Here is a 288358-nt window from a genome sequence, read left to right as displayed (position 1 = left end):
TCCCATTTGGATTATACTGGGCAGTTTTGGTATAACAGAGGAGAGGTCCAATTTAACGCTTTTTGCGTGAGCAGGCTAATCACCAGCCCCACCTTTTCTTGGTCTGTGGGTACGTTCAGGGACATAGCAGGAAAAGCACTGGTTTAGAGAACCCTGATATTTCCAGCGGTCCCTGTTGAATCGCTCTGGTAGCAGTGCTCTCCTGCTCAGGAGGGAGTGAGCTCTCAGGGCAGCTGCCTTTCCTTGCGACTCTGCAGGTTGCTCTTGGAGGGCTTGTACTTCTGACATGAGTTGTGTGGCATGGGTCTATGACTGAGCCAGCTGCTCATGCAGGGCCAGCCCTTCAGCCGTGGCCTGTGCTAACTGGGCCTGCAGCGTGAGGGTCTCCATTTGCAATCATGTAGCTCATTCCTGAGGGTTTGGGACCCTGTGGAAAATGAGAGATGGACCTGCCCCATCCCTCTTCTGTTGAGGGATTGGCAGAAGGGAGAATTTTGGAGGGGGTCTGAGTAATCTGTCAGGCCCGGGTCATGGGTGGCCTGGGGTATGGCGTGAGCTGCTCAGTATCGAGGCTGAAGGTCAGAGATCAATCCAGAGCCAGGCCAGGTCAAAACTGCAAAGTTAGATTTCATTCCCAAATTAAGAGCATGAGGCGAGGGTCAGGCTGGGCCAGGGTCTTTAACTGGGGTCAGCAATGGTCTTAAATCGGAGCCAGTAAACCAGGATCAGGGTTGAGAGGCAGGAGTCTGGGATCAAGGTGAGTTGCAGCAAGAAGCAGTGAGGTAAGGTCTAAGGCAGAAGCACACCAGAGGTCTGCATTACTTGGTTAACTCCCATAAATGGCTTCCTGGCTTATATAGGGAGTGCCAGGGAGTCATGGAGGGCTGTTGCTCGTGGTCCTTAGGACAGGATTTCCTGCAGGGCTCAGCCTCTCATTTCCATTTGGTGGCAACCCTGCTTGGACCCAAAGCAGTGCTTGTCTTGCATCCTGCACTCCCTGATTCTAGACCCGTGGGTTCTTACATAAATGATATTTTTTGGTTCAGCCACCAAACCGAAAAATCAGTTAGAGCTCTGCAAATAGCTCCCACTGTTTTTTTGGGCTTTGGAGCTACACAGATGTTAACTGTAGTGGAAATTTTATAGAAAATAAAGACTAGTGTAGTCACAGCCTACGTGGATATGCAATAGGCAATTCAATAGAGTAAACTGCTAGTATATATTTTTAAAAATTTCACAGCTTAGTTAAAGACAGCTCTTCTATATTTCTGAAAGCAAAAAGCTGAATATACCCAGACATTGTTGTTCCCTTGCATCCATCAAAATAGCTCTGTTTTAAAATGATGTCCCACTTTCAACAGAAGGCAAGCATGTCCTCTAACATGTATCCTTTTAATTTATTTGTACCACAATTTGCTAAAGCTCATTAGCGTATAGTACTGTGATTTAGTTCATGAAAAAAGACATGCTTGAATAAATAATCTCTTTTAATTATAATTAGTACTTACCGGGTCCCAGGTAAATTAGATGATTTGGCTTCTTCATTATTTTAGAACTTCTTAGTGAAGTAACTAAATGTCCAGGAACATAAAAAAAAATGTACAAATGGATGTTCAGTTGACTGTATGTAGTAAGATTTTCTGGCATGAAAAGCAAATTATTTATGAGTTAATTTAATCAGAGAAGAAAAATATTGAGTAGGTGACTGAGCAAAAATGATGACCGTGTATTATATTTTTGCCATGCAGCTGAACAAACACATTCAATGACAGACCGTGGCAAGAGCTGCAAAGATGTTCTCGAGAATGGCATGAATAAATATTAGGTGCTGCATACAATTCACTTCATCCCAGGTCTTGAGCAAAACCAGGTGAGCTTTGGCTGGAAAATGTGGAAGAAACAATGTAAGCATGTTGGGGTAATGTAAACATCTACAGTCCTCTCCCCAGCTGCTTTGCTGTAACATTTTCATTTGCATCAGCAACAACTCCGTCATTTTTTATCTGCTTTGCTTTCATTGCACTTCAAGGAATCAATTAAAACCACAGCTGCTTTGGAGTTCATGGCAGGCACTTCAACAATATAGCATAAATAAAGGACTTTGATACCGGCTGAACAGAATTCCCCAATCAGATTTCATCCCTGCAACTGCAACCAGTTTACAAGCACATAAAGAAAAGTAAGTTGCTTGCGAGGTCCATTCAGAAACAGTGAGGATGCTTCCTCATGATTTAAAATTGAGTTTATCCCAAAAGGCCTCCTTCGTCTTCTCCAGTGGGAGGAAAGGGATGTGCCTGTTAGAAGAGTTGTGGTAAACGCTGGTTTTAGGGTAATACTCTGACATTGTCTCCATTAAAAGAATATGTGAGAAAACATGGAGGAAAAGCTCATTTTGCTGCTCATTGTTACTCCAGGGCTGGAGCATGGTGATACTGTTTGACTAGGGCCTACAGAACTGCAGCTAGTCTGCTAAATGGAACCATCTGTCTGCTAAATGGAAAAGATAGACAAGAACACTTCACACCAGTACTGTGCCCAAAACACTGTCTCCTCATTGAGTATGAAATTCAGTTCAAGGTCAGAGTTCTCATCTTCAAGCACCATGGGAGTTTGGCACCTAAACACCTTCGAGGATCTTGGCCTAACTGTTGAAAGAACACTTTCTCCTTCCACCCTGCCCCAGGAACCAACAGGGATGATGCAGCTGCTGGTGGTTTTAAGACAAAGCTGGAGAAAAGGTGTTTTCTGTGAAGGGTCCAAGCTCTTCTGCAACAGATAATGATGAACGTACATCTTTCCTACTTTAGAACAACATTCAAGACACATCTGTTTGCACAAGATATACCTGTGTTGGGGACAAATAAGGGCTGTAGCTGAGAAGAACCTAGTATAGCTAGGGGGAGAAAGATAGCTTTATGCCACTTTTGTGACTCTCCATCCTGTGCACATCCTAGTTATCCTAGCATAACTCAGCAGCTTCAGGGCTGCTCCAGTTGTCCTTGATTATCCATTGCCCAAAAAGGATGTTTCAGAAGCTGGTGATTGGTGGGTGTAGGAGTGCCTTGGCTATACCCCCTTTTCCCATCTAAACCCCTGTGCTGGAGTTTAAAAGAGGGTACATAGAGCTGCTTTCTCTGTAGTGAGGGAATATGTGCTTTTTGCCACTAGAGTGGCACAGAGCAAGTGGGATAAGGCTGAGGATCTTGCTGAGTGAGTGTAGCCTTCTTCTCCAGCTTCACTGCCTGTTTCCCCATTAGAAATGAAATCCCATTGAGGGAGGAATAGCATATGTAGTTCTTACAGGATGTCACTGCAGCTTTTCTGTTTAGTTCCTAGATATCAAGGTGACTAGCAGATTAAAAAACAGAGAGACACTGTACTTGGGGCAAATCAGTGCTTTTGGATGTGTGCATTTTGGGGTTTCCTTCTGAGTTTGTAAGGGTGAATTCTTTCTTATTACAAGCCAAATCTGTAATGTATATGGTTTCTGTTCCTTAGCCATTGTCTGTGATAATCAATATTAAACAAGCTGGATGGCATTTCTCAGGCTCAAGATGCTCTTGTTTCCTGCCTCGTTTCCCCTCATCACTCCGTAGCATACTGCATCAGAAAGCCGAGCAACATTAGGACGGAGCTTACACTGAATGTGAGTTGGACAAAGACCTTTTGGGATGGGGTAGCCTTCCATCAAGGGCAGTAGCACCTAGTGGTCAGTGTACCCCCTCCATTTAGCATGAACCTTTGAGTGTTTGAAAGGCCCAATAGGAAGATACAGAGAGACCTAAGAGAGGCAGAGATCATGAAGAAGCAGCCATGGGAATGAATACTGCTTGGAAAAGGAATCCTGTTACTGTACCTTCAAGAGCCTTGTAGTGGGGGTGGAGCAAGGTTCTCTCACTCAACCAGTTAGGAAGTTGTTGGGAGAAGGGGACTAGCACAAAGGCTGCCTACTTCCTCACACTAGGGCAGCCACTAACAGGAGAAGGCTGGCCTGCTGAATGCAAGAAATTGGAAGGCTAATTGGGAAGGGTATCCAGCTGAAGGGAGCTTGCAGCTGATTAACCTAAGGCTTCAGACACAAACTTCAGCTCAAGAAAGAGGGAACTTGTACTTGAAGAATAAGACTGACTGACCTAAAGCAAGAGATCTGAAAAAACTGCTAGCACAACAATCCAGTTGCTGCAGGGAAGAGCTGAGACTGGCTTTTAGGAAGTGCCTCTGTAGCTGGCCCCAGGAGAAGCCATGAGGAACCATAAAGTTCAGGTGGGTGCACCAGAGTCTGCAGATCTTGTGAAAAAGCTGATGATGAATCTGAGTCTATAAATGAAGTAAAGATAGGAGCAGCCCAGGGAAAATGGTGGAGGGATTGAAAGAGTAGTCCTTAGCTGCCTAAACAAGCTCCATGGACAGGAACCCAAAGGAGAGGGTTGGGCTGGGTTCCCCTATTGTCTTCCCCCAGACCAGCAGGAGAAACACAGGTGTCAAGCACAAAAGAAGCCAAGGACAGCAAGTGCCAGAAAGAGGCAGGGAGATGGGTTTGAGGGCCATTAGATTTTGTTTCCTATTTTCTGGACTCTTTGGTTAACCCCTGGAAGGGGAATGGACTAAGCAGTGACCTGGTCAGAGGGCTAGGCCATGTCCAGTAGCAGACCATTGTGTCACCAGAATAACTGAAGGAGGCGTTAAGCTGAGAGAACCCCAGCAACACTGCATCTGAACTCGAGGAGGCACTCAGAGGTGACAGGTGCAATTACAACCTGGTTCTATCATTCCTACTCTCACTGGGTTGTACCTTTTGTCAGCACCACAATAAAAGAAGATGTTCAGAACAGCTCAGCTCCCAATTAGGCACCAAAATAAGTGGACACATTTCCAAGAGTGCCCTCAGCACATTGAGATCTGAGCCTCATTTTTTAAAAAAAAAAAAACTGGTCGTAAGTCTCACAGTGGAAGCTGTCAGGTGCTACATTCTTTTGAAAGCCTGGCCCTTGTTTGGGTGTTTAAATGGGAACTGAGCTCTCCTTAGACTCCAGCTGCAGTTATGAGGCTGAACATGTGAAAATCCAGCTCTGAACTCTTTGAACATCTGGCCCGTAATATTTGATAACATAACTGATTTTTGTTTGTTAGATTAATGCTAGTTACCCCTCAAACTTGTCATTATTGGTCAGCTGCTTGCTTGTTGTCATCACTGTTGAAATGGGCCCTTAGGATAGACTTAAATGCTGGTAGGGTATCGTGTTTTGGACCAGTTCAGGAAGGATGATCCCAGCATAAAATAAATGTGATCAATATTTGTCATAGTTTCATGTCAGACATGTGGGGAAAGGGAGCTGGATCTTGCCTTGAATGATGCTTTCTCCAAGATGGTGAGTTATTTTACCCCCACCATCCTTCTACACTTATACAGCAGTAACTTGGTTAATCAGCTCTATAAATGTCTTGCTTTTCTATTAAAATGTTGAATATAAATATTTTAAAAGTGTGACACCATTATTCTCCCTTTATCCTTATGTGCATGTTTCTTAGAGTTCTCTGTACATATTTTCTCCACTTGACCTAGATCAATATCACCTAGAAGGAGTCTGAGCTAATCTGTGATGGCACATCAAATAGAACCCGGCAGTAGTGTGAGCAATCTGCTGTATGCTTGGACTATAGAAATTATACATGCAGGCGGATGGTTCTCCTGAACTTACAGAAGCACTGATGTTCCTTGTCTAAACTCTCCCCTCACTGAAACCACACCATTCATTGAGGGTCACGTCACAGCTCAGCTAGGCTGAATATTATGCTGGAGGAAGGTAGGATTGCCAGGTGTCCAGTTTTCGACCAGAATGCCCAGTCGAAAAGGGACCCTGGTGGCTCCAGTCAGCACAGCTGATTGGACTGTTAAAAGTTCAGTTGGTTGCAGCAGCCAGCTCTGTGTGGCTCCTGGAAGTGGTTGGCATGTCTCTCTGGCTCCTACGTGCAAGGGCGGCTAGCAAGACTCCGCGCAATGCCCCCACCCCAAGGGTTGACTCTGCTGCTCCCATTGGCCGGGAACCACAACCGATGGGAGCTGCAGGGATGGTGTATGTGGACAGGATCAGCACACAGAGCCCCCTGGCTGCTCCTGCACATAGGAGCCAGAGGGATGTGCCAGCTGCTTCCGGGAGCCACCTGAGGTAAGTGTTGTCTGGAGTCTGCACCCCAAACCCCCTCCCATGCTCCAACCCCCTGTCCCAACCTTGAGCCCCTTCTTGCACCCAAACTCCCTCCCAGAGCCTGCGCCCCCTTCTGCACCCCAAACCCCTCATCCCTGGCCCCACTATGGAGCCCATACCCCCTCCCACGCCCCAATCCCCTGCCCAGCCTAGAGCCCCCTCTCACACACTGAACCCCTTGGTCCCACACTGCAGCCCAGAGCTCCCTCCTGCACCCCAGCCCTTTGCGCCAGCCCAGTGAAAGTGAGCGAGAGTGGGAGAGAGCAAGGGATGGAGGGAGGAGGGATGGAGTGAGTGGGGGGTGGGGCTTTGGGGAAGGGGTGGGGCCACAGGGCAGGGGTGGGGCAAGAGTGTTCAGTTTTCTGCAATCAGAAAGTTGGCAACCCTGGGGGGTCCTTGTTTTGCATCTTTTCACTCCATGCCCTTTTTTATGTGTTAAGGATGATTTGGAATGGCAAATAGCTATTTCTTTCTAACATGGCTAGGGGGCTGGGTACGGCCAACAATTACAGTATCACAAAGAAAGAGGGTGGAAGGTCAGTATCTCTCCTGGAAACCATAAATCCTCCCACCTTGTTATAAACACATACAGTCTCTCTCTCTCTATCTTGCTCCTGCCCCTCCCCAACCTCTCTTACACAAAATTTAACAGGTTATTCACCCTCATTTTTTTAACTTTATCATTTTAATTGAAGACATGCATAATGTGCAGTATTTATTGTACAGAAGTTGTGGTTCACGTTGTAAAGAGTGTTGTGTTCATATTTTGATTGCATTCATGCTTCCCCTGGCTTGTATTTTAAAAAGTTCAGATACAAAATTTTACTATTCTTAAGAAAAAAAGGAAGGGGAGGGGAAAGAACAAAATGCCAGTGGTTTCTCATGTTACTAGGAATGGGCTCTTGTTTCTGGGCTAACAGTGTAACTATTTCTGAACTCTTTATTGATGGCACCCAGAGATAATTAATTTTCATGCAGCTTTCCATACATATTCCTCAGTGACTGTTTTGTCTGGTATCATTGTTACCCAGAGGGTTGTGTGAGGTTTAGATACCATAGAAAGTGAAGTATACAAAAGTGTGGGTGTTTCCCCAGAACCTTGTTAGGAACTGGCATTAGAGAACAAGCTTGTAATAACTCCTAGGTGATATTGAACTAGGTCAAATATTTATATTCAGTGTTTTAATATAGCAAGACATTGATAGAGCTGAGCTACAGGGGATCAGCCATCTCCTGCTATCACTGAACATGGACTTTTTGGGTAACTTTCATCTGTGCTGCAGTTTTCATTGCAGGATCTCAAGATGTTTTGGTCAGGCATTTTTTATCTATGCTTCAGATCCTAGCGTGGCACCATATTCAGGGGAGTACTCTGTCCTTGATGTGCATTCAAAATGTACATTTATATTAATGCAAGTTATGTGAATAAATCATGGGGAGGATAGATCACTCAGGGTGAAATTCCCATCCCTTGATGCTCCCACATAGAACCTGAATAAGTGGACCTTGTGCAGGGGAAGGGGCAGGGTTAATGTGGTGCCCCCAATAAAGTTATGGGGCAGCTCCACAGCCTTTCTTCAATACAGCTGCTAAACCTACACTTCCCCTACAGCAATCTGCTGGCTCTTAGAGCCATTCTTTAGCCTATAGTGTCTACTTGGTTTTGTTTCTTATATATGATCACTGACAGCAATTAAACAAAGTTAGTAGGAAAGACACATGTTGTCTCTCCTAGGGATTTACTAGAGCTGGCTGAAGGAAAAATGCTTAATTTATTCTTCAAATGGTGGGGAAAATCTTCACAAACAATTAGGGATTATTATGAAACCAGCTTTAGCTATTACATATGATGTACATGATATGAATTCTTAGTATGGAATAACCATGTTTTGGAGAGTTAGACATAGATTGTGGAAATAAGTTCTTGGTTTAGTTTCAATAGAGTTTAAAATTACATCTAATATATAATGTATCTTGTTTCCTTGTATTATTACTCTACATACTAAAATGTAAGCCTAACTTTAAAAAAAAAAGCCCACATTAGAGACAAATTCTTAGCTCTCCAAACTTTTTTTTTACTTCAGTAGAGGTAAAGAAATAAATTAAAAAACTGAGGTAAATGGGACCCTTTGTACAATACAAGGACAAATTTTGGCCCTTCCTATGCTTCTGCCTTTAACCTGCAGATTTTATGATGAACTTTTTGGAGCAAATTATTGCACTGAATCAAATTTGGAGTTGTTAAACCAATGATACCCTGCAATTAATCTTGGCATTTACAATTTACAAAACTCCAAACACATTTCTTTTGTACACACTACTGAGGAATGTTACATAAAATTAAGCACCAAGTAATGATTTAATTTGTGGTTAATTAATAATACACAGATGATCACACTGCTGAAAAGTCTATCTCTTGGGACAGTAAGAGAGATACAGGCAAATGAGAATTTGAAACTGGCAGGCTATGAGCTATACATTTAAGAGGGAAAAGTCAGATGTACACCATCAGTATTTCTGCGTACTTTACCACACAAGCCTCATGGAAGGATTTTATCAGGAGAAGCCATCCTGCATGACCTTTTGTGTTTCTTAGATTACTTGCAAGTTTTTTTTGACTCCTTGCCCAGAGCAGGGATTTTACAAAAACTGAAAGGGGCCCTAGCTTAAGTTCCCACAATGGTCTAGACTCCCACACCATAATATGAACTACTGCATTTCACAAGCTACTGTAAAATTTCTTGGCAATTGGTGATAAACAGATATGCCTTATGAGGAAACCTTTCTTCCTTTTTCTTTTTTCTCTGTTCCTTTTTTTTTTAAACGAAAAATAAAATTCCAGACTTAATCCAGAATGAAATCAAACACTGTCACCATGTAGAAATAAAAAGGGTTAGTAATATAATTTGGATATGATGCATAAGAGCTAGATTGTGCCTTTAGGCTCGGCCAAGATGGAATGAATGGGTGGCACACAACTGTTCCACCTCAAAACAGCAACAGGAAGGAATTCTGAGTCATAAGCGCTGCATTCTCCCTGTTCCTTACCGCCCACTTCCTCACAGGGGAGAATATTTGGAAAATTGGACTGCTTTCTACACCAGATGCAGGTTGTCTGATACTACTACACATCACTCTAGTATCAAACTCTAAGGATACTACACTGCAGGTGAGAGTCCCAGTTCAAGGAGACACGCTCACTCTAGGTCTCATGGAGATGCACACTAAAAACAGTAGTGCAGCTCTGGTAGCATGGGCAGTAGCTGGTAGCAGGAGAATCTAGCTGTCCTGAGTACAAACCCATCTAAACCATGTGGGTACATTTGCAGTATTGGCTCAGGCTACCCACCCATGGCTACACTATTATGTTAATCCACTAGCTCGATGAATTTAATTCACTGACTCAATGAAAGCTAGTGTGGGTATGTCTTTTAGTTGGGAATCACACCCCAGCTCCAAGTGTAGACATATCCTATGATAGACCCAGACCCAGGATCCAAATAGGCTGAGCAAGAGGGTGAGGGGAAGCATACTCCCCCTTATTCCTTTGCTTGACTGAGTAAGGTTTTGTCTACATTAGAGACCTTACAGTGGCACAGCTGCACCTCTGTAAGGTCTCCCATGTAGCCACCCTATGCTCTCCCATGGGCATAATTAAATCACCCCAACGAGCATCTCCTGCTGACCTAGTGCTGTCCATGCTATTTGTCTCTTTTTTTCCCCTGTTCATTTTGTGTGTCTTCTATTTCTCTACACTACATTCCCCCCCTCCTCTCCGCAATTTCTTTCTTGCTCCCTTCAATTTGGGTTTCTCCTCTCTCCCCTAGTAGCTGCACTCCCGGTTCCCCTGAATACTATGATGTTTGGCAGGGGAGCTAAGCTGAGTACCAGAGTGTAGAGGCAGCCGTTATCATATGAGATGCTCTGGAGGTGGGTACATTAGGGACTGCCAGAGGAACAGGCCGAGGTGAAGTGGGGGTTGAAGGGATTAGATTTCAAATAAATATCTGGATGATTCAACCAAGAAAAATATTACCCTTTGAAAAAATAAAAAGTGCAAAGTGCTGAAAGGCTAACGAAGTTGCTAACTTTACTTGTATGTAACTTTTTGGATATGGTATTTTTTTTTTTAAAGTGAGGTACCTTTTCAAGCAATCTAGCCCCATTTTCTGCTAAAGTACATGCAGCACTAAGAGCAGTAAACCCTGAAGTCCTTATTCTATATTTCTTTTTCAATTCTATGATGCCCCAAATATTCAGATTATGAGGGATTTTGTGGGTTAATACTTTTATATCCCTGTAAATTAGTGTTGTTTTTAGCAATATTAGCTATTGCCCATTTGTTTAAGATCATAATGTTTTTCTTCTAATTTGGTTTTGCCAACTAGTACATTTTTTTTGAGGTGTGAAAAAAGCCATTTGGCTCATGAAGGCTCATTCGCTTTATTAATAAACACGTACCATCCACAATCTCATTGTACTTGGTGCATTAAGACAGTCTCTTATTTTATGGTAATACAGAACTGATTTTTCAGTATGTAAAAGGCTTTGTACTGTCACTGTTTTACTTTGAATTTCTAGTTAGTGGGGTTGAGTAGATGTAAGAAAGCAGAAGCTGGCTCTTAACACTCAAAAGTGTAATTAGAAGAATTGACTTGACAAAGTATAAGGATTGGCTAAAGCCTGCAAGGTTGCTCATCTTAGAATGTGCCACTGCTGAGTCACCCTTAGGGTTGGACCAACAGTGTATGGTGCCTTTATAGGAGATGTAGGTCACAGTGCCTGGTCTGAGTAGCTGAGCTAACACAGCGGAGGTGTGCAGAGCAGGAATTATCCTCACTTATTCCATGGAATGGCTGCAAAGTCACTCTAGAATGGCTGAATGCAGCTTGTTTACTCAGGTTTCAGAGTAACAGCCGTGTTAATCTGTATTCGCAAAAGGAAAAGGAGTACTTGTGGCACCTTAGAGACTAACCAATTTATTTGAGCATGAGCTTTCGTGAGCTACAGCTCACTTCTGTAGCTCACGAAAGCTCATGCTCAAATAAATTGGTTAGTCTCTAAGGTGCCACAAGTACTCCTTTTTTTGTTTACTCAGTCTCTCCTCACCCCCATGTTGGGGGTGGGACTGAGGAGCCACACAATAGGAGATCATTTGTCCCTGTTCTCTCCTTTCCATATGAGCATACTGTGTAGGAAGTGTCACAAACAGGATGTACAACCTGTTGATGGTTCTACCAAATCGTCCTCCCCCTTGCCCACACATCTTTCACAGTGAAACCTTGCCATTCTGATGCACGTGGGCCTTAGTGCAGAATTCTATAATTTCATTCTATCTTGCCCAGATTTATCTTGTACTGTTCTAAGTACTTATTCAGCAGTTCTACCGAATGTTTTTAAATCATGTTAACAACATTATCTATTATGTATTACACCATATTTTTCAGTCTTATGGTCCCATTTCAGTTCTATTCCTTGTGTGTTGGTATTAATTATTTTTGTCAGTACTATCTGTGTTTGTCAATAATACATTAGATTTTCCATATGTCAGTTCTTCAGCCAGTCAAAGCACCCTGTCCTACTAGTTCTTAATCTTTTTTTCACTCATCAGCCACTTTTTTTTTTTTTTTTTTGCCGACAGCCAAAATTCAAAACTAGAGATGTGCTGAGAGGTGGTGTTTAGATCCAAATTTGGGGTTCAAGGTTGAATCAGGGATAAGGTTGGTTTTGGAACTGATAGTGTAAGTAGAATTTTGATAGCATGAAGAGCTTGTGCTGGTATTCTGCATAGGGTGAATTATTAAATGCACTGTCACTGCTTGCTTTTTTTCTATAACCCTCTCAAAACTTGAGTCTGTTCTGCCCTAAATATAATCTGACAGTATGTATCTTATTACTATACTTAGCAAACTGTAAATAACTAATCCAAAAAATCCATCTTGCTAGTATGTTTCTATGAAACCTCTGACTTCAACCTGGAAGACTTATTTATGGTAGGGTTTCCACTATCAGAACTTTCTAATGGCTGTGTGATTTTTAATAACGTGAAATTTAGACATCTGCTTTTTTTTAAAGTATTAAAAACAAAAAATAGCACTTGTGCTTTTAATTTCCTTATGTCATCCTGTGTGATAAGCTACAACAAGATAATATGTTGCAAGTAATAAGTCAGTGTTTCCAAAGCAATAGATGCATTGTGCATCCAAATATACAAGGCTATTTCTAATTATCTGCATACCATTTAAAGTCCAGGATAATTCAGTGTCCACATCTGTACTTCACCTCTACTTATTTCCATTACCTTGCATATTATAGATGTCAAATTGATGGGCCTGCAGTTCCCTAGAGTGGCCATTATAAATATCAGTACTACAGTGAAATGCTTCCAGTCTTCTGGAACCTCATTTGAACTAAGCAAGTTCTCTATAATGATCATTAATGATGTATTGCTTGCATATAAATGTTGGATATTAATCTTTTGTATATTTACACTATTCTGTCAGAGGTTTGTTCATCCCTCTAATACACAGCTAATCAATGAATGAAACAGTGTTGTGCTTATGAGAACTCTGCATGTATACTTAGTGAAGTACTATTTTTATTTGTAGCTCGTTTGGTGGTGAGCCTTTTCACAATTCTAACTCTCTTCTGTCGAATGAACTGCAATGTCCTTTAAAACCAAACGTTGAAAATGCACTGAATAAATTAAGATGTACTCATAACATAAAAATATTTGCCGATTTTTATATACATTTGCTGATCATGTGAATTCCCCTTTGCACGTGTTTTTCACGAACATTTGAGTGATTGAATCACAAAAACCCAAATGTTCATGGAGTGTTAATTGCAAAGTTATAGAATCTGATGATGATTCATGTTTCAAATTAAAATGCAAAAGTGCTTCTCTAGTCATCCATTGAAGGAACAGAAAAAAACTTAATGTGACTTTTCTGACCAATTATGACTAAACAGTGCAGCTTAACTAACAAGCCCTGAATTCTTGCAGTGACTATTCATGATTTACAGAATTTTAAAAAAGTATATGTGGAGGGGAGAGAGAATGAATAACAAATACATTTGAAGAAATGAACTGCTTATCGACATTCCAAGAGTGGAGAAAAAAGAGGCTAAATTAGTTGAGACAATCCTAAAATTAGGGGCAGGAGTTTTGTCCTGCTCCTGGTGGGATAGGTGAGAGGTGATTTTTGTCCTGTGTGGATTTTTTTAAGTGTGTATTTGTACTGGAATGAGGCAAGTATAAAGCTTTGTCTGAGGTTATGATGAGTGTCCATTTCAGTCTTTTCAGGTGTTGCCAGCTCTTATGATTTTATCACCAGTCTCATGATATTTAGGGGTTTTCTTCAAGCTCCAAATCCTGAAAGCTTGTGAATCAATGAGTATGTAAAATTTTATTTTGAAATAAAGTCAATTTCTAGCCCTAATGGTCATGGAGAAAAGTTTGGAAAAGCAGCCCAAGTGTCCCTTGACGGCTCAAATCAGATAAACATTTTTGAAGTATTGTATTTTAAGTCAATCTTGTGTGTGTGGCATGACTTTTTTTTGTGTGTGGTCTAACTCATGATGGTAGAATGCTTGGATTTGGCAGTAGTGATGCCAATTTAGTTTTCTCCATATTCCAAAACTGATGATGCTACTTTGCCTTGGACTGAAGGGAAGTAGGCTCCTCCTACCATGAAAAAGGTGGCCTGTTAGAAACTTGTAACTGATATCAAAGAAGCAAGGAATAGTGTGTGTACTGCAAGTGAAATTTTTCAATCACACCTAAGGCACAGATCTTCAGAATGTACAGTATTTAGGCTTTTAACTTCCATTGAAAACAATGGAAAATAAGTGCCGGAATGCCTTTGAGGGTCTGTGTGTCAGTGATTTTAGAAGCACAGTTTCCATTGAAAGGGCCTTTTGTGTTCGTGTACATTGGTGTAGCTCCACTGACGTCAGTGAAGTTACTCATATTTATACCAGATGATGATCTGGCTCTCTTTCAGTGCATAGATGAGTGCCTTTCTGCAGCACAGTCAGCAGCCAAGCTGTTTGCTGCTGCTTGTTATAGAGGAGACATGCAGTGTGACTTCTCACTGAGACCTTATTCTTGTGCTTTCATGATTTGTTGTGCTGTTAATCTAAAATAAAGGTCATTCTGACTCAGCAGATATAGAATATGGAAACATAACTGACACATTTCAGTTGGAGAGGCTCTTAGTTGGTTCCATCAGCAGTTTTTAATGATCTCAAAATCAAAAATGAAGACTACAAAAAGTGGAAACATGGATGAATTGCTACGGAGGACTACGAAAGAATAGCACAAGCATGTAGGGCCAAAATCATAAAGGCTAAGGCTCAAAAATGCCTGCATACCTAGCAAGCGACATAAAGAAAATAAGAGGTTCTTTAAATACATTAAGAGGAAGAGAAAGACAAAGAAAAGTGTAGGTCCTCTAATTAGCAGGGAAGGAGAACTAATAACTGATGAGATCAAGATAGCAGATGTTTAATGCCTATTTGCTTCAGTCTTCATTAAAAAGGTTAATGGTGACCAGACACTCAACACAATTAATATTAACAAGGGGAAGGAACGCAAGCCAAAATAAGGAAAGAACAGACTAAAGAATATTTAGATAAGTTAGATGTATTTATGCTGGCAGAGCCTGATGAGATTCATCATACTGTACTTGAGGAAGTAGGTGAAGCAACCTCAGAATAGTCAGCAATTGTCTTCAAGAAGTCATGGAGGACAGGTGAGGTCCCAGATGAATGGAGAAAGGTACTATATTTACTCATCTTTAAAAGGAGGAACAAACAGGTCCCAGAGAATTATAGACCTGTCAGCCTAACTTTTATATATAGAAAGATACTGGAACAAATTATTAAACTATCAATTTGTAAGCACTTTGAGGATGATAATATAAGGAATAGTCAGAATGGATTTGTCAGGAACAAGTCATGCCAAACCAACCTAATTTCCTTCTTTGACGGGGGATTACTGGCATAGTGGGTAGGGGAAAGCAGTAGACATAATGCATCTTGTATTTTTTAATAAGGCTTTTGACACAGTTGCATATGACATTCTCATAAGCAAACTATGGAAATGCGGTCTAGATGAAATTACTATAAGAAGGGTGAACAACAGGTTGACAGACCATACTCAAAGAGTAATTATCAATGGTTCGCTGTCAAACTGGGAGGGTATATCTAGTGGAGTCCCACAGAGGACAATGTGAGATCCAGTAAGAGTCAATATTTTCATTAAATGACTTAGATAATGGAGTGGAGAGTGTGTTTATAAAATTTGTAGATGACACCAAGCTGGGAGAACAGGATTAGAATTCGAAAGGACCTTGACAAATTGGAGAATTGGTATGAATTCAACCGGATGAAATCTTATAAAGATAAGTGCAAAGAACTTCAGTTAGGAAGGAAAAATCAAATGAACAACTACAAAGTGGGGCATAGCTGGCTAGGTGGTAGCACTGCTGAAAAATATATGGGGATTATAGTGGATCATAAATTGAATGAGACAACATGATGCAGTTCAAAAAAGGCAATATCATTCTGAGGTGTATTAACAGGAGTGTTGTCTGTAAGATGTGGAAAGTAATTATCCTCCTCCACTCTGCACTGGTGAGGCCTCAGGTGGATTACTGTGTCCAGTTCTGGGAACCACACTTTAGGAAAGATGGGGATAAATTGGAGGGAGTCTAGAAGAGAGCAGCAAAAATGATAAAAGGTTCAGAAAACCTCACCTCTGAGGAAAGGTTAAAAAAATCCTGGGCATGTTTAGGTTTGAGAAAAGACTGAGGAGGCACCTGATACCAGGCTTCAAATATGGTAAGTGCTGTTATAAAGAGGACTGCGATCAATTGTTCTCCATGTTCACTAAAGGAAAGACAAGAAGTAATGGGCTTACTATGGTTTTACTTTGGGGTGTCTATGGCACGAATAGCTAAGATTCTGCACCATTCAGATCTGATGAGTGAAGTATATGAAAGCAGACATAGGACATGCAGAGTATTTGAAAAACGTGGCTGAAAGGTGCTGTCTGGCAGGACTAAATGGACACTGAATAATGCCTAGCTACACTGGCATATTTAATGACTTGTCACTTGTATTTTATAACCCTTTTGTGGTCTTGAAAATTTGCTTAGTTTGTACCTTGTAATAAAAGCTTGTGGCAGGATTTTTTTTTATTACAAGCGTAGCCCACACCCCCACTTCTCCCACACCAAAAAGTGGTAAATTAACATTCTGAAGCTCAAATGATTTTTATGTCAAAAGGCATGATTTTGTTGTATATTGCTGAAAAACATAAATTGGAGCCCCTGGAGTATTTTGTGTCAGAACAAATCATCTTTGAGAGAGTCATTTCTTTTAAGGAAGTCATTTTGCCAATCACTAATTTATTTCAGTCAGAGTTTCATAATATTTTTTCATATGACTTTGTGTGATCATTTTAAAAACCTTAGCATGAAACCTTCTAATGTGTGGAGGAAGAGTTGACACAGAGTTCTTGAGACTGTTTAGGGAGGGGCTGAAGAACCTAAGAACTCTCTCTAGACCTTGAACGCAGGGCTGTCTTGCCTGAACTCTGCAAGAGATACTACATTTGAGAGCTATTAGCTGCAGTTTTGCTTTTGTCATCAATATCCCCCTTCCAAGGTGTACATGCCTGTCAATAAAATTAGAGTGGAAATTCAGTATCCTATGTGTACATCTATGTGCTTTTCTTCCAACATGGAAGTAACTCACTGCAAGATTCCCAGCTGCCCAGAAGCTGGGACAGTGAATTTTAGAGCTTGTCTAAATTTAAGTATAGTCATATGGAGTAATTTATCCATATGCCTATACTTAAGTCTCTCTAGAAACAATACTCGGTCCAGAATAAGAGTGACCATATAGGAAGTTATGCCAGTATGATTATACTGCTGTGTGCATGCTAGTAAGCTTCCACATATAGATAAGCCCTGAGTCACACTCTTAACTTTATTAAATTGCAGTTTCTGAGTATGAATAACAGTATATGGAATCTCAGAAATTACAGGTGGAAATGATCAGTTAAGTTATCTCATCAATCCACTGGGGGCCAGTGCATGATTGTATCCACCATACATTGTTAGTGCTTTGTCCCTTCCAACTTTAAATGTTACAAGGGATGGGCTTTCGCCATTTCCACTGAGATACTATTCCACAGCTCATACTTCTTAGTGTGAAAAAGATACCCCTTATACTGTGCCTGCATTTTCCTTTAATTTGATGGCATTTTTAACTGTCTGGGGAATTAACAAAAATAGAGTGAATATTGTGAACGAGGAACTAAAACAAACTTTCTCCTATTTTTAAAAATATATCCCCTTAATGATCAGGTTAATGAATTTTATTCATCAGCTGTTTTTGCTGTCAAAGCAGAGCAAGTAGTTTTCAGAAAACAAGTTGAACTTCCCCTGTAAACAAAAGAGGGAAAATACCCCGGATTCATTGTCATGGATTTCTATTAATTTCACGTCTGCTTTAAATAAAGGAGTTTTTGTCATAGTTTACAAATAAAGACCTTGAAATGAAATGTAGAAGGGGGAGTTAACATTAAAAACATACCGGCTTCCTCCCAAACAGGGAGTGCTGACAAGTATAATCATATTACTGAAGTCACATCAGCAATGCGATATATTAAATAAAAACATTGTCTGCAGCAAGACTAGTTTGTATTTTGTTCATGAAAACACTGTTACATCAATCTGCCCAGAAAATGGGATACATCAGAAAACAATGTTAAAAAGGCTTTTAAAACACATCATTGAGATTACAACACCTTTAAAAATAAACAGCACTGAATACCAACGCAGGTAAAATGTCATTGTGAAACCAAGATCTGAAATTCAACAGCATGCTTTATCGCTTTCCAGTGTGTGATAAAATCTGTTCACCAGATGTACTATCTGTCTCCTGTGTAGCATACTTGAGCATCCTGTAGGCCCGAGGCCCATTTATTTCATGTAATTGCCTTCCCTGTGCACACCTCAGGGCACCCTAATTCTCCATTTTATTTCAGGCACTGTTCAGGGTACCATCTGGTAGAGTTAAGCTCATCTCATTTACTGCGCTACTGCAGTGGCTATATTCAGCCCTATAGCATTTTTTCAGTGGAGAGAGATCTTACTGCCAGCTATTTATTGTTGCCTGAAACAAGGTAATCTTTAACTATGCACGTTCAGAGTTCACAGGTGTATCAGTATTCCCTGAAAAACAGGTCACCAGTTTCCACTTCACGTTCTGAAATAAATAGTGAATTGCTAATATCCAGGTACAGTGCCATGTCGGCAGAGCATTTTCTTCTGTTAACTTGTGGGAGCAGTAGTTCTAAATTCTACTCCTGGTATTTCAGCTACTGATGTCTCTTTAGTATCTCATTTTTATTATTTCTATTAAAATGAGCACAAAATATTGTATCACCTTGAAAAAAGGTACCTTACTGAAATAGCTTAATATTCAAAGAAAGCAATACATTTCTCAACTGTACCTCATTACAAGGTTCATTACTATTTTAGGCCCAAATTTACTCCATCCCTCATAGACATGGTGTTATCTTATTGTTTATCATTGTAAATCATTGATTTGATACAAAAGGGTTGAACTTGAAAGTGAGATCGTGGAAAACTTCATCCATTTCCAGCATCTTCCTTCTCCTCTGATTTTTTTTTTTTTTTTTTTTATGATCTCTCTTTCTCCTTTTGGGTTTTGGTCATGTATTTTAGTGGCCTCACTCTTCCCCCCCCCCCCCCCCCCGGCAATATAACTTCCCTTTTTGTGCCTGCAATTTTGAGCCCACAGTTATTGCCATTTAGATGTCTGTCTACCCAATTGTGCTTACAGATTCGGTGTTCAGTGTAATTGCTCCCAATTTTCATGTGCTAATTGAAAGTCCTGCATCCCTAACTCTGACTCCAAAAGATGGGGGTGAATCATCTTCATACCTTTATGGATTTGAAACTTACATCCAGTAGAATTCAAAGAGCCAAATTCTGTCTTGATGTAAATCCCATTGACTTCAGCACAGCTGCAAGGCGCATAAGGCAGTACAGAATTTGCCCCACGACAGCAGCTTTCTCTTGTAGGAGAGAGATGCCCCTTCTCCAAAAGTCGCTATGAAACGGTGTATGCATCATATAAAACATCCCCAGTTTCAACTTTGGACAAATCCTATTGAAGCCTTGAGTAAAGACCACAGAACTTGGCTCAGCGTTTCTTAGGTGTGTAACCAGCTTCTCTAGAACAAAAATTAGCTACTACCCTTCAGGGTCCAATCCCACATTCCTTGTGTACACTAAAATTTCCACTGAGATGAGTGGGATTGTTGACTATGCAAATATGCAGGACCAGGCCTGTGGCCTTGAGAGAAATAGATCCTATTTTTCCTGTCACAGCAGCATGCATGTTAAAAAATGAGCTACTCTTCTCCCGCTAGCCTCTTTTTAACAAAACATCTAAATCATACTTTCATTGCATCCTCTTCACCTGAACTTTCTCTCCAGGCAAGGTCAGGGCAAGATTATGGCAATCTGATGTAGGCACACTGTAACATGGCCCTTTGTGGCTCTGCCTCCACTTCAAGTGGCAGTGACAGTAACATAAGGCCAACGCTGCGCTCTCACCCAGGAGTAGCAGCAGGAGGGTCCTCCTTCGAGGCAGAGATGGCGGCTTGGGAACCTCAAGTACTTAGCCCAGCAACTGGGATATATCTGCTTGGGTAGGTCGGCTAGGCCCACTGCACTTCTTGATACATATGGAGTGGCTTTGGCAGGATGCCCAGAACAGTGGGTCTTGGAGCTAATACCCCATTAAGATAATAGAATCATAGAATATCAGGGTTGGAAGGGACCTCAGGAGGTCATCTAGTCCAACCCCCTGCTCAAAGCAGGACCAATCCCCAACTAAATCATCCCAGCCAGGGCTTTGTCAAGCCTGACCTTAAAAACTGCTAAGGAAGGAGATTCCACCACCTCCCTAGGTAACACATTCCAGTGTTTCACCACCCTCCCAGTGAAAATTTTTTTCCTAATATCCAACCTAAACCTCCCCCACTGCAACTTGAGACCATTACTCCTCGTTCTGTCATCTGCTACCACTGAGAACAGTCTAGATCCATCCTCTTTGGAACCCCCTTTCAGGTAGTTGAAAGCAGCTATCAAATCCCCCCTCATTCTTCTCTTCCGCAGACTAAACAATCCCAGTTCCCTCAGCCTCTCCTCATAAGTCATGTGTTTCAGTCCCTTAATCATTTTTGTTGCCCTCCGCTGGATGTTTTCCAATTTTTCCACATCCTTCTTGTAGTGTGGGGCCCAAAACTGGACACAGTACTCCAGATGAGGCCTCACCAATGTTGAATAGAGGGGAATGATCACGTCCCTCAATCTGCTGGCAATGCCCCTACTTATACATCCCAAAATGCCATTGGTCTTCTTGGCAGCAAGGGCACACTGTTGACTCATGTCCAGCTTCTCGTCCACTGTAACCCCCAGGTCCTTTTCTGCAGAACTGCTGCCTAGCCATTCGGTCCCTAGTCTGTAGCGGTGCATGGGATTCTTCAGTCCTAAGTGCAGGACTCTGCACTTGTCCTTGTTAAACCTCATCAGATTTCTTTTGGCCCAATCCTCTAACATGTCTAGGGCCCTCTGTATCCTATCCCTACCCTCCAGCGTATCTACCTCTCCTCCCACTTTAGTGTCATCTGCAAACTTTCTGAGGGTGCAATCCACACCATCCTCCAGATCATTAATGAAGATATTGAACAAAACCGACCCTTGGGGCACTCCACTTGATACTGGCTGCCAGCTAGACATGGAGCCATTGATCACTACCCGTTGAGCCCGACAAGCTAGCCAGCTTTCTAAGCACCTTATAGTCCATTCATCCAGTCCATACTTCTTTAACTTGCTGGCAAGAATACTGTGGGAGACCGTGTCAAAAGCTTTGCTAAAGTCAAGGAACAACACGTCCACTGCTTTCCCCTCATCCACAGAGCCAGTTATCTCATCATAGAAGGCAATTAGATTAGTCAGGCATGACTTGCCCTTGGTGAATCCAGGCTGACTGTTCCCGATCACTTTCCTCTCCTCTAAGTGCTTCAGAATTGATTCCTTGAGGACCTGCTCCATGATTTTTCCAGGGACTGAGGTGAGGCTGAGTGGCCTGTAGTTTCCAGGATGCTCCTTCTTCCCTTTTTTAAAGATGGCCACTACATTAGCCTTTTTCCAGTCGTCCGGGACCTCCCCCGATCACCATGAGTTTTCAAAGATAACAGCCACTGGCTCTGCAATCACATCCGCCAACTCCTTTAGCACTCTCGGATGCAATGCTTCCGGCCCCATGGACTTGTGCTCATCCAGCTTTTCTAAATAGTCCTGAACCACTTCTTTCTCCACAGAGGGCTGGTCACCTCCTCCCCATGCTGTGCTGCCCAGTGCAGTAGTCTGGGAGCTGACCTTGTTCATGAAGACAGAGGCAAAAAAAGCATTGAGTACATTAGCTTTTTCCACATCCTCTGTCACTAGGTTGCCTCCCTCATTCAGTAAGGGGCCCACACTTTCCTTGACTTTCTTCTTGTTGCTAATATACCTGAAGAAACCCTTCTTGTTACTCTTAACATCTCTTGCTAGCTACAACTCCAGGTGTGATTTGGCCTTTCTGATTTCACTCCTGCATGCCCGAGCAATATTTTTATACTTTTCCCTGGTCATTTGTCCAATCTTCTACTTCTTGTAAGCTTCTTTTTTGAGATTAAGATCAGCAAGGATTTCACTGTTAAGCCAAGCTGGTCGCCTGCCATATTTACTATTCTTTCTACACATTCTTTCTACACATTCTGTCCCTGTAACCTCAATAAGGATTCTTTAAAATACAGCCAACTCTCCTGGACTCCTTTCCTCCTCATGTTATTCTCCCGGGGGTCCTGCCCATCAGTTCCCTGAGGTTGTCAAAGTCTGCTTTTCTGAAGTCCAGGGTCTGTATTCTGCTGTTCTCCTTTCTTCCCTGTGTCAGGATCCTGAACTCTACCATCTCATGGTCACTGCCTCCCAGGTTCCCATCCACTTTTGCTTCCCCTACTAATTCTTCCTGGTTTGTGAGCAGCAGGTCAAGAAGAGCTCTGCCCCTAGTTGGTTCCTCCAGCACTTGCACCAGGAAATTGTCCCCTACACTTTCCAAAAACTTGCTGGATTGTCTGTGCACTGCTGTATTGCTCTCCCAGCAGATATCAGGGTGATTGAAGTCTCCCATAAGAACCACGGCCTGCGATCTAGTAACTTCCGTTAGTTGCCAGAAGAAAGCCTTGTCCACCTCATCCCCCTAGTCCGGTGGTCTATAGCAGACATCACCCTTGTTGCTCACGCTTCTAAACTTAATCCAGAGACACTTGGGTTTTTCTGCAGTTTCATACCAGAGCTCTGAGCAGTCATACTGCTCTATTAGATACAATGCAACTCGCCCACCTTTTCTGCCCTGCCTGTCCTTCCTGAACAGTTTATATCCATCCATGACAGTACTCCAGTCATGTGAGTTATCCCACTAAGTCTCTGTTATTACAATCACATCATAATTCTTTGACTGTGCCAGGACTTCCAGTTCTCCCTGTTTGTTTCCCAGGCTTCTTGCATTTGTGTATGGGCACTTGAGATAATTTGCTGTTTGTCCTGCTTTCTTAGTATGAGGCAGGAGCCCTCCCCTTTCGCGGTCTCCTGCCTGTGCTTCCTCCTGGTATCCCATGTCCTGACTTACCTCAGGGCTTTGGTCTCCTTCCCCTGGTGAACCTAGTTTAAAGCCCTCCTCACTAAGTTAGCCAGCCTGCTTGCGAAGATGCTCTTCCCTCTCTTCATTAGATGGAGCTCGTCTCTGCTTAGCACTCCTCCTTTGTGGAACACCATCCCATGGTCTAAGAATCCAAAGCCTTCTCTCCAACACCACCTGCGTAGTCATTCATTGACTTCCACGATTTGACGGTCTCTACCCAGGCCTTTTCCTTCCACGGGGAGGACATTATCTGATGATTATAAGATAAGTTCAAACCTTTCATATTGTTCCAGGCTGATACTCCTGCTTTGATCACACTCAGTTTGTGTTTTCAAACTTTTCTTTGCAACCATGAGGACTAGAAACTTACTTTAAAAAAAAATCTGATGTAATCACATGACTCCAGGAGCTGTGGCCTGAGGTACTGTTGAGCAGTGTCTGTGTCTTAACTTAGCCCTGGTCAAGGTGATGGGTGAGGGGCTACTTTTCTGGTCTGTGGAAGTACTGCTTCTCAAACAGGGAAGGGATTGTAAGTGATAGCTCACCTGCCACTTTGGTGCTCAAATTGGTTATCTCTCTGCATTATCTGCAGCATTTGACAAGAAGAAGATTCCAGAATCATTCAGAGCACAATCTGTTATGGCTGAGGTAACCAGCACAAATCAATCCTAGACCAAATCATTTCTAAAAATGCATCTTTTCCCGTTCTCCTCCCTTGTTACATTAATGATTGGTAATAGTCAGAGGATGGCATTTCACAGCTGCGTCTGAGAATACTGTCTTCTAGGTAAACTATAATATCGTAATTCCACTTTTTAAAAAGAGAGTTTGTTGTGTGAATTCTGTATGTTTTGTACTCATGGGCAATGACAAATGTAGGTAGATGCACCTGGATGTAGCTGTCTGCTTTGATATAAAATAGGGTTGAAGGAAAAGGATAATGCCCACTGTTATCCATTGTTGTAAGGAGAGTTTATTTTTACTATTTTTAAACTCAGCTGAAATCAGAAGTGCTGGATTATTATCAAACTGACAAATTCTTAATAGCCATAAAAATGCCTTTGGCTGATGTCTTGTAAATCCTTGGAAGTGTCCAATGACCAAATAGATTCATATTTATTTTCCTGGCAATTTACCCCTTTGAGATTGCTTGAGAGTTAGTCTATAAAAATGTTAATGTTGATTTCAATCTGAAGAGTAATTCTCCTCCCCCCATGTATTCTGTCAAACATTGCTTCCTAATAATTACACTTGCTTCCTTGTGCTAAGAGCAAAGTGGATGAACAAAGCAACCACAGGCCTTTGAGGACTGGGAGCTTGGAAATTTTTTAGCATATAATTCAATGCTGAGGCTTTTTGGATACCAAATATACTAAGAAAATATTCCTTAAATAGAGGAAAAAAGATCCACCATGGCCTCAATCTGCAGTTGATAGTGCATGGTGCCCTGCTGTATTCATGCTTTCATGTCTGGGACTGGAGCCTTAACCAGTGGTGAGCTGGAGCCGATTCACACCAGTTCGCGCGAACCAGTGGTTAAATTTTGAAGCCGGTTTAGAACCGGTTGTTAAAGGGGTGGGCAAACTCCGGCCCGCAGGCCACATGCGGCCCGTGGGACTGTCCTGTCCGTCCTGCCTGAGCTTTAAGCTGGGGAGGCCCCCCTGTGAATTTTTACTCACCCAGCAGCATTCCGAGCCTTCGGCGGCACTTCGGCGGCGGGTCCTTCAGTGCCGCCGAAGGCTCGGAGCGACTGAAGGAACAGGTTCTTCAGCTTCTGGCAGCTCATCACTGGCCTTAACTATAATTAAGGCTGTCTGTTTTCCTCCCCATGAGACAGACTAAGGCCTCAGCTATTTCATTGATCAAAAAGGCAAGTGATAATTTAATTTAAAGGGGGAAAAAAAAGAAAAGTCATGGCACACAATTCTTAAATTTATTTTCCATTAGTCAAGTGCTAATTAATTGCCATTAATTTGTAGAAAAACACACTCCAAAAATCCAGCTATGTTAACAAATTCTCTGGAAGAGTCTTGCATAGTCTTGTGTGGACACCAGGGTAAAAAACACCTTTTTAAAAGGTCCACAAAAATCATGGCTGTGACAGCCATACAGTCTTAGTTATGACCATATGAGTTACAACTACCTAGGCAATAGTTGTACTGCGTGCAGTTGCAGTGATATAAAAGTGATACTGAAACAGTCTTCCCTGTTTCTGCCATTGTATAGTGAGGAAAATATTAGGGTTTCCATTGTACAGCCTTTCAGAGGAATTTCCATTGCAGCATCTGAATCTAACCCATGTTTTCTCTAAGTCTGAAGGGTGGCTTCTTAGCCTGATTTCTCTCTTAACCCTGGGAGACAATGAGTGAAGTAATATTTTCAGACCAACTTCTGTTGTTGAAAGAAACAAGCTTTCAAGCTACACACCACTCTTCTTCAAGTCACCCTGAGCTCATTCTTGATCAGGTCCCATTGAATTTGACAAGAGCTTTGCGTGCATATGGCCGGCAGCATTCCCCACCTCCCGCCCCCCGCCCGGTGTTTGTATGGTAAGCCCTGCTGGCATTTCCTGTTTATTTCAGGCTCTGGTCTGGATCTTGGAACACAAGGCCTCAGCCTGGAAATACTGTTCTTATTAAATGTAATATGTGTTCAAATTCCTGACAAACTATTTGGCTATTATATTTTATAGAATATTCCTGTAATAAAACAATTGGTTCATTGTCCCCTTGAACTGAAACTTACAGAATTTCAGTCCATAAAATGGGGTAGGCCCTTTTCCCAGTTATACACAAAATCCATAATAATCAATCCCACATCTGAGATAGTGAAGATTAAAATCAACCATTGTGTAGTAGATGAACAGTAACTATTTTTCATAAGGATTTTTACTGCACATTTGGGATTATGATTTCGTATTATGCACATACATTTTATGAATCCATAACACAGAAATGTGTTCTATTGTTAATACACATTTGCTGCCTATCATATAAAGACTCTAAAAGAGCTATTTTGGTGTCTGCTGTCAATGTGTATTCTGAATAATAAACAAAACTTGGCTAGACATATTCTGTATTCTGGAGAAATAATAATAAAAAAATCATACTCCTGTTAATATTCACTGACAGCATATACTCTAATGTCCCAAAAGGAGTCGTTCCAGTGCACATGAATGTTAAGAATACAGAAAAGTTGCCTAAATCATAAAGGATTGTGGGCGGAGCTGCTGTTGGGTCAGCTGTATCAGTGTTTCACTCAGAATGAAGGGGGAAAACTCAAAGTGAAATAGATGCACCCAAATCTCCGTTCTACATGCCAGTCACCTCTTAATTTCATAATGGGATAGCCCTTCTACGTGAAGAATTTGTCAGGGTAATTTCCTCCAGTGCCAACGCCAGTAAAGTAATACGTCTGGAAAGGGTCATTGCTGTACATACTCAACTAGGGGCTCCAGAAAGCAGTGGCAGATTGAACAACCTAGTACCCACCACAAAGTCCTGAGGAGTACTTTCAAAAGTGTCCTAAATGAATGAGTTGTATGCCGTGTAGTTGTAGCCATGTCAGTCCCAGGATAGTAGAGAAATGAAGTGGGTGAGGTAATATCTTTCATTGGACCAACTTCTGACGGTGAGAGAGACAAGTTTTCAAGCCACACAGAGCTCTTCTTCAGGTCTGGGTGGCTTGAAAGCTTGTCTCTCTCACCAACAGAAGTTGGTCTAATAAAAGATATTATCTCACTCACCTTTGACTCTCTAAATGAATATGCTCACGCGTAACTAAAAAAGATACTTACAATACCCTACCTAGAATCTAAACTGTAGCCAACACTGAATGATATTTAGTTTGAAAAAGCCATAAAACCCATAGGATCTCTTTTTTCTTCTTCTTTAATATTAAGTAAAAACAAAGTAAACCACTATATATCCTACCTCCAGGCTGATGTATGTCCACAAAAATTATGAATGCAGCAGTTAAAAATGACTTGCAATTAAAGGGCATGCTCCTTCTTCCATTGATTTTTTTTTCATGGACTTCAGGCCTATATGCTGAATGCCTCTTTTTATGTAGTCCATGAAGCTGCACCAGCTGGTTTCACTCTGCTGTGATGCCCCGGAATGCATCTTTCTCTGGTATCACTGCTCTCAAGGTAGCACAGCTGGAGCCTGCCACATAACTATGCCATATAATTTTTTAAAAAAATACTACTCATTCTAACTCAGTGTGCTGGCCTTGTACCCGAAAAGTGTGTGTTTGGTATGTATGATATCGCAGAACAATACCTTCTGGGGTTTCGCTATGGAGTTGGCCAGTGCAACTTTGGGGGAAACAGAGAGAAATGGACAAATAGGTCAGTCTTATGGTTTGCACAATCAAGTATTTAGCTAGGTTAGTAAGGGTATTTTTCTGGAGTAAATGAAATGGCCTTGTTTAATTTCAGCTCAGTTTTATAGCTGAAACTCTTATCCTAAATTACTTTATATCATATCTGGTGTAGACATTAAAAGGAATCATGCCCACATAAGCTTCAGTACCAGAAGTCTTAATTTTGGATTACTTGTACTAATGGGTTGAAGACAGACTTTGAATATTATTTTGACTATTATTCTGTAAGACTTGGAGCTGTATTATGGTACTTCTAGCTTAACAACCTCTCTGCTAGTAAAGCTAGAAAAAATTAACAGAAGAGAATAAATCAATACAAAATGCCTGAAAGGCAAGGTCTCTAGAAAAACTAGTTTTGCTCAAACACACTTTTCTATTTTGAAAATTCATGCAAGTGTCCATTAAAGAAGAATCCATTTCTCTTGGAATGTTACAAGCATGGCATCCAAGACTAAAGAGATGTAAACACTCAAAATTATAGGGTTTTTAATGAAAATTGCATAACTATAAAGCCTTTTCCCCCCCTACTGCAGAATAAATTTGTATAGGTAATTTCAGAAAACATTTGGAGAATTGGAAGTGTTTTTCTATCCATATGGTTCTTTATGAAGAGGTAATTTTTATCTGTGCTCCACTTAATTGAATATTTATAAGACTGCTTGGCCTCAAAGGTACCTGTTAAAAAAAATACAATTGCCCTAGAATGCCTATAGTAAGATTTATTCAGTTACCCTTTAAGTACTTTGCAAGTTATTTTCATTTTCTTCCTATACAGTAATTTCGCTCCCAGTAAAATCCTATATTTTTCTAATATGCTTTATTTTAATTGGTCAATTCACTCTTAGTTGTACAAATAAGCAGTTTTAAGTTTGAGACTGTAAATCAGTCATCCATTTAAAAACTCTATTTCCTCATACTGCAAGTTTGATTCATTTAGAAGAGAAAAAACATTGGCATGGAACAGAATTATGCAATGTCATGGACACATTAACATTTGGATCAAAATTTTACATTGTGTCAGCCAGTAAACAGTATAAATGGTTCAGATTTGCAATAAATAATTGTCTATTAATACTCTGGCATGGTGTAGCAAATTAAAGTCTCACTCCAGTAAGCACAGATGTAGGTAAGAGCTAGGGCCTAAAGCAAAGCAACTGCCATACAGCATCGAATAGTAAGAGAGCATCATGAAGCATTGTTCTCATTGCTAGAAAAAAGCAATGTCTACAAATTTAAACAGCAATATAGAAGCATAGGAGGAGGTACATGGTGGGTGAAGAATCCAAACATTTCAGATTAGGACCATTATGTTTTAGGTGCCCCGGCAGTGGGAAACATATGTTATAAGAGTCAGAAGGGCATTCTTATTCGTAAAATGGTATGCTGTTTCTAGATCTGAACCAATAATTTATTCCATGAAGTTAGCCTCCTTTCTGTTTACAAATTGTCTGAAACTATCTTGTGATTTGTTTTCAAATGTATTCACTAATTAAATCTTTTTGCCAAATTACTTCTGTGATTTTCTTCATCTGTAGATTGTTTGTTTGCAAGCAGATAATCCTGAGTATTTGATATCTGAAATTCACAATTTTAGATGCACGGGTTAGTTTTTTTCTTGGACACACTGGGGCATGTGGTATTTTTGCTACCTGATTCTGTGATTTGCATTCATTGACTCAGGGATCTGGTGAGACTACTTGTGTATAGGAGTCTAACATTCAATTTCTTAGCATGTACTGTTTCCTTGACAATTCCTGCAGGTAAACTATGCTTGCTAGTTCAGGGTGGAATATGAACACAAATTGAGGTGTAAACAGGGACAAAGCAAATTCATCAGAAAATCCAAATGAATAGAAATGTTTCTGTTATTCACCTAGCTCTAGCTGATGCACTGTAGGACAGTTGAACCTTAGAATCCAGAGTGTGTTCTCTGTGTACTATGCTTGTTGTTAGAATCGACTCAAAACTGCTGTATTTGCCTTTTCTAACTGAATCAGTCTGTACTACCATAACACAATCTAGTCTTTCTCTACTCTAATGAGAAGGCCTTAGCAAATAAGGTGCTGTCTGTTACATTAACCATAGAGCAGAATATCCCTTTTCTTTTCCATATACTGTTTAAATATGAAGATCCAGTATGCTGGATGACACAGTTTTAACACAGTGTCTGCTTGGATGGCCAGAGAATCTCTTATCTATCTAGGCATTTCTACTGTGTTCATCTCCTTAGTATCTGGGTGTTTGGATCAGTGGGCTTTTGTGAAAAATGTATTGTTCCCCCCAAATATATAGGGATTGCACTTTGTAGGTAGGATAAGCATTTAGGGTCAAATTGACCATGGCCCTTATGCGCGTGCACGATGGGGAAGAAGGGGAAAGGAACTTCCCCCACCCCTTTGTACTTTAAAGGCCGCAGCTCTCAGGGGAACTCAGAGCAGGGAGGCCTGGGATTGAATCAAGATGGCTAGTGAACCACCTCCAATGTCACCCCTTGAGGTCACATTCCAAGTCAGGATTGAGGCACACTGTATTGGTATGAGGGAAGTCTAAACTGTTGCTGTCCATGCTATAGTTGTCCTATGGACAAATAAAAGATAGTCAGCCCTAGAGACTTAATGTGTCACTTTTCATGAACCTTACTTCTACCATTTCTATGAGTACGTACTTAATATATGAAAGAGTCCCTTAATGACAGCTCTCAAAGTTTTGCATCTTAGAACACAAGAATTAACTGGATGATACGTGACAAAACTTCACCAATTCTCCAGAAGATTGCAAAGTATTATTTAGATGAAACCTTTCATAAGGAAAATAATTTTTTTCTGTGTCTAATACATCTCATTGCAGCCCCAACATTACAAAGGCACACAGGCAGCATGCAAAAAATATGATCAGCATATAGGAATTTTCACAGTTAATTATAAAAATTCAAATAAAAAGCAACAATGAGAAGTTGTAGGTGAATGTATTAGACTAATTAAAAATATAAAGAAAGTGGGCCCTGACTGAGCTTTTGACATACCACTAAAAACATAAAATTGAGTCAAGTACAACAGTAGATTCAATATAACAGAGTGGAATAAAATAGCGAGGTCTGAATTTACAATGTTTAAGTATCTCTTGCTCTTCTTAACTCAGTTTCCAGGGTTTGATGAATAGAGCGCAATGCTCAAAATTTCAAGTCCCATGTAATTTACTGTATTAAGTGAAAGATCATCTGCAATTTCCTCTTGTTTTTTAAATCATTATCTATTTGACTAGCAGCATCACCACTTGATTACATCTTCATTGGTCATTTTTAACCATGAATGAGTCATTTTCAATTATCTGAAATTATTTCAATCTACAGATACATATTTTCTGTTTTGAAAAGAGCATTGATTTGAATTGGGGCAGATTTGGTGCTGGTGTGTCATCTTTGGTTTTCAAGTAACCGGTAGCTGCAGGATCATGGTCTGGTAAGCATTTTTTTTCATAGTGGTCATGGTATATGGGTTGTTCCAATGGCTCACTTTGTGAATATCTTTACTGTTGGCCTTTGGTGACACTGGTGAACATACTGGGCATGAATTCTCTTACTTTGACTTCAGTGGAGTTCCTCCTGATTATACCGGTGTAAGAGAGAATCAAGCCTGTTGTTTCTGTAGTTATCTTTTTGGGATAAAATTCTGCCCTCATTCAGGCATGCAAAACTCCAATTCACATCTTCAGAAGTCTGGATTAGAGGGCTGATTTGAACATACCTTTCCTGACTAGACACCTTTGCATCCTTTCCTGCCTAGACACCTTCACATCCATAGCTCAGTTTAGAGTGTGAGGAATTGTCTCCTTGTTATGACTGGAGAACAGCCTGGTGTGCCATTGTGTTTTCAGCAATGTTCACTTCCCCCAAATGATTTGACAATAAGGAGGAGACCATAAGTCCTATAATTAAACAAGAAAGGTGAATTTTCTGCTGATTGTTGACCAGACCGGGAAACTTTCAAGAGGGGTTTTTTCAGTGTTTAGTCTGGGAAGCTCACCTCAGCTCAGCTTCAGCACTTGATTTTCAAGGAAGTCATCTTGCTTTTTATCCATTTCCTATATTTTGGTTGACTTAGAACCCACATACATCAGGCTTCATACCAAATTGAGGAACAGTCTTGAACAAAGTCTCAACCAATTTGGTTTCTAACACAATTTGGCCAGCCAGTGACAGGGCCAAACCATGTTTTAACCTCCCTCTCTCCTCCTCTCCCCACAACATGTTATAGCCTAGGTACAGAGTCAGACACTGCATGCTTATGTGTCAGTGCTCAAAAGGGGTAAGGAGACAGAAACTGTTTCCCTCTTAGATACCTGCACAGGGGACAGTCAGAATCTTGATGCTGAGCATAAGGGATATGGGAGGGGGAGGGAATGTAAGTGCCATCAGGAGTGCTAGACATCCCAAAGAGGACATAGCAAGGGAAAGGACATAGTTAGTGTCTAGAGTCCATCACTGCTAGGAGTGTGCACAATACCCTTTTAAAAGGTGTAGCAGTTGCTGCCTCAATCTGTCACCTCCAGCACTCTGAAAGCATTCTTCCTGCCTTTCTCCATAGTAGGAATCATACCTCTGGCATTTGCCACTGGTGCTGTGCACCTCAGCACATTTCCTTACTCCTCAGCATAGCTGTTCTTTAACAGCCACATTCCAGTGTTTGGATTAGAACAGTTTTACTATGTCCATATGGAGCAGGTGAATCGTGCTAGAAAATGTTTTAACTGGAGAAGTGTTTAACTGAACTGAGAAACCATATTTAAATTCAGTTATTGGTCTGGTGTGGATGGAGCCTCAGAAACCAGGTAAATGAGTAGCACAGGTTCACCCATGATCCGCCTAATGCCCAGCTCTTTTCTGCTGCCACTAGCTCACATGGGTATCTTTTCCGTAGCATCTAAGTTTGATCAGTCACAGAATTACTAAAATACTATAAAACAATAGAACAGGACAGAAAATTGCTTTCTTACATGACGGCAACAACATGCTCCTTCTTATACCCTCTGGAATGACAATGAGACATTTATCTTTGTGCAAAAAATACCAGTTCACTGTATGAATTGCCGAGTTATATATGGCTAAAACATTCCACTCAAAAAGTTATTCTTTGCTAAAATGAAAACTTCCCTTTTTTAAAGATCACAGGGAAAATCTTAAGCTTCTGAACACAATAATACCAATAGGTTAATATTTATAGACTGCCTTAAAACTTTTCTCCCAGTCATTCTTCTTCCTGATAATATTTGCTTGAAACTTGTGCCAAACTCTCGAACGACCTTATTTTTCTTAAATATTTTTAAATCTACTCACAAGGGGAAATGCTCATAAAATTCAGCTTCAGCCACAATCTGGACTACGGCCTGCCAAGCTCCACAGAAATAAATCATCAAGTCATTTTGGCATCCTGTGGGCCAGAAAGACCATCTTCTGAGGTAGATTTAAAGCGACATTGTTCTGTAAGCTATGTCTTCTGTGAAAGAAATTGAGCAGTAGGTTGAAAGGCTGTATTTTTGACTCTTACTTACTTGAATTTCTGCATATGATCATCCTAAATAAATCATGGGTGGGTGCGGGGGGGAGAGGAGACTGTTAATTACAAAATCATGGATCCCAGGACTGGTCATGAGATTCCCAGGCCAGCAGGAACTTGAGGGGCACTGTAGTGACCCCTCTAGCTAGCTGAGGAATGGCAATGCTAGACCCAAAGGAGTCCTGTTCATCTGACTCCTAAGAAAGGAAGGTTTCCTTGTGGGAGGGGTCTAAAATAAACCAGAGTGACCTGTTTTCTGCATCCAAAAAGGCAAGTCACAAGAGACCATAGTCTGGCCCAAGGTCTCTTGACAAACCAGTGAAAGAGTCTTTACTGATTTCAGTGAATGGCACTGGGGTTGTGGCATAATGACAGACATAGGAAACTTGGCTTATTGTACTTGGACTGTGTGAAACTACTGAACGGTAACAAAAACAACTCAGAGGAAACTTGGTAGTGTCAGGTTTTGTTAGAACCCAAAACTTGGGGCAGATTCACAAAATATTCAAGACTCTAGTCTTGCCTGAGAAGGTTTTTGGGTGGAAAGCAAGCAAAATATGATGGCCTTGAAACCAGGCAAAAGTCAGAAGTTTTGTCTGAGTTTTGCTTTTTGTGGTTTCACTACAACTCCAAGGAAAATACTGAGGCATGCAAACTTGCATGAACTGAAAAAGGAAAATATTTGAACTTCCTGGGAAGTGAAGCAGCAGAATCTGGCAACGCTCCAACTGCACCATCAGTGGATCAATAACTGTTTTATGCCACCTCTGGTGGGGATGTAGCTGCTGCAGCCAGAATCTGGGAGCCATTTTCAATTGTCACCTGTGAGATGTAATCACACTAAAACAATTGTGGCTGTGCCTTCTAAAATCCTAATGGAAAAATTTCCCTTGAAGTTAAAAACAATATATGTTATGTGAAGACATGGTTACCTATTTCATTATCATTACTGATGAGCAGAGTTGGGCCTATGCTTTAAAACTTGGACCTGGATCTAGATCTGAAATCAAATTTCAAATACTCCAGAGTTTGTGCTGGTTCAGAGGCAGGGCTTTGGCTGGTCCGTTATATACACAGCAATCATTTAAAAAAACGTGGATTTCCCTCCCCCCCCAACTTCTCTCAAAGCTGAAGTTTCAGCTCATCTTTATTTATACAAAGAATCCTGTTAAATATTTTAGAGATCAACTGAATCAAAATAATTTTTCACCAGGATTGGATGACTCTGCAGATTATGTGTCAGGTTACAAGCAGTGTGGTCTAACTCTACTGAGACAGGACAGTAGGTATAGTTATCAGATAATTCCTCCTTGATTCTCTTTTAATTAAATCTCTGTTTTTGTAGTAGTGGCAAGATAAGACTGATTTCAGCACTGCTTGGTTGTTGGAGCATTTATGCACTTATTTCCCTCATACACCTTTGAGCTGCAAAGAGGTACTGAGAAATACATACCAGGCAGTTAGAGGTTAAGGATCATTTGCATAAATTAGCAAGTTTTGCAAATGAATTCATCTAGTGAAAAGTAAGACACGGGACACTGCATTTTAATAATTGACATTCCACATGAAATGCAATGTTCTTGAGGAGGAAATTGAGCTCCAGGTTGCTATTAGACCCAGCGGAGCTGCAAGAGCTGGAAAGAAATGCCATCTCACATTATGAGAGTTACTGCTCCTGCATAACAACTATCTTCCATGCTGATGGACTTTTTAATAAAATTACTAGTAGGCATAGAGAGGGAATCAGGAGAAATTCAGGCATCAACAATACTGGACAGGAATCTAAAATGCAAGAGGTCTTTATGATGTGGTCTAAACATCCAGCCAGGAATTCATTATGCTCTGCTTCTAAAACAACCTCTCATTTTCCATTTTATTTGGCAGCAAAAATCCCTTTACTTTGTAATTTTACTAACCACTTATAAGATTACTTCAAAGTATGCACGGCTGAGTGGAAATTATAAATTATCTATTTTTGTGCCTTGTCACAGCTTTGGTTAAATTACAAAATAAAGATAAGTGATCCACTTACCTGCCTCCTGCTGTCCTGATCAGTTTAAGAACACATTATGTTACAAATATTGGTCTTGGTACATAAGTAATGACTTTCATAAGGTGCTAGTCAGTCATTCAATGTCAGAGTACCTACATCATGTGCCATAAGTACAAATTATGCTCAGGAAGAGTTGGAAACAAATCTGCCCTTAATGTTTCCTGGCTTAATTTAAAATGATCTTAAAGTGAATTAAATCATTTTACTCAATGATATACTTTCCTAGGTTCAGGAAGAGTAACTATGTCATATCAATTAAATCTCAATGAACTGCAGCAGCCGATAAAATTTTCCCCATTGACTTGTAATATTCCTAGATATTGATGGGAGAGTTATTGTCATTAATCTGAATATAAACCTGAAATCATGTAGGGTGAGTGCTCTGGTAAACTTCCTGCACTGGAAAAATAAACTGATTAACTATACTAGCTGTACACTATCTTTACCATTGTGTTGTCCTTTCTCACTGTGTAAATTGTATACCGATACACTCTTACTTTTTGTATGTGTAATTGTAGTTACCCCATTTCTGCCACTGTATTTTCTCCATATTTTGCAAGTAATCTGCTAGCCAGTTAAGAATGACGGGATGAGATAATGTTACTAAGATTCTCTCCCTCCAGAGCTTGGAACACTTTGAAACTAGATTGTACAAAGTACTAGGAAATATACGGCAGTGAATAATGCTTTACTGGTAGCAGGTTGGACAAGTTCACCTAAAAGGTCTTTTGTGTCTCTAATTTCTATGATCCTATGACATGAAAGAATTCTTGATGGTTTATTTGTATTCTTGAATATGCTGTATTTCCTTCAGCAACAAACCCTCAACCTTATTAATGATATTTATTATAAAAACAATTAAGACTTTTAAACTTTGAAATACAGACATTGAGATTCCTAACTGAAATGAGTTTTGTGGTCTCAGCACACTGTTGAGTTGCTATGGGTCACTTTATCCTCAAAAATGCCACAGACATTATTTAGGCAGATGACAGTCCATGCTGAAGAGTGAATTCATTCAGACTGACTTCAGTGGGGTCAGGACTTCAACCATAGAGTGAATTCTGTAGCTCTCAACCTAAGAAGTATTTTCTAAGTCTTTGGATATATCATATTATGGAGAAGTTCCTTCAGGACTGTTTAGCAAGCCTCTGGATAAATAGAACTTCAATTTTTAACTCTTCATGAACACAAACAACCATCCCCCACAAATATTAATAGGAATGTTCATACAATTGTTTTCCAAGAAAATAAAAAACAAAGGGGATCTCAGATTTTTCACTGTAGGATAATTTAATATGTTTTCCCAACAAAAAGAAAAGGAGTACTTGTGGCACCTTAGAGACTAACCAATTTATTTGAGCATGAGCTTTCGTGAGCTACAGCTCACTTCATCGGATGCATACCGTGGAAACTGCAGAAGCAAGTTTTTTCATGCAGTTGATAGATTTCCACTCCATACAGCTAAATGCAGTGCCTTGCATAATGACAGGTTTCAGAGTAACAGCCGTGTTAGTCTGTATTCGCAAAAAGAAAAGGAGTACTTGTGGCACCTTAGAGACCAACCAATTTATTTGAGCATGAGCTTTCGTGAGCTACAGCTCACTTCATCGGATGCATACCGATGAAGTTTCCATGGTATGCATCCGATGAAGTGAGCTGTCGCTCACGAAAGCTCATGCTCAAATAAATTGGTTAGTCTCTAAGGTGCCACAAGTACTCCTTTTCTTTTTGCGAATACAGACTAACACGGCTGTTACTCTGAAACCTTTCCCAACAAAGTAACCCTGTATCTTAGATCAGTTTAGCCCTACAACATGTCATGTGCAAAAGAAACAGTCAGCTGGCCTAATAGATGCCCACAGCTCCATGGAATGAAACTTTATTCTTAAGAGTGTGGTAGCAGTATAAAGAGCCTTTTCACCAGTGTATTGCTGATGGATCTGAGCTACTTTTCATGTATGGATGCTACAGACTCCTTATATTTCTACATTTTAATAACAGTGAACAGCATAAATTATCTCTAATTCTTGATTCTGCAAGGAAGCAGCCATCTGGTCTAATACCACTGTGACAGTGATATAGGACTGAACACTCTGTGCTTGGTCTGCTGCACAGAAAAGGACAATAGGACATATTTTAAAATGTCAGGATACATCAGAACCATATTCAGGAAAGTTTGCATTTATGAAAATTGATTGTATTGGAGATATATCATGATGCAGATCTAATCATGGCTGCTGGTGTGGTGAATTAAATTAAGAGCTGATTTGAATTTTTCTAATTAAAGATGTTGTTCCTTCTCCCATCATGCTTTCTCTTTCTGTAAAGGAAGCTTATTTAAACAATTTTCAGAAAAGCTTAGTGGGACAAAATTAAAGCATTAACAGAGAGTCCTGAGTTCAATGGTCAGGTACATGAAGTGAGTTTGATTGCCTCATTTCTGTATTCAGTGGGCCCTCGTTTGTATCCCAAAACTATCAGTGGTATTTGCATAATACTTATTATTTGAACTGGACAGGCTTAGTAACAAGCAGATCACAGGTACAGCAAGTTAGCATTGAGGTACATAGGCAGAGTGGTTTGGAGAGCCTGCATGGTGCATGGTCTTGGATTTGCAAAAGTCTCTCATACACAAGACAGAGAAATGTAGCCTTTTTTGGAAGTAAATAGTCTTTAGAGGTAAGCAAATGAGTAAAACCAAAGGTATGGCTTGCCATTGACAAATTAATTTCAGCTTTACTTAGTAGTTTGTTAAATATTTTTGAATAAAGAAGCAAATTTCTGAAAACTTGTTAAGCTGTCATTAAAATTAATGGTATAGTGTATAGCTTTAATTTCACTGGTGGCCTACCAAGTTTTCAGACACTTACATTTGATTTAAAAATAAACTTTAAATACTACTTTATACAGCAGTTAAACTGTGGAGGGCAAAGAGTTAAATACTGTAGCAGGATTTTTAAAGGGCTACATAATTTTATGACCAGTAATAACATTTGTAGCTTTACTTGCTAGAATGGGGCAATCAAACTGCATAATTCAGGGTGATGATTACCATAGAGATATGAAGTAACCCTCCCACCCTTTCCACCATGGCGAACCCTGCATAATTGGCCAGCTGTTTTTCTTTCGGAGCATCAAACATAGTCCATTAGCAAGACAGAACTCCAGTCTTGATGGATAATTGGTCCAATCTGGTATGGTAAACTGTATGTTCCTTAGATGAGATATGGTTGGGTTTTTCAGCCTTCCAACTTGCTGTTCTGCCAGTACGTATGCCAGGACTCTGAATGAAAGGAAGTGGTACTTCTGGGACTAGATATCATCGTTCCTGACAATCAGAGTTGTCAAATGCTGTGACTTCACTTCAGGAAGCATAATTTCTAGAAGCATTATTTCCTGGACTTCATTCAGAATGATGCCACATGCCAGTCTTTCTGGGTAAGTTGTGTAGTATCTGATCCATCTTTGGTGCTCCTCTAGATTCTGACATCACAGCCAATTCATCTTCCCAGTACCATAACACCCCCCATTCCTGGAATGATGCTTTCATTGATTAATTCCACCTGAGAGAGAGAGAGACAAAAACCAAATCAGTGAGGTTAGAACAAGATATGCACAAACAAAGGTAGCTTCCAGCTAAAGTGATCTGAGCATAGTTCCTAATGGGTTGGCCAGAGGGAAAGTCCCTGCTAGAGCTTCTGCCTAAGGACAGCCAGAGCTCTTTGAATCACAGTTGTGGTCATGTATACAATGCAAACAGGGTGAGTACAGTCACCAGATGTGAGGTTATGATAATTAAGGGCTTGATCCTCCATTTTTTGTGCACACCAAAATCCTGAGCAAAGAACCTGGAACCTAACTGTATCTAGCAGAGTCTCACATCTTACATAAACATAGTGTGTGTTTGTGTGCAAGGAATGCAAGGATCCAGTCCAGTGACTGTGCTTTATGTTCAGCCACTAGTTGGCCGCCACAAAAAAATCAAAACACTCATTCAACCCAGAGGTATCCGGAGGTTTTCCAGTGTTGAAGAGCACCTAATTTTTTTTGACAATAGTTTGGCTTATCTCTACTTAAAATTTATATCAGAGCTTGAGGGAAGATATAAAGAGTGATGGGTGATAAATATAATAAAGCTTCTTCAGGTATTCGAGATGCCCCGTTAGCTCACTGATAGATCACTTGACGAGCTAGTGGAAAAGCCAGGGGGTTTTAAAATTATTTCTCCCTATTTCCTTCTGTTGCATATCTGATTCTTTCCTGTTCCACCATTTAACTTTGTGTTGTAGCTTGGTAAATAAAAGTGTAGTTAGGAAGCCTCTGAATGTAATTTTGTAACCCTTCTATTCCATAGAAGTGGCTACAAAGTATAGCAAGAAAATCAGTTTGACTTAACTATTTTGTCCGCCACTTTTGGGGGACCAAAGGAGAATCTATTTAAATCTATTTAGCTTAATAGGAAAAATGAACTTGAGTCTCCTTCCTTTCCCTGACAAAGAGAGTAGTAGAAATAGCAGTTTCCTAAAATTTCCACGTAATTACTGCAAATTCTATACTTTAGAAAATTGCTATCCTGGAAGCTGTAACTAGATGGAAATTAACAAACATACCTGGCCATATTCATATGTATCCCTTTTGCAACTCCATTAATGTTACACTTCTGTAGGTGAATGAGGTTATACAAGGGATAAATTCAACCCACTGTACTGAATTAAGGGTAAGAACTCTCGCTATGGGATGTATTATTAAAACAGGACATTAACAGCAATTTTGTTTTGTAGTTGAGGTGATTCACTCAGTGAAGTTTTGACCTTCTCTTCTCCTTTCTTTATATTTTAAACAAGTCTGTTTCCTCCTGCTAGTGCTTCTTCAACCTAAGATATTTAAGTCATGGGTTGAGGGGAGGGAAGAAGTAGACACTGATTAATGACCCTGCAATCAGGGGTGTTGGAATAATTTGTATAGTGGGGGTGCTGAGAGCCATTGAACCAAACTGTAAACCCGGCATATGATTGAAACCACTTGAAGCCATGGGGTGCAGCAGCACCCCTAGTTCCAGCACCTATGCCTACAATAACTCCTTGGGCTGGGATCTTGTCACGACTCTGAAGTAAGGCAGGGTCATGCCTGGCCAGTGCTTGTATGGGAGTCCTCTGAGAAAAACCCAAGATCGTACAGTAAGTAGCTCTCTTCTCTGTGCGTCGGTTCTCAGCCAGTGCCCAAGATCAGTGCTATGGGGAAAGCAGTGTGCTGTTGAAAGTATTGATTTTTGGGGGATGAGATGTAAACCCAATGTCTTGACTATTTGAATAGAAGAATATCAACTCAGATCATGGTCCAGAACCTTAATATATATGTTAGCAGGGCTCAGGAAAGTATAAAGAAGTAAAACCTTAGGACAAATTCATTGCTGAGATTGTAATCCAGCAAGAAGCTTGCCTTGTCGTGTAATCCAGAAAGAGGCTTGCCTTGTCAATGTGAAAGATTTATCTGAGCATGTCCACTATGGGCAACTGAGGAAGGCTGGAATGGTAAAAAAACTGACCTGGGTTAGAGGGGAAGTGAAGGGATCTATAAAAAATTGTATATAAGAAAGGAGAAGTTCATAGTAATGAATATGAATCAGAAGATAGGAATTGTAGAAAATTTAATAAGGGAACAAAATGACACAAGGAGAAATCTATGTCCAGCTGAGTTAAGGACAATAAGGAGTTTTAAAGTATATTAGGAACAAAAAGAATCCTAACAATGGTTTTGGTCCATTAGTAGATAGAAATGTTAGACTTATCAGTAATACAGAAAAGGCAGAAGTGTTCAATTAATATTTGTTCTATATTTGGGGGGGGGGAACAGCAGATGTGATCATATATGATAACTCTTTCCATTTCTTTAGTGTCTGGAGAATGTTAAATAGCAGCTACTAAAGTTAAAAAAAAGTTTTTAAAATCAGCAGGTCCTGATAACTTGCATCCATAAATTTTAAAAGAGCGAGGTGCTTGCTGAACTCTCAAATGTTGATTTTTTTCAAAAGTCTTGGAACACTGGGGAAGTACCAGAAGAGTGGAAGACAGCTAACATAGTGATGGTATTTAAAAAGGGTCTACACAATGACCTGGGTAATTATAGACTTGTCAGCGTAACATTGATCCTGGGCAAGATAATGGAGCAGCTGATACAGGACTTGATTAATATAGAATTAAAGGAGGGTAATATAATTAATGCCAGTCAACATGGATTTATGGAAAATAGATCTTGTCCAACTTGGTATCTTTTTATGATGAGATTACAAATTCAATTGATGATAATTTATACATAATAATCTGTAATATTCTTTTGCCTTCTATAAGGTTCTTGATTTGGTACTGCATGGCATTTTGATTTTAAAAAACTAGAAAGATGTAAAATTAACATGGTACACAGTAAATAGATTAAAAACTGGCTAACTGATAGGACTCAAAATCCGAGTAATTGTAAAGGGGAAAATCCTTATCAAACAGATGTTTCTACTGGGATTCCACAGGGATCAGTCCGTGCCCCTACACTATTTAATACTTTTATTAATGATATGGCAGGAAGAATCATCACTGAAAGTTTGCAGATGACCCAAAAATTAGGGGAGTGGTAAATAATGAAGAGGACAGGTCACTGATCCAGAGCAATCTGAATCACTTGGTAAACTAGGTACAAGCAAACTATGCATTTTAATAAGTCTAAATGTAAATGTGTACATCTAGGAACAAAGAATGTAGGCCATACTTACAGGATGCAGGACTCTTTCCTGGGAAGCACTGGTTCCAAAAAAGATTTGGGGGTCGTAGTAGATAATGAACTGAACATGAGCTCCCAGTACAACGCTGTGGCCAAGGGAGTTAATACAATCCTTGGATACATAAACAGGGGAATCTTGAGTGGGAGTGAGAGGTTATTTTACTTCTGTTTCTGGCACTGGTGTGACTGCTGCTGGCACACTGTCCAGCTCTGGTGTCCGCAATTCAAGAAGGATGTTGATAAATTGGGGAGGGTTCAGAGAAGAGCAAGAGAATGATTAAATGTCTAGAAACATGCCTTATAGTGATAGACTCAAGGAGCTCTATCTATTTAACTGAAAGGTTAAGAGGTGACTTGATTAGTCTACATGTATCTTCCTGGCAAACATATTTAATAATGGGCTCTTTGATCAAGCAGAGAAAAATATAACATGATCCAATGCCTGGAAGCTGAAGCTAGACAAATTCAGACTGGAAATAAGGTGTAAATTTTTAACAGAGTAACTAAACATTGGAATAATTTACCAAGGATCATGGTAGGTTCTCAATCACTGACAACTTTTAAATTAAGATTGACTTTTTTCCTAAAAGAGATGTTCTGGGAATTATTTTGGGGAAGTTCTGTGGATTGTGGTATACAGGAGATTAGACTAGATTATCACAATTGTCCCTTCTGACCCTGAAATCTCTGAATCTGGATATGAATGGGTGCTAGTGAGGAGAAGATTACCAAAGCCTTGAACCTTTACTGTGTATGAACAGTGCTGAACAGCTCGTTTTCTATATCGTGATTAGGTTCTCTGGAAGCTGAGCAAAAGAAATCCAAAGAGAGTTTCAGAATACAAACATCAGAAAATCCACTATCTGTACATTCTAAAATTAATTTTCAGTATTATATAACTACAGTAGAACCTCAGTTATGAACACCTCAGGAATGGAGGTTGTTCGTAACTCTGAAATGTTCGTAACTGAAAAAAATTATTTTCAAAAGTTTACAACTGAACATTAACATAATAGAGCTTTGAAATTTTAGTATGCAGAAAAAGTCTGCTTTCCCTTTATTTTTTAGTAGTTTACATTTAACACACAACTGTACTGTATTTGCTTTTTTGGTCTCTGCTGCTGCCTTATTGTGTACTTCCGGTTCCAAATGTGGCGTGTGGTTAATTGATCAGTTTGTAACTCTGAAGTTCTACAGTATAGCCTGGTCCATGTTTCTTGATTAAACAGCAGGCATCAGTTGACTCAGATAGTTTTGTATAACCCACATATCATGAAAAGCAGTTTGAACTTCCTTTAACTAGCAGGAGAACTTCACCACTTATGCAGCTTGATTATTCACTCCAATTCTATGCATTCTCTGATTTTAAAAAAATACATAGGGTTTTGAGAGGAGGAAAAGTAAATAAAAGGACAGTTCCAGTATATTTTCTGATAAAATCTGCCACACTGGAGATACTTCCTCCTCTGTACCATAATGAACTATGTGAAACACAATGAAATTTACTGAATGTAAAAGGAAAGTAAGACATTGCATGTTTCATAATGTGGGAAATATAGACAGCAGAACAAAACAGAAGCTGGATGGTTTTATGCTACATTTTATCCTATTATTTTAAAAGGCTGAAAATATTTTTTCTGGATTAGTGATATAAATAATACTTTTTTGTGTGTTCACTCAGTAGACTGTTAGCAAACGTTTTCCTTTCAATCAATCACTCAAGAAGTCAAAATCTTTAACCACATAAAAGTCTATTGAGAACAAGTTTTATTTACAATGGTGACCTGGCCAAGAAGGCACAGTAACTGAAATATGTGTCATTACTTATAGACAGACAAGCACTGTTGTATATTACTAGAAAGCTCCCAAACATCTCAGAATGCATAAATCAATTATATAAAATACCACAAACATCAAATAAAACAATAAAATAGAAAAGGTCATAACGCCACCAGACAGGTCATGAATAACTGCTACAAGCATCAGCCAGTGATTGATCCAGACTGAATAAAAGACCAAGAGATATACAAGTTGTTCCTATTGGAGCCTTTTGTGCTGTGTTCAAAAAAGTGTCACAACCTTTGATATTGTCTCTAACTTTCATTACTTTGGTCTATATTTCATTATAAGACATTAATTTTAAAGCTTTATATTTATCAAAACTGGGTTTTACATGCTTTGTATAAATGCTCATTCTTAACAGGTATATGTTGCTTTACAATTTTCAGTTTTCAGGCTATATTTATGAAGATTAATAATATTTGGCCCACAGTAATACTGTCTGAGCTATTGTAGAACCATTTATCCAAGAGAATTTGGTCAAGGAACATTGTTGGTGATGACACTTTTTTAGATAACCACATTTTTCCATAATTCAAAGTAACTGATTTCAAGAACACTGACAGTTTGAAATAATATTGAGCCAAATCTTGAGAGGCTGAAATCAGTGGGAGTGGTGAGTGCTCATGACTTCTAAGAATTTGGCTGATTGTTTGTATTTATATGTATTTGTCTTACGTACAGACAGAAATATAACAACAATCAAGTCAGTCTTTAAAGCTGATATAATCAGCATGTCTGAGCTATCTTCAAAGATAAAAAATCATGGATAATGCAATTTTAAATACAAGATCAGGGCTTTGTTAGTATTTATTTGTATGTCCTGTTCCCAGGTGCCTGTGCCCATGCCAAATGCCCACAAGCTCTGAGGGCCCTACTGCCCACTGCCTTGCACCTTATGAACTTATTTACATCTGTGTAAACCAGTGGCTCTCAACCAGGGATACACATACTCCTGGGAGTACACAGAGGTCTTCCAGGGGGTACATCAACTCATCTAGGTATTTGCCTAGTTTTACAACAGGCTAAATGAGAAGCACTAGTTAGCAGTACAAACTAAAATTTCATATGGACAGTGACTTGTTTATACTGCTCTATATGCTATACACTGAAATGTAAGCACAATATTTATATGTCAATTGATTTTTTTCATAATTATATGGTAAAAATGAGAAAGTAAGCCAGTTTTCAGTAATAGTGTGCTGGGACACTTTTGTATTTTTATGTCTGATTTTGTAAGCTGGTTATTTTTAAGTGAGGTGAAACTTGGGGGCACGCAAGACAAATCAGACTCCTGAAAGAAGTACAGTAGTCTGGAAAGATTGAAAACCACTGTAAACCATAGGCATAGTTTGACTTCTATATTTGCGTTGGGGGCAGCCATAGTCAGGCCAGTGGGGTCACACGTGGGGGGAAAACTCCACACCTGCCCATGGCTTGCAGTTTGGGGGGGCAACGCCCCCACATGCCACCCCCAACTATGCCCATGGTGTAAATTCTGCCATTCTGATTAGGTAACATCTTACTCTTGCTTTGCTCAGGCATAAATGACTACCTCAGATCAAGACAGTGGAGAATCAGGTGCTGAGACTAAATTGTTTGTTATCTTGGAGTTTTTCAAAATTAGGAAGCCACATATGAAATTCAGAATGCAGCATGTATAAAAAGATTTATTTAGCACTTTCATTGCACAGCATGTAAGCATGCACCAGATGCCAGTCAACCATAATGTCAGTCAATCAGATAGCATGTTGCAGCACCAGGTTGTAGGGTCTCATCAATAAGATCTGGCATATAATTCAAAGTTCAGACCTTTCCAATGAAGATTTCAGCCATTTACATTCTAATACTGTGCAATTCCTGTTCTCCTAGCCTGGACAAAGTGATTTACTAAGCTGGCAATGCAGTGCCCTGCTTGAAATAGGATTCATTATTTAAAGAAAAAGAAAACCACCATCTTTGTGACTGCACCAAAAGCTTGTTGAATGGAAGGGTAAATGTGGCTGAAAACATTAGCTCAGATAAATTCCACCTCATTCAGCTCCAAATATGGCCATAATATTTATATTGAAATTCAGAGAAACTGGATCATACAGATGCTGTATTCACATCTCCAGGCTTCAGAGGGTTTTGGGTAAAAAAACTTAGAATGCTAAGCCATTTTGGACACAATAGTTTTTGCTTCATTGATGACATATGCATTTAGAAACAAATACTTCCCATTTAAACAACAAACAAAAAGCCCCCTTCAGTTTTCAAATACAGACCCTCCTCGCATACAGAGCCCGAGCAATCTGTTTTGCAACATGACATCCAATATGATTAAGAAATGTAATACATACTAAGAAAGTCTTAGATAATTTACATTATATATTAAAGTATTTTGCATGAGAATATAGTATGATGCAGACAGCAGAAGAATTATGTCTTTCATTAAAAGGTTTGAAACTCAGTGTGTTAGGATGTAACTACAGCAGTTTTTCTGTCTCAGTGAAGGCTTTTTATTTTAAACACTGCCTTGAAAACCAAGGGATGCATATTGCAATAGCACTACTTTAGCGATATGTTTTAACTTAATATCACCTCTTTGTAACGACACACTGTCAGTTTGCCTGATGTCCTGGGGTTATGGGTGAACAACTGTGTTGTCACTGTTCTTCATCTTGGTGCATCTGATGTGAGCTGTAAAATAAGGGGGCATTTTTTCATCATTTAAAGTAACAACAACAAAAAATCCTAGTTCAAAGGCTATTTGAAGCTGTGCATGAAGAATGATCTACATTCAGGTCAGGATTAAAAGACAACCAGTTACATGGAAGAAATATATATATGCCACAGATCTCTTATTTGTAAATCAAGATGTGTATTTGTTGCCTAATTTCAAAAGCAACAAGAACAACTTGCAGTGGTACATTTGGATAGCCTTTGAAGAAATGCAGATTTAATTTCTATGAAACTTAAGATGGAGGGAGGGGAAATATAGCATGATTCACCTGAGAAGGTGGCTCACGTGTTGGGAGAGATCCGGGCTCTTATTCTACTTACTTTGTACTGCTTGAGTGGTACAAAGCAGATGAAAAGTTGGTTTACCTGCATAGGATAATTCCCATGTAGTATACCACATGTATAACCCGATCATACCCCTACCCCATCTTTGTTGCCCTGCGCAGGATGGGAGTAGAGGAGATAAAAGGGATATGGCCAAGATGTTGCTGCACTTCAGTGCTTCCTTATTGTCAGAAGTGCCGCCCACACACCTCAATGGCTGGGGGAAGTTGATTGGGCTGGTAGTGAAGAGGAACAGCTCCAGCAGTGAGGGAGGGAGATACTCGTTGAGGGACACTGGGTAGCTCCTCCCTCCCTTCTTAGAGTCATTGGCCAGTCGGAGGAGGGAGGAAGCGGCTTGTGAGGTTCTGGCCAAGGGTATTACTGGTGGTCCTGCATGTGCTCACTCAGGGAACCACTCTGAAGGGGCCAGGTGGAATGCTCTGTCCCCTCTCAGGATGATGGAGTGTGGGTCGGGGCACACCTAAACTTTGTGTGCTGAGTGGTGGTGCCCGGTGAGGCATTCTGTGCCCATCTGGCATCACCCCACCCCACCCCACCTCAAAAAAACCAACAAAACCTGTCCACTTTACAGGAATCACCAGGGAAATGAAGTAAGATTTAGAAATGTGGGAAAGATTTCTGGAGGAGTTTAATAGGTTTCAATATGGTGTTCAGACTGGTTGCTCAAGGCCAAGCTGCAGGTATAATCCAACACCTTGAGGAGTGAGTTTTTTGGGGTTTACTTTCAAGGTAAGGGATGTGCTCAGAGGTGGCCAGAAAGTTGGGTGGCTCAGGGCACTTTGTGGATGTCACCTTGCTAGAGGTTTTTTCCCCTGTAGTGGTGGCAGTCATCATATCTGGAGCGACAACTGATCCGTGCTCCATATGGTGAGTAGACCGTTGGCTAAGAATGCTTGAAGCATGGGGCAGGTGAGGGCCTTCGTTTTACACTGCCGGTGGTTAAACATCCTTTCTTTTTATAAAGAGTTTTATGTTCATGAACTGCCTGTCCCAGGAGTGGATAATAGTGCTGCTGGGGCTCTATCTCAATTTCAGGATAGCAGATTATCACCCCGCCTGTCAGCAGGGATGCATGGGCAATGCCTTTGGAACCTGGATAGCTATAGGACTAGTGAGGACTCAGTTGCCCTGTGGACTCAGTGGGCCTATCAGAGTTCACAGAATTTAGGGCACAGGAAGAGTTTGATCACAAATGGCCCATACTTATACACCTGGTGGTGGGATACACTGTGTCTTTGGCTCCCTCCACTATATTCCAGAACTGGCTACTGGTACGCCATGTGGGTACTTCATAGTACAGACGCTCTTAAAAGGTGGTCCAGGAGAGAACAACAGGTTATCCATAACAGTGGAGACCCTGACCTGGCTATTAAAGGCTCTAGCATGTGTATGCAGCTGTGGTAGGGAGGCCATTTTATTTAGAGTGGCATTTGTTGCTGCCTCCTTCTGCACTTTCAGAGCTAGTGAGCTGGGCTGTTTGGAGCCACAGACAGATCCCAGTGGTCATTGAGCTCTGAAACACCGGCACTGGAGCTACTTAAATGTCTGGTATAGGAGAGTATGGGTGAACGGTGAGTAGTGCCCCTTCCCTGTGTCTAAGTTATAGTTGTGGCCTGCTGCTTAAAATCCATCCCTGTGTCTGGTCATTTCACTGCTGGGTCTGGAGCAATGGGCCCTGACAGAGGCTTAGAAAAGCTGGCTATGAGGATCTGGCCTTTTGTGTGTATTTTAATGCTGTTCTAGAAATCAAATCCAGTACAGAGGCATAGATTCAGTTTGCAGTAGCATTTTTCTAAAGCAGTATATTGTCATTCAGGTGACTTCGTCTCTTCCCCATTTCAGCCAACTCACTGCTGTACCTCCTACATGCTCTGTTGTTTTTGTCTTCTCCTGTCATCTTCCTACTTTATTTCAACATCTCTCCTCAAGTTACAACATGCATTTGTAATGCCTACAAGCTTATCACATTTTTATGATAAATGTTTGGAATGTTGTTAACAAAACACATGAGAACAATTTTTCTACTGCAAAACTTCTCCCTTACATATTTTCAGGAAACGAACATGGAATTCATTCTTTGTCTTTCTCAAACAACTAGAGACTGTGTAAATCACATTTCACAGAGCCATAATTTCAGCACTTAGCCTTTGAAAAACTGTATTTCAGACCTGCTCAGTAGACACTTGGAGTGGCTAAAATCTCTGGAGATTTCATCCTCAGTGGCATGCTCAAGCCTCTCTCAGCTCCTAGTGCTGCCCAGACTGCACATGCGCTATCTCCGCAGAGCAACTGAGCACGTTTCCTTCAGCCTAGGGGCAAAGCCAGTCTTTCCCTGTAATGGCCACTTCTGGGCACTAGAATTGAGAGCAGGGACTGTCTCTCTTGTACTCTCAATGACCCACTCTGTAGGCACCCAGGTAGTGTGTAGAAGGAAGCCCTCTGATTTGAATGTAGAGGGATAAAATCCAGAGGGGTGAGGGAGGGAAATTACTAGAGTGGGACAAAGAGTCTGATAAGACTGGAACTGGGTATAGATACTGGCACTGGCTAGGCAGGGAGACTAGGAGCTGGGAGGGGAGGCTGGGACTAGTTGGCCAAGGAAACAGGCTGGGAACTGATAAAGGAAATGAGCGGGGGACCTGGGAGCCAGTTGGCTGGTGGGGAGACAATGTGACTGGGCAAGGAGCTGGGGTAGGGAAAGAGACTGGAGCAGGCTGCACAAAGACTGGGACTAGGGACCAGAGGTAGGGAATGGGAAGAGGGGAGGGGAAACGGATCTGAGAAGGACTTGGAGTTCAGTGGGAGAACTTGTACTGGCTGGGCAATGACACAGGGCTGAGGAGCCAGGGAGGGGGAGACTGGGCAAAGGAAATGGGGGCTGGAGACTGAGATTGGATGAGGAGTCTGGGGAGGGAGACTAAGATTGGGAGCAAGTGGGGTGAGGAAGGGAATAGATATATCTGACAAGGAGCTGGGAGGAGTAACTGGGAATGGCTGGGCAAAAAGACTTGGACTGGGTGTGGAGAGGAGGAGAGACTGGTACTTGGACAGTGAACCTGGAGGGGAGACTGGGACTGGCTGGAAAAGGAGACTGGGTGAGACTCCTGAGGAGTGATTACAGGCACTGGGTAAGTCAAGGAGAGTGGGACTGAGACAAAGATGCAGGGTGGGGAAAAGACAGGACTGTGATAGGGACAAGTTGAAGGGATGGGGCAGAAGGGGATCCAACTTGGTGTAAAATGGGCAGTTGAATCTGTGCCCACTACAGCACACTCCACTTCAGAGCCTGTAAAGGAACCCAAGATTCCTGAGTTTCACCCTTCCTGTACTTTCAGTAATTATCTGTGAAAACCTCTGGCAAAGTGTGTGTTTCATTCCCCCCTAGTGCTGGTCCACACAGAGGATGACAGCCTACTATTGCTATTGGTTACTCTGTGTGCTCAAGAGGCAAAGATCTGTATGGTGGATCTAAAGGTTCTGATCATGTGGTTGTCAGTATGATGCCATATGATGGAATTTCTGGTTGTTTTTTTTTTTCTGTTTGTGTTCCTAAAAACATAGGAAATGATACATACACAAACTACATTGAAAGTACATTATTAAAGTTGCAAAGTCAAGCACTCAAAAGTTAGGAAATGCCAGAATTAAAGTTGTTTGTGCAACCTTAATTCAGTCCCCTTGTGCATATGCATTATTATGCTGTCTTTAATTACATGATCACATGCTATTTTCCCCACAGGTCCCCTGCCTCATTCAGTGCACAGGATGAACAGTGATCGATTAATGAATATCTATTCAATATATTATTATAATTACATGGACAACCTTAATTCTGGCATGTTCTAACTTTTTTGACTATGTGGCTTTGCAACCTTAATGTAGCTTTTGGTATAATTATTATATATATTGGTTGTGACCTTGAGAATCCAACTTGATTTCTTCTAATTAAGGCCCATAAGCTATTTCTTTTGATACAAAATATTAGGGAAATACTAGTATTTCACTTAATCTATGTATGTAACCAGGAGCATTCTGTGCTTCTACAGATGTTTGTATCCATAACTAATCATGGACAATTATTAATAAGAATTTAGGGAATGTTGCTTCTTTTGTGGTGTGAAGTTATATAAATCATTCAGCAGAAAGGAGAAGATGCCCTGGAGATATACAGTATATTGAATTTTTCAGAGGAAAATTATGTGTCAGTGTTTGCCATTTGATTCAATGATTGCCATGGCAAATGAAAGCATTTTAGAAAAAATATAATTTACATAGATTATCACTCTTTTCTCCACACCAGGGAGTCTTACATTTATGACAAGGAAATTTCTCTGTGCTTTGATTATCCTTATTTAGGTTTCAGGCCTTAGATGTCCATATAACATTTTGCTTTAGATGTCTTCTGCTTGGTTGAATTATGAAGATTTAAGGTATTGAGGTTTACAACCTGGAGTGGAGGCAGACTTAGGGAGTAGTTCAGAATGGTTAGCCCTCTGTGCTGTTGCTCTGAAATGTGAGATTCCTCTCACTAGTCAGGACTTGTGGCCTTTTCCCCCTTCTGAGGCCTATAAACTTGTCTCTATTGGGGTGGGGGTGGGGGTTTGATGGAGAGAAGGGATGTTCACTTCTGCACATAGCTTCCTATACTAGTTACTCATTACTGGGGATTTTCCCATCCAAAGTGATGATTTTGGCCTCTTTATCTGGTATAATACTTTATCTCTCAAACTCTTGTATAAATGGTGAATGAAGGACTGTCAGTCCCACTACTGGACCAAATATATACCCAGTGGCATCTCCCTGCCTTGTTTTTTTTTTAAAGTATGAAGTGCCACTTAAATTTCACAATGAAATTAAGGGCTTCTGTGTATCTTCATTGATATTGTTTTGCACATATCCATTGCCTCATATCCTAAACAAACGACTTCACATTATCTGACAAATCACATACAATGTTCTTTTTTGGCCCAGTTAATAGAAATGACATATAATGTATTACTGATCCATAACAAGGGGAGATGAATACATACTGCTACCGCAAAATAAGATCAAATTTCTAAGTTTCACTAATGAAATCAGAAAATCAAAATTATGGTTGTAAGTTTGTTTAACTGGCTCTGCTGTCATAGGTTTTATCACACATATAAATCTTGTTATGGTGTTGCTGAGCATCTGAAACTTCTACTGAGCACAGTAAGAATTGCAGGTATCTAGCATGCTGCAAAACATTATATGTTTCAGCATGAAGTTTGAGGCAGAACACTGCACTGCCCGACTTCCTGCTGGCTGACTCAGAGACAGGAACTAGCTGCTGAGACTGGGACAAGGAACAGAGCCAGGCTAGATCATAGAAGCACCAGTAATATGTTTACTTTAGAAGTTATTTGTTGCTATTAGCTAATAAATAAATTATTCTAAAAGCTGGCCTCAGTCATCACTGAAATACTACACCCAACATTAAGCCAATTAGAGCAAAATAGCCCACTGTTCTAAGGTTCCTGAAATACATAAGTAACTATGGAAGGGTGGCTTTAAGTCTACATTTCCTTGTGTGCAATCACTTTGTTAGATCTTTAGCCTTATTTTATTTTTTACTCTTATATATTCCTGTTCAGCTTATACAGAGGTGTCACTGTCACCTGGGTGGCAAGAAGGTGCCTTGCTAATAGCTTGGCTTTGTACCTCCTCTTAATTGTTAAACTTCTACACATTAAGAACTGTGGAATAGGTTTTTAGTTTGCCTTGTGTCTATAATTTACATATTTATTTGAGCAGACATGCAGACTGGACAGTACAGTATCAAAAAGACACTAGAAGTATTAAGTTCCCCAGATTTCACTTATCTTATGTCATAAAAATAGAAAAACTGTTTTGTTTTTTTTTTAAAAAACTGATGGATATGATATACTATTGTATATGTCTTAGGCAGTTAGAGAGATCACTAAAGGATGCCCTGTTCTTTTCATTTAGAATACATTTCAAAATTATTTGCAGTTCATTCCAATGGCACAATAGGAAAGATAAAGGCCCCTATTTCTTATAGTTGGTAATGTTTCTTAGATCCCGAGTTCTGCTCTAAGGCCTTGCAGGATCTGGCACTTAACGTAATCTGCTAGCTTGAAAAATGAAACAGAAAAGACTGATGTAATGGTTCTATCACACATCTCAGTATATTGTACATTAATATTTATGTCCAGGGAGAGTACACTGCACTGGCTTACAGTCCCATTGACTTCCTGTCACAGGGTGGCTGGCCCCAGTAAATGAAGTATGTACAGCTCCCTTGTAATAGTGCATGTCCATTCATGTGGCCAGTTAAGAGGGTGGTGCAGCACCTAGAGCCTATAAAAGGTCAAGGAGAGACCCATGAGGAAGAGAGTCCCAGTTAGAGTAGAGTAGGTCAGGTCTTTGGGGAAAGCTGCAAAGAGTACTCGGCAGGCCCTTCCTGGGAAGAGGGAGGAATTGAAGGCAGTAGAGATGCAAGAGGAGTTTGCTGGCTGGTATCCCTGACCAGGCCAGAGGGCCGAAGACAGGATGAGCAGTAGCAGTTCCCTTTGCTTGCTGGCTCTAAGCTGGAGAGCTGGAGCTAAGGGACAGGAGAGGGTTGAAGGCAGGGGAGCCACAGAGGAGTTTACCTGCTGACATCACCATGGGCTAGAGAGCTGGACCCAGAGGAACTGAGAGAGAGAGAGAACTGGGGAAGTGAGGGACGCTCCCCAGGCAGTGATGCTTCCAGCAGAGGTTGTGGGGGTTCCTGCTGGGAAGAGTGGGGTTGCACTGCAGTTGGAAGGCTTTGGGTGGCTGTAGGGTTGCCAACCCTCCAGGTTTAGTCTGGAGTCTCCAGGAATTAAAGATTAATCTTTAATTCAAGATAATGTCATGTGATGAAACTTCCAGGAATTCATCCAGCCAAAGTTGGCAACCCTAGGTGGCTGCCTGGTACAAGGACACGAGAACTAGGGTATGGTGAGAGATGCCAGGGCTGTATGGTGTATGTATCTGGACTATGCTGAGGGAAATCTGGACTATGGTTGTAGGACTTGTGTTTTGATTTATATGCATGTGACTTTTATCCTAAATAAACCCTGTGAGGGCTGTCCTTCTACTTGGGGAGTGTCTGTGGACTTAATTCAGGCAACTCTGGGTAGATAGAAAACTGCAGAGGGCATGTCTGTCATGCTGTAGCTTGCTGCAGGAGGGTGCTCTGGATGCGGTGGCCCTATAAGACTTCCAAATATACTGTAATAATTTGGCCTGGTATTTAGCAGTTGATTATTTCCACCAGTGGCTCTCAACCTTTCCAGACTACTATACCCCTTTCAGGAGTCTGATTTGTCTTGTGTACCCCAAATTTTACCTCACTTAAACTACCTGCTTACAAAATCAGACATAAAAAACAAAAGTGTCCCAGCACACTATTACTGAAAACTGGCTTACTTTCTCATTTTTACCATATAATTATTAAATAAATCAATTAGAATATAAATATTGTACTTACATTTCAGTGGATAGTATATAGAGCAGTATAAACAAGTCATTGTATGAAATTTTAATTTGTACTGACTTTGCTAGTGCTTTTTATGTAGCTCATTGTAAAACCAGACAAATATCTAGATGAGTTGATGTACCCCCTGGAAGACCTCTGTGTACCCACAGGCGTATGTGTGCCTCTGGTTGAGAACCACTGATTTACACTATCGATATGACTATCTACAAATATAAACAATATAAAAGTGGAGGATTTTGTCTCATAAAGGGTAATTAAAATTGGCTACATATATTTTTATTTCATGTCTTTTCATATCTTCTAAAACTTCATCTCACAATTAATGCAGTGGCTTCCAACATAAGTGTTCCCTTTAGCCCAGCATGTGCTGAGGCCCCAGTCCTGCAAGCACTTACATATATGCTTGACTTCAATGGGACATAAAGGTAAGCATGTGCATATAGAGATAGAGATAGCAGAAGGGCCTTGCTATGTCAATGGTGGATGATTATTTCTATTTGCTGGGGAAGAAGCCTGAATTTGAAATGGGAAAATAAACAACTTTTTTTCCCACTCAGAGTCCAAATGAAACTTTTAAAACTGGGTTTTCTTTCTCCGTAATGAACACCCTCACTTTGAGGCAAACTGTACTTCTGAAGTATGTTCTACCTGCAATTCCCTGTGTGGAACTCCCACTGGTGGCCAGGGAAGATTAGCACAGTGAATTGATTGAGGACAGTCATGGCCTCATCCAAAGCTCATTTGTGTCAATGGAATAATTCCCACTGATGTCAGCCGACACTGGATTGGGACCTACAAGGCTCAAAGAGATCATTCTAGAGAGTTGCTGCATAATTGTGGACCAAAAGCGTTTGAAGGCAAAATTCTTCTCTGTGATCTGCACCGATATCTGCTTACCCATGCTGCAGATCAAACAATTCTGTGTATTCTACACAGAAGTCTCAGCGCCATCAATGATATGTGAAATGAGTGCATGACATCTGAATGGAAATACCCCCTGCAGACATGTTACTCTCAGTGCCTATTCATATTTTTTTTTTGGTAAAAATACTCAAAGCCATATATGTTTGATTCAGACAGCAGTCAGGTTAAAGCCTTATTTACTGTAGTACTTGAAGGGTTATTTGTTTTATTTTGAAGGTGTACTTAATCCATTGTAGTTGGTTAAGGAAACATATCTTAGTGAATCCAGAATTTTTCTTTACAGAACACTTTTTTTTGTTTTGGAAAACATATAATTTAAATGTACTTTCTCTTTTAAAGTTTTCCTTGCCTTGGCTCATGCATGTACAATATTACAAATATATCCGCTCAGAAAAAGTTAACTATGGAAATGATCCAGTACTAGAATAATAGAAATGTAGGGATTGGAAGGGACCTCACGGTCATCTAGTCCATTCCACCCTCCATGCAGAGGCAGGATTAAGTATACTTTAAATATTCGTTGAAGCCAATGAACTCTTTGTATTGATGTCAATGGTCATCCGACTCGGCACTAAAATCATAAAAGGGTGTGTGTGTCTGATTAACTCCTTTATTTCTTCAGAAACAGAGTGCATTAATTGTCTACAGGATTGTTTTAATCTTTATTTATGCTGTTTGGTCTACTTTGTTGATATTTCTAGTACCATCCAGTCTTAAATTGTAAGTGACACAAATTAATTACATAAGCCCTTAACATGGGTGTAGTTTGGCAGGGAACAGGGGGCGTTGCCCCCCCAAACTGCAAGCCTTGAGCAGGTGTGAAATTTGCCCCCCCCCATGCAGCCCCATTGATCTGACTGGCGCTGACTCCCCAAATATAGAAATCAAGTTACGTCTATGCTTACTAAAGCAAAGGTCCCACTGAGTTTAGTAGGAGTTTTGTCTTAGTACTGCCAGACCAGGCTCATAGAAGTTTCAGAAAAATAGGGCAACCTACAGTTACCGTAACTACAAGGTAGCTCCATGTTAAGTATACCAAAACTTGCTTAAGCACTGCTTCATTATCTATTGATAACTGTGCACTTAACTCAGATCACTGGTGTATAACATAGAACAACTAAGGAACTTTGAAAAACATATATTCCAGTTGTGAAATTTTGACCCCATTGATTTGATGGCAAAACTCTGAGGTATTTAGTTTCTGTGTGGTAAAATCTGTAGTCCTTTTGGAATCAAAACTTCCCTTCCCTTTAATAGAATCTATACACATGAAAAGGTCTGCAAGATCAGGCTCTTGTTCCTGAAAAGATTAGATTCATAGATACTAAGGTCAGAAGGGACCATTATGATCATCTAGTCCGACATCCTGCACAATGCAGGCCACAGAATCTCACCCACCCACTCCTGCGATAAACCTCTCACCTATGTCTGAGCTATTGAAGTCCTCAAATCGTGGTTTAAAGACTTCAAGGAGCAGAGAATCTTCCAGCAAGTGACCGCTGCCCCATGCTACAGAGGAAGGCGAAAAACCTCCAGGGCCTCTTCCAATCTGCCCTGGAGGAAAATTCCTTCCCGACCCCAAATATGGTGATCAGCTAAATCCTGAGCATATGGGCAAATGTACTGGCCAGATACCCAGGAAAGAATTTTCTGTAGTAACTCAGAACCCACTCCATCTAACATCCAATCACAGGCCATTGGGCCTATTTACCATGAATACTTAAAGATCAATTAATTACCAAAATCATGTTATCCCATCATACCATCTCCTCCATAAACTTATCGAGTTTAATCTTAAAGCCAGATAAGTCTTTTGCCCCCACTGCTTCCCTTGGAAGGGCTATTCCAAAACTTCACTCCTCTGATGGTTAGAAACCTTCGTCTAATTTCAAGTCTAAACTTCCCAATGACCAGTTTATATCCATTTGTTCTTGTGTCCACATTGGTAAGGAGCTTAAATAATTCCTGTCCTTCTCCGGTATTTATCCCTCTGATATATTTATAGAGAGTAATCATATCTCCCCTCAACCTTCTTTTAGTTAGGCTAAACAAGCCAAGCTCCTTGAGTCTCCTTTCATAAGACAGATTTTCCATTCCTCGGATCATCCTAGTAGCCCTTCTCTGTACCTGTTCCAGTTTGAATTCATCCTTCTTAAACATGGGAGACCAGAACTGCACACAGTATTCCAGGTGAGGTCTCACCAGTGCCTTGTATAACGTTATCTATGGGTCCAGTATTCCAAATTCCAGTGTGTCTATATTCTAGTTTGTCAGCATATAAGATCATTTTATACAAAAGATGTTGAATGACCTTTCCAAATCTGAAGTGAAATGTTACATTTATCTAAATTGATTTTTCCACTCTAGCCTTTACTTCATGTGTTTGAGTACACAGATATAAATCCTCTGATAAATTAATGAATTGGAGATATTTTTAATTTTTTTGTAAAGTCTAAGACAGTGCAAGGTTTGCCTATGTTTTTATTGTAATGTAATTAATTCATTTAAAATATAATTACTTTTGAAATTTAACTTTCTTCACATACATAAAGGGGAAAACCCCAGTCTATTTTATGTGATTGTTGTCTTTCCAGTGATGATAGAGAATTGAATATAGCTATGACCACACGTAAACATGATGTTACCCAAACAGTGTGCTGGTCTTAGAATCAATCCTTACTAGTGAAATTATAGAAGCTTGGATGGCAAACAGTATCCAAAGAAGATAATTGCAACTTTATCAGGCTGTGCTCAAGTAAGTGCTGTCACTGCCTGAATCTGGTGATAAATTGCATTGTTCATGTAGGTTACAGAACCCCTATCAGTATCAAAGAAAAGACATTATGTTTTGACAAAAAGAAAAGGAGTACTTGTGGCACCTTAGAGACTAACCAATTTATTGACAGTGGTGCCTCCTTTGCCAACTTCTGGAAGTGTTGTACTGCACTACTTTGAATGGCTTATTTAATAAATGTTTGTAAATTTTAAAGCAGAACTGTATTACTATCAATGTAAAAATATTTGGAACATTTTAGAACACTTAATTTTAAAGAGCAACTTCAACTAGGTAACAGTTCTTAACGACAACCATGCTAATATTATCGATATTTGTTTGTGGAAAGGCTTTGCTAACTACACCAATCATACAAGAGCATCACATTAAGTATTATGTGATCAGTTACTGTGAGTTTGGCAGGAGCAGTGAAGGGAAGAGTCTAGAGGTGAAATCCAGGCCTTGAAGTCAATGGGAGTTTTCCACGTCTGTTTGTTTATTAAGGCCCCATACCTTCCTTCCTTGGGTTCATTAGCATTGTTGTGCTTGTGCAAGGAGTTCTAGATTAAGCCCACAATCCTAGTATTTAATTTGATAGTATATTATTGATCTTGCCACACAGGACTAGTACTCAGGACACAGCTATGTGTGGTTAAAATATTAGGTGATGCTACAACTATAGGCCTGCCTTGACATAATTTCTTGCCTCATTTCTTAGTGGGCATAATTGGGATGGTGAATGGAAGGTTAAGTTGTAAATACAGGCTTGACAAACAGTACGCTGGAGTCAGGATGGCTGTGCTAGCTAAAATAAGTAGCAACACCTGGATGCTAGGGACTATGAATAAGATAAATCCGGAATGTAAAGATCAGGTTCCATGTGAACAACATGCTGTACAGGGATTCTTTCCTGCAAAGTAACCAAGCCAATTCTAAAAGGTGTGGTGTAATGTGTAGCAAATGCAGTGTCATATGTAAATAAAGGAAGAGATTGTTGTGTAACTTTGGATGTGGTATGCCCTAAACCTACCCCCTACACTGAGTCTGATCAACTCAGCATAGCTTTGCTGTATGCCAAATAAAGGAACCTGAGTGACGAAATCTAGAGTCGAACTAAATGTTTTGTATCCCAGAAAACTGTATGAAGTGCTCTACCAGAACAGGATGAGATGTTCTGGATAAGCCGGGTGGAAAAGGTTTCGGAGGGAGTCCCAACAACAACTTTATTAATTTTAAACAACAAATTGGAATTAAAAGGGAAGTCATATCAACCACCCACTATTTAGCACATAACTATCCAGTGCAAATTTTCTATACCTGGCCTCACTCCTGCTAAAAGAGGGCCCCATAAGCCATATATAGAAGGAAAGCTGTCAAACTACCTCTGTCCTTAATAAAGGGATATACTCCTGCAACTGCATTCCCTGGCTATACCTTTCTCATGTGAGAGTTACAGTTATAGAAGAAAGGTTTCAGAGTAACAGCCGTGTTAGTCTGTATTTGCAAAAAGAAAAGGAGTACTTGTGGCACCTTAGAGACTAACCAATTTATTTGAGCATAAGCTTTCGTGAGCTACAGCTCACTTCATCGGATGCATACTGTGGAAAGTGTAGAAGATCTTTTTATATACACACAAAGCATGAAAAAATACCTCCTCTCACCCCACTCTCCTGCTGGTAATAGCTTATCTAAAGTGATCACTCTCCTTATAATGTGTATGATAATCAAGTTGGGCCATTTCCAGCACAAATCCAGGTTTTCTCACCCCCACGCCCCCTCCCCCCCACAAACCCACTCTCCTGCTGGTAATAACTTATCTAAAGTGACCACTCTCCTTACAATGTGTATGATAATCAAGGTGGGCCATTTCCAGCACAAATCCAGGGTTTAACAAGAACGTCTGGGGGGGGAAGAGGGGGCAGGAAAAAAGAAGGAGAAATAGGTTATAGATGAGGGGAGCCTCAATCCCCATTCAGCTTTGAGACTCTCAGTTGCCTTGCATAACATACCACACCCAAAGCTTCCTTTGGGTCATCAGTTTGCTAACCAGGCATTGAAAAGGCCACAATGCACAGTGGATACCTGCAAAAGTTGAGACATAAACATGGATAACACGAGAAACCATGATCTTTCGGTTACTGAGATGAAGCTGCAAAAGCCCACTCTGCAATTTTGGCATCATGGAAAAAATTCCTTCCTAACCCCAAAATGCTATTGAACTCAACACTTGGGAAAAATCCAGCACTAAACATACAGCTACTAACTAAATCACAGGGTGAAGGGAAAAGTGGATGTCAGATATGGCAGTCAGTCTAGGAGAACAAAGAAATCCCTGAAACGAATGAAGTCCACTTCTATGGCTGCTGGACCCCACAACAGCCATAGAAGTGGACTTCATTCGTTTCAGGGAATCAGAGGCTGCTGAGCATTCACACAGCTCCTCCCCCACCACAAGGTGTACAATAATGTAAAGCAAAGTGGGAGAACCTCCAGATCTTCTCCATCCTTGACCAAAACCCTCCTTATGTCTGGCTGACCAGCTCACATTCCCATTCCTTGGAGCAAGGTGAGTGGTATTTGTTGCCCTCTGCAGTTCAAAATAACATTTTTGCCATGATCTCAGTTTTGTATTCTCATGTTAAGATATAAAGTGTATATTTCCATGGTTTTCATTTCTACTTCATTTCTTGGAAGAGTGGAATTTATCTCCTCTTTACACTACTCATCACCATGGTATCTGAGCACCTTATTAATCACTAGGATGCCTTGTATTTACTCTACTATTTTGGCTTGTGCTCTTCCTACTCACAGGCTGTGAGCCTGCTACTCTTGAAGTAAGTTTCAGTGGGAGCAGGATCATGCTCTTTATTGCTTCCTTTATTCTTTTATTACTTTCTCAGTGCAGCAAGTCTCCATGATAGTTTCCACATTCATAGCTGTTTTGCCCTCCCCCACATACACACACAGTTTGTATGTAGTAGTATAAAGCATATACTTACCAACATGATAGGAAAGTAACACCAGCTTTATAGATGGAAAACGTTTAAGGTGAGCATGTGGCTAATTTTGAGCATTGTCGTTAGAACAACTGACTTTCCCATCCAGCGCTCAATATTGACAAATACAGAACAGGCATCTAATACTTCTGTTCCTTGTTAAAACAGAAAATCAGATCTTGATTTCCTTGCACTTATGCCCATTCAACAACAGATATTTTGGAGAGGTAGGTTTTGAGTTTCGATGTAGCCTTTTCTCTCTGTGTTTCTTAGCTGTTTCTTAAGTAATTCTACTCTGATTTTTAAAGGAGTCAGGGACCACATCAACTATCTTAGCTGGCTTCAATAAAGAGTATTCGGAATTCAAAATAAACTGTCCCACAGGGTATGCCTGCTAACAAATTTCCACTAATTGACATCAAACTGGTTAATTTCCACATAATAAGTGTTGACTGATTCAAGGGCTTGATTCAACTGACTAAGACTTTCCTTGCAATGCTCACATATAGGCAACCTGTTTGGAACACAGAGGGCAATATTTAAGGTCTTGCCAAATTCAAAGATGCTGGGACTTGGAACAGTGTTTTTAATCTTTAGCTCTTTTGGCTACTAATTATGTGGCAGAGGCATAAATTGGGTTTTGCAAATCATTATTTCCATTAGAAAGGTGTTGGAAGCAATTCCACTGAGGATTTCCCTCCTATTTATGCAGCTGTTACTCCCACGGGAGGAGGCCATTGCAGTCCTGGCTGAAGCATGGGCTTCTGTTCTGTTTCCACAGCACTTGGAAGAAAAACAAAATAGGACTAATGAAAAACACACACGGGAAATGCTTTATTATTTCATCATCCTCACCTACTGAGATCTGGCACCACTCTGTGTTTAGGAAGAACTTCTCCCGCCCTCTCTCTCTCTCTCTGAGTATGGTTATAGAAGGCTGACACTCTGTCATTTCCTGTCAGATCATTTCAGAGGAATTTGCTCTTATTTCCTCCCAGCCTCATCCTGGCCTCAGCATTGGCCACATGCCCCAACACCCATGCTGTGTTTACTTAACCACATGGAGCACTGGGCAGGCTATGCTAGAAATTCTGGGGCACCACACACCCATATTAGTGAAACATTGCAAAACTTACCCTTCTATTCTGGAAGAATTTACATTTCTGTAAGGAAAACACCCAGGGTTCAAAACAAACTTATCCAGAGTTTAGTCAGATTCTGTGTTGGTGAATTTTAACTTCTCCACAAAATTCTGACAAAAAGGTCATTCAACCAAAATCAGACTTGGTTGGATTTTAGGCATGTCAACAAACCTCCCCAGGAAATGCATCTTTTTCTTGATAGCTGTAGCTAGTCAAACATGGATAATATGCTTAATTTATCTATACATCTGTGAGTTCAAACTGCATTTCAGACCAATTAATCAGGACCATTTTAAAATCCAAATAAAATTAGATATTTAAATAGATAGAAATTAAATTGTGTAGAAATATTTAACACACCCAACAAATGTGTGAAAGTAAATCAACTGGCAACAGGACATTTATACTTGACATGTGAAGTTTTTCAGTGCTTAAAGTGGTCACAGTTGGATGCCTTTTAAAAAAAATAGACTTAAGTTACTAATAATCTTCATACTAAGATTTATGGTAAGGAAGGAAAAAAAGGTAAATTATCTGACTGAGGAGTCATATCTTCCTTCCCTGGCAGCACAAGGTTTGTTTTAATGCTGTTAGGAAAAGTCCAATTAAAATAATTTCTGTCAGAAAGCTAGGAGATATGTAGCTCCAGCCCCAGTTCAATGGTCTTGAGCTGGAATGACAAATCTTTCCTTAATTGGTACTTAATATGGTTGTGTGGGATTGGTAGTTTTCCGGGATAAAAGAAGATGGGAAATAGAAAACAGTGGAAATTAGATTAATAAATACTTCTCTCTGAAGTAGTTAAATCAACAACCATGATTTTGGGCATCGTTTATGAAATAATAGGTAACTAAGCGTATTTTATGAGATCTTTTAAATGGCACTTAAACACAAACACCTATCTTCAATGGAGAAAGAGAAACTAATGCCTGCCATTCCATTTACAACTCATTTTGTTCGTCCAGCCTGTTGTGAGGGTCTCAATCATTGCACACCTATGAAATTCTGTACTTCTATTGCTTGGAGCACTGTGGACTTCCTAGTGGATCTGTGGTCCCAGCTGAGACTGGAAAAAAACTACAGTTGTTCTTTTGATATCCTTTTTAGATTCATTTATTTTGCTTTATCACTGTTACTAAAATTTATTTAAACATAATAGATACAAACAAGAAAATAGCATACAACATTTCCATTGGCACACTATAGATTTTTCAAATATAATGAGCTATCAAAGAATTTTTAGGATTCATCAGTCGTCCTGGTACATATTTAAAAATGGAAGTTATTAGAAAAAGCCTCGATTGCCAAGATAAAAATATACCCTAAATTCTAATAGTATCAGAGGTATGTTTCTGTGTGATTGAATGTTTGCTATCAATTTAATATTACAGCATCATTATACATGTACAGGCCCAGATTCTGTCATCTTTAGTATTTATCAATAAAACTTCCCGTTTTAAATTAATTGGTCTGCTACAGGAGTAAAGTGCAACTCAACCTGAGGAAGGGTTGCAGAGTCTGAGCCATAGAAAGATGAATAGAATGATCAGGTCATTTAGTTTTCCTTTTGCTGTATAGTACATTTCCTAGTACTTTGTCCAGTTCAGATGTCCCAAGTGATGGGGCCTCCATCACTTACTAGGGAGAGTTTATTACACAGTTTAATAGATCTCATTGTCAGGATGGTTTTCCTGATATTCAGCCTAAGTCTTCATTCTTATTTCTTGGTATACTGTCTTTTTTACCTCCTTGCTGCTTACATTCTTTAAATATTGGAACAATAGATTATCTCATACCACTGTTAGTCATACTCATTTAGGCAAGCTATACACTTGTAGCACTCTTGACCTTTCTTCATATTTCAGTCCTTCTGGGTTCTCCTAGTAATTAAGGCCAATCAAAAAATATTGAGTATTTTCAGTGAACATTTTTTAAAAAGTAACATTTTTGTTTTGTTTTTGAATGGAAAAATTCAATTCCATAATGAACTGAACGGAAGCATAACATGTTATGTTGAGTAAATAATATATGACAAATATCATATTTGACGTATTTAGCCTCTTTTTCTGCTCATGGACAATCCCTGAGATGACAGTGATTGTCTTGAATGTATTCAACAACTCTTTACCTCAATGAGCTGATCATGAACAATTTTGCTGAGAATACTCACTACTTGATAGTCAAAATCTGAGCTAAGTTGCTTACTTGTGATTTGGCAGATAAGTCATATCAGTCTTGCCATCTTGGCATTTATACCAAAATCATCATGGTCCTAGAGGAGCATCTTAAAATAAAACAAAGCAAGTGTTTATTGCCAGACAGTTCTCTCAATCCTCAGCTCCTGAAATATAGAGTCTAATCCCTGACTGGATGAATTGGCAAGGAGAAGGGGAGAGGAATTGATTACTGGAGCAGGGAGGAGCCTGAAGGGATTTGCGCCTCCTCACAACTTCATCCTGTACTGAACTTGGTATTGGCCATGAGAAAATGCAAAGAAAAAGAAAAGTGGTTGAGTCAGGAATGCCACTGCCTAATTACTCCTCCTTAGGGCATGTTTACACTTAAAATGCTGAATTGGCACAACTGCACCGATGCAGCTATGCTGCTTTAGCACTTTAACAAAGATGCTCTACGCCTACAGGAGAGATCTCTCATATCGGCATAGTTAATCCTCTTACCAGAGAGGCAGTAGCCAGGTCAATGAGAGAAGCTTTCCCAGCAACATAGCGCGGTCTACACGGTGGGTTAGGTTGGGATAACTACGTCACCCAAGCGTGTGGATTTTTTATACCCTAGTGACCTAGTTATACCAATATAGGTCTGTAATGTAGACCAGACCTCAGATAGGTATTTGAAACACTATATCGCCAAAGCTAAATATCAGAATTTGATTTTATTATTTGCTCAGTGTTGATAGTGTGCTAAGTACCAGGAAAGAGACAATTCCTGTTCTGAAAAGCTTCCAAACAACTATGACCTAACTTTTTTTTGGATTTTGGTCCACTGTGCCTAATAGCAGCCAAATTCTGATGCAATCCTAGCACCTAATGACATACTATTCATATTTTTCTTTGAGGAAAGTGATTGGTGGCAGTGTTTGTTAAGCACAGATCCATTTTACCAGGACACGTGCACATACATTGTGATTCCTCATGTCGTTTAGGAAATGGTTGTGCACTCTCTCTAGTTGAGGCCTGATGGTCCTATCCTTTAAACTGATGTATATCAGGAGGAACTTCCCAGAAATCAATGTCATTACAACAGTGTAAGATAGAATCATGCCTTGTATGTTTTTAAAGGAAGTTCAATAATGCATATTTGGTAAATTGACATTACTTTACAATAATTCAACTGTAATGCACACAAAACTAAGATCCATTACTTTCAAATAGGAGAATGCTATGTATACAGTAAACTTACTTTGCTTCAACAGACTTGTACAAGGACTTGTTTTCATTAAATCTGGCTTGAATTCAACTTAAAATATTGTTTTCTTTCTTTTTTTGTCTTCCTGTCCATAACTATTCCTCTGCAGTGTGAAAATACCACAGCCTATGTTTGATGTCTTCACCACAGTGGAATGCTTTTAAATTTAATGAAGAGTTGCAATAAATCAGTACATTTCATTCTGCTTTCTATCATCAACACATATATACTTTCTTTAGTATTAATCCCCTCAGAGATTCTTAGAAATCAGAGGGACAGGCTAGAAGTAATTGTTGTTAACTTGTAAAAGGGTGGTGCTGGCATCATACCTGATAGTTATCTTGTCTTCATCTGAAATAACATTTTGATATTGCCCAATTATTAATTCTTTGATATTAGCAGTAAAACAGCATGGGATGGACTATGACATTTAGCCCAGCCCTGCTTTGGGGTGGTGAAGCCCATGGGACTGCTCACTGTACATAAAATTAAGCATGTTCATAAATCTTTGCAGGATTGGTACCTTAGATTGTAAACTATTTGGGGCAGGGACTATATCAAACTTTGTGCTTTTGTTCAAAACTAGCATAATGCATCCTGACTGATGGCTGTGGGTACTACTTTAATATTATACTAATTGTAATCATAAATCTCATGAGAACAGACTTTGTCAAGATTTCTGCTATATCTTAGTTCCAGACAAGTGGAAATACTTCGAGGATAGATTTTTCTCTAGGTATTTTAGTATTTACCCATCTGTTTTCAGTGCACGTTCAGAACAGGAAATACAGATGGGAGTGAACCAATCGCCTGTTTCAACGCCTTGAACCTGAGAAATTTTGGATCCATATTTGAACTTCCCATCAGGATCCTTGCTCTATAATGGGCAAGACAAAAACCCAGGTCCTGTTGATGCTCCCAAAATTTGGGAAAGCTCAGACCCATCTCTACCCGGAAGTGATAAAATACACTAAGAATTTATAAATAACACGTACACGCTCTCATCTCATTGGTATAATTTGAACCTCATTAAAGCCTTTGGTCAATTTAAGTTTGGATAAAGATCCAAGTGAGCTCTTGTACTATCAGAACCAGTTTTCCCACCCCTCTTCCCAGTGACATAATTATATCTTAATTTAAATAACTCTAATTAAACAACACTCTTCTATGAGAGGCATTGGCTTTAGAGGGTTTATTCCTATGTCTAAATGACAATAGTAACCTATTAAGTAAAAGTGAAAACAGAGACGAATTATCTCATAGACTTCTTGATTTCTCTGGGTTTTTTTTATATGCTTTGGTGAAATGGAGACTGAGTATGTGATTTTTACAAATAAGAGTCTATATTGTAGACATTTGTTATGTGCAGAGCCAGTGCGAGGCATAAGCAGACTAAACAATTGCTTAGGGCCCTGAGCAGCTCCAGGGCCCCCCCTATTAATTATAAGTATGTGGTGTGTGTGTGGAGGGGGGGCAAAATATTCCTGCTTAGGGCCGCCAATGGGCTAACACTGGCACTGGTTATGTGATGTGATGTCTGGCTTCTTGGTGGTCTGAAATTGTATTAGAACTCTGTTTATTAACCGAGGTTCCACTAGGGTCCAAGGTATCAGTCCCTAAAGTCATCACATTATTGTCTAGAAAAGCTAATTTAGGTCATATTTAAAGGTGTTTTATTTTCACTTATCTCTTCCTCTGAGTTCTGGACTCATGATAACTAAGGTACCTGACTTATAGGTAGGGCAAGACAAGAAATAGTCCCAGTAAACATTTTTAAACTATTACTAATAAAACATTCCTAAAATAGTTATCTGCTGTATATTCATTATATCCAAAATGCTCAATGGCATAAACAGAATTAAAATGTTATTGGCACTTTGTTTGGGATGATCTGCATCAGGACTTGAACTGGGGGAAAGGCAGGGATATGGTGGTACTCTCATAGATTCTGCCCACAAGTCAAACTCTACCTACTTGAGTTAGCAAAATGACCATGCAGCACAGGTGCTGAAACTAGGGATGCTGGGGGTGGTGCTGCACCCCCTGGCTTGACATGGTTTCCATTATATGCAGGGTTTACAGTTTTGGTTCAATGGCTGTCAGCACCCCCACTATAAACACTGTTCCAGCACCTCTGCCATGCAGGTATTAATCAGACAATGTCCACTGGGCTTCTCAGCTTGGCATCCCCTCACCTGGGTCAGATGCACCCTTGGACAGACCAGATTAAGACATAGCATAGGCTTAGATCCTTATCTCCTAGATTTGTGTGATGATCTCAGAATCTAAGTTCATTTAAAAAATATTTTTAGCCCTCATGGTTCTAAAGAAAAGTCTCAAAATGTGACCTTAGTGTAATCAATATATCGATGTCTGTCTGCCTGAGTCTGCTGACAGCCTCCAGCAGAAGGCAGGGAAGAAGCACTTGGCTTCATATCCATAACCAGAGCATTTCTCAGGGGAGGGAAGTGCTGGCTTGTTGCATTGCTTGGATGTCCACTTAGCTCTGTAGCAGTGGCTCTCTCAGTGGGATTTGGATGTAGTCCTGATTTCTGTGGAATTGGCTTCTCTTTGGTGAGGCTTAAATACACTGTAGGGCTCTGCTCCACCCATATAACCTTTAGACTCCACAGGTCCTACTGAGGGGAGGAAATCTTCCCCCAAATTGTATCCACTTGTGCCACCAAAATAAGACTTGACTCCCAAGAGATAGAGTGATGATTACAGATCTGCAACTTTCTTATATGCTTTGCAAGCCGTGAAATAGTTTAGCAAATAGTTTAAATAATCATCATTGAGCATCTGAGTTAATACTCCATTGTGATGAAATGAGTACTCACTCCCCTCAGAGCTATTGTTTCAGACTCTCTGCAAATGAAGGTATGTGTCACTACATTGGTTTATACTTGTGAAGAAAACCTTGAAAATATTAAATATGGGCTACAGACTTCATTTTTTTAAAATGAAAACTGAGGTTCTGGAGAACAATACAGCAGCCTCGGAAAAGTGCCAGGTTACCAACTCAACGTGACTTTCTTAGGCCGATTTGAGCCCTTATCTCTATCTTTCTCTTGTGGCTTTTGCAGTTATGTGGAATGCAGCCATCCCAAACTCATGCTAATAAAACCTATACAACTCAAAAATGAAACCTTTTTAAAGCCAGTATTTATTTATTTAGGAGCTGTTGGATGCTAAACAAATCTTTTAAAAAACTATCAGATTTCTGTTATGTTATCTGTTATGATAGTTATGTTACTATCTGTTATGATAGTTATGTTACTTAGCAGCAGATAATACATTATCTGAAAGATGACTGTGATGAATGCCATCTATGTACAACATATTGTAATTTAAAGTGCAGAGTACTTGAATATAAAGAAGTACTAGTAAGAAACGTAATTAGAGTTTTGGAACACCCATCGACTAATCAACCCTTTGCACATGTGCAGTGAAATACCTAGGCTATAAGGTTTCCAATTGTCTTTGCTATTAATGTATGACAGCTATACTTTACGTTTTGCCTTGGGCTAAACTCATTTTCTGTTGACTACATCTAAGGCATATAGCCAACTCTTAAGTTCACTTTGGGGTTATGAGGTTTACATTTTATAGGTACTAACGTATAGATACAACAGTTAGCTGGATGTTTTATAATTGGAGTCTCACTCTCCTTTTGTGGGCACTGAACCAGATCGGCTGTATTAGTTTATTGCCCAGAACTCTTCACATTGAATTACTTAAGTTGCTTGTTCATAAAAGAAAAAAAGAAAAAGAAAAAGAGTCTGCTAGCTTTGTGTAAATTCACCGTCAATTTATATTGAAATACAGGGTTTTGCCACTGGTTTGCTTTTTGTTTTTGTGTGAAGATAACTGTGTAACTAATGGTTGGCTCTACTGAACAATTGCATTATTGTTGCACTTAAATTGATCCTAGAGGCCCATTTTAGTGTGATAAAAAATTATAAATGCATAAATTAAACTCTTTCAAAGTACAGGCATTTTACAACAGCTAATAACTTCAGAATTGATCTCTTTTGCCTATTTTTAAAAAAAATGTGTGTGTATATAGCGCACATGGGGATCATTCAATGGTTTAATTACTCTTTATTTCTGGTGTTTACTGAAATTGTACATCTCAGATGCACTGGACCAAATTCTGCTCTAAATTACCTGTGTAACACCAGTAATCCCTGTGAAGGACTGCAGTGAGCAGAATTTGGACTACTGTGTTTTTTTTTAATGTATTTTAAAATAGAGCCCTATTGAAAAGTAAAAATTTGTTAAGTAATCCTGCAGGGTATCCAGTCCAATTTCAAAGGGCTTTTTTTGAAGGATGCAGATAAGTAACAATATCTTGCAAATTTATTATGTATGGATGCTCTTTTAACCAAGCACAGAACAAGACAGAGCTAGGAAAGAAACTGTCAATTTGTCAAAACCAGCCTTGTTTGAAATATATGCAATACAAACTTCAAGAATTCTTTGTATTATGGAGGAGAATAAGTGATGAACTGGAAAGGTTAGTTCTTATTGCAGACATCACTTAAACCTGTCTTCTTTTTATAGAACCATAGGTGTAGCTAGCACTTTTACAGGCATATAAAAAGACAAGGTACTTACCCTTGTAAGTTTACAATCTATACACTTATGCTTAAGCACTTTGATGGATCGGGGCCTTAATCAGACCAAACTCACAGTAAAAATGAAACAGAAAATTGTGGGCTAGGGAGAGAGCAGTAAAGGGAAAGTGAACACTGCTCTCGGGGAAGCACCCCTTAATCACATCAGATGGCACTGTACAAAACCCATAGAAGACAGGGTTTCTACCCCAAGAAGCTTACATGCACAGTTTGACAGACAGTGACACTTGCGACACATTAGATACCAGATAACCAGAATATGGATCAAAGCAGTCCAGACATCTGTTTTCCAACAAGCTTTTGCAGATTAACAGTGCCATGCTTCCTAGAAGAAATGTGATTTTAGGTTACTGGGATGAGTTTGAATAAAGGGATAGGATGATTTTCCAGTGAAGATGGAAATGGATCCAGTTCCAAGCATAAAGCGAAGCATGAAAGGAGGCATGAAAATGAGAAGGATAAGGATACTACAGGAACCTGCCAGAATGAAGAAAACGGTAGAAAGGAATCTTTCAAACCACAGGATAGAACAAACATGAGCAGCAGCACTAAGGCTAGGTTTGCCCACTGTGGCACTCATATAAGGGGCAGATCATGGCAGTCTACTGCAAAGAGAGAACAGTCTTTCGGGGGAAAATTGGCAGGGAAAATCAGGACATCTATTAGTTTTGCTTCCACCCAAAACCGAGATTTGTTTGGTCACAAAATAGTTCTAGCCACAGCCTCCAGGCAGAGACTCCATTTTCAATGAACAGTCACCCAAACAAAACTCTTCTTGCGCAAAGGTTCAAATAGAGCGACTACAAAAGGTGTGCATCCATCACTAATCTAATCCAATCCTAATTTTCTAAAAAGCAGGTGATTTGCCCATCTGGAATAAGAAAACATACTAGCCCTCCCCCAGGCTGGAGTCCAGGTATCCAAATCTGAGAACTTGTATACAGTAGAACATCAGAGTTACAAACACCAGAGTTACAAACTGACAGGTCAACCACACACCTCATTTGAAACTGGAAGTACGCAATCTGGCAGCAGTGCACTCATGAGCACGCGCGCGTACACACACACACAGAGTACAGCACTGTGTAAAATGTAAACTACTAAAAAAGGGACAGTTTACCAAAAAAAAGATTTGACAAGGTTAGAAACTGTTTCTGTGCTTGTTTCATTTAAATTGAGCAGCATTTTTTTCTTCATAGTGAAGTTTCAAAGCTGTATGAAGTCAATGTTCAGTTGTAAACTTTTGAAAGAACAATCATAACATTATGTTCAGGGTTATGAACGTTTCAGAGTTATGAACAACCTCCATTCCTGAGATGTTTGTAACTCTGAGGTTCTATTGTATGTCCTTTTAAGCCCAATCAATTAGAGCAGGCTTATCAGTTTCCTTCTAAAATCATTATTGTAATAGGCATAAATATAACATTAACATTTTGGGAAATTATTTTATAAATCTCATTTAATTATAATCATGAAATCAAAGCTGAACTAATTTTCACCTGAATTGCAATTAACACCACAGAAAAGCCCTCCAATCTTCTACTTTTGAGCAAAATGAATTCCTTTTTTTTACTAGGTGTGTCCAGCATTTAGCACAATGGGGCCATGATGCAAGTCTGTAGGTGCTATCATAATGCAAATAAATAATGATGATGAGTAAAAGTAACTCTACATATAACCTGAACACATTTAACTTTCTCAATTATGGATAAGTGTCCAAAACCTACCTGTGACTGCTGCCTCTTAATTACTCACTCACTTGCAAGTGGAGGAATCAGGTCTACTGGAACAGCCTCTGTATATATATATTATAGAAAAGAAACCAACTTAGTTGTGTAAACAACTATGTGAACTGTACCTCATCCGGCCCAAAACAAACGTGCTATCAATCACTATGGTAAGCTCATGATGGGTATGTGTGTGAGACCTTCAGAGCAGGAAGTGCATACAAAAACATTAACCAGTGTGCGAGTTCCAATCTCCAGTAAAGCCTTAGCTGCTACCGTAGCAATTCAAAGCAAATGAGTTCCCCATTAGCTGTCTCTTAACAACAGCAACAAAGTAACTTCTAGGTTTTTAAAATTAACTCACTGAAGAAAACTGTGCTCCCCTGCCAATGCCTAGGACACTGCACAGCCAGCTAGCATGGGTATAAATAGCAGTGCAGATGATAAAACAAGACTAAGAGTAGAGTGGAATGCCCATGCCTGAACCCCCAGGCTATATACCTATGTGGCTCTCTACATGCCCAGTCAGTGCTTCCCACATCCATGCTCCTGTTTTTAGCAGTGTAGTGTCCTCCTGCCTCCCCCCTGCCAAATCCTGTCAGTCCGGCATGTAGCTACACACCCTGGGTGACAAGTATGTAGGCTGGGGAAATATAAGAGGATGGTGGATGCACATCTGCACGTGGCCACCAACCACTGGTCTCCCTAGGAAGAGGCAGCACAGGAGCTGTGGGAGCTATTATTGTTTCATGAATTTCCCTCATCTGCCCAGGCAATAAACCTCAGCTAAGTCCTAGCTGTTGGCTAGGGTTCAGGATTTGCCTATATGTGGGGCCCTACCAAATTCATGGCAATGAAAAATGCATCACAGACCATGAAATCTGGTCTTTTGTGTGCTTTTACCCAATATTATACAGATTTCACAGGGGAGAGCGGTGTTTCTCAAATTAGGGGTCCTGACCCAAAAGGGAGTTGCAGGGGGGTCACAAGCAGAGGTGAAAGTAAGCCAGTCCAGGCTGGTACGGTGTACTGGCAAGAGCCAGTACAGTGTACCGGATTGGCTTCCCCAGGTGAGAGATTTAAAGAGCCTGGGACTTCTGGAAGCAGCCAGAGCCCCAGGCCCTTTAAATTGCCGTCCGAGCCCCCCTGTGGAGCCCCCCGGGTAGTGGAGGCGGCTGGGCGCCCCAGGGCTCAGGCGACAATTTAAAGGGCCCAGGGCTCTGCTACAGTAAAACCCGGGCCCTTTAAATCACCGCCAGAGCCCTGGGGTAGGGATAGCGGCAGCGGCCGGGGGCTCCAGCAGCGATTTAAATGGCCTGGGGTGGTAGCGGCGGCTGGAGCCCCAGGCCCTTTAAATCACTGCCCGAGCCCCGCTGCTGGTGCCCCGGTGTAGCAGCGGCAGGGCTCTGGCACTGATTTAAAGGGCCAGGGTTTCCCAGCCACCACTACCGCAACAGAGCCCCAGGCCCTTTAAATCTCCACCAGAGCCCCGGTCTAGGGGCAGCAGCCAGGAGCCCCTGTGGCTCCAGCATCAGGGCCCTGGCGGCAATTTAAAGGGCCCAGGGCTCCCCTGTGGTTGTGGCAGCTGGGAGTCCCTGGTCCTTTAAATCACCGCCGGAGCCCCGGGCTGCCACTGCTACCCCAGGGGCTCCGGCAGTGGGGCTCGGATGGCGATTTAAAGGGCCTGGAGCTCCCAGATGCCACTACCACAGCCAGAGCCCCGGGCCCTTTTAGTCTTGATTTAAAGAGCCCAGGGATTTAAATGCCCTGCCTCTTCCGGTTGAGCTCACGCCCGTTCCAGTTGATGCCCCGCCCTCTGCTCAGGACTCCAGTGTACCGCTAAGTCCTTTAAGCTACTTTCACCCCGGTCACAAGGTTATTTTAGGGGGGTCATGGTATTGCCACCTTACATCAGCATTGCCTTCAGAGCTGGTTGGCCAAAAAGCAGAGACTGTTGGCCGGACACCCAGCTCTGAAAGCAGCATCCCACCAGCAGCAGGGCAGAAGTAAGGGTAGCAATACCATACTGTGCCATCCTTACTTCTGCGCTGCTGCTGGCGACGGCTCTGCCTTCAGAGCTGGGCTCCTGGCCAGCAGCCGCCGCTCTCCAGCTGCCCAGCTCTGAAGGCAGCGCTGCCGCCAGCAGCCGTGCAGAGGTAAGTATTGCAAACCACTCCCCCCTCTCTCCCCCGAAATCCTTTTTGGATCAGGACCCCTACAATTACAACACCATGAAATTTCAGATTTAAATAATTGAAATCATGACATTTATGGATTTTTAAAATCCTCTGACTGTGAAATTGACCAAAATGGACCTTGAATTTGGTAGGGCCCTAACTATAGGGGACTGTAACTAAGACAATGGTATTCAATTCTGTATTTTTGTTTATTAAAAACTTTGAATTATAAAGTTTGCTATAGTTATATTGTCCTTTAAAAAGTACTCGCAACAGATATTAAGTTCAAGGGGATGGTTGATTTATTACAAGGCACTTTAATACTGGTTTTCAACTCCTTTTTTTGTGTGTGTTTTAAAATTCTACATCTAGTGCCAGTCACTGCCAGCAAATAGGACACTTACGCAAGATTCACTTTTCTTGAAAAATAACCCCCAAAACATTACTATTTGGAGTGCCTGAGATTTAAGAGTGAAAATATTTGTAACAAAAACCTTCCTGGAAATAAATCCATCAAACTAACAGTTGAAATATCCATATGAAATGACAAGATTGACAAACATCGGCATACCATAAATCTGTTCATATTCTTAAAAAAACAAAGAAATATAAATATAAATATCACTGTCTGGCCTGATACACCTTAGATTAAAATAACAATACAATACACACTTTATTTTGTGTAGTATCTCTGAGACTTTATCTCAAAGCACTTTAGAGTTAAATATGACATAATAGGCAGAAGAGAGAAACTACAGAGAATATGCACAGGAGAAGAGAAGTGTGTTCAGCTGAGATTTGAAGTCAGATTGAGAGTCAATGAGGTAGAGAGATAAAGAAAGGCTGTTCCAGATGGCAGGAGCTGCAGAGCAGAAGGCTGTCTCAACCACCAATTAATTTAATAAAACCCGCCAGTTTCATCCAGAGTGTTGCCTTCACCATGTTAGGAGCAAATGAACCCCAGACTTAAAATGAAACTAAGTGGTGCAAAACCACAAAAACCCAGTCCTAAGAAGTCCATGCTACACTTGCACATAGACTCCTGCATCGATACCTGGCACTCCCAGACTCCTGGGTTGAAACCCCCTGCATGCAGAATTGGGCAAGTTTCTCACAGATGTAATGGTAAGTATGTCATGAGGTTAAAACATTTGGTTTTCCTGCATCCAGTTTCTGTGAGGTGGTGAACACCTGCAAACCCCCACTGACTTCTACTGGTGATGCAGATGCTCAGCACCTGTCAGAATTTGGCCCACTTCTTTAAATCAAGCTGCCAACTGCAAGGGATAGGATCCCTTGGCTAGGCAAAGAGGGGCATGAGTTGGGGAAGTCACCCATGGTGTGTGCTTCTTGTGCAGTAGGAGTCATTGTAGTGAGGCCAAGCTGGCCACAAGACTCACCATATCATGAATCCTCCAGCCCTTTGATGACAGCAAGGATGCATAAGATATACAGAAGGCTACTTCAGCCAGTAGGTTGAAGCAACCTCCAGCTATGCAGCTACTTCTGATCATGGAAGGGAAGATTCCTCCCACTCATGTTCCTGCATGTCTGCCCTGTGCCCAGCCTGCTACTTGGACTGGGCTCTGGGGTTGTTGAAAAGCTGAACAATAGCATGGTATGAAGCTCAACACTGTTAAACCAGCATAAAACTGAAGTAACTCCACTGATCTCAGTATTTATATATTAAAATGAAGGAATGCTAGGAAAGGGCATCTATCACATGCTCTAGGCACTCTTCACAGAACTTAAGAATACATCACAGATAATACCCTGAGTGCAGCAGTACAAATCACGATAACCCATCACCAGCAAGTCAGGAAACTTTAAATCTCAATTCCCCAGCTTGTCAATTTCCCCAATGTCAAAGGACTAGCAAAAAAGACAATCTTTGCATTGTACCACAAAGGTCATAAGATTCAGGCTCCTTTAGACCATGGATTGGGGTGAATTCCAAAGCTGTGAGGTCACTCCAGGGATCACCCTGCCAACAGGTTTTTCTCATATATACCAGTGAGCTTCAACTCAGGTACCTCTGCTGATCTCAACTGCAGCAGTAGGGCACAGGGACAGAGGCAATCTCTCAGGTTAAGTAGGTCCTAAGGTATTTAGGGCTATGTCAAGGTTCCTCCCCCACTCTGAACTCTAGGGTACAGATGTGGGGACCTGCATGAAAAACCTCCTAAGCTTATCTTTACCAGCTTAGGTCAAAACTTCCCCAAGGTACAAAATATTACACCCGTTATCCTTGGACTGGCCGCTACCACCACCAAACTAATACTGGTTACTGGGGAAGAGATGTTTGGACGCGTCCTTCCCCCCAAAATACTTCCCAAAACCTTGCACCCCACTTCCTGGACAAGGTTTGGTAAAAAGCCTCACCAATTTGCCTAGGTGACTACAGACCCAGACCCTTGGATCTTAAGAACAATGAACAATCCTCCCAACACTTGCACCCCCCCTTTCCTGGGAAATGTTGGATAAAAAGCCTCATCAATTTGCATAGGTGACCACAGACCCAAACCCTTGGATCTGAGAACAATGAAAAAGCATTCAGTGTTTTACAAGAAGACTTTTAATAAAAAAAAAGAAGTAAATAGAAATAAAGAAATCCCCCCTGTAAAATCAGGATGGTAGATATCTTACAGGGTAATTAGATTCAAAAACATAGAGAACCCCTCTAGGCAAAATCTTAAGTTACAAAAAAGATACATAGACAGAAATAGTTATTCTATTCAGCACAATTCTTTTCTCAGCCATTTAAAGAAATCATAATCTAACACATACCTAGCTAGATTACTTACTAAAAGTTCTAAGACTCCATTCCTGGTCTATCCCCGGCCAAGACGACTACAGACAGACACAGACCCTTTGTTTCTCTCCCTCCTCCCAGCTTTTGAAAGTATCTTGTCTCCTCATTGGTCATTTTGGTCAGGTGCCAGCGAGGTTACCTTTAGCTTCTTAACCCTTTACAGGTGAGAGGAGCTTTCCCCTGGCCAGGAGGGATTTCAAAGGGGTTTACCCTTCCCTTTATATTTATGACAGGCTACGTAAAACCTAAAACTTTAAACGTCACACACAAACTCACAAGAAGCCAGTGCAGATGGTGGAGCACTCTGGATATGTTTGTAGTGAGAAACTCCACCTACCAAGCAGGCCACTGCATTCTGTATCAGCTTGGGGGGAGAGGGGTTGGATGGTTTTAAAGCCTGGCCCCAAATAGAGTACATTGCAGTATCTTCAGGACCGGCTCCAGGCACCAGCAAAGCAAGCCCGTACCTGGGGCGGCACAATTCCAGGGGGGCGGCATTCCGGCCAGCCTTTTTTTTTTTTTTTTGGCTTGGGCAGTTGCGCTCTCAGAGCTTGGGACAGCAAATTTTTTGTTGCGGCGGCAAAAAACCTAGAGCCAGCCCTGAGTATCTTATCTTTGGGTGATGACAGTCACAACCACTTGGCCATATGTAAATGATAAAAAAACCTGGCCAGGCCATTGATTGCTACTACCGGAATCATCTAGTTCCAGCTAAGAGACCAACTGGATCGCTAGATTATGAACCTGATCAACAAATAGACACGCACACTCACAACTGAAGGGTTTTCTTGCCATGTCTTTCAAGATGTGCTCACATAAATCTGGAGTAAGACAGTGGTGAATCAGACCCTACATGCTGAATCAAAGAAGACCTAGTTTCACAAGACATTTTAGTTCTTTGCTTAATGTCTAAAATACAATACAATACACTAAAAATCCAGATTTGGGCTATTGGACAGATGATAATAAAAAATGCCATGTTAGATTTCCACTTATTCGATCAGTCATTAAAAAGATTTACAGTTCATACCAATATCAGATTATAAAAATTGGGGCCCTCCATAAATTAAAAGGGCTTACTCTTGTTGTCATGTAATAAGAACAGTATTATGTCATATCTGAAAAGGTCTAAGGGCCAGAAAACAAGAGGTAATGAGAAGTGATCTTAAAAGCATATAAGAAATTTTAAAAGCAGATTACTGTAGAATGTAATGAAATATTAGTTAAAAAGGTAACTTGCCAAAATAACACTAAACTAACACTTATCCCTGTAATAGCCTTCATGGCAAAATTAGTAATACACTATTTTTTATTAAAGAGAGTCTGATATAATGACACTAAATTCCATGCAAATATTCTAGTTACTCAGGAGTAATTTATTGTAGTTTAACTGGAAATTTTTTCCCTTGGATCTTAAAAGATTTTACAGCCTCAATTTTAGCACTTTTACTCCTAATAATCAATATTGATTTTACTGTATTTTTTTTATTAATTTGTCTTGTTTTATATAGGATCCAAATCTCAATACAGTGTATAAAGTGATATATTATCTTCATTCTAAAATCTCATTCATTTAGTTAAATATTTTGGATCATCAATAGATCATTTTGCTAACATTACAAAAAGACAAAATAGAACAAAACCTTGTTTTCTGTTCATTGGGAAGTGGCGATTTTGTGCTATGAACAAATAGGTAGATGGCCATGGAAGGAAGAAAGAAAAAGAAAACAGGCAGGATGGTCCAGTGGCTTGCTTGTAGCTTTGAAATGCTATTATCTTTTCTCACAGATTTTTACTATAGAGCAGAATCTCTAATTCAATGCATGAGTTTCACCTGAGTCCATATCATATCCTCCTGCAGTAATCTCAGTGAGAACGGGAAAGAGGCCTCAGGAAACTGGACAAGATGTCCCCCACAGAGCTTCCACTACATGCTGTCCTCAGGAAAGAGAGTTTGTGGCCTAGCAGAGGGGGCAGATGTGGCATCCTTCTCCCCTGCAGTTTAAGAAGTTGCTGGAAACTCAAACTCCAACCCAGCATATTCATGGGCATCTGTATAGGGGCTCCTCCTTTCTTCTGTTCTCCATCCTTTTTCCCTCTAAGCAGCATGATTCCCTCAGGAGCCATGACATGTTTGCCTCTCACCCCTGTGGCCAAATCTTTAACTTCGCACTCTGTCCTGGCCCCTTGAAGAAAAGTCAATACTGCTTCTCGCTGTATTAGCTATGTTGGTCTTTGAGGAGATCATGCTGTGCAGGATGACTGCTCCCCAGTTCTACCCACCCTGAGGTGCCTTTCCACAGCACCATACTCTCAGCTACATGGTGTTAGCACACAGGGTTTTCCACAGGCTCCCAGAGTGGGAGGCACATGATGCAGAGGGCCTTCTTCCAGTGCTTCTCTGGCATTCCCTCTTCTGTATTCCCTCCTTTTATCAGAACAGAGGGGAGCCCTGGTCATTTATCCCTGTGTTTCAATCAACTTTATTTAGATAAAATGTGAGATGACTTCCCTTGGAGAAAGATAACTAGGGGGCAAGTGAAATTCTGGAACACTCATGTCTACACTATGAAATTAGGTCGAATTTATAGAAGTCATTTTTTTAGGAAGCGATTTTATATGCTGTGGGTGGGAGCTACAATTACATGTCTTTCTATATTTATAGCTGTGTTTCTGAGATGCCAGGAGTTCTCCAGTAATGTGCCACGTAACAGAGCTCCTTCTGCTCTAAGTGCAAGGCACATTTCTTTGACCTTGTCTTCTCTATGTGTATACATATAAATATTCCAGAACAAAACACATCACTGCAAATACCATTCTCCCAGGAAGAGGATGAGAGAGCTAACCTGTGATACATTAGTCACATCGTTTACTCCACTAATGGAAAGTGTTCAGATGCTAGGGTGATGAGTGCAATAGAAGAACCAATATAGAACAGAATAGACATGCTTTGTGATTGTTTCTCTTGACTTTTCTATACCTGGACAGTCTGCGGTTTTACTTAGATCTCCTTTTCCTTAACGCTGTGTTTATTTCACCATGTTTGGAAGTTAAAAGTTACCTTTTTGCTTCAGAATTAGTTTTGACTGATTAAAAGAATAAATCCCCGGAGCTGTCTTTTTCAATCAGGCATTGCACAAGCACTTGAACTGACTAAGTTCTGCAGAACATTGGAAACATGGTATGCCCAGGAAATGTTTGCCATCACATTAGTGATGCTATAATGGGCATCACAAATCACCTGGACATTAATAGAATGAAATCACTTACTGCTTCTGAGAGCAGCTTTATTCTCAGTTGGTGTCCTGAAGGCACCATGTGTGCAGTCTAGAGTTTCTATCACAAAGGAGAAATTTTCAAATTCCTGTTTTACTTGCTGCTGTTAGTTTAGTTAAAGTCTTTACCTATTGCTTCTGATAAGAGAATTTTGCACATAACTAGCATTGGAAAGAAAATGTCAAAATGTAACTAGTGTCACATGTTGAACTTCAAATGATCTCTGATTATCCAAAAGCAGGATGCACATGACTACTAATGACTGTCCTCTCTCTCTCACTTAACTGCAATAACCCATCAACTGCATTTCTTTAGCCTGTTATTGCTGTTTTGAAATTTGATCATCAGACACATCTGAAGACTTCTCTCAAAGCTCTGCAGATGTGTCTGTAACAGAGGCAGAGGTGCCTGTGTGCACTTCCCATTTGGCTTAGAAAAATGAATAGCTTCTGTCATCATAATCCATGTCAAACAGACAGCAGTGGTAAAATTAACTATTTCAATCAAGGAAATGGGCTGTTAACATCTTTGATTTGCTGTCAAGGAAGAATTCTGAATTGTGCCCTTGTTCCTAGACCAATTTAAATTTTTTAAAGAGATAGTTTAGGTAATGGTCCAGCAAAAGTAAAGAAAGCATATTTATACATTGTCAGGAGAAAACAGAGTTACTGTCCAGAAAATAAAATGTCTATCATCTAAGACTTAGCTTTCTGCTTTTAATTTACTTTCACTTTGTATTAATATAGTGTTTGTTACACCATGTTCAAAAAAGCATTTAGTTTCTCCAGTGTTATTCTAGCACTCAAATTGATAGCTGTAAAACAGATAAATAGTAGCTGTACTCCACTGACTCCTGCTCCATTTTTCATCTTTTGAAATAAAATCCCCAGAGTGTTTTTTTTTCAGAATAAATTGGAGATAAGAAAGTTATCTTTTGATATGTATACTTCTGAACACGGCAGATTTATGGAGCATTTTTTCCAGCTAGGACTTGCACTCTGCCTTTTCAGAACATATTTAATATTAAGAAATAATCATGTAACACAAAATTAATTGACTCAATTAGAAGCTGAGGTATCTAATTCTGCCACCTTCACGCACATTGATTAGTATTTTATTCCACAAGTAGGCCTATTGAAATCAACGGAACTACTTGTGAAGTAAGGTACTACTTATTATGAGTGAAAATGGCAGAATCAGGCCTTAACTCTTTTCCTCTCGTCACTGAGCACAGTTCAGAAAGCTGCCCTAAAGGGCACTCAAGGATTCCCACTTTGCCAACAGTTCTACACCTCCACTTAGAGAGTTGTGGGGAGCAAGGGGTTGCAGAAGAAGTGATAGGAAGCAGGCATTGGCTAGTAAACAGTTCTACAAGGTCTGCTGCAGTCCAGGTAATTTAGAGCAGTCCTTAGGCTGCATCAATTTACACAAAGAACCATTCTGGTCACAGGCTGATGCAAGATCAAGGGAACAGAAAGTTGGCTCAGAGACAAGTCTGCCCTCCGCTTTCCTGTCACAGCTGAGAATTAAACCCATTTTATTTAACTATGTTATCACGTTCATTAATTTCAAACATTACAAAGAGATGATATTTTGGTATATGGTTCTACTTTGTGGTATGACACATAGGAATGTACTAAACATTTTCAACTCAAGGAAACCTAATTACATTTTGACCTGAAATAACATCAGCTTAATGATTCTCAGTATGCTGCTGCATATTATCCCTGTTTTCCTGTTCCAGGCAGACCTTTTGAAAACAATGCAATCTACAGCAAGACAAAATGGTGGCGTAAACTGCAAGAAATGGGAAAAAAGTTTTTAAAAGCAAATGAACTAAACCTCTATATTTATAACTTGAAAGCCCATGCTCCTGCTCCCCTTCATACTGAAGTTCACAGTAGATGCTTACTTCATTCATCTATATAGTCCAGCATGTTTTTCATGCAATGCAATCCATTAGACATCTAGCAAAGGCATTCATCAGACAGATTGATAAGACAAAAAATAGTGAACTAAACTGATAGTGTACTGCAAACAACATAATAAAAAGAAGGAAGCTAGATTAGTAAAAGAGTTAATTTCCCATAGACTTGCCAAACTCAATTCTCAGTGATCCACCATTACTTTAAAAATGGCATCTATGCTATACTATAATGGTATCTATCTAGTCTGTAGGACATTCCATCTTCCATAAAATTTTAGACTGAATGAAGTTGCATTGCTATTAATTTGGGGCTCATTAATCCTACAAGTTGTTGAGCAGAATTGGGCCATAGACTTTATAACAGTAAAATTACTGTGCATAAGGGCCTACTCCAGATCCAACTGACGTCAGTGACAAAACTCTCATTGTTTTCATGGGAACAGGTCCTCCTTTGGTGACCACAGCAGGAGCAGTGCATCAACCCTCCTTCTCTGCAGCATAAAGACTTACCAGACCCTTATGCACCAGGCAATCCAAGGAACAAGCAGCAGTTCCCAGGGTTGGTCTTATATGTGGCTGGTGTACGAGAAGCCCATTGTGCAGCTATTCTATAGAGGATGAGACCTGCCACAGCACTCCTGCTAAGAACCTACACTCTCCAGCAAGCAGGTCCCTCGGGTAGAGAATGCAGTGAAGAAATTATTGCAACCCTGGCTTCTTCTTCTAAGTTCACCCCAGTGATCTCCACAGCCTTATGCACCCCCCAATACCCTTGCTCCCTTACCTATTCTAACCCTTTCCCCATAAGGGCACATTGAAAATGTAGTCAGGTTAGTAATATGGGATGTCAGGGCCTTGGTCTTTTGATCACCAGAAGTGATTCCACTTAACTATCCAATTTATCGAGGTAATTAGATAATGGTGCTAGAGCTACTCAGATGCATTGCTATCATAATCTGATTCTTTGGATTCCAGTCCTCTTGTGTTCGAAGTTTGAATAAAGGAGACTCTTCAATAATTTGTTGCTGAGAATGTGCCTTAATTATGTATCTAACACCACTCTTGTGAAGGAATGAGTCAGGAGAAAGAAAGAACATGACTAGTCAGAGATTCAGAGAGGACAGGAACATAGATTCATAGGATGAAGTTCTGGTCCTATTGAAGTAATTGGGAACTTTGCTGTTGACCTCATTGGGGCCAGAATTTTACCCATAGTGCTTGGAGTTGGAAAGAGCCTTGCATCATTTTCAACAAACATAAGAAATGCCCATTCAGTATGTCTGTCTGTCTATCTATATTAATATTATAAAGTGGATGGACTCAATTATTTTCACAAAATAAAAGTAGCAAAGGGAAGTTTATTGGTATGGTTAATTAATACAGCTGGGTGACTTTTTTGACAAATTGTATTTGGGGGGCTGGAATTTTTTTAAAACATGTTGAAACTTTTTCATTACAAATATTTTGTGTAGGAAAAGTCAAAACGTTTTGTTTTGACTTTTCAGGATGGCATTTCAATTGCAGACAGTTTTTAAAATGGAGGGGGATGGAAAACACAGTGACAAAATCAAAATGAAAATCTTAATTTTGTTTTGTTTGTTTCAAATCAATTCCTCATGTTTTGGTTGATTCAAAATGAAATTTTGTGATTTTTTTTCACTGTGAGGAAAATTTTTGAAACTTTTGTGTTTCAGTTTGAATTGAACTGGAATTTTTTTCAGGTGTTTCAGTTTGGCCCCCATTATTCACTTCCGCTCTTTTAATGAATAGCCTGCATTTGATGTCTCGTGTCGTCACATAAGGAATATGGCCACTGAAATATTCTTAGCATAGATCTGGTGCCACCAGATGAGACTGGTGATAACTAGAGATGGGGCCAAACAAGAACTTCGTATCTAACCCCCTCCATCTTTCTGTTGTATGTGGTACGAGGGTAAGAGGGGTTGAGGAAACTGTAGAAGAGCTCTGATCTGTTAGGACCAGAGCGAACATTTGGGAAAGAGAAGAAAGGGATTGTGGATTAAGGCTTTGTCTAGAAACCATGCAAAATTGATCAGCTTTGCTCACAGTCCTGCAAACATGCATGTGAGTGCCTCCATTGAGTTCAATAGAACTACTCATGTGACTAGAGTGTTCTCCCTTCCTGTACAGAATCAGGATCTTAGTATGGTTCTACCTCAAACTAGGTAAAACTTGTCATCTTTAGTTTTTCCCTGAGCTTTTCAGGCTCCTTTTATACCCCAAATTCTAAATTCAAAGTCATGTGAACTGAATTGCCCTCCCTTCAAAAAAACAAGAGCTCACCAAAACCTTTGTGGAATAAACCCACTGAAGCTACTAATGACTTTCATTTTCTGATGCTCACCCAGTAGAAAAAGAATGCATAATCCTTTCCTCTTAAAGGAAATGAAGAGCTCCATCCTCAGTGTGTGGGAGCTGAGGGGAGAGCTAATTACTTTTTCCATGCCAAGAAAGAAAGGACATGTGGCCAGAAAGAAATGTGAATTCTATTGACTCCATGACCTCTGTGTATATGTGAGTCTGGCTTGTAACTAACTACACTGGAACTGGTGAGACGTTTACAGTGTGTGTGTGGCATGGGTCTCAAAGGCAAAAAAGAATGACATGCAGCTAGAGGAATATAGCATAAATAATGTGTCCATGAAGCAGTCCGTTTATTTGTATGGACAGGCCTTTGTTTGGCCCATGAATTCACTAATCCAGTTGGGTATCAGAATATTTTAATTTTTGCCAGTTTTGAGTTTGGTCTTACTGTTGTAAGATGCCCATGTACTGAGGTGATGGATGCTAGTTAGAAATCTGTGTATAAATAAAGAGAAATTAACAAAACATTGTTGCTCTTACTGCTATTGGTCTGAAAAATCACCTAAGAAACGTCAAGTCCCCAGCCTTCCTATTTTTACCCACTTGTAACTGGCATTACTAAATTATTTTTTGCCCTGTGATTTGATTCACAGTATAGGATCCAGGCCCCTGGAATATACTCATGCAAAACTCCAACTGCTCTGAATGGGAGTTTTGAGTGAGTAAGTTATTGACAGATTGGAGAAGAACTCTGAACACCCGACTCTCAGTCCTAGATTTCCTTTTCTGCATGCTGTCTCTATATGGTTAGCATCCTTGTATTCACTCTGTAATTGAAACTGCAGTGTCTCCATCAGTCTGGCAGTGGGAGATAGGGAATAGGACATGTTTCTTAATTAGTTCTTTGGTGGCAGTTTTCTTTTTCCCTTCTGATATTTTTCAGGATCAAGGATCTTTTTTAATAGAAAAAGATGCTTTTCAGTCACCCCCTTTTCTTGTTTCACGACCAGGAAATGCTAGTTTAATTATTTTTATTCATTGCTTATCGGTTTACTATAGCTAAAAATTAAAGACAGGTATTGCCATATAGGGATGCGCTCTACACAAGAAAGAATATACACATAGGGAAAAATCATTATAAACCAAATTCCACTCATCAGCATTCACAATAATATAATACAAAATAAAAGGGAAAGTGCATGTGCCCATATGAGAGAGAGAGAGAGAACATGAGGTAAAATATAATTGAATAAAACCAAAAAATGTATTATTTTATAGGACTAAATTCATTCAAAAATGTACACATAAACCCCAGGCACCAACATCTACTTTATTCATGAAAGATCACTGCAGAAATTCCCATAAAATTGACAATAAAGGGGATGTGATGTTAAGTCAGTATATTATTATTAGAGGGTTTTTTTAAAAGACCCATGTGTCTGGGAAGCCTAAGGAAGAGCCACTCCAGTCGTGTCCTTTACAAGGCTGTCCTCACATTCTGCAGTAGAAGTCCCACATCAAAAAGGTTCTTAACAGCATCAGCATTCTGAATGAAGAATTAAACCCCATGATGAAGCAACTTCAACTTAACTGGAAACAAAATAGCAGCCTCAATATTTATGTAACATAATTTAGTTCTCATTACTGAACGTTTTCTTCTGTTACAAAAAATAGTAGGGGAAAAAATCATTTTTTCTCTTATCAATGTAAAGGTACGTTTCCACTGTTGCAGCCTGTAAAATCCTCTCACTCCTTATCATTGAAAGAAGGATTAACTGTTAGGGTGACTGTTGAAGTTGTTGAACAAGGGTCTAGATTCAAAGTGTGCAGCCTCACAGGGATACAACAACACTTACTCCGTAGATAAGACAAGAACCAATTCACTACAAGTGAATTATTTTTCTGAAATCCAAATTTAGTGACCTCACTGTTTGATCTGGAGAGATTTGACCTGAGACAGAACTACGTGTCTCCACTTTTACTCCCTTTTGACCTGCCCTTGTTAGAGGTTGAAGTTAGACATCCATAAATATCTCATAGCCAAATATTTTTTCTTTAAGTGAACAGAACTATATCAGCTCTGTTTAGTTACATATACATCATGACATCTCACAGTGAAGTCACCATCCTCTGAAAGGTAAATCTTGTAATTATTAGAGCTGTGCAGAGGATGCAAGTTTAAGTTTTTTGAGATTTCAAAATTTGGCTTCATTCCAAACTGGTACAAAAATGGAAAATTTCAAAATTCTCTGTGAATGCAAATTCTAAAGAAAAAAAGTTTGGGGTTGATCGAAATGTTTTATTTCAACAAAATTCAAATGTGTCATTTTGATTTTGTCTTTTATAGTATATTATAATAGATAACATGATACAAAATTTAAGGTTTTTCAAAGTAAACAGTCATTAAATTAAAATGTTTCATTCCAAAACTGTATAAGTGAGATGTTTTGGCCTGGTTGTAACTTTTTTCTGTTTTTCTTCCTTAATGAAATTCTGGTGAAATTGACCCAGTTTTGTGAACCGTTTAGATTTCAGCAGACCTGCTTATTCAGATGTAATATGGTTCCATCAAAGTTTCTCTGATCAGCTCTAAGAATTAGTTGCTATACTCTATGCGTGAAACCATCTCCTTTTTTGTATGCAGCAACAGTAACTTTCTCTTTATTTTCAAAATGCACTTCTTCCATTAACCGTTTCAACAATAATCTATCAGTAAACTGGGGGGAAGAGGGGAATGAGAACTACCCTGCTTGGAGGCTAGACCTTTCTAAACTTGGGGAAAATTTTTGAAAAGACCCCAAGTGACTGACCTACCTACTATTGGTAGTTATATGACCCCATCACTGAGGACTTCACAATCTTTAATGCATTTATTTATCCTCACAACATCTCTGATCTCCCATTTCACAGAAGGGACTATACAGAGAGACTAAGGCCTGCTTTACACTTAAAATGTAGGTTAACATAGCTACATCTGTCAGGGACGTGAAAAATCCAACCCTTGTGTCATGTAGCTATGTCAATCTAACCCCCAATGTAGGTGCAGCTAAATCAATGGAAGAATGCTTCCATCGACCTAGCTACCATAGCTTGAGGAGGTGGTGTTCCTATATTGACAGAAAAATCCCTGCTGTATCTACACGAGGGGCTGCATCTACACTACAGGGTTATGCCAACATAGCTTCAGTGACATAACTATGCTGCTACAGTCCCCATAGTGTAGACACACCTCTTAGGACTTGCCTATTCAGGGAAATTAATTCAAATTAAGAAAGGGTGTGAATTTAAAGGCAAATAGCTATTCCTGATTAACTATTCCTGTTTAACTCCCTGTGTGGACACACTTATTTTTGTTATTCTTGGATAAAAGTGCCTTGTTCTGAATTAGCTTAATCCAAGTGGATTAAATCTAACTGAAAATCAGTGGGATTTAAACTCAGTACTTAAGACACTTCTGAAAATAAGACCTAGGGTGGGATTCACAAAGGTATTTAGGTGTCTAACTGCAATGATTTTGATGGGAGTTAGGTACCCAAATATGTTTGTGAATCCCACTTATAAGCTTCTAAATCACTTGTGTGCTTTTAATAATTTTACAGCAAGATGGTGCCTATGGTGACAAGGCAGCAGCAAATAATAATGGAATTTATCCAAATGTAGGAGTGTTAAAGTAACGTTGCGTACAAGCAACTTTTAGAGATTTTATTTTATTTTAGAGATTATTTTATTTTTGTATTTTAATATTATTATTTAATTATTATTTTATTTTATTATTGTATTTTAGAGATTATGGAACAAATTGTACCCTCAATTACACTTGTCCTCCCAACTAAAGGGAGTGAAGTTAGTGGGGTCAATTCCATTAACTGGCACATTGTCACTTGTGTAACCTGAGACGGGTATAGCAAGGGGGTAAGTCCCAGTCCAGCAGAGCACTTAACCACAAGCATAGGCTTTAATGTTATGCTGAATAGAGATGCTTTCTTGAATCATGGTCTAAATGCTTAATGTTACACACACACACACAGGTAACTTGACGAACAGGGCCTGAAAGCTTAAGTTGTATAACTTCTATTTTACTCATGTTTTGTTTACATTGGCTTGTTTCAATATCCTGTCAATTTATCAGTAATTTTGGTATCATAAATAGCATGAAAGTGTTAATGTTACACCAGACAAAAAGGCATAAGTTTGATTTAAAAAAATAGAAAGGCAATTGCTAGACCTGTCTGGAGATGGTCATTCAATGATCCGAACCTGTAGGACTGAGATAAATTACTTCTGGTAACATTTTCCTCTTGGAAAATCGCAGATGAGACTAAATGAGACGTTTTATATATATAGTAGCAAACAGTCATAGGTACATTTCATTTTGAAAGTCCCATCTGTCTTGCAATCCAAACAGTTTTTGACACCACAGAATGATTGCAGCACTTCACATTATAGGAAAAGGCCATAGGAGTTGATATACATCAGAATTCTAAAGAATATGCTACGTTTTACCTTACTTAGAAATTATATTGGAAAACTGCTTAAAAATTAGTTCAGTTGTCTTAAGAACAAATTCAATAAAACAAATGGGATTTCTCCTTTGATCCTGTTTTTAATTGACTACATTAAAATTTGCATACTAAGACAAATTTTAGCTGACATATTTCTCAGAGACTGATTCAGCGTGCAGCTTAAAACTAATTCTGTGTGACAATCCACAAAGCCAGTTTAAAATGATAATACAGACTTAGCTATTACCCTCAAAGCAAAAAGCTAATTAGCTCCCTGTTTGCAGAATACTACCAAAATCCTCAAGTAAAATAACTTGAAATGATTGTGACTACCACCAGGAAAAATAAATGTAGAATTCACTCAATAGTGGAGGATTCATCCATGATTAAAGTGGGATAAGGGTTTATTGACTTATTTCTCATAGGAAAAGAAATATCAGCAACACACAGAGCAACTAAAAACAATGACATCTTCTTCACTGAGAGTCTAACAATTACTTCACCTGCAATTAAATTATGAAAAAAAAGTTTCTTTAAAGTTATGCTTCTGAATGCACATTAGTTGGATCCTGCATATTCTTCCATTATCACCAAATGATATACAAAGGTTGGAGAGACGATGCTCCCCATAAGTTATAGGAGTCTAAAAGATGAGCAATCAGGGCTTTATTTTCTAAATCATTAGGCCAGGATCAGCCTGGGAGGCACCCTCTTCATTTTTAAAAAGCTTTCTATTTGGGATGGATTTTGCCTATATGTCTGTTTTCAGAAGTAATCTCCTAAATATCAGGAATGATTTTTGCTGGGCCAGAAAGCCAATTTGCTCTTTGCCTGAATATCTTTGGGAAGAAAGCAAAGGCCTGATTTGTAGCTTTGCCAACAGCCCTGAGTAAGGGGTGCACATAGTTGTGCAGTCCCAGGAGCAGACCAAGAACCAGACTGTAACTCATAAATTGGTCCCCTTGCTTCAGGAGGGAAGTACTTTGCTGCTGGCTAGTTTGCTGGGGGTGTGTATGTGAAACTATGGGTCCCTCCTATCCACACCCCAATGGCCCTTCAGAGGCCATTAAACACTCACACCACTACCCATGATCATGTAGCCCACATAGGGGAATGAATGGCAAGTGTATGTTTCTTTATTCCCCCATGCTGGCACTTTGGGTGAATGACAATCTCATAGTTACAATATGGGGATGGAACGGTAGAGTGGCTAAAGAGCTTTTTTCTGAAGTCACAAGCTATAACAATACTATTTGCACCTAGCTTATGTTCTGTTAATTCTTAGGGGCACAGGATAAATTCTGCATAAAGGCCATCTGGATACTAGCAGGTGCTCTGTTTAATATAATAAGCTATTAAATAGCTGCGAAAAAGAATTTACACAAGACTTCTCCTTAAATATCAGCTTGCAGACGCAAAGGACAATGGTATCTAGGAGCATCAGGAAGCCCTCTCAGCATTCTGAATCTGAAACAATGCTTAGGGATGATTTAGAATCCCAAATGAAGAACAGAGAAAATACAGCTGAACAGCCAGATTTTCCTATATTAATACTGGGAGTCAGAATTTGAAGGAATACCAGCCAATACACTGTGGCACAACTCAGCATGCCCTGATAAGCTACAATAGTGCAAACCATAACGGAAGGCAGATACACCAAAGATCACATTCCCACGTTCTTAATGAACAGTGGGAGTTTGGTGCCATACTCTGACTTTCAGAATAACAGATGATTTAATTGAATCTGTACAATCTAATGCAATCAGTCTCATTTAACTAAATGTCACCAAGGGCTCTATTCACCAAGAAATAGTTTATATATACACACTGAGGAATACAACCCAATTTATGAATCTCCCTTACCACTGTAAGATCAATTGTCATGTACATTACATAGAAAAATAGTGCTACGTGCCTCTTCCATTTTGTTTACATTGTTATTGCTAAATAACACCCTATACAAGTGATATATGAAAGGTGAGTTTACTGCCTAAAAATGGGGGGTGGAGCAAGAGAGCGAGCACTAGAATAAAACGGAAACATACATAATATTATCTGTATTATCTCTAGCTACATTGCAGGGTTGGAGTGTTTGTGATTTTGCTAATTGTGCTAATAAAAATATTACAAGGTCAGAAGGCCTTTCCTAAGTGTGAGTGTCTCTCCTGTGCACCCTGGATGTGACACTGCATCCCTTATTCTTCACAGAGATATTATTATGACAGATTATGGCATAACTATGATGTATGTTATGCAAGATAGATCATGTGGGTATCATTGAAAAGGTTATGATTTACTGAATATGATTATACTATTTGTATGCATGTATCATTTTTTGTATCTGAAGTTAGGAATATTGACTATAAATCTGTATTACAAATCTGTTTACAACTGGGGAATACCCACTAGGCAGAATGCACTAGGTAGATGGCTGACTGGGAAGGGCCATTAGAGAAAACAATAGGCCTTAGAAAAAGTTTATCTTCCACCTGGGAGCCTTCCTGAGGACACTACAAACAGCCTCCGAGTCATGGCTGATATGACACTACAGGGGCATATGACCAGATCACCTGGTATTGGACACCATCTTGGAATACCAGTGTTTTTCCACTGAAAGGCAAGGGACCCAAGCTTGGAGATAAAGGGTTCCCGCCATATGCAAAAGCTATTTAAGGCAGGGGGGGAGTGACATCACTGTGGTTCTTCACGGACTCCCCGCCCAAAGGAGACTCTTGGAAATATCTGAGGAACAAGGACTGAACTGGGGGGAAGTGCTGGACCCAGACTAGAGGGGTTTCTAGCCTGTTAATGGAACACCTGAGGTTTTGAGCTGAAAACAAGTGCAACTTGTCCCTTAAGAGCCTGCAGCCGGCTTAAATAATCATTTAGGGTGAGAATTTGCTATTCATATCCAACCTCTTTAGTATATTAAGCTTAAATTGTATTTTTGTTTATTTGCTAGGTAATTTGCTTTAATCTGTTTGCTATCCGTTATAATCACTTAAAATCTACCTTTTGCATTTAATACATTTATTTTTGCTTTATCTAAAACAAGTATGTGTGGGAGTCATAACTTGGGGCAGAAAGCTGTGTATATTTCTCCCCACATTGAGAGAGGGAGCGAACATCATGAACTTACGCTGTACAGTTCCCTGCAAGTTAATGCCTATGTGACAACACACAGGGACCCCCTGCAAATAGGGCTCCATAGCATCCAGGAGTGCTCTTCCCCTGTGTAGGTTCCACAAGTCCTGCCCACCCTTTGCAGAGGAACTAAGTCATTCTGCTCCATCTTGGGACCACCACCACTGTGGCAGAAAGGACAGGATTTACTCCACTGGTCTCACTGAAGTCCAGGACAGAACTCTCAGTGGCTCCAGTGGGACTAGGATTTAGCCTATAGGACAATGTGCAGCATGCAAGTAGTATCCACCTTCCCTGATTCCTAGGACAACATTAACTTCTAGGAAGACCCTCTTTGCAAATGATAGGCTATCAGCTAATTAAAATGCAGAAAGTTTTCTTGCAGCTGTATAAACAAGTGTGCATAGCCTATGAATGTGTTCCCATAAGATGGGACTGTCCCAAGCAATTCAGGACATGTGGTAGAGTGATGTGCAGTGAGGCTGAAGTCAGTGATCATAAACCATCTTGAAAAGAAAAATATGTGCAGTTTACTGCCAGAGATTACAGAGAGAAAAAACCTGTTTTAAATCAAGAACTGGAGCCCTTTCAGTTCCTTAAACTAGCTTCATGTTAGTTTTGAAGAGAGCACTGTTTTTACACCCAAACCAATAGGTTTAGTCCTCTCTAAAGGGAAAGTATCATAACAAATGGAATCTCTGCTCATTTTTGTACATTTTCCACATTTCTACTGGCACTTGAGAACTACATCTTTTGTAGTGGATCGTTATTTGCTTAATCAGATATTGTAACTTGCTGGTAATAATTTAGGACCCAATCCTGCCACAAACTAAGCACCCACAACTTCCACTAAGTTGATTGTAATGGGAATTGAAGGCAAATCAGGGCTAGCTTCACAAAGGGACTTAGGTGCCTAACTGCCACTTTAGGTATCTAAATCCCAGAATCAGCCACCACTGATATTAATAAAACCTCTGCTCAGCTACCGCCAAACTCTGTAGGCACCTAAGCTCAATTGCCACCTACATTTTTGCAGTAAAAGCTCCCTAGGTGTTTAGGTTTCTGCCTCCGAGCATGGGCACTGCTGCCCCACTCTAAGCATCCAGATGCCAAGCCCCAGTGTGATGCACAAACTGGGGGAAGATAGGTGTTCCTCTGCCGAACTCACTGGTGGGCCCGATCCGGTCAGTGTGCTCAGAGGACGCTTACCAGACTGGGCCCTGCACACAAGCTCTCACAAAATGGGCAGGGGGAAGAGAGGAGGAGGACGATGACAATTTCCCTTATAACTTTCAGTCCAGGGGTTTGACTAGTCACCTGGGATGTGGGAGACCGTCCCCCCCCACCCCCAGTTCAAATTCCTGCCCTTCCCTCTGGCTGCCTGCAAAAAAAAAAAAAAAAAAAAAAGGTGTAGGCACCTAAGTCCAAGAGACGGTTTGCAGCTGAGAGTCCAAGGAGTGGGAAATGCCTCCCTCCAGCCCGAACTTAAGGGCTGAACTCCCTCAGAGGGTCAGGGCGTAGGACACATGCTGTCCTTGGCATTTCCCACTGGCTAGCTCATGCGGGGAGCTGCCTAGCGTGCTGGCATTTGTGAATCCCATTTTTAGGCGCCTGTCTCCCTCCATTCATTGTATAGGATGCCTGGGTGTCTGACTCAGGCTTTGTGGATTCCAGTGATTTTCTAGACCCTAAAGTTCCTTTGTGAATTAAGCCTTCAGTGCCTTGTGGATCCAATCCTCATTACCACATTCCCCTTCCTCCCAATTTTTTTTTGCATCTGAATCTTTTATTTATTTTTAAGTATATAGTTTAAATCTTCCTGAAATCCCATTGTATTTTAGAAACGGGCACATACAAGTCTAAAAATTATCTTTCTACTTATGCCTGACAAAGGATAGGTCATTGCAAGGTATGGTTTATGGGACTTTTTTTTTTTTAAAGCAAAATTTTGTCATTGTTATCCATTCTAAATATTTAGAACCGTGTCAGTCACATCTGTAGAGAGAGGTCTCCTTTAAAGGGACATCTATTTATTCAACAGTGATTTTTATTCAGCTATTTAATGTTAAGCAAAGATTTATTTAAAAATTAAGTTATCTATTGTTTTCATTATATGAATAGTTAACTTATTTATAATGATTATAATAACTATTATTCATAATTCAAATGGTCTTTTAAAACCTGTATATATTAAAGAATAAAAGGTCAATATTGGTTGCAACAGCCATTACAAATAATAATAATAATTAATAACAATAATCAGCAGGTGCAATTTGCAATAAATGTACTACATATCTATGTTGTAACAGATCAAAAAGGGCCAAATTCTGACTCAGTAATACCACTCTAAATCTACTCCCGATTTCAGTGAGTTTCTACCATATTTAAACCTGTGTTATGAAATTTGGCCTGCAGTTTCAATGTTCCTCATAGGTTGTATTTCTGTACAACATACATTAACAACAAACAAGTTAAAAAGCCAATAGCTTTCAATAATTTGAAAAAAAATTACATGATGGTGAAGCTAAGTTATTGTTATTATTATAAAAATAATAAGAAAAAAACTGTTTCAGACACAAGGAGCCAGATTCTGATCTGTTACCATGATGTAAATCAGGAGTAACTTCAATGAAGTCATTAGAATTCAGTGGGCATAAGTGTGATCGGAATCAGACTTATAGCCACCAAGAGTGTTTGGGTCAAATTCTGCTGTCATTTACATTGATGTAAATTTGGAGTAAGTTCATGGAAGTCAATGGTGTTTAAAAGTATAAATAAATATAGGTTAAAAACACATTTCTTTCTTCAGTTATCTACCAAGATTGAGTTGGGTGCAACATGCATACAACAAAGGTGAGTTAATATAATTCCCATTTGATGGTTGAGGAAACTGAGGCAGACAGAGGTTAAGTGACTTGCTCAAGGTAACAGAGTGAGTCAGTGGCAGAGCTAGGGCCACATCTCCTGACTTTCAGACTCCAGCTCCAACCACTAGACATGCTTCCTCTGTTTCCTAACACAGCTATGATTCTGAAGTGTCATCTGGATCATGAGATGTCATAATATAGGAACATTATTCTGTCTTTTTATAGAATAGCTTTAAAAAAAGAACAGATGGGTTTATTTACATCTAGTGGACCAGCTCTTGCAACCCCCTATTCACCTAAGTAGTCTCCCTGATTTTGTTGTTGCTGTGGTTCTGCTATGGGATAGAACAGTTGGGTCTGTAACAGCCAGTACAAATGGCTGATGTTCCAGCTCACAGGCTGATGTATGGGCTGACAAGGATCACTGTTGCCCAGTGGTAGTGGGTTTTGTCCCTTCTAGCCCGTGTGCACTTCTTTCTTGTAAAACCTAAGTACTTAGGCAGTATGTCGGTGAGCTGAATTTTATCGTGAGTGTGACTCTACTCCTGGGCACTATTTTGTCAGCAGAACCAACTGGAAATCAGCCAGCCCATGGAAACCTATTTTCTTTGAAATGACAGAAAGCTCAGGCATGGGATCAGTTTGTCTTGTTAAGTGGGTCTTGTCTTGGATATGGTTAGCTCCTTCTGAGTACTATCAAGAAGGGGCATCACTGAGATACAAATTCACACTGATATCACCCTGTAAAGTACATTTATTGTCCACCTTGTTTGCTCAAAAATCTGCTGATAACATTCTTGGGAGAAAGCAATAGTTATTGTGAGATTCTGGCTGGAGAATCTGATCAATTAAGCTTTGGCTCCTCTTAAAACACAAACACACAAAAAACTTGACACTCGGCAAATCACAGCCAAAGAGACAAAGCTTAGAACTGCAAAACCTCCATTCTGCATGTTTGTAACAAAGTCCCTCTACCAGTTGGTCAAATACTGGAAAGGACTAAAAATAGAGTTAACTACAAAGAAGGCCAGTCCTTACAGATTTGTATTAGGGCTTCCATGTGTCAATAGCGATCTGTCTTTCAGATTCAGTGCCCCAGTTTCCAGTAATCTCACCTGGTGGTTGTGGAGCATAGTTAAAGCTGGTGTTTCCCAGCTTTTTCTAAGGATGCCAAGAAACACAGATTAATAATTTGGAAAAATTAAAATGACATGCTGAATGGTAGGGAATTTGTAGGCCCCATTTTATTTTTATTAAATAGACTGTTAATGCAAAATGGGTGTTTTTAGGCCATCTCAACAAATGGTATTAAATTCTAAGAAACCGGTGTTAGGGATCTCTGTAACAAATAAAGGGATTCTGTGCACAAGGAGAATGTCCTCACTCTCACCGATCCGTTACATGTTCTGGGATCCTGCCCTGGGCCAACAGCCACCCAGACTCATTCGCCACGCACACTTGTCTGTGTGATAGTTTATTGATACGAAAGGAAATTTTACAAAGAATTTTTTTTGTTACCCATGTGGCACCACTGGGGTAAAACAATAAGTTATCTTACTGCAAAGCAAGGACTTCTGACAGATAAAGGGGAGGCTTTGAGGGATTCAGAAACCCACCCTCAAGAACTAAAATTAAGTAAAAGATTCAGTTATGAGACCACAGAATTGTGTAGAGGTTAAAATTCCCAGATGCCTTTCAGAACCTGGGTAGAAGCCTGTAGTATTAGCTACTGTTACATTTGATGTAGACAAAAAGAACAATAGAAAATGTAGCATCACAGATAGAAAAGGCTTTTGTTATATTGCTAAAGGGGAGATTTTGACATAAACATTTATTCCTTGATAATCCTAAAAAAACCCAGCTTTGGTTTCATGTAGCTGTTGTTCACTGCAAGGTTTATGGAATGCAAAATGTAATTTATCTCCAGACAATAACTAATTATTACTGATTACAAAGAAATAAGTCAACAAAGATATTTTCTTGTTTACATTCTTATCAGACTGTATCAGGACCATCTGTATTTTCAAGTCCTTTATCCCAAGGGATAAATAATTTGCATTGTTCACTGAATATATTCATGCAAACATGGTATTTGGATTTGATGCACAGTTGCAAAGCCATAGCCAAAACACTTTGGTGGGAAAACACTCATTAATATACAGTAAGGAAAACACACACGTGCACACACACATACACACAGAGACACACAAGGGAGTGGAACCTAAACACCACAGCAAATTCATTGTTGAGAAACTATATAAGGATCAGATTGCATTGGAGTAATGCTTGTGTTTGAAAGCTATTCTGTGTACAATTATCTCCATATTCTGCAGATATTTGTTCTGATTATATTCACATATATATTTGATGTGTGTGGCAGTCGCTTTTATTACACCAGAGGCATGTCACCCACACTGCAAAGTTCAGATCCAAATCTGGAGGAGGCATGAAATGGTTATATAACTTGAACCTTAAAAACTCCAGGATGAGTCTGTGTCCTGTGGGCTCTGAACTGAGAGACAGGAATATAGTGATATCCTATGCCTCTTGTCCTGCTAACAAGAATTCCCATCTCACTCCTGCTTCCTCTTCCAGCCTCTGCTCAGTCAGATAAAGCCCTCTCTTGCTCTCAGCTGAACTGAAAGGCCCCCTCCCCCTTTCAGCAGGCCAAGATTTTCAAACTTCCTGCCCAACTCCTCTCTGCTGCCAGCTTCACTGACCCCACTCTCCCTGCACTCACAGGTTGCTGGCATAGTGGTGGTGGTAATTCTTTCTAGTATAGTACTGTCTTTGCTGATTTTTTTCCCCCATAACTCTTTCCTGGCTTTCCAGGCTCAAGGGAAGAGTCAGAAAATTGGAGGTTCAGGAAAAAGGCAGGGCATGTCAAGAAGGCTGAGTAGCGGGTAGAGGGTTTTCCCAGCAGGGGTAGGCAGGACAGCTCGGACTTGATCTAGGCATGAGTTCCAGCCTTCCCCAGCTGCCAGAAACCCCAGCAAATGGCAGTCTATTTGGTTCCCCTTAACGCTTAAAACGTGGCAACTCCCCATCCTGTGAATCAGAGGGTGCCTTAAGCATTACTTCTTTGTTTGGTAAGAGATGCTGAAAAATAATCGTCAGTGTTATATTATTATTCATCTTGCTAAAGCCCAAAAGTACACGAGGCCCCAGAAGTATAAAGGTTTCAAACCAGTTAAAACTTTACTCTCATTTCTTTGCGCTCCTCCGTCTGTTTATTGTACCTTAGGTGCTGTCCTGACACAATAACTAATAAACTGTTCTGACTTGAAATGGAAATGGAGACAGTTTGTACACATTCCGTAATACCTGCCAGCTCTCACGCACCAGCGCAGTGATACAGTCATGGTCATACAATGCCCTAGGAGCAATAAATGGAGACAGTTTGTTTGCGTATCCTGGTACCTGGTACAAAGTTCATGTTCACTAGTGTAGTAAAAGCATGATGCTCTTGGAGCCTAGATATGACATAGAAATGTACGTATTTACATATGTTTATGTTTATTTACACATTTATTTACTATTGCCCATGAACTGGCCTCTTAAGTCTTATCTCTTATGCCAACCAGATGGCATTAAAAATGTGCCTAATTGAAACCTAGGGAAAATATCCTTTTCAGCTGGTGTGGCAGTACAGATCATTCTCACTAAGACTCTTAATGGGCTAGGGGGAGACTCCATGTCCTGAGGAAGTAACAGGCTACCTCATGGCAGTAAGAGGCTGGAGTGTGCTGATCACTGCACAAGGCTGATTAATGGAGTGATTAAAGAACCAGAGGGTTAGGGCTCTGGCAGCTGGGGCATAGGAAATGGGCATGGGAGAGGGGAAGAAATATACAGCTCCCAGAAATCATGAGATTGAATTCCCCTAACAAATACTTTGATGTTGCAGGTGGGAAGGAAGAAACACATCAGGCAAAAAGAAATAAAGTAGAAAAGCACTTAGAAGTCTGCTGCTTACAAGGGAAAGCTCCCAACATTTTTCTCGCTCAGCAGAAGGCAATAAAGTTGCCTGTTGTGAGGCTTGCTGTGACGTATTGCTAACCTATCTCAGGCCTGAGGTTGTTCGTTCAGGCTCCAGAAATCTGGTCCCTTGGAAAAACAATACAGTAAATGCTGACTGACAGCTTCTCAAACCCAGCAAAGCCAAATAAAACTCACTGCATAGGCCCAGGCAGCCCTGTGCTTCAGCTACATCTCTTACCTTTCCTATTCCCTGTCCTTTTCCTTACTCCTCGGTCACTAGACTTTTAACTAGAGATGATCCAAGGCCACAGCATTTGAATGTAGATACAAATTCCCTCAATGTTCAAGGTTTGGATCCAGCGTTTTGGTTTAAGCCTTTTGTATGGCAATAGATGTACAGATGAGTTTTTGATTTGGTCCATTATACAGATAAGGACCATCCACAGAGTTGGAATCTGTATCTGGATTTAAAATTCCCAAGGCTCAGAGGGGTTTAGATCAGATGTCTGGGAATGGAGGTCTGCATTATAGCCCCAGACATCTGATCTAAAATAACTTTAAACTTGTAACTATTTTCATATTTGCTTCAACAATAGAAGCCTGGGAAACAAGCAGGGAGAACTGGAAGTCCTGGCACAGTCAAGGAATTATGATGTGATTGGAATAACAGAGACTTCTTGGGATAACTCACATGACTGGAGTACTGTCATGGGTGGATATAAACTGTTCAGGAAGGACAGGCAGGGCAGAAAAGGTGGGGGAGTCGCATTGTATGTAAGAGAGCAGTATGACTGCTCAGAGCTCCGGTATGAAACTGCAGAAAAACTTGAGAGTCTCTGGATTAAGTTTAGAAGTGTGAGAAACAAGGGTGATGTCATGGTGGAAGTCTGCTATAGACCACCGGACCAGGGGCATGAGGTGGACAAAGCTTTCTTCTGGCAACTAACGGAAGTTACTAGATCGCAGGCCCTGGTTCTTATGGGAGACTTCAATCACCCTGATATCTGCTGGGAGAGCAATACAGCAGTGCACAGACAATCCAGGAAGTTTTTGGAAAGTGTAGGGGACAATTTCCTGGTGCAAGTGCTGGAGGAACCAGCTAGGGGCAGAGCTCTTCTTGACCTGCTGCTTACAAACCGGGAAGAATTAGTAGGGGAAGCAAAAGTGGATGGGAACCTGGGAGGCAGTGACCATGAGACGGTTGAGTTCAGGATCCTGACACAAGGAAAAAAGGAGAGCAGCAGAATACGGATCCTGGACTTCAGAAAAGCAGACTTTGACAACCTCAGGGAACTGGCTGTATTTTAAAGAATCCTTATTTAGGTTACAGGGACAAACCATCCCGATGTGTAGAAAGAATAGTAAATATGGCAGGCGACCAGCTTGGCTTAACAGTGAAATCCTTGCTGATCTTAAACACAAAAAACAGCTTACAAGAAGTGGAAGATTGGACAAATGAGTAGGGAAGAGTATAAAAATATTGCTCGGGCATGCAGGAGTGAAATCAGGAAGGCCAAATCACACCTGGAGTTGCAGCTAGCAAGAGATGTTAAGAGTAACAAGAAGGGTTTCTTCAGGTATGTTAGCAACAAGAAGGAAGTCAAGGAAAGTGTGGGCCCCTTACTGAATGAGGGAGGCAACCTACTGACAGAGGATATGGAAAAAGCTGAAGTACTTGTCATAAATATAAAGGGAAGGGTAAACCCCTTTGAAATCCCTCCTGGCCAGGGGAAAGCTCCTCTCACCTGTAAAGGGTTAAGAAGCTAAAGGTAACCTCGCTGGCACCTGACCAAAATGACCAATGAGGAGACAAGATACTTTCAAAAGCTGGGAGGAGGGAGAGAAACAAAGGGTCTGTGTCTGTCTGTATGCTGCTCTTGCCAGGGACAGAACAGGAATGGAGTCTTAGAACTTTTAGTAAGTAATCTAGCTAGGTATGTGTTAGATTATGATTTCTTTAAATGGCTGAGAAAAGAATTGTGCTGAATAGAATAACTATTTCTGTCTGTGTATCTTTTTTGTAACTTAAGGTTTGCCTAGAGGGGTTCTCTATGTTTTTGAATCTAATTACCCTGTAAGATATCTACCATCCTGATTTTACAGGGGGGATTTCTTTATTTCTATTTACTTCTATTTTTTATTAAAAGTCTTCTTGTAAAAAACTGAATGCTTTTTCATTGTTCTCAGATCCAAGGGTTTGGGTCTGTGGTCACCTATGCAAATTGATGAGGCTTTTTATCCAACATTTCCCAGGAAAGTGGGGGTGCAAGTGTTGGGAGGATTGTTCATTGTTCTTAAGATCCAAGGGTCTGGGTCTGTAGTCACCTAGGCAAATTGGTGAGGCTTTTTACCAAACCTTGTCCAGGAAGTGGGGTGCAGGGTTTTGGGAAGTATTTTGGGGGGAAAGACGCGTCCAAACAGCTCTTCCCCAGTAACCAGTATTAGTTTGGTGGTGGTAGCGGCCAGTCCAAGGATAACGGGTGTAATATTTTGTACCTTGGGGAAGTTTTGACCTAAGCTGGTAAAGATAAGCTTAGGAGGTTTTTCGTGCAGGTCCCCACATCTGTACCCTAGAGTTCAGAGTGGGGGAGGAACCTTGACAGTACTCAATGCTTTTTTTGCCTCTGTCTTCACGAAGAAGGTCAGCTCCCTGCAGGAGAGGTCAGAACAAGGTCAGACTACTGCACTAGGCAGCACAGCATGGGGAGGAGGTGACCAGTCCTCTGTGGAGAAAGAAGTGGTTCAGGACTATTTAGAAAAGCTGGATGAGCACAAGTCCATGGGGCCGGATGCGCTGCATCCGAGAGTGCTAAAGGAGTTGGCGGATGTGATTGCGGAGCCATTGGCCATTATCTTTGAAAACTCATGGCTATCGGGGGAGGTCACAGACGACTGGAAAAAGGCTAATGTAGGCCCATCTTTAAAAAAGGGAAGAAGGAGGATCCTGAGAACTACAGGCCAGTCAGCCTAACCTCAGATCCTGGAAAAATCATGGAGCAGGTCCTCAAGGAGCCAATTATGAAGCACTTAGAGGAGAGGAAAGTGATCAGGAACAGTCACCAAGGATTCACCAAGGCCAAGTCATACCTGACTAATCTAATTGCCTTCTATGATGAGATAACTGGCTCTGTGGATGAGGGGAAAGCAGTGGATGTGTTGTTCTTTGGCTTTAGCAAAGCTTTTGAAACAGTCTCCCACAGTATTCTTCCAAGTAAGCTAAAGAAGTATGGACTGGATGAATGGACAATAAGGTGGATAGAAAGCTGGCTAGATTGTCGGTCTCAATGGGTAGTGATCAATGGCTCCATGTCTAGTTGGCAGCCGGTATCAAGTGTAGTGCTCCAAGGGTCGGTCTTCAGGCCGGTTTTGTTCACTATCTTCATTAATGATCTGGAGGATGGTGTGGATTGCACCCTCAGAAAGTTTGCAGATGACACTAAAGTGGGAGGAGAGGTAGATACGCTGGAGGGTAGGGATAGGATACAGAGGGACCTAGACAAATTAGAGGATTGGGCCAAAAGAAATCTGATGAGGTTCAACAAGGACCAGTGCAGAGTCCTGCACTTAGGATGGAAGAATCCCATGCACCGCTACAGACTAGGGACCGAATGGCTAGGCAGCAGTTCTGCAGAAAAGGACCTAGGGGTTACAGTGGACGAGAAGCTAGATGTGAGTCAACAGCGTGCCCTTGCTGTCAAGAAGGCCAATGGCATTTTGGGATGTATAAGTAGGGGCATTGCCAGCAGATCGATGGACGTGATCGTTCCCCTCTATTCGACATTGGTGAGGCCTCATCTGGAGTACTGTGTCCAGTTTTGGGCCCCACACTACAAGAAGGATGTGGAAAAATTGGAAAGAGTCCAGCAGAGGGCAACAAAAATGATTAGGGGACTGGAACACATGAGTTATGAGGAGAGGCTGAGGGAACTGGGATTGTTTAGTCTGTGGAAGAGAAGAATGAGGGGGGATTTGATAGCTGCTTTCAACTACCTGAAAGGGGGTTCCAAAGAGGATGGATCTAGACTGTTCTCAGTGGTAGCAGATGACAGAACGAGGAGTAATGGTCTCAAGCTGCAGTGGGGGAGGTTTAGGTTGGATATTAGGAAAAACTTTTTCATTGGGAGGGTGGTGAAACACTGGAATGCGTTACCTAGGGAGGTGGTGGAATCCCCTTCCTTAGAAGTTTTTAAGGTCAGGCTTGACAAAGCCCTGGCTGGGATGATTTAGTTGGGGATTGGTCCTGCTTTGAGCAGGGGGTTGGACTAGATGACCTCCTGAGGTCCCTTCCAACCCTGATATTCTATGATTCTATGAATAAGAAACATGGGAATCTGCATTCTTAGGCTGCAAGCATAACTTCTCCATGCTTTCCAATGCCACATTTGATAAGAAATACTTTCAGTATTAACATTCAGCTCCTGTATCATGCATGAAGGTTAATAGCCAAGAATATCCTTAGAGAGAAGGTGCACTGCATTTAATAAATGAAGACCAGAATGGGATATGAAAGGAAAGTAAAATTCACCCTCAATCCACTAGAGGGTAGCTCCCTTCCGATAAAGACTGAAACACTTCAGACCAGTCTGAGCAACTCTCTGCTTTTTTGCCTGCACTTTATTTGGCCTGACAAAACAATATTAACATTCATTTCTCTCTCTCTCTCTCTCTCTCTCTTTCACTCACTCACTCACACCCACTGAGCTTCAGTTTCTAATTTAATAAGCCACAACAAAAACATCAAAATTCTGTAGTGACTCTGCGATGGCAGCATGGAAAATTAGCATCCAAGGACAATATGCATCTCAAATTACATTAGCTATCAAAACCTTTTTTTAAAAAATAGACAACTGGTCACTAAAACAATGGATTTACTGTGAAATATGAATTAAGAGGTCCTAAGTTTAAATCCCCCGTACGTTATTTAGCAGTATTTGTGGAGCACAGACATTGCTGTGGAATGGATCGTTCATGAGCATTACAAGGAAAGCACATACATTATATATAATGCTTATAGAAATCTACACTGCCTTCAACATGCCAGCTGTTTCTGTTTGTGACACTGAGTTATTCATGAAATCCAGGAAGACATTTTGTAGTAAAACATGCTACCTGCTCGCTTTTTAAACCACTGGTGTTTCCTGTCCATCTAGTTAAATAATTAGGGAAGCAATGTGGAATTAAACATTATGTGCCAACTCACTTTCCCCCCTCATTGAACCTGCTGGTAAGAGGAGGCAGGAACTGGAGAAAAATATGGCTTACAGGGGTTCCTTAGGTGTTGCTATCATATGGACAGACGGTGAAGAGAATGTTTCCTGTCTGTAATTGTGTTCACTGTTCAGTGTAGCAAACCTTTCTCCTTGTTGCAGTAGAGCAAATGGGGTGTTTAATTTGGGATTCAGTGTAGTCTGGAGTCAAGGTGTAGCAGTTTTATAACAGACATACCATTTTATTGGAGGCTGACGGTTTAAATTCCACCTTACATATATCCATATATATGGAATTTCAACTCGGCAGACGTACAGCATCTGTGTGTGTTTGTGTGTGTTTAGTGGGCTCTCTGATTTCTGAGTTTGAGGAGGTGGACGAATTATGCTGTAAATACATTTGTTTCAGAATATTTCTAATACAAGTGCACTTACAAGCATTCTAAAATGCAAAACTAAAATAAAATAAAAAATTGCTCATCAGGCACTGTTTGTCAGTTCCTCCTTAGATTTTAGAGAACACGGTTGAGATCTCTGTTTCTAGTTTATGACTGACAAAAGAAGCATTTATGTTTTGGCAAATATTTTCTTTGTTTAGCCTTTCCCAGCAAACAGCACCAAAACCCTAAGGAAAGGTATTTGGATCGTGTAATTGCTTCTTTTCTGTTTAGCTTAGGACAGTCTTTTTTCTGTGCAAGGATTTTCTGGCAAGACCACAATTTAATGTGTATGTTTGGAAATCAAATTATTTAGAATTATGACCACATCATCAAAATAAGCCATTTTGAAATGCACTGCCAGCTCACAAAACAGATTGTATGGGGAAGAAATGGATAATGCTTGGCTTGAGTGCATAAAAGTCAGTAAAATCTAAACACTGAGAATTGTTTCATTTTGTTTTCCTCAAAATATAAATCCATCTCTGATCGTGATATTTAAAACTGTTCATGGGGTGGACCCCCTTAGTGTGTGAAGTCTCATTGATTTTTATCAATACCACATTCTGCGAATTAACCACCAGGTGGTGCCCTTAGTTTATGGACATCCGTCCATTCCCTCTTTCCCAAAGATACAGTGAGATTAATATTATTGGAGCAGGAATCTTGTTTCAGACAGGGGATTTAACACCCACAGATAAAAAAAAGGAAGCTTCTGCCTACACTGGTACAATAAACCTGGCTTTAAGAGCCTTGTTACTACTAGATTTAATAGCCTACACATTTTTTCCTCTGTTTACAATCCTTGCACACCAAAGACAGAAAACAATATGGTTGTGTGGGCCATAAATACGTTGCTGCAGATCTATCTTATATAGGGCAAACTGCACACTGACTCTCAACTGTTAGCATATTTCTGTTTCATTGGTGGTTGCTCCTCTGCTGTGAACCTCTGCTTTCTCAAGTATAGTAGAGTAACTGTGTACCTGGGGAAAAAGAAATAATGTTTGGGCAGAGAAATGAAGATGCTAATTCTGCTGTGGGTAATCAAATGCAATTTGCATTTCAGTTACCATTTTTCTAGTTCTCCTTCTATTGCACTACTTGAAATCTAGCTAGTGATAGCCCACCGTCACAGTTTATTATGGCTCCTGTTTAGCCACAAGGTATTTACACTGATGCATGAATCAGCTGTTCATCTGTATAGTTTTTTAAAAAAATTGGCTGAATAACTTGCTTGTGAGGGAAAGACACTGACAGTCTAAAAATTAACTCCTGTATTAACACATGCACATAGCTGCAGAATGAGCTAACCCACAGTATCTTGCCAATGACCTCAACCTTGATCTGGAGGGACCATTTATTCACAAGCAAAACATTTATTCTTAATGCAAGCTGGTCCTGGGGCTGCTGACTATGTGACATTCGGAGCTCTATGAATAACATGAATATATACACCCACAAAGTTACTATGATTATTCTTGTTACTGTTTGGGGGTGTATGTAATGTACACGATTATCTGATCATTCCTGGGGAACTGTTAATATAAAGTCAGGGTTCACTGGCTTTGTACATTTCACAAAGAAAATGTGGATTTGGAATGTGGGGAGATGCAGGGCTCAGGAAGTACCCTGATGTGTACATGAAGCCCAATATGTCCATTAGAAACCTTCTTTATTTTTGCCAGTGCAACTAAATATTCCATGATATTACAATGAACATGTTACATGTCCTTGTTCATTAAACTCCTAGTAACCACCATTTTGCTGTCTGCCCACAACAGCAATAAAATGGTGGTACAGAAGAGAGCTAACACATCGAGCTCGGTATAAGAGTTCCTCTGCTCACACTAACCTCAATTACAACTAGAACCCTGCAAACGTTATGTAGTTGTTGTTACTAAATAACAACAGTTTTTAGATTAAGAAAAAGACAAGGAAATGAGAAAAATGAGATGTGCATCAGCAAAACACACTGGGTAAAAATTAACCTTGAAATTGAGAGAAACAATGTATCTATTCATTTGAAAGCAGCCCTCCTGTGAAATACTTTTTAACTACAACAAAGTGTATCCTACTTTTAGAATATCCGGCTTTAAGATGATGCAAACCTCCAGCACAATATGTGACTTTGTGAAGCTGCAGAAGCTAGGAAAGTATTTTAAAAAATAAAACCAGATTGTAAAAATAATTATAACCAAGTCCAAGAAGAAATTAGATTCATCCCTGCAAATGATGCACCAAAAAGGAGATTTTTTAATATTCTGATTTGATTATTTTGGAGCATAGCGAGTCTCATTTTTACAGGGTTCTGCTTACTGGACACCCGTTTGGGGATGTAATGAAGGGTTGACCAATTACACGTGTGGAAAGGGAATTTTAGTGATTAAGAAAATTGCAGGCTTCAAGAGTGAGTGAGAGAGAATGTAATTTCTCCCTTTCAAGACAGAGCTGTGGAAAATGTATGTGAATGAAACACATTGCTAGAGCCCATATGTAATATATAACACAGTCCACCAGGGGCTGAACTGAAACCAAGACTACTGTGCCTTAGGACCATTAGTTGGTCTTAAACCAGGTGTCAAAAAGGCAAATACTAATGTTTCACTTATTAGGTTATGCCAGCCATCTCCTTACCTTGTTGAAGTTTTTGCCTTTAAAACAAAACTTAGATCATAACACTAGGCTCAAACCATCACAGAGGAACTAAGAGAAGCAGTGCACTTTATCATTTTGGTCTCTGACCTAATAATGCTTTTCAGTTAAATTCAAGTGCTCACTGCCATTTCAATTCAAAGCTAAGGAAAGACCCTTAAGCTTAATTTTTCCCTGTAGAGTTGGTTTTTACTTTTTATGGTTAATTTATTTGGTATTAAACAGCAAATCCAAATCCAACCAAGATCAGCTGCTAAATTATATTTCTGTGCATTCCTGACCCAATGCAAAAATTATCAGGGGAAAATAAGATCTCTTTACAATACTGAAGGCTGTTTTGTGTCTTGACATACACTAATTTTCATTGGATCATATAACGTAAACAAGAACAGTTTGCTAGGCTAATAAATCCAGGATTCTGGTCAAGAAATAAATGTGGTGTCGGTAACCCTTTAGCCAGATAATAGGAAGGAGATTATGTGATTATTTTGTCCAAAAATTAGGCTTCTTGTTTCTAATTGGTGTCATATCCTGTCGAGAGCCTGTAGGGTTTAAATCACAGTCCACCATATTAGACAGAGAAGGAAGCGTTATAGTAAATCTTTTCATCCAGTGGTTGTTGGTTTTTATCTGTTGCCCTAATTTCTATTAAAATACTTCCCAAGAAAGATAACAGGAAACAGTAAACATGGCAACACCACAAAATAATTTTCTGATGCACTATTTCTGTCAGTGTTCAAAGAATAAGTTGTACAGGCTGGAAAGGAAACTGCTGTATCATTAAAACCCATGCAGGCTAAAACAGCCACCCTTTCACCCTTTTGTAAAATGACCCCCCTCTCCACCATATCTCATAAATCTTTCAAACTAGGCTAGAGCCATGTATTGATGCTGCTTCTTGCATTAATGGCTTGAAACTGTTGTGCATCACAGTGCTGCGTTCAAAGGGAATCAAGAGTATTTAAAAACAACTTCTGGTGTAGAATGCAATTATAACTGACAACCAGATGTCTGCCCTGTCTGGCACAACAAGCCTAGCAGAGATTGCAAATGGTCTTGAGACCACTGGATCTAAACAGTGCGTCTAAAGTGACTGATATACAGATAAACAACAATACCACAAATCACCGACACAAACTGAGGAGTTGCTAGTACTGATAAAGATTTTAGAAGTCAGGAAGCAGCTGACCCCTCCGCCCTCGCTCCTCTTACTTTTTACTGTGCCAAACCAAAGCATGTTAGTGAAAAAGGACCTAGCACATAAAGTCTGTTTATATATCCACTGCCAAAAGTTCATCTCAGGAGGAAGACCCCATGGGTAAGTGTTTAGATTACAAAGTCTAAATGGACTCTAGTGAGAAGTATTCAATACTCTGGTTAACTTACAAAGGTCTGGATAATTTGTGTCAATCTCTGTGCTGCATTTAGATTCCTTTCCAAATTAAGTATTATCTACTGGAAGCATTTAACAGTGCTTTTACATCATAAAATTAAAAGCAAACCCTCATCTAGCTGCGATCTGATTTGATCACTAGGAAAACCTATTTGTAGGTGGTACAGGTTTGATATGAAAGTGCACTTCCAATAGGAGTCCAAACCATTGGTTAAAAATGTCCTTTTCTTTACTCAACACCTACTTTAAATATCTTCTGTGTACAACACACTCACAATGCACAGAATCAATATGTGCCTACATATACATTAATACACAGAGAGCCATGAGAAGTTCCAACCAGACCCCGATTTGTGGGAGGGCAGAGCAGGAGAACTCATCTATCTTCATATTCTTTATCTACATATTTCTGTGGATTATTCTTTGTGGGTCTGTAATAGGCAGCAGGTTTAAAACAAACATAAGGAAGTACTTCTTCACAAAACAGTCAAAGTTTGGAACTTGTTGCCATGGGATGTTGTGAAGGCCAAAAGTATAACTGGATTCAAAAAAGAATTAGATAAGTTCATGGAAGATAGGTATTTCAATGACTGTTAGTAAGGCCATACCAAATTCATGGTCCGTTTTGGTAAATTTCATGGCCATTGCATTTTAAAAATCTTGAATTTCACGTTCTTACAAATCATGAATATGTATTTAAAATTATAAACATATAAAGCCCTTAAGTCAACATTTCTCAAATTGGGGATCATGACCCAAAAGTGGTCTCAAGATTAGCGGGGTGCGGTCACAGTATTGATACCCTCATGTCTGCTCTACCTGCAGAGCTGGGCAGCTGGAGAGCAGTGGCTGCTGGCCAGAACCCAGCTCTGAAGGCAGGGCAGAAGTGAGGGTGGCAATACCACAACCCCCCTACAATAGCAAGATTTCATGGGGGAAACCAGATTTCACAGTATGTGATGCGTTTTTCACGGTTGTGAATTTGGTAGGGCCCTAGCTATTAGCCAAGATGGTCAGGGATGCAACCCCATGCTCTGGGTGTTCCTAATCCTCCAACTGTCAAAAACTGACACTGGACGACAGGAGATGAATCACTCAAAATTGCTGTATTCTGTTAATTCCCCCTGAAGCATCTGTTGCTGGCCACTGTCAGAAGACAGGATACTGGGCTAGATGGACCATTGGTCTGATCCAGCATGGCCATTCTTATGTTCTTAATCCAAAGCCCATTAAAGTAAATGAAAAGACACCTTCCACTGATTTCCATCAGTGGATCAGTCCATAAATGTCTCCAATGACATTTTTGCAAGAGTGTGCTATCAAACTGACATACTTTTAAAGTATCAATATATTAGACAGTAGACAAAAATTTCAACACTCCTATTTTGAAATGGGGGATCATGAAAGGAGTATGAAGTAAACTAAAAATAAGCTACTATGTCTTCACAAGACCCTATAAATAGGTTTTTATTTTAATCTATTTTAAAGACACTCTTCTTCTTCAGATATTGCAATTATCTTTTTTTAATTATTTTATTTATAAAACATTTCTCTGCTGTGAAATCTCTTATTTTTGTAGTAGATTGCTGAGTTACAAATGTGAACTCCAAAGGATCTGAGAAGATCCTTCCCTTATATCCCAGAGAGGAAATACATTGCATCACTTTGTTACCACAAGTCTTCACTGTGTTGCAAAAGTATGTAATTAGAATGAAAGCTAAGGGACTCTATAATACTAAGATGGCATTAGTGATGGGAAAACTGCAATTTTGAAAGAGGCCCTATTCCAAATATGAAGCTTGAAAGATTTAGTGTCTTGAAACATCTTTTGGGTTGGTGCAATGTCACTGCAATAAAAAGTGACAGGTTTCAGAGTAGCAGCCGTGTTAGTCTGTATCCGCAAAAAGAAACGGAGGACTTGTGGCATCTTAGAGACTAACAAATTTATTTAAGCATAAGCTTTCGTGAGCTACAGCTCACTTCATCAGATGCATTCAGTGGAAAATACAGTGGGGAGATTTATATACACAGAGAACATGAAACAATGGGTGCTACCATACACACTGTAAGGAGAGTGATCAGGTAAGGTGAGCAATTACCAGCAGGAGAGCGGGGGTGAGGGGGAGCGGAACCTTTTGTAGTGATAATCAAGGTGGGCCATTTCCAGCAGTTGACAACGTGTGGGGAAGGGGGGGTAAACATGGGGAAATAGTTTTACTTTGTGTAATGACCCATCCACTCCCAGTCTTTATTCAAGCCTAAGTTAATTGTATCCAGTTTGCAAATTAATTCCAATTCAGCAGTCTCTTGTTGGAGTCTGTTTTTGAAGGATTTTGGTGAAGTATTGGCACTTTTAGGTCTGTAATCAAGTGACCAAAGAGATTGAAGTGTTCTCCAACTGGTTTTTGAATGTTATAATTCGTGACGTCTGATTTGTGTCCATTTATTCTTTTACGTAGAGACTGTCCCATTTGGCCAATGTACATGGCAGAGGGGAATTGCTGGCACATGATGGCATATATCACATTGGTAGATTTGCAGGTGAACGAGCCTCTGATAGTGTGGCTGATATGATTAGGCCCTATGACGGTGTCCCCTAAATAGATATGTGGACACAGTTGGCAACGGGTTTTGTTGCAAGAATAGGTTCCTGGGTTAGTGGTTCTGTTGTGTGGTTGCTGGTGAGTATTTGCTTCAGGTTGGGGGGCTGTCTGTAGGCAAGGACTGGCCTGTCTCCCAAGATCTGTGAGAGTGATGGGTCATCCCTCAGGATAGGTTGTAGATCCTTGATGATGCATTGGAGAGGTTTTAGTTTGGGGCAGAAGGTGATGGCTAGTGGCGTTCTGTTATTTTGTTTGTTGGGCCTCTCCTGTAGTAGGTAACTTCTGGGTACTCTTCTGGCTCTGTCAATCTGTTTCTTCACTTCAGCAGATGGGTATTGTAGTTGTAAGAACGCTTGATAGAAATCTTGTAGGTGTTTGTCTCTGTCTAAGAGGTTGGAGCAAATGCGGTTGTATCGTAGAGCTTGGCTGTAGACAATGGGTCGTGTGGTGTGGTCTGGATGAAAGCTGGAGGCATGTAGGTAGGCATAGCGGTCAGTAGGTTTCCAGTATAGGGTGGTGTTCATATGACCATCGCTTATTAGCATCGTAGTGTCCAGGAAGTGGATCTCTTGTGTGGACTGGTCCAGGCTGAGGTTGATGGTGGGATGGAAATTGTTGAAATCATGGTGGAATTCCTCAAGGGCTTCTTTTCCATGGGTCCAGATGATGAAGAAGTCATCAATGTAGTGCAAGTAGAGTAGGGGCATTAGGGGACAAGAGCTGTTCGAAGTCAGCCATAAAAATGTTGGCATACTGTGGGGCCATGCGGGTACCCATAGCAGTGCCGCTGATGGACTACAAGCTGTCAGGAACAGTATCCCTGGTAATGTCACAGCAAACCTGGTGGCTGAACTTTGTGACTTTGTCCTCACCCATAACTATTTCACATTTGGGGACAATGTATACCTTCAAATCAGCGGCACTGCTATGGGTACCCGCATGGCACCCCCTAACACACTGTTCCTCAGACGTTCTTGTCAACTGCTGGAAATGGCCCACCTTGATTATCACTCCAAAAGGTTCCACCCCCACCTCCCGCTCTCCTACTGGTAATAGCTCACCTTACCTCATCACTCTTCTTACAGTGTGAATGGTAACATCCATTGTTTCATGTTCTCTGTGTATATAAATCTCCCCACTGTATTTTCCACTGAATGCATCTGATGAAGTGCACTGTAGCTCACAAAAGCTTATGCTCAAATAAATTTGTTAGTCTCTAAGGTGCCACAAGTACTCCTCTTCATTTTACTGTAATAAAAAGAATGTCACCTAAATCACAGCAACATGATGTGCAAACTTGTCCTGTTGGACAAATTGCTCAAGGTGTTATTCAGAGGAGAACTGATATAGCTAGTCTAAGAACCAGCCCAAACTTTTGCTCACTCTTTGAAGCAAACTTTTTAAAATGAGTTGAAAATGAGTGGTTAAGGACCCTTCCCATAAAGGAAGACCTAAGATGGCCTCTCTTCTCTGTGCTTATTTTTCTTGACCCTCAAGTTTGGCCTCCACTCCTGAGAGCCTTTCTGCAAACCCCTAGCAAGCCCAATCAGTCTGTCCTTTGTCTTTTGGGGTTCTAGAGCAGTACCCAGTCCCTCTCAGAATCTCTCCTCTGGGCCCACACTGCTGCTAACTCATCTGCTATGGGATACAACATGAACAAAATGGATTGCTTAGCCCCCACAGAATGGAGAACTTAGATTAAGCAGCAGTGGAGAATAGTAGAAAGACTAACAAAGCCTCAACCTAAGAGAGGGGAATGAAATCATGGCCTTGAATGTCTTCTCCTCAGAAAGAAACTGCTGTGAGGGTGGGGGTATGGTGGGAGAGAGAACTAAAAGCCATGCCTCTCTAAGAGAAGGTGAAAAGTACAGACCACTGATTTCCCTCAACAAGAAAAGGAGCTGCCAGGAGGTTGGGTATGAAAGGAGAAAAGAGAAGAGAATAGCTGGAAAGTAAAGGTTTCAGCCTTCCTCTCAAAGACAGAGGTAGGGTGACCAGACAGCAAGTGTGAAAAATCAGGACAGGAGGTCGGGGGTAATAGGAGCCTATATAAGAAGACCAAAAAATCGGGACTGTCCCTATAAAATCAGGACAACTGATCACCCAAGATAGAGGCCTCCGGGCAGTCCCACCGAAGGAGAGAAGTGGAGCCTAGTGAGGATTGCTCTCGATGGCCAGCATCAAAATCTGGGTAATAATTCAGCTAAGCTTTAAGTAAGCTTCCAGAAGCTTCTTTGAACCAAACTAACCTATCAAGTTGTGCTGGGTTTTGCTCCTCACTACCTATTATTCCTTCATCAGGTTTATCTTTATGCTGGGACTTCTGTTTGTCACCAGAACCCTAAAAACTTCCTTTTGATCTGGTGCATTTTGTATTTACCTATTAGCTTTAAAAATTATTATTATAATTACTATGCAGTATTATGCATAGGTACGTTTCTTTCTGAGACCTTTTTTGTTGACATTACAGAATTTTAAACAAAATCTGTTGTCAGTGTAACGTCATACTGATAATGTTATATCAATCATAACTGGCCTGTTTAGGATGGTAATCATTAAGAAAGGGATAGATAATAAGACAGAAAATATCATATTGCCTCTATATAAATCCATGGTATGCCCACATCTTGAATACTGTGTGCAGATGTGGTCACCCCATCTCAAAAAAGATATATTGGAATTGGAAAATGTTCAGAAAAGGGCAACAAAAATTATTAGGGGTATGGAACAGCTTTCATATGAGGAGAGATTAATAAAATTGGGACTTTTCAGCTTGGAAAAGGGACGAATAAGGGGGGATATGATAGAGGTCTATCAAATCATGACTGGTGTGGAGAAAGTAAATAAGGAAGTTTTATTTACTCCTCATAACACAGGAACTAGGAGTCACCAAATGTAATTAATAGGCAGCAGGTTTAAAACAAACGAAAGGAAGTATTTGTTCACGCAACACACAGTCAACCTGTGGAACTCTTTGCCAGAGGATGTTGTGAAGGCCAAGACTATAACAGGTTCAAAACAAGAACTAGATAAATTAATGGAGGATAGGTCCATCAATGGCGTATGTCTGAGACCAAGTCTGTTGACAGGTAGTGTGGTCTGACAGAATGTGGCATGTTGTGGACCACTCCAGCGTACAACATTCAGCCCCTAAGCAAGCTGGATAAGAGAGATGCATTCACAAAGCATGAGTTAAAGTTGCCTTCAGCTTTAAATTGCTCATATTCCCAATAAACAGACCAAAGACCGCCTTTACCAATAAATGGGGACACAGGAAAGACGGGCTGTCTGTCAGACAAATTTGCTTCTGCATGAGATTCATTCAGGCAGAAACCAGAGAAAGGGAATAAACTCTTTACATAAAGGAGAGGGGAAATTAAAATTTAAAAAATGAAGAAAGTTAAGAAAGTTAAGAATAGATGGAAGAAAGAAAAGGAAAGACAATAAATAGAAAAAAGAAGGAGAGGCAATATGGTGTCATGGAAATAGTGACCTTGCAAAGCAGCATTTGATTCCTTGCATCAGTCCCCCCTACTGTGATGTTATTGACTTGAACTGGGACCATATAGATCATTGTTGCAACCAAGGTCTTTTAGTGGCACCAAATCTTATATAAAGGGGGTCAAATGAGGTGTCTAAGACAAAATTATGGTTATGATTATGCTATCTGTATATGTGTATCATTTTTATAGTTGAAGTTATGAATATTGGCTCTATACTGTCTGTAGTTCAAACTTATGCTATGCTTCTGGGTGATACCCCAGACAAGTTGGTGTCAGCTCTGTCTAGCTTGCTTGATGGCCCATTAAGGACCATCAGCCATATAATTGACCCATTGAGAGAAGGCAGACATTCCTTGGGACTCAGCAAAGTATGCAGGGACATGCCTATGGACAGAACTCAGAGGTTTTTCCAGACCATGTGATGGACAGCTTCTGTCTGGAACAAAGAAAGAAAGACTACATGGCAAGAGAATATAAAAAGCTGCTGCAGCTCCTCCATCTGGTCTTCAATCCTGCTTCATACCTCTGGAGGAACTTGGCTACACTGAAGCTTTGAACCAAGGACTGAAAGACCCATCCCAGCTGTGGATGTACTCCTGAGACTTGATTTGAACCTGCAGTTTATTCTATCCCTGCTGCAAGCCTGAACCAAGAACTTTGCCATTACTGTATGTAATTGATTCCATTTACCCAATTCTAACTCTCATCTATATTTCTTTCCTTTTATGAATAAACCTTTAAATTTGGGATTCTAAAGGATTGGCAACAGCGTGATTTGTGGGTAAGATCTGATTTGTATATTGACCTGGGTCTGGGGCTTTGGGATCGAGAGAACCTTTTTTCTTTTACTGGGGTATTGGTTTTCATAACCATTTGTCCCCATACGAGCGGCACTGGTGGTGATACTGGGAAACTGGAGTGTCTAAGGGAATTGCTTGGGTGACTTGTGGTTAGCCAGTGGAGTAAAACCAAAGTCTTCTCTGTTTGGCTGGCTTGGTTTGCCTCGGTGCACACAGAAACCCCAGCCTTGGGCTGTAACTGCCCTGCTTGAAGCAATTTGTCCTGAATTGGCACTCTCAGTTGGGTCCCACCAGAACCAGCCTCGTTACACCTACCCTCTGTTATCTTGAGCTGATAAGTTAATGAAAGCGAGAGCCCAGAATCAGGGGGAGACTAAACCCCAGGCAGACAGAATGCATTCGCAGGCCGATGGAAAGAATTGAAGTGAAGTTCAGAGAATTCAGAGCCAGTGATTGCAGCAAAGCCCCTAGTGATCCCAGGCGCAGTTTGGGGATTTTGCTGGCTGGGAGCTGAGCTCTAGGATTTAGGGCTGACCATGAGGTGGGATTTGATTGGCACAAAGAATAACCTTTTCTATGTCTGGAGAGACCAAACTGCCCCTCTTGGGCAGCGTGGAACAAGTTCCACAGGAGGCTTTTCTCACGGCAACATCTGCTCTGGGGGAGGCAGGTTCACTCTGCCTGAGACAGCTCACAGGGACTAAAGGAATCTGGCCCCCCCCCCCCCAGGAGTGTCCTCTTGCCTGGGCAAGGTGAGGGCAGAAGTTAGTCATGGGGGCAGGTTCAGCAAAGTCCCAAGGAATCGTCCAGCTAGACAAGCCAGTTTCCCACTCCTTGGAGAGGGATTTTGATCAGTTAACGTTTCAGTGGCCAAAGGCTCAAAGATCTGTTGACAAATGGTTTTTCCTGCATTACCCTCGCCCAGGGAGTGGCACCTGCCCTGGTCACTAATGGTTTTTACTAAGCAGAAGATCAAAACTTTTCCCCCTAGGGGCAGTTGTATCTTCCTCTTGTCCAGCCTCCCCTTCCCCCTATATCTGGCTTTTCACCTCCTTCCTCCCTGCCACCAAAGAATCTAAGATGAGCCCCAGTTTCGTGCTAAGCATTTATTCTGCCACCAGAAGCTCTAGTCAAACCCCTCTCCTCATTCACAGACTTTCAGCCCAAGAAACCCCGACTGCACTTCCTTCCGAGGACATGCCAAGTGAGACGTAATGACATTGACTTGGTGTGCAGCAGAATCTAGTAAGAAGAACATGAAATGGATTTTATTAACACTATTGAGCTGCTTGTGAATGATTTTGTGACTATGCAAATTGGCAATTTCTTTCTCTAAATATCACTGTAATTGGCAGTGAAAGTTGCTACTTGCTAGATTTGTCATTGGTCGCTTTGACACTTATTTCCGCATTAGGGAAATCAACAAGTTGCTAAATCTAGTGACAAAATTGCTAAATTTGGCAACACTGGTAATGATAGCTTGCTATAGAAGATGGCACCCCTTGCATCACATCGGGAGAAGGGATGGTCTAGTGGTTAGGAGACTAGCCTGGGATCTGGGTTCAATTTCCTAATCCACCATATACTTCTCATGTGACCTTTGACAAGTCCCACCTTGTCTCTCTAATATCCTGGGGCCGACATAGCTACAACTACACTGCATACTTAGACAAGTCACTTAGTCTCTCTGGGCCAGATTATTATAGGTATTTAGGTATCTAAAGAAGCGGAGAGACTCCTAGTGGGATTTTCAAAAGCCGCTCAGTGTCTAAGTGCCATTGATTTCAATGGAATCTGGCACTCAGTGCCCCAGTTTTCCCTCTGAAAATGAGAGTAATAGGACTTATCTGTCTCACAGGGCTTGTGTGTTAAAGATTGGGAGGTGCTTACATATTATGGTAATGGAGGTTATGTTAATTACCTTAAATAGCATTGTCCCTTTGTGATCGCTTTCTCTTCAGCCAATGGACACTTTGCCTTAATAATACAGCGAGTTCCTGCACTGATACTGTTCCTTTGTTCTCCCAGGAGCTGTCATAAATGAAAGGACTTCACAGCAGTTCTGATATTGCCCTTCATCTGTACTTATTAGGCATGTACATTGACTTTTCACACAGGACTCTGTGAGCATGGGGGTTAGTGTGTGTGTGTGTGGGAATAAAGTATTATGGCAGTCCCGAATTCCTACCTGATCAGCTGTCTGAACAATACAATTTGGTAGAACTTCTCAATATAAGGTAGAATAAAGTTCTCAAATTACCCTTATTTTGCTGTAATTGTTTTCATTTTCTGGAGCAAAGGATTGCCTCTCTGGACCCCTCTAATGATACTGAGCAGTGTGCTTCCAAGGTGGTCTTATTAGATTCTGTATCCACTACTTTATCTACTACTTCATCCCTTTATCTGCTACTACTGTTACCATAAAAAGAGTAGCCTCCACAAGGTAGCAAGAAACAGACCGTAAATGGACAATACCTTTTTGTTGAAAACAAGTAATGGGCTATGTATAGTACAAATATAGGAAAGAAACATGGGACCAGGCTTGAAGTAATTAACGAGAGAAACTGATCTGAGAACGACCACTTGTCTTAAGTATATACAGAAATACTCAACTCAAGCTATGTCAAATTATAGTTGATAACCATGTGCCTAAGCCCAGAGATAAATCCCAACTCCTCTTTTGAGAATTAGAGATGCTCTCCCTTTCTGCCCTCTGCGTTCAAACCCATAGCCTGAGCTGCTGTCAGCTATCTCAGAGGGATAACTGAGTCTTCAAACTAGGTCCACCCATCAGATGAGCCTGGGGTTTGCTTCCACCCTCCCCTCCAAACTGGGGGTACAGAAGAAAATCCAAGGAACTAGGGAAGTATTATGTTAGATAGATGCTCCACTGATTAAACAGTCGATAGCTAGTTTTCCACCCAGTTTTTCTTATCTCACTTTCCTCTCAGGAAAACCTTTATATGATACACCCTGTAAGGGTTCTTTAGCAACTGGCATGCAGCTAGCACAATGTTCAGTGGCATATGCACATTAAATTACACAGCTAGAACTTCCACTACCTTGTTATAACATTTTTAGTGCATATTATCATCATTTGCATGAATTTTTGCCCTAGTGTATCTGTCTCCAGCATATCTATGTAATTGGTGTTGTGGGTTTATCATCATTCCCACATTCTGCATTTTCAAAGAGCCAGTTGTGATTTAGCCACACAATTCACATTTCAATCAATAGGAGTTTTGTGGCTAAATCCCAAGCAATTCTTGTAAACTGTGTTATCTTCTTTAATCAGAGGTTTCTGGATTGATTTTCTTTGCTTATGGTTTTTGCAGTTGTTTAAAAAAGAAGCAGACATGGTGTAACGTGTGTGTGTGTGTGTGTGTGTGTGTATATATATATATATAAACATGTATACACACACACTCTATTATTATTTAGTCCATTACATCAGTCCATAGCATAATACAGTACGGAATAATGTCGGTTGATATTATGACACCTTGATAATGTTAAAGAAATGCATATTAACAATTGTAACTAATAATTGCAAGTCAATGGCAAACCTCTCCACGTCTTCTGTGGGACCAAAAATTGGCCCATTATAGTTATTAATATGTATCACTCTATGACCACCATAATGCCAATTGTCCCCATGATGTACTATGGGCGTAGAGTTTGCAGTTTTATCCTGAGTTCAGTGGGACCAGGATTTCCTGCTCTATTAAAAAAACAACAACTGTAGAGTCAAAAATGTGGAAATATATTCACATATAGTGGCCAAGAATATACACCAGGCTAACAGCTTGCAAAATGTAAAGCAACAAATATTGTCTCAGACCTACACTGCAGATGTCTTCTGCAGCACGTTCTCCATTCACTCAGTGCAGGGCACTACCACTGACATCAATGGGGGGTTCATGTGCAGAATATCTTGTTGAACTGACTTTACCAGCATTGACACTGATAGTGGTGGTGAGAGACCATTCATTAGACTGGTATTTGTCCTAGCAGAGTACAAAGCTTTCTGGAGGTTCAACCGTCATGCTGCTGTCTGGGAGTTTTTCTGCTGAAGTTACCCCTTTCCAGCTATAGCAATGAAATCAGCACTTCAAAGTTCTGCTCACCCATTTTACCCTCACCTGAGCACCACTCCAGCCACACAGTCACTGTATCGCTTACCCTCCATTTCTTCACTCTCTCTGGCAGTGGGACTCCACACTTGCTTCCTCAGTCCTCTTTGGGGGTTTCAGAAGAAAATCCAAGGCACTAGGGAAGTGTTAAATTAGTTAGATGCTTCATTGATTAAATAATTTGTAGCTAGTTTTCATATTTACACTCAACGAGTCTCTCTCTCTCTCTCAGTGAGTGAAAATGCTTCTCTTGCAAGATTAACTATTTCCAGTCCATCATGCCTTTCTGCACATCATTTCATTCTACAGATTTCCAATTTGATGGTTATTAAAGGTTTAAAAAGTTTAATTTGACCTTGGACCTGTAAACATATGATTAACAGTTGATGATATTGTTCTGGGATAACTGAACGTCTGTCTTCAAGCAAATCTGTATTAAAGGATTTGTTTTACTTACACTGGGCCAGATTCTGATGCTCTTCCTAACACTGAGTAGTACCGTAACTCCTTCAGAAGCCCCATTGATTTCAAAAGCACTGCCCCAGGAGTTAGGTGCCACTCAATATGAACAAAGGTATCAGAATGTGTCCCACTGTTATTGGGGCAGGAAAGTCCTTTGTTCTTAAGATTGTGCTGATTTGGAAGATAAACAGTTTGAACAATTTCCCACTCCTTATGTCTTTTGCAAAGTACATGTAAATTCTTACAATATGCTTTAAACCCAAATTAACTACTGCATTTTTCTTTTAAAACATCCCTTTTGGCAGAATCATGGGCACCCTTGCAGTATCACACAAGTGTATGTGTTAGAGGCAAAACAAGCACTGTACATTTGAATATGGAAATATATTTTAGTTCTAGGTTTCAAGGGGCTATTTTAAACCACAGTGAATAAAACAATTATTTTTAAAATGATGGACAGCCCCTTGCTGGTGTCCCTCTGAAGCTAAAACTTTAGAACTGTGTGCGTTAGCGAGACAACGCTGGCATTTAAAAAGTGTATCTTGTATCATCGGTCTCTTTTATCTTTTTTGGCATGCTCTTTAGGAAACAGCAGAGAAAGAAAAATATGAAATTGAACACAGCAAATTTAATTATAAAACAAAACCACCCACCTTGCTTTCAGGGTCAGGAAGTATAATCGCCTCCTTTTGACGCAAGAATGAGTTTAACGACATATGTTAAATGAACAATTATTTAAAATAAAAGGAAATGACCTTAAAAACAGCTGCAGTATCTCAGGCTATAGCACAGAGAGCACTGCAGAAAAACAGACCATTGTGGAACTCAGGCATATACACAATCAGAGTTCCCCAGTAACTGTACCCTTTCAAAAACAAAAACCAATTGCTTCAGAGAATACTGTAATACACCTTGTTCTGTATTTGATCTCACCAATATAGTCTCTCTCCTTTTGCTGCTGGAGCAGATCAAAAGTCACTGGTGGCTGCCAAATGGTGCTATAAAAGTCTATTTTTCAATAAACGGTGTTTTACTGAAGGTTGCAAGCACTTCAGCATTAAATGCACACCTAAGAAGAATAAAAAGAAAATAGCATATTGCAACAGAATAAATTCATTTTTATTGAAACAGCCAGCAGTCACATGACCAAGCATCTAGCCTTTAGGATAGCAACAGAACTAGCTTGAAATGGTAAAGGAATTAACCAGTCTGCCTCCTCCTTCCACTAAGCTTTTCAGCCTGTCGACGGGTTGCATGTCCATATCCTTCACAGCGCATCTGTAGAGCTATTAAACTGGATAATCCCTCTGGCCTTTGATACATTTCTGGACATGATTATTTCATTACTCGCAGTATATCAGTAGGATCATAATAAAAAGGACTTCTGACAACCTGCCAAGAGTTTTGTGGCCTTGTAAACACAAAAGTGCTCTAATAAAATTTTATTAAGTGTTAAAAAGTCATAAAAAGTGAAATAACATAAACTACAAAATTTACTGTCCTCAGCAAATGCTGAAAATATCGTCCATAGTAAAATTAAATTAGCATGTAATAGCCAGAGAAGCAGTGTGGAGTGGGTTTAAAAGAGGATCCAGGACAAAAAAATTGCACTGGAACTGGGTCCTGGGGATTGAGTTTATGGAGATCCTTTCTTTTTATTGGAGGGAAGGTAGAGAGGAATGAATATGCAGATTATGGACAGGGGCGTTCTAAGGTCATTTGTGTCCTGTAGGTTGTTGATACTTCTTTTTTTGGGGGGGAAGGGGTGGGGAGGGGGTTATATTGAAGCTGTAATAGGGGACGGGAGGAGGGAAGCGAGTCATGGGTGCGGCTGTTGTCCACTAGGGAGCGCTGTGAGACTAGAAATCCCTCTGCCGTACCTAGGGAGGGGATGGGGGACCTAACAGGAATAACCCTACAGCTCAGTAGGAATGTTCACCCCCCACTGTAGAAATTATATTCACATTTTTGGCGTTTTCTTACAAATAAAAAAAATGGAGTGAAGAAAACAATGCTGCGGAGTTGAGCTGCCCCAGACTTTCTCACGGGGAAGGGAGAGAAGGGGCTGGCTCCTTTGGCTGCATTGTCCGTGCCTTTCTCCTGCGACTTTCCGTCCTGCAGCCCCGGGGGGACGAGATGTCCCCGAGCCCTGTTTCTGGTGGGGGGAGGCATCAGCCTTAGGCGCTGTGCTTTCCGCTAGCTGTCCTAACATTGCAGCGTAAATGCCACCAGGGGCCAGAGCGTGTGGACCCAAGTAAGTTGACTCTTTTGCTTGCATTTGATGCCCTCTAGGCAATGCCCCGCCACGCACTCGGGGCAGGGGTGGCTCGGCTGGTGTTTGTAAGAGCGGACTGGGGGTCACGGAAATAACCCAGCCGTTCAGGGAAATCCACCCACTGCCCCGCTCCCAAACGCTGCAGGCGGGAGGTGCAACGCGAGCCACAACCTCCCCACGGCCCGGCCCAGGGAGCGGCCGCGCGGGCGGCGCTGCCAGCAGGCGCAGGGCCGCCGCGGCTGGGGCTTGAGGGCCAGGTTCTCGCAGACCTGCCAGGGCTTAAGGCCCCCGAGGCTGGGCGGCGCTGCGGGATGCGTGAGGCTGGAGCTGGGCTGCGCTGCAGGCCTGAGGCTGCCTGAACCCAGCCCGCTGCGGCTGCCCCCAGGCCTCCGAGCGGCCCAGCAGCATCAGTTCTGGCTCCGGCCCCACGTCGCTCAGAAAGGACCCTTCGGCAACCCGCAAGCAACGTGTCCCGCCCACCCGAGCCCTGTGCCATGGCTCCAGCAACCCCTGCCCCGGGCCACGGGGGGAGAGGTCTGCGGAGCACCTCCGAACGGACCTGGGCGTTCCGGGGTCACCTAAATCGCCTCGGGAGGCCCTCTGAGTGCCGATTGCAAATGCCCGGCTGCCCTGGAGAAGGGGGGAAACAATCTGTTGTATATTGGTTGATTTAGGAGTCAACAGTGCTCTGCTGAGCGGGATTGAAGCAAACAGGAAGTAAATGAGCAGGCAGTGCCAGGGGGTCGTGCCATCGCCCTCAGGATTTCCTTCGCTTTTTTGGCTGCACTACGATTTACCTGAATGTTGCCAGAAAGGAAGTAAACGTGTTCCCGTCACATGTAGACACTCCCCAGAGTGCTGGCTGCCCCAAAGAGAGGGAATTTTATACTGATTCATGGACAGGACATTTTTTTAAAAGTTTCGTTTTGTTTCAGATGAAAAGGATAGTTGGCTTTCAGGTGGCAAGGCTGGAGGCCAAGCAGAGCAAGATACTGTCTAAGCCTGTTTTGTCTTTGTGCTGAATACATGCTGAACGTGTGTTGAATACCTGCTGTAAAACTAAATCAGAAGTGCAGCTAAACATAGCTGTTTTGTGGAAATATTTGTAGGCAAACCAAAAAAAAAAAAAGTTTTAAGATACATATTCTACACAGACAGCTAACCAAGGCCTTTGTCCTTATTAAGCAAACTCCACATAAAGTTGCTTTTAGGAGTGATTTGAGCAATTGTGTAAGCAATTAGTATTTTAGCAACAGAGGATAGAGTTTTAAATAAAAACAAATGGGTTTATATGCTATTATTTTGAGCCATAGGAAACAGGAGCTAATGAATGAGTAGGCACAGTCTTACAATACTGCTTGCTTTACACTGAATGCTATAAATTGCTAGGTTCCAAAATATGTATTTTAGCTTGTATATGATATTGGCTAGAACCATGTGCATATGTAGAACCTACAAGCATAAAATAAATATTCACCACTATGTTTGAAGGCTATAGCAGTAGTTTAAAAAATCCTTATTTTTGTCCCTTTTGGAATTAGAAGTATGAGGTTATTATTGTGTGATCAATATTTAGTTATATTAGCAAATTACAGAAAATGCATTTTTATGCAGACGATGTATTTAATCAATAACAAAAGTCTTCACACTTATCTGACATTTTATTTTTGAAATATCTAATATTTAATATTAACACCTAATTGGCAACACTCACAGAATATTGTACAGAACACGTTTTGGGAGATAATTCTGCGTTTTTTAAAAGGAAGGTTAAGAAAATTACCACATCATATGGTCTCTTAATTTAAGAAATCTGTGATCAAATATATCTTCTGCATAAAGTGCATATTTTAAATGTGAAATCAAAACATTAGTTATTTTTATGTACTACTTAGGGGCATTTTTAAAATTCTGTCACAAAATATCATTTAAGGACTATAAAAATATTGCAGTGCAGCAGAAAAATAGTACAGTCAAGGCTTTGAACTTAATATATGACTAAAAAGTTACTGAAGCATTATAGAATGCTTTATATATATGTGAATAATGTGTACATATACAGTATGTGTATAGCTTTGAGAGAGTTTTTAAATGAAATGAAGAGGTGTTAGCATTTGTATTACTGGAAGAATCAGCATGATCATTAAAATGTTGGAGCATTTACCTTATTGCTCTGATTTTTTAAACACCCTTGAAAAAATTGCTTTGGACTTTGACATGGAGATGTATACATAATTGTTCCTTTTAAATATATATTTTAAAACATCTCATTATATCAGCTAACATAATGTTTGTGGTTATTTTGCTTTGCATTCTTTCAAAGGACCTGATTCTGCCCAAATATATATGCAATTAAAACCTCAGTCATGCAAGTAATCCCACTTACTTCAGTGGGACTGCTGATCTGAGTAAATGGGTTACTGGATCAGTGTTTATATTATTTGAAAAACACTTTCTTTAGACTCGGCATTGTATTTCTACTGGGAACTTTGAACATGTAGCTTTGTGGGTGCAAAGGATTTTCCAAACTGGCTTCATGGGATGTAACATTGGAAAACTACCAAAGATATGCAAATGGAATCTTAAAATAGGAATTGTACGTTTAAATGAGCGTAATAAAAACACAAATGATCCAGGGCCTGATCTTGAGAGGTGATAAGTATCTGCAACTCCTATTTAAAATTCTTTCAGTTCAATCCTGTTAGTTTTAAAACACGAATAATTTTTTATTTGTTTTATAGCGTGCCAAAGTGTGCAAGGCACTTCACATGAGACTTCGTCCCTGCCTGAGACAGTTTACAGTCTGAATTTCGGGCATGACACAAGAGGTGAGGAAGACAAACATAATAAGGGGAGTGGACAATGGTCACAACAGGCAGTTATGGATCAAATCCTATGCTCAGAAACTGAAAGTTGCTTCTTTTGCTGGGTTTCTTTAGATACTTAAAGAATTTTAAACAACCCACTACCCCATACTGTCCCAGTTCTCTGATTTAGGGTTGCCAGGTGCCCAGTTTTCAACCAGCCACCTGGTCGAAAAGGGACGCTCTCCCCAGCCCTCCCCAGGTGAAAATGAGAACGTGAGTGAGGGTGGGGGAGTGTGAGTGATGCGGGGGGGGGGGGGGGGATGGAGTGAGCGGGGTGGGGCCTTGGAGAATGAGCAGGGCAAGGGTTTTTGGTTTTGTTCAGTCAGAAAGTTGGCAACCCTACTTACACATACCTAAGTCTTTCTGAATTAACCATTGGCTTCAAATCTTTTCAAAACACTGTATTACAGAAACAGATCATGGGTGAAATATTGGCCCCATTGAAATCAATGGCAAAACTCCACTGACTTCAGTGGGGCCAGGATTTCACTCATTCTATACTAATACTTTACATCAAACATATGAAAGAAATTTTAAATTGTCTTTAAAAGAACTGAAATTAGCTGTTTTCAAAACTATTCTAATTGGTTGCTAACTATTTTTCTGCTGGTAATAACACAGGTAACATATAAGTGTAAGTTCATGTATGTGACCTGTTCTTATAACATTTTAATTTCCTGTAACTACCCAGTAACTATAAACTAACACTTTCACTCAAAATCTACTACAGTTCGTTTATATAATATATGTAAAGTTTGTAGATAAGAATAAAAGGTCTGATCTAAACTAAATCAATGGGAGTAGGGACGTTCAAGATACTCATTCCATCCACAATTCATTGCCATCTTCAAATGTGCAATACATTAACACAAGAGATGGGTTAAGCAGGAAGAGGCAGTATTAAATTTGAACTTCTTGCTTTTGTGTATTTGAATCATGCCTTTAGTGTTATTTAAATGATTTTTCTAATTTTAATTTCCCTTGATTTTAGCAGCAATATAATACTTATATACCACTTTTCACCTGATATAAAAAAATCAAATCAGAAAAAAAACAGTATTGCTTTAAAAAAATGTCAGTTCCCCTACAACTACCCATACAGACACTTCTTCACTGACATTTTTTCTGGTCCATCAGATTGGGGTGGAACCAATCCTTTGTATGTATTACATTTTCAACATTTGGATGGAATTTTGAGCCATATTCATCCTGTCCACAGAATGCATTCTCCTTAAACCCAGCCTGAACAAATGTTTCACACCACAGTGTTTGTGTAAATTTTAAACTATAAAGCTACATTTTCTTCTTTGGGATTCTGCAGTGTGTTCACACTGGGCCAAATCCATTTTTTCAATTTTTTTTTCAATTTCAAGAATTGAACGGGTAGCTACACGGGCAGAACTGAGAACAGTATGTGTGCAATGCATTAGGGACAGCAATCCGTGTTGGAAAGGGTTATGAAAATTAGCTGCTGAATGCTCTATAAAAAATAGCTTTTTGAACTGAGTGAACTTGTCTGTAACTCATCAAATTGATTTGAGCCCTTCTCTTTCTCTGCATGAAGGGAAAATGGCTTGCAATCATTCATTTACTTTTTTAAAAGTATTTAAACTGCCCCCAAATAAATTCTTTTTTTATTCACAGTTCTTCTGTAATAAAAACCAACTAAACAGGTTTACATTAAATTTGGGGGGGGAGGGGAATTTCATTCAGGCATAGCACTTGTATATCAAACTTTAGCTTGATGTGATTTTAAATGGCTAAGCTATATACCCCTCAAAAATGTGTGTTTATAATTAATCAGTGGACCTCTCCTTAACTACAATAGCCTTCTTAGTAGCATTTTAATATATACCAGGTACAGTCCATTAAGCTGGAACAAATATAATCCTGAAAAGACAAGCTTTACATTTTCCTGATCGTGGGTAATTTTCCACATTTCTAAGCTACCATTTTGAAGGCATTTTCTTATTTCCTGAGTTTGAAGTACAACATAGCATCTTTGTTGCCTGATTGCTTAGCTTTCCAAAGTTCCTTGAAGTTTGTGGCCCATAAGTCTTGGAGCCTTCAATATAGCTCTAGCTACCGGATACTCTCTGAGATAACATTTTATGAAATTATCTGCAGCTGTGTGATTCTCATGTGCAAGTTACTGCCTGCAGATGTCAAATTCATAGTGCTGTTAGTACTGTATGTCTAGGTCACAGAGCCTAAAATGAAGGCCTGGAGCCAGATACTCACCTGGGTGCAACTGCAAAGAAGAAAGTGGCTTTCATAATGAAAAACTATATATCAAAATTCATGGCTTCTCAAGGCAATAGTAGGAGTGTGCCTTAAGGGCCTGATTCTGCTCACACTGAAGTCAACGAGGATTTTACCAGTGACTTTAACATAAGCAAGACAACGGGCCCTAAGTATCTAGATTCCAAAGCATAACCAGAGTCCAATGTATTTTAACACTTTAGCCAAGATTTTCTGCATAGTCTAGCCATTGCTGCAAAACTGTGTGGCAGAATTAAAGTTTAGATTAAACAGTTGCGGGCATGTTGATGTCAATGGAGCTGCACCAATTTACACTAGCAAATAATCTGACCTTACATTTCTAGCCCTTACAGTTGCAAAAACAGCCTTCCACATATGAACCCAATGCAAACTAATGAGTCTGCAGAATAGCTCTGAGAAATGTGAATTGCACCTATTAATTTCAACGATGTGTTAATTTAGACACCGAATAATGACAAGTTAAAGAAATGGTTAGATTGTTAACTATTAAACTGCTAATATTTTAGCAGAAGCATTCAGCTAACGTGCATTGATAGACATAGGGGCTCCAGTTCGGGCAGCAGTCGCGCTTATACAGCTCATGCAAGGGGTTAGCTCCTTGACTGAGAATCTGATGACACAATTCACTCCTGGATAAGAACAAGTAACAATCTAGCTCCCCTGTGATCTTATTCCTGTAACCTTTGCCCTTCCTCCCTATTGTTTATTACCTTTGCATTGTGTCCTGTACTGAACTAGAAAATATTTGCCATACCCCTTTAACCAAGATGGGTTAAGGTATCAGCAAAAGATACATAGATAGACCTTGTTCCTTATTCTCTCCTGGCTTACATCAACATCAGAACAGATCACCATAAGAAGACTTATACTAGTATAGAAACAGGACAGTTCACAGGAAAGTACTACATGGAATGTGTGGGCATGTCTGCCACACTTTGAATTTGATCAGTTTTGGCTTCTTTGCCTTACAACTGGTGCTGTGCCTGAGCCACACAATTCCAATTCAGACGTGGCTCCCAGATCCCCTTTGGTCCAAATCTTCTCTAATGACACCTTTGACATCAGTGGTTCCTCACTTTTCCAGACTACTGTACCCCTTTCAAGAATCTGACTTGTCTTGCGTACCCCAAGTTTTCACCACACTTAACAACTACTTGCTTACAAAATCAGACATAAAATTCCAAGAGTGTCCCAGCACACTATTACTGAAAAATTGCTTACTTTCTCATTTTCACCATATAATTATAAATTAAAAGATTGGAATATAAATATTGTACTTATATTTCAATGTGATTCTTGAGTCTGTTTTTCACTTGTGAGCCATGTCTGAAGCCCAAGCCCCCCAGGCAGTGGGGTTGAAGCATGTAACTTAGCTTCATGGGGCTCCCTATGGCATGTGGCCCCGGGCAGTTGCCCTGCTTGCCACCCCTTAATGCCAGCCCTACACTTGCAATCGCCCTAAACCCATCTATGATCCCCCCTGGGAGCTGCAAACCCCAGGTTGAGAAACACTGATCTAGATGAGTTGAGCACCCCCAGTAATATATCTCTGTGTACCCCAAAGGGTACATGTACCCCTGGTTGAGAACCACTGTTTTAAATTATGTCAGTGTAGATTCTTGACTGAGAATCCCATCACACAACTGACTTTATTTTTGCTTAACTTTAATATTGGCACAATAAGTGGAAGGAGCATCAGAACTGAGGAAAAGAAATAGGGATTTCCCCCTACTACAGTCAAACAAAACAAGCCTACTGTGTGAGGGTATACACCATCCCTAGAAGTTAAGTAGAGGAGCATATCAGGTTCATAGGATTTTTCGCCCTCCCTTCAGTCTGGGCTGTAAAGTTTCCTCTTCTCGTATTGTCAGCCCTACAGCCTGGCGAACAAAGAGTCTCAGAAGAGACTCTGTATCAAACTGCAAGTAGGATGTCAAAAAGAATCCAATTCTCATAATTTATGAGAGCATCACTTTCAAAAGGCTTCCAGTGCCTCTGTCAGCCTGAGGTCATGCTCAAACTCAGGTTCCTAAATGGTACCGGCCAAGCCACTGACCAGACAGTTTTACCATTTGGTCTCTTTATATGGTCACATTATTACCCAGTAAATTGTCTTGATCACCTCAGTGCTCACATATCTGAATTATAAGCAAACTTGATTGGATTTTTAAAGCAACATGAAAGAGTGCCCCTTTGATTATATACTTTCACCCAATTTATATTGTGAATAAGACGCCATCCAGTCTTTGCTTACTCTTGTTTAGTGCATGCATGATGTGAAAGCCAAAGCCACAGGAGTAGGATGAACAGCTGAAATATCTCTAATGACAGCACTTTTGAAATTGTATAGCTGCTATTTCTTTTCTATGGTTTCCAAACAACAACAACAAAAGTAATGTCTGTGTTAAGAGCATCAGTCGGGCTCGTTTAATTGGATAATAGTTGTCTGTGTAATTTCTTTTTTTTCCTTCTGATAATTTAAAATGAAAAGGAAGAAAGCAAGGAATTTTCATGAAGGTTATAAAATGTATTTTAGTCACCTGGGAGACCAAACCAGCTATATGATATTTTCCAGGTTCACATGTATGTAGGCATTTTAAAAGATACAGTGTCACCCAGTTAAATATGTATATTCATGGTCATATTACATGTAATTTTGTAGATTGTAGGTTCAGCAGTAACAATGACATTTTGCACTTGCATCTCAGATTCTACAAGTGCATTACAAATATTAATTTATTCTCAGAACACCCTACTAGGCAAGTATTAACCCCATTTAAGAGATGGGTGTAGTGAGGCACAGAGAAGTTCAGGGTTAGGTTGTACCTGTTCAGCCCAAAAGAAGCTCTCTTGGCATGGTGGGGGAGTGAATACTGCTATACCCCATGAAGCAGTTCAGTATGCTCCCCTGGCTACGTCTTCCAGCTGTTGTGAGAGAGGAGTGGAGCCAGGGCTCTGCCTACTGCTTCACCTTTGAGGTGCCCTATAAGGGCTGGGGAGAATTTAGCTCCACTGTCAGTGGTTTGCGCAAAGAATGGCAGAGCTGATAAAATGCCCAAAGTTCCAATTCCCAGCCCCCTGCTTTAAACCCTATTCACAATAGTCCCTCCTAAAGTAATAAAAATGAATGGGGCTATTGAGATGACCATCACCGTTAATACATGCCATGGCCACTTGGAACTGAGCTCTGCTCATGGTAATGTGGATTGCTACAAGACCCTGTGATGATCACTGATTTAACCCAAGTCTCGACCATATTTTAATATATACATTTTACTGTACAGTTTGTTAGATGTGTGAATTATTCCAAGACAATATGTCCTAATGACTAATAGCCAAATTCTGCTACCCTTATGTTGAGTAAGTAGTACTTTACTCTGCAAGTACTCCTATTGATTTCAATAGGTGTAATCCTAAATTAGCAAAGTGTGAGTAAGAGTAGCAGAGTCTTAAACCCCAGTCCTGCACTCCACTAGCTCCTGTGTGCTGCCCCGTTGAATTAACTGGGGTGCTACATAAGCACAGGTTCTGTGTGAGTGGATCTGAATGTAGGACTGGAGGCAATATCAATGCACATTTACTTATTTTAGCTGAAATATTCAGATACACATTAACACTGAAAACATGTTGAGGCTGTATAACTGCTGTTCCTGAATTCCCATTTTCTAGATACTTGTTATCATTCAGTGTCAGTTAGTAAACTGGAAAACATGGGAATTCTTGTAAGAAAGGTTAATAGCGTGGTATACATGAAAACTGCATTTTGGACCCAAAAGTCTCATCTATTGTAATGTATTCTTTTCCCCACTCCCAAATAATCGAAAAAGAAAGCTACCTAAAAGCACAGTTCACATTAAAAAAAGCCATAATTTTAAAATGCAAAATGGTTTAATAGTTTTTAGTAATAATATAACCAGCCAGAAAACTTTTTCTATTTCAATTTTGTGCTTTTATGTAACTTTACTATTCCACATCAGTTTAATGTCAAAGTCTATTAAAAACATATATTCCCATTTGAGATTAGAACCAAACATTCTGTGATCCAGAATTAATTTTTATGGCCAAGATATAATCCCCTGAAGTAGGGTCTGACAATGGAAATCCTGACACACCTTTAAATGTAGCATGATGATTGGCATCACTATCACATTGAAACCAATACACAAAATAAACTTAAGATAATGGCTACATAGTGTAAGCAGCAGTGGAACTGCCATAACTTTTATGTATGACTACATTACACTCTTTAGATAAATGGCTTGATGGAAATCAGCAGTGTAGGGCCAGTTCATTTTTGTCTATCTTAAAAAGGGCTCCGAAAAACATCATTCCTTATCAAATGATCACTGAAAAGACAGCTTCCTGTAATACATGGAGATAAAGAATGGGCTCAGGAGAGGAATGTGCTGTCTTATCAGGATGGACTTAATTGTCCCTAACAGCCAATGTAAAGCTGCATAAAGATTATATTAATTGTTAATTAAGCTGATTTTAACTTTGTTAGACCAAAAAATGCTGAAAAATATACCAACACCCATTTTATGAGGCAGTCATCACGCTGAGGAAGTGTCTGCTGTGCAGGTTTCTGTAGCGTCTATGGTTTGCTGCAGTAGGTCTACCACCACGGATCGTATTTCATGACAAATTCTCCACTTTACCGTATAGGGGTTTTTCACTGTAGAGCCACATAAACTAGTTGAATTTCATGATGAATTGCCTCTGGCCTCCACATTCCACCACCAGCAGTATGGCGGAGGCCTGTCAATCACTTATACCTTGCTCCCATGCCTTTTCCACATCCTATTTCATCTAATACAAGAAAGGCTGTTATGCTATAGAGTCCCCACACAGATTTTGTAAATAGAGAACTGTACAAAAAAGCTACTATTGACATGTATTCTGTGTGTATGTCACTAACAAGGAGGGAGGCAGAGAAAGCTGCACTGGTGGAAGTGTCCTTGTTGCTTGGGCGGTGGTCTAGAGACAGGGTTTGGAGACAGCTTTAACTGTTCTCTGGCTGCTGATGTTAGTTAGTGGCAAGGTCCTGCTTCCATTGCTGATTTCTCTCTCCCCTCCTCCATAAATTCCTATAAATGATGGTATTCATTTCCCAGCTTGTGATGTTATCTGTTTTATGTAAATGTTCTCTGTATGTGAAAGAGTTAGATGCTACCATACCGTGACCTGCAGATTCTTGTAACATTTCTGAACATCTGAAATTGACTTCAGTGGGGCTGCACAAGGATAGCCAATGGGTGAAATTTGATCCTTTTTGTGATTGGTAGCAATTGTGATAGCAATTATTTCAGCCGGTGACATATACATACTGTACCTTACACCTAAATCAGACATGCAGGACTTGATTTTGCTACTGTGTTATTCCTATTTTACACGTGGTAGATCCATTAATGTCAATGGAGTTACACCAGTGTCAAAATGGATTAGTGCAGTAGTGGATCCGGGCCTCAAAAATTGTTCGGTCATTCAGGATAGACTCTCATGTTCCGTACAAACATCTGGTCCAAGCTTTCAGCGCATAACATCATTCATCACTATTTGACATGTTACCACTGCTGCCCACATTCCATCAACACGCCACAGAACATCTTTCCTTCTCTCGACACCTTACATTTCATCTGGTCATAGGCATCATTCATGTAGTCTTACAAAAAAATGCCACCATTCATGGGTTCTAACAACATAATCACTAGTTATACAGCAAGTTCTCATTTAGAGTATCATGTCCCCCGTGGTCACTGGGGGGTGAGTGAGTGAATTCTGAGACTGGGGTATGATGTGCTCCAATGACATGATCTGCTCCAAAACAAAAGTATTCCTAATTAGTAAACAACACATTCAATTCATATAATACTTTTCATTCAAGGATCTCAAAAGTGCTTTACAAACATTAATCCTGCCAACACAGCTGTTAGGTGAGTATTATTACTGAATTTACAGATTGGTAAACTGAGATATGCAAAAGGTAAGTGACTTCTCTGGGGGCGTGTCTGCACAAACACTTAGTTTGTGGCAAGCTGGGCGGTAAGTCTACCCCCACACCAGCCAGCCTTGCGCTAAGTGTCTCTGATCTAACCCACTTTGAAATGGGAGTAGTTTAAGGAGTACTCTGGACATTTTTCTACACATCAGCAGGGTCCAAATGGCATGTAGCAGGTTAGATTTACATCCTACTTGCCACAAACTAAGTGTTTGTGGAGACAAGGCCTGAAGGTCACATGGAAATCAGTAGCAGAACCCTGGAGTCCTGACTTGTTATTAGACCATAATGCCTTCCAAAAATGCTGAAATGTTTGTTTACCATAATTCTCATAGTTCTCACCCCCTCTTTTCAGCTTCAAATATAAAAATATTAAAGGTCTTCTTTTGATAATCAGTAATAAATATGTGGAAGTCAGAATAAATAATTATTCTGGAGACTAATAAAAGAGAAAAATATTGGTTATTTATTGATCTTGAAGGAAACTGCTTGGGAGACATTACATTTCTGGGGGATCTGGTCTTGTTTGTGTAGTGTAATCTGAGGACACAGGGATTCTTGTAATTTGTCTGTACAAATACCATTATGTTCATTTCATTGTTACAATGCAGTTGTTGTTAATTCTCCTTGCACAGAACACCACTTTTCTGCTAATAGAGTTGAATTACAGATGTGACCAGTTCATGCTGAAGCACTGAAAGTCTAGTGGGTCAGTCTGCTTCAAGTGTCTTATAGTTGTCTGGATCTGGACCACACAGACTCAAGTTGTGCTAGTGTGTCCTTAGAGGAAAGCATTTCCTTCTCTACAAAATGAATGCTTGACCAGTTAGACCTTGCTGTAGTCAGCACAGCTGGGGAGTATGTGTAGCCTATCCAATTGATAAGTTCTGCTCAGCAGAGCTGGTCTGAGTTCTAATTTTCAATGTTTTGTTACTACACAGTGTGTAATGTTATCCTGCCATCTGATATGCATGATGGATCTCAAAAGGGACAGGTGAAGTTTGTCTTTGGCTTGACAGCAGTAGTATATCTGGATCCACAGTCAGAGAAAATAGCTAAGATCACTCTGCTTGATAGACTTTGAATTGAGCAGATAACCTGATAGTATGGAGATCCCACACATACTGTGTAAGTCTTTTAAAAGAGAAACCAACCTCTCTGATGCAAATGTACAGGTTCTAACCTGTGGAAGCAGTTCTCAATGGTTGGAGGGTGAAATCGGCTATGAAATCCAGCTCAGTAGGGCTGATGCAGATGGGTGTTATGGGACATTGTTTATCTGGTACGGATTGGTACTTTCACTTCTATTTTCAATAGAAGTTCTCCTGCTGAAAATCTGCCTAGTGTAATTTGAAGATGTTTTGGAGTATGTGCTTCAATTGCACAGTCATCTCATCAAATGAGGGCTTGTTGTGAATGAGATTAGAAAGGAAAGATAGTCCAGCCAGGAATTTGGGATACTTTGGTTCAATTCCCTGCTTGGCCATAGACTTCCTATGTGACCTCTCTGCCTCAGGTCCCCATCTGTAAAATGGGGATGATAGCATTTCCCTACCTCATGGGGCACTGGGAAGATCAATATATTAAAGACGGTGAGGCGGTCAGATGCTATGGTGCCAGTACCACATAAGTATCTGAAATAAAGAGTTCTTTATTGATATAAGAACAGGAGGACTCGTGGCACCTTAGAGACTGTCATAAATATAAAGGGAAGGGTAAACCCCTTTGAAATCCCTCCTGGCCAGGGGAAAGCTCCTCTCACCTATAAAGGGTTAAGAAGCTAAAGGTAACCTCGCTGGCACCTGACCAAAATGACCAATGAGGAGACAAGATACTTTCAAAAGCTGGGAGGAGGGAGAGAAACAAAGGGTCTGGGTCTGTCTATATGCTGGTCTTTACCGGGGATAGACCAGGAATGGAGTCTTAGAACTTTTAGTAAGTAATCTAGCTAGGTATGTGTTAGATTATGATTTCTTTAAATGGCTGAGAAAAGAATTGTGCTGAATAGAATAACTATTTCTGTCTATGTATCTTTTTTGTAACTTAAGGTTTTGCCTAGAGGGGTTCTCTATGTTTTTGAATCTAATTACCCTGTAAGATATCTACCATCCTGATATTACAGGGGGGATTTCTTTATTTCTATTTACTTCTATTTTTTATTAGAAGTCTTCTTGTAAAAAACTGAATGCTTTTTCATTGTTCTCAGATCCAAGGGTTTGGGTCTGTGGTCACCTATGCAAATTGGTGAGGCTTTTTATCCAACATTTCCCAGGAAAGGGGGGGTGCAAGTGTTGGGAGGATTGTTCATTGTTCTTAAGATCCAAGGGTCTGGGTCTGTAGTCACCTAGGCAAATTGGTGAGGCTTTTTACCAAACCTTGTCCAGGAAGTGGGGTGCAAGGTTTTGGGAAGTATTTTGGGGGGAAGGACGCGTCCAAACAGCTCTTCCCCAGTAACCAGTATTAGTTTGGTGGTGGTAGCGGCCAGTCCAAGGACAACGGGTGGAATATTTTGTACCTTGGGGAAGTTTTGACCTAAGCTGGTAAAGATAAGCTTAGGAGGTTTTTCATGCAGGTCCCCACATCTGTACCCTAGAGTTCAGAGTGGGGGAGGAACCTTGACAGAGACTAACAAATTTATTTGAGCATAAGCTTTCGTGGGCTACAGCCCACTTCATCGGATGCATGCAGTGGAAAATACAGGATGATTTTATATACACAGAGAACATGAAACAATGGGTGTTACCATGCACACTATAACGAGAGTGATCAGTTAAGGTGAGCTATTACCAGCAGGAGAGAAAAAAAAAACAACACAAACCCCCCCCCCCCAAAAAACCTTTTGTAGTGATGTGTCATTACACAAAGTAAAACTATTTCCCCATGTTTATTTTTCTCCCCTACTGTTCTTCACACATTCTTGTCAACTGCTGGAAATGGCCTATCTTGATTATCACTACAAAAGGTTTTTTTTGTTTTTTTTTCTCTCCTGCTGGTAATAGCTCACCTTAACTGACCACTCTCGTTATAGTGTGCATGGTAACACCCATTGTTTCATGTTCTCTGTATATAAAATCGTCCTACTGTATTTTCCACTACATGCATCCGATGAAGTGAGCTGTAGCTCATGAAAGCTTATGCTCAAACAAATGTGTTAGTCTCTAAGGTGCCGCAAGTCCTCCTTTTCTTTTTGCGGATACAGACTAACACGGCTGCTACTCTGAAACCTGTTTATTGATATAGTTTGTGATGTGCAATTTGATCAGACTCAAGAGATTGGCAGGTTTGCAAAACCTGATGCATGTCTACAATATATTAACCTCCTTTACTACATCTTGATGCTAACCTGTTCTCCTCCTATACCTCCCTCCTTAGTCAACGTCATCTTCTTCCAGTGCCTCTCAAAGCCTGGCTTCAACCCCTCTGTCCAGTCTAGCACTTCCAGCAGTCTGAGATTTCTCCCCCGGATGTTCCACTGCCAATTAAGGTTCACATTCTCCAAAACTGAACATCCTACCTTTCCTCCTAAATCTTTCCCAACACCTCTCATCTGTTTCCACTGACAGCTCAACTCTGATCCATCTCTTAGGCTCACAATTCTGGGGTCATTTTCAGTTATTTTCTCTCCTTTGCCAATATCTGCTCTGCCGACATCCACTCTATTACTATTGCCTCTATGCCTGTTGCCTCTCTCTCTCTCCTTTAATACATCTGCTCTTATCATCTCCTTTTGTTGAATGCCTTTCACTAGCCAAGCTGTAAAACTGACTCCGTTCTTTGTGATCTTTTTCCTCACACAGCTCTGTATGCATATACCCACTTACTGCCCTGGTCTTCCTTGCGTCTTCCCTCTCACGGTCCCTCCTTAACATGCACTGCTTCCAAAAGGCCTGTGTTGTTTTTCCATGCACAGAGAGCGAAATATATATCTTTTCAGTTAGATCATTTATACTAATGTAAACAACAAGGGAGAATAGCTATATTATTTTGTATGATTATATGTGCCTCTTGATACCTTCTTGATATTTTTCATGGAGTTAAATCAAAGGAGGCTGCTAGTGGGGAGTAAGCAGGAAACAAACCAATGACAGACAGAAGCTATTTCCAGAGAGAATATCAGGGGCCCTGGAGAGAAACAGTGACTGAGCTAGTCATTGAAAAATCCCCACCTGCCTGTCACCAGCAGGGTGACTGGTCTGTGTTTCCCAGACAAGAGTCTACGATCAAATGAACACTAAGCAGTTAAAACTTCTGGCTCAGAGGAAAAAGAAGAAAGGCAGAAATGGTCAGCAGCTTCGTGCGCAGATAGACTGGATGAGGCAAAGGATACAGCAGGGCTGTGGAACTAAGGCAGAGGCTCTGGAGGATGTGCCTGAAATAACTGGGCTTGCTTAAGCTTTCAGAGTTGAGGAGCTGCAAGCAAACCCTGGCTGTGCAGGCCTGTTGTGGGTTTCGTCCTTTCCCCCCTCCTGGTTGTGTACCGTTGGGCACATGAACAGTATGTGTGTTTGGAAGGAGCTGATCTAAGTCATTTTAAACAGTGTCTGGTCACAGGCACCCAAATGGGAGCGTTGTAACAAGGTGGCTTTCCCCTTTAAGGGCCAGCAGGCCTGAGACCAGTCAGCCCTGCCTCCTTATACCTGTGCTGGGTGTTGGACTTAAGAGGAGGAAAAGCCAGCAGTAGAGGGCTGATTGGGAAGGAGAGCAGAGAGACTGCTCCTAGCCCTACCTGGGTGCAAGAGGCCTGGGTGAGAGCCAGGAGCTGTCTGAGGGCTGTGGTTGGTCAGTGTCCTTTGTAGGAGCATGGGCACAGGACCAGCTGGATGGGTTGGCGAGAGCTCAGGTATCTGTTGAAGCAGGCTGTTGCAGCTGAGGCTCCCCTGTAAGGAAGGGGGCTGGATGCTGAGCTTGGCTGAAGCATCCTTTGTTTGGTTTTCCTTTGTCTAAATGACTCTGTTACCGTGGAAAGGGTAGAACTCTAAAGTGGCTTGGCTGGAGGGCCAAATCCTATCTGTGGCTAGATTAGGCCAAAAATCATTGTGGGAAAGCTGCGGCAGCCTGTGCTGTATGGGAGTGCTTCAGGCCAGGGAGTCTTGTAATAAGTGTCTTGCAGGAATTGCAGTTGGGCCTCTCGTGGTAACATGGTGGAAGCAGGGGGGCTGCTAGCCTGGAACTCTGATCATGGCAGAGCCCTGGGATTCTGCCCAGAGAGAGGTGAAGGTAGCAAAACCTGTCACTTGAGGGTGCACTCGTGAGGGACTGCAAGGGAGTGTACGGCAGCGCCTGCAATGTAACATGGCAGGACGGGGGAATAGGGGGTTTTGTAACATGTTGGTCCAATCTAAAGTGTGGTGAACTATGGTGTTCCACTGGAAAGAGAGTAAGTCAAGGCCTGTCACTTGGAAAGAACATCCCTGGGAGAGACCAGAGGGGCAGCTCACCCCTTAGCCATTCCACTACATAGTAAGGAAAACATGTAAGAAAGAACAAATATATATCATTGCCATGAAAGGGAAATTACAGAATTACAATGGCATCTCTTTTCAATGAAACAGCTATGTATATCACAGCCTATAAATCCTATCAGAGAAAAGGCCTATCTATATCCTCTGTTGCTGGTGGAGATAAATTAATTAACAGAAGATTGAACATCAAACACTAAACAACACTTTGGTAAAAAAAAAAATTGCGGCACTAACAAATTAGCTCTTAACTTCCCAATCCAATCACATTGCTTTGTTCCCTTCCACACACCCACCCTTTTTTTGTCCATTGTCTGTTTAGATATCAGCTCTTCATGGCAGGGATCTTGTCATACCTGTTTGTAAAGCACCTGGTACGCTGTTAGAGCTATACAGTCAGTGGTGCTGGGGGTACTGCCACACCCCCATGGATTGAAGTAGTAAAAACAAACACTAAATACGTGGCTTCCATCTTCAGCACCCCCGCTATAAAAATGGTTCCAGCACCCCTGCATACAAGTAGTGATTAATCAGAGTAATAATAATAATAAGCTGTATGCCACTTACTCAGCCCCACCCCACTGTAAACTGCTCTAGCTAGTGCTATTATTCACTCACTTTCACAAATATCAAATTCACCCACAAACTTTAGGGGGAAAATATTTGGTAAAGATCCATGTTCCTTTCTGTATGTATTACATTGTATTTGACATGCACCAATATTTATATCACTGTGACCCATCTAACCTGTTGCTGCTCCTTGACACAGTCATTGAGGCACATGTGCTTTGAAATGTAGATGCTTCCAAGACATTTCATGTTTATCAGGTTGGCAACAGATTTTTGCTGGTGATGAGATTAGTCTGAGTCACAAAGCATTAGAAGCCTGTTTCTGTTTACCTTGCCAATACATTTGTGACCAGCTGTTCTATACCAGGAGATGATGATAAAGCAAATACACAAATTGAAATTGTCCATAATAATCAAGGCACCAAGGCACCATGTGATTGGTCCCATTCAAAGCCTAACTCTTCTCTCTCTTTAGCAAAGCTTTCGGCATGGTCTCCCACAGTATTCTTGTCAGCAAGTTAAAGAAGTATGGGCTGGATGAATGGACTATAAGGTGGATAGAAAGTTGGCTAGATTGTCGGACTCAACGGGTAGTGATCAATGGCTCCATGTCTAGTTGGCAGCCGGTATCAAGTGGAGTGCCCAAGGGTCGGTCCTAGGGCCGGTTTTGTTCAATATCTTCATAAATGATCTGGAGGATGGTGTGGATTGCACCCTCAGCAAGTTTGCAGATGACACTAAAGTGGGAGGAGAGGTAGATACGCTGGACGGTAGGGATAGGATACAGAGGGACCTAGACAAATTGGAGGATTGGGCCAAAAGAAATCTGATGAGGTTCAACAAGGACAAGTGCAGAGTCCTGCACTTAGGACAGAAGAATTCCATGCACCGCTACAGAGGGGGGGCCCTGGACTGCCAGAGGGGGGGCCCTGGACTGGGGAGGAGCTGATTTCCCCAGAGCTGCCAGGAAGAGACACCCTAGCAGTGAGTGAATGCCATCACTTCCTCCAGTAATGCCCACGTGGCTTCAAACTAGATGTTGGCTGGCAGCTCATATGGCACTTCGCTTTCCTTGTTATCACTCCTCCATGTGTTCTCTCTTTAATATCTCTGTGTGCCTGTTTCTCTAGGTTTTAATATTTCATCTTCCTGTGCTTAATGTCTTCTGTTCTTCAAGCATGGAAGAGGGCACTCAATCCACAGTAGTACCTAGTTATAATCTCCTACCTCAGCACCCTTTGGGATTCCAAAGCTTGTTTATCAAACTGTTTTCTGTATGTTTTTCTGTGTAGTGTTATCATCATGATCATCACTGTCAATATTTATGAAGTGCTCCTCACTATAATTTCTGGGTTCATATCGCAAGATTTAGATCTCATAGTACACAGTGAAGAGTGCATATGCCTGTAGCAAATGAACCTTGGAGGGAAACCTGGTCAGTAGTCAGACTACAAACTGTGCAGTTATTACAACAGCTGGATAAAGAGGTGTGGCTTTGCATCACCATAAATATGGCCAGTTTTTGAATCAAACATTTCTGGAAGGTGTGAATTCCAGAAGCAAGGGCCCACTGCGTAGAACATCCACTAGTGCTGCTTCTTATGAGCTTTGTCTTTGGGTCTGACAGCTGAAGTATTTCTGCTGAATATAAATGGCATAATGGGTCATGGAGGAAGAGAGATACTCTCTGAGGTAAGTGGATAGGACTTCATGCATACAGAATAGGACCTTGAATCTCCCCTGGAGATTAAGTGTGAGTTAGTACAATACCAAAGCAGAGGTGTAATGTGCTGCCAACAATCTGTCCTACTTAGGACACAGGCAGACACTTTCAACTGAAGCCTTCAGGTGGCTTTGAAGTTGAGTTTTGGATAGATCTCATTACTTAAACCTTGAGATATGAAGAGGCATACATGGCTAAAGTGAGGTCCACTGAGAGAAAGGGCAGAATATCTTAGCTGGTCATTGATGATAAAAGGCTGTTCTGGATAATGCTGCCCTCTGGAAGTCCAGGATCAGAGAGGAGTCTAGTCAGACCCAAGAATGAGAAAGGAGAACAATTCTATAGTTATCTTGAAAATGTTCATTCTCATGTTTTGTTCTTGTTAGGCAGAAAAAGTATGCTCTGTGTGACTTGGTGTGCTAAAAAAGCAACTCACTGCAAAATGTGCCTCAGATTTCTATGCACAAGCCAGAGCCTCCAGCCCTACTTGGTCTGCTTCCGTGCAAATATCATCCTAGAGGAAAGATCTGAAAAAACAAAATCTGCAAACTCCAAAAATTACGGGGCATGACCTAAGAAAATGTAAGAGGAGCTGCAGAATGCTGTACTAAGTATGCTACTGTGGGAAAGTAACTTAGATTAGTAAAAATAAAAAAGGATAGACTCATAGAATCATAGAATATCAGGGTTGGAAGGGACCTCAGGAGGTCATCTAGTCCAACCCCCTGCTCAAAGCAGGACCAATCCCCAATTAAATCATCCCAGCCAGGGCTTTGTCAAGCCTGACCTTAAAAACTTCTAAGGAAGGAGATTCTACCACCTCCCTAGGTAACGCATTCCAGTGTTTCAGCACCCTCCTAGTGAAAAAGTTTTTCCTAATATCCAACCTAAACCTCCCCCACTGCAACTTGAGACCATTACTCCTTGTCCTGTCCTCTTCTACCACTGAGAATAGTCTAGAACCATCCTCTCTGGAACCACCTCTCAGGTAGTTGAAAGCAGCTATCAAATCCCCCCTCATTCTTCTCTTCCGCAGACTAAACAATCCCAGTTCCCTCAGCCTCTCCTCATAAGTCATGTGTTCCAGACCCCTAATCATGTTTGTTGCCCTTCGCTGGACTCTCTCCAATTTTTCCACATCCTTCTTGTAGTGTGGGGCCCAAAACTGGACACAGTACTCCAGATGAGGCCTCACCAATGTCGAATAGAGGGGGACGATCACGTCCCTCGATCTGCTCGCTATGCCCCTACTTTTACATCCCAAAATGCCATTGGCCTTCTTGACAACGAGGGCACACTGCTGACTCATATCCAGCTTCTCGTCCACTGTCACCCCTAGGTCCTTTTCTGCAGAACTGCTGCCTAGCCATTCGGTCCCTAGTCTGTAGCTGTGCATTGGGTTCTTCCGTCCTAAGTGCAGGACCCTGCACTTATCCTTATTGAACCTCATCAGATTTCTTTTGGCCCATTCCTCCAATTTGTCTAGGTCCCTCTGTATCCTATCCCTGCCCTCCAGCGTATCTACCACTCCTCCCAGTTTAGTATCATCCGCAAATTTGCTGAGAGTGCAATCCACACCATCCTCCAGATCATTTATGAAGATATTGAACAAAACCGGTCCCAGGACCGACCCCTGGGGCTCTCCACTTGACACCGGCTGCCAACTAGACATGGAGCCATTGATCACTACCCGTTGAGCCCGACAATCTAGCCAACTTTCTACCCACCTTATAGTGCATTCATCCAGCCCATACTACTTTAACTTGCTGTCAAGAATACTGTGGGAGACTGTGTCAAAAGCTTTGCTAAAGTCAAGAAACAATACATCCACTGCTTTCCCTTCATCCACAGAACCAGTAATCTCATCATAGAAGGCGATTAGATTAGTCAGGCATGACCTTCCCTTGGTGAATAGCCAAGGAAGGTTGTGTTGAGTCCCATTAACTTTCTATCATGGCAAAAAAAAAATGTTTATGTATATCTCTCAGCAGAGAGGAGACATCTTCTGTTGGTGGGTGGCCTGCATCTCAGTCTGTAAGAGAGTCTGAAAGGGTTGCTGCACATTTCTGTATGTCAGGCCTCTCGACTACAGATGTTGCCATATGCCAAGTAGTGCCGTGCTCTGCATTTTCATAATACAGCATTTACCGTTTTAACCTCTTTAGTGGGTGTTTTTAATCATGATGGCTGTCACTTTCAACCACCATTTTTTTCTCTCATTTTTGAATGACATAACACATATGAATTTCCTTTGTAACTTTCTGAGGACCTTAGCCCTTCCTGTCCCTGTTTAGTAGAAAGGGAGAAATATGGCCCCAAAGGCTCCCTGTGAAATGGTAAGTGACAGTTTCATTTTTGGCAGAAGACTTTCCGCTTGTGACAGCTCCATTGCTAATTGTACAAGCACCTTTCAATAGACTCAGAGTCTGTTGTGTGAGCAGAGGGGTTTCCAGGGGCTTGCAGAGAAGTGGAACAGGCAGAAGAGCTGCCGCTTCCCCCTTTCCATATATCTTGAGCAATTCGCACAAAGTTTTCATTTTTTTCCCCCTCTCCCACCTACACAGTGGAAGAGACCCTTTGGCCCTTGATCATGGATATATTCTTAAATGGATGTATGTTGTTCCCTGGAAACCAGGCACTGTTTTTTGTCTGTCACTATAACGAATAAAGGAAAGTTGTGCTCCAGTGAGGCTATGAACAGGTTCAAGAAATTTTAGGCTCACCCTAACCTTTTGCATATTAATGCTTTTTGCTCCTTACAAGAGGCCTCACATTACGTGAAACAGTCTCGTAAATAAACCAATACAAAAACAAACACACAAAAAACATTCTATTAGAGACGGGCTTTGCCCACCCCTCATTCCCCCAAGGCCTTAAGACTTCCCAAACTTTGTCTCATCCAGATCTGAACTTTGTGGGTTAGCCTATGCCTACCCATTGTTGGTCTGAACCAATTAAACATTTAAATGTAATGAAAGAGTTTATTTTTGTGACATTTCAGCTTTTAGTGACATTAAAATGAATCCACTCAAAATTTAGCAACTGACTGAAAAAAAAAAATTCATGAGTTTGAAGGTATATATTAAATTCTTCCCAAACTGCCATCTCAGGGAAATGATGACAGACTGGTATTTTCAAAAGAGCTCAGTATCAATAGGAACATAGTTGGAGCCATACTGAGCACTCTTGAAAAATCTATCCATATTGAACATTATTATGTAGAAAATGAAGAGGCTCCTACCTTTCAGCTACATCCTAGGCTTGCTGTGTCTCTGGTAGGAGGATGCTGACTTCCCTGTTCTGAGCCTCAACCTCAGTGATGTACTTCCTGATCAAGTCAGCAGCTCTCAGGATCAGAACCTTTGAGGATCCTCACTGGCTGATTCTCAGAGCTCCATGGACAGATGTCCAATTAGGCGCTTTGGTCAGAGGACAAATTGCCTCAGGAGAAGTTTCCCCCAAAAATGAATTTTTAAGGGAAATATGGGAGAAATAAAATTAGCTCCAGAATAAAGATCTGGACAAAGTCAACATTTCAATACCTTGGCAGCACTGACCACCCTATGTCCCACAAAAAATCAAGTTGCAGACATAATGAGCTGTGTTCTTCCAAAAGCTTAGCCAGCACTATTACACACAGTTGAGGCTTGTCATGTCTAGGTTGTAGGATTTTTGATCTATGATGTAGCATAAATACAGTTACAGATACTTTACTTACCTGTATTTATCACTCTGAAAAGATCATATCTATTAATCACAGATAAGAGCATTGCCTATTGTGCCCCTTACAATTAGAGTGCTCTGCCAGCAGAACTGAAGCAAATGCCAAGATCAAGGAAATGTAAGATCGCTATACAGTCTCATTTCAGAAAACCTTGCGTATGCTGTAACCAGGGTCTTGTATGGATTCTTTTTGAGTTTGCTGCCGTTAAAAGTGAATCCGAACATCCCTGAATTGTGGCTCAAGATCCAAACATTGGGGATTGGGCCTGTCTCTAGTAGTCTTCCAAAAGTATTACAGTAGGTATGCGTCTTTGTCCTTGGGACTCCAGCAGAGACGAGCTACTGGGCTGTACTGGAGAGAACTTTTAAAAAACATATGTATAAGAGCCAATGTTTTCAGATTTAGGCATCTAAGATTAAGCATCTGAATAAGTAACCCCATTTTCAAAGGTGATGAATGCCCACAACTGCTGTTTATCTCTACGCAAATTCCAAGCACACCAAAATCTTGGAGAGTTAAAAATCTGGATCCAATTTTGCAGCTTGAGGTCACTTTTAATTAAGAGTCTGTAGAAAGAAGTTTGTAAAATATTTAGATCTCGTTTTTTTTTTAAACTATTTGTCAGTCTGAAAAAGGCTGATTAACTTTTACTACTAAGTTTAAGGGCTGTTCATATACAAGAGGTCAGACTTGGTGCTCTAATGGTCTCTTTTGGCCCTAAACTATGAATTAAACTCTATGTATTTACAAAGTGTCTACAACATGAAAGCACACAATGTAACCGTTAGTGCACAATAGCAGTGTCCACACTTAGTGCGTGGCAGACTAGTGCACTATACCGTCACATCCTGGCTTGCCACACACTAAGTTTCCTTGTAGACAAGCCCTAGCTCGTGTGTGTGTATGTATGCATATATATATAATATTCCTGAGAACTAACAAGATGCCTGTCTTACCATTCAATTGCATTGCTTTTGTTATTTCTCTTCTCCCCTTTCTTTGAATAGTGTATGCTCTTAAGGGCTGGGGCCTAGTATTCACACATGTCTGTAAAACATCTAGCACACTACAAAGAAATGTAAGCAGTTTCGTGCAGGGAACATCTTATTGTTCTGTTTGTACAGCACCTAGCAGAATGGGGTCCTGGTCTATGATGGGGGCTCGTAAATGCAACAAAATAATAGCACATTGATGCTATACAAATAAATTAATAATAACTAGTAGATCGGCCAGGTACCTGAGCACTAAGAGTGTTTGTTGTAAGAATACTTGCGCCAGACAGCACATTTTGAGAGTGGGTGTTTAATTTTTCTGTGTTTGAAGAGAAACAAAGTTTACATTAGGTAGCTGTGTTTTTCCTATATTTATTTTTAAATCAGCTGGATTTTGACAGAAAACATTCTCATTTTTCTGTCCCTGTACATAGTCTTAATTAATAAAGGTTCCTGTGTGGCGAGGTTTATAGTTCTAGTGCTAACAGCAAAGTCTGAGTTTGTAGCATGAGGCAGATCTGTATATTACGGCAGTATGATAGGAACCAACAATAAGATTAGTCACTTTTATTTGAATAAGGTACCTACTGAATTTCTGTCAATATCACTAAGAGTTCTTCAGGAAAGCATTACCCGTAGATGCACTGGTCTACCCATTTCAAGAGTTAAAAGCCCAATAATAGGCTCCTGATCCCACTGAAGCCAATAAGTGAAATATATTTCTGGCCTAAATCCACTATTAAGTTACAGTAGGAATGCATTTAGTTTATTGACTCTCAGAGTGAACACTGCATGGTTGGGGATCTCTGGGTTATGGGGGAATTGTGAGCTAAAGGAAGGGTGGGTGACAGGGCAGCTGGAAATTCCGGCTGGAGTTAGTGCTGCTCAGAAAGGGGCAGTGCACAGGCATAGATGAAGAGGCAATGGCAGCATGGATTCTCAGTGAGTCAGTTTACTGCTCGGGAAGGAAGGCATATGGGAAAATGGAGCAGCAGTGAGCACCTGAACCTCCTAGAACTGTGGGGTTTTTCCCACTGGTTTTAGGGCATTCACATCACTTGCCCCTCTCTGGATCTGCACATGCCTCCTTTACCAAAGGGATGATGTGTTGAGACTTCTGCATGGTTTACAACCGCTTGCAGTTTTCTGAGGTGCTATTCTGACCCTGAAACATTTTCCTTACAGGAGGAGAAAATTACTGTTTTGGGAAGGGGAGTTGCCCCTTATCCAATGAAAAGGAAATCTCTGAGGACAAAGTGTTCAGAACTACTGGAAGGAATTCTTAAATCCATCTGACCAAAGAAGTGCATGGTTTCTGATATTCTTATGCTTTGTTAACTGGATTTTTCACAGCTGATGATTTCACAGCTGATGATTTCCTTTCTGATGTGTCTGAAAATGGATCCACAACCTACACCTGGTGTAAAATAAGTAAAATGGTGATCACTCTTGTTAAGTCTTCATGAGCATGATCATTTAAACCAGATAAGAATGGCCATACTGAGTGAGCACAGTGGTACATCTAGCCCAGTATCCTGTCTTCTGGCAGTGGCCAATACCAGATACTTTAGAGGGAATGAACAGAACAGGGCAGTTTAGTGAGCGATTCATCCCCTATAATGCGGTCCCAGCTTCTGGCAGTCAGAGGTTTAGGGACACCCAGAGCACAGGGTCCTTAACCATCTTGGTCTATTGATGGACGTATCCTCCATGAAATCTAATTTTTTTTAACCCAGTTATACTTTGGCCTTCACAACATTCCCAGGTTGACTGTGCGTTGTGTGAAGTACTTCCATATTTATGTTTTAAACCTGCTGCCTGTTCATTTTATTGGGTAGCCCCTGGTTTGTATGTTTTATGAATGAGTAAATAACACTTCCTTATTCACTTTCTCCACATCATTCATGATTTTATAGACCTCTATCACAACACATACATCCCCCCAGTTGTCAATCTCTCCTGATATGGAAGCCATTCCATTCCCCTAATCATGTTTGTTGCCCTTCTCTGTACTTTCCAGTTCTAATATCACTTTACGAATGTGGCAACCAGAACTGCAGGCACCATTCAAGGTGTTGGCATACCATAGCTTTATATAGTGGCATATTTTCTGTCTCATTATTGATCCCTTTCCTAAGGGGTCCTAACGTGCTAGCTTTTTTGACTGCACACTGAGCAGACATTTTCAGAGAAACATAGGACCAAGCATGAATGTATAACCACCAGATTTGTTTTAACAAGGTAACCAATTGCATTCTGGCTAGGACCTTGTGGACCAGACCTCATTCACATTTGAAGTCAATAAGAATTTTGCCATGTGACTGCACTGGGAGCAGGCACTATAAGGAACTATCCCACAACAGCAGAATCATTGCATTATTTTACTTATGGAAACATTAACTGTACATTTTACCATTGCTAAAGTGTATCCTTTTAGATATAGTATAGTTGATCAAATAATATATCATCCCATCAGCAACAGATCATGGCTGAGAGTGAAGGCTCATAGTGCTCCTTAAGCTTCACAGAATCACAGAATATCAGGGTTAGAAGGGACCTCAGGAGGTCATCTAGTCCAACCCCCTGCTCAAAGCAGGACCAATCCCCAGTTTTTGGCCCAGGTCCCTAAATGGCCCCCTCAAGGATTGAACTCACAACCCTGGGTTTAGCAGGCCAATGCTCAAACCACTGAGCTATCCCTCCCCCGTTAAGTGATTAAGTGATTCCTAATAATTAGAGAAGATTCATAAGTTATATATGATGTTACAACTAATTTTCATTTTGGGTGACATAATAGGTGGTATTTCAAATTATCAAGCCTTTTTCTCTCCCTGCAAAACTTATCTTTATAACACATTTAGAACAAAATAGCAAGATGGATATTAATTGAGACTCTAAGTAGCACTTACAAACATTGGACCCTTTAAAAGTGCTCAGTAAATCAGTTTGATTTAGAAACATTTACTTTGGAATAAATGACACACACTGTCAGTTGGTTTCCAAACAATCCAGAGCCTTGGAAAGAGAGAGAGAGAGCACATTAGATCTGAGAAATGCATTCAGGAGTTTCAAGATTAGTAAACAGTCACTTGAAAAAACAAATACATGACAATTTGGGGGAGGTTGCAGAATGTGGGTTGAAGTCTACTGATAGTTTCTGGGACTTGATGCTCAGGAGATCGGTAATGGGATACAGTGCATTTCAGCTCCAGGTCATTGGGTTGAATCCATGCCATCTCAATAGAGACAGAAACTCATTACAATGAAGTCTGTTCAGTGGCCTATGGGAAATGAATTGTCAATGCCAATGCAGTTCCTAAATGATGGGAGTTTGCAAGACAATTGTCCCCCTTGTTAGCAGTCTCAGTAGAGAAGCCAAGACTAAATATGGTTGTGGCAAACCAAGGCTGAAGCATGTTCAGAGTGGGGAAGCTTATTCTGCCACTGGCTGAACCACAAAGCAAAGATTTAGGACCCCTGTGCTGTCACTAAAATCAGTTTAAATAAACATTCCACAGAGACATCAGTTTTATTATTGGAAATAAGATATTAAAATGGCATGTACAATATGTAGCATTTCTAACATTACAGTATGGTGGTTAACATTATTTTGTACTGAACTCAGAATGTTTTAGAAATATGTGCTAATTCTAAATGAGTCTGGAGATCAATTCGGCCAAGTTTGTGATATTTTTGTCTCAGCTTTTACTTTCAATGAGAGAGCTGTTTTCCTCTACTCTGTCATTGCAGTTGTGTAAAATCTGTAATTCTACTGCCTCTAATTACATACAGCTCAGAGAATTGTCCACTTTCAGATCGAGGCATGAAGATGGGAATGTAGGATAAGATTTTGGGAATTTTCAAGTGAGAAGGAAGGAAGGCTTAAGTTCTGGATAGAATTCATCCAAAAATGTAGGTTGTGTAGTTTTCTCTATTCCCAGCACACGCAAAAAAGCTAAACATGTAAATTAAAGCTACACGAGGGAAACCCTACAGTATCTAATACCCTGGAATATGCAGCCCACTCAGATCACCCCACTCACATATTCCTACCCCTAATAAAACAGGAAATATTGTACAAAGGAAAAAACATTAGCCAGACTCCAGGAATGATCCAAACGTGCAGCAATATAATCTTAGCATTCAGCATGAAATGTAAGTATTAAGATGATTATCTTATTTACATGGTGTCCTGGGTCTCTGAAATCTGTGCATAAACTGCAGAATAGTGGTCCAAATTCTACCCTCACTTGCACCTGGCACTGTCTCAGTTATGTGGTTGCATCCAGTACTAGTGAGGGCAGGTTTTGGCTCAGGTTCTGGATGCCTAGATATCAACGTGATAGGTATTTTGGAAATACCTTAGCGAGACAGATTTGATGTAGTCTATTGGGCCACCATGACACTGACGGATGATCCACAATCCTGAAGTCCTGACCTCAGTGGGAGTTTTGCCCAAGTATGGACTTCAGGCCTGTGCCCAGAGTAGACTGTCTGTGTGACATTGCTTTTTCATAAAAATGATTTGTAAACATTACATCACTGTTCATGGCAGATGGAAGAACGTATTGTAAATATGTAAAATAATGCATTAGTACATTAACATAAATAACGGTAAAATTGCATAGTTTTGTAGAAAATGGAAAATCACTAATGGAATAATGTGCAGTTTGTTGATGCTTGGAGCAGACACCAATCATAAATATTGTGCAACTGCTAAGAGCACTAGCTAACAATAAGATTTTTGAAACTTTCCTTTAAGGGCAAGTTAAATCTTTTATTTACCTACAAAACAGGACCATAATACATATTAAAAGAGTCAACAACCCTTCTCAATCCAGCATGACAGGATCATCTCTAGAGATGAGCATAGAACAGTCTCTGTGCATGTTCAGTTCATGGGTTCTTTATGGAGGCTGCCAATAAGGGTGCCAATTAATGGCGATTTCAATTCTTTTAAAATTGATATGGGCACATGACCCCAATAAACTGGACTGAAACTCAATTCATTTCACGCAGGCCACTGACCACGATGACATACAGAAAATGATGGTAGTCTCTTCCAGTGTGGGCTGGACTTGAACATACTAAAGGTAAAAGCACAGTGCCTCTCACAGGTACTCCTAGGGTGGTATATCCCAAGTGTGGGCTTGTACATAAAGGCCCTGATTCAGCAAAGAATTTAATGGCAGAATACTTACACGTTCAGTTGTGCCTCTTGGCCCCAGTTCAGCAAGGTAGTTCAGCCTGCTTTTGTCTTGAAGTCAGTGGTATTATTTACATTTGTAAAGTTAGTCCCCTTATTGAATCAAGGCCAGAAGACACAATTGTTCACAAGTGTTCTTCCATTAAGTAGAGATCTTACAGGATATAAGGGTGCAAAGGGTGCCACTATAGCTCCAATGAATGAATCTTTTCCTTACATTAAGCACATACATTTTCCTTTCATTATATCTAGAAGAGCCCCTGTCGCCTTGTGAATTTGGTTCAGACTTTCTTATTAACAAATGAAAATGCTTTGAAGCCAAGTTACATAGATGACTTGCAAAATGAAAGGCCTTGGCTGTTCAGGCTGTTGTTGCTGGATAAAACAAATAAGGCCTGAAGGAATGGAAATCTCTAATTCCTCCACACATTGAATTTATTTACGGTTCACTTGGCATGAAATATTTTTTCCCCTTTGGAAATTAGTTTTTAAACTAGAAGCAAATTCTGATATTAAAAAAAAAATTGGCCCGTAAAAACAACACCACAAATTAACAGGAATGAATACTTTCACACAGGAAAAATGATTCATTAACTGCTCTTTCCCTGTTGGAGAAGAATGCATTTTTGGCTTGTCCTCGGAGAGTCTAAGGACACTTATACTACAAGCAACGTTTAGAAAAACTTCCTTACATAGAGAAAATTCCAGGCTTCAATTTTTCTTCTTGAGAGAGTTCAGTGGTTGCTTTATTTTGTGTGTGTGTGTTTTTATACACAAAATTAGGTTCTAGCAAAGGGAAAGTGCATTTATGCAAAAGCAATTCATCAACCACTTCTGTGCTCAGAATTCACCGAGGTAATTTAGATACTTTAATGGCAAGGTAGTTTAGGTAGGTATGCAATAAACGTTTTCCCCCAACCCCAACAAACAGCTAGAGTAATGGAAAATGTGTGCTCTAAATGAACTTTTTCAGTAAAGTAATTCTTGTTTTAATTATTTAGCAGTTACCAAATATGAAATAAAACCACATAGCAGACTTCCTTAGAATAGTGTCTCATACTGTGGGAACACTCTTATATTTGATAGTTTTTATATTGGCTGTAATGAAAAGGCTAACATAATGTAATATGCTTCAATAATCTGTTTCTCATAACATTAAATGTGGAGCAAGCTCCTACCCCTATGAGAAGACCCTTTGGATCCGTTATTTGCAATATTTTCAGTTGGCCTTGACCTTAATGATATCAGACATATATTACATCTGCACTATAATTTACTATTGACATCATGGATTAAATTTGTTGTTTCAGCTAATGCAACAGAGCAAGCAAAGGCAGATTGTGAAACAAAGCCAACTACTGAAATACGACAGTTGTCAAGTATAAATTTAGAAAAGATATTCAGACTGAGCACGGAAGACAAAAATAAATGGACAGAGAAGCCATTTCTGACAGACTGCAAGGGGCTAGAGGCTTAAACTTGAACACTGTAAATCCAAATGTCACAAAATGCTGCTACAGAGTGTGAGATGTCTGTTTCTCAGGAATATAAATGGTGATATGAAACCAAACTTTCAAGATGCTGTGCATTTTTGAAAAGTATATCATTACTGCCTGATAACAAACGTGGTGATCTTCTTTCCGTTAGCTTTAAAAGCATAGAAAGTCATACTTTAAATCCAACCACCAAGAAATTAACAATATTTCAGGCAGCTGGATGAGAAAATTAGCAAATATCAGTTCTGTGGAGTTTTCTATTTAATAGAAAAATAAATTATATTATATGGTTACTCAAAATTTAGTGTGTGACCTGTGTCCAGTTAACTGTTGTGGGTTTTTTTTATGCACAGAACTCAAGAAAAGTTAGTGTTTTCTTATCTATTTTACAACCATTGGGATAACAGGAGCTATATAAATGTAAAATATTTTTACTATTGCAAATATGTTATGTTATCACATAACTGTCAATGTTTCCTTTTGAAATAGATTTATTACAGTTCCAAGGATGATATTGTATCTTACTGTCTATTGACAGGACTCAATAAAATATGACATCCAAGTATTCTGGGTGTGCAGAAATGCTTATGCATGCCTGCTGCTGTATCCTTTGAAATATTCTGCAGCTACTTTGTTTATTCTAGATACTAAAATCATGACAGGAATAACTGAGGCTGTAAACACAGGAAGAGAACACTAGCCAAGCCATGTAGCTCAGAGCTTTCCAGTTCTCAGTTGAAATCAGCTACAAGAATGTGCTTTCTCCTTTCGTTACAGTTTTGGGAATAAATCTGACATGAGGAAATTAAAACACTGGCTCCATGACCTAAATAAATTGTCAGCATAGATTTAAGAGGAACATATTGTAGAGTAGTCACAAGATCATCAATGAAGCAACTGTGATCTCTAACAAAATATAGAGCGGCAGTCTTTTGGGAACTGTGGAGAGGAATGGTACCTATTTGTGAGATATATAAGATAACTAAAAATTGACCTGCATATTTCAGAATCTCTCTGTGTTTTAAATCCAGTTCTGATCTTGGTGATGTGATGACTCCCTTTGGCAATAAAAGGAGAAGATCTGAAATAATGTATAGAAAGAGTTCTTAATCTCTGTGGGCCTGAGTTTTAATTTCTTCTGCATGTTAAACTCCCATTGACTCCACATAGGTACAGATTGCAATAACACATGATGAAATGCAAAGTTAAAACAGACACTCTTTAGCTCTTCCTATTGTGTCAAAGACCTTGCAAGAGATGATCAATGTAGGCCTGCTCCAGAGAAGTTCTGTGCACCATTGACTGTGAACACCTCGTGGGAGCAGCTTTTATGTGGTGTGCTTTAATACCTAAGGACAGCAACATGAGTTTAAGATTAATTCCAAATGGAGTGTCAGGAGTTTTGGGATCCAGCATTAAATGTTAATTGTAGCATTTTATGGAGCTCAATGATTTATATCAGCTAAGAATGTGCTAGTCTTTAAAACCTATTATACAAGACAAAATTAGATAGGGATATTTAAATTGGCAATGTTGTATTCATATTTATGGCTTCATTCAGCCTATATATTGATTTCCTTTAATCTTTCCATATAAGGTAAATCTTTTACATTGACACACCTGGATAGTGGATATGCTCAGCCAATATACCCTGCTATTTCATATGACAATTATTTTGTAAGTAATTTAAATGATCACTACAGAAGGGTTATTATGATCCGTTAACATCTTTAACAATTACATCTTGCTTAGGTAAATGTTGTTTGGTAGTGTAAAATACCGAAACAGTGGGGGCTGATGAGGAAAAAACAGTATATTGTCTTTTCAGAAGTGAGCAAAGGTTATCCCCATTTGCATATCTGGTGTAAATGTAAAATAAATGAGTTCTATCTTTAATTTACTTTTTCTACCTCAGTGGAAATCCTAGGTGTTAGAAAAGGATTGTGTTGAGGATGCATTCACTAGACAAAAAGTGCTTCTTATTATTAATGGCTGGAGGAGCCCGCTGTGTAATCCAAAGGCACAGCTGCAGTGATATGCAGCCAGTGACAAAGCCAGAGATCTTTCCTTCTCAGTGCCACAAGCCTACCAGCTAAGGGCAAGGAACTTCCAGTGCTGTATATCTGCAAGATAAATAGCAAAAGATATGAATATATGTGGTACTTACAGTCTTGTAAAGTATTGTTGTTATATCCCCCACATACAATCATTCTAAATATGACTCGGGTGCATTTTTCACAATTTCAGCGTTATCCTGGCTGTTTGTAAATAGAAATAGTTTCTCAGCAGAGATTTAAAACCCTCTAACTGTGCTGCTTTCTGCGGTCTGATTTGGAAACCGGTGTCTCGGCAACTGATGGTGTCAGCAGAGCAGCTTTCATAAGATTCATAACCCCCTTTTACCATGGCAAGCAGCAGGGAACTTATCAATGATAGAAATCATCTAATGAATATACAAGAATCATTTTTATTTGTGTTACTCAGCTATGTCTCTTGCCAGCTAAATAGGAAGAGATTTCTAGGGAAAGACAAGGCTAACAATAATGTTTGATTGATACAAAATGATGTGTTCTTGTGCTTATCAAGACCTTCATCACCGCTGGGATGGCTGTGGTTAATGTCCAGATTTACATGAAAAATTAAAAGAAGTGAAGCTTTGAATGGGCAAGACCAGCCCTTTCATCAGATCAATGGCAGAAACATGTCCACACCCATATAGGAAGTCAATGTAGCTCTGTGACCTTTTCATGAACTTTCTAGGAGACGGAAAGATCATTCAAGGAGGCAAAGGTCAGTGTTCATGCTGGTCACAAACAAAAATCAGATTTAGTCAGGCATTGAAAGATAGTTACTAGGTCCTCTGCTTACTTGAACAAAATACTATTTGCATATTTTTGCACCGCTACAAAACAAACTGGTTTAGTATTTACAGCATTAGTGTAGCACAGCTCTGGTATAGTAAATTTGCTTATTAGAAAGTATTCTAATTTATCACATGTAATGTATCCACCAAGGAAAAAAAATTGTTTCAATAATGTGATGGAAGTGACACACTATGATAAAAGTCTGGAAATTTAAAGTAAACACAAACACACTCCTTTGCTTGTCCTATGGAGGCAAAGATATTGCAAGAGACGGAGATCAATATATGGAGTTATGTGCTACAATACTTATGAAGAAAAAGCATGAGTTAAGGATAAGGTGACAGTAAAAAGAGAACTGCTACTCTAGTATTTGGAATCAACCTTAATGGATCATAAACACAATGGAGTCTTTGTTTAAATAATAACAAAAAATCTAAAATGAAATATACAAGAAATTATCTTGCTTTTGGCAGGTCATAAATGAAAACCAACATGGTGATCTCAGTTTTCTGTAGCCCACTATGGACATTTGTCCACATAACACCACCACACACGATACATGGTAATCTCTTCTTGAGCCTCATCCAGGAATGGACAAGTAGGTGATATAAATCAGCCCTGAAGTCCACTCAGTACAGATATCTGGGGATGTTTGTACCGTATCACCACTTACCAGGGCATGTAGATAATTTTCATTAAAGGCAAAATGAAAAGCAATAAACCACTTCTTTAGGGTGAATAAAGGCTCGCTCAGTGGTGTTGGTATCTTTAAATTTAAACCTCCCAACACTTTCCTTGCTTTTCATTCCCCAACATTAGAAACATCAGGTCATCACTTCTCTCTTTGATCTGGATGGCATTGGCAAGAGAGATAGAGGACCTGAATAGTCATGTCTTGAGAGGCTGTAACCTGAATGCCAGATCTCTCTCCACCTCAGTTGGAGGAGAGAACTCCGAAGGAATAAGACTTAACAGCCTTTCTCTCACCTGAAAAAGCAGAAAGCATTATATATGTTTAAAGTGTCATGCGGCTATCTCTAAATATTGGAAGAGAATAGTAAAGGGCAAAAAACACATTTTTGCTTTGGTTTTAATTCAAAGTTTATTGTGATGGCTAGAACAGAAAAGACACTTAGGGTGAAGTCAGTGGGAGTTTTGCTGTTGACTTTAATAAGGCCAAGATTTCACGCTTGGACAGTAAGGTTTAGATCCTGAAAATAGTCTGCACCCCAGCTGGATGTATTTGCAGAATCTAGTTTAAAGAATCACATAATTAGAAATAGGATAGATTTATGTATTTGACTATTCTGTCTGCCAAAGCCTAATAGCCTAATGGAGCTGGTAGGCAGAGCTGAGCAAACAATGTTTTGTTCTTTCCATGAAAACTTAGAGATTTTAGAAACTTTCCTCTTCTGCACTGGGATGAACCAGACCTTTCAAAGTTAAAAATAAAAACAAAAAACAAGAGAGAGCACAAGACCGCAACATAGCAATGACCTGGTGGTTAGGGTAGGCATGTGGGATACCTAAGTTCAAGCCCCGGGCTACTGGGGCTTACTCTTACCCAATGGTTATTGAATTATTTATACAAAGGGAAACAGCTTCACAGGAGAGATTGAGATGGGCTCACCCCAGAATAGCCAATAATCTGGCTCTCACCTGGGGTGTGGGAGACCTGAGTTCAATGAGGGCAGGGACTGAGACATCCCAGCTGAATGCCCTGGCCACAAGGCCATTGGCTCTTCTCCACTTGTTCTCTCCCTGACCAGAAAGTCCATCCTGGACCCAAGACATTTTTCCTAAAAAAAGTTTTGGTTTCAACAAATCTTTGTTGTCCAATGAAACAGTTTTGTCAAAAAATTCCTGACCAGCTCTACTGCCAGGACGTGTTTAAGGTAAATATTAGTGATGACTAAACTTCAAAAGAGCTCTGAAATCCGTAAGATATTGAGTTCCTTCAACAGCTTGAGAAGTGCACCGCTAGCTTATTATTGCACACCCTGAAGTGTCTTTGCTATTGTAGGATGGCTCATTAATATTACATTTAATTAAAAAATTACAGAGGTTATGAAATATATCAGGGGTGGGGAACCTGTTTTTCTATCACGGGCCATTGACCCACAGAAAAAAAATCAGTCAGGTGCCCCATACAGTAAAAAGCAACTTAATGTAGGGGTTTTTTTAAGAGAGAGAACTATACAACATTGAACTCACCTGCTTTTTTTTAGTGTTTTGGCTGAGGTTGCTTCTCCTTGGCACAGGCACTGAAGAATGAACATTTAGACAAAGGAACGTGCTGCACGGTCAGGAGGAAATGACAACTGCATCATATGCACAAGATTCTGGGCCATGGGCCGGATGAAATTAAGCGACGGGCCATAGGTTCCCCAACCCTGAAATATATCCGTCTACTATGAAAGTAGTTCTTAGTAAAATCAGAGGGGGAAAGTAATAAATACATTTTTCCTTATTTGATTATATTAGTTTCTTATTTTTTTCTAACCCTCACTCTCTTTTTCTAATGTTCTCTGGACTGGTTGGACCACGTACCCCTATCTCGTAGCCCTGCAAACCCAACTGACTTTTCAACAGTTATTTTTTGCTCGGTAACCAATTTTAACTCACTTCCCTTTGTACAAATTAAATCTGGACTTTGGTTCAGCTTTTGCACCACAAAATGAAGGAAAATGTCTCTGAAAGGGCCACACACTACAGCTTCAGGCAGTTGGGAGGGATACTTTCTGTTTAATCACCAAGAACTGAAGTGTATTAGCCCTGGTCTACACTAGGACTTTAGGTCGAATTTAGCAACGTTAAATCGATTTAAACCTGCACCCGTCCACACAGTGAAGCCCTTTATTTCGACTTAAAGGGCTCTTAAAATCAATTTCCTTACTCCACCCCTGACAAGTGGATTAGCGCTTAAATCGACGTTCCCAGCTCGAATTTGGGGTACTGTGGACACAATTCGATGGTATTGGCCTCCGGGAGCTATCCCAGAGTGCTCCATTCTGACCGCTCTGGACAGCACTCTCAACTCAGATGCACTGGCCAGGTAGACAGGAAAAGAACCGCGAACTTTTGAATCTCATTTCCTGTTTGGCCAGCGTGGCAAGCTGCAGGTGACCATGCAGAGCTCATCAGCACAGGTGACCATGATGGAGTCCCAGAATCGCAAAAGAGCTCCATCATGGACCGAACGGGAGGTACAGGATCTGATCGCTGTTTGGGGAGAGGAATCCGTGCTATCAGAACTCCGTTCCAGTTTTCGAAATGCCAAAACCTTTGTGAAAATCTCCCAGGGCATGAAGGACAGAGGCCATAACAGGGACCCGAAGCAGTGCCGCGTGAAACTGAAGGAGCTGAGGCAAGCCTACCAGAAAACCAGAGAGGCGAACAGCCACTCTGGGTCAGAGCCCCAAACATGCCGCTTCTATGATGAGCCGCATGCCATTTTAGGGGGTTCAGCCACCACTACCCCAGCCGTGTTGTTTGACTCCTTCAATGGAGATGGAGGCAATACGGAAGCAGGTTTTGGGGACGAAGAAGATGAGGAGGAGGAGGAGGTTGTAGATAGCTCACAGCAAGCAAGCGGAGAAACCGGTTTTCCCGACAGCCAGGAACTGTTTCTCACCCTAGACCTGGAGCCAGTACCCCCCTAACCCACCCAAGGCTGCCTCCTGGACCCAGCAGGCGGAGAAGGGACCTCTGGTGAGTGTACCTTTTAAAATGCTATACATGGTTTAAAAGCAAGCATGTGAAAGGATTACTTTGCCCTGGCATTTGCGGTTCTCCTAGATGTAGTCCTAAAGCCTTTGCAAAAGGTTTCTGGGGAGGGCAGCCTTATTTCGTCCTTCATGGTAGGACACTTTATCACTCCAGGCCAGTAACACATACTCGGGAATCACTGTAGAACAAAGCATTGCAGTGTATGTTTGCTGGCATTCAACCAAAATCCGTTCTTTCTCTCTCTGTGTTATCCTCAGGAGAGTGAGATATAATTCATGGTCACCTGGTTGAAATAGGGTGCTTTTCTTCAGGGACACTCAGTATAGCCCATTCCTGCTGGGCTGTTTGCCTGTGGCTGAACAGAAATGTTCCCCGCTGTTAGCCACAGGGAGGGGGGAAGGTTGAGGGGGTAGTCACGCGGTGGGAGGAGGCAAAATGCGACCTTGTAACGAAAGCACATGTGCTATGTATGTAATGTTAACAGCAAGGTTTACCCTGAAAGAGTGTAGCGACTGTTTTATAAAATGTGTCTTTTTAAATACCGTTGTCCCTTTTTTTTCTCCACCAGCTGCATGTGTTTCAATGATCACAGGATCTTCTCCTTCCCAGAGGCTAGTGAAGCTTAGAAAGAAAAAAAAACGCACTCGCGATGAAATGTTCTCCGAGCTCATGCTGTCCTCCCACACTGACAGAGCACAGACGAATGCGTGGAGGCAAATAATGTCAGAGTGCAGGAAAGCACAAAATGACCGGGAGGAGTGGTGGAGGGCTGAAGAGAGTAAGTGGCGGGCTGAAGAGAGTAAGTGGCGGGCTGAAGACAGGGCTGAAGCTCAAATGTGGCGGCAGCGTGATGAGAGGAGGCAGGATTCAATGCTGAGGCTGCTGCAGGACCAAACCAGAATGCTCCAGTGTATGGTTGAGCTGCAGCAAAGGCAGCTGGAGCACAGACTGCCACTGCTGCCCCTCTGTAACCAACCGCCCTCCTCCCCAAGTTCCATAGCCTCCACACCCAGACGCCCAAGAACGCGGTGGGGGGGCCTCCGGCCAACCAGCCACTCCACAACAGAGGATTGCCCAAAAAAAAGAAGGCTGTCATTCAATAAATTTTAAAGTTGTAAACTTTTAAAGTGCTGTGCTTAAAGTGCTGTGTGGCATTTTCCTTCCCTCCTCCACCACCCCTCCTGGGATACCTTGGTAGTCATCTCCCTATTTGTGTGATGAATGAATAACGAATGCATGACTGTGAAGCAGCAATGACTTTATTGCCTCTGCAAGCGGTGATTAAAGGGAGGAGGGGAGGGTGGTTAGCTTACAGGGAAGTAGAGTGAACCAAGGGGCGGGGGGTTTCATCAAGGAGAAACAAACAGAACTTTCACACTGTAGCCTGGCCAGTCACGAAACTGGTTTTCAAAGCTTCTCTGATGCGTACCGCGCCCTCCTGAGCTCTTCTAACCGCCCTGGTGTCTGGCTGCGCGTAACCAGCAGCCAGGCGATTTGCCTCAATCTCCCACCCCGCCATAAACGTCTCCCCCTTACTCTCACAGATATTGTGGAGCACACAGCAAGCAGTAATAACAGTGGGAATATTGGTTTCGCTGAGGTCTAAGCGAGTCAGTAAACTGCGCCAGCGCGCCTTTAAACGTCCAAATGCACATTCTACCACCATTCTGCACTTGCTCAGCCTGTAGTTGAACAGCTCCTGACCACTGTCCAGGCTGCCTGTGTACGGCTTCATGAGCCATGGCATTAAGGGGTAGGCTGGGTCCCCAAGGATACATATAGGCATTTCAACATCCCCAACAGTTATTTTCTGGTCTGGGAAGAAAGTCCCTTCCTGCAGCTTTTGAAACAGACCAGAGTTCCTGAAGATGCGAGCATCATGCACCTTTCCCGGCCATCCCACGTTGATGTTGGTGAAACGTCCCTTGTGATCCACCAGAGCTTGCAGCACTATCGAAAAGTACCCCTTGTGGTTTATGTACTCGCCGGCTTGGTGCTCTGGTGCCAAGATAGGGATATGGGTTCCGTCTATAGCCCCACCACAGTTAGGGAATCCCATTGCAGCAAAGCCATCCACTATGACCTGCACATTTCCCAGGGTCACTACCCTTGATATCAGCAGATCTTTGATTGCGTGAGCTACTTGCATCACAGCAGCCCCCACAGTAGATTTGCCCACTCCAAATTGATTCCCAACTGACCGGTAGCTGTCTGGCGTTGCAAGCTTCCACAGGGCTATCGCCACTCGCTTCTCAACTGTGAGGGCTGCTCTCATCCTGGTATTCATGCGCTTCAGGGCAGGGGAAAGCAAGTCACAAAGTTCCATGAAAGTGCCCTTACGCATGCGAAAGTTTCGCAGCCACTGGGAATCGTCCCAGACCTGCAACACTATGCGGTCCCACCAGTCTGTGCTTGTTTCCCGAGCCCAGAATCGGCGTTCCACAGCATGAACCTGCCCCATTAGCACCATGATGCATGCATTGGCAGGGCCCATGCTTTCAGAGAAATCTGTGTCCATGTCCTGATCACTCACGGGACCGCGCTGACGTCGCCTCCTCGCCCGGTATCGCGTTGCCATGTTCTGGTGCTGCATATGCTGCTGGATAATGCGTGTGGTGGTTGATGTGCTCCTAATTGCCAAAATGAGCTCAGCGGCCTCCATGCTTGCCTTGGTATGGCGTCCGCACAGAAAAAAGGCGCGGAACGATTGTCTGCCGTTGCTCTGACGGAGGGAGGGGCGACTGACGACACGGCTTACAGGGTTGGCTTCAGGGAGCTAAAATCAACAAAGGGTGTGCCTGTACATCAAGGAGTATTTCAGGCAGGACTGCACGGAGGGTTCCAATAAGAAATGGTGCACCAAAGTTATCGTTATTGGAACAAGGAGGTTAGCCTGGCCTCTGATTGATACATGGCTAGATTAACCTCGCTGCGCCTTCTCTGTGACTGACTGCAGTGTGATCTAGACAGGGGAGGAGGAAAATGAGTACAAAACAAATCTGGTCTATTTCTTGTTCTGACCCACTCCATCTATCCTTTACATGTTTGGCTGGCAGCAGACAAAAAAGGCGCGAAATGATTGTCTGCCCTTGCTTTCACGGGGGGAGGGAGGGTGGGAACGGGGTCCTGACGATATGTACCCAGAACCACCCGCGACAATGTTTTAGCCCCATCAGGCATTGGGATATCAACCCAGAATTCCAATGGGCAGCGGAGACTGCGGGAACTGTGGGATAGCTACCCACAGTGCAACGCTCCAGAAGTCGACGCTTGCCTCGGTACTGTGGAAGCGCTCCGCCGAGTTAATGCACTTAATGCACTTAGAGCCTTTTCTGTGGGGACACACACACTCGAATATATAAAACCGATTTCAAAAAAACCGACTTCTATAAATTCGACCTAATTTCGTAGTGTAGACATACCCTTAAAACAGTTGGGGCCTTTTTGTCAGTTACACTAAGAATGCTTTATGCTGTTTTGGCACTTAGTGAGGATGGAAACAGTCCCCTGACCTCCCTGACTGGTGCATACCTGGTATAAAGGCCATTCACCAGCTATTCTCCTAGATTTGTAGTAAATGGGGTAGATCAGAGCTGAATTCTAGGTGTGGCCAGAGCACATGGGTGCTATGGGAAACAGAGTTTAAGTCAGAGCAGCCATGAGGCTGTTCTAACTTTCACCAAGGCCCAATAATTTCACAGGACTCCAAAGTACAGAGAGCACAAAGAAGGCTTAAAGCCACTGTTACCCCCCACCCACTTGTTGCTACCTTAAGTCCAGAAATGGAGTGACTGAGAATCAGCCCCTCTCATTTTTATTGTAAATATTTTAATTCTACTTTTTAACACCTCAAAATTACAGTGTGTGGATTTTACAGCACTTCTGCTAAAAAATAATTACCCTTTCCAAAAAGTTATGATGTAGTTTATGGGTTTTCATGGCACTTTGGTTCTTGAGCCAGCTCTGCAGATGCTGTACTTTCTATTCCATCAGTAACTAGGGAGGATGTCTAATAGCAGCTATTAAAGTTAAATCAGCAGGACTGGATAACTTCTTGGATAATCCAAGAGTATTAAAAGAATTGGCCAAGGAACTTTCTGATCCATTAATGTTGACTTTTAACAAAGCCTGGAAATCTGGAGCAGTTCCTGAGCACTGGAAAAAAAGTTAATGTAATGTGAATATTTAAAAAGGGAAAATGGGATAACTCCCACCAATATAGGCCAGTTTGCCTGACATTGATCATAGTCAAATATCATGGATGAATGGTAGCATAACTAATGCCTACCAACATGGTTTAATGGAAAGATGGGTCTAGTTAAACAAACTTGATTTTGTTTGATAAAGATAACTGTGCTGATATACTATATTTATGGCAAGGCATCAGACTTAGTACTACATGACATTCTGTTACAAAAATTAACACTATACAAAATCAATGTAGCCCATTTTAAAGGATTAAAAACTGGTTAATTCACAGATCAAAGTAAATAAATTGGAAATAGTCATCCTCTGGTGGTGTTTCTAGTGGGGGTCCCACAGGAATCTGTTCTTGTCCCAATGCTATTAAATAGCTTTATCAAGAAAATATAAAATCATTTCTGGTAAAATTTGCAGATGACATAAAAATTAGCGAACTTGCAAAAAAGTGATCAGGACAGCTCAATTATACAGCCTAACCTGGATCACTTGGTAAGGTGGGCTCATTTGAGCAAACGTGTCTTTTCTCACACCCAAATGCAAGAATGTATCACTAGAATCAAAGAATGTTGGTCACTCTTACATGATGGGAGACGGTATCCTGGACAGTTGTGACTCTGAAGTCATGGCAGCTCACCAGCTGAATATGAGTGCCCCGTGTTACGTTAGCTAAGGGTGCTTTGGTGCATAGGAAGAGGAATAACCAATAGGAACAGAATGGCGGTATTACTGCTGTATGTGGCATTAGTGGGACCATTATGGGACTATGGTGGCCAGTGTTGGTATCCACACTTCAAACAATATGTTTAAAAATTGGAAAGGACTCAGAAAAGAGTTACAAGAAAGACTCAGGGTCTGGAAAACTGGCCATATAGTGATAGATTTAAGAAACTCAATCTGTTTAGTGTCTCCAAGAGATTATGGTCTACATGTTTGTACATGGGAAAGAGATTTCTGATTCTAGACAACTATTTAATCTAGCAAAAAAAAAAAAGGGCACAGTGAGCTCCAGTGGCTGGAAGCTGAAGCAGAGGTGCTGGAACAATATGTATAGTGGTGTCCCAGTCACTGTAAAATTGCCCCCATGGGGTCCCCTGAGTAAGCACCAGCATTGTATATTGCTATATATATATATGCATAGGAAAGGATTTTGGGAGGGGTTGAAGGTGTGAGTGTGGAACGAAAGATTCCTTTGCAGGTTGCGAGAGGCCGAAGGGGGAGGAAGAGAGAAAGGAACAGGTTAACTTGACGATCCAGCTAGGTCCAAAGATAAGAAGCTGACTCCAGCCGCCCAAGGCCAATGCACACAAGCAGACTCTCTGATGCCAAGGAAGACAGTAGCCTGGATTCCAACCCCGACCAGCCATGAGAAAAGAGAAGTAAGATGAACAAGACTGCAGGGGATTGCAAAAACTACTGAGACAGTGAAGGCCAGTGAGGGAGAAAATAACAGTTTTGCGTCCCTGAAGCCGGTGTGTTTTGGGAAGGCTGAGGAAGCCACAGAAAGCTGGTTTGGACTGGTACAAAGAGTATGGGGGACAGAGGTCCCTGAATGAAACACCCCCAGAAGAACCCAGGGCTTAAAAATCCTCTCAAGAGCCAAAGCAAGTCGGAGATCAACAGCGGACCCTAGACAGCCAGTGCACAGGACAGAACTCTCGTCTACCCTTCCCCCTCTTCTTCTTACCTTACACCCAGGCTTGGCCAGCCTCGGGTCATGCGTGTGTGAGTATGAAAGTGGGTTAGGACTGGGGGACTAATGCTTTCTTTCTTCCTCCAAGTGACATGGGAGCGTTCCCAGCACTCGCCACTGTTATTTTATTAATAAAGCTTTAAAATTTAGTCACTTGGTGTGCTCCTTCATCTCCTCCCCTAACAATCCTGCGGCCTCAGCTTGATCACCTGACCCTCAGGCAGATTGGTAACATAAATCTGTTACAGCGGCAGCTCTGAGAGCCATTGAACCAAACTGTAAACCCTTTATATTATGGAAACCACTTCAAGCCTGGGGGTGTAGCAGCATCCCTAGTTCCAGCATCTATGAGCTGAAGCATGTTTTAACAGTGAGGGTGGTTAGTCTTGGGAACAACTTACCTAGGAACACGGTGGATGCTCCATCACTTGAAATCTTTAAATCAAGCCTGAATATTTTTCTAAAAGATGTGCTGTAGCTCAAATGGAAGTTATGGGCCTGCTGAAGGAATTACCAGGGGTGGGGGCTCTATGGCCTGTGTTACACAGGCGGTCATATTCAATTACCATAATGGTCTCTTCTGGCCTTAAAATCAATTGAGCTAAAGAAGGGAAATCAGCTGTAAGGAGACGTAGTAGAGGATAGATAAATAGAGAGGGAACAAGCTGGTTACACATTGTTCTGCCTTTGCAGCTAAAGACCTGTGTGGGTATTTAAAAAAAAATCACTTGTGAAACAGTGGTTGGGGTGGAGAAAGGAGGATAGATTTTATTGAAAACAATATTTCCTACTATTATTTTTCTCCTCATCCATTACATCTAATGTGCATAGGGCCAAACTTTTCACATGAGTGATGAAGTTCCAGCTTGGTGTCATTGTGAGGTGGTACATGGCTATGGGATCACCAAAAAGGCCCAAGCAGCCAACCAGAATGCACCTTCAGACAATCAGTGTCCTGGCCATACTCTGGTAACTACTGGGCACTCACCGTAGCTACTTATGAAGTACAAAACCTTAAGTAAGGTTGACAAATACCAACTGTGTCCTGTAAAATTTTGGACCCTAAAGCACAAACAGCTGCTGGATGAAGACATCTGTTCCAGGATTGCTGGGCTCTTTGTGATCAGAGGAGGGATCAGAACTGAAGAGCACAGAGAGCTGGTTTCAGTGATTATGCTGAGTTATTCTGTTCCTGTTTCCTTCAGGGATTCAGTAGCCTTGTCCATAACCCTTTCATAGCCTTCGCATGTGTAATGAATACAGCCTGGGTGGGATACTTTGTGGGGATGGTATGGGAATGTGTGTGCATAGCTGTTTGTACATACATGTATATCTGTGCACGCACCATAACCCCCAACTGCAATCAAACAGACTTGCAGATTCATACTGTGAGCTCTTTGAGTCTGGGATTGTGTCTGTACAGCCCCTAGCACAATGGGGCCTCGAGGCACTAATGTAATACAAATAATAATAAACCCTCGTAATGACTGATGAAAGGTTCCCTAAATTCATTTGCCAGCTGACCCTTTCTGATTAAGTCTGCACTTGGCCTCCACCATTTAAATTTTTCAAATATCAGTTTTCTCTCTCCCCGCAAGAAGCCTGTTCAAAAACAGTTTCCAAATTTCAACCCTTGCAAGGGATTTTTAAAGGAAGACATTTTCTCTGTGCTCCCCTTTGGTGTTAGGCTGGCCAGTGCTTATGGCTCAGGGGGCAGGACCCTCATCAGTGATGGCAGCCAGAAGAGGTCACTCTGGGTCATCCCCCAAATTTCAGTTTCCATATTGAAACTTCCAATAGGCTTTGGATCTAGTCTTCAGTGATTACATCCCCTCCCCCCGCCACACACATAACTTTTAAAAAATCAAAGGAACTTTAAAAACCTGAGAAAAATGACTACCAAATCTATCTTCTGTGACCTTAAAGAAGTTTATAGTGGACATGGAAAGAGAGACCAACATGAAAGGTCAACTAGTTAAAAAAATGGGGAGGCACTGTGGTTTTGCATGTTTTAAAATTTTATATTTTTCTCTTTTATGTTAGTTGCTCATACAAAATCCTAATTCAAGAACTGGCATAAACCAGTGTCTGTTTATGAGCTGCTGACATAAATAAATGTAACAGACACATGGTTACAAAGGGGGTACATCGTAATTTTCACAGTTCCATTGACTTTATGTCATCATGATAGTTTAAACCAGCTGAGGATCTGCCCCTTTGTTTTTAAGTCAGAAAAGTCAAGAGCTTGCTACTGGCAAACGAAACTTATAAAAGGAATACCTTATGATGCAATCTATCCTTAAAATTAAAGCTCCTTCACATCTGCATTCCCTAAGTGATCTGACAGAGTCCTCACAAATATATAATAATCATAATTTTCGTATAACTGTGGTTGGATGGAAAAAAATATTAGCAACATGATGTCTACCAGATTCTGGACCAACTCATCACACAGTTGACTTCCTGTTAGACATATTTTCAAAACTGCACTGCTCACATGACATTCTTACTAAGCAGCTACAGGTGATAAGAGCTACTCTACTTAATTTACTTTGAAGTATCTTTGAGATAGGATTAACCACATGATAGGTGGGGTTTTTTTGGTTGGGTTTTTGATTGGTTGGTTTGTTTGTTGTTTCCCTACAGAAAAGTTTGTGAATTGCAGATACCTGTTAGATATTTGTTTACCCTGTGAACAGACTGTCCATATCGCACCCCAAATACACTAATTTTCAGACTGTTAGAAATAACCAACATTTCTCACACACATGGGGAAATCTGTAACTGCTAAAATCAGCGACAGTAAAAAAGCACTGTAATTAGCCAGTTTAAGTACTTGACAATGCATCTGATTTACAAACTATTATTCTCATCTCTCTCTGCATCGTCTTTCTTCCAAGTCCAAGTATGCATTGTTTTAAAATCAGTTGATTTTGAAACATGTTTTCATTAAACAGAACCAGTTTTGTTGCAGTGTTCCAGGAAGAGAAGAAAACATATTTATATTTGTTGACAACAATATCTCTATCTTTTAGACCACTAGATTATTTCAGTAGCTTCTTACAAGAGACAGGTCTGCTAAGGCAGCAACCACAAGATGACATCTTTGCCCATTAGTTTTCTGCATCACTTGTTATGCACAATGCAAAGGTCATGACTATGAAAATGCAAGCTACTATACAAGTCTAAATAGTTCTAACAAGACAGTATTTTGTACATCTGAATAGTCCAGAAAATTAATGGATAACATTTTCAGCTACTATGATAACACACGGGCTATGGCAAGGAAGTTGGAGGTTTAGATTTATTACTTCTTCCTCAACTCCAGTTGTTGACTAAATGAAAGACCATTTTACAGAATATGTTTAAATATATTGCTTTTCTTATGTTCAAGTTTTTTTCTTTATTCAAATGAAACACCTCACTGGTGTAAGATTAAGAAGGTAGATAAAATCAAGGTCAACGTTTTATTAACTTTTGTTTTAACCCGTTCCCTGCTTAAGTGCATCTGGTCTGAGATCCCCTGTCTGCATTCCCTGGATGTTTAGTGGCAATATTTCAGAGCGTTTAGGTTTTATGGATTCTACAAGAACAATGTAACATGATACTGACAATAATAAACAGATACCAACTGTTTTAGTTTGGAAAGAATTGCAGCCATATAACCCTTGGTGGCCTCTTTTATATGAACTTTTATTTTTCTTCGTACAATGGCTAACATGGGAACTATCACCCGTCCAATCGCACAGCTTGTATTTGCTCAGGAAATGGTTACGTTACAGCAGGTCACCCCTGTTACTTCATGGAAATGCTTTGGTTTGTCTTCCATACAAAACCAGTTAGAGTCGTTTGTTTTACTAACAACTCCCATCAGAGCAGAACCTCAATACTGTCGTTTTTTTTTAATTAACTTCACTTTAACAAGACTTTGTCAAAAGGGCTATTTCCTTCTAAGAAGAGTGCAAATTTTATAAAATCTAGCCATAAAGTACTTAAAAGAACAGACTTTAGAAAATGTTATTTACTTGGTTTTTGCTGTCCAGACGACAAGTTCACCAACAGAGTTTTCAAGAGATATAAATATAATATTATTCTAATCAACTTAAGCATGTAACACAAGAGCACTGGAGAAAAAAGCAGCCTTGCTTCCATATTGCAGTCAGAATGGTTATGGTTACGAATGTCACATCAGCGGTCTAGTGACATTAGTCACATTTAAAAATTTCCTCCATGTTGAAAGATTCTACCAGTTTGAAAAATATTCCCTACACTTAAAACTAGGGAATAATATCGGTCAAAGTGGAGGAAATGTTTTTAAGTGCAACCACTTTAATATAAGATATTGGAAGTCAGATTTTAGTTAAGAAACTTACCATCAGTGAGACTTATCATGGTTGCCTTAATTTTAGCCACTGTTTTCAGAATGGGCCACATGAATGTGAAACATTTTACTGATGTGTGGTAAGCTCTTCATATCTATGTCTCTGTTGTTTAGTGTTACTACATTGCTGTCACATTTTCCACTGTAGTTCAATGGTGAGAAAGCTACTGCAGTCTCAATGTGCAAAAAGGTTGAAAATGCTCCCTGGACTTGAAATAGAGGAAAGGAAAAGCCATCTCTTTGTTACAATTTCAAAGCACTCCAAACTCACTGCAAACAGTAAAGCTAAGAACACCAGGCAATATCAAGTCATTAACCTTTTAGGATCCAATCAAAGCAGTGCGGTGTGACACTTTATTAATGAATGCTTTAATGTGGTATATAAAAGTTAACAAACATGGAAACTTGCAATGATTCATCAAATTTAATAGTCCATCAAACTTTTCATTTTAAAGATTGATGCTTTTTTGAAATAACCAAATGAAATAGAATTTCAGCAAGGTGCCTTTAGTTAAATTTGTCCTAATATTACTAGGACTTCTCAAAATTTTAGAAAATCAAAGTCAGAAAAATAAATAAAAATGAAACAGTTGTATGACCGTCTAAATAACATTGGAACATATTTTATGGAATCTCTTTAGAAGAGTGAAGGAAGTTGTCCTTGCAAATACATTTGCAGTTTAGGTCACACATTGTCTGCAGTCATTGCTAGGAGGCAAAAGCCCCTGTTGTAAAACAGCTGGGCTTCTTGGCTTGGGGCAAAGGCAAATTCCACAGGCAAAAACCTAATTAGACACTTCTAAAATTCACAACACTCTTTCACTCTATGACTATTCCCCCCCACCCTTTGTATCGTCCCCTCACCCCCAAACAAATGAACATTTGTACTGCCTGGTCACTAGATAAGTTGTCTTTCTACATAAATACAGTCTATGGGGCACATTCCATACTCTTGGAAACAGGAACAACCTCGTGGAAGTCAGTGGAGTTGTGCTATGGTTAAATCTGGCCCTAAGAGTTCTTTTAACCACTGACTAAAGCTAACTTCCTCTGTCCTAGCAGATATCCAGAAATATGGGCTATAGATGCCTTCTTTATCAAATACAAACACTTGGGACTATAACATCAGAAAACATATATTCATATATGGCCCCCATCACCAAATGTACGATAGACAGACGTTTCAAAACTTTTCATAGGGAAAGATGTGTTTTAATTGAAATATAATGTGTCAAGGAGAAATGCCATGAAGAAATAAAGTACAGAATGTGTGTATCCTGTAAAATAAATGAAGAATTCTCATAGAAATGAAAGGCTATTAAGTGCCACTGAAAAGCAGTAATTTACTATGATGATACCATTATATATCATTTACTTGCATTGTCTTGATAACATAAATTGTCGTTCTAACCCAAACGCATTGCTAGCCAAACAGCATGTTCTGTCACACAATTTTTCACTTAAATAAAATAAAAATGGTAGGATTCCTCTATTTTTAAAAAAAGATATGATAGACAAGAGATTTTAACAGAGTTGGGTAATGGAAGACTGCTGTGTTACTCTTGAGATATGTCTATAACTCACTTATGCATTCTGGTATCTGTACAGTATGTTAACTCATGAATCACAGAATAGCTATCATAAAAAAACAATGTCTACTTGATAAAGTATTAAACTCAGCTGAGATTTGCAGTAAAGATGCATGACTACATTTTTTAAAATTATAAGCACTATTATGTCAGATGTTTTGGGTTGTTTGTAAGAATACTGTAGACTTGCATAGCCCATATGCTGTCCAGAGTGCTATACAAGCATTAATTAATTCCTCCTTACAATACTCAATGAAGTATGATCCTCATTTTACAGATGGTAAAACTGAGGCAAAGAAGTTAAGCAACTTGACCACAGGAAAAGTCAGTTTCAATGCAGGAGGTTGGAACTAGATTTCTGATCAAACCTCTTCTCTCTGTTGTCCCTTGCCCCAGCATCCAATCACATCTGCGAGCAAACCAATGGGATCTCTCCCTTCCGCAATTACCAAGCACACACACAGAGCTAGCTAATTTAGAGTCATGAGGCTTCTTTCAACTATCCTTGAATTTAGGGCTGATGTTTTCTCCATTTACTCCTTTCACACACTGACCACAGAGTCAGCCTGGAAAGACAGGCAGCCTTTTCAAACTTGAATGGCCTTCTGTAATCCAGTCTGAGAGAAACATTCTGACGATTTTTCCAGCCTGAGCTGCTTTGCTGGCCTGAGATTTTCAGAAGCCCCGAGTGAAATAAGATAAATGGGGATCTTGACAGATTTTGGTAAACTGCAAACCATATTTAGATTGTGAAGAGGTTAGAGGTGTCCACGAAAAGGATCTTAGAAGGCTTTTGTCATGGCTTAGAGTGGAGGAAGGGGGAAAGAATTAACTGAAATGCTTATCAGTAATAGGAAAGAGAGGAGTTCAGTAGCTGGATGGGATTGGATCTGGTTGTTTTCCATGGAGGAGAAAGGAAGTTAGTCTCTCAAGGTTTATGGGGTAGATGGTCATGGCAGGCAAGTAGGTGAAGGCTTGCATAAGTGTTTGTTGGGTGGGGGTGTAGACAGAGCAGGAGCCCAGCAAAAATAATTTGTGACTTCACACAAAATCAGTCCTCCCACTCTGGTCTGAGAAAGACAATTCTTGGGGTCCTTCACTGAGTATCCCAAGTGGCAGCACCTACTAAGCCATCCTGAGTAAGCTAAATGTATTATTCAATGGACATTAAACATACCGGGACTGATTTTCAGAAATGCTGAGCACCTACAACTCCAGGTAAAATCAGTGGGAGCTCAGGGGATTCAGCACCTTTGCAAACCAGGTCCCTAAAATCATTTTACATTTCATATTCTACAAGGCGTATGCATCTAATATACACCATTGCAATTTGCATTGGATTAAATACTTAAATCAAAAAGGGTTGGAGTAAAATATCATTTTCAAGTGTAATTTTAATCATAAACTAAAGTTCAAAAATAACACCAAGTAGGCACAATTGCTACCTGGTCAGCATTGTCAAGGTCTCCTAGCAAAACTAATTAGTATATTACTATCTATCTACATACCTCTGAAATAAATGTTATTTGTATCTCCTTCTCCAATGACAGAATAGCGATTGTTCAGTAAAACACTGTACCTCTTCTTATGCAGGTTGGTTAGAAGAGCAGCTTAATTCATATTTTCCCCGGTTAGATAGTAAGTGAACAGCAGTAGCAATATTAATCTGCAGTAACCTGTCAGTGAACTCTACAGCTAATATGATGTAGTTATGATTTTACCATCAATCAGAACTGAACAGGCTCTGGACAACCCTTACAGCACTGCCTCAAAAAAAAAAAATCTAATTGTACAAAAGCTTCATTGGTTTCCCAACATTTCTTTTTTATCTGTCACAGACTTTTGGCCTACTACACAACATTTTATTATTGCCCTTATTGCATTAGCTTGTCGGACAAAAAAGAAAAGGCTAGATCTAAGTGTTCCCCTGCATTCCATCATTTGTTTGCATGTGGGATCCTATGTGACAGTTCCATATTGTTCTAGATGTAGATAAATATTATTAGGACATATGGTCTTGTATGAACTTTTGAACCATCGATTGCCAACATATCAAAAAGCTAGCAGTATTTACAATTCTGTATTTGCTAATAATAGGAATACACAGTGAAAATGGAAGAATCAAGTCACACTGGGGTGTTATATTTTAGATTAAAAGAAACCCCACATGCTTTCCTTGGTTAATTTCATTCATGGAACAGTAGAATGGTTAAAAATGGAATATTAAAAAATAAAGGTGAAGTTCAGCAATAGTTAGGGATTATTTGTATTCAAGATGCTGGCAGCTGTTTTATCTAGATATTTTAGTGTGCCCATATTTTTCAGTTTGTAATGTGTTTTGCTTTTAAATTTTATCAATAGACGTATGCATATATGTGTATGTCTCTCTCTCTCTCAGACACACACACACATATTCTCAGTATATTTTCTTTCAGACATGGGTTAGAAGAGATGGGGATATAAACATTGCTAGCACACTGTATCCATATTGTTTCTATTGACAGTTTTAATTGACTTTAATATTTTAAACATATAAAAACACCAAGGAAGATGAACTATTAACTTTATATTTAAGATGCAAAAGATTAAAATGGCTAAACGGATAATCTGGCTTTTCAGAACTGAAATTGCTAAGCAGCATGTTGGATAAATGTTTCTGTTTAAAATGTGCACACTGAGAGCTAACAGCTGGCTGTAAAGTATATCATTATGTTTGTGATTTAATGTGTCACAAACTTTATATTTGATTTCATTTAGCTTTACTGGGGAACTGAGAATATTTTTGCGAGCATGATTTATTTTTACAGTGGTGGAAAATCATAAAGCAATGAATCAGGTGTGCAAATAGTGCATTATGCAGTCTTCAGAATGAGCATCTGCTTTTAATAAAACAAAAAATTATAAACAGTTTCAAATGATTTCATCCACTTCTAACCTCACGCGAAGGCTGTGCATATGCACAGCCCACACCGTATGTTCTCCAGTGTATTGTAATACTCATCATTCATTAATCCAGCAGTCTGTACAAAATTTAGAGAGACCTTTCAAAAAAAAAAAAAAGATCTCTAACATCAAAGAAATCTTTTTTGGCTGTATGTGTAGCAAATGGACAGATGAGTTTTAACCCTCAATGAATCATAATGTAAAGTAGTTCTAATCTAATAAAAATAGCCATACAAAATGAGGAAATGGCTGTTGCATCCTGTTAAAAACAGGCAGGAATGCAGCTTTGGAACGACTGAGGCAGCCGATATAGAAAGACAAAAACAGGATGTCAAATTTTTACTGCAATTGGAAGCAACTGACTTTTTTCTAAGCACATCATCAGCACTTCAGATATTTTGTTAAACTGCCCCTAGGGGGTTCTGTGTGGCTGCAGAACCCCAAAATGCTTTGCTGTAAGCCCACACTGCATCTGAGACGGACAGCATGACAAAGAGTAAGACATATTTTTAAAATCATTGGAAATGTAAACTTTCCTCAACGCTGCTGCCATTTTGACCATCACTCTAGCCTAAGTTTCCTTTAAAATTGACCACAGCAAAGTGAAGTTCTCAAATTGACCTCAAAACTTCAACCTACTGTGATTCAAAATAGCATCAGACAAAAATATATCATTGTTATGGTAATTACATGGGTTTTCAATGTATAATTAGATTGGCACAATTTTTAAAATACCTATATTCAAAACTTTAAAGTTATTATATTCAAATGAGATGAACTCATTTGCCAACCATTTAAGCAATGCTAAATATTTTCACTCTACGGTCCATGTGTATTTAATGACTATCTACATTATGATTTTATTTTTGTGGGCCTGTATAATGCCCTTTATTTCTCTGCAAAATATCTTCTTTCCAGAGGGCATTGCAAATGAATAAGATCTTTAACTTAACTTTTCCTCTAGTCTTTTGACAAGCAAAAACAAAACCTGTTTTAAAATGGTACCCTGTGATTTTCAAGAAATAATGTTGAATTAAATATAAAAGGACAAGAAAAAAATAATGTAAAAGTTAGAGCTGCAGTATGTGTGGAAGCTGATAACCACAAACAGAGAAACATAATTATAAGCTCAGTTGATCAGAGAACAATAAAACCACATACTTCAAAAAGAGTTCGGAGATTAATGACAAAATCATTTAGAAAAAAAAACCTCAAGTAATTCTGGGGTGAACATGAATCATAACAGGATTAACAACATTTGGGGATTTTTTTAAAGCTACTAACAAGTACGTTGGACTAGATTCTTCAGTCACAACAATGTTTAGTTTGCAATTTCACATCTATTTACTACAGAGAAGGTCAGTGGATGGATATTAAAAAACCAGTTTAAATTAATGTGTTTTGCTTGTGGTGCCTCCAGCAAAGCCAATGCTTCGCAACAGAGAATTCAGTCACCTCTGCCATGGCTGCTGTAGGAAAGCCACTATTTAAGGCAGCCATAATGGGGCTTTTTAATGGAATTGAGACTCGAAAGCAATCCAGATAAAGAGGATTTTTTTTAATGTAAGTCATGAACATCAAGAGACATGTTCCCATTTCAAAGAAGTGAATTTTCAGGTAAATAGGGGTTCAGATTATCAGAGTTTTACTATATATTAGAATACACCTTTTGCTGCTTAGTCATTCATAGTCCTCAATTTACCTTCACATCCTTCTTCAGCAAAGCACTTAAGCACGTGTTTAATGTTAGGCAAATTAAGTTAAGCATATACTTACAGACAATTATATGAACCTTTCATATGGTCATTTTTTGGAAAGGCGATATCATACCATGGAATGGAATGATCAATTTTATGCAGGTCTGTAATACTGAGGGTGGACAAGTGAGCCTGTGCCCCTCAACCTTTTTGGTATCTCCAATTTTTCTTTTCTTTTTCTTTTTTTAAATATACAGTTTTAGTCTAAGTTCCGGATCCAAAGTCATCTTTGGAATTTGACCAACATAGCATTGTTTTACCAAGTTTGCATACAGATCAAATCAATAGCATCATGAGAGGTGGCAGTTGCCTAGGTATGTCTCCACAGCATGTTGACTCTGAACCCTAATTATGAAAATGTGTATGTCACCAACTAATACCTCCCTGTTGACTGTATTATTAAAAATATCTTGTCTATGTACTTATCCAGTCTGGTCATATTGTCTATTCATTTGAAAGGACTTTCCCCAAGAATAAGGCTGAAATGTTTAAATGTGGGATAGAGGACTAAGCATTAGGTTTGAAACACTTAGACTCTCTGGAACTATAGGTTCAAATACGGGTAGAGTAACTCCAATTAAAGTACTATTCAGTTTACTGTGGGTGATCCTTAAAGTTCCAACAGCTGAATGGGGGGCCTATGAAGAGACTTTAGCCTGGTTATGCAACAGAGTCAGGTCCAGTGCACAATACAAACATTAACTGTGTTCTAACTGGTTCAGGGGATTTAGTTATCCTTGCAGTGTGGATGGGCCCTTAGATGAACTCTTAAAAAACCAAGCTCCTGTCTTTGCCTGCATTTCAAGTACTGGAGTGTACTTAGCCCTTTGACAATGCACTACACAAGAGACTGAGAGTGTAAGAAATCTTCCCCCAGCCTTGTGCTCCTGTTCACGGTCAAGCAAAATCTAGGCCCTTGCATTCTCAGCATGCAAGGACTAGGGGACTGTAGAATCAACCACTTCCAAGAGGAGGCAAGAAAGGTCAGAGAAGGGCTGATAACAGGGGTGAAGAGAGCATGCTGCAGCCTGTAAGAGGTTGTAGTGGTAGTGTCCTCTGACTTACAATGCCTCCAACTTCAGCCACTTGGCACTATACTCCTTTAACAGATGGGAAACTGAGAAAGAGAGGACAAAGTGATTTGCCAAAGCCATAAAGGATGTCACCCAAGACTAGAACCCAACTCTCAAGCCTGTGCCTTAATAAGAATGACACTCCTCCAGTTGTGTTTTTCTGATATTATAAATAAATAACAAGGAGAACAGTAATAGTAAAGTCTTTTCATAACACGTTGGCCAACACAAAGAACTGCAAAATGCAGAGTTCTATTTGATATTGCCCAGTGCATGAGAGTTCTTTATATTTAAAGAAGGCAGAAGACAAGCACCTATAAATTCAGCAACTACATCTGTCTACATTTCTTTTCTTATTACAATATAACTGTGTAACTACTTTGGATGAAACATTAAGAAGCAAATGAGGAATCTGAGTACAAATCCACTCATCACAAACAAGACCTTCAAGCGAGAGATTACAAATGAGACCTGAAAGAGAGAAAACACTTTATTTATTGGGCACAGTTATGTTGCTTTTAAAATATATATTTTAAAAATCCTTTTTTCCAGTTTTGGAGACACAAGTTGTGCCACATCCATTCTACCAGCTATTATATCTCCCTGCCTCACCCTGCAAAAAAACATAAAGCCAATGAAACAGCGAAAGCAGAGGGAGCACTTTATAATGCTCTGGAAGATCTTCTCTTTGACCAACCAAATAATGGCTTTGACAGGCACTAGAAGAATTCACATTCAGCTCACCCTGTCAGTTGGAGTGCTGGAGAGCAGTATGAACAGGACGCACACTCAGAACACTCCCTAAAACAGTGGCAGGTAGTGTGGGTGACTGAACTTGGAGCTGGAGATCAGAAATACCTACCAGTTCCAAACATAACACTGCCACTCAGAGTGGACTGATCCAAAGTCCAGTCAAATCACTGGGACCCTTTATATTTATTCCAGTGGTCTTTGGAGCAGGCTCTGTGTAGCACTGAGCAAGTAACTGGAGCTGGATGGTAAGCAGTTTTCCCGTCCCAGGAAAGTATTTGTGATTTCAAAAAGTTTCCCCATCCTGAATCTGGATGAGAAGTCAAAATCTCAAAAATGTTCACAAAAAATTGGTTTGGATTAATCAAAACATTTTGTCCAATAATTTCAAAATGTTTTGATTCACTTTCAACGATTTATTATTATTTTTTAAAAAACTCTAATGAGCTTACATTTTGAAACAAAAGTCATTTGGAATGAGGACACTGGCATTTTTCATTTCAACAATTTCTAAAACTAATTCTCCAAAAAAATTTTGAGTCAAGAGATAAGTCAAAACTGACCCTTTATCACAAACAGTTTAGGTTTTTGCAAATCAACTTTTTTGTTTTTGACGGGAAAACATCTCATTGAAAAACTGCCAAGCAGCACTATAAATAACCTGTGCGCCTTCCTACCCACCTTGTCAAACAGGGATAACAGTACCCACCCCGTTGGGCTGAGGATTAACTGGGTAATATTTGTGGAGGGGTGAATATATCTGTGTTGAGTATTTTTGTGCTTTCTGTACCGCAGCGCAAAGGAACTACATCTTCATTGCATTAAAGGTGCATAGTGTAAAGAGGAGATTAAAAGGAAGTTTAAAAGGAAAAATAAGCTATGCAATGAGATTCATAATCAGTACTTGAAAACTGTTGAAACTACTGCTAGAGAGGCTATTTTTATATATTCACCTCATGTATGGAGTGAGGGCACAATTCACAAGCTGATTCCTCCACTCCCAGTGGAGCTAAGGAAACTCTCAGGACCACAGCTGATAACACAGCCTGTGTTAAACCAGAAGACTCGTAGTTGCACTTTGAATTGAGCAGAACATTTAAAAATAATTAATAGTATTTGATGCAAGTAGTATTATTTGATGTGATACGTGCATTATACTTTTTATTGCCAACAACCAGGGCTTAAGTACTTTCTCAGAGGAGGTTGCATGCCAGCAGTTCAGAAAGTAGTCCCTAGGCAGGTCAATATATAAATAGCTTTGCTGAGAGCGCAACATGCTGAAGGCTCCACAGAGCCAACAGCACCTCAAGTCATTTAAAAATACCGAAATATGTCAATATCTCTTTACAAATGCAAACCGTGTATTTAAAAATGTTATATGGGTTAAAATTGAATATAACAATGATGTGAATGGGAGTAAAAGCACAAATATGAAGCCAGGATAAGTAAAGATAAGAGAAAGAGCCAGACTCTCCCTACACAGGAAAAATCTACATAGGAGCAGGAAACCTACACCACATCCTCCCATCAGGGTGTAGGGTTTGCTCACTCCTCTGCGCAACATTCAGAGGGGTTGTGTCATCCCGCCCAATGCTGCAGGTCACCCAAGATCCATATATTGCCTGAAGGTCTCATGATTTTTCAGTCCTTCCTGCATAACCCTACCCTTGACCTCCTTAGCAATAATGCAGCACGGCTCCTGTAGAAACTCAGATACTGTGGTCATGGGCATGGCATAAAAACTTTGATTGATTAGATAAACAAGCAGGAAGGCAGGAGACAACATGCCTTTGTTTTTGTTACTTATTACCTTAGGACTCCACCCAGACCATTACAGCTTGATTTTCAAAGGGGCTGAACACCCAAAACTAATAGTAACTGCTACAGGTGCTAAGTGCCCTGAAAATCAGACCATGACTCCTTCCTTGACTGCTAACCCCCCTTCTCTGCAAAGATTCTTCAGTAATTCCAGGTGACTGTAGCCACAGAGGCTACTCTCTTGTCAGGCAGGATACTTCTATCCTGCATGAATATATTCAATGTTGATTTTGTCCTTGCAAAATAACCCAACCCTAGACCATGTCACAGACCTCCCGATGGCCAGTTACATATAGCTACAGTACTTCCAATGAGGGAAGTAAGAAAGATGTAGCAGTAGGGCTTGGGATACAGAGGAAATTAGGAATGCATTTGTTCCAGCTCTATGACTCCACAGTGCAAAACTAGGCTTTTTTTCTTTTGGCCTTGCAAATCAGACTGACACTCCTTTGGGCTAGGACGTCCTGATGTGCAGCCAGTGTATGTGGCTGTCTGGAGTCTTGTGACTCCCAAAGGCCATACATATCTTCTTCTAAATAAGGCCCTATGTGACGCAGCAGCACCATCAATCATGTCAGCAACTGGCACTGCTCTAGGGACATGATTTGTTAGTTAACGCGGCCTTTCACTGCTAGTTCTCTAGTAGCACAAACCAATGTATGATCTACGGCTTTTAAAAATTTGTCAGCAATAGACTGGAAGAAGTTAAATGAAAATTAGTGGCAGATCCTTGCATTATGCTGATTTACATCTGCTAAGAATCTGGCCATAGGTATTTTACCATCCAGATGACATTCTCCACCAGAGAATCTGTGTTCTGAGACAGGGTAAATTTCGGCTCAAGGTACTCTGCACACACAGTCCCTCTGAATCTAGATTTCTCTTCTTTTTAAAAAGCATAGTAGGTACAGGACCCCTGGCTGGGAAGCTTATGTGTCAGCATTTATTCCTATTGATTTGGCCTATTTCTTTATAAATATGAAAACGAGCATATTTACAGCACAAGTGTCCTCACTACTAATGCACACGGATACATATCAGTATGCTGCATCCGAGGAGTAAAGCTGAGAGCTGATGACATGAGGAGAGTAATTTACTGTGCTCTGGCTTCAGCAGATTTTTTTTTTTTATAATGGTTGTTTCTTGAAGCAAGAGTGGCAAAAACTTCAAAAACAGACTCCAACGAGAGACTGCTGAATTGGAATTAATTTGCAAACTGGATACAATTAACTTAGGCTTGAATAAAGACTGGGAGTGGGTGGGTCATTACACAAAGTAAAACTATTTCCCCATGTTTATTCCCCACCCCACACCGTTCCTCAGACGTTCTTGTCAACTGCTGGAAATGGCCCACCTTGGTTATCACTAAAAAAGGTCGTCCTCCCCCCCACACCACCACCCTCCCGCCGTTCTCCTGCTGGTAATAGCTCACCTTAAGTGATCACTCTGGTTACAGTGTGTATGGTAACACCCATTGTTTCGTGTTCTCTCTATATATAAATCTCCCCACTGTATTTTCCACTGAATGCATCTGATGAAGTGAGCTGTAGCTCACGAAAGCTTATGCTCAAATAAATTGGTTAGTCTCTAAGGTGCCACAAGTACTCCTTTTCATTTTGCGAATACAGACTAACACGGTTGCTACTCTGAAAAATACCTGGTATTATTCTACAGGGCTAGACCCGTAGGGATTCCGCCATATCAGTCAGTCATGAAAGAACAGCTAGGTGGTTAAAAAAAACCTGTTCCAATGGATTATTGGATATTTGCCACATTGATTTAATTTAATTTCCATTACTAATTTTATTCTGCAATGGTTTAAATATAAAGAAACCCTAATGTGTTTCAGTGCGGTCTGGGATTTATTCCTTGAATAAGGAAAGATTCTTATGTGAGAGTCATGAAGCCTTATTGGCTTGATCCTTTATCATAAACATGGGATTCAAGAGTTACAGTGAATAGTAAATTGATACGATAATTGTATTTTTATCTGGAGAGCAACCTAAAAGAGCAAAGAGCAGGCTCTGAGCTCTGCTTTATTTAACTGGAACACCCCAAAAATGTAACTAGTTTTATATTCTCAAATTCCCATGGGGTGTATTTGAACAGTACAGTTGTGTGCGGTACTATTGTGCCTTTGCTGCCCCCTCGATGGCCAGAGTTCTGGGGCTGGGAGCAGCAGCGATACGTGACTATTTCTCTCTCCCTCTTTTTTTAACTAGGCAAAAAATGGAAGAGGGTAGAGCAGTGTGTCTTAAGGCGTGGGGCAGTTAGTGACAGGACTGTCCTTGGGGCTTGATTGTCCCAGTGGGAATGACTTGTATACTGCAACAGAAGAAGTGGCCCTTGGTGGCAGGAGAAAGGGACTGAAGAAACATCAGCCCCTCGTATATTTATCTCATATGTCCCCTAAAATATGTAAATATGAGCACGTCTGTCAGATTTTATGGACCAGCTGAGAATCTGGCCTTAGATTGATGTTTTGCTGATAGCCCAAGGCTAGCTGTGTATGCAGTGTTTCTGAGCAAGGTAACTGGGTCCATCTTCTTGTTATATGTCGGCCCAGTGCCTTGCATAACAGAGCACAGGCATCCAGGTGCTATTGTAAAACAAACAATAAAAAAATGCATGTAGTTATTTAAATTGTGGGAATTCATTAGGGATAGCAGGGTGGAAATGTTCTTCCCATCCCACCTGTTCTACTTCTAGATTTCCACTGAATTTGGTGTTATTTCTTTTCTTACATTATGCTGCTATTACACAATAACTGCCATTTACATCTAATTTATTATAAGCACATGTTGAGTAATAGACCATAAAGCTTTTGCAGCTTCTGTCCTTAGTTACATTGTACCACTGCTGAATAACAAATAAATTGCTAAAATTTATTTTTCAACAGGACGTTGATTAAAAGCTGCTTGAGTTTAAAATTTCCAACCGTCTAAAATGAAATGCCTTCACATACTTCATACACCAGGCCAGCCAGAGAGTTTATTTTCCTTCAGTGTATAAATAATGGATTTTCCCATTTAAGTGAATCCATCATTAGACTAGGTTGAATTCTCAAATGATGACAGCTTGAATTGTCTTGCAGTGAAGCTAACTAGCTGGAACTAATTCGGAAATGGGTATAGAGCATAATTATGGTAACCTAGTGTAAGAGGAAGCATCTCACCTGAGTCAGTCATACCTAACAGCAGGACAAATAAGAACAAAGACTACATTGAAAACACATCTGCCTGGTTATAAACTACATCAATTTTTGTTTGCTGATTTAAATCTCCATATTTAGAAGGGAGCAAGTGTCAAAGCTAAAAATATTTCATACTAGCTTTACTGCTGAGGGCTTCAGGCATAACCAGTAGTAACTGCTTACAATTAATCTTACCTCCAGAGATGAGAGAACATGTTCAAAGAAAATTTAAACCTATTCAAATGTCATGGTTCTAAAACGTATCCTTGAAATTGTATCTGTAGATTTTATTTTTAAGTTTTCAGTAAGCTCAGGTTCTGAGATGACATAGTAAAACCACTGAAAGTCCTCTTTGTAGTGTGTGGAGCACCCCAGAAAGTGCCTTATCCATGCTGAGTAGCACACAGATGACCATCAAAGTAAGGAAAACATGTGATGGAAAAAAAAAGAGCAACCATGTTGGAACTAGGGATGGGGAAGGTTTATGGTAGCAAGACAGGTGCTATCAGAAGGATTCGGAAAGAGCCTGTCAAGGGGGCTATGTGTCAGAAGGGAACTGGGTATACAGGTGAGCGAACAGTTGATTTTTTTTGGTTTGGTGACTGTACCGAAAATCCAAACATTTTTTTGCATTGACATAAAATGACATTTGTGGAGGGCTTTTTCATTTTGTTTCCTTTTCCGGTGTTATTACCCCTTTGTTTTTGTTTGTTTTTTAAATATATCTAATTAAATTTCTAAACAAAACACCATTTTGAAACAAAAAGTTGAAATGAAACATTTTGGCTCTTTTTTCTTTTTTGGGGCTGACACTATTCACTGAATTTGACCCAAATTTGGAAATAGTTGCGGTCTACTGGAAACTGCATTTTTTTCTCAGATAAACGATTCCTTCAAAAAAAATCCACCCACCTCATACTGGGAGGGGAGATGTAGATGAGTGAGCATGACATAAGTGAGGACCTCAGGGAGCTGAATCCAGAGAGAGATCTAGGAGTAGATAAAGGAGCTTCAGAGCATTTTCTGTAGAGAGAGGGAGAAGTCTTAGGGGACAGATGAAGTCCTAGACCAGAAAAAGATTTATGGAACTCTGAAAATAGAAAGAAAGATGGGGCCCTTCAGAGAGACAGCTAAGGATGAAGGACACTTCCAGTGAATCTAACTTTTGGAAATCCAATTAGTTAAGGGAGCTGTGAGATCTAAACTTTCGTCGTTGTTGCATGACTCAGGTTGTAAAGTAATTTCTGCCTCAACATCGATCTGTGGCTAGATGAAGCAGACTTTAATTGCCATTCCAGCTCCATCCGTTAAAATGTCTTCACCAATTCTCCAGTGTCATTAGCTAATCACAGGCTTCCTGACATAACCAAGGAGGTGGGCTATTACTGTGCAAATTTGTTCAGCTTTTTAAAAATGACAGGAGATGCATCCCACAGCCTTGTACCACATTTAATATCTACCTCAGATGTGGTTCCTCAAGAGCCATTTGCTATTGTGATCAATTGGTAATCCCACCGGAGGGTTGCTGAAGACAATCTGTGGATATCACACTGGTGATTGTTTTATCTACACAGCAGCGAGGTGGGTGCTTAGTTTTTTTACCACAACTGTCAAACAATAAAATGCTCTTACAGCAGCAGTTACAGTTAATTTCAGTTTGATTCAGTGGAGTGCCCCAGGGGTCGGTCCTGGGGCCGGTTTTGTTCAATATCTTCATAAATGATCTGAAGGATGGTGTGGATTGCACTCTCAGCAAATTTGCGGATGATACTAAACTGGGAGGAGTGGTAGATACGCTGGAGGGCAGGGATAGAATACAGAGGGACCTAGACAAATTGGAGGATTGGGCCAAAAGAAATCTGATGAGGTTCAATAAGGATATGTGCAGGGTCCTGCACTTAGGACGGAAGAACCCAATGCACAGCTACAGACTAGGGACCGAATGGCTAGGCAGCAGTTCTGCGGAAAAGGACCTAGGGGTGACAGTGGACGAGAAGCTGGATATGAGTCAGCAGTGTGCCCTTGTTGCCAAGAAGGCCAATAGCATTTTGGGATGTATAAGTAGGGCCATAGCGAGCAGATCGAGGGATGTGATCGTCCCCCTCTATTCGACATTGGTGAGGCCTCATCTGGAGTACTGTGTCCCGTTTTGGGCCCCACACTACAAGAAGGATGTGGATAAATTGGAGAGAGTCCAACGAAGGGCAACAAAAATGATTAGGGGTCTGGAACACATGACTTATGAAGAGAGGCTGAGGGAACTGGGATTGTTTAGTCTGCAGAAGAGAAGAATGAGGGGGGATTTGATAGCTGCTTTCAACTACCTGAGAGGTGGTTCCAGAGAGGATGGTTCTAGACTATTCTCAGTGGTAGAAGAGTACAGGACAAGGAGTAATGGTCTCAAGTTGCAGTGGGGGAGGTTTAGATTGGATATTAAGAAAAACTTTTTCACTAGGAGGGTAGTGAAACACTGGAATGCGTTACCTAGGGAGGTGGTAGAATCTCCTTCCTTAGAAGTTTTTAAGGTCAGGCTTGACAAAGCCCTGGCTGGGATGATTTAATTGGGGATTGGTCCTGCTTTGAGCAGCGGGTTGGACTAGATGACCTCCTGAGGTCCCTTCCAACCCTCATATTCTATGATTCTATGATTCTATGATTCTATGATAAATGCCAGAGTTGCAAATTCTAACAATTAAAATCCAAATAAGAACTGTCCATTTGTACAACAAAGTTCTTTGTCCTATCATGTCTGGTTCACATCATAAAAATTAGAGATGGAAAAGAAAGGTTAAATCCCCCAGTCCCCCTCCCTGCTAATGTAGGATTGTTCCCTATAATACATTTTCTAGTGCTTTGTCCAGTCTAGTTTTAAAAGTCTCAGGCAATAGGTCGCTCACCGCTCCCCTGGGGAAACTATTCCACAGCCTACTGCAGTTCAATCTCAGGAAACATTTCTTGATAGCCAGTACACATTTTCCCTTCCTAGACATATCCCATAACTGCTACTTGTGTCCCCCTGGAACACACTGAATAATTCCTTTCCCTCATTGGTGGTGGTCTTCAAATATTGGTAGACTGTTATCATCTTCCCCATTAATCATCTCTTTGCAAAGCAACAGATGTATTTAACTCTTTTAATCCTTCCTTATAAACCAGTCCTTCTCGCCTCGGGATCATCTTTGTTGCTCTTCTCTGAACTCTCCAATTTGTCAATATCTTTCTGGTGACACAATGTCCAACACTGAATACAATATTCCAGGTGCGGTTACCATATAGAAAGTGACTATTTTCTCCCTTCTCCATTATAAAATGCCATTTATGCAGCCCAAAATTGCCCTTTTCATACCATATCACTTTGAAATGTCATGTGTAATTTGCTGTGTGCTATGCACTTAGATTTCTTTCGTCATTGTTGCTTCCTAGGTTTCTTCTTCCTGTTTTTCCTGTTCAGATGCACTAGCCTGTATTTTTCCAAGTTAAGTTTCACTTAGTTATTTTCAGTCTGTATTTCTAATTTCTCTAGGACCCTTCCCATTACTTTTCTTTGCTCATTGATCTTTACAATTCTCCTGCTTATACTTGTATCTGTGAATTTCATCAGAGTTGTACACTCACTGTTCCAGATCATTAATGAAGTAGTTAAATAAGACTTGGCCTAACATTGATACATGTGGCAGCCAACCAGACATTTCTCCCCACTTTGATACATTGCAGCTTATCCTCACCTTCAGTTTACAGTCTTTTAGCCATATGAAATCCATATGAAAACCAATTTGAATTATTTTTTCTATTAAGAGTGTGTGAAGTACAATATAAAATCCTTCATTAAAATCAATTTTATAACCCAGCTATGATTCCTTGTCTATTTAGGTCCTAATCCAAGACCCACTGAAGTCAAAGGAATTCTTTGTATTAACTTCAGTGGGTTTTGGATCAGGCCGTAATATTGTTTTGTTTTGTTTTTTAAGAAAAGCAAACCAGCTAATTTGACAAAACTCAGTTTTTTAAAAAACATCCATGCGATTTACTTCTCATTGTTCTTTTATCTGCTAGATATTTTTTATTTCTTTTTCTTTTAATGTTTATTCCATAGCCATAGTAGGGAGAGATGTAAGTTGGTAATACATTAGAGTTCTCCTCTTTTCCAGTATCTTTTCACTTTGCCTCTGACTTTTCCAAAGTAAATGCCAGTGAATCTAGCTAATACCCTTAATTAATCTAGGACGTGGCTTTGATTTGTATTTGTTCACATTTGCCAACCGCATTCCCTTACCTGCTCTGTATCAATAGCTCCAGTTACTTTTACAGGGTCTTCATCCCCTCCCTCAATTCTGCAAATTTCCCTGCTTTATTTTTCTTTCTGAGGGCAGATTTTTTAAAGGAATTTCGTATCAGAGCCATTTCTGAGTCATTTATTTCACCCTCCTCGTTTGTTAATGGCCCTAGTTTCTTACTAGTACTTTCCCCCCTTGATATATTTGCAAAATATCTTCTCATTCCCCTTGACCTCTTTTGGTTAACATAAATACATTTTTTTTCTTTCCTTGGCTGCACTTATATTTTGCTTGCAAGCCTGAACTGACGGAATATTCTGAAGAGAATCATTGCTTTTAAATATGGTTCTACTGTGTATACAGGAAATATGAGATCTGCTATGTAAACAAACTTCGCTAACTAGCTTCTTCTCCAGTCTTATTGGCTTGAAACAAATGACATTAGTGTAGAAATGTTTATATTGCTATGAAATAATCAATCCTGACCTGGGTTTATTGTAGTAGACCTTAACTCTGGATTATAGTATATCTAGTTTTTCTTGATCTCATCATATCCAGGTATAATTACATTTAGTGACCATCAGAGTAAGATGAAATAGAGTTACTTTACACTCTTAAAATTGCATTACTAAAATGATCATTAAGAAGTCAACTGTGAGTGGATGGCAGTAACTTCTCCCAACAACTGATGAGAAAACCTGCAGGACATGATAGCTATCAGAAATGAGAATTTTTTCACTCACAACAAATAAGAGCTAAGAAAGCCAGGGCAATAATGCATATACAGAATAAGGAACAAATTGTGCCCTACATTGCACACATGCCACTCCTGTTTACTTGGAAGACTTCATTAAGCATTAACTAATCCACATAACACTCCTGTGAGGAAGATATATATTATCCCTATTTTTCAGATGGGGAAACTGAGGGAGAGAGATGTAGTGACTTGATCAGTGCTACACAGTGACCCAGTCTCTGAGACAGGAATAGAAATCAAAATTCCTGCTTATTTCACTAGACCATGAAACTTCTCCATTAAAACTAGATTGAGTAACACTCTAAAATATACTGTAGGAAACAATACTGCATTGGTAGGGGGATGGACTAGATAATCCAATGCGGTTTTTATATCTCTACCATCTGCTGTCGTAGCTGTTGTCTATAGTGCTGCTAACTACCTATCAGATATGCTAGTGATATTTTGTAGACCAGTTAATTAACAAGATGATCATTTCATCCTTCCCTTGCCCCCTGCAGGCCTGATACAAAGCTCAGTAAAATCAATGGAGAGGCTCCCGTTGACTTCAATGGTCTATGGCTCACATGGTCTTAAGTCCATGTGACAAATTAATCAAAGCATGTATATTTCAAATGTGGTCAAATACTCTTTGCAAAAAAAAAAAAATCTTGTATCTTAGACATACGATATTTTACAAGATTTCTTGTATAACTAATGTATAAAATTTTCAAAAAGTTCCACACTAAATAGTTCCACCGCTTTCCTTTTATTCCATTTTTTAAAAATGTATTCTTATCTGAAACAAAGAGTTCTTCTTTGAGGATGCAGGGAGAAAGTAAAATAGATTAGTAGTATTGCCTGTTGGGTGGCCTATGTGAAATGAATTACTTATACCGCTATTGCCTGCTCTGTCTTTGATTTTACAGGGCTATCAAGCTAGCAATTTTCAAAAGACTATTAAAATTAAAAGCCTCATTTTACCCATTCACAAAGGACAAACTCGATCTTGTATCTACACAGCCTGAAAGTTGAATCACAGGACTGGAAGGGACCTCGAGAGGTCTTCTAGTCCAATCTCCTGAATAAGTGTTGACATCTAAAAAAGGGTGTGTGTTCAGATGACCACAGGAGCATGTGTGATGTTTGAGGTACAAGACAGTCTGACATTCAAGTAGGGCTCACTTTTGCCTGCTGCCCTCATTCAAAATGTGTGCCATGCTGCTCTTATTTCCCCAACACAGTTGTGAAGGATACATGGCTGTTTTCATAACCTCCGAGTTGTACACTGCTTCCCCCTCTTTATTGCCCCATATCAGCAATAATATTGCAGCATTAATCTTGCTCTGTGACTGGAGGGTAGGTCTGTGGTGGCCAAATTATTTTGATGCGTGGGCTTGCATAGTAACTGCAGAGAGAGAAACACTGTGGGCTGCAAATAGCCTACAGCCACTTCCTTCTCTTGCAACTACACCCTTAAGCTATCGTAGGCCTTTGTCTTTCTTTGTGACCCTCTTGTAACTCTCCTACCATTTTCTATACAGGTGAACTTCTATTATCTGAAGCTCAGTTATCCAAATCTGTTGCCTGAAACACTGATGTCTCCTTATGTCTATTACTTTGATTCTCTCTCTTATTCAGCACCCTCCATTATATTCAATTGTTTTAATTTTTGGCAGGGAGGGAGAGGGGTTGAAATGCTATTATGTTCCTTTTGTGCTTGGACCCCCTTTCTGGCTGTATGCTCTGTAACCCATGGCAACCACATAAAGTCATTACAAACACTCTCAGTCGCTACTTTCTGGCATAACTGCTATGCAGAGGCCCAGGCCTAGAAGCTGTTCTTCTGTGGACTGGGCTTGGCAGCATTAATCGCACTGGAGGGTTGCCTGTGGTTCTTCTAAATGCTCTGGCCTCTTCTGTTCTAGGCAATGCTCAGGAGTAGTACAGGCCATCCTGTCTCTTCCAACCAGCTAGTCTAATGTGCAAGAGTATAGCCTGAACTCAAACCCAGTTCTGTTTTAATTTGTTAGTATGAATTAGTTAATAAAGTTAGCGTGAACTTCTCTAGGGTTTATACAATTTTAGGGCGAGCTTTTCAAAAGCACTCAACATTGGCCTAACTCTGCATCCAGTGATGTAATTGACTGCAAGGCAGGACAGTTAGGTCAACACTGAGTACGTCTTAAAATATGCCCCCTACAGAATTATTTTTTCAATAAACCAGTAATAATTCATAGTCTGATGCTTTTTGCTGATTGTGACTTTTTTTTTAGCTGGGAAGTTTAGTTCTGCTTAGCAGCAGCATGTGAATTTCAGTGAAGATCTGATTTTTACCCAGTTGTACAGTTAAGTTGGCTGAGGCACAAGCTGGTCAGTCATCTGCCCAAAGTTTTAGTGAGTCAATGGCTGAATCTGGATTCAAATCCAGATTGTCCTGGATCTGAGAATTTAGTTTAGATATAAACATTATTTTGTGTTTTCTTTCTTTAATTTTCTGCTTCAAATGTGCATCTGTAGAAATGTCATTTGGAACTGGTGATAAACTGAAATACTTTGAATAAATGTGTGGTGATCCTAATGTGAATGGGAGACTAATTCTTCCCTTGGATATGTCTGTGTAGATACAATTAAATTAATGGGAACCCCATGGGAGCATCTGAGAGCAGAATTTGATCCATTCTCAACATCTTGCTATGTATTTTCTTTTCAAAAGAATATTTCAGAGACAGTCAGGACAATGACAGAAACTCTTGAAAGCTGGCACTGTGAAGTTGTTCCCTGAAGAACCACTACTTTCTGATGGCAGTATTTCAGCAAGTATCCAAAGGTAGTGGTGAAGGGGACAGAGGTACTTTGTATGTCTTTAATTTACAATGGAACAAGAGAAGAAGGTGTGTCTTTGAGGTGACAAGAGCTCCTGAGTGATCTACATTTAATGAGATTGTAGCTTTCTCCTGTAGAACAATTTTTTCCTTTAGAAATGCAGTAAAATGGTGGCCACTTAGACCTAGAGATGGGCTCAAACCACACAGTTCAGCTGCAGATCAAAAGTTTTCTAAAGCCCAGTTCTATTTATAGTCAGAGTTTAGGTTTGGCCCATTGTAGAGGTAGGGATCTGAAAGTCTAGATCCAAGCCAGGATTTGAACATCTCAAAAGTTTCAGTTTGTTCATGTCCAAGATTTTGACTTGGGTTCATCTTGACTTTCACTGTAAGGTATGTTCAGTGTTTCTTTGTTTACAGGCATCTGTGATTTGCTTAATCCTTCCATATTATCTTTTGTAAGAGAAAGTTGTAGCATTTTTTGCTTCTGTTTCTGGATGGTACATCAAATGTTCATATTTGGTTGGTCCTTACTGTTTGCAGGATTTTTGTTTTAGAAACAAAGTTAGGTTTTAGATTTTTTCTCCAGCCTCTGAAGATCTGCATCTATTTTAAATCAATATTTAAATAAACAATTAACGGAAGAGTTAATGAATAATAATGTGATTAATTTTTGTTTACAAATATTTCTGTGCTTAGAAAAGTCAAAACCATGAGAGTACTGTTGTTGAATAAAAAATGAAGGCCACATTTTTCAAATACAGGTACCTAAAGTTGGAGAGCAAAATAACAGTAACCTAAATATCAGCTGTGCTGAAAACTTGCAACTCCCTTTGAAGAAAATAGGAGGTGTGCGTGTCACATCACAATGGTAAAGAAATACAGGAAGAATTTACTTTCTTCTAACACTTGAACAAAGAACTTTCTCACAATGAGAAAAACAATGTCACCTCAAAAGCTTCCCTCTTTTTCTCTGCTTCACTGCAGAGCTTTTGCCTACAACCTTTCCAACTCCTTCCTGGCTGGCTTCCTGCTAGTTTTAAAGAAACAGCGTTCATATCCTTGCAGTAGGCGGTAAGTATCTTTGGAAATCAAGCCCCTTTTCTTTAAGAATGAAATGTTCAATAGTGCACAAGGAACTTAGGTGCTGATTTCCCATTGAAAGTTGGAGGGTATTGGGCAACTAAGTGCCTTAAATACATATGAAAATTTCCTCCAAAGAGCCTAAATTTGCACTGAGGTTTCTAATGTTAAGCACTCAAGTTTGAAAAATTTGGCCCAAGTGAATAATTACATCAGCCTTAAAATACTATAGTTACAATCCAAATGTTCTTAATATGAGAGGGATTATAGGTCACTCCTTCACTGGGGAAAATGAAAAAAATATTACAAAAAATCACCATTGTTTGTGAGGCAGCAGTTTGGTTGCCGGTCCTTCACTCTCCAACCCATGGTCACCTTCTTTATTGAGTAAAAAGACATTAATGATAGGCTAGTTCTTCCCCCTCTCTCAGCCTGTCTTACTACTGGGTTGGAGGTTGGAGTTAGGGAGGGAAGGAGAATTCTTCAGAGGTTGTCCTGTTAGCTAGCACTGTCTGCTCCCTTCCCTTCAGCCTGTTTGTGCCCTAGCAACTTTCCCTTTAGTGGACTTCTTTTTCTGTTCCCTTGAGCTTGAACAAGGAGACTCAAAAAGGGATAGGTTCTCGAAGCTGGGGAGTAAGGTCTCTGCATTTCATCCACACTTAGGTACCTCATACTGCCTGCCTCAGCTAGTCGTAAGAAGAAAGAGGTGGGAGTCTTAAACCTAAAATTGACCATTGTGAGTAAGAATGAGAGGTGGCGCAGGACTACTCATGCCACCCCATCCCATTGGTGTTCTGGTGGGTCTGGGTCTCAGATTTGTCCCAAGAATAACACATTTTGGTAAGTCAGTGTTGCACTTCCTGTCCTGCACACCTATTCTATTCTATGTAGTTCCTGATACCGCATCATCTTAGCATCTGAGTGAAGGCGGGTACCTGGAAAATGGTACCAACATGGGTCAAATTAGTCACCGATATAAGCAACTGCAATTCACAGCTGTCTCTACAACACTCAGTGGTATGGTGTATGCAAATCATTTCCAGCTGCAGCTATGGTTAATAAAAATGATGGGACAATCTATTTGAAAAACTCCAGATCACAAAATCTCAATATCTCCACAAAAGCCATTGTCTTTTATATAATGGGAATATTCTCTTTTCTACTTATGTTTCAACCCTGCATTCCTTGCACATCCCAAACTCCTACTTAAGCCCATTTTGGAAGCATTCAGTTTGACAAGACTGCAGGATCCAACCCCCAAATTGTATGAGCTGAAAGATGGCAAAAGAAGCAAAGTCCAGCTGCATATCCCACTTACTTGAAATGAAACTTTAGGGAAATTCTTTGTCTTCACTGCACTTTCCAATAGAGCAGAAAGCACTTCACAAATAAAATACCTGTCTCAGAATTGCCATTGTGAAGGGCATGACTTTAAATGCACAAGATCTTTAGAATCAACTCTATAGTAAGGCTCTGATCCTGTAAAGGTTTACACTCCTGCTGTACTTTAAGTCAGTGGGATGACTCACCAGCTTACAGTTAAGCAGGAGCATAACTGTTCACAGGATTGGGGGCCTTAATTTTTCCAGAAATGTATTCTATCCTTTACCATTCACAATTAAAACACAGTTTATTTTAAACACCTTAAAATCTGTACCTAAATAAGCTTGTAGCTTTAAGGGTAGTTCAGAGTTATTAGCTTTCTATCAAAGATGCAAGGTTAGCTTTTTACCAAGTATTGTAGAAATCTTGTATTTTTATAACAGATTAAAACCCGAAGAAAGTAATTTTAATTATGAACGAAACATTGCAATAAACGAGTATTTAACTGCATGTTTTACAGCCTGACTCATGTTGTGTAGAAGCAGCTACACCTGTACCTTTTGCCATTTATTAAAAGGGAAGTATGGCTGCTGAACTGAACATTATTGCTATATTGTGTCTGCCCACTAGGTGTCGTTGTTGCTGGTTCTGTGGTGATTGGTGTGGGAGGGGGACTTGAGGAGAGTAGTCATGCTGTAATAAAAAAGGAAGCAAGTTATTGTTGTGGATCCAGCCATCTTGGCTCAATGTATTCCACGACGTGAGACTGGAGGGAGGCGGGATGAGAGAGAGCAAAAGCAATAATATAATAAATTCAGATTTACCCCTCTAGAGAGCTTCAGTTTTGACCAATCTGTAGCATTCTCTGACACCAAGCTCTGTTTTGACTGTTATCAAATCACTGAAATGCTCCTGTGGAGAGCAGAAGAAAAGTCCAGCTTAATAACTCCCTTACCTATGGAATGGGCAAACAAGCAGAAAACATTTCACATTGCTTCGTATTCAGGGAGGAAGTATACAACGACAATTGTGATTTGGTGCTGAACAAACTTGATGAGCAATTTATATCACAAAGGAATGCAGGGTACTGTATGTGCTCAAAGGGACGCTTTACAAGAAGCTGATATCATTTGCTAGAAAATTGAATTTAGGAGCAAAGAGAAAATCAAATCAGGGACAGGAAAGTGATAAGAATGCTGAACAAGGGCTTGTCCTAGAAATCACAGATAAAGACTGATTTCACTGCTGTAGAAATGGCAGAGCTCTCTGAGCTCACAGAAAATTAAAATCAAGAGGGTCCTAGGAGGTCCATTATTGTGTAAATGCCCAAGAGCCTTCCTCTCCTGAAGACCTAGGGTCAAATTTAAAGGGGAGTCTAAGCTGGAGCAATTTACACCTTCTAGCCCCTCAGCATGTAATTCACTGCAAGTTGGACTCCCTTTCAGAGCTACTTGTCAACATGTAACTTAAACCTCCTTACACATCACTTTTGGTTTTGGTCCCCGGAGATAAATTTGGAATAGACTACTAATGAACAGAGACTTGATGGTCTCAGCCGAGTCATTAGTGGATGATCATTTAACATCATCAAGCCAATATCCAGTGTGACACTGTGACATTCACCTGTCAGTGAACCTCAAGTTAAAGGGCGAAGAGACCAAGTACATAACCCCTACAAAGACACAGGTTCATTACATTTAGCAACCTCTGTTCAGGGATACCTAGGACTAGAATAACGGGTTTTTCTGGCTCGGACTGATGTTTATTGGCAGAACTGTGTTTCCGAAGAGTGCTTGTGGCCGTGGAGGTTGCTGTCATTCTTTCATTCTCAGCTGTAAAAATCAGAACATTTAATAAATGGGGGTGGGGGGAGAAATGGAAATGGAAATTAGGGGGCAAGAGGCCTGAACTAGGGCTGCTCAGTCATGGTATCCACAGACAAAAGGGAAAAATATCTAAAATCCTATGCAAATAAAGTGCCGTGTTCTGCACTGACTCAAACCTTGAGCAGCCCTCTTGATGTAAAGGGGTACAATGGTGCATAAATCAATACAGGATTTACCCTATAGATTGTATAAAAGAAAGGTCTGATGCAACCTGAACCGCAGTCTGCTGCTCAGTCAAAGGCATAAGATATCATTTCTCTGCATAGTTGTGCAAATTCAGAACTTTTTGCTTAGCAAGATGACATGTAATGATCAGTTGGAGCCTGTTTTTTCAGGTGAAATTTATGGTTAGAAAATGATCAGCTTCAAAATACAGTTCAGGTTGAAATAACACAGAATTCCTTTTCCCACCAACTCGTAATTGCCTCAAACAAATAAACTTGCTCCTGATTAAGCCTGAAACCAGCACAAGCAATGGATAATTCAGCTCAAACAGCATTTTAGGAGCCAGCTTTCATCTTTACAATTTGTTAGTGGATCCGAAATGGATTGTCTCTGTGTTAGAATGTTGCCACTATTAGTAAATGGCAAAAATTGGAGCTTTCCCATTTTCTGCCCTTTGTCACGCAACGGGTTTCTGCCCCTTAATCCATCAAACTGGAGCTGTGAGCTGGGAGTAGCAGTGCCCATTTTCCCCTTGATATTGGGAGGATGGGCTTTACAAAGCAACAGCTCTCAGCATTTGCCTGCTGCAGGTTTTGGTGAGGCCGCCATATCTAGTCTGTATTGCCTTATAAAAGAGTGCAAGGAAGGCCAAGTAGCAGCCTGCTACTGTAATTTTAAAAACGGCTTACTCCTCTTCTGCCCAAACCCTGCCATTCTTGATCCATGAATTTGCCATAGTTCTAGCTGAATGTGAGGTGACATGTTACTGAGACAGCAGGGACAGATTGGAAGTCAGTTGTGTTTTTTTACTCTACACTCCTGAAAAGTGCTCTATTCTATGAGCAAATAAATAAATAAAGAAGTGTATGAGTGTGCAAGAATTTCTAGGTAAGCGTATGTGGAATTAAATCAGCCCACATTGCACTTGTCTGTGATCTATTTGTGACCAGTGTTTGAGTTAAAATCTTTACTCGGTTTCCCTATAACACCAGTCACTTCCAACTAGGTTTCTAAGCAACCCAATTTCTAAAAATGTCTTTGACAAAAATGTTGTTAAACTCGAGTTACTGGCCAGTTGTCCAGTGACCTGTTTGAATCTTCTGGAGTTTGAAGAAGTTAAAACTTCTGTGAAAGCTATTGGAATCTGTAGAGCAATATGGACAAACACACTCAGCTGCTTACACAAATAAGACAACCCATCGTAGCCACAACAGGTCTTGGAAAATGCAAAGGAGAATTCCCTGATCAAAAGATCACCATGGGGAATACAATATTTTTAATTTTATGTTCTTGGCTAGTCAGATGAATCTCATGGCTTATTAATACAAAGTATAGTCATTCCAATAACGCTTCTAAATGAAATCCTAAATCTGATACTTGAAGGTATCTAGCAATGACAACTTGCTGTATGCAGTTTGTGTCAGTGCCTTGCATCACTAAAGATATAAAGAACAAAGGAGCATCATGCAACTATTGCTTCAGACATGCAGAAGCCAACCCCCCTCCCCAAATAACCCTTGTAACCATTTCTCTACCTGACATATTAAACTTGAGTTCAATTAAGAATACTCTTTCCTATCGTGAGATTTAATTGCTTCTTAATTTGTTAATTAAACCACAGAATTTGTAAAGCGTGACCAGCAGCAGTGTAAGCTTTCACCAAATAGTGCCCCAGCTCTGACCCACAAGGACCATGTGCAGGTGTGAAAGAGGCTCAGTGCCTGGGCCTATCCACTGAGTCTGCTAACAGCGTGTTAGTTAGTACCAACTGTGGTAGTGGACACCTGTCCATTATCCTGGAGGGAGTCTAGCAAACTCCTGTCACATAGGCGACCATCCCATGGTCGCAATCTTCAATCATTGTGGACTAGAGCTGGATTTGAACGGGCAGCCTAGATTCCATTGCAAGTTTTTTAGCAACATTAGCAGGTTTTCTAAGTACATGAACGAATACTGAAAGGCATAGAGGTGCTAAAGTTTTTGTCTTACTGCTAATAGTGGTACCCAGTTTGTGAACGCTGAATTTCTGGTCCTTTCAAGTAAGTTATGATGGACATATAAAACCACCTGTTCACTTACCCAGAATAAGCACAGAAGAAAGAAGAGGTGCACATACTACTTAAAGGGACCTTTGTCAAGATAAAATTGGGTGATATCCTCACTCCCACTCCAGCTCTTACCCAGCGTAAAGGAGCCCTAAAAACACGGTTTCAGCTATGAGAGGATTCCTTTGGCACAGGCAATGCAGAGACAGCCATATGGCTGCCTTTCAAGGCCCCCCTTATAAGCCCCGGTGTAGGGGTCATGCTGGGGGGTGGCTGCAGCACACAATCCTGCAGAGATTCTCGTCTTGGCAGCACTGAGACACATAGGACTGTAAGGAGAAGGCTGTGGTAGCTTAGGCTGGCCTCCAGTCTGTGGCCCTGAGCAGCCTAGGATCTGGAGAGCACAAAGGTAATTTAACACTACCTTAGATCCATCTCCCCTGGTCTGTCAATGCTAGGTTGTACCTGTGAGTGTATATCTACACTGCAATAAAACACCTGTGGCTGGCCTGCATCAGCTGATTTGGGCTTGCAGGGCTTGGGCTGCGGGGCTAAAATTGCAGTGTAGAGATTTGGGCTTGAGCTGGACCCTTCTCCCATGCAGGTCCCAGAGCCCAGGCACTAGCTCAAGCTCAAATGTCTACACTGCAATTTTATAGCCTCACAGCCCAAGCCCTGCAACCTTGAGTCAGCTGACCTGGGCCAGCCAGCGGTGTTTTACTGCAGTGTAGATGTAGCCTTAGAGGATCAGCACACAATCTCATCCAATACAGATTTTTAAAAGATGGTGTGAGCAGTATTACTATTCTGAAACAACTTTAGATTGTTCAAACTGAAATTATTTTAAATATCAAATACACTTCCAACCACTTGTGCTGCTTGCTTACTTTTGCACTTAATTCAGCTTGGAGAGTGAAAATCAACTGGGCTATTTATAGTCAATTTCATTTCCTGATTCTCATGTGGTAGCTTAATCCTTCAGTGTATAGGAACGTATATATTTTTAAAAACCTTTCTATTGACATTTAGAGATGGATCCAGGATGTTTCTAGATCTGGATTAGGTTTAGGCTGTGAAATCATTCAAGCTGTTCTTAGAAGATTTTGGGTACATCTGCCTCAGAAAAAAAGACCCTTTTACTTTTGGATCCTGTCTAGAAATATACCAGTAGAGGACTACAGGGATTTTAATAGAAACAGATACTACTGAATTTGAAGAGATTTGGATTTGAGATTTGGGTTTTGACCCTTTCCATTCATATTAGTTTTTGCAAAACATTTTTTTTGTTTTAGCAAAACCTACATTTGGCATCTGACCTCCTTGATGGTGCCCTGTTAAAGAACACTGAAACAGAACAGTCCACTAATCTATTCCTAACATTTAGAGATCAAAATTTCTGTGGGAGCAACAGATACCAACCCAGTTCAACTTCTCTGATGTGGTAGCAATTAAAGCACACAGTTCCCATTCTGGTAGAGAATCTAGCCCCAATTATGACAACCCCCTTTTCTCTCTCCTCTAGCCTCCTCACACCTCCCTCCAAAAAGTAGTAGAAAGTTTAGAGGAATTAACTTGGTACATGTAAATTTTCATGACATATCACTCTACCAGAATATGAAGCCCACCCTGAACTGGATGATTTGGTCCATGTAAATGCTAGAGCTAAGGCTACTCCAATGAAAGGGAAGGATAAGTTCTTTCTGTGTTAAAAGGAACAATGAGAAACGTTAAGGGCTAAATTTCCTAATGTACATACTCAGAAGCCATGAAATTCACACAGTACTTGCCTTTAAATTTTATGCAGTGAGTGCCATGTTAAAATGCATTTGAACTCAGAGGTACCATGGAGCCATACATGATCCACAGTGGTGATCTTATGTCTAGTAGGACAGCACTTTATCTTAGTGGGATAAGGAAATGTGCAAGATTCTGTAATAAGTAATTATTTAAGAGATCTGAATAAAGATAAATTGATGAGAACCTTTCACAGATAAACAAATATATCTTTATTCTTTGGGATGTAGGAGATAACTACACAAATGACAAGCTTCATTTTATGTGATGATGAACCATGTGTTGCTTACTAAATTGAATATAGTCACATGAAAAAAATAATTAAAACAATTCCTTTACTGAGGAAGGAACAATACCTAAGGCTATTACAAACTTAGATTATTACAATTGAAGAATTTTTTAAAAACTCTTAATTAGTTTTCAATATTTATGCCTCTGTTTCTGTTTTGCAATTGACTTAGCTTAGTGAGTGAAACTAGGTCACACAATTTCACTTTCGGCTCATAGTTAGTTTCATTTACCAGTTTTCAATAACTATCTCTGTGGTTTTGTGTTTGGAGTTCCAGTGCTGCAGGGACACACTGAGATCTAGGTCGTCTGGGACCCCAAACATTCGATTTATTGAACTGAAATGAAAAAGTATGAAAATATATTCGATGTTTGTAAATTCTTCCTTCCCCCACCATCCTTACTTTTTTTCATACTGAAAAAACCACAACACAACAAAATTGGTATATTGTGTTTTTAAAAATGTCCCTCCAGGGAAAGGATAAAGATGTTCATTCTTCGTAGAACCTTTTCGAAAGAGGGAGGAAGTGAGAATAGTTATATAAAACCTGTTGTGCTATGTTTGTCCACTAAGTGGTCCTTAAAGACAGATATTTACAAAAGGCAGATTCAGGTTTATGCTTTCACATTAGATTCCGGGGGGAGGGGAGCTATTTTAATATCAGCTAGTAGATGAGGCCAAAACATTTTTGAAAGTTTTGTCTCTATAACCTATAGTTATGTTGCACATCTATCAGAGTTGAAAACTATAAATTATAAAGGCCTCTCTTGCAATAGCCAGAATTAAAACTCTTTCCATCTCTCACAGAGTCAACTGAAAGTGTGAACATGTTTCCTCTTTTGTTCTGTATAGGCATTAAACCTTACTAACTTTATGCAGTAGTACATATGTATTTTCCAAAAAGTTAGTTTCTAAATATAAGAAATTAAATTTCTCCAACACATTTTAAAAAAGTTATATTCTATGTAGAAATGGAAAACTAAAGTGCATAAAACAGACTTGCATTCACTGCATGTGACCTTTGTATTATGTTTTTGTAATTTGATAGTTTGTTAATGGCTAATTTCTAAATACATTGTACTAATTTCTAAATGCATTTTGGAGTTAGGCACGCATTTCAAGAGTGTAAAGTATGTGATACTGTGAGACTTTATTGATTTATAGAACAATGTAGTATTGACCATTTCTTTTGTTAAGAAATGCAAGCAGGAATGAGATTAAAAATTATTGTTATGAATTTTAGAAATGGACTTCCTTGTTATTACACAGTAGTTCTTCTGAGAATTAGAGTGATAGGTGAATATAAGCAGTGTAATGCGCAAATCTATCTGAAGGGTAGAGGTCTAAGCAACAATATTCTAACAATAATAGGCCCTTGTATGTAGATATTACATATCTCATATTATATAGGGCTGGATTTTAATTATTCCTAGTGCAGTCAGGTTGGAGTGTAAGGGATCTTGGCTCTTCTGCATGGCTATGTTAAGGCTACCTAGAGCACAGTTGAGATGCGGGATGGAGAGCAAGAGCTAGGGACCCAATACTCCCCTCCTCCCCATCAAAAACTGGTGGGCAGGAAGAGTCCATAATAATGGCTTCATGCCCTGTGCACCAGTGGAGTTAGCTAGGCATCAGGAGAGGGAGTAAGGTATGCCTCAAAAAGGAGTCAAGGAATGTACACCATTCCCACAGCAAGAAGAGATCACAGAATGGAATTGTGACACATCCTTCCTGGTGCTTCTTCTGTGGTGGCCCAGGTATGTGCCACCCCTTACTCTATGCTTATCTAAAAGCAGTCTTACCTATAATATTCTCCTAAGAGATCCCCAAATGTTTCATAAACTTACAGAAAGAGAAATCACTGGACTGCAGCAACCTTTTGGATTAGAATGCAGTGCTTGTTTAACAGTGCATAGCACTGCTACTCAAGAGTAGTTTAGGACAAGGAGTGTATCTATTTGAGACTGCAGGTGGAAATTAGGTAGGAAGAATATAATTATCTAAACTGGAATTTGGTCAGGACTAACAACCCTGGTCTTGTAAGAACAGTCATAGAGGGTTTGGTTGGTTATGATGAAATGTTTTTATTGCATGGAGGAAAAATACAAAATTAAATACAACGAAGCCATGTTCATCCTATCTTATAATGGTATGTTGGATTCCTTTACTGCTTTATGGGGTTAGAGAAGAATCTCCATAATAAAGGGAAAAAATAAACAAGCCATATAAAATGAGGTAATGCTACTCAGAAACTGCCATCATATAGCAGTCACATGCATCTATAACTACTCCCAGCAGTGTTTCTTCAGTTTCCTCAGTAGAGCTCCCCATTCATATAATCAAGCTGCCATTATCTGCCAAGCTACTCTAAAAAAATAAAAACCATAGGTGAAATCCTGGCCCCACTGAAGTCAATGGCAAAACTTCTATTGACTTCACCCCAGCTGTCATTTTCACATGATCTGTCATGTCACTTAATACTCAAGAGTAAGAGCAAGAGCTTTGGGTCAATGAGCCCTGTCATAACCATACAGCTAAGAGTAGCCTAGAATTCCTCCTTATCCATAAGGGGTTAAGAAGCTCAAATAACCTGGTTGGCACCTGACCAAAAGGACCAATGGGGAAAGAAGATACTTTCAAATCTGGGGTGGGGGGAAGGTTCTTTGTTTTTTGTGTGTTCTCTTTGGAAGCAGAGAAGCATCAGGTTAGAAAACTCCTTCTCCTATAAACCATCCTAAAAGTCTCTCATATTACAAAAATTATAAGTAAAAGCCAGGCAAGGCGTGTTAGATTATATTTTGTTTTGCTTGTGAATTTTTCTTTGCTGGAGGGAGGTTTATTCCTGTTTTTTTGTAACTTTGAAACTAAGCCTAGAGGAAGTTCTGCTGTGTTTTTGAATCTTTTGTTACCCTGTAAAGGTACTTTCCATCCTGATTTTACAGAGGTGATTTTTACCTCTTTTTTAAATAAAATCCTTCTTTTAAGAACCTGACTGATTTCTCTATTGTCCTAAGACCCAGGGGTTTGGGTCTGTAATCACTTTGTAACCAATTGGTTAGGATATTATTCTCAAGCCTCCCCAGGAAAGGCGGTGTAAGGGTTTGGGGGGATATTTTGGGGGAATAGGAACTCCAAGTGGTTCTTTCCCTGATTCTTTGTTAAATCACTTGGTGGTGGCAGCGTACCCTCCAAGGGCAAAGAATTTGTGCCTGGGGGAAGTTGTAACCTAAGCTGGTAGAAATAAGCTTAGAGGGGTCTTTCATGCGGGTCCCCACATCTGTACCCTAGAGTTCAGAGTGGGGAGGGAACCAAGACAAGCCCCGATAAAACAGTTTGCACTCGAAGAAAAGAGAAGTCTCTAATATTAAAGTTCATTTTTAACTATGCCTGTTCCGAAAAGTGCCTAATTTTCTGACAACTCCATAACTATCAGGACAACCAGCTATGTCGTCAGCACCAAGTCACATACAATGGGCTTGCAGAGACGAGAGGCATCCAGACAATGCTACCTGGTGCCTGCAATTGCCAGTAGAATTCCATATGCTGGGACCACAGACTGAGTGGATAGAAAAGGTGAAAGAAGTGCCCTTGGGAGTTGAGGAGCAGGAGAAGGTAGCAGAAGCAAAGGAGTAATAAAAAGAAACACTTGCATTTCAGCCTCCAATCTGCGATGTGGAAACATTCTATAAGCTATCTCTACCACCTGGTGAGGGAGGAGTACTTGTGGCACCTTAGAGACTAACCAATTTATTTGAGCATAAGCTTTCGTGACACGGCTATTACTCTGAAAACTGGTGAGGGAGGGAAAATCAAACAGGAATGCAGCTGATCTGTGACTCCTTCCCCTAGCTAAGCCAATGCAAAGAGACTGTATTGTACCAACAAAGAAGGCCCATTATACTTCTCTTCAGATATTTTGTCTGTGATTCAGGATGTATGAGGATTTCTAAGAACCACTAGGACATGGACTCTGCACTGGAGTATCCTTTTCATGAACTCCTGCTCATTTTAGTTAAAGAAGCAGGATTCACAAGGACCTTTTAGTACATTAATCACCTTTGGCAAGTGCAGCTCTAGCCATGCAGTTCTACCCGATGCAAAACCCTCACAAGGGAATTTCATCTGTGAATGCTGTGCACGATGGTCCAATGTGTATATAGGAAAGCGAGCTTTTGGCACCTATTCAAAGGCAAAACATACCAGATACAAAACTCCATCCTGTGTGACCTAAGTCATGTGATCCAAATACTAAAATATCCACATGGGCCTATACAAATAGCAGGAGCAAAACAAACCGCTTAAAAACCAAGATAATTGAACATAAAAGCACCATGAGGAAACATCACGAGTCCCTTGTCATTTCACATTTCACGCAACACAAACATGACATCTTATCCCTTAGATTGCTACACATTAATCAAACATACCTCCACACTTGAGAGGATAAATGCTATCTAAGGAGAGAAGCCTTTTGTATATTTACTTTGTATTCTTTAAGCCCTGCAGACCTCAGTAACGAATGGAATCTTAGGCCATTTTTCACATGAAGAGCCAGGATGTCATACAAAATTTCTCGTTTCATACTACACTGTCCTCACATGTTGCCCACATAATTTCTCAAGACTGGGATGTCCTTTAAAAAGCAACACTTTTTGTTGAGATTTATTGTCAGAAATAATGGATCTGGTGAGCCACACTGCTGTGTGCATTTCTTATTGTAGACAACAGCATTATTAACTACACAAGCACTGTCACCCCCCCAGGCACTATGACAATTCCTGATGCACCTTACAAGTGCTGGTGCAAAAGTCCTTTGTGCTGTTTGTGGGCATTCCCATGGGAACTCAATGGAAATTGAAAAATACCATCTACTATTAAATACGCCTTTTACCTATTATTGGTCTACTGGCAAACAACTGTCTGTAATATGTGAATTGGAAGGATTATTTGGGGGGCAGGTTAAACGTTTAGTGATGGGCCCATGTTGACGTTCCATCACTGACCATTTTTAAATCAAGATTGGAGGTTTCTTCTAAAAGCTGTGCTCTAATAATTATTTTGGGGAAATTCTATGACCTGTGTTATGTGGGAGGTCAGACTAGATGATCACAATGATCCCTTCTGGACTTGGAATCTGTGGATCTATAAAAATGTTAAATAATCCAAATGTTTAGGTGCTTATCCTAATCTTTTGGATATTCTGCCACTGCAGGGGCCTTGGGCACTGGTGCACCTCAGCTCGTCCTAGTCTCTGCCTGTGGCACATCATAGTCTAGTCTCTTGTGGGCTGGAACACTTTGATCTCATTTGGTTGTTGGGTTCATGTGCAGGAGCTGGGTTATATACAGGAGGTCAGATGAGATGACCCGGTGCTCCTTTCTGGCCTTGAACTCTATGATTCTACCCCTACCCCACCACTTTGCTGCTTTCACTTCATGTCCCAGCCCCCTTTATGTCCCAGCCCTATCTGAGGCTGCGAGGAGCATGACCGCCTCGGAGGGCCATATGCTGCACATTTCCCACACTCTAGAACTTCCTTGATCACAAGCACCCCAGAGCATCCTGCCTGCCAAACTATTCAAAATGTGTATGGCCTGGTATTGAGCCAAGTGGCTGTCAACAACACAGAGGCTTATGGAAGCATTTGGAACAGGGTAGATAGGAGGTTGGAGGTCACTTGGGTTTCAGGGAGGAAAAGAAGATTTAAGGAGCCTGGGAAGAGAGGGAAATCCAAGCCTTTAAAAGTCAGACTTCAGCTCGTCGTTAGGTGCTGATTGTTTTGTCCATCCCTACTTTCATCTTTAAGGAACAGAATACTTCTATAAAAAGTGAGCTGCTGTTAGTAATAAATAATCTTAACAATTAGCTCCTACATAGTATTTTCCACCCATAGAGATCTGTGATCAGACGACCACAGTGAAGGTCTAATTCACTACAGCTAAATAGTTGACTATTAAACATTTCATTGTGTGAGACTGTAAATTCTAGTTATTGAAGTAGGCTAAATCTTGGTCTGCTTTCTGGATTTGATTGCTTTATAGTTTCGAATTAGCTCCTTGCTGACATTTACAAGAGTCATTATTTCTTCCAAGTACATTATGAGAAGAAGCAATGTGAAAGCAAAGAAAAGGAAATATAATGGCAAAGGCACTAATTGTAACAGTTGCCTCATTTGTTTTTGTACAAATCAATTGAGGCCAAATTGTGCCGTCCTTAATTGAAGAAAACTCCCATTGACTTTAATGCAGAATTTGGTCCGAAGAATTTGGAATTTGTGACTTTTGGTCACATCGTTTGCCCCTCACTGTGGAAAGGATTTCCTTTCATACAATGTCAGAATGTAATAGTGCATTGGAATTTGTATTAGCAGCATGTGTCTTTTTAAAGGAAATGGTAATATCTTAAAGCACTCGCGAAAGTAAAAACTCCAATGATGGTCTTTTCCTGACCAAGGGCTTCAAAATTTGTCCCTGTATCAGTGGAAACCAATGGAGATCATTTGAAAAAAAAATTACTAGTGATATGGGGTGCGTCAGTTCTTGCATACCTAATTTGAGTGCTGAGTACCTGCCATCTGAACATTGGGTCCCTATTAGGGATCTCAAAATGGGCACCCAAAACCTAAGGCACTCAAAATCACTAGTGACGTTGGAAGATGCAGATCTATATTGCATCTGTTGCTAATTTGTACACTACGCAAGCTACTGTAACAAATTATTATAGGGTAGTGTAAAGAGGCCTCTGTATAAATAAGGCCCCATGTATTTACAATTGGGTGAGTAAATCTCTTCATGGTATATCTGACATATATCTTTCTTGACCTATCTTTTCCATAGAGAATTGGGGGAAAAGAGAGAGAGAAAATACATGGGATGAAATCTTGGCGTCATTTGAGTCAATGAGAGTTTCATCCATGTAGAGGAAAAATGGGGTCTTGAGCATGAAGGAAATTATTTTTAAAATCTGCTGTGAGTTACAAGAAGGTCTGATGTTTTCTAAATTATGAATATTGATTAATGGTTGTGCTATGTCAAGTTGTGAGAGTATTGTGAGCTTGAAACAAAGCCCTAGGTCCAAATAGCCTCAGCCTTTGGGAAGTTCTGATCCAGATGCAAACTTTGCAGCTCAAACCCATCTCTAACTTTATGCAGGCTTCACAATAAACCTGCTACAAAAATTAATTTTTAAGTCAGACTAGGCACTTTGTAAAACAAATATTGTAATGCCGTGCTGGAGTTTCTGGCATAGCAAGGCCTAGGGACATGAAGACAGTGAGGTCAAACTGGCAGCCAAAGTGATGGGGCTGATAGGACTGGCAATAAATGTACAATTTTCTTTTTTGATGGAAGGGATGAGAGTGGCGGGAGCCTCATAGGGAAGGGCTGAATGGTGGAAGCTGACTGGCAGACCAAGAGGAGAGGAATTATAGAAACTGAGCTCTTCCCAGTCAATTCTCTCACTTCCTCTAAAAAATAATATGTCTAAAAATAGCATGTTAGCCCAGCACTGGTTTTTGTTAACAACACCCACTTGAGCTCTGCTCTCAAGATTTATTATAATACCATTAAACCCCTAGGGGTCATTACAATCTTGCCTTTCATTTGGTCTGTACATAAATAATTGATCATCATAAGGATCGAAAACTGTGGAAATGAAGACAACTTAACACAGATATTCTTTATGACATCAATTACAGGGGAAATCATTTGATGTGAACAGAGAATATTTCAAATGGTACAATGATGATAGCTACTAAAATTACTTTATAGGCTAAATGAAATGTGTACACTCATTGGTTCTGTTGCCCATTTACGGAGAAAGTGTATTACGGTTCAAGGGAAAAGATGCTAATTATCTGAACATACATAGGGTGTGATTCACCACCCACCTTACTGCAGTTTTACACCTATATGACTTCCATTCAAGTCACCAGCCGAAAATTGGCATGATGAAGTGGTGAATCAGGCCCATAGTTTGTAAGTAATTTACTGCTGTCAGTTGCAGTACGGAAGGAGGAAATGTTTTGGAGTGCTTGTTGCTGACAGTTAAGCCCCTGGAGTGTGCATGCTATTGTCAGCAGTGGAATGTACTATGCCAGCGGTGTCACAGGGTTAAAGTTTGAGAGTAGCGGTTACAACAGTAGCTGAAAACATTTATGACATTAAAACCTGGGGACAGGCTGAAATACTGTAAACAGTATCCCTGAACCTGTTGAAAGGATGTCAGAGTTCAAATATTTTTGTATGAGGCAATTTATGTAGTGTTGACTGCTGAATTTATACATATGGGGGTAAGCACCAGGCAGCTGGTTTGGTTGGAGTGGACATTTTCTCTCATTGTTATTAGTTGTGGTGTTTATATATGGCATCATTCCATTTTCCCAACTGGCACAGCGATAGGTAGTTTGGAGGGTATTCAAACAATACTGGGAATGATATTAAAAATCTATGTGAATGGTAAGTATAGGGGTGCACTGTATTCCAGTAAGGCAGAACAATGACTGGATGCGTGTCTTCTGTTATTTCTTTAATTATAAGGGACGTACTGAATATATAGAGTGATAACGTTGTTTTATTTCATAAGTCATTGGGAAGGATGTTATGCCAAGTGAATATTGGATTTTGAATGTGAGTAAGGGAATGAAAGGGAATGTGTTTCAGTGAGCAGTGCTGAGTGAAAAGTTGCTGGTCTGTATCTTATGACATGTATGTTACAGTCTGGCTATATAGAGAGCACGTTCTAGAGGCATGTGACCTCCACTGAAAATATTTTGCTTGGTCGTCCTGAAGAGTTCAGCGGCAGGAAATTTAGAAATTGTGCTGTGGAGAAAAGTGAAACAGTAAATTTGAATTCATGTCATCCTGAAATCAACAGGACCACACGCTGAGAAAGTAATCACACATGAGTGAAGGTGTCAAGGTCTTGAATTTTGACTGAATTATCATATTAGGATGATATTAATCCTGAAACTATTGACGGATCATATTATTATTTATTTGTATTGTGGTTGTGCCTAGAGGCCACTGTTGTATGTGTCATTTTGTGTAACAGTAATAATACTTAACAATGAATTGGTTACAAGCAGCACCATGAGTGGAGAGATTTTTCCATACAATGACTGAACACAATAATGTAAAAAGAAAAGGAGTACTTGTGGCACCTTAGAGACTAACCAATTTATTTGAGCATAAGCTTTCGTGAGCTACAGCTCACTTCATCGGATGCATACTGTAGAAAGTTTAGAAGATCTTATTATATACACACAAAGCATGAAAAAATACCTCCTCCCACCCCACTCTCCTGCTGGTAATAGCTTATCTAAAGTGATCACTCTCCTTACATTGTGTTTGATAATCAAGGTGGGCCATTTCCAGCACAAATCCAGGGTTTAACAAGAACGTTGGGGGGGGGGGGTAGGAAAAAACAAGGGGAAATAGTCTACCTTGCACAAGGTAGCCTATTTCCCCTTGTTTTTTCCTACCCTCCCCCCCCAGACGTTCTTGTTAAACCCTGGATTTGTGCTGGAAATGGCCCACCTTGATTATCATACACATTGTAAGGAGAGTGGTCACTTTAGATAAGCTATTACCAGCAGGAGAGTGGGGTGGGAGGAGGTATTTTTTCGTGCTTTGTGTGTATATAATAAGATCTTCTAAACTTTCCACAGTATGCATCCGATGAAGTGAGCTGTAGCTCACGAAAGCTTATGCTCAAATAAATTGGTTAGTCTCTAAGGTGCCACAAGTACTCCTTTTCTTTTTGCGCATACAGACTAACACGGCTGTTACTCTGAAACCTAACAATAATGTAAGGAAGCTCTCTGAACACTTTTTGGGTGAGGCAATGCATGTAGTGGAGAGGTCTGCTGAGGATGTAGCTGGCTTTGAAGAAATAGGTTGTGGCTTGATATCATTTTTATACAGTTGTTTTTCTGGTATTCTTTTCATTTGATAAAGTAATTTTTCCCTCCTCTCTGTCTCCAGCAGGCTGCTAACTTGAAGCAAGACTTCTGCATGTCTGCTCTTCCCTGGGCAAGGGTGTGCAGCCCCGTCACATCCCCCACTAAGTTTCCATATATGTGTCAGTTATAGATAAGGAGGGGATTCAAAGACACCAATGAGAGGGGCGAGGCCATTGTCCACCACCACATCATGGGTAGGTAGAATGTTGAGGCTTCATTTGTTAATTTTGCACTGTGTTACACACTCAGAAACTGCACAAAATCTTTTTTTTTTACAGTCTGACCCTAACTGGCTGTCTTTTTCCTTTCAGATCAGAGGAATGGAGATCGTAATCCAGCAGCAGCCTGAGGAACATTAGTGTGTATTTTTACCCTTTCTGGTGTATTTGCATGAAATCTTGTACCCTAATGAGGCTCTTGGATTGATTTCCCTTTTAAGACCTTGTGGGAAATGGTTATAGCGAGCATTTCATTTTTTGTACAAAGAGAAATAAAGATTTTTTATTTTGTGGTAATTCTATGTTTGGTCTCTCCTCTCCCCCGCCCCCCCGGCCCCCTGACACTTGCATGGCAGCAAGAAGGCTGGGCAGCAGGAGAATCACAGGCGGCAGCAAGGACAGTGCCTCAGGGGAACAGAGTATGGTTCATGGAGAGGCAGATTGGGCAGTATGAGGGATTGCACAGTAAAGCCCAACCCCATTTGGACTGAGGTTCAGGAAGAAAAATGGCAGGCAGGAAAGGCAGAAGATAGAGGAAGTAGGAGGCCAAGCAATAATTAAAATGGCTGATTCCCTTCAGTAGCAGCCATTTTAAACCCCACTTATTCATACATTATTAGGGAACAGATATGTACAAATAGCAATCTGGCTAAATTACCAGATATCTGTACAAATCAATTGCAAGTTTGGGAAAATCCCAAGTGTAATAGAATATGGATGTGGGGTAAGGAGGTTGGGTGCTTATGAGGTAGGGTTAATTTCCAAGGGGTTAGAATTGTTCTAGGAAGTTTATGGAAATCTCAGGGTGTAGTACAATCTCTTGTTGCTTTATACTGTTGTTTACTTTCTGTGTTTCATAATTTGAGGCATACTCATGTATGAAGAACAGATGTGCAGATGGTAGTTTTTGACTAGCATGCACAGGGGAACAAGTATAGTTTAGGAATGATTTTAAAACCAGATTTCTTAGAAAGGTATGTCAAAGTAGTACCATAACTGGTTATCTTTCTGAAAACAGACATACCTGTGAGACGTCTCTAAATCTCCACGGGAAGAACAAGTCATGCCAACTGGAAAACATTGAGAGGAAACAGTGTCTAAGAGGTTACTCCAAGTTCTATTCCCATTGCAGACAGATGTAATTTGCATGCTTGTTACTCTGGAAACTTTTCAAAGTTGTTTTTCCACTGCAAATAGCAGCAAAGTGTTCTGGGGACGGGGGAAACAAGTATTACATCTTTTAAAGCTGGCTGTCCCCTACCATTAATGGCTCTTCTAACTAAAGGGACGAAATTAAGGTTGAGGACACCACAGTATGTTCAATGTACGTAGGTAGCAGTAGACATTCATATTCTACACACACACACACAAAGAAATATGAGAGAAGGGGGCAGGGTTTGGTATATGTGAACACTAGGACAATCTGCATCTGGCAGCCGAATGCTAAGCACTGATGGAATGATTCACATAAGGAGCATATTTTCCAATGATTCACATAAGAAGCATATTTTAATTATAACAGTACGTTAGCACATTTCTATCCCTAGGTCTGCAAGCACTTTACAAATGGCAAGTAAACATTATTAGCCTGATACCTGTTTTGGGGTTTTCTGTGGAGGAGGGGGAATCACATTGCCTGATGCTACAGGCTCAGCTGATCTGACCCTGGCTGCGTGGCCTGCTCCCACTCCTTTCAGTCTTCTGGAGCTGACTGGCCTGTGTTCCCCATTCTATCATTATGTGGCTAGCTGATTCTGCTGCCCCACTTCCAGTTTTCTGGTGCTTACAAGCCACTCTGAGGGATGGAATCTTCTGGGGAGAGGATGAGATGCCCACACCCACTCTGCATTCTTCTGTGGATGGACAGTTTGAAGTCTCCAACCTTGGAAGAGATGAGGGAGGTGGGAAAGGGTTCTCAGATAGTTCTGCATTTAGAATGCAGTGGTGGCTCTTCCAGATAGGCAGGGTAGACTTTGTTTATCATGCTTTGAATCAAGTACAGTATAACCTTTTCCAGTTTTGACCATATTTTTACTACTCAAAGTCACCTAGTCACTTTCATACGTCACCAGATCGAGTGCAAGAAATGGAAAGCAGAAAATGCCATCTGGCAGATTTGATGGAGGTTAAAAAATGGAAAACAGGCTGATTGGCCAACCCGTCCCACACTCAATCCCACAGGAAGTAGGCATGCATGGGGTAGAGAGAAAAGAAAGCAGTAGGTCATTCAGTCACTCTCAAAAGACCTGGAGGGCAGCAGCAGGCATCTTGGTTGGGCCTAAAGTAAGAAACTAGAGATGAAAGGGTTTCCCCTAGAAGACAAGCAGTCAGGAAAGAAGGACATGGAGGGTGGTTGGTGACTTCGCCTCCCGCCTCTGAAAGTGATATGCTGGGGGGGTGAACATTTCATAACCTCTAAAACCATTTGATTTGAGTTTGAGTACTGAACAAAGGTTCAGGAGATTCTTGTTTTAGCCAAAGCAATTAATCAGTCTCTCTATATTACTGCTTCATGCCTTTCCTTACAGTATAACCACAATCACATTCCCCTTTGCCAAAATAAATCTATCTTAAGGGGAGGAAAACCAAAACAAATGTGTCATTTGATTTACTACGTTGGGAATACGTAATTGTCAGGTGCTAGCAGTGGCTGTAGCTACATCAGAAGTTGCTCTTTCACGGTTCTTGTTGGGGCACCCATTTCTGCTAAATGAGGGTGGGGGTAAAACGAGTGTCTGTAGAACCACAGATTTTTTAAAAAGCAAATGATGACTATCTTTCATTTCTCTTTGAACTTCTTACATAGTTTTCTGTATGAACAGTTATTGAATTGTCATGATTTATATAAAATGGTAAGAGCTGAAACTATTAACCAGTTTTTAGAAAAACTCTTTGATCCAGATTTTTAATGACAAATCAGGTAACCTGTGAAGTCACAAGGGTGACAGCAGCCATTACTTCACCAGAAAGTGACAATGCAGTTAAGCGCTTGCTGGCATTTTTATAAGTAAACATACACTCTGAAACATATAGCTGATATGTAAAACACCCACCAGGTGGAATTCAGCTTCTGCCATGAATAGTTTTAATCCAATACAAGAGTGGCACAAGAACAGCTGTATGTCAGAAGCATTAACTTCCTAATGCAAGGCACCCCTAGAATTGTCTGTGCTTCAGCCTAAACTTGGGCTTTCCTCCCTTGACTTTAATGGGATTAGTGATAGGTTTAAAGTTGGGAACATGCTGAAGTACCATGCCAAATCACATCCTTAATGTTGTTCACCTAGTATCCTGTCCTGCAAGGTACTGAGTGCCGTGGATATCAATGGGATTAGAGAGTGCTTAGCACTTCGCAGAACTTCGCCCTTACAGGCTTCTGACTGCAGGCTGAATGTGCCAGGCAGGAGTCCGGTTATCCAGGAGCACCTGTGCTTAGGATAGCAACATTAGTTACAGTGAGAAACCAGTGAAATTTGTGACCAAAGGAAGTCCAAAACTTTAAGTTACAATTGTTTAAAAACAAAATTGCATTGGCCTGCAGCCTTTGGTTCAGCCAAAACTTCCTTGAATTTCACTGGGACATTCGCCCGCATGAGGAACACAAAATTAGGTCCTCTAAAGAAAAACTTCAAATATATCCATAAATGTTCCTTTTAACAGAGTTTTGTAAGTGTCTTTATAGAACAACTCCTTTATATTTTTGTTAATTATTTAGAAGCGCAAAAACTGCTGAATGCATTTTTTAAAATTATCCATCAGTTGAATTTTTTTCTTACTGTTTGAAGTGTACTTTATCCCTGTGTGTGTACTTTATCTCTATGTGTGTAAGAGAGCAACCATGTGTCTGTTTTTGTTGTAAAGTCCTGTTTTGCCCCAAATTTGTTGGGTGATGTTGATCAAGACAAAGAACTCCTCAGTGTCCTCATATGTAAAATAGGGATAATGAAATTCACCTCCTTACAGTGGCGTTTTGAGGCTAGAATCATTAATGTCTGTAAAGCACTTTGAGAACCTTCGATGGAATGCACTACATGTGTACAGGATATTATTGCTCTGCTAACACTCCTTAGTATACGTGAGAGAACTGAAGGGAATACACCTGACTGATTGATTGTTATGGACCTGTTATGGACCAGCTCACTTATCTTGTGCTTGCATTGTAAATATTTAACAAGAAGAATTTCCCTTCCCTGCATAGAAGTGCTTCACTGTATTAATATATTTTAAGAAAAGCAATGACATACAGCAACTACGCTCCTACCATACCCAGTCTGAACCCTGGAGTTGTTCTATTGTATCTTTAAAAGCTTCTGAAGACACAGCAACATAACATGAAGGCCAACTGCTGCATGTTGGGAGAGATGATCAGTCGCTTACTTTTTTGAAGTTAATTCAACGATGTGTTCATAAGTCCAGAGTGAGTTCTTAGACCTATTGGGTTAATGGGAGTTGTTCTCTGCTTAAGGCCTGAAGGCCCAGATTGTTCAGACCGCCACTGAAGGATGAATCCAAAGTTCTCTCAAGGAAGAAAGTTTGAATTTTAAGAAGCACTCGGTGTTGGCCCAACTCTTCTCCCATTAAAGTCAATGGGAAAAAGCTCTGCTTGACTTCAATGGGAGCAAAATTAGGCCTACACTGAGTGGTTTTGAAAAATCCCACGCTGAGAGTGGGCCAAACCAGTGCTGCGAGTACTTGAACTGGTTTTTGTTTCCACAGCTGAATTCAGGTGAATTATGTTAATCCTACAACAAAAAGAAAGTACTTTTCAAAGCAAATGCAGTATATACTTTTATCAAGAGCTCTTGTATTCAACTTCTGTCTCCAAAATGGATGTTTTCTCCCTTTTGGGGAGGCTGTAGTAGCCTCTGAAGTAATGGGCTTGTGTACACAAAAATACCTAGTGTGTTTAAAGGTAACAATTTAAAGGCAGTAGCCTTGGGCCATCAGGATGATTTAGTAGCTTGGTTGTCTTCGGATCAACAAGATATTTATTGTAGGATTTTTTCTTGAAATCAGCTTCCTGGGGCCTTCCTGGTGCTAATTAAATCCTCTAGTATTTATAAAGGAAAGGACTTCAGTCTCCAAAACTGCCAGTCAAAACACTAAAGCCTTTCACAGGCCATAAATTTACTTACAAATAGAAACCATCATTGGGGCAGTTGTAAAACTCTCCCTGAGGACGGTCTGTTCTGCAGCACCAACAAATCAGCAAAAGGGATGGTTGTGATATTATGGTTAATGTCTTTGTGGTAAGAATTTCCATTCAGCCAATAAAGAAACTTGTGCTGATGATATAGAGCAGCTACCATCACCTTTCATCAGTACTGAGGAGAAAGGAAATGCCGGATACTCCAGATGGGAATCTGCTACATGTACAGTAAGAGATCTGTGTGCATTTCCTGTGATTGTTAATGAAGGACAGAGGGGGGTGTTACTGATCTTTTTGAAGTATTATTTGTGCTAATGGCCACACCCTAGTGATTGCTATTTATGTTACTGTAGTTTACAGTAGTCCATTAATTTTTTCAGTAAACCTTACTGAGACGTGCTTGCTGTTACATGTTCTGCTGCATTGAGGATTAGGAGTTATGGAGTAAATTTCCTCCTGTTTTTCTGCAAAAGTCCCAGCATATTCATCAACACTCATACAGTCTTTCCCAACAGATTTCTGCTTATTTATTAACAAATAAATAAATAAATAAATGGGAATCTTTGCCATGAACAGTTCAATCTGTTGGGCCTCGAGGCCTCTTTTTCCATCACTTGTGGTGTGGGATGACTTGAGATTGTGACCACTTCCTTAGATATCTATCTTGTTTTGAGATAGTCACGATTCATTTAAGTTTCTCTTTGTAAATCATTCCTTTCCACATAAACTTCAGAGGAGAGATCACTTGTGTATTAGATGAATGGTCATGTCTATTGGTAACAGTATGAAATAACAGAGTACAGTTATGGAATCAGGCCATTTGGCTGGAGAGTAAAGAAAGACAACATAATGTACAGGCGGTAAAAGCTGTGCAGCAATAAGGCAAGGGATTCATATTGTCAGCTCGTAATTATTTAATGCAACATTGAGTCACAATATCCCTGTACTGGTTTTATGATTGAAGAAGAGGTTAATTCTGTGGTTATTAATGTCATGAGCCTGATGTGTGAGCTAATTGCTTCCGCTGGCTCTCCAGGATATCCAGTGGTAGTTTATCTACTCCATGTTTATAGGAGATGTGGGTGGCCATGTTGTTACATGAGGGTTGGAGGTGAGACAAAGGCAGGTTCTGAATCTAACCCCAACCTTCTGGACTGACAGCATTGCAGAGGAAGCATACAGCTCCCCAGTGAGAAAACAGTGTATTATGTCATTTACTAGTTACCTGCACTGGCTAATACAAGCAGCAGCATTACCAGGCTCTGGGTGAGTCAGGGCCACACAGCAGGGAGTTGGGTTGGCCAAAGGGGTAGTTTGCCTCAGGACCCCATTTGAGAGGGATCCCAAAATGACAGATGGGTGGCCAGGCCAAATTTGAGCCGCATTGTGACTTGGAGCATGGATTTACAATGCCATTCAGATTTGACGCCTGCCACTGATAGTGCAGGGAGCGACTTGCCTGCCGCAGCTAGGCCCCAGATCTCACTGTCACTGTGCTGTCAACATTACACCAGGCCTGAGGAGACTCACCAGGCTGAGAGCCCAGAGCTAGGATCAGGGATGCCACTCCCACCATGGTATAACTTCCCCTATCCCTGCAGGGAGGGCAGTGACCCCATAGGCCTGGGCCCTCTCTGACACCCACCCTGTCCCCTATTCTTGAACGCTTTCATTTCCATGGTAATTTTTGGAAGGGTGAGGGCCTCAATTTCAGATTTTGCCCCAGGCCCCCAAAACCTCTGAATAGCCCTGGGGGGGAATTGCATTCAATTCTTCTCTGCTGAAGAGAGGGTCACCACTGCAAGAGGCCACTGAAAGGGGAAAGGTAGGTTTTTTTTTAAAAAGTGTGGGGGAAATACTGATGGAGGGGAGAGTATTTTGTTTCCCAGTACGGAAAGGAGGATTATTGAGGGGTTGAGAGTCTGTTCTGAGGCAGGAGAAATCTGAAGACAAAAGAAGACGCGAGTGTGTAAGAGCAGGAGACCTTATTGTTAATGACAGGGGACACTGTCTGAGGGAGAAAGGGACAGTTTTCATTTGGAATAAAAAATGTATCCATGGTTTCTCCATTGCTGATGTTGGGTGTTTTCATTTAGAAAAAAATATTTCACTGCCAACACTAAAAGCAGGACAAGAAACCTTTGAAGCAGATTAAAAGCAGTTAGTGTGTTTCAATTTGAGAGTCACAACTGAACAGATAAAATTCTCCAGGCTGTGATCCAAAACCAAAACACAACTGCCGGTATTTTGGTAAATGATGCTGGATTTTGTCCCATCATCTGTAAGACACTTCCTGTGTGTCTTTTAAGCTCTTGTCTGGAATGTTAAGTGAGCAAACACAAAACAACAAGGAGTATTACTGCACTGTATGTCTGGCATTTGCTTGCTGATATTTTAAGCTTTTTATTAGGTACAGTCTGACAATGCTGCTTGCACTGTTCTGTTGTATGTATCAAATAAGGAGACAACTTTGGCAAATATGGCTTGCTGCCGCCTCAATTTCTAGTAGAAGTCATGTTACATCGTAAGCTTGAAGAATCCTTGTCCAGGTCTCTGGTGGGGTGCACAAATCTCATTCTAAGTCAAGACAGGAAGGGTTTGATAGTCCATCCTGATAATGGAATTAAATTGTCCTAACCCTGTAATGCCTGCCAGAAGTGTAAAGCTTAAAAGGAGGGTAGTCTATGGTTAGTAATCAGAAGGCAACTGGAGATAATGGGTTCAAAGAGCTGGCTGCCTTGATAGACAGAGGATCTGTCTCATAAGTCTGGAGGCAATTGGATCCCAGAGGCTTGAGACATGCTACCAGCAAGAGAAGGAGTTTTCCTGTGTGAAAACAAACAGACCACCCATATCCCAGCCTTCTGAGGGCCCTCTTAAAATGTGGTCACTCTAGCCCTTTGTTTGTAGTGCAATTTGGGAAAGCTTGACTGTCCACCAAACTTGACCTATCCAGAGGACAAAAAAAGTTGACCAGTGGGATTCTGGAATCCCTTTGATGGACTCCCAGAGCATGAGTCGAGTGAGGCTGTGTCTACACTGCAAAACAATAGAGCTTGAACCCTGGGGCCCAGCTTGACACAGTTCAGACTTACAGAAAGGCTTCAGCAGTGGGGAGGCAGAGGGATATTACACTGCTAAAAATAGCACTGTAAATTTAAATTACTTTTAAAATAGATAACATTGACAAATACTTTAATAGCATGTTAGCAAGGACTTTATAGCTCCTCCGACATGAAAGAATTCCAAAGAAACATCAGAAGTTCTTCTCATCTTACACTCTATGTGTCAATATTAGCCTATCGCCAGCTCCACTGAGATTTGGGAACTGTACAGTACTAAACAGTGGGGATATGCTGTGTTCTGTAATGTGTCTGAAGAAATGTGTTTCATTAGCAGCTGAATGTCGACATTTCACAAATGCCCCTATAATAAATGTAAATGTAATTATAGAGAGCTGCCGCAGCATGCTTTGTAAACTGAGGATCATTTTCATTTTGGTGTGCCCAGAGTTCTTGTATTACTTAAGGAAACTGATTAATGCTGTCAGGAGCAACTCTTATGTTACCAGCACACGGGCTTATTGAAGTCAATGGCAAAACTCTCTTTGACTTCAGTGGTGAAGGATCATGTGTCATGTGCACAAGTGCACAAGAGCACTGAGTCAATTGTTTGAGGATTATAATCTAAAACTTTAGGGGAGAATTTGAATGAAAATTATGTAGAATGGGTTTTAGTACAATGTCGGCAAAGACCTTTAAGAGCAGACAGAGAAACAAATCATATCCTTAAGGGAAAGCTACAATACAACATACATTCTAAGACTATTTCTAACAGCCAAATGCACAAATAGAAAGATCTGCTACTACAGATGGACCTGAACCAAAGCTCCAGATCTACACATCTCTAAAGTATAGAAGAATCTAGATCTGGATCTGAACTTTGAGTTGGACCTATCTAGATCTACTTGGAAATTTTTTGACAAAATATATTCCCGACTCCTTTAACATTTTGTAAATGAAAAGTTCAATTTTTCTGTTTGAAATGACTTTCATTTAGAAACATAATTTATAGTAAAACAATTAAATTTAAAAGGCTGAAAGCTAAACAAAATATTTCAAAATTATCAAAACAAAATATGCTGATTAATCCAAGCCATTTGTTTGTTTTAATTGGTTTGTGAAAATTTCACTTTTCATCATAGTTTGGGACAGGAATTGTTTTTTTAAATGTCAAAAATTTTCCTGGGACTGGTAAACTGTTCCCTGCCCAGCGTTAGACCCTGCTCCATTATATCTTGGGAACATCAAACAGTGCGACTGCCTGACATGACAATGTGCAGGCTTTAAATGTTTTTAACTGTTCTGTAATATTTTTAGAGAGACACCAAATTTGAATTTACAGACATTGAGTAATGTTTAAAAAACCCCTATTTTCTGATAGGCAGACCTTTAAATTGCATGTCCTGAGCTTTTAAAAATGGGTTTTCTCTTCCCCTTGATGTTTACAAAGGCGTGTTGGGTGAATCTGATAGCAATACTACCAACTGTGCTTAAGCATACCCCTTCTCTCAGCTCATGTCTACTTAATGCCTTTTAAGTTTCAGCTTTGCTGCTACTCTTGCTCGTAAACAGTCTTGCAGTGCCTGGGGAAGAGTGTTCATGAGAACAGTATTAACTAGTGTCTGAGACAGGAAATGCAACTGACTATCGACAAACAGTGAAAATGATTGTGTGTTCTGGAATGCACAAAGTCAACAAACTGAAAAAATAATGTTGTCTAATCTCCTTCAGTTACATTAATTAGCAACACCAACAGGTACAACATTTTCAGCTAGAAATTTGATTTTCAAGTTAACAATATCCTTTTAAAATGTACTAATTATATAGGGCAATGCCTTTTGCTCTGTTAGCTTCCTAGTTGCTAACAGCTTCTGCTGGTAAAACTGCTGACCTGCAAACTACTGGCTGAGACAGAATCACATAACCTAAAATTGTAGGGCCCCAGCATAGAGTAAATCTGATATTTGATGGGAGCATGTTTAGGGCTGGTGTTCTATAAAAGGCCAGAGAAAAATGATCCTATATTAGCGACATCTGAATTTGTTGACAACAGTTGAAATTATTCTGCAAGCAATTTGGGTCTTTCAACATGTTTGTATAGGGTCTAGTGTGGTTTGCTCTAGGGGCACCATAATAATATAAATAAACAACAATAATAATTCTATTACAAGTGCACATTTCTTGATTCTTCTTCTTTATTATGTGCTGTCAAAAATACTGTAGGAAACAATATTCTTTGGCTGGGGGGAGGGAAGGAAGTAAATGGTGTCAAATTACAAGTATATGAATATGGTTCTTATACATCCTCAGAGATGCTAGCAACGTCCTAAGTAAACATCCTGCAAAACTCATTTATTCAAGACCTCTGCTGCAACTATAGCTGAAGCTTTGCTGCTGACCAAGAGACACATGTGGCTTAGAGTTAATCCCAAGAAGTCTCAGCAGAGGGGAACTGAAGCTACAGCACACTTTAGGCAAAAGAACATATTGGAAGAGATCATAAAACACACTAGACTGGGATCTTTAGTTGAAAGGAGAAACTATTATTCTTTGGGTTGAAAAGTGACCTGTGGCTTTAGGCATTAGTAATTTTTGATAAATGATCTATTCTTCCCTTTCCCCTTCCCCAATTTGAGGGGCAATTCTTTTCCACCATAAACCTCAATGCTAGACAATACACTTAGTAATTAGTTTATAGCAAGGTATCTTTCATAGCCTCATATTAGAAAGAAAGTATACTGGAGAGTCTTTAAAAATGGCTTCATTTTATTTTATTGGTTGACACAGTGAGATAACTTTATACGTCTTCAGTCTCTGGAAAAGGCTTGCAGCTTACTACCCTCATTAAATATATTTATATGTTAATAATACATTGATTTAAGATCTTTATTCCCCCTGTTTTATGATGTGGTTGTGGGTTTTTTTAATAGAATATGTATCAGTATGACTTTTGGCATGTTATGAAGGCTACTTTGCTAAAGCACATTAACTGCTTTGGTCAAGAGCCACGTTAGCTGCTCTATCAATTACACTTTTAAATGCTTGTCACATTAAAAAGCAGCAGCCCTGGGCCATTGAGGATTTTTTCCCCTTCTTTTTAGGCAACGATTTTTGAGTCCTCTTACTGCTTTTGATCTTCTTCTCCCTCTAGAAATGTGCTTGTTTCTTTTATATAGTGGAAAGTTCTTTGTCTAAAGAGAAGCTTTATTACTTATAAAACTCATTGTGAAATCAAAATACTTGAGGTATTTTATTGTAATTTGTATTACTGTAAAATGTTATATTTTCCAATTGTTATAGCAGAGTGGGACAGCAGATGCAATACTGCCATTATTTCCTATAGGGAAATACTATGGTATCTTACCACACAACTCCATGGTATCTATTAGCAAGTGTTAACTTTTCCATGGTGACCATTGCATACAGTCACACAGAGCAGGCTAAACTATTTCCCCTAAATACATTTCTTGTTGTGCAGAAGCTTTTCTGCTTCTAAGAGACAGGTAAGGAAGATTCTGAAACAAAATCTCAACTGGCCTTCAAAATCCATGGGTATTTAAAAAACACTACCTTTGTGTTCAGTAGGCCAGGGATTATTGCAATGGATACATTGGATCACAACTGGTATTAAAGGAACTATTATGAAATCAGCATCTTTGTCATAGGATAAGGGAGATGGACCAAAAACATGAGAAGGAAAAGAGAAGGACACACATGTGAAGGGGGGAAAAAAGTGAACAGTCCTATGCTTTCTAATGTTTCCCACTAGCTAATCTCAAATAACACAGCTGGCAGACATATGAAAGTTTTTATAGTGTATATTTAGGTTTTTCTATGAATTGCACAATAAATAAATACATTTGACATCATAGCCAGCTATGTATTTTGCAAGGACGCCTCCTGACACAGTGGCTGATTATGCTAAAGCAGCTTTCCCTGAAGAAAGCAGTCCATCTGGGAATGATATACAGTGGTCAAATCACCAATTTTAGTGCTAAAACGTTGTGCCCTTCCAGACACAGTACAGGGAATGACAGCCAGGAACCTAGAGGAGAAGTAAAGTCTCTTACTCACTGTCTAGTTGTTGGGTACCCCTAAGATATATAAAAGGGAATCAGATCCTCTTTAGGGTTACCTGCAGCAACCCGAGTTAATAGCAAACTGCTCTTCCTCTCAATTAGGTTACCACTCAATGAAAGAGCTCAGCATCTCCTTTTCTACATGTCTCCAATGTTCAGTGCTTAATCTGTAATGAAAGAGGTGCTGGGGCTCAAGCAATTTTTTTACTTTTTTACTATAACTGACACAGCAAGCCCAGAGGTGCTGTGGCTATGAACTGCCAAGCCTAGAGGTGCCGAGGGTCAGCCCTGGCACAAATTAAGTGTTACAAATGCTAATGTTACAGTACTGTGTAGCTGTTTGAGCCTCTGTGTAATGTTATTTGGCTTACACGTATTTTATTATATTTGGCTGTTGGTGATAGTTAGATTAAAATTATTTCCAGATTATAATACAGGCAACCCTAAACTTAATGAGTGCTGTTAGATCATTGACCATATTAAACCAAAATTTTTAAAAGGCCATATATCAAACTGTGAGGAAGCCATTAAAAAACCTGCAGCATTATTGGCTTAAAGCAACTACTGAACCTTGGGAAGAGATTTGTGCCATGTTTCTTATGACACTGTAAAATCACCAAGGATATAAACCAGTCATTGGCACTCTCTCAAAAAACACATCATTATAACAGTACCACTGCGACATGCGCACATAATATTTATAAAAGCGAGACTAGGAAGCCAGCTGACAGCTGTGATGTATCATTTTATAAAAGAGAATATACATGACAAAATGTTTCAAAATGAACACTAAAAAAATATACTGTCAATGTTAAAACAATTCAGCTGTTCCTGCATGCCAGCATCAGCTGGGGCTTCCCCAGAATATGCTTGTGGATGACCTTTTTAAAGACATATATCATATATTCATGTATTGGCTATGTTTTCAGACAATCTTCCATATCTGTGCACAATGCTGTGTACTGTATATGGTTATTATAACACTATGTAATACTCTGTTGGGTTTTCAACTGTCTTGTTTTTCTTATAGAAACCAGACACATCAGTGGCACATCAGCCTGATTTCTCCCCACAAGAGACAACAGACTACTGGCCTCAGCAGTATGGATGCTTTATGTGGGCTCATAGGGAAGACACACCTGGGACCCAAAAGGGCGCTTTCCCCCTGCTTCCCCGGTTATATAGCTGTGCCCTTGTGAGACCCAGGGAGATGCAGCATGGCCTACACTGTGCTTCCTGACTGTGTCACAGCTGATTGATTCATCCATTCTCAGGGGAGGGCTTATAAACTTTGTCCCTTCATGGGGCTTCCAGTGGCACCATGGGGTTTGCTGCTGTCAGCTTTTCCTCCACCAGGGTCAACATAGGACCAGATTTCTGGGCCTTCTGGGAGCATTGACCAATACTTTAATGGGAGCAGAGAGGAGGGAATTTCCCCTCCTTGCTGAATTGGCCATGGTGGCGAGTGTTTTTTCACCTTGTTCTCAGTGTCATGGGGCCCCCAGGACTCCAGGAGGTTGTGTTAATATTCTTGTTGGTTGCAAACATGCATGTGGCCAATGTGGATAAAGGGGTCCATCAAGCCTGGCTAAACCTGAGCACAGGACCAAGAATAGGAGAGGGTATCCCCTGCAGAAGATGCGGTCAGGATGATCTCCAGTGATGGGCAGGGCAAGGAATTCTCTCTCCCCTATGTAACTTGTACCCTCCTATGAGAGAAGGGGAGCAAGGGATTCAGAACTGGTGTTGGAATATTTTTTTAATTCGCGGGGGAGGAGGGCGAGTCAAGAGGCCCCAAGACGAAACGGCTGGTTTTGTTCAGCACAAAGGGTTCAAGTATAAAATGACTTTTTTTCACTCATTAAACTTTCTGGATTCATCAGCATTTGCACGAATGCTCAGCTTTGACCCCAGGGGTAGCAGCAAGCCAAATTTGAATTACTCATATGCAAATATATTGCTGAATCAGACATTTTATTTTTTGACCCATTCTATCCAAGGTAGCTGTCTCTTCTTAGCAATAAAATTACTTTTGCAGAAGGCCTGACCCATCTTAGCCTCTAATTCTTGAATAATGAGCATTTTCTGAAAGACTGTCTAAAGGAATGGTGCATAAAAGACTGGTGCTAGTATGCCCCAGGCTTAACATGCTGTACCAACTGGCAGTTAAAATGGGATAAAAATCTGCTAAAGTTTTAGGTTCGTAAACATGCCTCAAAGTAGCCCATATTCGTCATTTGTATGTGGTTGTGATATTTCATTCAAAGCATACCTTGTAAGATACCATATGATATGCTGAAACTCATTGTTACGTCAATATATGTGTATCATCATTGTGTATGGAATTATGATATTATGCTATATGGTTATTATTGAAGTATGTCGGGTGTCTGGGAGACACCCACAGCTAGCTCTTCAAGGGCAACAAAGGAGGTGACCCTCACCCAAACAGGCATTTAGTGACAATCACAAGCCATTAACCAGCAGGGAATTGTAAACAAGAGATTTACAATTCTGTAAGAGATAGGTGTGCAAGCACCACACAATGAGGATTTTTTCAATGCTGTGACTCAGCAAGGCCCACCAGGACATGTCTAGGCCAGTATCTTTCCTGGGACATGAATTGAAAATATAAAATAAGGAACAGTGATATCATGAGATGACCTCTCCTCCTCCTCCACCTACTCTGAAGGCAACAAGAACACTGGGAAGACAAAAACTTTGAACTGGGGAGATTGGTCTCAGGCTGAGAAGGGAATTCAGCCTGTCTATTCAAAACTGCAACATTTGGGGGGTGGGGCGGGGTGAGAAAAGCTGTTTAAATTCTAAACTTTATCAGACTGAGATTTGAATAAGACTGTGATTTTACTTTTATTTCTTTTGTAATCATCTTTATCTCATATGCCTACCACTTACAATCACTTAAAATTTATCTTTCTGTAGTTAATAAACTTATTTTAATGTTTTATCCTTACCGGTGAGTTTGTCTAAACTGCTTGGGGAATCTGCTCAGATCACAAAGGCTGGTGCATGTCCACTATTCTTTATGGAAGTGGCAAACAAATTAATGAGCTTGCATTGTTCAAGAGAAGCTTTTGAGCAATGTAAGATGGTACATTTGTGGGGTACAAAACTGGGGGGATTTCTTGGTGTCTCCCAAAGTACAGTTCATGAGTGGCTTCGAGAGCAATTCATGTAATTTAGCTGGCTATGTCCCTGCATGTTGTTGACTGAGTGATCACAGCATCTGGAGAGGTATGCTGCTTGTCACTAGCAAAACATTATGAGAGACAGCCCAGGCTGGAGAGTTAAGGGGGCACAGCGATCCCACAGTTCCGGGATCCCATCACACACACATTTTCAAAAACAACTTACAATATCAGTGGTGAGTGTAAAATTGCATGTTAATTTATTTGTATCCTGTGATTGCACGCGTTTAGAAGGCTAATTTACAGATTCCACCTGTAAACTTTAAGTGCAAATAATTGTGCCCGCATGTGCAAGTACAACATTGCATCTGCAATATTAGAGCCCAGGCTGAGGCCTGCTCAGAATTAGGGCTGGACTATTTATTTTTTATGGGGCCATCTCTGAAATAACTGTTGGTCACAATCTAGATCTAGGACAAAGATCTGGCTTCCTGCTATTAGTAATAAGACATTATGAACAAATGCATCTGACTGGAATTCATCAAAAGAATAAGTAAAAATTAGTACACATTTGGTAACAATTTGATTCCAAGTTTAGCTTTTTTTCGGGAAGGATTAATGATCAACACTGGAAGATGTAATCTAACTTCAACCTGAATAACAGAAAATCTGCTCTTTACATTTAAATTTATAAAGTTAAAGCTAGATTTAGAAAGTGGCAATTAGTTTTTTAACAAGACATAGGAAAACGCCTTCATTTTCATCTGACCAAAATTATACTTGCTTAACACTTTATTTTAATAGGTGTACAAAAGTCAGCTGGAAGTTTAGGTACAAGATTTGCTGTAGGTAGGAATAATCTATAAAACAACAAATAAGATGTAAAGAATCCTGAATGTATTTGTCAGGCATATTATAAATAAAATCCAGAGATCACCCTGGTTCTGGGTCAAAATTGCACAACAGCCAATAAGATTTCACGGTCAATCTATTTTTTAACCCTGATTCAACCACAAATTTGAACCCTGAGTCTCATGCTAATCTGTATAAAGCCACCACTTTCTAAGCCCCTTTTCAGAATTGGTCTCAATGAAGTAGTTGAAAAGGTTTTTTTTTAAACTATAACTGTCTGTTGTCAGATACTCCCGGGTATGGATCTCTGCTCTAAGTGTCTGTATGGTAGTTGTGTTTAGTGTGGGGGGAGGGGCTGAATATTGTTTAGTCTGAGTATTGACAAACATTTAAAAGATGGCCTTAATGCTAGCAAAGAAGGGAAATAAACACTTTATTGTCAAAGGGTTCAAGTCTCAGCCACCACAACATACACAATCATCCAGGAATCACAAGTCTCCTAGAAAGTGTCTCCACAACCTAATATTCATTAAAACTTGGTGACTGCCAGAAATGGAGATTTGATGTTCCGGTTCAGACTCAAGGGGAAGTTGTCTTTAAATTTCAAAATGCACAACACAGATAGCATGGGCAGAGATGTGTCGCTTTTTGAGGCTCACATTCTTCAGGTCAACTTGCTTTATTGACTTCAACCGGAGCCTCACTGAAAGCAAGAAGCATGTGGACTAACAAAAAGGAAGTTGGGTGCCGTTCTTGGCCTCTGTCCACCCTCTTCGCTTAGGGTTTTTTGGTTTGTTTGTTTTTTAATTTCTACAATCATTTATAATATTTATTCTTAAAACAATATACTTCCTCAAATGGCAGATTATGTTTCCATAACCTCTTCTGCATTAAGTGCAGAATATAGAAAGAAGCATTTTCCAGCTTGGTGAGAGTTCTCTGTCTCAGGATAAATTCTAATAAATGCCTACAATTTATAATTGATACTTTCAGGATAGTCTCAAAGAATTTCAAGCAATCTAGAATTCAACAGCAATCAACAGAATCAAGACAAAGTGAAATGATTACAGCGGAACATACTGAAAAGTGAGATTTAAATTGATGTTGCATATTATTCATTTTGACAACCGCAAACTCATATTAAAGATAGCAAAGACTGAGGAGACAGCAACTAGATGGGGTAATACTAATTACTAACAGAAAAACAAATCTGAATTTGAATGGATGCAAATACTGCTCTGTGAGAATTATAAAATACATTGCAGTTCTCCAGCACCTTTGATCAAGAGAGGCCCCAAAATGCTTTTCATACTTTATATACAATGGTAACCCCAACACCTACCACTGAAACACAGCTGCCCCTGGGTGGAAATACAGTAGACTTTTCACAACAGCAACTCTACACAATAATGATTAGAAGGCAAAGTGAGAAACATCTTAAACTGAAACTGCACAGGAAGTGTATGTAGATTGGTGCGGAAACATGTTTTATTATTTGGGATTAGAGGGACTGGATTTCAGAAAAATCTAGAATAAACTCCTGACCACACTACACATTTACTGTGTGATGTTCGCCAAGTCACTTAATTTACCTGTTCCTCAGTTTTCCCCTCTATAGAATGGGAATAATACTTTCTCACCCAATTTGTTGTGACGTTTAATTCATTAATACATAAAAGGCTAGGAGATCCTTGGCTGCAAGGTGAGGCATAAATTCATAGTATTAGAACTCAGAGCCTTTGTTTAGTTTCTTCCTAAATCCAGCACCTCCAGTAAAAACAAAAAACATGTCCACTTTCATCTTACGTGGGCAATGATCCAGTACTAACACAGTGGGCAGAGTGCATCTCCTGAGTCAGCAGCAGTACCACTCACTAAAATGCCTGGTTTTTGTTTTTAAGATCACCTGTCCAATTACTGATCAGGCAGAACCCTGCTTATCTTATGAGAGCTGAAAAGATCAAAGCAGAAGCTACTATGGCTGCAGGCCCTTTCTCTTTTAGATGAGGCTAAATTCCCTTTTTAAAATTAACTACCTACATCTGGACTGAATGGGAACTTATCTTTGAATCTTCTCCAAACAAAGAAGAATCAACTGTTCCCATTTTTAGTGAGAGGAAGAAACGTAATGGTAGTAGGAATTCATTCTAATATCACCCCTGCCATACCTAAAAGCAAAACAGTTGTTACTACAAAGGGCCTGGTCCAAATAGATAGTGCCAGCTTTCAGGGTTCATCTAAACTGACCTTCAGATTATCAGAGTGGTCAGCCATGGCCAACCCCAAAACATTTCCTGGGGTTTACTTACAAAAATCAAGGAGCTACAAGAGACTTGCTGAACTTCACCATTCAGATCCATCCATCCTGTTCCTCCTTCCTTTTACAGTCTATTTAATGTGTTACAAGCGCTTTGGGACAAATACCTTGTCATCTTGTGCTGATTGTAATGTGGGCACTGCACAAATAATACACTCACTTAGAATCAGAGATGTCATTTTCTGTTAGGCCACCTGATTCTAATCCCAGGTATATCAGTTACCAAGTGGTATCCGGTGGTAATGGTTAAAGAGGGATTGTAGTCAGGCAATCCAGTCCCTGACAATACTAGTAATACAATACTATAGTCCCTGACAATACTCTCTGTAAAAGGCTTTGGAATTGTTCAGTGTGACAGTCACTGATGTAAATGTAAATGACTACATAATTTGGGGACATCTAACCAGAAGTACTGTAAGAATGGTGTTCTGCAATCCTTAGGCCTTACCTACTATCACAGTTGTTCAACTCAGGGGGGCAATATAAACCAATGAGGGGTTGTGGCACCATTTGCCCTGCAAACCTGGGTGCCTCACAATGCTTTGCTGCTCTAGCTCCCAATATGGGATGCTCACAAGCATGTAAGTCACACCCTGAGTGTCTGTGTGCTAGATAGCCCTGGTTCAGCAGCCCTAACTACAGCACCACTCTGGCTTCCATCAGCCTTGGTTACAAGCAGCAAGGTGGCCCCAAACATGCCCAGTCCCAAACTTTGCCAGAACTGTGTGCCCTTCCTGGGCAGTTTAAAGAAAATGGACCATTTGTTCCTCTAAAGACACAAAAGCACATCACAGCATATTGACTTAACTGGGCTAAATACACCCTTCTGTTTCAACACAGCACTGAGTTAGTTTATAGTAAAAATAAAACAAATGTATTAACCTGTGTCCTATTGTTACGTGATTCCAAGTCAAAGGAATAAAGTTAGAAAGGGTTACAAGCAAATAAAACTGAAAGCATGCATCTAAAACTTAATTTAGCAAGTTACAGGCTTTGTTCAAGATGGTTTCTCCCCTATATTCAGTTTCCAGAGACTTCACCCCCTTTGGATGAAGGGCTCACCTTTCTCATCTTGTTCTATTCCCTTATGTCTGTCTAGTGATACATGCCAAAGATGGCTTGTGTCTTAGCTTATATCTTCCAAAGTTCAATGACTTTGTTTCAAGAGGCAGGATGACTTCATGCTATTTTCCCCTTCCTGTGGGTTTCCCATGCCCTCGTATAATTTCTATGTAAATGGGGCTTCCATTGTTTCTGATTCCACTATACTTAACTTACATCAGAGATGAGTAGATAGCTGTGACATTCCCTCCTGTCTGGGCAGACTGTATAGCCTAATATCAATGAGTATCCATAATTCCTTGTATAGTGTTAATACATACATTTCACAATGCTATTAATCACCAATGCATCATTAGCTTTCAGAAAAGATCTCGCTCTATATACTTTTATAATACAATAATATTGCATATAATCAGTTGATTCAGTTGCTTATCACCTGAGGGTCAGTTCCCACCTCCCATCTTTAAAGATCAGTAAATCTTTGCAATGTATTCTTTGAAAAGTAAAACCCAGACCAAGGTTCTCTCTCCAGTTGGGTGTAGATGCCATGCTGTCTTCTCCCCGACTTGTAAGCTTTGATGGGTCTGCTTAAATGATGTGTAAACAAATTCTCATTCTCTTTTGAAGTACTTTAGAAGTAATTCCCAGGAGGGAAGAACACATTCCTTTGTCTAGTGCAGACCGGTTTACCAATGCTCCCTGGTATACCAGGTTGACACTCACTGTAGTCATAATTTCAGCATGTATTCATAACTCTTAATGCCCACTATGTACAAATATCACAACAGAATATTAATAATCAATGACTTATTGTTTTTAAATGACACCTCACAAGGCGTATTTTGTGCAGATTATTACAATAGTGTATAGAGTGTGAATACAGGGGTACTTAGTGCACACCTACCCATAGGAGAACAACAGTCTTATTACCAGCCATAGTCATTTTTGAGGGTTGGAATGATGATATTGTAGTATACAGAGACAGGGACTATTTTATTATGCTCATTAACTGATGGAAGTGGCAGGTATTTTAAATCTACCACATCTGTAGTACTACTGACATTTCATTGAAAAGTAAAATATATTATACAATATTCAGGGATGGCTGCCTAAGGAAAGGGTTTACTTGAGAAAGACAGCTTTCGGAAACTGAAAGAAACTTAAAGGACTGATCAGCCAATGAGAGATTTTTCTGATGATATAATGCTTCTAGTCTTTGTTTCACTGCTGAGTATGTCATTCAATACCCTGATGGAGTCTGGAAGAAAAGTGGTAAGAAAACTCAGAAATTGCTCTGCAGTACATTACGTTCAATTAACTTATTAAACTAAGTAGTTTTGTAACTCATCTTTGGATTATTAAGTACTATTTCTTCAGATACAACATGATTTACTTTTCACTTAGTAGATGTCAAAATTTTATCTAGAGATGATTGCAAGGGCAATAAGTCTTTTAAGTTAACTGTCCTCTGAAATCTGAAGGGCCTATTCTCTCCTCTGAAGCTACTCATAATTTCTATTATTGTCAATGGGAACTACATGTGCGTATTCAGTAAAATGTAGACCTTGAATGGGTGCCTCCCAATTTTGAGAAGATTATGGTAGCGTTGAACATAGGAAATCACTTTACTTAATATCACACTTAGAACAGTACTTCCTAGGGCAGTTCTAAACATGTAGCATATGTTTGGGTACACTTAAGAGCTCTATGACCAGCCTAGAGACCAGGCTGAGTTACAGTCATCTTTCTCCCAAGATTATAAAGCAAAGGCCAGCACCGACTGCTCTAAAATAGCTCCTCATTACAGAAAGAATATGGTAAGGGAAAGACCAGATGGAAAGGGGCGTCCGAAGAGTTGAAAAGTGGACTCAGCAGCTCTCATTGATATAGTGGGTTTGAGTACATCAGATAGAATAGGCTAAGACACTTTAAAAATTAATGAGCTGTTCAAGTTTAGGATTACTCAGATGGACAACCATCAGATGACAAAACTGCATATGAAAACAAACATTGTAGAAATTTAGGGTCCTAATATCTCCCCATACTTATACTATTGTAAATCAGTATCTACTTAATTGAAGTCAATTGAGTTACAGTAGTATAAATGTGAGGAGAATGTGAGGAGTAACATATGATTAACACCTTAAGGCCCCTTTACACTACCACCTAGGTATAAAGTGGCCTTAATGTAAATTAAAGTCAGGTCTTTACTGAGCAATGTTGTTGGGAATTAAAAATGGTGACTAGACACTAGATTAGATGCAAGATTTTAAGATACAAAAATCTCTTGAGGTATTCTTACAATGTTGCTTAAGTATATAAACCATACATTTTCCAGACATAAGAAAATTAAATGTATACACTATGGATTGTTTTAATTTTCAAATAAATATAAAATATTTACAAAAGAAATCCAGACACTTGTCTTACATACAACCTAAAATAGGGTATTTTCCACCTATAATTTAATAAATCTACAGCATAGTACTTAGGGTTTTGTATGTTATCCCTGGCCTTTAACAATCTTCTTCTTTGTCAGGGTACCACTGCAGAGTGACTGATTTTTTCACAGGCTGAATTCTCCATATCTATTCTCATCTAATAAATTCATCCCTCCAATCAGTAAAATGAAGAATACACTCTGATAAGCCCTTGCATTTGCATTTACCACTTCCACAAACCAGCAATACCAGTTCTGAAAAATCTTGGGACAAACAGACAAAAATTACTTAAACTAAATAGGTACTGTGATGTGGCCTGTGCCCCACACTGGCAAATAAAGCGTTTACAGGGAGCCCGAGGAGCCAATTACCCAGCTGTGGAGAATGAGACTGGATGGTTCCTCCAAAGGAAAGACTTCAGGGCCATTGAGGGAGGACAGACAGGAGAGCTGCAGGAGGGAGCTTATACTCTGGGATTGGCACTGAAGGAAAGAGGCAGCAAAGGTGAAGGGAACATTTAATATGCACAAGCAGGATCTACGCAGGCCCGTTATTGTGCAATGCATTGGTCCACATTAGAATTTACACTCCACTAATGCATATTACCCCACTGTGCAGACAAGCCCTAAGAGACACCTGAAGAAGGCTCCTTGGTTTAAAAAAAACCCCAACCAGCTAGGAAAAGCTTCATGGAGAAATGAAACTGCAGGGAGAGGGGACTGGAGAGCACAGCTCCACAACAGATGCCTGCAAGATGGCAAAGTAAGAAGCTCAGGGAACAAGAAAAGGATGATGAGAAACACACCCTAGATGCATATCACAAGGACCCTGGACTGGAACCCAAAGGAGAGGTCAGAGGTCAGGCATGGGTTCCCCTACAACCCTCTTGCAGGAAGGGCAGTGTAAGCAGGAATGGGGCAAGGACTATTGAACCTGGACTAGGACTGAAGGCTGGCTATGTGGTCTTTTTGTTTGGACTTATTTGGGTACTCCAGAAAGGGACAGACCATAGGGCTAAGACACAGAAGTTGCAAATTACAATGTCTGATGCCAGGAGGCACTATGGCAGTGGGGGCAACCACTTTAAGGTACATCTAAAAAAATTGTAAATGAAAAACCAACATTAAGCCTTCGTCACATGGAAGAAAGGACATGGCAAAGCAGAGTCGGAGCCACTGTTTAAAATTTTATTTTGCCAAATATCTTTCCTCCCCATACTCCAAGAACTGCTTTATTCACTAAGTGTGAATTCAGAGTGTGAATTCCCAGTGGTGAGCAGTTATTTATCCAGGTAGTCTCATTGACTTCTATGGGACCACTCAGGTTAGTAAATTGGTTTCCAAAGGGGAGCAACAAGATACTGGACAAAACTGGGTCAGCATTACTTGGGGCACTGCTGTCCCACAGATAAGATGACCAGTGTATCAAAATGAAAAAACAGGACAAGTGCCAGTCAGGGTTGGTGGGAGGAGGGGTGAACCTTTAAGAGCTTTATAGAGAGCTAGGAAATAGTGTAATTACAGCACCAATAAGATACTTCATTATTTAAACATAAACAAAAACATGATATAGAATTTTTCCAACTTCAAAGCTGATAAAACATCAAAATGTCAATTTTTTAATAAAAAGCCCCATCAAAAATTATTTTAGAGTAACCCTAAAATACAAGCTGCTCCATTCATACATCACACCATCCTGGCCTGTTTCCCACCCCCTTCTCAGCTGGGGGCTGGGGGTGCTTCTCTCCTTCTCCAGTAAGGAGCCTATTTTCTGCACTCATCCCCGTCTTGCTACTCCTGGCTGGGCCTTTCTCCTGTGCCCTGATGCTGTTGCCCTAGCTGGGCCCGATTCCTGCAGCCTTGGTAGTGTTGCTGGCACCACCCACCAGTCCCCTGAGGTAGTAGTCTGGGACTGCCACTAGTGGCCTCTTCCTGAAAGTGTGGCGGGGGCTATGTAACATGGCTGCCCAGAGTTTGCCGCTGTGCCATCTGCTAGTGCGGGATGTGGGGGAGTTGTGGACTATAAAATAGGACATTAATATATGAGGTTTTACAGCTCCATATTTCCAGGATGGAGAGCTGAAAAATGGAACTGTCCAGGGAAAACACCAAAGGCCTGGTCACTTTACCCATAGAAATACCTGTAGGGTGAAGGAATAATGCTACAGAAAGCAGCCATCCTTCCCACTCAGCTCAACTGTTATTATTCAGTTTTAGGTTTTTATACTACACCAATCTCCATGGTGTCTGAGCACCTGCTGTCCTCCTCTACCACACTGAACCTCTGCTTCCATGGTGTGAGAAGTGGGATGAGAGGGAACAAGCCAACAGTCGCGAACTCTTCCCACCCTACTCAGCCGCCTAAGACTAACCTACTAGATCTACGTCTCCTTTGCTCATGAAAGCAGACAGACAATCTAGCCTCCCATGAAATGTACCCAACAAACCAGTTTAATTCAGAGGAACTGTGCTGTGTTGTTAAAGACCCATAATCTGTCATAGTCAAGTGAGAAACTAAATAATTCACATCAGAAAATCATGCGTTGTTTTAAAAAAGATATTCAGTACATAAACCACATTCAAACAGTGTTATGAAGTTGACTTATAGCCAGAACATTCTATTTAAGTAAACCTAAAGTATGCTGTTCCACTTTTTTTTTTAAGTTTGAGGCCAGAAGGATCAGACCTAACCTAGAATTTCCTGAATCATGTGGTCTAATGTATATTAAATATTGTTTTTTAAGTTGTTAAGTAAATATGTGATAAACTATTAATCCATTAGGAGAGGAACTGGTCTTTTCAAATAAATTCACTAATCTTCAAATATTGAATATTATAACATGGTCAAATTTCACATTACTCTTTATCTAAGTGAACATATAGTTTCAAGATATATTTAGGAAGGAAATGTGTGTTTATTGATTGTATGAGTGAAATGACTTTAATTAAGGAAACAGGCTCACTGCCAAAAAGTGCATACATGCTATTAGTATGAGCTGCTTACTATAACAGCACAAGAAGTCATTATCAAAAGCAGATACCTAAGTTGGCTACAGCATACAGTCTGGTCAGACAAATCCTAATACTGTACCTTTTTGTGACACATAGATGCTCTTCACTTTGAAAGCAAACTCAACTATACACAACCCTGATCTTAGTTTTTTCTGCAGAATGCTATGTAAAACCCTTTAAGCTTGAAAGTAAAGCTAATTGTGAGTCCTCTAACTGAGCAAGATTCTGTTGTGAAGATTTTGAGGTCATATGATACAATGCATCTCACCATTTCAAGATGGGATATGGAGAAGAAAAGCTGAGAACCTTTCAAAGAGGCAATGTAAATACCTTCCTATTAGTTTGTACTCTTCTAAAAATGGTTGTGATTCATTACATTTTTCTCCAGGTTTGGCTGAGGTTACATTTCATGTTCAAAGATAAAGGGAGTAATTGGGAACCAAAAATATTAAGATTGTGCAATATGTTTTTGGCTACTGTCACTTACAAAGTTCTAGATGTTTCAGTTCCTTGCATGAAACATTAAACTGAAAATGCTACACAAACAACAGTAATAATTAGTGAAGATGAAACATCAGTTGTTTGGATTTGGTTTATTTCATATCTGCATTCAAACATTCTGATCTGTATTCACACCGCTTAGTCTAGGCCTTGGTCTGGGAATCCCGTGGGAATTTTAACAATTCTTCTGGTACATCTTGGTTCAAGTTGTTTGGCAAACAACAAAATAGCCCCTCTCATGGTATTTTAGTGCTTCCACACAAAACCAAGGAGAGGAGCTCCATAAAAATGAAAAAAGTTAGTTTTGTGACCTTCAGGAAAAAGTTAGTTTGGGATACAGTATGATTTTAAGGGGAAAGCTCAGTGAGCTACTTCTCCAGAATGGCTCATATGTCATCTCTGCAATTCAGAACTGAACCTTAGCCTGGTATTAAGTGTGGTACTGTGCTGGTTGAGTTGTCCTGTTTTGGATGAGAAGTAAAACTGTTCTAAGTGTAGGGGCCCACTATACTATGGGGTCTCAGTTTAATGATAGCTAGTGAGAGTATGTGTCTGTGAATCACACCAAATATGTACATGTATGGGTAATAGCCATATAATAAATTGCATTTGTTGTGCAACTCGAAGTAGGTAGCCTGCTCTCTGCCCACTAATCCACATCCCTGGGATTAATTCTAACATTCTAAACCCCTGATCAGACCACACTATCCATTTTTATTTAAACCAACCTGCCAAACAGAGGTTCCAGTCTTTCCCCTCCATGGTAGAAATTTTTATACTACTGAAAATGGGAGAACCCTAGTTTTCAAATGCTTCCTTCTAGCCATGGAAAATGTTGCGATATCAGAATTTAAACTTATATCACTTATATTTGGAAAAAACTATTTTAAGTCATTTATAGAGATATTTCAAATGGATTAATTTTACATTTTTTCTTCCTTTGAGCCCTGAATAATTGAGGTAAAATCTTGGCCCCACTGATTTTGGTGAGGCCAGGATTTCACACGGATTCTCCATGAGGCAGTATAAAATAAATATATTTTTGAAAGGTTAAATGCTCGAGCAGCTTTGCAGTGAAGCAGTATATACAGAGCACACAATGATGCAGAATGGGAAAAGGGTTTATCAACACTTGTCTGGGAAAACCTTCATAATTTACTCAGGGTATTCTCATTCTTGATTAATGCAACAATCACAGATGAGTGCCAATAAAATCTTTATGTCATACCACAGAATCATGTTTTTCATTATATAGTGTATAAATGAAACAATTTTTAATATTTATAGTGTAAATTATATATACACACTCATCTATAACACATGCTCACACGCTCGTGTGTATGGATCGCTCCCATTCGACTTGAAAGTATCAGACTGTATCCAGGACATCTGTAAAACCAGTAGCCAGTACTTAGCAAACATTTGACAAGTCATCAATAAACATCTGTATTGAGCCTTGGAGAAAGGCTGTGCAAAGGTCCTCCGGAGAAGACATATAACCAGCAGCTGCTTTGGGTTAAATCATTTTACAGATTTGAAGACATAGTTGGGATTTTAGAGCTGTAGACTTGTAGTACATTGAGTCACCAGTAAGGGGAACCCTCTTTGCAGTAAACCTTCAAACCTTTACTGCTTTGATTGAAAGTGTGGTTATAAAGATAATGTGACATTTTGGTTCCAAAAAAATTATGTTTAATCAGAAGGCAACCAGAGATAAGCAGTTTAAAATGAAATCTGAATTACAATTTCAAATCTCCACTTTTTTATACTTCTCAATGAGATTGAAGAGGAAATGTGAATGAACCTGCATATCAAATACAGGCATTAACCCGTAACAATCTTAAATAAAAGAAAAATAGAGGGAAATAGGTTTTGTCATATTACTCAGAACTTCAGAATAAATTTCTCTATTAACTGGCATTCTTATTAAAATAATGGAAAATAAATGGTTTATATGATAACATAAAACTTAGTAATTTTACCCATAACCGAATCAATCTGCATTTTTAGAGCCAGAGAAACACAACAATTTGGAAACCTAGAAATTAAGGTTTTAAATATTCTGATAATTAATAGCCTGGGTAAATATACAGATAAGCCTCACTAACATAGGTGCACCAGGATCAACTCCTGAAAAAAGTTATGATAGTTTGAGACCCATAATTAACCCTTTTGCCGCCCTGTGTATGTTTGATTCATGACTACATTGCTATGTTTGCAGCCTATGATTATACAATGTGCATCTCCAGAAATGATAAAATGTTAATATGGTGCAATGGACACAGTGTGAATATTTGTAACCTGAGTGGGGAGTAGGGATGGTGTTCATGGATTGAGTAGAAGTGGTATATGTTGAAGAATGGTGTGCATTGCAACATCTCTTTTGGTAAATAATCTAGCTATAGACTCACTTATATAAAATGTGAGCTACTATGGAACTGTTGCAACTAATGTGCAAAGAACCACCTCCTCTCCCTTTCTTAGTGAGTGCTCTTCCATTCAACTCAGGCTAGAAAAGACTCTTCATTTACCCAGATTTTTTTACCTAGTAGTAAATATTTAACTACATGGAACCACAGGCTAGTGCAGAGATTTAATGCAGGCCATAAAATCTAAAAGTAAATACCACTCTCAGTCAGAAACCAGAATTTCTGCCATGGTTGTTCAAATACCCTTCCCTCTAGACAGCCAGTGAGAGTGGCTGCCTTTCTCTAACTTTTGAATACACCATAAATGCCTACACAGACTGACAGCACATCAATATTAATTAATAATTCACAACTCTGTCCAAATTTTTCCCTGCATGTAATCACAACTCTAAATCTTTGAAAACCTTCCTTTAGCTAGCAGGGGAGCAAAACCATTTCACTCCTTCCACCCTACATTGTTTTCAGTCTCTTCTGAGGTGCATCAGCAAATATATGGGAAAGTCTGTCTTGGATGTTTCTAGATGTTCCAATGCTTAGTGCTGTAATGCAGTTACATATTGCAGATGGGTGCTTTTATTCCTCATTGGAGCCATTCCTAGGATGCACCGTGTTTTAGTTATAAAAATGTTAGGTACGTGGAATGCTTTTGCCAGCTGCACCTAGTTAGGAAGTTGCAGCCCTAGCTTTCAAATATGGATCTTGCTCCTGTAATGTAATACATGCCTTCATCACCTCAAGATGAGTCATTGCAATGTGCTATATGTAAGGTTACACCTTAAATCCACTGAGAGAGTGAAGTTGGTGGATCACTGATTTTGGTGAATCACTTATTAAGTGACGTACCCTGCTAGCAGGGCAGCTCCTGTGCTCCCACAGCTGCATGGACTGTAGCTGCAGTGCCTGCCTATTGGTCTCTAGGGGTATGTCTACACTACGGAATAAGGTCGAATTTATAGAAGTCGTTTTTTTAGAAATCGGTTTTATATATTCGAGTGTGTGTGTCCCCACAGAAAATGCTCTAAGTGCATTAAGTGCATTAACTCGGCGGAGTGCTTCCACAGTACCGAGGCTAGAGTCGACTTCCGGAGCGTTGCACTGTGGGTAGCTATCCCACAGTTCCCACAGTCTCCGCTGCCCATTGGAATTCTGGGTTGAGATCCCAATGCCTGATGGGGCTAAAACATTGTCGCGGGTGGTTCTGGGTACATATCGTCAGGCCCCCCTTCCCTCCCTCCCTCTGTGAAAGCAAGGGCAGACAATCGTTTCGCACCTTTTTTCCTGAGTTACCTGTGCAGACGCCATACCACGGCAAGCATGGAGCCCACTCAGGTAACCGTCACCCTATGTCTCCTGGGTGCTGGCAGATGCGGTACGGCATTGCTACATAGTAGCAGCAACCCATTGCCTTGTGGCAGCAGACGGTGCAATACGACTGGTAGCCGTCATCGTCATGTCCGAGGTGCTCCTGGCCACGTCGGCTGGGAGCGCCTGGACAGACATGGGCACAGGGACTTAATTTAGAGTGACTTGACCAGGTCATTCTCTTTAGTCTTGCAGTCAGTCCTAGTGAACTGTCTTATGGTGAGCAGGCAGGCGATACGGATTGCTAGTAGTTGTACTGTACCATCTTCTGCCTGGCAGGCAAGAGATGAGGATTGCTAGCAGTCGTATTGTACCATCTTCTGTCAGGCAGGCAAGAGATGAGGATGGCTAGCAGTCGTACTGTACCATCTTCTGCTGAGCAGCCATGAGATGTGGATGGCATGCAGTCCTTCTGCACCATCTACTGCCAGCCAAAGATGTAAAAGATAGATGGAGTGGATCAAAACAAGAAATAGACCAGATTTGTTTTGTACTCATTTGCCTCCTCCCCTGTCTAGGGGACTCATTCCTCTAGGTCACACTGCAGTCACTCACAGAGAAGGTGCAGCGAGGTAAATCTAGCCATGTATCAATCAGAGGCCAGGCTAACCTCCTTGTTCCAATAAGAACAATAACTTAGGTACACCATTTCTTATTGGAACCCTCCGTGAAGTCCTGCCTGAAATACTCCTTGATGTAAAGACACCCCCTTTGTTGATTTTAGCTCCCTGAAGCCAACCCTGTAAGCCGTGTCGTCAGTCACCCCTCCCTCCGTCAGAGCAACGGCAGACAATCGTTCCGCGCCTTTTTTCTGTGCGGACGCCATACCAAGGCAAGCATGGAGGCCGCTCAGCTCACTTTGGCAATTAGGAGCACATTAAACACCACACGCATTATCCAGCAGTATATGCAGCACCGGAACCTGGCAAGGCGATACCGGGCGAGGAGGCGACGTCAGCGCAGTCATGTGAGTGATCAGGACATTGACACAGATTTCTCTGAAAGCATGGGCCCTGCCAATGCATGCATCATGGTGCTAATGGGGCAGGTTCATGCTGTGGAACGCCGATTCTGGGCTCGGGAAACAAGCACAGACTGGTGGGACTGCATAGTGTTGCAGGTCTGGGACAATTCCCAGTGGCTGCGAAACTTTCGCATGCGTAAGGGCACTTTCATGGAACTTTGTGACTTGCTTTCCCCTGCCCTGAGGCGCATGAATACCAAGATGAGAGCAGCCCTCACAGTTGAGAAGCGAGTGGCGATAGCCCTGTGGAAGCTTGCAATGCCAGACAGCTACCGGTCTGTTGGGAATCAATTTGGAGTGGGCAAATCTACTGTGGGGGCTGCTGTGATGCAAGTAGCCCACACAATCAAAGATCTGCTGATATCAAGGGTAGTGACCCTGGGAAATGTGCAGGTCATAGTGGATGGCTTTGCTGCAATGGGATTCCCTAACTGTGGTGGGGCCATAGACGGAACCCATATCCCTATCTTGGCACCGGAGCACCAAGCCGCCGAGTACATAAACCGCAAGAGGTACTTTTCGATAGTGCTGCAAGCTCTGGTGGATCACAAGGGACATTTCACCAACATCAACGTGGGATGGCCGGGAAAGGTACATGACGCTCGCATCTTCAGGAACTCTGGTCTGTTTCAAAAGCTGCAGGAAGGGACTTTATTCCCAGACCAGAAAATAACTGTTGGGGATGTTGAAATGCCTATATGTATCCTTGGGGACCCAGCCTACCCCTTAATGCCATGGCTCATGAAGCCGTACACAGGCAGCCTGGACAGTAGTCAGGAGCTGTTCAACTACAGGCTGAGCAAGTGCAGAATGGTGGTAGAATGTGCATTTGGACGTTTAAAGGCGCGCTGGCGCAGTTTACTGACTCGCTTAGACCTCAGCGAAACCAATATTCCCACTGTTATTACTGCTTGCTGTGTGCTCCCACAATATCTGTGAGAGTAAGGGGGAGACGTTTATGGCAGGGTGGGAGGTTGAGGCAAATCGCCTGGCTGCTGGTTATGCGCAGCCAGACACCAGGGCGGTTAGAAGAGCACAGGAGGGCGCGGTACGCATCAGAGAAGCTTTGAAAACCAGTTTCGTGACTGGCCAGGCTACGGTGTGAAAGTTCTGTTTGTTTCTCCTTGATGAAACCCCCCGCCCCTTGGTTCACTCTACTTCCCTGTAAGCTAACCACCCGCCCCTCCTCCCTTCAATCACCGCTTGCAGAGGCAATAAAGTCATTATTGCTTCACATTCATGCATTCTTTATTCATTCATCACACAAATAGGGGGATGACTACCAAGGTAGCCCAGGAGAGGTGGTGGAGGAGGGAAGGAAAATGCCACACAGCACTTTAAGCACAGCACTTTAAAAGTTTACAACTTTAAAATTTATTGAATGACAGCCTTCTTTTTTTTGGACAATCCTCTGTGGTGGAGTGGCTGGTTGGCCGGAGGCCCCCCCACCGCGTTCTTGGGCGTCTCGGTGTGGAGGCTATGGGAACTTGGGGAGGAGGGCGGTTGGTTACAGAGGGGCTGCAGTGGCAGTCTGTGCTCCAGCTGCCTTTGCTGCAGCTCAACCATACACTGGAGCATACTGGTTTGGTCCTCCAGCAGCCTCAGCATTGAATCCTGCCTCCTCTCATCACGCTGCCGCCACATTTGAGCTTCAGCCCTCTCTTCAGCCCGCCACTTACTCTCTTCAGCCCGTCACTTACTCTCTTCAGCCCGCCACCTCTCCTCCCGGTCATTTTGTGCTTTCCTGCACTCTGACATTATTTGCCTCCACGCATTCATCTGTGCTCTGTCAGTGTGGGAGGACAGCATGAGCTCGGAGAACATTTCATCGCGAGTGCGTTTTTTTTTCTTTCTAAGCTTCACAAGCCTCTGGGAAGGAGAAGATCCTGTGATCATTGAAACACATGCAGCTGGTGGAGAAAAAAAAAGGGACAGCGGTATTTAAAAAGACACATTTTATAAAACAGTGGCTACACTCTTTCAGGGTAAACCTTGCTGTTAACATTACATACATAGCACATGTGCTTTCGTTACAAGGTCGCATTTTGCCTCCCCCCACCACGTGGCTACCTGCTCAACCTTCCCCCCTCCCTGTGGCTAACAGCGGGGAACATTTCTGTTCAGCCACAGGCAAACAACCTAGCAGGAATGGGCTCCTCTGAGTGTCCCCTGAAGAAAAGCACTCTATTTCAACCAGGTGACCATGAATTATATCTCACTCTCCTGAGGATAACACAGAGAGATAAAGAACGGATGCTGTTTGAATGCCAGCAAACATACACTGCAATGCTTTGTTCTACAATGATTCCCGAGTACGTGTTACTGGCCTGGAGTGGTAAAGTGTCCTACCATGAAGGACGCAATAAGGCTGCCCTCCCCAGAAACCTTTTGCAAAGGCTTTAGGACTACATCTAGGAGAACTGCAAATGCCAGGGCAAAGTAATCCTTTCACATGCTTGCTTTTAAACCATGTATAGTATTTTAAAAGGTACACTCACCAGAGGTCCCTTCTCTGCCTGCTGGGTCCAGGAGGCAGCCTTGGGTGGGTTAGGGGGGTACTGGCTCCAGGTCCAGGGTGAGAAACAGTTCCTGGCTGTCGGGAAAACCGGTTTCTCCGCTTGCTTGCTGTGAGCTATCTACAACCTCATCATCATCATCATCTACTTCATCCCCAAAACCTGTTTCCGTATTGCCTCCATCTCCATTGAAGGAGTCAAACAACACGGCTGGGGTAGTGGTGGCTGAACCCCCTAAAATGGCATGCAGCTCATCATAGAAGCGGCATGCTTGGGGCTCTGACCCAGAGCAGCCGTTCTCCTCTCTGGTTTTCTGGTAGGCTTGCCTCAGCTCCTTCAGTTTCACGCGGCACTGCTTCGGGTCCCTGTTATGGCCTCTGTCCTTCATGCCCTGGGAGATTTTGACAAAGGTTTTGGCATTTCGAAAACTGGAACGGAGTTCTGATAGCACAGATTCCTCTCCCCAAACAGCGATCAGATCCCGTACCTCCCGTTCGGTCCATGCTGGAGCTCTTTTGCAATTCTGGGACTCCATCATGGTCACCTGTGCTGATGAGCTCTGCATGGTCACCTGCAGCTTGCCACGCTGGCCAAACAGGAAATGAGATTTAAAAGTTTGTGGTTCTTTTCCTGTCTACCTGGCCAGTGCATCTGAGTTGAGAGTGCTGTCCAGAGCGGTCAGAATGGAGCACTCTGGGATAGCTCCTGGAGGCCAATACCATCGAATTGAGTCCACAGTACCCCAAATTCGAGCCGGCAAGGTCGACTTAAGCGCTAATCCACTTGTCAGGGGTGGAGTAAGGAAATTGATTTTAAGAGCCCTTTAAATCGAAATAAAAGGCTTCATTGTGTGGACTGGTGCAGGTTTACATCAATTTAACGCTGCTAAATTCGACCTAAAGTCCTAGTGTAGACCAGGGCTAGGAGAAGCTGAAGGTCTTGATTTGACATATGAAGCCCCAGACGGCCTAGGGCATCACCTCTCTTCCTGAGCATCTTTCTACGGTGAAGGTCAGCAGGTCTTGCAAAAGTGCCATGGTTATTTAATTATCACAAGAGAGAGGGTGGCAGATACAGCATTGACTGTGAGGAGTCTTTGGCTCTGGAATTCACTCCCTCATTGGTCCAAAATAGATTGATAAGTAGGGAGGACTGAGGATATGTGGTGCATTGGGATGGGATGCATCTTGCACATATATCTACTAGCTGATATCTTAATTGCTATGCTGAATCAGGGTCTGTGTACCCTGTTGTAACCACCAGACAAAACTTCTTCTCTGTTGCAGTAGTTTCCTTACCAAGAAATAATAAGAACACATTTATTTGATTTCTTTGTAGGTATTTCTATTGCACTCCTCACTGCATTATCTGAGCACCTCAAAGACACCAGTGAATTAAATCTCATCCCTGAGAAACAGGAAAGCATTATCTCCCCCATACATCACAGCCTTCCTCCTATACAACACATCCCTGGTCAAAAGACTTCTTTGGCTTCCTAACTATTGCCTTCCCAGTCCATGGATTTATCCTTCCCATGCTTTGTCCATCTCTCTGAACTCCTATCTTCCTACTCACCACACAAACCTACATCCTTTTAAAATGACCAGGTGGAATCTTGGTCCCATTTAAATCAATGGAAGTGTTGCTATTAAGTACAATAGGATTCCTTTCTGTTCCTTTTTAGCTCTCCATAGTAGCCATAGGCTATTTCTGAGGTTGTACTTGTCTGTGCTTCAACAATTCCATGCTTTCCCAGTACCATCTGAAAACGTACTAATGTCCTGGGATTCCTAGCTATGTCTCTAATCATTCAAATACTGTGCTCTGGGATCTTCATTTTCCTTATAATAAAAAATCACCTTACACTTACATATTGCAAACAAGCATCAATTCATCCTCTACTGGAATGCAGCCACATCTGAGATGGAACACACACACACACACACACACACAAATGTTTACCCATTCATATCAGTGCTATAAATTAGCTTAGGGTATGCGTACTATGGGGGAGCTGCTCAGGGAGGGAGAGTCTCAATGGCACAGTCTAGCCTCATGGTTCAGCACTGATAAAAGGGGAATACTGCTCCTGACTGCATTTCCACCACCCAGCTTTCCATGGCGCTCTCCCAGCCAAGCACTAAGCAGACCCATACTTGCTTAACTAATGACGTCTGATGAGATCACATCCGGAAGCAAGGCAGCTGCCTACTAAGCATAAACTTCTTGAAACTTGACAATTTTACCTTTCTTCAGATCTTTCCCGGTATATCAACAGCTACCATGTATATGCTATATTGTAATCCAAATACTTTAGATGCATTGATTGTGAATCATTTTTTAAAAATTATTTGTGAAGCCTACTAACAGAATACACTGACTCTTTATATAAAACTCAGTGTCAAGCAAATTTCATTGATCAAACTTATTTTCAAAATTTGCACAGCACCCTTGGGTTAAGTCAGGAACAGGGTTATCTGCAAGCATGTAGGAAGACAAGACCCGCTCTTCAAAGACCTTCCAAATGAAACAGATAACCAGGAGATGAGAGAGGGAGAAAGATGCAATATAAAGGCAGAGTGGGATAGTGGTGATGGTTAGGATGCATCTCAGTCCCATGATTTTTATTTGGATTTCTTTTTCTTAAGCTTCCCCCTCTCTCCTGTTGTGTGGGTGCGTGCTAAGGATTCCCTTGTCTCAGTTTCATTCACTTTTGTTGTCATTCAACCCAGGTGTAAGGTGCATATCCCGCAAGTAGCTCCCAAAGTCTCTGAAGCATCCCAAAAATTATGTTGGGATGATGTGATGATATTACATCATCAGAAAGTACACTTTTGGTGACAAATTTTCCATTAACTTAATTTGGCCCTCTTGGGGCTTCATGAATGAGCAACCAAAATAAATAATAACAAAATACGAACAAAAGCGGAATTTGGGGCAGGATTTTTTATACTTAAATATAATTGGGCTGCAGATTTTAATCTACATTAAATGTACAGTGTTTTAAATAAAATAACATTTTTACTTTACATTAATATTGACATTGCAACTAACTCCTTCCTAAGGGTTGGCTGGACCAGTCAATATGGCTCTGTTAAAGCCATTACAAGGTGTTTAGTCAACGATCTGTTCATGAAAGTCTCCATACTGCTATAGACAGCTCATCGCTGGTCTCTTTATCAGAATGTGTTTTCTGAAGAAAATAGCTATTTAAAATATTGGTAAAATGATGAAAAAAATAAACCAAAAGCAGTCCTAGAGTAACTATGTTCACTTTTATGGTTACACCAGGGATGGATTTGGCCCAATACATATACTTCCAGTCAAAGTGGGCTATAACTTTTTTCTGTGATTGGGATCCCATTCCCATTGTAAACATGTTCATATATATTTATATATAATACAACTGTTCATGTTAAAATATCCATTTGACAAAGTCTCAATATTACAGATGGCCATGGTGCTTTGTAGCAGCTCTGTGTTGTGTCAAAAATCTCTTTCTTAATGCCTTTGTACAAGGTCCCTGGACAGCTGTTACAATGTATCATGTGAAAGATCCCATTTAATAATGTCTCCACATACAACAGATTGACACAATCCTGCATTAATACAGCTGCAAAGAGTAATTTGCTTCTGTAAGGACTGTAGGCTCCATCCTAAGATTACAATGGGGGGAAGGTGTGAGGGGGAATAGCAACAGTTCTATTATGAAGTTAAGTTGGTAGGTAAGCCCTCTACTATTACCTCCTCTCTGTCTCTGGGAATCATCCCATCTTCTTCCATAGTGAAAAGGTACTCCTCCTTCACTGTAGAAATACTAAAGATAAGAAACACGGTTGCCTCTTGCTTTGAACTGAAGACAGACGACCATACTATCAGAGTGCTGAGTAGGAAATTCTAGCTATTATTTATCATGTCCCAGCAGAATGTAACATAATGGGATTTGATAGAGAAAAAAGCCTTTTTCTATTATTGTGACTGAAAAAATGCATTGACAATCCCAATCAAACTATTAGATATGATAGAAAAATATAAATGTAAACTCTATAATCTGCATCTGCAATAAATGCAGAAGGTAGCTTGAGTTCAAGAATAATTTTTTACATTTTTGTAATGTGGCTGTTCTAAAGATGTTTTCTAAAAGATTACTGGATTTTCCTTAGAAATAACTACTCTATTGTTCTTTTATAATGAAAAAAGTTATATCTACTGACATCGCCTAGACTTTTCGATACTGTTTACTCATCTCAGAAACAGCCAAATGTGGAGCTATATTTCTATAGGAATTCCTATGCCGTCCTTGCTTTTCTTTTTCTTTTTCTTTTTTCTTTATTTGTTTGTGTGTGTGTATGTGTGTGTGTATATATTTTTTAAATAGGAAACCTTATTTCTACATCCTGGGTACAATGTAGTCCAGACAAGTTGTGACTGAAAGTCATTGCCATGTAGGAGCATATCCTGCTTACCTTTCTCAGACTCATAGTCTCTTTGAATTCAGTGGGACTACTCAGGAGAGTAAGGTGAGAAATATTTGGTTTGCTGGTCCTATTCCAGCAAAGCACTTCAGTCTATGCCTAACTTTAAGCTCATGAATCGTCTCATTGAAGTTAAGCACATGTTTGAGTGCTTTGCTGGATGGAGGCCTAAATGAATAACTGATCACGGTACTTTTAGTGAACAAGACTCTAGCACCCTCACAAATGATACTATCTGGCTAGAATGAGAGAATGGAATAATACATAAACATTAGCAGAATCAATGTCTTTGTTATATGCCTCCTGCATCAGCAACTTCAACAGCTTAATTATATATTGCACAAAAATGTATTTGCTCTTATCCATGTTAATGATATTGCCTTTTAATTGTGTGTACTTCTGTATTCTTTTGTTATGGGAAGATAAATAAATAAATAGCATCTGACTCCCTGTTTCATACTCCTTATCCTTTCCTTTTGCTGAACATTTTCTTGTTCTGCTATATCTTTATTGAGATGAGTTCAATGGGAAGGTTTTGGTGTATACAGTTACTCACAAAGTTAGAGTTTGCAGGTTTGGGGGCTGGATCTTGGGAGGAGTGGGGGGGTAAAAAGGCTACAGTGGTAAATGAATAACAACATCTGTACTTACATTTGCTAAGATACAATAATAAGGGACATCAGTTTTAACGACTCACTGGATAAAATGATTACTAGCTGGGGATGGGAAAAAGTTTCCCCCAGTGATGTATTGAATAGTTAGCTGCATTAAGAGTTTTTATGCCAATGAAGCATCTAATATTGGCCACTATGAGAGATAGGGTACTGTATTAGATCACTTAGCAGTCTGCTGTACTTCTTTCTAAAATATTTATTTAATGTACTTTTCCTGCTGCTGGAGTCCTAGCTTATTACACCCTTAACAACAAAACAAAATTATAGTATTTAAAACTGAAGAGCTCTCTCTTACCAGTTATCTAAGATGCCCATCATCATAATATCTAGGCTTCATTAGAAGAGTTTTAAAATAGAGCAGATTCATGGTGGTCCTATAATCATAGGTAATGGGGAATTAAAATTGTGATTAGAAACAATTATTTGTATTGGCACTTTCATATATTACTAAAGTCATGTTGTCCTTTTAATAAGTCACTGCCCAGCCATAGCTCTTTTAATTGACTATGGTGCAGGTACTAATTAAAAAATTGTTGTCTTGGAAATGGTGCCTTTTATTTTCCAGGCATCCCAAATCCTTTTTCAAAGTATTGAGTTAGATCTCATGTCTGTGAGTAAAAGAAGCTGCCACTGTGCACTCAGCAATCCACTCCCACAGATTTGGAAAACAGTGTTATTAAGGTGAAGAGGTGACCAGGACCAGAGATAGAACCAAGCTGCAACCTGGATTTCAGTCACCTCAGATATCGGGGTGTTCAGATTGGGTTTGCCACTGGTTGTCTCTCTAGTCTTATTGGAAACTCCTGAAATCCACTTAAGCATCAGTCACAGACAGGCAGAAGTCTAACCCAAAGGATGCCACCTCCAACAACATATCACCTTGCTGCTACTGCAATGTAGTGTTAGCATCGAAGTCATGGGGTGGGGTGCAGCACCATGCTCTAAGACCACAGCGTAGTGCCATGTGTCCTGCTTGCTTTCTGAACCAGGGCTTGAATTTACCCACAACTCTCTCCCACCCACTGTGTTGCTTCCCTCAGCCTGCCTCCTCCCAGGGCTCTTTGTGCTATCTTTCCCCTCCCCCTGCAGCTGCTGTATTGTGCTCTACATCTCCAAGAGGCATGCTAGCAGCCAGTGAAATTGATCTGACTCCAGCACTCAAACACCAGCACAAAATGCTGCAGAGCTGGGGAGAGCTGTTGGTTTTATTTATGCTGTTGGAGTGACAGGGAAACAAAATGGAGGAGTATGGGGAGACAGATAACACAGACGTGGGAGGTGGATAACACATTGCAGCTATAGGGAGATAGAGACAAATCAAACAACACAAGAGAGGCTACCTGGACTCAGGGGAAGGGGAGTTGTGAAAGATGGGCAGAGAACAGCTGTGCATGGATGGAAACTCCTATGCCATGACATCTAGAAAGGTTGAGTTCCAGAGCAGGTGCAGAGGAAAATATGACAAGTACTGGTGCAAGTATGGTAGTGGAGAATCCTGGGGCGTGAATGGAGGTTTCCTGTTAAATAGGTGCAAACTGATTTACCCAAGCCGGTGCAAACTGGGCAACCTACTGATTTCTCATGGAACTCAAGTCTGTCCATCTGTCTGTTCTTCCCTTCTCCCTCCCCCTCCCCCTGCCCAGAGGTCTTAGGTAGCAAGACGCAGCTCATACTTCTGAGCACCAGTATTGCCAAACCCAAGAGCTCAAAAATTATGAGCTTTTAAAAAAATGCTATTATTTTAAAGCTAAATAATATATTTGGGGGTCCTTTTATTTGCTTTTTGCTTCCTACATCTTCAGGGTGTGCTCAAATCACATTTTCAAGATTTTCTCTGCAACCATGAGGACCAGAAACTTAATTTTAAGTATATGAAAATAGAAGTTCTTATGAAATCACAGGATTCCAGGAGTTGAGGCTTTAAATCAAGACATCAAATATTGTGAGACTCACAATTAAAAAAAAAATCACAAGAGTCAGAAATACTGCACCCACTGCCGGAGCATGATTAACAAACATCACACTAAAACTGGTGGAATTCCCATGGCCTGGGGCCCCTTGCATCTGCAGGATTGATAGCATTATCTGAAGCAGCCTACTTCTCAGCCCCATCTGGCTTGGCACTGCAGATTGCCCCTTCTTCCTCATTGGCTCCTGGAGGCCAGTGTGGGAACCTTGTCAGATTTTGCCTTGTTATTGACGGGAGTGGCCTCGCATAGTGCCTGATGCCACATGATGCTGCACAAGAAATGTTCGTGCAAATGGACTGGCAATACACAAGGATGCACCAAGTAGCCAGGAAAAGTGGGGGTGGGAATGAGAGAACGATTGAGCAGAACACCTTCTTTCTGCTGACAGCCAGGAGTGGGACAGAAGCCTTGAAACCACAGAGTAATAGTGTCAGAACATTGTTCTGCAATTATGTTTTGTTTCCTGCAACCTCATTTGATAACGAAGTGGCTCTTCAGCCATTGGAGGCTAAGTACCGTAGCACTGGAACATTATGGCTCTGCAGCCAACAGTATCAGCATTTCCTGCTACTGGAGATAGAAATTTGAAGGGTTAGCGTATGTTCTATGTAGAGTGTAGAGCCAGGCAAATAAAGAAAAAAAAGAAAGAGTACATTCACCAATTGGCTTGACTACTAGTCACAACCCATTGCATTCAATCATTTGGGATGAATGTATTCACCTGGCAGGAATGTTCATGAGGAACAAGTGTTGCATTAATATATATTAAGGAGCGTAGAAGTGTTTTTTTTTTAGCCCTCATGGAAAGTCTCTTTTTATTATGTATGCCAGAAAATTGATCAGTGACAAGTGTTCAAATAATTTGCATACAGAAAAAGGGGATTCTATCAGCTTTGATCATTCAATCAGAGTAAAGTTCATCTTTGTGGGAGACAGAGCTTTCTAAGGGACTGGTGTGAGACACTAGAATGAACTCCCACGGGAATGAAGGACTATGGCAAACTTACCACCTTCTGCTCTAAGTGCAAGGTGTGCTTCTTTGCCATTGCCTTCTCTAACAAACACACAACAAAACACTACCCTCCCCACACAATTCTCTCCCTATGAAGAGGATGAGAGGTAGAATAAACCATCCATGACAGTTGCCAGTCATTTGAGAGAGAAGATGGGTGAGGTAATATATTTTATTGGACCAATTTCTGTTGGTGAAAAAGACAAGCTTTTGTTCCACACAGGTCAGGTCTACAACAACACTGCAAATGACAGAGGTCAGTCATGTCACTTAACACACTGCTGGAAGGTGCTCAGATACAACAGTGAGGAGGGTGGCCTAAGAACCTAAGAGAATAATCCTATAATTTACAATGCATGTAGCACCCAGTCAAACATGAATGCTGCCATGGAAAAGGATGATTCAGCAACATTATAAACATAAGTCTCATAAGAGGCATTTAACTACTGTATCTCGATGAAGGACTCAGTACACTAATTGAAATGGACTAGTCCATTAAGCTCCCCAATTCTGGGAAAGATTGGAAAGAACAACCTGATTGTCAAATACAACTTTAAAAAGAGAGAAATTTAACAAGTTAATGTCAAGTCATTTTGATCCACCACTGATTTGCTAATAGTTAAGGGGCTGATTTGATGAGTTCACTGATGTCAAGATACCTTTCTAATTGGTACCAATGATATATAGTAAAGTTGAGCACTCACAATTCCCACTGAATTCAGTGACAGCTGAGTGTGCTGGGCACTCATAGAATTAGAGCCATGGTTAAAATCTGTAACAATTACAAACTGCCTAGGTGCGCTGACATTGAACTTGAAGAAACGGACTCAGGTGTATCATCAGAAAGAGCAAAACTAAAGTTGGCTGTTTGCATAATGTTGTCCCGTTGGCCAGCCAGTAACTGAATATTTTGGGCCTTTCAGCATTGTTGCCATTAGGAGGAAAAGTGGATTATACGAATCAGGTATATTCTTTGGTGTAATCCTGTTTATTTACAAAGTATGCAATGTTCTGTTTCCCTAAACACAGGAGCGACAAACAGCAGGCAGTTTCCTTGCTCACAATTTCCAAGTATGTAGTTCCACTCAGTTCTGTGTCCCAAAGAGCTCTGTCTCTCTTCTTCCTCTCAGGGCCATGCTCATGACTGAGTCTATCCTGTCCACTGGCTCTATTTCATCTCTTCCCGACCCCTCCCCACAGCTTGTCAGAAGAATTCCTAGCCCCTCTGTTAGCAATTAGGAACTCCTTCAGCCCCCACTGCTATAGCTTATCTTGTCTCTCACTAGATAGATTTAGCTGGAAAGGAGGGTGCGTGATATACCAGTCAGCTTTTACCTGGTCTGATTGTTTATAACTCAAATACCTGTCTGATGGAAACCATTAACACCTTCCAGCTTAACAATAACCATTATAATTCACTTTACAGCACGTAGGAACAGATACTTAGGAGCATGGATCCTAGAAGTTAGAACAGAATGCTGCAGAGACTCCTTCTGTGGAGAGACACTAAGCCTCTGAGCTAAATTTGCTGTAATCCAAAAGTTTAAATACAGAGATCTTCCACATTTGTTTCAAATCACACAGAACATTTCAGGAAATGCTGCACAGAGATTTATAGGGACCCCTAAACACAGTCCACTTTGTGACCGATACTCAGTGCTAATCCCTTTAGGTTTTGCCTTCCGAAAAGCCAACATTGTTACTACTTCTCTGGTCAAAGGTTACGCTTCCTGCTCTCCATCAATGCAACAGACCTGTGAGTGTTTTCAGATATTAGCCAGGTCACTTTCTTGCAAGAATCACTCTTGCCAATAATCTGATTACTGTGGCTAGTGAAGTTAATGCTGTTATTAAGAAGGCATTACCTACATCTTTCCTTTTTTATATAGGTGAGGTAAAGAAATGCAGGCATCACACTCTTCCATAAACTATCAATAATTTTCAGAGTTGTGAGACACTTTAATTTTACACACCCAGACCTGCACAGATACATGTGGCTAGGAAAATCAGCAGGTAGAGAAAAAAAATTCAGGAAGGGAGAATACTATTAATGGGAACATACAGGCTAGATCACAGTTTACACGGGGTGTACTGTATCTGACCTATTTATCAGATGAGAATCTATGCGCTGCACAATTAAATCCCTTCTATTAGGAAATGCAAGACCCCAAGTGTTGGAGAGGTGAAGAGAGTTCATCATTTGACAAATCACTGTCTAATTTAGATGTAATTCTTTGGGTTTAGTGAAGGTTTGAGAAAGATAGTTACTGGTCTTTTCCAATTGCTTTAGGGGCTTCCTCTTTTAGCCTGTTAGTCAAACTTCTAAGAGTTTTATGTAACAGAAATCTGATACATACCAACAGATAATTAGTGAAGAAAAATAAACTGAATTTCTATATGAGCCGAGTTATTTACAGTACACAGATGTTTAGAATAGTTCTCAGTTCAGGTGTTGGGGCTGGGTTTGACATCAGCTCAAGACTCAAGTTTTTTTAAGCATGTAAAACAGTCCAGTTCACCTCTGCCTGAACTTGGACCTTTCTCTCTGAAAGGCTCTGTTTTCCTGGAGTCACAGACCCTTTCCATTTCTGCTCCTCCATGCTGATGCAGCACAGTTTGTACTGAGTTGTGATGAATTTCCGTTCTCCACATATTTCAGTACTCAGTCCTTATCCAGGAAATTAAATCCCTTACAATAAATAAAAGGACACCACAATGATTTACCTATATGCAGAGCTGCCTTTAGTCCTCAGTTTCAACAAGTTTTCATTAAAGGTGGCTAAACAAACATCTCAGCATCTATCTACTCCACTAGCCATCTCCCATTCTTCAGCTAGCTTTCTTCTTTGTTTCTTCTGATAAACCCTCCAATCTTACATCATTCCCTTAGGGCAAACTTTGAAGGTCAACTAATTTAGCAGAGCGAAGTTTAATTTGCTGAAGGAGAGGATTATTAATTTGTTCTCCTTTCTTTTGTTGATCTTCCAAATCTCCTACACACTTACACATCTGCAGCTTACATCCAGTGAGCTAGTGCATATGTTTTTCAAATCCCTAAAATATATTGGAAAATAATGTTCATTGCCTCTTCTGGGTATTTCGTATTATTTAGAAACAGTGTTTTGAATTCTATCATTTTGTATTTGTAGTCAGATTTCCCCATCGCAACATCTATTGCTGGCAACAAGTCAGCACCAAGGAATTGATTTTTTCATGACAATTCAGAGAGAGAACAGGAGAGAGAGGCAGTTCTACACAATCAAAAAGTGATACTTTTGGAGAGTCAAGTGGGTCAAAATTCAACCTGGTGAGACTTTATTGACAGAATAAATTTAGAGCATTTTAGCTTGTTAATTATTAGTAATGCAACACCCAGAAATATAGTAGGTAATTTTCAGATCAAATAGTTTCTGCTCCAAAGTCCCTACAATCTTAGGCCCTACACATGCACAATGGTCCACCCTAGCAAATCTGGTGACTAAATCGGACACTTAGAAGCAATGCAGTGAGTATAGGTAAGAAACAATAGGTGGCATGGGGTGAGGAGAAAACATTTTCAAACATGTACATGCTTATTTTATTATATCTCTCTCTCCAACCTTTGGAGGTAGTTTTTCTTAAATTGTCAGATCTTTGGGCAGGAATCATGTCTTTGTATGTGTTTAAACAGGCCCCAGTACAATGGGGACTCTATTCTTTATAATAGGAAGAATATTACAGTAACAAGGTCAGTTACAATACAGTGAGTGCACTTCTTAATGGTTCCAGTAAAATTAATTCTTTATACTAAATTAACTTACTTCATGTAGATAATTTAAGAAGGGGCCAAAGGAAAAAAAAAAGGATCATGACCTCAGATCCCAGGGATCCTAAATAATAGCATTATCCACAACACAGTTAAAGCAAATAATTAATGTTTTGGCTTTGGAAAGTTATTCAGGAAATTGGATGTTCAATGAAGGTTTCCTGGTGTTTGGTCTTTCTGGAAGAACCCATCTATTGGTGACTACATACTACAGCTTTCTAGCACTACATACCTTGTCTAGGCATGGGCAGGGGTATATCTCCTTACATCATTCACGAGCCACCAAAGCCATTTTTCACTGCAGTTTTCCAATCTATGTACCATGTCAGCAGGGCTATCCCCTAGTCCTGAGCGATTGGTATGGTCCAAAACTATATTTCAATCTCAACCAAAGCAAAAATCGCAAAAGACAGATGTGATGCTACAGCCACTGGTCTTATTAGTGTTGTCTCTGAAGGTCCTAGAACATTAACCGCAGGAGAGCTGGAGTTATAATACTGCTGATACTACTGCTTCTTTTGCAGTACTGCTACTGTGTATTCAGCAAAGCCGGAACTACTGAAGAAGAGTGTGGTATTGATGATGAATGACAACTTAAAACAAATTGATACTATAAAAGGCTCGTCGTCAGGTAATCTAGGCCCACACATTAATGAAAACTAAGGTTTTAAAACATATTGCAAATGCTTTCATGAATAGAAAAAAAGATCAGCGAGCACAGTTTGTTTGAATTTAAATATTCCCCAGCACTGTTTGCAACACAAACACTGCAGCACTAATCTAGTGCACCAACATGAGTAAGAAAAACTTTTTTCATAATGATAAATAAATGTGAACTAGTCTGTTTTCATGTTGAAGTTAGATTTCCAAATATTCAGGTTCGTACAGTAACTAGTATGAATCTGATACTGAAGAGATAGTTCAGTGTCTCCGATTCTTCTTCTTCAAGGCCTTGTCTACACTCGCAATGTAAGTCGATCTAAGTTACTCTAGTTAAGTTACATAAGTTATGTAACTTACGTCGACATAACTTATATCAACTTAACCCGGTGTCTACATTGCACTATGTCAATGGGAGATGCTTTCCCGTTGACTTATCGTGTCTTCACCAGGCCCGCTAAATCGATGTCCACTGCATCAATTGCAGTGGCACTGATATAGCCCCAAGTGAAGACAAGCCCCAAGACTGGATGACCACAATGGTGAATCATGCTGGGAAATTCTGTAGAAGGAAGAGGAATATTCTGTTAATGGTTTCTTCAAAACCCAGAACAATATTTTCCATCTGTCACAAAAACCAAATGTCATCGACATTTTCTACTTTGTGTTGACAGGAATGGCCATTGCAGTGAGCTGTGTTTGCAAACCCTAAACTCATCCTGACATACAAATACACAGATGTTGCACAAAAATCTTTTTTCATTTTAATGAACATTTTAAACCATCTTTTTAGAGTAACAGCAGTGAGATAAAATTGGCATGTGTAGTGAAGAGAATATGCATAAGGATTCTTCCATTTGTTATTCCACCCTGTTACTTGAATCATATTTAGTTCTCATGTAGCCATGTAGATCAAATCTGAGAGTTAGCAAAGTTTGCTAATAATTATTTGTTATTCATGCTGTATGATTGGTACATAGTACTGTCTGAGCACCTTCCAGTAGGGCACTTAGTGGCATGATTAACATCTGTTGAATGTGGCTTGTTCTTTTTCTGATCCTCTTCTGGGGGGGAGAATTGTGTGCAGTGTATTGTATTGTTTTGTTTTGTTAGGGTTTTGTTTAACATACATGCTGCTCTGGATTTGTGTTAGAGAATGCATGGCAAAGAAGCGTACCTTGCACTCAAGAGTGGAAGGTAATGAGATTTGAGGTGGTAGTTACTTCCTGTGAGAGTTTATTCCACAGTCTTGACTAGCCCTCAGGAAAACCCTGTCTCCAGCATAGATGAGCTTTTTTCTTATGGTACAAAGTTCCTTTGTTCCTGAGAAGCAGAACTGTCAGCCACATTGCTCATCCCTGAGCTGTAGGTCATCTTTCTGATATCCTGGACCAAGGCCACTGAGTGCCTTGAAGATAAGAGCCAAGACCTTGAACTTGCTTCAATATTCTATGGGAAGCCAGTGCAGATAGCAGAGGATAGGTCTGATGTGCTCCTGGTAGCCCATTTTTTCTGAGGAAATGAGTTGCCATTACAACACTCTCCTTTCTGACCTTACAGAAAAATCTCTTCTGGAGCCTGTTTCTTTGGTTCTGATGGTTGCATCTGCTTCATACGTCAGTCTACTGCTCCATATTCCACAACCACATGGTGAGCTTCTTTCAAGCAATATATTGATTTTAAAATTGCTCTCGACTTTTATTTAATTGACTTTATTTCTACATATGCATCTGGCTGCTTTACGAGGTAGAAAGATACTGGATTTCTTACTATTCTGGTCAAAGATCCCATGGCATTTTCTTGAGACTAGGACTGATAGTTCTAGTGTTTTGACCAAATACAACTTTGGTTAACTACATTTTGTCCACTGTACCTAGTATTCACCACTCTCCACTTTTAAATTGTTGTATAGTGTTGCTGTGTACTGTTTAAGCATTTTGATGCTGTACACTCAGAGCCTGATTCCCAGTGAGCACTATACGTGTGTGTAGCACTTCTCTCTCTCTCTCTCACACACACACACACGGTAGATAGTAAAAGCACTTTGGTGCTCCATACATTGAAGATATTATTAATTCAGTAAATGTCCATCCAGACAGGAGTGCTTTGATTTTTTTTCTTTTAACAGCATCTATTATTCCTCTCTGTTTCCAAATAACAATGTTATATATCTGAAGAAAACAGTAATTTTTAGTCACAAAGCTTGAGTCATATGGTGATGCCAGTATTGGCTCTTCTAGTTAGTAGTAATTATAGGTGGAGAATTATCACTTAGACTTTCCCATGAATCTGAAAGCATTCATGTGCTCTCTGTGGTCAAAGTATAGCAATTCAGCATATTTCAGTCACTTATATTTGTTCTCCATCAGAAAAGTCGTCTTTCTACCTCTTAGATTTGCTAAAAAGCTTTTAAAGTTCAATACAAGAAAAAGGGATCAGATTTCTGTATGACAGGAACTACAGCAACATGGAAATCATGCAAACCCACAGAACTGTAACTGTTTAGCATGAGAAACACTGTCGTTAGCCTGCCCTTGGGTTTCTAGTGTGTTATAGTAATAGAACATACCATCATTCTAGGTATACTCTTTATAACTACTTCATTTACAAACACAAGCACAAGCAGGTGGCAATTAGAGTATATAGGTATGGAAAGACATGCCACCAGGTAATGTAATGAAGCAGCATAATTCATCCTTTGCTCTCTGCATTATGTAGGGGGAAGCAAATGTGCATTAATCATGCAGAAAGCGGGAAAAGGAGATATGATGTGTACCCCTCCCTAGGCCTCACATAGCTGGCAATAGGTTCACCTGTTGAATAATGTATATTTTGACATACACATCATTTGACAGGTAAGGCCACTAAGAGGGGGGATGTTAGGAAGCAGCCACTTTTTACCAACAGAAAGGCGTGAACAAAGGGTTATTACATTTAAGGTAAAGTAATGCTGACTCAGTTGGCATCCACGGAAGCAGATAGGGCACCACAACATGTTTTCAGCGATTGGGAGATATTCTTATTACTCCGGAATTTTGTCTGTGGAGCTAGGACAGAACACTGTCATCTCTAACAGGTGTAACAATTCCAAGGAGAGAGAGAGAGAGAGAGAGAGGAGGAATGGACCTGCTGTATTGCATTATCCATGCATACAGTTCTTCTTTCCACTCTAGCACTCAACAGTCAGGGCCCCCTCTCACAATACAGAATCCACAATTGCTGGACAGAGGCATTACTACCTTTGTTATGTACTAAGTGAGGCTGTTCTTTCACTTGTTTGTTCACTGTACTCTACTTCCATTTCTGAAGTGGCTGCGTTTCAGTGGTGAGTGAAATGATCTTTGTACGTACTGTATGCTACAGGGCCTTCTGAATCCTGGAAGGCTCTGTATACATCAAATAAATCACTGTAAAAGGAAATTGCTAATATTTGGTTAAGCTTCACAGACCTCACCCTTACAAAACCCCCACTGAAATCCAGATTAAACACTGAAATCAGTGGGAGTCTTAGCAGGTAAGGTCAACAAGATGTGGTTCAATATATCTGAGACAGTAGACTGAAGCCATGTGAAACCAGACTTATGTTTTTTGTTCTTTCTGGATAGCATTTAGTTTTTTGCCCAATCATCTCCATGATATCTGTGTATTTTCAATAACTAGGATAAATCCACCCCCTGGGATGTCCGCAGTGCAGATCCCAACTGAAGTTATGTGGCTCAGTCGGGCCACTAATTAGAGAATCCGAATCAGATCCTGACTATTGCCCAAGCCACCAACTCCCATTCCCTGAAAAGCTTTACCGCCCTAGGCATTACAATGCTTAGGGCCCTGTGTATTTATACTTAAAATACCAGTTATGCCTGCCTCATTCAATACAGCAAGAAAGGATGCGGAATGAATTTCTCCCTATAAGCCTGTTGTCCAAGGAGAAGGAATACAAGTCCACCTGGCCCAGAAAAACTGAATGGATCTAAATGGTGCAAAAGAGGACTGAAATAATAGCTCCAAACTGGAACCTAGAAGAAAGTCTGTGTACTGTGTGACAGGAGCAGGACTCTTTCCCAGTGCTATGTGAGATGGGCACAGCTGCTGCCCAGAACCCCCTTTGAAAGCCTTTCAACACCTCTCGAAGGCCAGATCTTTATGATACCTAAAGCCTCAATCTGGGCTCCTCTCTTCCCACATATGCAGGGGCTAATGCAGCCCTCTATGGTCCCACCACAAGAAGGGGCACTAGAATTTGTAGCGTCCATCTCAAGAGATCTCCCTGCCTCCTAACACCTGAGTGCAGAAGGGTTGTCACAGAGCTGATTGCTGCCATCCTGCACCCAGATCAGCTGTACTGTGTAAGAGAAGGTTGACTGTAGCCTAAAGCAATTTGTTTGTACAAGGGCTTGATGCTGGAATGAAAGTAAAGTCTAAGACACACAACTGTGCTTATGTTTAGCTGTGAGCTAATTGTTCAGGTATAGAATTCTCAGCCCCCTCGTAGTGCAGCAGACACTTCCATAGCTAGCCTTGCTGTGGGAATGGAAAAGAGTAGCAGGGATGGCCTGCTGCTTGGCTACTGGACTTCAGCATAAGATATGTAGGTTTGCGCTGTTCACCTATGTACAGGCCACGGCCCTGTGCAAAAGCCCACAGAGGAGAACAAATTAATTCAAAATTCAGTGACTCCAGCAGAGCACCTGCACATTTCCCCTCAAATCCCAGCTGCTAGTTTCCACGACCTGTAGCAGTGAAACAAAACAAAACAAAAAATTAAGCAGTGAATGGGCACCTGGGGAGCTCTGTGCTCCATAGATCCCAATCATGACTCTTCCTCTTCACTCTCCTCCAGCATCCTTCCCCAACGCCATGGCAGGGTGTCGAGGCCAAGGGCTGCGTTATCAATGGCTGCCACTCCACTGCCGCACTCTGATCGCCGCCCCGATGGAATGGCAGAACAAAGACGGAGTTAATGCTACTCAAAGGAATATGAACTTTCTACTAGACTTACCCTACTTATTTCACAGTTCTGCTGGGGATGCTACTGCTTAACGTCACTCATTTTTTTCCATGCAGACCTTTGGCCATGTGTTTCCTATGTAGAGGGAGTAGGGTGGCTCCATGGAATAGGGCATCCCGTGTAGCCACCTTTTCTCTTCACACCCTCCTAATGGAGCTTTGTTTTGCTCCTTTTTATGCTGCCAAAAGTGAAGGGGGGCAAAGTAATTGCCATAACTGATCACATCATTGATCCACTCAGTCTATTATTCTGCTTATGGCAGTGGCAGTTACTTGATGCTACAGAAGAAGCCCTCGATAGACTCCTATCTGGCTAATTTTCAATTCACAAAAATCTTACAAATGACATTTATCATCTTACATACTTTCAGTTTATATTGAATAAGGCCATAAAAATGATTAAGTGTAAATATAAAAGAAAGTCACAGGAAAATCAGTTCTGACAGATGTTCACTAGCCTGATACACTACATATTACTTGCTTAGCTGTTTTCTCTTCTTACCACTAGCTGGCAGTTAAGGTAAGTTAAAGATTTTTTTCCTTATTATCATTATACTAAATATCACCTTTGTTTATTTCAGTTACTTTTCTTTTTTGTTCTCAGCTCTGTTTTTTTAGCTTAATTTTATTTTGCTTGCTTTTGTTTTTTTTACAACAGCTTCTTTTAAAGTGATGTATATTTAAAGCAGATCATATGGAAAATATCTAACTAAACAATATCTATCTCCCTGAAAATATCGTACTGTTTAGGAAGGTAACGTGGAATTTAAAAAAATTATTCACACACAGAAAAGTGCTGTGTAAGAAAAATAATCAACAAAATACACATTTGGAACTTTCTAAACCTTTGTGCTGGTTGTGTGTTAAATTTTTAACATTTACTTTTAATTATTTATTTTGAATTTTGGGCTACCTATTTTCAAAGCTTGAATTAAGAATTCAGTTGATCAATTTTAATGATATGTTGCACCAGAATCTTTGAGGTTCGACGCTCCTTAGGATCAGACCCATTTTGAAAACTAGGGAGGTCTGACTTGCTGAGGTTTTTGTTTTTCTTTGATTTTACAAAAATCTCTGGGTACATATTTCTAGTTAATAACATAAACTAATATTTCTAGATAGTATTTCTAGTAATACTTTTGCCGTTTCATTTGGTCTCCAGCCGACAGGAGAAATTTGAAATGTATCATACTCACTATTCAAACTGATAACATGTGAAAGGTCCAGAAGAAACTGTTTGTAAAATTTCTTACACAATATGTCTTGTAGTGCTGCTTTGTGTCATGTTATGTGGTTTTATGTCCTAATCTGACATTATGAGATTACATGATATATTTGATCTTTAAACAAGTATTTCTTTAAAATGTTTGGCAGGCTTATAGCACTTCAGGTATTATTTTTTATTATGGACAGATAGGTCAAATCTGCAAACAATTTAATGGTCATATATCTCTACCCTTGTTAAGTCGATCCTCCCAGCAAGTGTACTACAGGCAGGAGGAACAAATTAGTAGACTAATCTTTCAAGGTGCTAAACACACTCAACTCGCATTGGTTTCAACTGGGAGTTGAAGTCTCTCAGCACTTTGCAGGCCTGAGCCTCCAATTAGCTTAATTTACAGTCTCAGTAACACAGTTAGTTGGTACATCCTGCAGGTATTTCAGGACTACAGCTATCTTTTAACTTTGCCTCCTGAAATCTGAGTAGGAGCTATGCAGTTTTAGAGCAAAATGACTCCACATGGGTCTCAGCTCCAGTTTTGGCTGACATTTTTCTTTCAGCTGAGAATTCGGACCTCAGCTCTGCTGAGCATAAGAAAATATGGTGTTCTCATTAACACCTCGTCCCTGTTTCCAAATAAACTGCCTCACATCACCATTTACCTTACCAGTGTCTGGCAAATCAAAAAGTTTTGAGATGTAAAAGGGGAACAAACTTGACACAGGAATTCTAAAAAGTAAGTAGTTCCTTGCTCGAAGAGATGGAAAGGAATAGTGCCTGGAGTACACACAGCCTAGTGTTACAAAGATCTAACTTAGTAATTCTTCAACTAGATTGTTTCAAGGGGGCTTGCATGAGCTGTGTGCTGTCTTGGTTAGAACACAGATGTTTCATCTCTGCAGCCATAATGGAGGTACCGGAGAATGTTTCCTCATGTGCTGGCTGTAAATAAAGATTTGGAAGCCAGGATGCAGCTGGGTCCTACTTTGAGCTGATTCACAATGTAGCCTAAAGGGGATCACATCACCTCTTTCTCACTCGATCAGCACAGATGAAAAACCTGATAAAAAACAGAGTCACACCAAACACCTGATCCTTGGCCTCTGAAGTTTTCCTACACATAGCAATGTTTGTTTAAAAGGTATAAGAAGGGATAGTTGCCATCTCAGAAAGATGCAGATTCCACGCACTGTAATGATTAAAATATTCCTTTTGCTCCCCAAAGCCTTCACTTTTTATTCACTCCTCCCTGACTTTTCATCACTGCCAAGTACTGTATTTCTGCTTGAGGAACAGGCAAGTGACTCTACTCTGAACCAATAGCCAAGATGCGCAATAAATCAGTGGGGCCGGATGTGCTATAAAAATCATATGGTGCTTCCATTCCATCTCTTCACAATGCGCATTAGTAGCAAAGCACATGAAGAGCACTGAAAACAACAGGAACAAAATTCACCAAACCCAGGATGCTCCATATCCTTGCTCCTCCCTCCAGCATAAGCAGCATCTTTTGTGTGGTCTTACCCACTGGACACATGAGGTGTGCTAACGTGGAGCAGGGGCAGAGGGAGTCAGGGGAATGTCCATCCAAGAAAGTGGGAGGGAATGTGCATGACTACAAAGCTGTGGGATGCACAATGTTCCCCCAAGGCCTCTGCTGGTGCATAAAGGAAAACAGTCCCAGGCTACTTTCACGTAGGCACCAAAGGTATTGTAGAGAGAGGAACATGCACAAAGGGGCTCTGGGAGCGACTGGAGGGTCAGCACCAGACCCGTAGGTTCATTACTAAAGGAGCTACAAAACAGAGACCAACCATTCAAAGTCAGAGTGTGCATGAGGACTGTGGGGGTCTTCTGTCTCAAGAGGCCTCAGAGCACCCCTTGTCAGCAGGAAAAGTGGGGTGTTCTGTGAACACTGTAGCTGTAAGTGAAGTCTCACTTCTTGGTAGCCATTGATAGCCCCAGAGGGATGACATATAAAGATGTCCTACTTTAGGTGTAAGGAAACCACGGGCCATTTAAACATAGGCCATTTAAACATTTAAACATGTACATTTCTTCAAGAGTACAGAAAGAATATTGTAAATGTTTCTCCACTGAAAAGTAGGTTTTCGCTAGGCAGGGTGTGTTTCATGGAACCATCGCACTCCATGTTTATACTCTAATAGCAGCTTACTAGTGAAGCAGCACTTCGCTGTAATAGCACCTTGGTGGTGAATACTGATGTTAAAAGCTGGTTTTAACATTTAATGAGTATGAAGTAGAGCTGAGTGAGTAATGGGAAAATGCCTTTGTGACCACATTCGTGAAATCAGATGTCGGGATTTGATTCAACCCTGCTTCTCGTCCCATTCATCTATTTTTTCTGGAAAGTTCAGGTTTATGTCATATAATGCTTGGGGAGGGAGCGTCTATTAATGTGAATACTTGTTAGCATAAGGAGTCTGATACTCACACCGGAAGAGCTGGCCCATACATCACTACACATATCAGCTTTGTCTGTTTGAGAGTGAGGGTGTTAGCGAGCAGGAAGTGAGAAAGCTCATGATTACATCACAAACAAAATGGAGATGGGACAGGCAGCAGTATAGAAATGGTCAGAGGAAAGTCAGATATCCCTATAGCAGACTGGGCTCTTGCTTGGAGACATTTTCAGCATGCCTCAGTTCCAGAACATGTCATAAGGTTCCAGTGGTGGGGCCACAGATACATTTGTTCATCACGTACCTGTGCCATTCATACCATGCTGGCCCAATTTATCACAATGATAACTCCTCATCTATGGTGTGAGTGTATGAACATATGTGCACATTCACCTCTAATTTCCTCAAGACAATTTTAGTAGCTTTGGTTCTTGAGATGTAATATCTCTTTTCAGGGGCCCTGAACTCTCAGTAGCACTAGACTAGAAAAGCAAAGGAAGTCTCTCATTAAGTATTTCCTTATTTGTTAAATGACAAATTTGTTAAATGACATCTTACAGGAAGTTGACCAGAAGGGAGACTTTTAAAAAAATGGGTGGTGGGAACCCTCTAATTACTTAATGATGATGCTTCAGTGCTGTTTCTAATACAGAAATAGTTTATTTCTGTATTGATTTTAGAGCTGATAGCAATGCCTTTAGTTAAAATTGCCTGACATTTCCTACTATGAGACCTTGTTTTGATTGCTTATAACTTTGCCGAATTTTAATCATTTGAGGGGAAATTTTCCATGCTGAATGTCTGCCTCAGGCTGATTTTATTAATTATTATAAAGTTTCAGCTAAAATGTTTCCACTATTTCTGAAAGTCAGGTTACTGACAAATGCTTTATTTTGTCCCTGTTAAAAAATTTCTTCCAACCTTTTTGTTGAGAAGCTCTTGGAGCTCCATTCATTGGAGCGGGGCCTTGAAATTTGGCAGAGAGGTCAGACTGGTGTCAGAGATGTGCTTTTTCTGTCCCTGTGAAAATCTACCCAAAGTTGGCTAAGTTATAAGCCTTCAAAAAAATAACTCAGTTTGCACATGCTTAGGAGAGAGTTGTAAGAATTTGGCAGCTAAATTCTCCAAAGATTTCATCTGCAATGAGCATGATGCAGCCCCTTACAACTGCTGCATGCTGACCAGACTTTGCATCCATCATTCCACAAAGCAACTGAGCATACTTCATATTAGGGCTTCAGGGACTGATCAGGACTTTCCCTGCAATTGCTGTTTCCAGGGGCTGTTGTGGTGCTGGACACAAGAAGTGAGAGCAGGGAGACTGTCTCTCCTCCTATATTCTTAATACCTCTCTTGCTGTGGCTCAGGCAGTAAGAAGGGGAAGGAGGAAACACCTGATTCAAACACAGTGGGATGAGAAATGGGGGAAGACTGGGAAAGGAGGTTGCAGGAGTCAGAGGGCAAGGAGGTGCCAGGGGCAAGAGCTGGAGGGCAAGGAGAAGCAGGGAGGAGGGGTAGTTAGAAGCACAGGAGAAGGGCCATAGAAAGAACAAGATGGAGAATTGGATAGGAGCACAGGGAGACATTACCATGATTCAACCCCAGAGCACAGATTATCCTGTGCACTAAAAGAGGCAGGGGTCCTGTGAAAAAAAAATAGGAGGTGACCATGCAATTAAAAGGTGTAACATAATACGTATACACTAGGGGGTGAATTAAGGTTGCTCAGGCATCCTTCAGTGTGGCATTTCCTAACTTTTGAGTGCTCAGCCTTGCAACCTTCATGTTCTTTTAACACACTTTTTTGGCTATAATGTAGCATATGGTAAAGGCACCTACAGCACGGTCTACCGAAATCTAAATAAGTAAATACGTAAATATCTTTGAGGTGATGTCCAAAACATGTAGCCATTTTAAAGCCAGGTTTTCCAGCCTTGTTCCTTTCTACTTTCTGGTAGACAAGAAGAAAATAAAATCATCTTATTGTAAGAAAACAAAGGCAAAGAAATCTATGTATAGTGTCTAGTTCCAGAAAACAGGGCACCATAGAGAATACCTGTGGCATTTAGAGATGTGTGCTTAGGTAGGCTCTCATACAGCAGAAGGATAGAATAGAGCTTTGACATCTCAACTGACCCAGTGACTATTTTAAATGAAACTGAATATGAAACAGGTTGACATAAAAGTTACACTCTGGTCTTAAAAGATCTTGTTAAGTGCAGGTAGTCACTGATTTCAAGGCATAAATTGATACCGATCCGCAAGGATCACAAAGGAATTGTTTCCCTCTTTGTACAGCACTGAACGGTTGACTCAGTTAATTATGGGAGGCTTTTGTCTCTTGTTCTGAAGCAGCAGGAACTGCCAGAGGCAGGATGCAAAACTTCCTATTACACTTGGTGTATGGAGTTTGTTATATCTTAAATGCAAATACCTTTGTAATATCTTAAATACCTTTCTCTGCTCTGATTATTTCAGAGTTTGGCAATGATCATTTGTACTCCTAAATCACCATTGATCTGAAAACATTAGTCCAACATTACTAGATTTAGCCCCTGATATACAGGTATTACCATCTCCATTTTATAGATGGAATAATTGAGACACAGATAAGTTAAATAACTCAGTAAAGAACATTTTTAATAATCATTCAGGCTTTTTTAATCTTTCCTTTCAAAATTTAAAGGCATTAAACCATATTGTGGCCTAATTTCCAGCAAATTTTTATTTGCTTCATATATATAGTGAAAGACCACATCTACTTGTAAATCCCAAACCAGCAAAGCACTGAAGCATATGTTTAACTTTAACTAGGTGCCTAAGTCCTATAGAAGTGGCTGGGAATTAGGCACATGCTTTAAGAGCTTTGTTGAATAAGGCTAGACCATTGAAGAGGCGCTAATCATTAACTTCATTTTGTTTTTGCAATGCAATAACTTAAAAATAATCAAAGGAATTTTCAACAGAAATAATTTCTGAGACAGACATTCCACGTCAAGTATATTGTATAGCTCAAACAAAATGTATGAACTTGAAGCAGTTTGCTGAGTGTGTTATAAAGGAGTTAATAATATCAAACATATCACACAGAAGGTCAAAATAGATCATCATAATGGTCCCTTAAAAGTAAACTCCTAAATATTGGGCGTCTTAATTAACACAAAGGAGGACTCAAGTATACCAGTGTTAGTGAGTGTAGTTTGAATGGTTGAATGATTATCAGTTTTTTTAAATAACATTTTTTTCTGCTTACAAATAACAAGAAAAGCCAAATCTGACATACACTCAGTGAAACTTACATTTGTGTTTTTAACATTATCTTTTTTCTGTGTAATTCACTGGTTTAAAATGTTTAAATGACTGCTAACAGTGTAATATAGGTTATCTTGTTCATATAGACATTTGATATGATTAAGTACCTCAATGTACTTTTTCTGTACCAGCTTTAATACTGCCACCTGCAAAGGTTATTATTTGAAATCTAAAAGAGTAGGCTTGTTTTCCTGAAAACAGGTTATCAATTATAACTTTCTTTTATTGAATGAGTAGTGATGTCTCCTCTTTGGAGTGTGTTGGATTGCACATATATGTATTCAGGGACTTTCTTCTCATGTGTGACAAGTAAGTTTTGTTTCTAACTTTCCAGATGTTTTAAACAGCAGAGGGACAACATGAAATATTATTAGGAAGCAAGAAGCCTAGGACACATCCACAAAGCAACAGCTCAACGAGATTGTGAACTTTTCTTTTTTGACATTTGTAATGGAGTGGTCTTTGAGAAAGAACATAAGGCCTAGAGCGCTGGATTGTGAAAGTGTGAAATAGGTGTTCATTATCAATATTACATTCTCTATTAAGTCCTAAAGAAAAGAAACAAAGTACAAACCAACTGCAAGGTTGCTTTTTCCCTTTCCCCTTGCCTTTATTTTGAAATGATTGAAACAATTGATAGATATATTTACCTCAGAGAAACACGCTGATGAACTTCTCATAGAGCTGAGAAAAATTGCTACCGCAAAGCTGTGAGACTCCATTTTGAAACAAGTGGAGGGGGTTGGTAGGCCAGGACCTATTATTGGTGGGGCTAAAGAACTATAAAGAATGATTCAGCAGACAAGCTCACTCTATTTTAGCAGCATAGTCTCTCTTATCAGAAGTGTTTTCCTGCCCTAATTCTAATTTGGGAGCCTAGATTAGTTGGAAAAGTTCATTCTGTTTTAGGAATTGAATATAGACTGGGAGCATTGTGTAGCTCAGAAGCTCATTCCTGCTTGACAGTGTAGTTTAGCTTTGAAGCTTGTTCCAGCTTGTGTGTTTCGTTTAGCTGTGGAGCTTCTTCTAGCTTCGGGAGCTTACACCAGTCCTGAGAACTGCTAGATTTCTCACATCCTCCAAGCGCAGTGTGACAACGTTTTTAACAGTTGATGGATAACATGTGATATCACTTTAAAACCACAGTGTAATTTTTGGTGACAAGAAGAAAGTGAATATTGTCAGTCATTGTCAAAGGAGACAGAAAAGTGTAAATTTGTTATTGTTCCCTTGACAACTTCTGATCATGCAGTTTGTACATCGCTTCACTCTTAAGTGAAATGGACCCCATGTATTTCCATGTACTTTTAAGGGCCAGATTGAGCTTTAAGCCACTGGCCTTGTTGTAAAGAGCTGAGGAGCACAGAAGTGTTCAGAACTCACCACAGAGGCACTAGAAAAATGCATGCTGGATCAGGAGCTCTGCCACCCTTCTTCCCTCTATAATAGTTGACTTACAGGGAAAAGAGACAGTGGCCCACCACACTCACACCCTTTGAGAGTCTAGTATTATGTCTGTGCTTCCTAACCACATTGTGATTGGCCACCAGATTGGCTCAATCTGATCAAACTCAGTCAACATTTTGAAGCTATACAAAGAACAGAACTCATGGTTAGTGGCAGATTTATTGCTCTTACTGACCAGGAATGTAGAAGACCCAGGTTCAAGTCCCTGCTCTGAATCAGGCGAGAAAGGACTTGAACGTGAGATTCCCCCACCCTAGGTGAATACCTGAACCCCCAGGCCATGGGCAGGGCAGGGAGTGTTTGTCTTATGGGCTTTTTTGTGAAAATTTTTACAAGGTCTCATTTTCTTTCTGGGGCAGAATGAAAACAAATTTCAATGCCTCAAAATTCTTCACATAATAGAGCGGTTGTATTCCGGGCAGCCTTTGTCTATACTCAAAAGTGCTTGGAAAGAGGTTACCATAAATTGACTATAAAGCTTTTCCCTACCACAGAAAGGAGGAAACACAAGGAAGACTGAAAAGCCAAATTTTAGCGTGCTCTGTTTCATGTCATTTATTGCTCTGCTTTGTCTCTGCCACCCGCATAGTCAATAAAACAATAAGGCTATTTGAAAAGTTAGAGCAGCTTTTGTTTGACTAACAGCCTGCTCCTTGCAAGGCATTTGTATTTCAATGTATTGAACATTTTCTTATGTATTAGACATTCAACCCTGTAAAAATAGATCCAGGAAAAACATGTCTTATCAACTTGGCTACTGCCCTTGCATAGCTTAGATTGTAGCTCCTCAGGCCAGAGATCATTGGCCAGTTGCTCCACTGTGGTCTGGCTGCTTTGTGCCTCTCCTGCAATGCAAAGCAGAAGGAAAGTTGGCTTAACCAGCTGCTGAAATCTAGAGGCAAAGGAGAGCTCAAATTGATGCTCTGACACTGGGAGCTTGGGTGAGGAAAAGGATCTGAGGCCAGATTACCTGTGCCCCTGAGGCTGCTCTGAGTTGAATTGGGGGCCTCAGCTGCCCCCATCTAGTCCTACGATCAAGAGGGTATAAAGTCACCTTTGCCCACCCCACGGCAGCTGTGTTGGGCGTTGCTCCAGTGCAGCTCAGCATCTGGCCCCGGGTAGTCTCAGAGCCCAGGCACTTTAGATATGTGATATGACATTTCTATCTTTAACAATAGTTGTTAATGTTTATTTGTGAAATGATGAAACCTTTCACCAAATTTTGAAACACAGAAACTAAAAAAACAAAAATGGGGATACCAGCAGGTTACATATGTACATAGCTCATTTGGATTATAGGTGATCACAGTTTTATACCCAATAAATGGAAATCTCTCATGCATTAGAGTTTAATTTATATTATATTATTGTATATAACAGTATATCAGTCTCTTGTGTTTCTAAACAAGTTGAAGTGAGAAGCAGACCGCACACCAAAAGCATTATGAAGCAGCCTGCCAGTAAGGATACAATAATGGCTCATTTCCTGACCATTAATTCAGACATCATGCAATCAGTCAAATGAATCCATTCTCCTTTGCAGCGATTTCAGTGACTGCTGCCCTATTGTCACCAGTGGAAGGGACCCTGACTCAGTAGCCCATGTCTTTCTTTAATTAGAGCCAGTGATAACCCCTGGACAGATCAGTTTGCCAATGGCAATCTATCATACAGCCTTCGCTTCCTGGCATCAATAGATTACTGTCTATGAACAGAATATCTTTGATATAAAGACAGCTGGAATGAGAACACCATATGAGGCAGCAGAAACTTACCTACTCTGGACAAATTAAAGTTCCTACATGCAGCTTCTCCACACAGCCCAGCAGGGGTTTTAGTGCAACCCCATGCTTTCTGTTTTAATATTGACCCTGTATCGAAACATAAAATGATATTGGTGCCCTGAGACCAAGAACCCTTTGAAAATTGCCTGCTTCTCCTCTCTTATTTTGGGGAGAATCATAGCAATGCTTAGGGTTCATTGCTCACAAGAACACTCCACATTAATCAACGTTTTAATGAAAAAAACTTAACAGCTGATCAGCTTTCCAGTATTAGTTGCTGACTCAGTCCCTGGTGTATTATGAAAAAAATAGAGATATTTTCTATGCAAGCTATAGATTTCATTGGTGTTTTATTCCCACATTAATGGCTCGCTTTCTTCTTCACTGGATTAACAGCATTCTTATCAAAGGCAAACAAGTCTGAATTTCACCTGATTTAATGTTTAATTACTATTATTATTTATGATTGTTTCTTATGGTGTGCACAAACACTATAAAATGTAATTTTACAAGCCACAACACAATGCCCTGCCGCTGCTGGGGTACAATGATTATTCTAAAGCCTCATCAACAAACTATTGCACAGCAACAATAATTACTTTTCAGCATGAAGTTTAACTTTCACTGCTGCTCTGCTAATCAATTGGGCAGATACTGCACTGTGAGTGAGAGGCACCTCCAAAAATATTTTGCAGAACTAAGTCCCCTTCTGTACCTTCTTCCTACTTCTCACCCCATGAGAGAAGGAATGGGCGCAGGATTAGGAACCCAAAGCAGCACATTTCTCTAAGAAGGAAAAAGATAAGGTGGGTCAGGGTGCAGAGCAGAACTGGAGCCTTGTTATATCTGCATATCCTCAGGTTCAGGGTTTGAAAGCTGCAGTCCCTGTCTCTTTTACTCAGAAGGGAGCATGCTGATTTTTCTGACTACTTTCATATCTCTTCCCCATTGTTTTTAACACAACAAGGGATGATCTGATCCACAGTGGTAGGACTGCAGCACTATTAACTATTGAGTGTAGACAATTTAATTTGTGCAGAGATGGCAGAGATCTCCTGGAGGGCCATGGGCATATAGTACTACTCGGACTGGAAATTATAGAAACAGCTCTGCTCACTTTTAGCCTATTCAAGGTATTACTTGTATTGCAAAATCTTGGATATGTTTGCAATCAGGAAGTCACTGAAGTAGCTGTGCCTACACATGGCTGACATTCTGTTATTTAAAAAGCCTTCATGATGACTGTCTAATAGTAGGAAGATTCACTGTTGTTGTAGCTGTGTTGGTCCCAGGATATTAGAGAGACAAAGTGGGTGAGGTAATATCTTTCATTCAACCAGCTTCTATTGGTGAGAGAGAGAGAGAGAGAGAGAGACACACTTTTGAGCTACACAGAGCTCTTCGTCAAGTACGTTGCTGCTTGGGACTGGAAGTGTGAAGACCTGATCCTCCAGCCACTTCAGTCAACTCTCGTTGACTTCCCTGTGGACGGGGTGGGTTCTTAAGGCTTTTTTCCAATGGAATATTGTCCTATTCTTAAGAATTCCCAGATACAATAAAAATATAACAGCAGCAGTAAAGGAGAGACTAATTTGGAGAGACTAGTTAGTAAATTGCTTATACAGAGTGTAACAGCACTACCTCTGCCTGTTAAAATTCTGTTAGCACACCGTGAATTACCTAACCAGTGGGTCTTCTAAGAAGGCTCTGAATGTGGTAGGCAAATTTTCTGGTGCTTCACTTGACAAAAAGATGGATTTAAAAAAAACTCTAGGGTATCATTATTATCACTGATGAGAAAGACTGCTTTGCTTATTTGTATTAATTACAGATTAGTGCTTTAAATAGCTTCAGCTCTTGCACATATTTTGAATTGATGTACTGGGGTGTGTAGTTCCTTGCTGAGGGCGGCTCTACTCGACAAACATTGACTCAACCGCGGTGCACAGTGAAGTTGTTTATGTGTTCAGGATCTGCAATACAGGAAAAAAATATACCTTGAAGGCGTTTCCATTAGGGGAAAAAACTAGTTTACAGCTAATGCCGTACAAAGCTCTGTGCTAAGATTTTAAATGGAAACTGTTACTGATGTACTGCCAGGGTCTTGCAGGGCTCACATGAGCCCCTTGTTAACAGAGACAACGCCAGGTCTCAATTATTTTTACTCTATTATTATTTATAGGAATACCTAGTGACTTCAACTGAGACTGGGGCCCTCCTTGTCCTAGACGCTGTCCAAACTGCACTGTCCCCTGCTCTCAAGAGCATGCAATCTGAACAGACAAGACAGTGGGAGAGAGAGGAATTCTTTTTTTATCATAGAAGAATCATAGAAGACCCTATTTATCCCCATTTTACAGATGGGAAACTGAGGTACAGAGCAATGAGTGCATAGAAGTATGTTTCCAGACTTTTCCCCAAAACTTTAAGTGAAGCTGAGCAAAAATTTTAATATTCAACTCCCAGTTGTCTGTATCTTTTATGTAGAATGTGCTGAGCTTTTAAAGCATTGCATAGATTTCAGATAAGTTGCAAACATATTAAATATTATTTGTTCAAAATCTGACAAGCACCACATCATAAAAATGGTACTGTCCTGTAAAAAGTACTTGAAAACACTGAAATAATGGCATTTCTATCTAATTATAGGCTTTTCTTTATTGATCAAAGGAGTATTATCAAGAAATTGGATAAATTTAGTAAGAACATGAAGGTTCCAGTCTTCATACAGAAATTAAAAAATTTCCAGGAGAAGCAATGGATTATTTAAAAAGGAAGAAGAAAATGGAAGGTGTTGTAGGAATGGTGGCACCTCTTAGCCATCCAATGATTATTCATTGAGTAAATGGGTTAAGTATTGTAGAGCAGACCATGGAAGAAAAAGGTTTTATTCAAATGAGATCTCTGGGATTTGTGATTGTTCCAGAGAGATCCAGTGCTCTTGAGGGATATTCCTGCACCAGCCAGCTAACAGACCTAGCTGAACTGTTGATTATTAAAGGGTGAAGTTAGGAGTTTGTCTGATAAAGGAGATTGACTCTAATTTTGTATCTGTTCCTGCCCAAATCCATGTTAATATGCCATGCTGCAATTGTCTAAAGAAATTTAACTGTGTTAAGGACTAGAGGAAACTTGGAAAGGGCAATTAATGAAGGGAGAAGGTTTATCTGAATGGTGTTTATCCAAGAAAATAATTATTTTAATGTATATTGTGGTAGTGCTTAAAGGCTGTAACCTCATTATGCTCAGCTCTGCACAATTATGCTCATCTCCATAACCAAGAGATGGTCCCTTCCCCAAAAACCTTAAAATCTATGTATAACTAAGAAGATTTCCAGTGTCATTTATGCCTGGAAAATACTCCCCCTCCCCTCAGATATTTAACTGATGTGGAAGACCAGGAGAAAAGAACATTTTTTTCTTTAACAGCTTCTAAATGCTTCAGGCTAAGAGCCAAAAGAAGAACCTCTATTTTATTTTCAGTACAGAAAATTCTGCAAAAGTATTATCCTGAACCCATGAAAAGGAATATTATTGGGTTACTGGCAAAAAGTAGCATCAGCCACATCTAATCCAATCCAGTGAGTAACATCCCTGGCTTTGGACTAGTAAAACAGATGCTGGAGCAAATTATTTGGGCTGAAGGTGCCACTGGAAGATAAAATAAGGAAAATCCAAGGCAGCCTGCCCTAGTGTCATTTCAGGCTACTGCCCTTCGATTCAAAACCATTGAGAGGGATCTGGGATGATGGGGCCTGATACATGTAACTTGTCTACATAAGACATGTGAGTACAAACGTCTCTGCTCCAGGTCAGTGAGGAACCACCATTCAGCATGAGCAAAGCCCTTTGAACCATCTAGGGATAGGATAACAATCGAAGTGTTACTTATGTTAGCAGAGTGAATTGTATTGAATAACTTCTGCTATTAGATCCCTGGAAAATCTGTATAAATTCTACTGATCATAGCCCACAGGCCAGTAAAGGGAGAAATTCTGCTATCCAGGTTGCTAACATTTGGAATAAGACTTCTACATCCTTGCTGATGAAAGAAACAGCCTTTTCTGAGGCACACTCTGCAGGGTCCTTATCGTTTTTGCATACAATAGTGATCATGCCCCCAAACCTGCTTGGAGGCCAAGAAGAGAGGGAGTTGTCTAAGGTTTCAGTGAACGTGGAGACCAATATTTTTTCCACACTAGTTTATAAAATTCAACCTTATGCCTCTCATGGCCCAGGGAGCCTGCTCTACGTCATCAGTCGAAATGTTATTTTCCATAATTCATGAGCACTGGAGCAAGGCTAGGCACTGGGATCTTGGTTAAGTACTCATTAATTTCCTCTGTGTTTTTAGAAATGTCAGAGGTGTAAAGCTGAGAATAATAAAAGTCAAATTTCTTAGATATATCTACTGTGTGAATAAGAATATTATACTGAACATTTCTGCTAGTATACAACCTCTACCATGTGCGTGTGTCTTTAATTGGTATGCAAGGAGTTTATCTACTTTAGCGCCTGCACTTATCAGAATAGATATAAAATGGTATAGCGATCATGGCTGCTTTCAAAGAAAAAGATATGTTCTTTTCAAGGGTGTAAGTGTAATAAATCCTTCAGGTTTAAGGACTCTGTGGAAGAGAAGAGATTCTGTTCTGCTGACAACTGAATGTGGTAACTTTCCTCAAGGAAAATAAATCAGGCTTCTATATCAAAATATAGTAAAAAGTCATTGAAATGTGCTATTCCAGAACATGTAATACAGAATGTCTAACTAGCTCGTCTCACCAATTAAGACTCATTTACATCTCAATTTGTTTTTCAAATAGTTAATGTAGGTGACCTGTCATTGATTTAGAATATTTTCAGTCTGGAAATCTCTTGCTAAGCTACAGTTCTACTGAAAAACACTGTTTTAAAATAACCAATTAGCTTTAAAAAATCTAAAATGTATTACGGGAATTAATTTACACTGGAAATAGGGACAAAAAGATTTAATCATCTCAGAAACTTTCAGCACTGCTGTAAAAAGATTAGCTAATATCTTACTGTAAAATAACTACAGGAGGCTTGAAGGATACTTTTATAAGGTTATTTTCTCACAGTATATTTGTGAAAGTAATTAGATATTTTTGTGCTTGGATATTACAGTGATGAAGGCCACATAAGTACCTAGATAGATGTGTTTAAATTGATCTATCAGTATGGTACCTCCCAATGTGCACTTTTTCATATAAGCCTAGTAACGAAGGTTAACATGAATTTAAATAATTTATTTTATACTGAAGAATGAACAAAAAAGTTGAATAATGGTATGGTCGCCTCTGACAAATCTCCCAGCGATTAAAGAGCAGACTGCTCCTGAGTACCATTTGCTTGCGTTTTGTTTTGTTTTTTTTTAAATCTTAGCAACGCACACCAGACAGCATCTGACTAAACATAATACAATTTGATTTGTGTTGCAGTGGTCCTCCGAAGAACAAATCTGTAAAATTACAACATGTGAAAGTTTAACACAATGATATAAAATGGCAATGGCACGGTTCATATCTTAAACTGACAGACTGATGGTGATTATTGCAAGGACAATGCCCTGCACATGTCAAACGATTTGCAAATAATGTATGTCACCTTATCCTCCATTATTGTTTTTGCAGAGGACATAAAGTGTGTCACTAATATTAAACTGTCTGCAAAAAAAAGCCTAGCTCAGCTTTTTCCTGGCTGAGAACGCAGAGCCATCTGCACAGAGACAAACATGCATATGGCCATCATTTGTCCAACATCTTACACAATGTGAAGGTTTTTACTTGAAATGCCAACCTGTGTGGCAGATGATGTATGTGTTTCTTCAGTCCTGTGATTACCAGCACAGGGCTGCTGTGCAGTGCTCTTCACCTCATCAGTTCCACAAGCTGCACTCCAAGGTGTGTGAAGCATTTGCAGCAAGATGGCTTCTGACATGCAGCAAGGCAAAAGCATTCTGGTGTGAATATTTGACTCCAGATTTTGTTCAAATCAGGGTCATATTCTGACCTGTAGAAATTAGTGTGGGTAGAGATTTAGCACTACAAAACAGCAATTTGAAAACTAGAATGAATATATTTTAAAGATGGAAAGCAAAGGACAGTGCTGCTGTCTCCTGGGTGACTCCAGGCAAGGTGGGGGGTGGGGAGAGACTTTATAAATGACCTGCTTTTTTTGGAAATAAGCAGAGGCCAACACAATATTTGTCATTACTATTTGTAAAAGTTGTACCATCCTCACAGCCAGGAACAAGATGGGTTCTTTGTCTAGCTCCTGAAATACTGAATTTATTTCTACTATAAAATACATTCAGAGAATAGCTTTAAAGGGTTATTTGCAGTGGGCTTCTGTTGTTAAAATGTTATTAAAAGATGCGGTGTAGTGATCCGAGCAAGGAACTGGGAAACAAGACTCCCAAACATCTATTCTAGATTCTGCCACTGACTCACTCTGACCTGTGACAACTTATTTAATGCCTCAGTTTGCACCTCTGTTAAACATATATAATGTCACCACTTACTGACAGCACATGCCTACGTTTTGTGTGTGTTAAGTACTTCAAGATTGTTAGATGAAAATCACTAATTTCAGCGTAAATTATTTATATTTTAAAATTACTATAGTGTCATAGCCAAATGATTACAATTAACTTTAGTTCAACGCAAAGCTCGACTTCACTAGAGTGATTTGGAGGGTGCACTGAAAATATAGGGCTAATGAAGCTTCAAATCTATCCTTACCACTATGCATTGTCCTTTCTCTAAGTATTTTGAACATTTTACATGTCATCAACTGTATGAAAAAAATCTACTTCTTGCCCTATGCAGCTTTTCTGAGTCTGCCCATAAGTAAACAATTTATGCTCATTGTATTTATTATACTATATAAGGTAACTAAATGAGAAAATGCAAATGAAGAGGAAAAACCTGCATTTTCCAAATGATTTTGCATCATTCATAATTCTGCGCAATTCTGCTTTCCTATGTAATTTTCTCAAACAAACAAAACCCCAGCATAGTGGCCTGCCTAAATGAATTTGGCCCTTTCTGCCTAGTTACTGCAGTAACTGGAGATTAGAGTTAAATCTCTTACTTTAAGAGAGGTAGACATCAGACTGCAAAGTAGTCCTTTGCACACACAGTGTGGTAACCTGCTTCCTTTAGCCATAGAGGTTTGAAACATTGCAGTCATGTGGCACTGTGAAGGTGGCAGGACTGCAGAAGCAGGCCCTGATACATGTATCTTCCATGAAGATGGCACAGGTCTCACCTCCCCTGCTTTTTCCAGTTATAGGATGAATGGCTGGCCCTGGGCAGAACATGCCACCAGGGCAAAAGTGGACTGGAATTACAAAAGGCAGTCTGGAGGGAGGAGGGCCTCAGGTAGGGTCCGGGAGACCCACAGGAAGCCAAACAAAATAGCATCCTTAGGAACCAGTGTTGCAGGAGCTATTCAATCCTGCCACAAAGTCATTTCCGTGCGAACAGCAGCAGCTTCTGCAACAAAAAGCAATTTTGGAGGAAGTTGTTTGAGAGAAGCATGTTTGAGCATAACAATGTATGCCTTTGCACGCTGGCTCAGAGACCCTGCTCAGGATGGAGGCCTAATGCTGCAAGGCATTATACAACCAGTCCCCTTCCCCGCAAAATATTACAACCTAAGAAAGCAAGTGACATACGAAAGTGGGGGAAGAGGTAAAGTCAAAACTACATGAAATGTAAATAAACAGATCAAGTACCAACTCTCTCCAGCTGGCTACCAACCTGGTGGTCACTGACTGGTTTTTTAAAAGTGCTGTAACAGAGGTGGATCTTCGGAGAGTTGAAAGAGGAAAAAGCCTTACAGATCAGTTAAGCTAAGACACTTCTTGACTAAGGGGTGGCATAGAAGAAAATGCAGACATGTTTGTGTGAGAAGCTGACCAATTGATGGAGTCCAGAGGCATTCTGGATATTAGGAAAGAGGTTACAATAATCAAGGCAGAAGACTAGGAGCTGGGTGAGACTTTAGACTGTATGGACAAAAAAGAAAGGACAGATCTTATAAACATTGTGGAGGAAAGAGTGGCAAGGTTTGGACAGTCTGGAAGTGCAGGGTGAGAGACTGAGGAAACAGAGATAAATCATTTTGTTAAGGGCTTGAGTGTCAGGAATAATGGTGTTGCTGTCAACAGTGATGGGGAGCAAGGGGGAATGACCAGAGATGGTTTAAAAGGAAAGATTGGTGCTCTTTCTTGGCAGGAGAGGTTGAAGTTGGCAGCGAGACATCCATGAGGAGATGTCAGACAGCTTGAGAAGCAGGATTAGATAGAGGGGGACTGGTCAGAATGCTGATCATGTGTCATTGGTGTAAGAAGGGGTAGTTGAATTGTACAATTAGATGAAGTCGCATAGAGAGAGGATGTGAAGTCAGCAGAGGAAGGGCCATAGAAACAGGCAGCTCTGGAGACCAGGCCATGTCAGAATTTGGTTGGATTACCTGGATTCGGGACAGTTATTTTCCAGTACCTGTTGGAAGCTGAGTAATGAGGAGATTATGCCACTGCCTCCCCGCATATTGTCTGCAGCAAGGCAAGCTCATCCACTTTGCCCACCTTCCTCACAACCAGTTCTGATGACAGCCCATTTAGGTAGATGGATGCTCCTTTCACTTGCAATGGCATTGGCTGTTTCTTCTCCTTAACCAGTTCATTGTAAATCCTCTCGTTTCTGCGTCTCCACTCCCATCTCCCCAAAATAGCATGTAACTGCACTCATGATTTCAAGTCAACCTCCATACATAGTAGATTGGAAGATACACTAATCTTAACGCTGGCTAGAAGTAGTTAGCAGTTATTGTGCATGAATAGTAGGCACTTTTCCAGCATTAATAGCTTGTCTATTACAATGTGCTAAATTTGCAGCAATAGATAAGAGTACTTGACATTCTATATACAAAGAGCCTGCAACATGACATGTTATAAGCCAATGAATTTGAGTTATTGGAAGCCAGGGAGAGCCTCTAAAAACACCGTAACTTCTATTTTTCCTCTTCCCAACCTATAACGGACAAAGAATTCAACCTGAATTTAGCCCTCATACACCCCTCTCCTTGGGTCAGACCCTGTTGAATCAAAATTTCAGCTTGGTGTCAGTTTTTACATTTGATTGATAAATCCCTTGACAATAGAGTTTACAGGGAAAGTGCTGACTGACCAACCCCTCAAATTGGCCTCGTTCAGGCAGGTCCAATTACTGAGACAGGTTGTGTTATGCCACCATGGCATGTGGGTTTAGAATTACTGGAGTAGATACAGACACTATTCTAACATCAGAACCAAATGGCTGGTCTACACTTCAGATTTAGTGGTATAATTGTCTGTCAGTGGTGCCTTTTTTTTTTTTTTTAAAGATAAACCAACTTAGTTATATTGGTAAAAGCCCTAATGTGGTTGCAGTTATACCATTATAAAGGTGCCTTATACCAGTATAACTTGTTCTGTTCCCGAACCTTGTAAGCATTTTTATATTAGTATAACTGTATCCATGACCATGACAGGCAAGCCTGGCATTCTGCTATGAAGGAAGCAGAACATCCTTGTGCCACCTTGGATGACAGAGGAAACGTAGACACCAACTTGCCCTGGCACGTCTCCTGAACCCTACATGTGGAAATTGATTTCCAGACAAAGTCATACTGAAATACGAGTTGACAGTCTGTCAAAAACAAAAACTGTATCCTCATTAGGGGGGGTTGCTGCTTTAACCATACATGTATATTTCAAGTGTCAAACTTTCTGCTACAGGCAAACCCAAATAGTTAAGTAAACATTTCTTTCAAGGTATGCCAATTATTGCATGATCACCCCCAAAACTTTTACTTTTAAAAAACATAAGGTGCTGTTGGGGTGCAAGTCCAATATTATGCACTTATTATGAGACTCAAAGATTACATGTTAACAAAATGGGAAGAGACAGAAGAGTGAGTAGCAAAGCATGATCTACATAGCGAAGTAAGACTAAGCACGCTAGTATTCTTCACTTCCAACTCCTGCATTTATTGTAAGACCAGATAATGAGCAGCACTTTTTTTTTTTTTTTGGTAACAATTCATTAATCAGAGAAATGATCCTTGCTAGTGTTTAGATGTTTTACTTAATTTGGTACTTCTGGCCCACTGCCCCACAAGTGCCAAAATTATTATTTCTCACCCAGCAGGTGATAAATAACAACTTCAGTCATGATTAATACCATGAATTTCTCAACCTGACTAATGCAAAAAACTTGAAACCTGCAGAACAAGTGGGTGATAATTGTTGCGAGAGCCATTGGAGCTCTGCTCTGCTCCTAAAGAAAGCAAGCCACAGGAAATGAAGTGTTTGCTAGCAGCCCAGCTGATCCTAAGAGGCTTCATTAAGCACAGCTCAGCAGCATTCTCCATGTTTAGATTTGTGATACTTTTTTCCCCCACAACACCAAGCTTTAATTATCTTTGAGAAACAGAAGACTGCCACGGTAATTTTTTTCTGAAAAAGCCAGAGAACATAGCAGATAAATATCTCATTAACACAGTTCAATATTGTAGTATGTACCGGTTGCTAGATGTACAATATCTTTGCAACATGATAACTGAGAACTCCACTCTCAGGAGGAGGTTTTTAAATAATGCAGTGTTTCTGACAAAGCTGGCCACAACATCGCTTATAGAACACAGCCCCACAGAAAGCCAAACAAAGTGGAACTATTTTCAGAGGGTGAAAAACAAACCACTGGCCTGGTATTGGTGACCAGCTGAAACAAAGCTGCATTGCTAAAAGACCTGTGGGTGAAATCCTGCCTCCATTGAACTCAAAGGGAGTTCTGCGATGGACTCCAACGGAGCCAGGACGTCATCCTGTATCCTCTTGGCTATTTAGTTTGGCACAGAATGGAATAATCTTTGCTGCCAGGGACAGTGTTGCATTCAGTCTGCTTAGTCTACCTCCTTAAAATTCATCTCCTTGTTACTTTTTTTTTCTTGCTTGTTAAGACAGTATTGGAATCCAGTTTCATTTAATGGTCCATAAAACAACTCTACAGCTGAAGTAACAATATGCTTGGGGTAACATAAGAAATTGAGGCTTAGTCAAAAAAAGGCTTCTCTTCCCCTTGCACAAACAACTCCCAAACCATTTTGATTTATTGCTAAGATTGTAGACTTGGGTTCTTATAGCTTTCAGGGTGATAATCCCATTTTTATTGATTCTATGCAATAATGTAATTATTAGCTGCAGAGTGAAACAGTCCTTCATTGTAGAGAATTCTTTAATAAAACCTTTACCTACAGAATACTCTGGATGTCTGATTACAGTAGTGCCCAGTAGCATTACCATTTTATACATGGAGTCACAACAAAAATTGTATTGTGTGGGTTGCATTTCTTTTCTCTCTGGCTTCCAGATCAAATGTTAGTTTGTAGGAAAAATGAAGCTTTGTCCAAATACCAGTGTTTGTCTTTGACCCACCATAAATTCAGGCACACTAAAAGGTACTCCAAATCAGTGTAACTTTGTTTCATGCTTGTAGGTACTTCCCCTTGTTTTGGGGCCTCAATTCTGGCTTGTTCCCTTTTGTGATTAAAGTGTAGTGCTGGCCGCTCTGAAAGAGGCCTTAATAGTGTCTGGAACCAGTCAGGTTGGTAAGCCACCAGGACCAACCAGGGGGTGTTGGTAAGCCACCAGGACCAATGAGGGGGTGCACCAAAGATAGCTCAACTTGCTCTAAGGGTATGTCTACACAGCAAAAAGCTGTGCAAAGGCTAGTTTACATGAGCTAGCTTGAATCCAGCTAGCACAGGTAACCACAGCACAGCCTCAGAGCCAAGTATGTACGCTGGGTCCGTGCTGGGATTGTATTACCCAGGCTAAAGTCTGCGCTGCATTGTCTCTTATTACTATTGCTACCCACACTGGCTGGATTCCGGCTAGCTCGGGTAGCCTGTGCACAGCTTTTGCAGTGTAGACATACCCTTCATATCATCATGGCTCCATGACTTGGACAGTTAGTGAGACCAGTCCGACCATAATCCTATCAGCACTTATCGGGAAGCAGGACCTCTATTTTCACTAAAGCTTTTTGATTCATTTGAGTCACATCAAGGTGGGGAAAGAATTCACTATTTTTAAAACGTTTAGTACAGACTTACCATTGAAGAATCAAACTGTTAATTCTCAGGAGAAAAAGGCATTAAGAGTAAAACAATGTAAGCAAATATTCTATACACAATTTAAATCAAGAATGTACACTCAGTTGTACGACACACATCTTTTTACGTATTTGAGTCTCATTTTCATCTTACCACTCAGTTTCCAGTGGAATTAATCTTTGGAATGTTCAAAGATACCAAGTCATGGCATGAAAGCTACTGGCATTACTGTGTTAGAAGTCTTATTCAATTTCTCTAAATTAAGTATATTTGTGATCGTTCCAAGCCTTTGTGTTTTGTGTACACAAGGTAACCTTTGGGAGTTTATTTCATAAATATTAAGGCCAGAAGGGACCATTGAGATCATCTAATCTGATTTCCTGCATAAAACTTCCCTGAATTAATCCCCACTTCAAATCCAATAGCTGAACTATAGCATTTCTTTTCTTTCTTTTCTTTTTTTTTAAGAAAGACAGCCAATCTTTATTTAAAAAGAGTCCAGAGATGGAGAATCTGCCATAAGCCCTGGTAAACTGTTCCAATGGTTCAATTACCCTATTAAAAATTTGCACTTTATTTCTAGTCTGAATGTGTTTAATTTCAACTTTCAGGCATTGGATCTTGTTATGCCTTTATCTGATAGAGTGAAGTACCTTCTATTTTCAAATTTCTGAAATTTACAGACTAATCAAATCACTCCTATGTCTCTTTGTTAAACTAAACAGATTGAGCTCTTTTGGGCCTGATCTACACTACAAAGTTAAGTCGACATATATTCATGGAGGATAGGTCCATCAATGGCTATTAGCCAGGATGGGCAGGGATGGTGTCCCTAGCCTCTGTTTGCCAGAAGCTGGGAATGAGCGACAGGGGATGAATCACTTGACGATTACCTGTTCTGTTCATTCCCTCTGGAGCACCTGGCATTGGCCACTGCCGACAGACAGGATACTGAGCTAGCTGGACCTTTGGTTTGACTTAGTAGGGCCATTCTTATGTTCTTATGACATATGCTGCCTTAGGTCGAGTTAATAATTTGTGTGTCTACACTACTGAGTCCCTTCCGCTGACCTAAAGAGCTTGTAAAGTCAACTTCTGTACTCCGCCTCCGCAAGAGGCGGAGCGCTTCAGTCGACATCCATGCATTGACATGGGGATAGTGTAGACACTGCACTACGTAATTCGAATGAATTGGCCTCCAGGTGGTATCCCACAGTGCTCTGGAGAGCACTTTCAAATCCATTGCACTTCAGCCAGGTACACAGAACACAGCCGCCCACCTGTTAAAGTCCTGGGAACTTTGGAATTTTCATTTCCTGTTTGATCGGCATGGAGAGCTCATCAGCACAGCTGACCATGGATGCTCAAGGCCGCAAACGCACTCCAGCATGGAGCGCACAGGAGGTGGTGGATCTTATTGCTGTGTGGGGAGAAGAGTCTGTGCAGGCAGAGCTCCGAACCAGCAGGAAAAACGCTAACATCTATGCCAAAATCGCACAGGGGAGAAGGGCTACATTAGGGCTACCCACAGTGCTGAGTGAAAATAAAGGAGCTTTGGCAAGCATACCACAAGACAAGGGAGCTAAACAGTTGCTCTGGTTCTGAGCCACAGACATGCTGCTTCTATGAGGAGCTGCATGCGATTCTAGGTAGCATGCAGGACATGCAAGATGAGATGGTGCAGATTATGAGGGAGCAATCAGACATGTTGAGGCATCTGGTTGAGGCTCAGGAAAGGCAGCTGGATGCTAGAGTTCTGCTTCAGCCTATGCTTAACCTGCTGCCATCGTCCCCAAGTTCCACATCCTCCTCTCCCAGACATCCTAGGATGCGAGGGGGTGCGGGAAGTCCAGTATCTCTTGCACTCAACTCCAGTGGAGGGTACAAAGACCAGAAGGCGCCCATGCCCACACTTTGATTGTTATTGCAGTGCAATCGTAAGCAAGCTGTCCTTGTTTGTCCCCTCCCCCCTGCCAGTGTTATCAGCCCCTTAGCCCTAGGTTATCTCACTTTTCTTTGCTGTCTCTCAGTGTTTGTGAGATTAATACAAATAAATGGATTGAGGAGAAAAGGCTCTTTATTCATTCAGTACACTGTGATTGGGGGGGTGTAGTTTACAGGGGAATACATACAATGAAGGGGACAGCTTGGTAAGGAACAACACACAAGTGTCACATTACTGTGGCAGGTATCAGAGCAGCAGCCATGTTACTCTGTATCCGCAAAAAGAAAAGGAGGATTTGTGGCACCTTAGATACTAACAAATTTATTTGAGCATAAGCTTTCGTGAGCTACAGCTCACTTCATCAGATGCATTCAATGGAAAAATACAGTGAGCTGTAGCTCATGAAAGCTTATGCTCAAATAAATTTGTTAGTCTCTAAGGTGCCACAAGTCCTCCTTTTCTTTTTACATTACTGTGGGTCATTGATAAAACTAGTTTTCAAAGCCTCACGGAGATGCAGTGCACCTCGATGTGCTCTTATTGCCCTGGTGTCTGGCTGCTCAAAATTGGCTGCCAGGTGATCTGCCTCAACCCCCCCACCCCGTCGGAAACTTTTCTCCCTTGTTTCACAGATATTATGGAGCACACAGCCACAACAATGGGGATATTGCTTTCACTGAGGTCTAACCTAGTAAGCAAACTATGTAAGCAGTCTTTTAAACGTACAAAGGCACTGTCAAGGTTCCTCCCTCACTCTGAACTCTAGGGTACAGATGTGGGGACCTGCATGAAAACCTCCTAAGCTTACTTTCACCAGCTTAGGTTAAAACTTCCTAAGGTACAAATTAATTTTATCCTTTGACCCTGGATTTCCACTGCCACCACCAAACTTTAACTGGGTTTACTGGGAAACATAGTTTCGACACGTCTTTCCCCCCAAAATCCTCCCAACCCTTGCACCCCACTTCCTGGGGAAGGTTTGGTAAAAATCCTCACCAATTTGCATAGGTGACCACAGACCCAAAAACCCTTGGATCTGAGAACAAAGAAAAAGCATTCAGTTTTCTTACAAGAAGACTTTTAATAGAAGTAAAGGAATCACCTCTGTAAAATCAGGATGGTAGATACCTTACAGGGTAATTAGATTCAAAACATAGAGAATCCCTCTAGGCAAAACCTTAAGTTACAAAAAAGGTACACAGGCAGGAATAGTCATTCTATTCAGCACAGTTCTTTTCCCAGCCATTTAAAGAAATCATAATCTAACACATACCTAGCTAGATTACTTACTAAAAGTTCTAAGACTCCATTCCTGTTCTATCCACAGCAAAAGCAGCATAAAGACACAGACCCTTTGTTTCTCTCCCTCCTCCCAGCTTTTGAAAAGTATCTTGTCTCCTCATTGGTCATTTTGGTCAGGTGCCAGCGAGGTTACCTTTAGCTTCTTAACCCTTTACAGATGAGAGGATTTTTCCTCTGGCCAGGAGGGGTTTTAAAGGGGATTACCCTTTCCTTTATATTTATGATAGGCACATTCCACCACCATTCTGCACTTGCTTAGCCTATTGTTGAACTGGTCCTTACTGCTGTCCAGGCTGCCTGTGTACAGCTTCATGAGCCATGGGAACAAGGGGTAGGCTGGGTTTCCCAGGATCACAACTGGCATTTCAACATCACCAACAGTTATTTTGAAGCCTGGAAAGAAAGTCCCTGCTTGCAGCTTTCTGAACAGACTGGAGTTCCTAAAGATGGGCGCATCATGCACCTTTCCTGACCATGCCACGTTGATGTCAGTGAAATGACCCCCATGATCCACTAACACTTGCAACACTATTGAGAAGTACACCTTTCGGTTTATGTACTGGGTGGCAAAGTGGTCTGGTGCCAAGATAGGGATATGCGTTCCATCTATCACCCCATCGCAGTTAGGGAACCCCATTGTGGCAAAGCCATGCACTATGTCCTGCACGTTTCCCAGTCACTACCCTTCTTAGCAGAAGTCTATTGAGTGCCCTGGCTACTTGGATCACGGCAGATCTCACAGTAGATTTACCAACTCCGAACTGATTCCCTACTGATTCCTTCCACAGAGCTATTGCCAATTACTTCTCCACTGTCACAGCAGCTCTCATTTTAGTATTGCTGCACTAAGGGGCTGGGGAAAGCTCTTCGCACAGTTCCATGAAAGTGGCCTTGAGTATTCAGAAGTTCTGCAGCCACTGCTCATTATCCCATATCTGCATAACCATGCGATCCCAGTCAGTGCTTGTTTCCTGGGCCCAGAAGTGGCACTCCATCGAGTTAAGGTGATGCGTGACTGTCACTAGCATCCGTGAATTGCTCTGCTCCATGGCTTCCAGCAGGGCTCCTTGTGTGGCATCACATTGTTCTGCGTGGTGACTCCTGCTTCAGCTGAGCAAATACTGCAGGATAAGGCGTGAGGTGTTTGTAATGCTCACAACAGTGTACAGCTGAGCAGGGTCCATGCTTGCTATGCTATGGCGTCTGTGCGGGTAACCCTTAGGAAAAAAGGCATGAAAAAGGCTTGGTTTGTTTGCCATTGATTTCAGGGAGGGAGGGAGGGGTGTAAGTGCATCGTTGGAGGCTAATGCCATGTTCCTATAACCACCTGCACAAATGTTTTGGTCCCATGAGGCATTGCAAGCCCAACCCAACATTCTACTCGACTCCATGCACTGTGGGAGAGCGACCCACAGTGCAGCGCTCGATGAGTCAATGCAAGCCCTGCTAGTGAGGATGCACTCCACCGACACAATGAGCATAGTGGGGACATGCAAAATCGACTTGTTTAAATCAGAGGCTCATGTCGACTTAAATAAAATTGACCTAATTTTGTAGTGTAGACACTCTCTGAGTATCTCACTATTAAGGCATATTTTCTATCCTTTAATCATTCTTGTGGCTCTTCTCTGAACCCTCTCCAATTGTTAACACACTTCTTGAAGTGTCGACAGTAGGGATAGGTGTACACTTGGTGCTGGAAATGTGGTTTCCAGCTCGAGGAGATGTCCACCTTAGCTCATTATTTTTAGTGCACTAGCTCCATCAGAGCTAGTGTGAGTACATTTCCTCAAGCTGGGAGTCACCTCCCCAGCTCCAAGTGTAGCTATACCATAGAACTGGATGCAATATTCCAGCAGTAATCACACCAACACCAAATAGAGGCAACAACTTTCCTATCCTTACACGATATTTCCCCCATTTAGAGAGACAAGGTGGGTGAAGTAATATATTTTATTGGACTAACTTCTGTTGGTGAGAGAGACAAGCTTTCCAACTACACAGCTTTCAAGCTTCCTCAGGTCTGGGGACACAGACCCACCTTGTCTCTCTAATATCCTGGGACCAAAATGGCTACAAAAGCACTGCATAGAATATATTCCTGTTTACCCATCTAAGGATCACATTAGCCCTTTTGGCCAGAGCATTGCACTAGACACTCATGTATTGCTGATTATTCATCAGGATCCCCAAGATCTTTTTCAGAGTCACTGCTTCCCAGGATAGAGCCTCCATCCTGTAATTATGACCTACATTCCTTTGTTCCTAGGTGTATGGCTTTACATTTGGCCGTACTGAAATGCATAATGCTTGTTTGAACGCAGTTTACCAAACAACTTGGGTTGGGCTCTCTGTCTCAGCAACCTGTCCTCTTCACTATTTATCACTCTCCCAATCACTGTGTCATATCAGTGTATCAGTGATAAAAAAATATGCTTTTCTTCCAAGTCACTCACAATATAATAAGCAAAGGACCAAAAAGACCCCCTGCAGGACTCCACATCAGCTCAGTGACAATTCCTCATTTAGAATTACAGTTTGAGTCCCAGCAGCTAGCCAGTCTTTAATCCATTTAATGTAGGCCATCTTGATTTTGTATTAAATCAAACTGTTGTGCTACACCAAATTAAATGCCTTACATCAACACTATTAAGCTTTACTGGTATCTTTTTTAATAAAATACAAATCTGGTTGATAATCTCATTAAAGAGTGACAAATCTGTTACATTAGTGAGCACACAGAATTTCATAGGGTTAATGTAAAAAATATGACGTATTAAAAACTAATCGTGCAGTCAGATTTTACATTGCAGTTTGGTTAAGTTTAATAATTGTAATATATCAACATAATGGACCCCAAAGCACTTAAAATACTTTATAAATATGTGCCATATAGTAATCACTCCATCTACCACTGAAATGCAGCTACCTCTGAGGTCAACACAGCAACTGTCCCAGTGCTCAAGAAC

At 40.5% G+C, this 288358-nt stretch overlaps 2 long non-coding RNA genes across 3 annotated transcripts; one reads left to right on the top strand and one right to left on the bottom strand.

Moving 5' to 3' along the window:
• Window positions 1-60880: 60880 nt before the first annotated feature.
• On the bottom strand, window positions 60881-122926 carry LOC140895678 (uncharacterized). The gene is made up of 4 exons (XR_012154308.1): window positions 122844-122926; window positions 120943-121078; window positions 119597-119683; window positions 60881-61653 (listed from the first exon to the last, which is right to left on the bottom strand). It is a non-coding gene; the product is annotated as an uncharacterized lncRNA (long non-coding RNA).
• On the top strand, window positions 121908-209478 carry LOC140895676 (uncharacterized). 2 transcript variants are annotated; one of them, XR_012154306.1, is made up of 4 exons: window positions 121908-122263; window positions 125026-125112; window positions 208999-209167; window positions 209285-209478. It is a non-coding gene; the product is annotated as an uncharacterized lncRNA (long non-coding RNA). The 2 variants fall into 2 exon arrangements; XR_012154305.1 differs by having other exon boundaries at window positions 208996-209167.
• The last annotated feature ends 78880 nt before the right edge of the window (window positions 209479-288358 follow it).

The sequence above is a fragment of the Lepidochelys kempii genome, chromosome 11 (genome assembly GCF_965140265.1).
Source record: "Lepidochelys kempii isolate rLepKem1 chromosome 11, rLepKem1.hap2, whole genome shotgun sequence".
Taxonomy (NCBI): Eukaryota; Metazoa; Chordata; order Testudines; family Cheloniidae; genus Lepidochelys; species Lepidochelys kempii.
This window is presented reverse-complemented; position numbering and strand designations above follow the sequence as displayed.